The 288,358-nt window shown below is 40.1% G+C and overlaps 1 protein-coding gene and 1 non-coding gene across 2 annotated transcripts; both read right to left on the minus strand.

The window, feature by feature from the left end:
* Positions 1-2,198: 2,198 nt before the first annotated feature.
* On the minus strand, positions 2,199-241,953 carry LOC124552746 (serine-rich adhesin for platelets-like). The gene is made up of 16 exons (XM_047127089.1): positions 241,806-241,953; positions 233,788-235,651; positions 215,113-215,353; positions 192,470-192,735; positions 173,014-173,878; positions 168,427-171,442; positions 152,310-153,071; positions 94,560-94,649; positions 84,211-84,460; positions 75,343-75,569; positions 72,254-72,349; positions 66,266-66,331; positions 22,586-22,755; positions 12,933-13,113; positions 8,846-9,008; positions 2,199-2,884 (listed from the first exon to the last, which is right to left on the minus strand). The coding sequence occupies exons 1-16, from the start codon at positions 241,908-241,910 to the stop codon at positions 2,694-2,696; spliced, it is 8,553 nt and encodes a 2,850-aa protein (XP_046983045.1). The 5' UTR covers positions 241,911-241,953; the 3' UTR covers positions 2,199-2,693.
* Positions 241,954-271,610: 29,657 nt separating this feature from the next.
* On the minus strand, positions 271,611-271,683 carry Trnaa-cgc. Its single transcript has one exon. It is a non-coding gene; the product is annotated as a tRNA-Ala (tRNA).
* Between the last annotated feature and the right edge of the window lie 16,675 nt (positions 271,684-288,358).

The following is a 288,358-nucleotide window of genomic DNA, read 5'->3' on the forward strand; positions in this document are numbered from 1 at the left end:
AATTGCAGCTATGCAGTCTGTCACAGGTTCAGAAATATGCTGCGCGAAACATCTGCTGAAAAACATTAAAATGTTGGAAAACAATTTTCATCAGACATTGTCTGTATATAGTGACTGGCACAAAGTTTTCAATTACAACACACCCACAATATACTATATCTTTCATGACAATGACATCATCTAATTCTTTCCATTGTGTCAATAAAAGGTAGCACAAATGTCAGTCATTTTAATCTACTGGAGTAAGCAAACTCACATATACAATCAGTCTCACTTATTTTGTCCACTGAATTCTGAAACAAAATATGCTTAAAACATATATCTTTTAAATATGGGCACACATCTACAACATATAATCTCAACTGCCATGCCATTCTTTTCCACCTACCAGTGAAAATAACTACTAAACAGCAGCAAATTCAGGATGCTAAACCATGAAAAGCAACCTAGGAGATATGTTGATTTACGCAAAGTAATGTGTAGTTATTCAAATCAAAAATTCATCGAAAAATAGCAAATACAATGAGCTAATGTTAAAAAGAAGGAAACTGCCATGTGCGTGCGTGCGTGCACGCCTGCGCGCGCGCGCACACAGACACACACACACACACACACACACACACACACACACACACACACACACAGAGAGAGAGAGAGAGAGAGAGAGAGAGAGAGAGAGAGAGAGAGAGGAGAAGAGAGAGAACACAACTAAATTAGATACACATGCTCACATTCCACTGAACTTCAATTCAAATTATGTGATTCTTTTCACTAAATTGTCTTTGAACTGGACAGACTGTCATCACAGAGATAACAACTGATTATGGAACCTGTAAGTTATGAACACTTTAGAAACCATACAAATAACAGCATTTGCACATTACAGCAGGAACAATGGTTAAATTTAATTGTTAACTTTGATCATTCTGTGAAAAAAGAAATGCTTAATAACATAAGGTATCTCTCAGCCTACAATAAGATTTAGCAGTTGGTGGGCAGAAGTTTCACATATTCAGGTAAGGATTCCTTGGTAAATTATTCTTTCTACACACAGAAATGTAATAGCAGGAATTTCTGAATTGTATGTAGCTGAAGAACTCAAAATTTTACATTCATAAAATTTTTATAAATGGTCTATCAAAGTTAGCATATGTTTTTTCTCTCCCTCCCTCTCTCTCTCTCTCTCTCTCTCTCTCTCTCTCTCTCTCCCTCACACACACACACACACACACACACACACACACAAACCTGTCATCATCAGTATTACATTACAAATATTGCTGTGAACATGATTAAATTTTCATATTAACCCTCAACAGAAAGAACTTAGGCTTCATCAAATCCAAAAGAATTTTTTATACAAGTTACGAGGTAGCAAATAAACTTTGGGGAGGCACAGGGAGCTATTTCATTACAACAAAAACCCTTTGAACCACTTACATCATATGCGATCTACTGTGACACAGTACTTGCAAAAATAATAATAATTTGTTTTTTTCTGATACTAAGAAAATCAAACAATATGAAAGGATATTACGTCCAATGAAGTGTTGTGTGCCACATGTATAACTACAGTCCACTGATCTATCAGAAACAGTCAGGAAAAGAAGTCAAAAATTTTGGAACCATCACAACAGTTAAAGTAGTCCATATAAAGTAAGTGAATCAAAATATTTTCATACAAAATATTTTAAGGATTCCACAGGTAACAGTATCCATTTAATATGGAATGTGTAATGTTAGAAGGAAAAGTACACGACTTGCATTGGGCATACAAATAAGGGAAATATCAGTGGTGCTACACACCAAATTATAACAATGCATATCAAAGGAATAAGAAATAGAGTATTCACTTACTAACATAATCAGCATCAGTTTGTTGTGAGTGAGGCAACAGCATCAATATTCACTTACTTACATAATCAACACCAATTTGTTGTGGATAAGACAACAGCATCAACTTCAAGTTAACAAAAATGAAAACATGTATAAACTGATCGAAGAACAGTGGAGACCAGCAAACCTCAAACCCTTATCACATAGGGGAATGTCGTCTTTCACCCCACATCTTCTCACAAGGAGAAATTGTCAACAAAAGCTGTGGTAGTCTCCTACTACTACAGGCACAGCCACATCATTGTCTCACACTACACATTGCAGCAGAATTGTGCAAGTACATGACAGAATAATCCGTGCAGCACTCCCCCCCCCCCCCCCCCCCAATTCAGTGAAATACTCACACACAGTTGGCAAACAATCATCGAGAATGTTCACCAATGTCTAATGCTTGCATTATTTTCAAATCTGACAGGTTCTGCCAGCAGTCCAGTAAATTACTTACCACATTAATTACAGAAGTATGACACAATTGTACATTCAAGGAGCTGCCACAGTTATTAATCTGTTTTCTGAGAACTGTTGTTATAGGCACTGCAACCGAACCACAAAATAATGAATCTACATGCTAATGTGATACATCTGTTTTGGCAAAATTTATATATTTCACATTTGGTACTGTACACATTTCCAGTCTGCACACAGCACGACTGCTTTCCACTGGAACATATTTACTGTCAACCTGAGACACTACAATATATTTAAATGATACACTCATGTTTAACACAGAGAGAGGTTGACTTCACCCGAGGTGCTCGAGCTGAATTTCACACTGTGGAGTCCACAACGGTGGGAGTTCACGGGGTGGCAGGCGGCACGGATGCGGGTCGGTAGGCGGTGGAAGCTGCTACTGCCATTGCTGCCGAGCTGTAGACGGTGGTTGGGCTTGGAGTTCTGGGTGCCACAGCAGCCGATGCTCCACCTGCTATTGTTCGATCTGCATTGCCAATAACTGACGCTGCACTCGGAGCTTCTACACCTGGGACTACTGCAACAGTGAAAGAAAGAGCTTCAATAAATACCCATTTCTTTTAATCATCAATTTTTTGCCTGGTTTCATGCTGTACTCCAACTTTTCCTTTTGCTGTTGTCATGGTCTTCAGTCCAAAGCCTAGTTTTACAGATAGTACTCTATGGCATTGGCCCCTTACTTAGCTTGCATTAAAAATGAATCTCTTTCCCAGTGCAAAGTCCCAAGCGACTGGAAAAAGGTCAGATCACTACTGTATATGAGAAGGATAAAAGAATGGACCTGCAAAATTACAGACCCATGTCTATAACATTGGTATATTACAGAATTCTTGAACATATTCTAAGTTCAAATATAAAAAAACTTCCTTGAGACTGGAAAGCTTCTGTCCACAAATCATCAAGGATTTAGAAAGCACAGCTTATATGAAACTCACTTGCCCTATTCTTGCATGATATCCTGTGAACCATGGATGAGGGACAACAGGCAGACTCCATATTGTTAGATATCCAGAAAGCATCTAACACAGACTGCAGACTGTTAACAAAGGTCCAAGCATATGGAATAGGTTACCATGAATGTGAGTTGCTCAAAGATTACTTAAATAATACAACCCTGTACAATGTCCTTGATGGTGAGTATACATAAAAGACAAGGGTATTGTCGGAAGTGCTCCTGGGATAGAACTGCTCTTGTTCTCTATATACATAAATGATCTGGAAGATAGGGTGAGCAGCAAACTGCGACTGTGTGGTGATGGCGCTGTGGTGTATAGAAAGGCATTGTCATCGAGTGACTGTAGGGCAATACGAGGTGACTTAGACAAAATTTTTAGTTGGTGCCATGAATGTCAGCTTGCTCTAAATGTAGGAAAGCATAACTTAATGCAGGTGAGTAGATAAAGCAATCCCATAATGTTAAGATGCAGAATTGGTAGTGTCCTGCTCAACATAGTCACACTGATTAAATATCTAGGCCTAATGTTGCAAAGTATTATGGAATGGAACAAGGATCTAAGGATAGTTGGGATAGTGAATGATCGACTTTGGTTTATTGAGAGTGTCTGAGGAAAGTGTAGCTCATCTACAATGGAGACAGCTCACAGAACACTTGTGCAACCCATTCTTGAATACTGCTCGAGTGTTTTGGATCCCTAGCATGTTTGACTAAAGGGTGCCCCAAAGTAATTCAGAAGTGTGCTACCATGTTTGTTACCAACAGATGTGATCAACACCCAAGTTCTTAAATGGGAAACCCCTGGAGGCAACACGACATTTTTTTTGTTTTGTTTTTCACGTAAGACTGTTGACAAAGATTAAAGAACCTGCATTTACAGCTGACTGCAGAATGATTCTACTGACTCCAATGTACATTTTGTGTAAGGATGAGGAAGGCATGATATTAAAAATTAGAGCTTGTATAGAGGCATATTAGACAATCATTTCACACTCATTTGTGAATGGAATAGAATAGAGGGTGCTACATGGCCCCCTCTGCCATGCACCATACAGTGGCTTGCTGAGTTCTACATAGACGTAAGTGTAGCTGGATGCGTCTGTCCACACTATAATGTAAAAGCCTCTTCACCTCTGCATAACTACAGAAATCTACATCTATTTGAAACTACTTACAAAAACTCTCACTCTCTCTCTCTCTCTCTCTCTCTCTCTCTCTCTCTCTCTCACTACCCTCCATGACCGAGTTGATGCCTCAGGATGTGTCCTATCAACCATTGGCTTTTAGTCAACATGTGCCATGTATTTCTTTTTCCGCGAATTTGGTTTAGTACCTCCTAATTAGGTATTATCGAATCTTCAGCACTCTTCTGTAGCATGACATTTCAAGAGCTTTTATTGTCATCTTGTCTGAACAGCTTATCATCAATTTTTCACTTCTCTGCAAGGCTACACTCCAGGCAAATACGCCAGAAAAAACTTGTTGACACTTAAACTTATATTTGATGCTAATAAACTTTCGTTTTACGGAAGTGCTTTCTTGCTGCCCAGATAGTGAAACTCACATACTTCTTTCAGGGTTGCATTTCCTAATCGAATTCCCTCAGCATTGCCTGATTTAATTTGAGTGCATTTTGTTACTATTGTTTTACTTTTTATACCATCTTTTCCAATTTTTCCTTGGTCTCTTCACAGTATGCTCAATGTACAAGGATAAGCTACAACCCAGTCTCACTTCCTTCATAATCACTGCTTCTCCTTCACGTCCTTCGACTCTTTTAACTGCAGTCTGGTTTCTGCACAAGTCGTGCACATACTTTCACTTCCTTAATTTTTCTCTTACCATCTTAAGAACTTTAACAAATGTACTCCAGTCAACATTGTCACAAGCTTTCTCAAAATCTACAAATGCTGTAAATGTAGGTTGGTGTGTTTTAACCTATCTTCTAAGATAAGTCACCCCACTATTCCAAAGATGATGTTAAATTTATCCATGGTATTCAGCCTTGTGACATGATCTTTGACCCCAAAACACACCAACAAAATTACTGGGTCACTGCACTGCCTTTTCTCACAACCTGGTTGATATATTGCACACCACTAATATGAGCAGATTGCACTTCATACTTGCAAAATATTCCAAGTCAACTACTTACAGGAAAGAAACAGTTGGTTGGTTGGTTTGTGGGGGCTGAAGTGACCAGACTACAAAGACCATCATTCCCTTTTTCCTGGAGAGCAGTACAGAAGAAAGGGTGAAGGCTGATAAATTGGCAGAGTTCAGTAAGGTGGTGGAAAAAACCGCAGCAGTTCCACTGGAGAATGAAATTGTCTGCGGCTGAAAAAGGCGTGAAGTGACTGAGGAGGCAGATTACGCCGTTGATTCACCTGCTGCCACCGACTGAGGACCTGTGGGCACGACATCCATCATGTCTGAGGGTCCGGCAAGATCTAGGTCCTCAGTGGACACCAGAATCTCCACCTCATCCTCAGAGGCAGAGCTGGTAGGTAGCGGTGGTGTGGGTCCCACCACACATTCCTTGTTCTTAGGGGTCTTCGGTTTTGATTTCTCGGTTTCGATTTCTCGTGCTGTTCCTTGGTTTGCTTTAGCTGGGAGGGCTTCTTTGATTCAGTCTCCGGGACTGCAGAGGACCACACAGCCGTACAACCAGTTACCTGTGGTGTCTTCAGTCACTGGCTGGTGTCTGCTTTGCCACTGGTAGGAACCTGGGAAGGGTGTGACCCAAGGGACACCCTCCTAGTGAGAGAAGCCAAAGAAGACTTACGCTTCTCTGGCTTAGAAGAGGGGACTGATGTCCCCGATGGTTAGGGAGGTGCTGCTCCCGAGGTATGTGGTGCAGGAGCAACAGGGAGGGAAGTGCCCCCCACCATCAAGGGGGCAGGTGTGGTCTTACAGCTCTGAGAGCTGACTGGAATTAGTGCAACAGATGGGGCTGTAAAAGTAGTACTAGTGGCAGTGTAAGATGTTGTCGTGCTCATGGGATGGAGCCTTGCAAATTTCCTTTTAGCCTCAGTGTAGGACAGTCAGTCCAGGGTCTTGTATTCCATTATTTTCCTTTCCTTCTGTAGAATCCTCAAGCAAGGGGAATGGTGCTCTCCGCAATTGACACAGATGGGAGGTGGGACACACGGAGTATTGGGATGGGATGGACAACCACAATCTCGACATATGAGGTTGGAAGCACAATGGGAAGACAAATGGCCGAACTTCCAACACTTAAAGCACCGCACAGGGGGAGGGATATATGGCTTGACATCACAGCCATAGATCATCACCTTCACCTTCTCAGGTAATGAGTCACTCTTGAAGGCCAAGATGAAAGCACCTGTGGCAACCTGGTTATCCCTTGGACTCTGGTGGACGCGCTGGACGAAGTGGACACCTTGTTGTTCTATGTTGGCACACAGCTCGTCATTGGACTGTAAAAGAAGATTCCTGTGGAAGATAATACCTTGCTTGTCACAAGCGAATAATGCCCGTGACTGGGCAGAGGGTGCTGTTTTTATCAAGACTGACCCAGACCACAGTTTAGATAAGCCCTACACCTCCCCAAACTTGTCCTCTACATGCTTTACAAAGAAGTGAGGCTCATGGACACAAAGGATTACCCATCAGATCTCGTACATACTAGGTACCAGGGCTGCCATTCTTAGCCTTCTGTTCCTCCCATGGTGTGGCCAGGGAGGTAAACGATTTGGGGTCATATGTGTTTGCATTAAATTGAATCCTGGAAGGCATAGAGACTGCTGGCGGCTGGCCACCAGCAAGAGAAGATGTGCCACGCTTCATTGCGTGTCATCCGCCTTGATGCCACCCACTCCGACCAAGGCCCTTCCCCACAGGCACCACCCAGCTGCAGCAAGGACCATCTGGCATGATGCCCATTGCCTGGAGCCCTGATGCCCCAGGGAGATAGGCATCTACTCCTTGGCATACATGGGGAGTTAACGGTGCAAGCATCAGCACAGTGATCCCTGTGTTGTCAAGGGGCTACAACCAACAGGGTACATGGCGGCCCCACCACAATGGACTGGCTACCGTGCTGGATATCAGGTGCAAAGAAGTCCATGGTCGTCGTTGGCGCAGAAAGCGACACAGCAAAGTGGATGGTGGAAACTGCACCCAGGAATGTATCCTCACCCAAGAGATGGAGAGTGAATGGGACTGCAATGCAATGCGACAATGAGAAAGCAGGCTAAAGATCTCAATGCCCGATGGACGTGATGCACCATGTAATGCGCCGTTCCCAAATTTGCTTGCTCTTTGGAAAAAATTTGGAAGTATGGAGGTCAAAACCTACAGGGGACCATTTATGACAGGCAGGAATACCACGGCTAATTCTAACCCCCGAACCCAGGAATGACACACCACAGGACATTTTCAGATTTCTCATTGTCCCCCCACCTCTACTCATAGTATGGGTATCTTACACCCAGAGTATTTTTATACAAATTTGGTTGAAACTCCTCCAGGCATTCCTAATTTATGCTTCTTATTAATATCTAATATACAGTGTCATCCAGTGTCAGAAAGTCTCATCCAGTGGAATTTGTTCAGAGTGTAGCCTCATAATCAAGTAAGATGTGGCCGACAAGCAACTCAGGCAAGAAGAGAAAGAAGCTTTTGAAATTTGGTGCTACAGAAGAATGCTGAAAACAGATGCGTATTTTTCAAATAACTAACGTCGAAATTCTGAACTAAACTGATGAAAAAAGAAATTCATGGCGTAACTTGACTACGGGATCAGTTAATAGGACACATTCAGATGCATAAAATAATTGTCACTTTAGCAATAGATGGAAGTGTGGGGGATGAAAACTGTAGATGGAAACCAAGGCTTGAATACTGTGAGCACGTTCAAACCGACGCACGCTGCAGTAGTTAAAGAGATGAAGAGACCTGCACAGGATAGAGTAGCATAGTGAGCTGTATCAAACCAGTCACACAGAAGATCACAACAACAACAACAACAACAACAACAACAACATAGTTCTGACAAAAATTGGTGGCAAAATTTAAATTTGCAAAAAGTACCCCAAAAACCACAAATGAACAAATTTTCATGATTTCTCTAAAACTTCCCAGGTAAAATCACCAATTTTAACACAAGTCTTGTGGACAGTAATATCCGTAGCACACAGTGTCACACCAAAAGTTTAACATGCTTATGGCTTTCACAGAGGAAGTATCTAACTGAGAAAAGGAATGCCTGATTATAACAGAATCATAAAATTAATCCTCTTGGAAAGTATCTTTCAACAAAATCCACTCTGCAATAATTCACATACTCTGCTGGCAAACATTCCACATTCCTAACTGTTACTCTTCAGTTCTCTGAATGTAGCAGGAATATGCGCAAAGTATCAATATAAAGACAATATTACAAAATGCACTCATTGATTAAATTGGGTACAAAAATTTAACAACACCATTACAAATTTGCTTCAGCAAACAGATCAAGCAGCACAAATACATTTCAGAAATACAACCCAAATCACTCACCAGCATAAGGATATGCATATCCGGCAGCCAGGTATGCAGGATATGGATATGCAGGAGGTGGCGGAGGTGAACCTGGCGGAGGTGGTGGGGGTGAGCTGTCATCATCTTCATCATCATCTTCCTCGACAACCTCTTCTACATTGAGGTGTCTAATAATTTTTACCTGTAAAGAACAACAATAAAAAAAATACATCAAATGTGTTCAGAACCTGACTGCATGTCACACATATTGGAGTTAGGAAGACTCTTTCTGGGGTTGCATACAAACAATTTATGTTGACAGAGATTTCCTTTTCATTGTGTGAGTGTAGAGGGAAAGGTGTGATCAGCTTGCTTCATTAGGATATTAGATGAAAATTAAAGTACATGAGTTTTAAGGTTGTCTGAAGGACTTCCTGAATAGGATGAGGGCATCACGGGAGAGTCACAACCCAGACTGTCTTCTTTAAACTATGAGGCATGGTAAAAGTTCTGTTTGTACTGTGGTCTGCAGTGTTCTAGGATCAAACAGCACTGTAAACAGCTATGAAAGCACTGTAAGTAATCAAATTCATTCAATGATTACTTCTGACAAATTAAATATTCTGTGAAATTTAAAATATTCTGGTTGATACAGAAATACAGCAAAGTGAGCACCTCCACTTCTAGTAACCCTTTAAGAATAAATAAATGCAAACCTTTTCCCTTCTTGAAATTTAATTCCAGGGAATAGTTCATTAGTGAATATCAAAGTTAATCATGATATTAATTCCAAATAATTATTATTTTTACTTTGCTGATTACCATGGCTTGCTTAGTTTTGCTGAGGAATATCCATTTTATAGAAGAACTTGACATTTAAAATTTCTTAGTACCATTCATCCTAAACATTTACACCCCACTAACATGCTACTGCCAGAATAGTGTGATACTGGTGTAAAGTGCTGTGTTTCCAGATTATAAAAACTTATTTGAGTTTACCAAATAAGCAATAATTTGGAGGTTATTTTAACATAAATATTTCATTATTTATACAAAATATCAGGGAATCCTTCAGAGATGGGGAGTTGGAAGGTCGACTATGAGAAGGATAAAGGAAATTTATTGAGGTGTGAGTTGACAGAATAGAAAAACAGGATGAAATGAGGGAGTACACTGTCCTACTGCTTTCCATCACTGTTTCAGAAGACATAACGGCAGGAGTGGCATCATGGAAAGGAGATGAAACTGTGAAACCAATGGTGTATGCAGATGATATAATGATGTAGGGAAATGGAGAAGGAGAGGTACAAGGAAAGCTAAACGTACAGGAGGAAATAGTACAACAGTATGAAGTGAAATTTAATTCAAAGGAGTGTGAAGCTACGGTGACAATGAGGGATAAGTATTCCAGGGAAAGTACTAAAGAAAGTGGAAAGTTTCAAGAATCTTGGGAGTATGACAGAAGACAGTGGGAGGAATGATAAGGTGGTTAGTGAAAGGGGAAGGCAAGCCTGTGGCTAACTGTAGAGTAACCCTGGTACAGAGCAATGATGTACCACCTAAAGGAACCAACTATGCTCCAATACTCACATATATATCGGAAAAGTGGTAATGAAGGACAAGCAGGTTAGCAGGCTAAAGTAATTTCAAAGAAGCAGGAGAGGACTAACTATAACGGACAGAGTTATGAATGAGATGGTGAGAGACTGAGAAGGGAAGACTCACATCTGCATGTTAAAGGAAATTGTAGTTGGCAGGAAACCAAGACAGGCTCATGAAATAACAACAGGAGGTAGGAGACCTTGAGGCAGACAGATGGATCACTGGAGTGAAGCAACGCTCGAAAGAGATTTGATGGAATGGAGAGGGAAATCTGGTGTGATGGTATGAAAAAATGGACAGGTTTACATTCCAAGAAGACTCAGCCAGGGGCTGCATGCTGTGCAAGATGATGATGATGATGATTATGATGATGCCTATATAAAACTATAATACTGAACACTGCTAAAATTCTGCTGAAAAAAGAACAGGGTGTGATTAATTAATATTTAAAAAGGCAAATGAGTTACAGAGGGCAACTAGGAAACATGTTGTTTATACTACATTATTAACAACAATTACAATAGCATAACTGTATGAAATAAGCTTACTCAAAAACTTTTTGAAGCATTGGAATAAATAAGTTCAAGTTGGAGCATATTTATCCCAGTACTTGTAAGGACTTTTAAATAAGCTTATTTCACACAGTTTATACATACAAACACACAAAGTGGAAATTGTTACACTGTATTATTAGCACTAGGAAGGAATGTTCTTTATGTAATTGGTATGTACTAGATGGAGTATAAATAGCAATGGTTTCCAGGGAAGTATAATTTGTTATGGGGTCCATCAGTTTCATGTAGTAAGAAATTATTATTTTTTGTATAAACTATAATTGTTTCAGTGAGCTGGATATCGTAAAATTACCCAGTGATGTGTTCATTATTGAATAAATGCTAGCAAAAGGCAAAGTTTATTAAACATTTACTTTATTATAGAAGAAAGCTTTCATCATGAACTGTGAAATTTACTGAAACAAGAAATTCCTGCAGAGATGGCCTCTGATGCTTACTCTTCAACTGCTTACTGGAGAAGATTACAAGGGAATGGACTTGCACACTACTACCAGGAACAGGAATGAAGATAGGATAAGAGAATGAGAACTGCAATGTACCCTGCCTGGCCTTTGCAGATGACCTTGCCCTGTTAGCCAAAAATATAGAGGAGGGCTACTCACCAACTACTACGCCTCCACAGCAAAGCAGCTAAGACCGGTTTGAGGGTCAGAATACAAAAAACTTAGTTCATTACAACATATAGGGAGCCCCATCTGTAATTTCACAAGAAGACACCAACTTTCATGAACCCCTGCACTCAAGTATTTAGGAGAGTAGACTTCATCAATTAGATACCATGTGTGCCAAGTTGGAGTTGGTCTACCACTCTTGCAACAGGATTTAGATTTTCAAGTACCTTTCCAAGAACCTTACACTCAATCACTACAACTCAGTAGTAATACAACACAAATACTGTCTGAACAGGCCTCGAAAGCCCAACAGTACTGCCCAGCCGCTGTGTCATCCTCAGCCCTTTGGTGCCTCCGTATTCTATGCCTTTGAATGATTTTTTATCAACAGGAAACAAGAGCTCAAGGAACAAAAAATCCTTACAAGAGTATTAGGCCCAGTAAGGGACACAACAGTGAGCTGTAGCAACTCCAGGAAGACATAATCATATCTATGAGGAAATGGTGACTGGCCTTCAGTGGACATCTGACCTGCAGTCTCAAGAACAGGGTCTTCACCACAACAGGCAAAGGGAAAGTCTTCAAGGAGGGAGGGGGGAAGGGGGGGGGGGGGGGGAGAGAAAGAGAGAGAGAGAGAGAGAGAGAGAGAGAGAGAGAGAGAGAGAGAGAGAGAGAGAGAGAGAGCTAATGTTCCATTGATCTGTGGAGCGATCTCACATGAAATGATTTAAAAGGAATCCAGAAGATAAATGTAAATCGCTGTAGCCAGGCAAGAGTTTGAGAATTGCTCCTGAAATTTAGTTCAGTACCTTAATGAAGTGCCAATTCTTCTATAGACAATGATCATGATTGTTGATTCTTCAGGGACTAAATTACACAATTATCAGTTCCCATATCTTCAAGTTGATTAATCAATGGTGAGTCCTTTTATTACATCTTTCTCTCAATTAAACTATTGGAGTTTAAAGTGCCACTGATGACGAGGTTCTTAGAAACTGAGTAAAAGCTTGGACTGGGAATAATGGGGAAGAATTTCAGCTGCATCCTTTTTGAAGTAACCATCTTGGCATTTGCCTTGCGCTATTTAGTTCAACAATAGGAAACATCATTACCTGAATGAGAGTCCATTGTGTTCCACCTCCTGTAGTCTTTTCTCTTTGTCAGAGTTCTGTCAGTATTGCGTAGCTGGCTCAAAAACTGTGCACATAATACAAAGGAAAGCTGGTCAGGTGACCAATACACTACGTTCATGAAGGCAGCAACTGAAATCGTCAGTGCGGAGGAGATACAGCCAAAGGGCAGAAATTCTGAGAAGTGGCTACTGGCGGCCAACATTACCTTCACCTTCTTCTTTTTCTTCTTCTTCTTGAAGCGCTTTTCTTTTGGTAGCTTGCGGGGAGGTGGAGGAGGTGATGGCAGGTCCTCTCCTCCAGAGGGTGACGTGCCTTCACCCGGCTGGACGCCGTCTGCAAACTTGACAGACTTACGGTCTGCCATAGCGGTCTTCAGTGGCTTGTCCCTGAAAAGAGCACTATGCCATAAAACTGGATAGCTGACTGAAAGCTACAGGATGGAGAAATGTAGATGGATTTAAAGAGAGAGAGAGTTGGGGTGAGGGGGAATAAGTTCTACATTTTCAAACTGAAGCAGTGGTTACATCCTGTTGGTCAAACACAGTTTCTCAGAGCACAACAACAAAAACATTGGCGTCTCATGAACAAATCTGGTGGGTGTGCTGTTCTCTTGATCACTAAACTGAAGGGTTGGAGGGGGAGGGGGAGAAGGGGTTCCAGAGGCCCAGTCTGTAAAAGTTATACTGAGCTCAACTAATTGGGGTTTGCAGGGATTTACTTACGAAAAAGTAACTCATACATCAGTTTAAGTCTTCTTTCTTAGGACAAGCACAAGAATTCCCCTATGACATCACCATAAAACAGATGCTTGCTCTTGAGAATGTTAAGAGTTTGCTTCTTTATTGAAAGTGGACTTCACCCACTTAGTATTTCCTGTGACTGTGTGCTTCTTAGATACATGCCGATTCCTTTAAGAACTGGGAAAGGTTGTTCCATGGAAGATGTAGCATATGGAATTTTGAATACTAAAAGTTGGTAATTTATAGAATTCACTGAACTCTGCAATCAGGCAATGTTTGTTAATTAATGAAACTATCTCATACACAATCTATGAAGAGAACTCATGCAAACTGTACAGTACAACGAGTTCATTTTTCAGAACAACACAGTCTAAGAGTGATCCATAGATTCATGATAGTTTATGTGATAGATAGTCAGGAAATGTTAGTTGGTAATTTCCATACTTCTAGGATAAGGCAGGTGAAAAAAATTCCAGCTTATCTCTGAAAGAGAATCTTTATCTATGAAAGAGAATCTTTGTTCTACCTAACACAGAATGTGATCAATTATTTCAAAATACAGACAATGATAATGTCCACTTGCATTCCATCTGAACTCAGTCTCTTCACTCTCTGTTTAGAATCTGTATCACAGTTTTGAGTCACAGATAATTTCCAGAAAATGGTGTTAAGTGTGTTCTCTGTCAGACTGCAGCTGTTTTTTGTTTGCAGTATGTTATGCAAGACACCTGCATAAGAGTTTTTCTAGGAAGTGTTTCACAGTCACATTTACTTCTGCTCTCAGTTCTGAATTAGAGAAAAAACAGTATAAATTATTGCACTCTTTGAAACAAAATGCTTCCCTGTATTTTAGAGAATCTACAGTTTAAAAGAAAAACCAAAAAGTCTTATGGAACATGTCTAGAGCACGCAGCACCCATGCGCAAGAGCATCCTTGTCAGATGAACTTAGAGGTGGGGTGCAAGCTCCACCACCCTCCCAGAAGCTGAATGCGCACACCCACTACCGCCTTTCTCCTCTTGCCCATATTCCCTTTAAAATGTGTGCAGTTTTGCCACCGAATGCTTATCCCTCCACAAGGCTCAGCTTACTTAATGGTGGGCAATGGCTCCTCTGTTCCCATTTAACCACAAGTTTGCTCAGAGAGCTACTGCCGGGCAGCACACAGAGTGCGTGTTGAGCCGCAGGCCACACTCCCTTATACTTGTGCCCAGTCAGCCAGCAGAACATACTGCTGTTCTCTGTCCCTCCACTAATTACTTTCTAAAGATTTCAAAACTAAAAGTATTCATAAATTGGACAAATTTTGACAGACCATGCTGTGCACGGCTAGCACTCAGTGAATATATGTCCCTGAACAAAAAATGGTCACTAATGTTTTCAAAACTGTCACACTGACAACATCTACAGCTGCATTTATCTGATTACTCTACAACTAAAAAATCCTAGATGGAATAATGACAATATTGCAAAAATGACAGATTGCTTCTCACCACATAGTGGAGATGTTGAGTTACAGACAGACACAACAAAAAAAAGGACTACCAAACACGCAAGCTTTCAGCCAGAAGGCCTTATTCAGAAATACACAATACACACACACACACACACACACACACACACACACACACACACAACAACTGTCTCTGGCTGCTGTGGCATTGGTCTGACCTCAGCAGCCACAGACAGTGGTCATGTGTGTGTGGGAGTTGTCTCTGTGTGAATGTGTGTTTAAATGTTGTCTAATTCAGAAGAAGGCCTTTTGGCCAAAAGCTTACTTGTTTAGCAGTCTTTTTGTTGTGTCTGTCTTTGACTGTCTGACCATCCTTTTCGTAATACTGTCATTACTCTGCAGTTCACATTTAAGTGCTACTAGAGGGTTCTTTGCACTACCTTCACACTATTTCTCTTTGATTTCACTCTTGAACAGCATGTGGGAAAAATGAACACTTAAATCTTTCTGTGCAAGATCTGATTTCTTTTATTTAATTACAATGATCGTTTCTCCATATGTAGATGAGCGCCAACAAAATAGTTTTACATTCAGAGGAGGAAGTTGGTGATTGAAATTTCATGAAAATATTTCACCACAATGAGAAACCCTTTGTTTTAATGACTGCCATCCCAACTTGTGTATCGTATCAGCGACACTCTCTCCCCTATTATGCGATAATACAAAGAAAGATGCCCTTCTTCGAAGTTGTTTGATATCCCCTGTCATTTCTATCCGGTTACGATCCCATGCCATGCAGCAATAATCCAGAAGAGAACACACAAGCATAATGCAAGCAATCTCCTTAGAACTCTGTTGTATCTTCTAGTGTCCTGCTATTCAAACACAGTCATTGGTTCGCCTTGCCCTTACCAATTTCTGTGTGATGGTTCCAATATGAGTTATATGTAATTCTAATCTCTAGGCATTTAGCTGAATTGACAGCTTTCAGATGTGTGTGATTTATCATGTAATTGAAATGTAATTGATTCCTTTTAGCAATCATATGGATGACTTCACACTTTTCCTTATTCAGAGAGAAATGCCATTTTTGCACCATATAGATATTATGTGTTAAATCATTTTGCAATTGGTTTAGATTTTCTGATGACTTTACTATGTGGTAAATGACAGCATCATCTGCAAAGAATAGAGGGCTGCTCAGAATGTCTCCTAAATTGTTCGCACAGATTACAAATAGCAGAGGGTGTAACAGTTCCTTGGGAAATGCCAGATATCACCTTAGTTTTACCCAGTGATTTTCCATCAATTACTATGAATTGTAATCTGTCTGACGGGGGCAATGAATCTAAATGATACTTCACAGGCACATAAGTTGATTAGAAGCTGCTTATGAGAAAAGTGTCAAAAACCTTCTGAAAATTTAGAAATATGGAATCAATTTCAGATCCCCTGTCAATAAAGAGGTAGCTGTGCTTCACAAGAGCTATACAAAGGTACTGGGAAAGTTTTGCAATACAGCTTTAGTTATTTAATTTTTTTGGAAGTAATTTCTGCCATATTGAATACACCTCTCCATCCTCCAAAACAATCCCTAAATCAGTTCTCTCAAAAGCACACTCATTGTCCCATGCCCTCAGGAGGTCCTTATCACTTGAAAACCACACTCCTTTCAACTTCATTTTCACATGCGGGAACAATGCAAAGTCACAAGGAGCAAGGTCTGGACTATAAGGAGTGTGCTCAAGAAGTTTCAGTCCTGTACCCTGCAAATATTTGGTGCAGGCTTTGGCGCAATGAGCTGGAGCATTGTCATGATGGAGGAACCTTGACTTCGGTTGCAGGTTCTTCGAACATTGAATGACTTTTGGCAGGCACTGCTCAGTGTACCACTTAGCTGTGACTGTTTTCTGTGTGACCAAAACAACATGCTCCACAATTCCACTCGGTTTTAAGAAAACAGCTATCATTTTCTTCTTTCCTGATCAGAATTTTCTGACAGCTAACAGTGTGTCGTCACCTTCAAAGCCCCAAACTTCGATTTGAGGCTTAATCAGCACATCATAATAGTACACCCAAGGCTCGTCACCTGTCACAATATTATTCACATACTAAGACTGTCCCATAGAAAACTTCTCTGACATCTCCCAACACTAAGTCACACATTGTGTCATCTGCTCTTTCGTCAGTCTATGTGGCACCCTATGCAGCACCCAGAGACAACAAAGGTTCTTTACTCGGAAGGGATAATGCAGAATCAGACAGATTGCTGGTGCATTTTGCCCTAAGGTATCCTCTAACTGCTTATAGGTCACTCGCCTGGTTTCATCAAGCATTTTCCTCACAACATCAATATTTTCCTCTGTAACAGCTGACCGTGGTCTTCCCATCCTCTCAGCTTCCTCCAGAGGGAAATTCCCTGTTTGGAATTCTCTGTACCACCTGAATATAGTTTTATGTTGTGGACACACATCACTGACTGCAAGTATCATTTGTTCAAAGCACTGGTATGTGTTTAAACCATGTGCGAAGTTATACCTCAAAACTGCCTGGATCTCACTTCTTCACCACGATGCCATAGCACCCACAGACTTGGCACAGCATCTACAATACAAGTATGAAGTATTCTCAGAACACAGCAGTAATCAGCCTCCTGCGACTTACTGTTGTGTCATATTGTACCCTTTGTATTTCCTGAATCTATGCTATTTACTCCAATTCCTTTCTTGAGTACTGGTGTGACCTGTGCAGCTTTCCAGTCTTTAGGTATGGATCTTTCATCCAGTAAGTGGTCATCTATGATTGATAAGTACTGAGCTATTATGCAAGGATATTCTGGAAGGAACCCAATTGGTACACAGTCTGGACTGGAAGACTTGCCTCAATGATTTCAGCTGCTTAGCTCCACAGAGGATATCAACTTCTAAGTTACTCTTATTGGTAGCTGTTTTCGATTTGATTTCAGGAATATTTTCTCAGTCTTTTTCACTGAAGGAATTTTGGAGAACCTTGTTTAGTAACTCTGCTTTAGTGGGAGTCACTGATAACATTACCACTGCTACTATGCAGTGAAAGCATTCTACATCTATGTACATACTCCACAAGCAACTGTAAGGCACTTGGCAGAGGGTACCTTGCAACACTAGAAGTCATTATCTCTCCTGTTCCACTCACAAATACAACAAGGGAAAAATGAATTCCTATATGCCTCCGTATGAGCCCTAATTTCTCGTATCCTCTCTTCATGGTCCTTATGCAAAATGTATGCTGGCTGCAGTACAACCATTCTGCAGTCAGTTTCAAACTCTGATTCTAAATTTTCTCAAACAGTACTGACTGTGTCGTGTCACTGGTGTACTTTACATATGGCCAAAATCTCTTTGGATTTTCTGCCAGATTTCGAAAGAGAGTTTCATTGTGGTAACTTTTAAAAGTGTCAAGCATTGAAATTAATGGTAAATTTTGAGCTTCTCTAAAACATTGCCAATCTTGGGTATTTTGTGTTCTTTTAAATTTGACATACTTACTTTGTTGCTTCCACAACAGTGTTCTAACCTGTTTTGTGTACCGTGTGTTTCTCATTAATTTATCTGGTATAAATGTCTCGATTGCTGTCAATGCTATTTCTCTGAATTTAACCCACATCTGGTCTACACTTACATACTCAGATTGGAAGGTGTGGAGACTGTCTCTTAGGAAGATATCAACCGGACCTTTATCTGCATTTTTAAATAGATATATTTTGCATTTATTTTTGGTGGATTTGAATGTTACAGTATTCAATCTCGCTACAACAATCTTGTGGCTGCTAATCCCTGCATCTGTCATAATGCTCCCTCTTTCTTCAGGATTACTTTTTACTAAAAGATCAAGTATGTTTTTTGCGATCATTTACACTTCGAGCGAGCTCCCAAACTAATTGTCCACAATAACTGTCGGAGAAAGCATTTAGTACAATTTCGGACAATGCTTCATACCTAGCACTGACTTTAAACGTAACTGAAAAAGTTTACAAAGATAGCACAACATATCAAAATGCTCTACATACGAAGTAGTATGGTTAAAAAATAGACAAAATCTTATTTCTAGTTATTATAAGCCAAAGAATACAATGTTGAGACAAATAAGATACAAATAAAAAAAGGAAGCTTAAGAGTCAATATTCCATTGATGTAAGGTTCTTTACAGACAGAGCATAAGCTCAGATTGGAGAAGCACCCCAGCATCCACCTTAACAAATTTAAGGAAATTGTGGAATACCTAAATGCGGATTGCATAATTGGGATTTAAACAGTCACTTCCCTGAATGAGACTCCAGTGTCAGTACCACCTCACTCGGTAACATTAAACCACGTAATACCTAAACAAGGATTGCACAAAGGGGATTTGAACCGACACCTTCCCGAATGGGACTCCAGCATCAGTACCACCTCGTCTCACTCTATAGTATTATCATGCTTTGTTCATCTCGACTTTCTCCAATGTCTTAACTACGGTGCCAACTTGCCGGGTGGGTTGATCGATTGAGGAGCATTGCTGATCCCAATTTATAGGATAATCTTAATAACTTGGGCATCTGTATTTCAAAGAGGGATGAAAAAAGTATAATAAAATATTGAAAAGAAAGGCACGATGACTGTTTTAACTGACAATGAGGCCAAAAGACAGCAAATACAAGTGGTAGCACATATCCTTCACAATACGTCTGGAATTTGTACAGATGCAGGCATGGTTGAAATGGCAAGTTGTACTGCTATTCTTCTGTTCCTCTCTGCCTGTCACGTATTAAAAGTAGAATCCTCTTATACGGCACACCGATTCAGCATCCACTGAGCATAACACCACACTACCACGCTAGACCACTACCGCGCTAGACCTGGTTGTATGAAGAGTTGAGATGGCACAATTTTCCTTTTTCCAGCCAATGAACAAACTCTTGCAGTCAATTTTTGGAAGCCATGGCATCTGACAAGGAACTGTAAACAAGATGTGACTGGATATTTTTCAGAAACAGCAAGTTTCAGAGGAGAAAATTAAGAAAAAAATTGACACAGGATTGGCACGGTTACTAATGGATTTGGCAGTGCTAATTTAAGGAGTTGCCAGATGTTTTTCCCGTCACCACTGTACCCCAACTGTCTGCTTGAAGTGCCATTCATGCGAAAGTGTGTGAAAAGGTTTTAAATGTTTCCAGCTAGGGTAGCAGTTTGGTATTCACCTACTACATGTGGGAAACTGCCCAGAAATCGCATCAAAACTGGCTGACACACTGACCCTCGTCATTATTCCGCCGAACACATTCGATCTGGGACTGGCGCACCTGCCCGTCTTGGAGGGGGCACTTTAATGCACACAGCTTTGCTGGTGGGTTGGCTTCAATTTCTTCATGTAGGCCATTTTTTTTTTTTTTTTTTTTAAAGTTGTGACTATTTATGTTAGGAGGTAAATTAAAACAGTTATCTGTGCCAGTCATATTTTTTATGGTATCCGAACCACCTTCAACACACACTGTTGATGCTAATAAAATATAAGCCTGATGGAGGCAACTGTTTTAATTTGTCTTGAAGAAAATAGCTGGTCTGAGAGTGGATTGAATACAGGACTTTGCTGCTACAGTGTAAAGTACATAACATAGCAAAATTGACAAAGTAACTGCTGAGTGACAAAATACATAAATGGAGAAATAGTTCAAACCATCCAGTCCTAAAATGTGAGCTAAAAAATATAAAATTAATTTTTCTTGGGAAAAAATAGTGGGTTCTACTGTTAAACTGCTGCTGTTATTGTTATCATTCTACATTCACTTGAACCTGTATACTGTAGTCAATCCTTGGACTCTCTCTACAATTTTTACCTCCCCTGCCCCCCCCCCCCCCCCCCCTCACACTTCCATCCATTACCAAAGTGACTACTTTTTGATACTCAGGATGTGTTCTACTAACTGACTGCTAATTTTAGACAAGCTATGCTACTATTTTCTTTCTTCCCAATTTAATCCAGTACCACTTCATTAGTAAGCACATCATCAGCATTCTTCTGTAGCATCACATTTAAAGGGCTCTTGTTCTCTTTTTGTCCATAGCTAGTAGGAGTCTTCAGAAAGTAAGTTACATTTTATTATTGCAGGCGAAGTAACTTTTATCGAATAGTGCATTGCACTTCAAAGTGACACAGACACATGACACTGTTTTTAATATAATCACCAAGTCTCTGTAAACAAGAGTGAAAATGTTCTACCAATTGTGCACTTCCTAGGTAACACAAATCTGCCACAAACCCATTCGAGAGCCACTGTGTGAACATCCCATTTGTTGGAAAATCTCTTTCTCCCAAGTAGTCTCTCAGCTCCTGAAAAAGATGGAAATCACACAGGATGAGATCTGGATTGTATGGCTGATGCTTCCGCGCCTCCCATCGGAAATGCTAAAGCAAAGTTTGTGTCACACATGCCGTATGGGGTGTTGCACTATCATGCCAGAGAACAATGCCTGTGCTTAATTTTTCATGCCTCTCGTTCTTTATGGTGTTGCACTGCAATGTCAGTACTGCACTGTATGAACTGGCATTAATGTTTATGCCCTTTGTCATAAACTCTGTGTTCACAACTTCTCCACAGTTGAAAAAAACAGTGGCCACGACCTTCCCTGTTCGTAGAACAACTTTGCATTTTATTTGTGGATGCGAAGAGGTGTGTCTCCATTCTACAGGCCCTCTCCTTGTCACCCATATGAAATGATAAACCTATGTCTTATAACCTATAATTATGTGGTTTAGGAAATCATGTCTTCCAAGGAGTAACACACAAAGGAGACCAGAGGTGTTGTAAATATTGTCCTTTTGTGTGTGGATGAGAACAATCGTGGAACCCAGCACACCACAATTTCCAATACTGCACATGATCTCAGACAGTAGAATGAGCACTGCCAACCGAAATGCACATCTGCTGAGCAATGTCCACAATGGTAAGAGATTGCAGTGAATCAGTTTCTCAGTTTCCTGGTCACTACCATCTACGGTCGATGTCAGTGGCCTTCCTTTCTGATCGGCATCACTCACGTCTGTGTGGGCTTGGTCAAATTGATGGCACCATTTTACTACAGCTGGATGAGACACTACATTTGATCCGTATACCATTACAGAATTTCGCAGTTAATCTGTGTATAACTGAGATGTTTTTTCCAAAATAATCATACTGTCCCACATATTCAACTCTTGAGTACACTTCCAGTTGCCATGTCACATTTCACCCGCACAGTGTGATACACCTGTTATCCTTACCGCACCAGAACTGTGTCAGCAGGAAACTTGGAACACATCCTCTCTTCTGACAATGCGCCAATCTTGTTGTGCAATGGTCTTAGCATGGGATGAGATGTGTAACTTACTTTCTGAAGTCCCTACATATTTGATTGTCCACATTGCCACTTACATAGTAGGCTATACTCCAGACAAATACTTCCTGAAAATATTTCCTATCACTTAATTTTATATTATATGTTAGCATATTTATCTTTTTGACAAATGTTTTCCTTGCTATTGCCATTCTGCATTTTGTGTCCTCTCTATCCTCATGACGGATAAACAGTTTATCTATAGCAGTAACCATATTAGCGAGAATACAGAATATGTACAAACTGGAATGTAAGTGTTTTTATTGAGAGCTACCTGAAACCGGGAGATACAAGAATTCCCCGGCCTGCAGGAGGAAGGGGCTTCACTTCGAGAAGAATCGAGGAAGTTTTGCGGCGCTTTCGTGATCCTGGTGAGGGCGTAGCTGACGCATCTTCGCCTCCACCAGCTTCGTCATCCATTTCTGGCACTTCCTGCATAGCTTCCTGTGCACAAAGCAACACTCTGACATGTAAGCACCTTTACAGAAACATATTTCATGCACATAACAAAGCATATGACATTATTTGTAGTGGATATTAAATAGCAAAAGCTTCAGCGACTATCAGCTGTTAAATATATTCAGTTTTATTTATTAGCTACTATTTCTTCTTTTATTAAGAGTGAAACTACTTATTTTGACAATTACTACATCAAATGAGGTCCTTTCCCAACTGTAGTTGCCCTAGTACGAGCAGAAGGATATTGTCTAACAAGTAAAACATAAAGCAGCCAAACAGCTGTTGGCTCATGACTAGCAGCTGTTTGGCTACTTGGTGCTGTTTTTCCTCACAGGTGACACATACTAGCCAATGAACAGCAGTTTAATTGTGGGTTTTAAACATCAATAACTTATATGGAATAATATTCACACACTGAGCTTTCGGCTAATGGCTCTAAAGAAGAAAACACACACACATTCACACAAGCACGCACGCACACAGCCGCTATCTCTGGCTGCTCTGGCCAGAGGAGACTAGTTGCAAATTTGTTGTGTACATGTTCGGTTACTCCCCAAAGGGGAGCTGGGTCCCCAAAGAGAGTTGCCACCGAAGAGGATAAAGCCAATGCTGCTGCGGCATTTGCGAAAAGTTCCATGAAGTCCCTAAGACAATATCAAAAGGAAACTAGTTTATCATATGGTTTAGTCCAACGGATAATGAAGGAGATCAGTTGGAGAGCATGGAAACCAGACTCGTCCAAGCATTGTCACTGGAAGAATGTGATGTTAAGATTCAGTTAGCTGATGCCACATTACGTTGGATGGAAGAAGAATCACGTATCCTGGGGCACTTCTTCATTTTGTGCCAATTTCATGAAAACACCTTGACAACGCTTTTCCAGGCAGCGTTATTGGACACTGCGGAATGGTAAGTGGATTCTGAGAAGTCCAGACTTGATACTATTGGATTTTTTTCCTCTGGGCATATTCGAAAGTGTAGGCCAGAGAACCACGTGACTTGGACACTAGAATCAGGCATTAGGGGAGACTGTGCTTGGGTACCGAACAATATGTTGCTAAGGCCTGTCAGGAATGTTGTACTATGACTACAGCGGTGTGTTACATGTTGGTGCCTATGTGGAAATATGAAATAGCAAGGACCATAGTACATAACATAATTTAAAGCAACCATGTAACATTCTTAATGAATGCCTAATGTATATTAAGGATTTCCTTTCTGGATCCTATAAAACGGCTGTTGTATGAGACTGTTAAACAGTACACAGATGCCAACCAGTAATCAGGTATGCGCATACCTGTTTACTGGTTAACAGTTTCACATAACAGCTGTGCTGTAGGGTCGAGAAATGAAAGTCTTCAATGAATATTTTGGCATTTTAGAGGTGTTACCACTTTTACTAATGACAGATCTGGCCTATATGACCAGATATGCTTTTTCAACAAGCACCTGTATTTCATACCAGTCTGATATCTTTTGACATATAAATAAGATTTGTACTTGAAAATGGCCATAGGCCAAAATCTGGATTGTATAACAATAAAATAAAGGTTATTACAGTCAAATGTCGCAGTGCAGGTAAAAAAAAAATTACCATGACTGAGGCTCCAGCCAATGTAAAAATTATCAAAAAAATATACAGAGTTATTTACAAAAGACATACTGCTGTTCATATTTTTGTAATGGACAACATGACAAGAAAGGAGTCAAGCTGGTTAATGTCCCTCTGGTAGCTAAATAACATCTGCTGTATACATTCTACATTTTGCTTACAGGCAAAACGTTACTTGGGGTGTTCAGGATAAGTGGGGGCAATCTGTATCATATGGAGGAAGATCTGATCAGAAATAATTAATCAATTATAAAACCATAAATGGCCAGTATCTGCTGTTCAACTGACCTTCATAATGTGAGGAAACACAGAACCAACTCGCTACCCCTGAAGCAGACTGTTTAACAGATGGGCACCCTGGTAATTTCATACAGATATCACCACAAAATTTACAAGAAAACGTACAATCGAGATATCAGAAATTTTCTTGTCAACTTCTGACAAATGCCAGGCCTGGCTGTGTGTGCCTACACTGTAAAGTGTGAACACCAGAGCACCATCAAAAATTAAGGGGACCAATAAATAAGATAAAAAGTGAGAAAGTTCTCCGCAGAAATGGTAAGAAGAGCAAAGTGTGGAAAACACTGACAAGAAGAAGGGGCAGGATGACAGGGCATGAAGAGTTTAGCACGGGCAGCCTAGCACAAGCACTGACTGATCTTTATATTACTCACACTCCTCCTACAGCCACTCTTTGTGCACATACTCATTAAGCAACTGAAGTACTCATTCTGCACCACCTTCAATAGAGCTCACACAAGAACACTCGGCCAGTGCACAGAAAAGCATTGGTCCAGCTCTCTGTTCTGACAGGACAGCCACCTCAGTTGTCTGTAACCCATTGAGCTGTGAGTATCATCTGTTACGAACTGAACAATCTCTGCCCACCTTCACAACACTGCAGGAAGAGAGGTGTTCACAGCAGGTTGCACTGCAGCCTTTCTCGAACAGTTTTAAAGAAACTATTTGGTAAATAAGAAGAGATTCTCATGCACCACATAGTGTCACTCAACAGCTTCGTGATGAGCTGCCTATCATTTTGTTAATGGTCACAGTAACTGTGATATTTTTATATCTCATACAGTACTGTACAAAATTCAAATAGCTTGCAATGAAAAATAGTGGTCACCGCGAGTCTGCATTTGGTGCATGGCAGGTCGTATATTGCTGCATATGAAATGGAGCTGTCTATATCTATTGCCAATCTCAAGATAACTGATTGTACATAGTGCGCTCACTTTTGATTGTGTGCACAAACGATACTGTGGAAGCGAAATATTCATATGTCTTAAACAGTTTGAGATACTGACAAGAATTTTTGGTAAATGATAACAGAGAATATTTTCACCACATAGCTAATGCGCAAAACTTTCTTATCTACTTGATATACGAGTGATTATAGATTTATTTTTCCAATCAAATAATGTAATTCTTTTAAGAGCCATTGATAACTGCTTAAATGAGAGTCAGTATGGGTTTTTAACAACATAAATGAAGGTATTACACTTTTTTTTACTGGGCATGAGCTTTTCATAAGCTATTGACCTTATTTTTCAACTTTTTGATTAGTAGTAGACAGTTCTGTCACAATTGTAATTGCATTAGAATATCAGTGAGGTGAAATTTTCTAAGCCACGCTGTTATTTTGAAAATAAGCTAATTTTACCATGGCATCAAGAGATAGAAAAAAATGTGTACAAAGACATGAAAATAAGTAAGTAGTCTGTTGCAATTTCAACATGATTCTGTATCCATTGTGTTTCTAATAATAAATGGTTGAGTTGTCAAATCATCTGTTGTAGTGTCATCATCTGTTAACACAATCATTTGCAGACTCACTAGTGAGAGAGTGATATCTGTGAGATATACAATGGTGTGAAGGCTTAAGCTGTAAAACTGCACCTCACTTACCACACTGTCCAGTCCGCAAGGGAGCCACCACCCTACCATTATTATCTCCCCTACCATGCCATCTGCGTTGCTAGAGGCCATGTAATATTGCACACATTTGGCCACTGTTTCATTTGTAGAAGTTCATGGCAACTAAGTGAAAAACTATTATTCTAACATTTCAACTACCATGTCCATACAATTCTTTGGAGAAAAAAGTGCTCTCAACCTTAGAACATCACCAACGACTCCATGCCACATGTTACAGAATCTGTGGCAGCTCCTCAGGGATGCCACAGGACCATACTCGGCACAGTGGACACAGTGCAAGAGTGAAATAATTCCACTGTACTGGTGCTATGGATAGCCAAATCCTCCACTACATTCAATTCTCAAACAGCATGTAGGAAAAATAAACATCTAAATTTTTCTGCCTGAGCTCTGATCTCTCTCATTTTATTGTTGCAGTCATTTCTCCTGATACAGGTGGGATCAACAAAATGTTGTCGCATTTGGAGAAGAAAGTTGGTGATTATAATTTAGTCAAATGATCCTGCCACAGCAAAAAAGATCTTGTTCTATGATTGACAACCCAACTGACTTATTGTATTTGTGACACTCTCTCCACTGTTTTGTGGTACTGTAAAATGAGCTGTCCTCCTATGAAATTTTGCAATATCATCTATCAATTCTATCTGTTAATGATCCAATACTGCAAAGTACTATTCCAGAAGACAACAAACAAATACAGTTTAGAGTCTTTAGGAGATCTGTTGTGTTCTGCCAATAAAATACAGTCTTTGGTTCACCTTCTGCACAATGTTTTCTCCATGGTGGTTCTATTGTAAAAGTAGTTGTGATTGCAATCCCTAGGAATTTCGCTGAACTGGCAGCCTTTAAATTTGTGCGATTTACCGTACAACCAAAATCAACCAGTATCAATTGACACTTTTAACACCATGCAGGTATCTCATCCACATCATTTTGTAATTCGTTTTTGATCTTCCAATGATTTTACTATATGATGAAGACATTATCATCTGCAAACAACCTAGGACTCTTCATATTGTCACCTAAATCAATTACACAGATTAAGAAAAGCAAAGGGCCTATAACACTAAATTGGACAATGCAAGAAATAACTTTGGTTTCAATAGATAACTTCCTGTCAGTTATGACCCTTCTGACATGAAATCATGAATCTAATTACACAATTGAAGTGGCATTCCATAAACATGAAATTTGATTAGTAATTGCGTGTGAGGAACAGTCACAAAGGTATTCTGGAAGTTGAGAAACATGGAATCAACTTGAGATTCCGTGTCTATTGAATTCTTTACTTCATATGAATAAACAGCGAGTAGTGTTTCACAAGAACAGCATTTTTTTGAATCTGTACTGATAATGTGTCAACAAATCTTTTCTTTAATATGTTTCACAGTGTCGGAACTCGGTATATGTTCCAATGTTCTACTGCAAATAAATGTCAACAATATGAGTCTATAATTCCACATATTTTGAAGCCATTTTTTATTTTGATATTCGTTACAAATAAAAATTATGTCCTCACAGTAGGTCAGGCAATACAGTACCATTCATCATATAATAAGCTATTGACAAAGGAGAAAAAAGAATGCAAAGATTACACTGAAAGGCTTCGATGGTTTTCAAAAATGATAAATGTACGGTTCCTTCAAATGCCACTTAGGATACAGCTACAAACTTATTTTTTAAATTTATTGTCTTTCTCAGAAAAAACTTGAATAACAATACCTATAGAAACTAAATGAATTTAGATGTCCTAACGACACAGCTCTACAAAACTTAAGGATGAGATAGGCAAAGTAACATATAATATTAGCTACTTAGTGGAAATGAATGAAAGTGTGAGAGCACATTGCCAGATGTCTCCCAACTGTGCACAGAAAGTTGGATGTCAATGCGCCTATAGCAACAAATGTGGCCAGCCTTGCAACACAAGATAGTTGAAGGAAAGGGAAAGTAAATGTGGTCCAGAAACAACATCTGAATGACTTCACATGGGGAAGAATCATTGGGAAGCTGGAAGAATGATAATATGCGAAGAGTGTACCCCAAGAGTTTGGTATAGTTTACAGCATTGTTTCATGTGCATGGAGAGTGTTCCCAATTAAAGGCATTGCTGCCCAAAGGAGAGGAGGCTGTTAACCAAGTTCAACTACAGCACCAGGCAAGAAGGTAACCACGTGAAACAGGTGGTGCAATTGTAAACTCATTTAACATGATTGCAAGGCATACCATCAGACACTCCACAGTGGCATGGTGACTGCATGGGTGTGCTCTCTGTGCCTGATAACCAATATGTTGCATTCTGTTGACACCCCGATGTCTGTGGCATCGTTTGCGATGGTGCCAAGAGCCTTCATATGGCAGGAGATGGGACAACATAACACACCCAACCACACTGTCAAACATGATCACTTTGGTGTTCCACATATTATGGTGTAAGGAGGCATTAGGTTGCACAGGTGTTCTGTCCTCCAAATTGTTATAAACTGTACACTCACCTATCAATGTTCCTGTGACACTGTACTCCTATCCCATATGCATCTTTTCAGGAGTGCATTCAGGACTGACTTCATTTTCATGGATGACAATGCATGACCAGAATGGATTGGCCTGCCCGTTCCTCTGATTTATATTCCACTGAGGACAACTGAGCACATGTGCAAAGTACTGGGGAGAGATATCACAACATGTCCACATGCATCAATTATCATCCAGCAATTGTCAACCGCCCTAGTGGAGGAATGGAACTCCTTAACAACCGTCTAGCCAGCATGGGAGCATGTTGCAGAGCATACACTGCTACTTGTGGTGATCACACACTTCATGAAGAATAATGTCCCATGTTTTGTAACATCCAGAGGACCATCATAAATCATGGTACTTCAGTCTAATTACTGTCTTTGAACTAAAGTGCCGTTTCTATTCATTTCATTGAATATTTCTTTCAACTAGTTTCTTTACTATATTGTAGCAGTTCTTTCTATGCATGGTCCAAATTTCACTGACCTATGTTACTCGGCAGCGACATGTCGTGCGAAAGTTACTTTTATCCTTGATTTTTTGCACACCACTGTATTGACCTTCAGTAATACTATTCCTGTTTTCTATGAGTTATACACTATTCTATCAATATCACACATACACTTAATGAGTCTGAAAAGGTGTGAAAAAGTCACACACACACTTAATGAATTTGCAAAACATGAAAATACTGCCGAACTGCCAATAACATAATATAGTCTCCATGAACAATGCCAACATGTCATCACTGACTTTGCTTAATTACTTTGTGATGTGGCTGGTGACGAAAATGTCTTCCATCTTGCCAAATGTTGGTGCATATGGAACAGGAATGGGAAGAAACACTTAACATGTGGCACCGTGGTAGATGCTTCACAGTGTTTAGTAGAATATGTATTTAGATGTAGATGTATAAGAATCAATGTGTAAAGGAGCAGAAACTGAAGTGTTGAGGAACGATGGTATGCAGTTGAAGTAGTCTGAGGCTGTAAATAATGCAATAAAGGACAGTACGGTAGAAGGAATGGTCATGTCTAAAAAGGGAAATCACATAAGCTGGACAGATAAATATAGGTACAAGGAAGGTAACTATGAAGGAAACTCGGGTAATAGAGGAAATAACTCAGTTGGTTGACAAGACAAGGAAATACAAAAATGTTCCTGGAAAAAAAAAAGAATACAGTGATGTAAGTCACTTAGGAAAGAATTCAATAAGAAATGCAGGAAAATTAAGCGAAATGTGTACAGTGTACAGTGATGTAGTCACTCAGGAAAGAATTCAATAAGAAAAGCAGGAAACTTAAGCGAAATGGATGCAGGACAAATATGAACAGATATAAAGGCAGATGGCTGTCAGGAGAGATTCAGCATACAGGAAAGTCAAAATAACTTCCAGTGATATTAAAAGTGAAGATGTCAACAATAACAGTGGAAGAGGAATTCTACTGCTAAATGCAGAGGAGAGAGTGGATAGATAACATTCCTTGGGAATTTCTTCATTGAGGGAAGGGCCAACCAAATGATTATTCATGTTAGAGAGTAGAATCTATGAGACTAAAGACTTCCTAATGGAGTGGCCAGAGATAGCAGGCATGTATACCGTGATTTGAGCTTGTTTGTGTGAAAGTGTGTAACAGTCTTTTCATTATGTCTGATTTCTGCAACTCAATGCGTCTTTACAGTGAGTAGCAATCTATCCTTTTCAATATTATGAAAAGAATAGTTGCTACTCAACATACAGCAGATATGCTGAGTCGCACATAGGCACAACAAATCCGATGTCGGTAGCCAGAGACTGTAGTCTTGGTGAACTGCATTGCGCGCGCGCGTGTGTGTGTGTGTGTGTGTGTGTGTGTGTGTGTGTTTGTGTGTGTGTGGGGGGGGGGGGGGTTACCTAACTCTGATGAATGCCTGTTCGGCAGAAACCTTTGTTTGACAGTCTTTTTGATGTGCTTACCTGTGACACAGCGTCTCCACTGTATGGCGAGTAGCAATTATTCTTTTCACAATATTTCCATTATTCCATCCTAGATTTTCCAATGTTTAATCTATCCTTTTTGTAATTGTTGCCAAATGAAGGTTTAGCTATGTGTTAAGTTTTAATCATATACCTGTAAACCATTTTATGTCTCAACTATACAGATTGGGTTTGAAAGTATACTATCTTCTTACGCATGATATGGCTTCCCTTTACTTATCCTGAAATCTCTCAAGTGACTGCTTTGAACAGTGTTCTTTGTTAATTTCATAACAATACCTCTTGTTATAACATGTTATAACTTACAGTAGCATATATCTCAGTCAAAATTCAAATAACAGTGGGACTAGATTAGCACTTGAGTGAATTTCAGTTTGAACTGAAATGCTGTTTGGAAATTGGAAATATATGCAGCAAAATAGAATACAGTCATGTAATAATCTACAGTACTGCCACAAAAAACTCAGGAAACAAATTCAGAACTAAAATAATTACTGGAATCTGTGTCTGAAATCATGATACATTAAGCATGTAAACATATAGTTAATTGTTTATAATGAGATAAAAAGCTATTAATAATATTCTCAAACATTATCCATCATATGTTGACTAAGTCTTAGAAGAATGTGCCTTTCTACTAGTACACAAAGTTGGGTGAATTTTAATCATTTAACTCTCAAATTACAGGCTGCTTTTGTTTATATGTGAGTTTGTTTATCACAACAAATAGTTTGTCGTTCAGTTATTTTGAGTTACACTTCGTCAACTACTAACTTCGCTCTCTCTGTCGACCCAACCCTATCATTCAGTGCAGACTTTACTGGAGTGTCCTTGCTTTTATTATTAATTATTACTGTTTAGTACAAAAAACACACATTTTCACACACAGTAAAGATGTGCAGTTCGTTTGAGGTACATGTACAGCAGTACATCTGTGGATGTCACTTTCCTACCAAAATCTGAAGACTATTTACTGTTCATGTAATTACTAACACCACATCCCACTGGACAGAGGATTAAGAAGGGAACTTTCTACCAATATTGGTCATTCTCTTTCCTGTTTCAAGTGTAAATGGTGACTGGAAAGGGTGGATGACTATTAGGATGTCTTTATATAAGTCCTCTCTCTCATCTTATTCTCATGACTTTAATATACAATGCAGACAGTAGGATTACTGGACAGTTTAACTAGAATACAAATTTCTTGAATTTATCCAACACAATTTCAATGTTGCTTTTCTTCTGGTGATTCACATTTAAGTCACGGGGACTTCTGTAACACTTTACTATCACCCAAACTGACCTGTTACGATCTTAGCAGTGTGTATCTGAGTGAGTTGTATGTCTGCTGTTATGGCTACTTGATACCTACTCCTAGTACAGGGCAGTATTCCAGAACAGGCTACATTTGTTTCCTGCATAACAGATGTACCTCAATTTCCCTGAGTTCTTCCAACAAATCCACGGCTGCCCATGGGATCATTCCATTTCATAACTCTCAGTAGTATTACCCCCAAGTATCTATACAATGTGACAGACTCTAAAAGTTTTCCACGAATGTAGTAACTGAACAATGTCATGTTTTTCCTTTCCTTTATGAACATTTATTCCATTTAAAGAGAGCTGGCATTTAGTACAACAAATGAAGACAGCATCCAACTCAGCTTGCACTTCCTTAGAATCACTGAATAATTAAACTTAGAGTTGTCCTAAATATGCTTTCCATTTCATGTTCTTGTCAAACGGTACTTTTCTCTTATTCTTTGGTTTACGTAGCTTGCAGATATCCTATTCAGCTGGAATTATTTCAGTAAACAACAACTTAGTCTGAAATGTAATGCACTAAAACAAAGCCAAATCATTCTATAAAATAACATATATATATTACAAACTTTTACATTTACTCCAAATATTACTTATTTCATAAATAATTTTGTATGTCTATATGTGTATCTAATTCAAACTGTGTGCTGGACCAGAACTTGATCTCAGAACCTATCCAGCTTTGGTTTTGCACTGTCTTCTCTGAGTTACCTCAACTAAATTCTAAGGCAGTCCTTTCACAACGACAGCTATCAACCATCTTCCTCTATATTACTGCACTCTCTTTAATGGCTGGGCTAAAAGTTACAAATGAAGAGCAGAAAGCTATATGGGTTGTTTTGTTCTCACAAGGGTTGCATTGTACCCTAATATATCATTTTGGTCCGCCTATTAACATACAATACAATCTGACAGACCGAGTTTCACACATTGTAGGGGGAAAAAGGACAGGTATACACTCGCACACACACACACACACACATATCCATCCACACATATACAGACACAAGCAGACATATTTAAAGACAAAGAGTTTGAGCAGAGATGTCAGTCGAGGCAGAACAACATCTTTGCCTCTGCACTTCTGCCTCGACTGACATCTCTGCCCAAACTCTTTGTCTTTAAATATGTCTGCGTGTGTGTGTGTGTGTGTGTGTGTGTGTGTGTGTGTGTGTGTGTGTGTGTGTGTGTGTCTATATCATCTTTGTTTTTAGATATATTTTTCCTACGTGGAATGTTTCCCTCCATTATATATATAATAGAGGGAAACATTCCACGTAGGAAATATATATCTAAAAACAAAGATGATGTGACTTCCCTTAAAACCCACATCCTTTCGTCTTTCCCTCTCCTTCCCTCTTTCCTGATGAGGCAACAGTTTGTTGCGAAAGCTTGAATTTTGTGTGTATGTTTGTGTTTGTTTGTGTGTCTGTCGACCTGCCAACACTTTCATTTGGTAAGTCACATCATCTTTGTTTTTATATACGGTCATTTCTTGATTTTTCTACTTACACTAATGACTGTTTAATGACATTTGAGACAATATAGAAAAGGCATTCATATAGTTTTGTTTAAACTTAACTTTCCTGAAGGAAACATGTGAATTACTAATTTTAAATATAAGATGGGATAGTGTGTTTTGTATAGATTAATTAGGATTGTTGAATGGAACTAACACGGTTGTAAGTAAATGTAATATTTATTTAATTCTAATCAAAATTTACATATTTTAATACTGATTGTTAAAAATATATATCATATAATGCCTGATGCTGAAAGGCACTATTCTTCACATGACAGTTCATTTAAGGAATGTCTTTGTTCTCTGTTGACCTTGATGTAACCCCTATGAAATTATTTGCATTAATCTTTTTTCAGTGAAATTTACATATAAACCAAATTCTAGTAATACTAAGATTGTTTACACTGTCTAAATGTTATACAGGCCAGTGAGAAACAGTCTCAGAAGCTTATGAGGGTGTTGCAGGGTGGGCTCTGCTGAGCAATAATTGTTAAGAAAAAATTAAATATGTTACACTGTTTCCGAGTCAATTAACATTGACATTAGCCAATCAAACTGTTGTCCATGCAAATTCAAGTGGCCTACCAGATACAATTAGTGTCAGTTGTTCTTACAGGGTTGAGCAAGATGTTCCAATGCTGCCTCACCGAGCACGAGTGCCCGTGTGCGCCTGTAAGCTTGCTGACGGGCAGGCGCATCGTTGGTAGGCCACCCATCAAGCACTCATACTGCACGACATAACTACTGTGTGTGCTCTGCTGGGTGCACACCTGATGACTGGTGTCATAGGATTTATTAATGCTTCAGACTTTGTCGTGAACGTAGTTATAGCAATGAAACCTTGAAATAGCCCTTTCTTTTTTTTCCCCTTCTGTTGAGAAGAACAATACTGATTTGCTGAAAAAGATGGGTTGCCTCAGTGTCTAATTTGTCATAAGATGTTTACTATAATGAAGAAGTACAACATCCAGCATCACTACCTGTCCCTTTATGCTGTGCAGTTTGATGAAGTTGGTGGTGATGCAAAAAAGCAACTTGTTGCTGTAATGAATGGTGAAGTACAGCACCAGGGTAGTTTTGAGGCAGAAAAAAGTCATAATGTAGGCTTCCTGCATGTTCTTCATATATGTCAACTTCAATTTTTACATACCGTACATTTTACGCCCTCCCCATGAACCATGGACCTTGCCGTTGGTGGGGAGGCTTGCGTGCCTCAGCGATACAGATAGCCGTACCGTAGGTACAACCACAACGGAGGGGTATCTGTTGATAGGCCAGACAAACGTGTGGTTACTGAAGAGGGGCAGCAGCCTTTTCAGTAGTTGCAAGGGCAACAGTCTGGATGATTGACTGATCTGGCCTTGTAACAATAACCAAAACGGCCTTGCTGTGCTGGTACTGCGAACGGCTGAAAGCAAGGGGAAACTACAGCCGTAATTTTTCCTGAGGGCATGCAGCTTTACAGTACGATTAAATGATGATGGCGTCCTCTTGGGTAAAATATTCCGGAGGTAAAATAGTCCCCCACTCGGATCTCCGGACGGGGACTACTCAAGAGGATGGCGTTATCAGGAGAAAGAAAACTGGCGTTCTACGGATCGGAGCGTGGAATGTCAGGTCCCTTAATCGGGCAGGTAGGTTAGAAAATTTGAAAAGGGAAATGGATAGGTTAAAGTTAGATATAGTGGGAATTAGTGAAGTTCGGTGGCAGGAGGAACAAGACTTCTGGTCAGGTGACTACAGGGTTATAAACACAAAGTCAAATAGGGGTAATGCAGGAGTAGGTTTAATAATGAATAGGAAAATAGGAACGCGGGTAAGCTACTACAAACAGCTTAGTGAACGCATTATTGTGGCCAAGATAGATAAGAAGCCCACACCTACTAGTGTAGTACAAGTTTATATGCCAACTAGCTCTGCAGATGACGAAGAAATTGAAGAAATGTATGATGAAATAAAAGAAATTATTCAGATAGTGAAGGGAGACGAAAATTTAATAGTCATGGGTGACTGGAATTCGAGTGTAGGAAAAGGGAGAGAAGGAAATGTAGTAGGTGAATATGGATTGGGGCTAAGAAATGAAAGAGGAAGCCGCCTGGTAGAATTTTGCACAGAGCACAACTTAATCATAGCTAACACTTGGTTTAAGAATCATGATAGAAGGTTATATACATGGAAGAACCCTGGAGATACTAAAAGGTATCAGATAGATTATATAATGGTAAGACAGAGATTTAGGAACCAGGTTTTAAATTGTAAGACATTTCCAGGGGCAGATGCGGACTCTGACCACAATCTATTGGTTATGACCTGTAGATTAAAACTGAAGAAACTGCAAAAAGGTGGGAATTTAAGGAGATGGGACCTGGATAAAATGAAAGAACCAGAGGTTGTACAGAGTTTCAGGGAACAATTGACAAGAATGGGGGAAAGAAATACAGTAGAAGAAGAATGGGTAGCTTTGAGGGATGAAGTAGTGAAGGCAGCAGAGGATCAAGTAGGTAAAAAGACGAGGGCTAGTAGAAATCCTTGGGTAACAGAAGAAATATTGAATTTAATTGATGAAAGGAGAAAATATAAAAATGCAGTAAATGAAGCAGGCAAAAAGGAATACAAACGTCTCAAAAATGAGATCGACAGGAAGTGCAAAATGGCTAAGCAGGGATGGCTAGAGGGCAAATGTAGGGATGTAGAGGCTTATCTCACTAGGGGTAAGATAGATACTACCTACAGGAAAATTAAAGAGACCTTTGGAGATAAGAGAACCACTTGTATGAACATCGAGAGCTCTGATGGAAACCCAGTTCTAAGCAAAGAAGGGAAAGCAGAAAGGTGGAAGGAGTATATAGAGAGGGTCTATACAAGGGCGATGTACTTGAGGACAATATTATGGAAATGGAAGAGGATGTCGATGAAGATGAAATGGGAGATAAGATACTGCGTGAAGAGTTTGACAGAGCACTGAAAGACCTGAGTCGAAACAAGGCCCCCGAAGTAGACAACATTCCATTGGAACTACTGACGGCCTTGGGAGAGCCAGTCCTGACAAAACTCTACCATCTGGTGAGCAAGATGTATGAAACAGGCGAAATACCCTCAGACTTCAAGAAGAATATAATAATTCCAATCCCAAAGAAAGCAGGTGTTGACAGACGTGAGAATTACCGAACAATCAGTTTAATAAGCCACAGCTGCAAAATACTAACACGAATTCTTTACAGATGAATGGAAAAACTAGTAGAAGCCGACCTCGGGGAAGATCAGTTTGGATTCTGTAGAAATACTGGAACACGTGAGGCAATACTGACCTTACGACTTATCTTAGAAGAAAGATTAAGGAAAGGCAAACCTACGTTTCTAGCATTTGTAGACTTAGAGAAAGCTTTTGACAATGTTGACTGGAATACTCTCTTTCAAATTCTAAAGGTGGCAGGGGTAAAATACAGGGAGCGAAAGGTTATTTACAATTTGTACAGAAACCAGATGGCAGTTATAAGAGTCGAGGGACATGAAAGGGAAGCAGTGGTTGGGAAGGGAGTAAGACAGGGTTGTAGCCTCTCCCCAATGTTATTCAATCTGTATATTGAGCAAACAGTAAAGGAAACAAAAGAAAAGTTCGGAGTAGGTATTAAAATCCATGGAGAAGAAATAAAAACTTTGAGGTTCGCCGATGACATTGTAATTCTGTCAGAGACAGCAAAGGACTTGGAAGAGCAGTTGAACGGAATGGATGGTGTCTTGAAGGGAGGATATAAGATGACCATCAACAAAGGCAAAACGAGGATAATGGAATGTAGTCGAAGTAAGTCAGGTGATGTTGAGGATATTAGATTAGGAAATGAGACACTTAAAGTAGTAAAGGAGTTTTGCTATTTGGGGAGCAAAATAACTGATGATGGTCGAAGTAGAGAGGATATATAATGTAGACTGGCAATGGCAAGGAAAGCGTTTCTGAAGAAGCGAAATTTGTTAACATCGAGTATAGATTTAAGTGTGAGGAAGTCATTTCTGAAAGTACTTGTATGGAGTGTAGCCATGTACGGAAGTGAAACATGGACGGTAAATAGTTTGGACAAGAAGAGAATAGAAGCTTTCGAAATGTGGTGCTACAGAAGAATGCTGAAGATTACATGGGTAGATCACATAACTAATGAGGAGGTACTGAATAGGATTGTGGAGACGAGGAATTTGTGGCACAACTTGACCAGAAGAAGGGATCGGTTGGTAGGACATGTTCTGAGGCATCAAGGGATCACCAATTTAGTATTGGAGGGCAGCGTGGAGGGTAAAAATCGTAGGGGGAGACCAAGAGATGAATACACTAAGCAGATTCAGAAGGATGTAGGTTGCAGTAGGTACTGGGAGATGAAGAAGCTTGCACAGGATAGAATAGCATGGAGAGCTGCATCAAACCAGTCTCAGGACTGAAGACCACAACAACAACAACAACATTTTACGCAATTAATTTTACATAGCTGCACTCAACTGATGCAGCATTACAGGCAAGATACGAAGTTGCTTTCATCATTGCAAGAAGTGGCAAGCTATTTTCAATGTGGGCCATGTTCAAATCGTCTTTGCTGGCCTTGTAGAGTGCGTAAGCCAGGAGAGATAAGGAAATTTGAAGGTGTTTGCCTCCTCAAGCAAACTGCTTCTTGTCAGATCTGAGACTTGGGTGTGGATCTGGAAAACCAACTCAAGGAGAAAGGTCAGACTTTCATTGCTTATTCATTAGCACTTGACGGAACCATCGATGTAACAGACTATGCACAGCTTGCAATATTTGTGTAGGGTGTTGACTCCGAACTATTCATGGAACTATTAGATGTTACATCTATGGATTTCTCAACCAGAGAGCATGATACATTTGAGGTGGTATATGAACCCATTGAAAATATGTGTTTGCCACAGGACTGGTTCTGTTCTGTGGTGACAGATGGAGTTCCACAGATGGTTGGGAGTTGGCAAGGATTTGTGTCTGGCTGGGGGAGGGGGAGGGGGGAACAAGAGACAATTTGGGAAAATCTTATCAAATATACATTGTTTTATTCACCATGAGGCCCTCAGTGCAGAAAGTGTGCAATATGACAATGTCATGAAGGTAGTCGTACAATGTGTGAATTTTGTTAAGCCCCATGATGTCAATCAACACAAGTTCGAGGGATTTTTGCAAGACCTCGAAGCAGCATATGACGATGTACCCTATTACAGTGTGGTACGATGGCTTAGCAGAGGCAATGTTCTGAATGTATTTTTTGCTATTCAGAAGGAAATCCTCCTATTTGTGGAAATGAAAAATGGGACACAGCCAGCACACAGTGACTACAAATGGGTTGCAGCCTTGTCCGTTGTCACTGATATCACGGGACACTTAAGTTTGTCACTTCGAGGCGATGATCTGCTAATTTCCAGCACATATGACAAAAAAAATCAGGGGGTTTAGCGATTGATCATTTTCAAATTCAAGGTTTTTTCCATATTTTTCAAGGCAGATTTTTTTTCCATGTTACTTTTTTGTTAAATCTGGGACTAAAACATCTTTTCTCCAAAACTTTGTATTGATAATTATTAGAATATGCACAATTAATTACAAGTTATTTCTTTAGTAGTATAAATCACAGATACAAACTTAAATATTTTTAAAATATTAAAAACTGGATTTTATATCTAAAAACAAAGATGATGTGACTTACCAAACGAAAGTGCTGGCAGGTCGATAGACACACAAACATACACACAAAATTCAAGCTTTCGCAACCAAGGGTTGCTTCGTCAGGAAAGAGGGAAGGAGAGGGAAAGACGAAAGGATGTGGGTTTTAAGGCAAAGAGTTTGGGCAATGTCTGCTTGTGTCTGTGTATGTGCGAATGGATGTGTGTGTGTGTGTGTGTGTGTGTGTGTGTGTGTGCGAGGGAGTGCGCGCGCGCGCGAGCGCGCGAGTGTATACCTGTCCTTTTTTCCCCCTAAGGTAAGTCTTTCCGCTCCCGGGATTGGAATGACTCCTTACCCTCTCCCTTAAAACCCACATCCTTTCGTCTTTCCCTCTCCTTCCCTCTTTCCTGACGAAGCAACCGTTGGTTGCGAAAGCTTGAATTTTGTGTGTATGTTTGTGTTTGCTTGTGTGTCTATCGACATGCCAGCACTTTCGTTTAGTAAGTCACATCATCTTTGTTTTTAGATATATTTTTCCCGCGTGGAATGTTTCCCTCTGTTTTTATATATATATAAAAGAGGGAAGCATTCCACATGGGAGACATATATCTAAAAACAAAGATGATGTAACTTACCAAACGAAAGCATTGGCATGTTGATAGATATATGTGCGGATGGATATGTGTGTGTGTGTGTGTGTGTGTGTGTGTGTGTGTGTGTGTGTGTGCAAGTGTATACCTGTCCTTTTTTCCCCCTAAGGTAAGTATTTCCGCTCCCGGGATTGGAATGACTCCTTACCCTCTCCCTTAAAACCCACATCCTTTCGTCTTTCCCTCTCCTTCCCTCTTTCCTGATGAAGCAACCATGGTTGCGAAAGCTGACTTTTGTGTGTGTGCTTGTTTGTGTGTCTATCAACATGCCAACGCTTTCGTTTGGTAAGTTACATCATCTCTCTCTCTCACACACACACACACTGTAACTTGCTGACTGAAGGGAACAAACAGTAAAAATTTGTTATGATAAGAAAGAATAATCATTTCTTTAAATTTTCTATTTGGCAAAATCGTTGAAACTTCACTCAACATATGTGCTCTTCTTGTTTCTAATTCGTTGATTTCATCCTGCTTCCATTTATTCAATAGTTACTCTTCCTTTTTTCTTTCACCTCCCTTTGCCTTATGTTTCATATCATCATTGTACAAAGAATTTGCATTGCGGAAACAGTGTATAAGATTTTTTTCAATGTTGAAATTGTCAATTCCATTTGTGCCCACACAGTGTCATGTATGTATCTTTGAGCACTAAGGCTTTCTTTCGGTTTGATTTTCGACTACAATTTTGGAGTTTACAGAAAAGCCTCATTCAACAGAAGCATTTCCATGTGAGATTACTAAAATAATTTGCACAAAATCTTGGAAATTTGGGCATGGCTTTGAAGATAGTTTGATTCTATTAATCCAGAATTTCTCAAGATGATTCTCACTTCTCTTGTTAACATTTCCTCTCATCTTCAATTCTTTTTTCTTTGCAGATCTTCACAAATTCAAGTTTGACACAATATGCATTTGAACCCAATATTCTTTTGTTTGACAGCAAAATTTCATGAGATACTGTCAATCTACTTTGAGCTCCTTCCTAATTTAATACGATTTCTGGATTCAAGTGGGAAATCGCATGCGTTAAGTTGTGTTTGAGCAGTAATCTTTCTCACAACTTCTCTACTATACCAATAAGCAAGTTTATGCCTCATGCATGGTACCGATCTGTACACAATTCTGTAACAAAGTTTTGATTTTTGTAATTGCATTTTCTTTGCAATTTGACTGTCGAAAACAGGTTACAATAGTTCTCAAAATTGAGATTAAATTCCCACTTCCCTCGGGGAGGGGGGCATAAATGCTGTGCACTTCCCTGGTCTGGATCTAACCTTTTTTGTTGCATATTTTATAAACGCAACTGAGTTTTTTTGTATCTGCTATTGAGAAGAATCATGTGTGCATAACAGGGCAAAATTGATTCTTAAGTATCAACCCATGTGGTATCAAACTCACTTTCGGCTTGTACAACTGACCTCACACTTCAGCCAAACCAGGTTCCTGTGGCAAGTTGCCTAGCAGGTTCCAGGTGAAACAAAAATTTTATTTTCTGTATTTCATACAATTATTGGCCGAATTTAGAAATTTAAAATGCTGTCATAATCCACTCATTAAGAGATATAATCTTATGTTAAAGATTTAATGCCATAAGTATGCATGTGTTGACAGCACAGCTCACGGCATGTGAATTACCCAGACTACAGTCATCCAGTATTTGAGAATGGGAGCACTTAGTGACTTTCAGTGAACGTTGTGAACTGTCACTTGTTTCACAACTTGATCCATACAGGTGGGTGAGTGGAAAAATGATGAATGAAAAGGCTACTTCCGGCCCACCCATATCTACAATGCCATCGACACAGGGTGAAACGAGAAAAATTATTATAAGCAGCGTGCAGTGTGCAAACGGAAAAAACTGTAAATATGATATTACATTTAAAAAAAGGTGAATAATTAGTTATACTGATAACTGTATAAATGCTGCAAAATAGGACACAGTTACAAATGGCTAAAGAGTCATTTGTCTCCTGCTGTTCGAAAAATTGTGTTACAACAGCCTTGATTTTATTTCATTACTACTTATGATTATAGCAGCTCCGCTTGACGAAATGGCTAAGCAAGCATTTACAAGCTACAGATTTATCAATACAATATTGCAGATTACTCTACGGTAAACTCGACAACTAGCTTTAACTTCTTTGTTCATAATATTACATCAGTCTGTCACTGTCAAGCTGTTGTTCAGCCCCATACGTCTGTTCGATACATATCGGTACAAGTTATTACCTTCATGACGACGACTGCTTGTTTTTGACTGCTGTCAACTACAATGATCTAACAGGTAATATAATAAGGGTTACAACAGACTTAACATAATTTTGGACCTTGTACTAAACTGTTTATGAATGTCTCTGCAAAAGCTTTTACAAAATTTATTACTTCTGTGTATTCCTACCATAGTAGCTGACCTGTACTTCATGCCAGTCTTCAAAGCAATGAAAGCTCCCATATCTCCCCACTTTTTTCAAGATTTCAAGATCCACTGGGCACCCTGTGAATGCATTCATGTTCAAAAAGCAGCTCCAGTTCACTAAATGAAATCTAATGTATTTCCCGGCTTATCAACAAAATATTGTGCAACTCCATCAGCCTTTACAGACAAGGTTTAAAGACCTACGTAACATAGAAAATGAATTCAAATTATTTAGCATGCCATTTTCCGCTGCTTCTAATGCTGTACCTTTGCAAACACAGTTAGAATTTATCGATTTGCAAAACTGCACTCTGCTTGATGGCAGATATTACAACATAACCACTCTGTTAAGATGGTACTGTGATGTTCATACAGAAGAGGTCTCAACATTACGCAGAAATGTCACTAACATTATTTCTATGTTCGGCTCTACACATTGTTGTGAACAACTGTTTTCCATTATGAAAAGAATAAAAACTGGAGACAGTTCCATCTCCATGACCCAATACTGAAGAGTGTTCTGTGTCTTGAAGCAGCATGGAACCTCACTCCTAATAAACCATCTCTTATAAGGAAAAAGAAATGTCTTGTTTCACAAATGTAATAAAATATTACTATTTTTCACTTAGACTGAATTTGTCTGTTATGCACATCCTGCTATGATGCATTACCTTGCGATAGTCTACTCATAACTGGTCTTATTACATACAGTGTTGACTTTTCACTTGTGACCCGTTTTCTCATCCATGTAAGCATCCAGCAGACTCCTTTACTGCACACACATGCACAGTTTGTGCACCCCTGCTGGTGGACATAGTTGTGCCCATGTGCATCCAGCTGCCTCCCAGTGGGCATGCATGCTGGAACAGCCTGGCATCGCCCTCTTGTTCACTTTAGGAAACCAACAAACAACATGTTTGGTCACACCGTCTGGCGGGCTTCTTGAAATTGTGCACACAACAGCCTGTTGGCTGACTTCAATGCTAATTAATTCGCAAACAGTGGAATGTATTGAATTCTTTTCTTAACAATTATTTCTCAGTACAACCTATGCTGCAACACTCTTACAAACTTTTCAGACTGTTTCTGGCCACATTGTATAAGTGATGGCGGCACTGACCACAGGAGCAGTAGTTGGGAGTGCAATTGTAAGTTCTAAAAGTGACAGTTGTAAGTTGAGATTTTTGTAATGGAAAAGTGAAGACGCTACTAATAAATCATGAATTTTGAAAAAAGAATACTGAATGTGGGAAAGTTGTTTCTTATGACATAAGAATGCAGCATTTTTCCAAGGGAGTATCATCAATACTTGCTGCAGTGAATGAAAATAACGCGTTAGACTGATCAACAATGATGGACATCTCCAACTGAACAGCTTAGGTATAATTTTTCAACAAAATGTTTCCTGCTTCAAAGGACTAAATCTGATCACTTGCATACACTCATATTCAGTGTTGAGTGTTGATTTTTTAAAATTAATAATCACTCACTGTTAGAGAGAACGAACTTCTCATCACGTATCAAAGAGGCTCAGAAAGATGTGACAGAAGAGCACTGGACATGGCTCGATGAAATCTGAGGAGCAGATGCCTGCCACAGTGTTCTGTTGGTCAGTTTCCTACTAGCCAACTGGACAATCAATGCAACACAGTGAGCTTTCTCCCAAGGCTGAGGCTCCATACCAAATAGAGGAGATCAATCACATTTTTTCTGTTTCAGCATGAAAATGTTAGGCAAGGGAGGTGTGACAGGATCACTCCTGTATCCATGTGTCTAAGCAATCTGTCAGATAGCACGGCCAGCAATCTGGGATGGTTCACGGGAAGATTCTTGTTCTGTACAAGTAGATGTGCTACTTGAATAGCTGTAGGCATATTTAGGGTGACCTGGACACAATTTCTACTTGATGATAGAGGAAAAATGTAAGCTAAACAGATGGGTAGGAAAAACCTTCCTGTGGTGTTGAAATATAGTATTGATGGTGTTCTGATCAAATCAGTCACATTATATAATGTTGGGAAACAACAAGACGTGGAAAATGGAATGAGCAGTTGTAGGGAAGGCTAGCAGCTGAGTACAGTCTGTCAAAACAGTTTTAGGAAAGTGTACCACAACTATAAATTAGTCCCCGCACAGGACATTTCTGAGCCTATTTTTGAGCAGCGTCTGAGTGCTTGGGATCCCCACTACACCAAATTAAAGGTAGACACCAAGTCGATTCAGATTAGATCTGCTACTGACCAGTTTGATCTGTATAAGAGTGTGCGTTTAGATGAGTTCCTCGTATGCAAGAATATGATCTTTTTGCAAAACACTATTGATGAAGTTGGGACAACCAGCATTTTTACAGACTACAGTATGACTGTACTGCTTTCAATATGTATCACACGTAAGGATTGTAACAACAAAATAAGGTAAAATTAGGACTCGCACAGAGTCACAGAGGGTGTAGTTTTTCTGTCACTCCATTTGTGAGTGCAACAGGAAAAAGTAAGATGAGCTATTAAACAAAGTACACTCAATTGAGTGTAGTACAGGGGCTTATTTAGTGCATACGGGGTGTCCAGTGAAAAAGTCCACAATTTCAAAATTAAATTTCTGAAAATTAAGATTGATAGATGAGTGCAGCTAACAATGTTTATTGTGAAAGCTGCAAGTATTTTATACAGATGTTCTGAAATAGTTCAAAAACCTGCTAACAGAGCGTGCTGTAACCGCAATACGTAGAGCCTATAAAAAGTGTTTCACAGCTCACTGCTGTTGAATTGTGAAAGGCAGTTAGCATGCTGACGGAAGATATTGAAATCATGTAATCCATTGGACAACGTGTTTTCTCGGTACTGGAATGCCACAGGTTAAAACACAGTCCTATGGCAACAAGGCGCCGTTTTCAGACATGATTTAAGGTTGCCAAACACACTGATGTGAAAACCTTTCAGAAGCTCTTGACCAAATTCCAATGGACAGGCTGTATAGCCAATGGTCTAGTAGGGAAGTCAGCAACAGTCAAAGTGTAGTTACCCCTGAAAATCTTGTCACAGTTTCTGGAATTATTTGACAACATCGAAGGAAATCTATTTGAAGAATTGCAGCAGAGGCTGGTTTGAAATGTTCTAGCACACAGAAAATACTGTGACAGAACCTACAAAAGTTTCCATTCAAAATCCACCAGGCCACACCTGTATGAGCTGTGAGATAAGGGCTGGTTTTGCAAACCACATTCTCACAATGATCAATAATCAAGGATTTACTGTTGACTGCATCTGGTTCAGAGGACAAGCACACTTTCACCTGAATGGAGTTATGAACAAACAAAACTTGGTATTTTAGGGTTCCAAAACTCCCCATTTGAGAGATTCGAAATCATTGTATGCTCCCAAAGCTATTGTTTGGGTTGTTCTATGCAGCAGAGGCATCATTGGTCTTTTTTTCATATGCAAAACGATCACTAGTGAACATTCCATTACGATTTTGGAACAATCTGTCATCATTGGAGGATCAACCAGACACTGAGCGACATAGAGAAGATGGGGCCAGACCACATCACACTGAACAGAAGTTTTGCTTTCTTGATGAATACTTTGGGAATAGAGTCACTGCATTAGATTATTGCAAATTTACTGGTGCAGGGATGAATTGGCCTCCATATTCACCCAGTCTGACCCCTTATGACCTTATGATTGGTTTTTGTGAGCTACATTGATAGACACTGCCTACTGGAACCATTCCATCATGCAGGATGAGCTTGAATCAGCAGTTTGAATCCATTTCCGTTGAGATGCCACAGGTAGTGTTGGGAAATTTCATTGTTTATTTGCACCACCTATGTACTGTGCCTGGTGAACATTTAAAAAAAAAAGTGATGTGATTGCAAAGACTGCTTGCAGAGCACGAGTTTAATTAAGAATGCTGATACTGTAAAAGCTGCACAGTATACAGCCCCATATGTTGGCAGCTTTTTGAACTATTTCAAAACTTCTGTATGAAATTCTTACAGTTTCCACAATAAACACATCTTTTGTTGCATTTGTCTATCAATCTTTGCTTTTGAGATACTTAATTTTTAAATCATGGACTCACTTGCTGGACACCCTGTACGTAGATGTACCTTTGACTTTGCACAAGAGCTGACTCAACATTCCAGGCATACCAACACACAAAACAAAACATTACCAGCACTGCTCACTACAAGACTGCCCCCTGGTGGTGGTGCGGGCGCGTGACGCAAAAGTATACGAACAAAGCAGAGAGGGATGGGGAATAATTCTATTGATGATACAGGTCACAAATGAGCAAAGTCACTGACATAATCGACCTTTACAAACAGCAGACTGTTACAGCCTGACACATGGCAACGAGTTTCTTGGAAATGGTGTAGTTGGTCAACTGTTCGATGCTACTGTTGTGAGCATGTGTCAAAATTAGTTGAAGGACAATGAAACCACAAATAGAGAACATAGGGGTTGGACATACATATCTCATTACAAAAGGTGTACGTCGGAAGCTTCCCCTCACTGTACAGCAGGAACAGCTGCGATCTTTGGTAGGTCCATCACAGAGTGCAATTCTGGTGCAGGCACAAGTGTTTTAGAGCACACCACTCAGCGCAAATTGTTGAACAGCTCTGCAGCACACATCATCATCATTTATTATTGCAGTGAGCCCACCATCATTAAGACTGACTTTGTATGAAAGGAAACATGTCACCTAGTCAAATGGTTCTCACCACTATGGGACTAAACATCTGAGGTCATCAGTGCCCTAGAACTTAGAACTACTTAAACCTAACTAACCTAAGGACATCACACATATACATGCCCAAGGCAGGATTCGAACCTGTGACCGTAGCGGTCGCGCAGTTCCAGACTCATCTAGTCAGATGAATCATGTTTCTGTTTATACAGGGTAGATGGTCAGGTGCAGCTATTCTGTCATCTGCACGCAACAACCTCCAGCCCATAAATTATGTAAATTTCATGACCTGTGTGTAGAAATCTGGTGCAGTATACTTCTGGTAACCAATCGAGGACTTGGCACATCCAAGCTATGCAGAATGCTTTGTATTGCATTCTGAAGATTGACCAACATGTTATTAAGCTGTTGTTGGCTCATCTGTGTAGCATGTTAGTACTACTCATGGGAAGCATTCCACACACAACAAGAAGTGCCTCAAAGTGGTTTCCATACAAAAAGAAACCACATCTGTGTGTCCACTGGTCAGAATGAATACACAAGATGAATAACTGCATAGAAAATCTAATTACTCACACCATTATACGTTCAATCATCTTAATTCCAGATATAGACTTCATTCCATGGCTCTGCTACCTTTTCCCAGAAAACAATGTGGAAGGAATATAGTACACATAACAGCTAAATTCTTTTTCATAATGTACTCTGTCCATGTTACTATCAAAGAAAAGTTGTTTACAGGTCACTACCATCAATGTGTAACTTTATTTAGAAGACGCATTACAGAACCATGTCTCATACAGTATATTACTGTAAGAAATTACATAAAGTTTTTCTCTCTTATTGCTATTGCACAAATACATCACAGTATAATGAAGCAGCATTAAAGAACAACCACTGATAGAATCTTCATATTCGTATTGTTAATACGAGTGAGTGATGACAATTTACAAGGGAAATGAAACAATATTTTAATGTTAATAACAAAAGATTTGACAGCTGTATTTCTAATTAATATATTTTCATAAAGCAGATGGGACAAGTAAATTATGTCTGGCAGTCAAATTTAATAGCAGCAAAGAACAGGGATGGCAGATGGTCACAACTTGTTCCATGTTCTGGAGTTCCTAGACTCTTTTTCCTTGTAGTGGTGATAAAAAATGTGATGTAGCACAAATGTGATTCATGACACTTCAGAATTGAAGCTAGATGGAAGGAAAGGAATATTAGGATTTTACACCCCACCAATGATGAGGCCATCAGAAATGGAGCTCGAGCTCAGATTATGGAAGGAAACTGGATGTCTCTTTCTGGAAGGAACCATTTCGGCATTTGCCACGTAACACCTATATCCGCTCAAACGTGATTCCTGTGTTTTACCACTGCACCAACTCACCACCAGAACTGAAGCTCGAGGCACGGTATTATTTCCATAGTCAAAAGGTTTCAACTGGAGCAGTGTGTTAGTCTGGTGCTTGCTGTTTTATCAGTGCCACAAAGACAATGGTGGTTAGGGATCAGCAGGCACAAGAACTGCACTTGGCTTAGTTATTCAATAGGTACTACACAAAAACATAATGTACATGACAAGTTTTTTCATTCAAAGTAACAAAAGAGACAAGCTTTTTGGCTCCCCTGGACCTATTAGCATAAGTCATCTACATTCATATACATATTCTGCAAGCCATGTATGGTGTATGGCGTATGTACCACTAGTCATTTCCTTTTCTTTTCCACTCTCAGATGGAGCTAATGAAAAGCAACCACCTGTACACCTAAGTATGAGCCCTAATTTATCTTATCTTGTCTTAACAATCCTCACAGAAAATTTGCACTGGTGGAAGTAGAATCTGAGACCAGAGTTTTTCCTGACATATACAATGTTCAAATAACTTATGAAAATGTACCCACGTGATGTCATCGACAACTGCTGAAATTTTACAATACAGTTCCAAAATTTGCCAAAGTTGTGCATCATATTAATTCTCCTGCCACCAAATGCATAAAGCAACATGCTGGGCTAGCTCTTGTTAGTGAAAGAATCCATACACTTATAGAGAGTAGGATTTTGTTCCCAAGGAACTGTTTTGATTCCATTTAATGATTTGTTTCAAAAATATCGGGCTTCCTCGGCCCTGCCTTACGGTGCTTCATGGTCATGTCTGGGAATTTCATTCTGTTACTGTCCGGCATTTCGCAAAGTTTGAACATTTTGTGGCTTGGAGTCAAATACTGAAACTCAACATCCTGTGATAAATTTCATGGAAAAAGCTTTTGTTGATGCAATTTTATTCATTCTAGGGCAAGGTATAAATTTTGCACCAATGCCAAAGCATTTGCCAGTGACTCATTTTATTAGTTCTACTGAACAGGCGGTTTATAAACTACATCGTGAGGCTACAGTGGAAGCTGCAGCATATCCACTTAAGAGTAATACACTGAGGTGACAGAAGTCAAGTGATAATGATATGCACATTTACAGGAGGCGGTAGTATTGCATACACAAGGTATAAAAGGGCAGTGCATTGGTAGAGTTGTCATTTGTATTCAGCTGATTAATGTGAAAAGGCTTCCAACATGATTATGGCTGCAAGATGACAATTATCATATCTGGAATGCAGAATGCTAGTTGGAGTTAGGTGCATGGAGCATTCCATTTCAGAAATTGTTACGAAATTCTATATTCCTAGATACAAAGTGTCAAGAGCTTTCTGAGAATACCATACTTCTGGCCATAGCTCTCATAATGGACAACGCAGTGACCAATGGCCTCCACATAACAACTGAGAGCAGCGGCATTTGTGCAGAGTTGTCAGTGCTAACAGACAAGCAACGCTGCATGAAATAACTGCAGGAATCGACAAGGAAAGTGTGACGAACATATCCATCAGGACAGTGCGGCAAAATTTGGCATTATGGGCTACGAGGCAGACAACTGATGCGAGTGCCTTTGCTAACAACATGACATCTCCTGCAGCGCCTCTCCTGGGCTCGTTATCGTATCGGATGGACCCTAGACGACTGGAAAATTGTGGCCTGGTCAGATGAGTCTGGATTTCAGTTGGTAAGGGCTGATGGCACGGTTTGACTGTGGTGCAGAACCCATGAAGGCATGGACCTAAGTTGTCAACAAGGCACTGTGCAAACTGGTGGTAGCTCCATAATGGCATGGGCTATCTTCACATGGATCACTGACTGGAAATGGATAATTTCAGCTCCTATGAGACCATTTGCTCATGGAGTTCACATTCCCAAACTACAATGGAATTTTTATGGATGAAAATGTGCCATGTCACCGGGTCAAAACTGTTCACGATTGCTTTGCAGGACATTTTGGACAGATCGAGTGAATGGTCTGGTCACCCAGATTGCCTGACATGAATCCCATTGAACATTTATGGGACATAACCATGACGTCAGTTCATGCACCAGCAACACTTTCACAATTATCGACAACTACAGAGGCAGCAAGCCTCAATATTTCTGCAAGGGACTGGCAATAACACATTGAGTGCATGGTATGTTGAGCTGCAGCACTGCATCAGGCAAAAGGAGGTCTGACATGATATCAGGAGGTAGACCGTGACTTTTGTCACTTCTGTGTGTAATAGCAGACAAGAGGGCTGCTTCACTTTCACTTAGGAATTGATTCTGATATTCTTACTTTACCTATGGACAAGGACAATGCTACAGTTGTTCTGGGTAAAAAGGATTACATTCAAAAGCTGGAATATTTAATGTCCAATTCACCTTATTGCAGGATTGGTGCTGACACTACAAAAAGTGTTGAGAGAAAGACTAACAGCCTCCTGAAGAAAAGTTCATTGTTGTAGGGTCTACCAAGACTCTCAATTCATTGTTACAGTTAATTGAGGTTAGGTTTGATGTTGAATTAACGAACCTATTTTGACAAGAGTTGACTTCCACTTACATTTTATTCCATGACCAGTACCATGAGCACTGAGATGGAGTTGCGATGGAAAGCCTGTTATCACCTATTACTACAATTTTCTTTATGGACGACTTTGAGGAATGTGCCTCAGAGTCAGTGGCTTTAAAATCTTCATGTTTTTTTTCAAATATATAGATGATACTTTTGTTGTTTGTCTTCATGGCAGTGAAAATTTGAATGACTTGTTAGAACACTTGAATTCAAACCAACTGAATGTTTGTTTCAAGATGGAGATGGAAAAGCGTGGCTTCCTTCACTTATTTTATGTGTTGCTCAGGAGGAAGGTTGATGGTACATTGGGACATGCTGTTTACAGGAATCCTACTAACACTGACTTGTATTTACAGGCTGACAGTTGCCACCACCCAGCTCATCGTGAAGTGGTACTTCATGCCTACATTCACAGGACCCACACCATTTCAGACTCAGAGTTCATTAATTGACTTAATCCATCCTGACGTCACCTTCAATCAGAATGGATAGAGCGAAAGACAGATGAGACGTGCATTGTGCTATCAATCAATTGTGCACATAGCAACTGATGATGGTAGAGCTGGCACCACAGTGTACAGCCTTACTGCCTTAGGCAGTGAGCATCTCAAACAAGACTGGTCATATTTTGTGGAAATATGATGTGAAATTTGTTTTTTGACCTCTATCTAAGCTTAGGGTTCTGAATGATCTTGGTCTGCATAAGACAGGTGTCTGTCATACGTCTTGCACTTGTGGTCAGACTTTCAGGATCGTGGAGGACCAGTGTGCTTATAAAAGCTGAGCAAATCAGCTGTTGCAGAACACTGTCTTGGCTGCAGACATCCTATGAAATACAAAAACACAGAGATTCTGGCACGCACTCCCAGCTATTGGGACTGTGTTATTAAGGAAGCAGTTGACATTGAATCAGTAAATAACTTTGTAAATCGAGGAGTTTTTGCTTAAATTCTGTGTGGAATCCTGCTCTCCTCCTTGTCAAAAAAGAGTCTGCTTGTTATCTTTTCGAAATTGTGCTGCAAAAAAAGATTTTAAATTCATTTGCACGGAGCTTACTTACTGCAGTTTTGCCTTGGGAATAATAGGGTGGTCACCTGAATGCAGAACTGTTCTGCATTAATCTGCAAATCCCTGTTCTCTAAACTACCTCAATAGTGTTTCACAAAAAGAATGTTGTCTTCCCCACAGAGATCCCCATTTGAGTTTAAGAATCACCTCTGTAACACTCCAGTGATAACTGAACCTAATGGTAAAGAATCTAGCAACACACTTCTGAACTGCTTTGATGTCTCCTTTAATATAACCTGGTCCAAACTCCAAACATTCAAGTAGTACTCAAGGGTGACCACTTGCATTCCCTAGTCCTTACACGCTTGTTCCATACTGACCCTTCACCCTCCCTACTACCATCCTTATGTGTTCATCCATTTTATTTCACTTTGCAATGTTACGCCCACATATTTAATCAATACTCTGTGTCAAGCAGCACACAACGAACACTAAATTGGAACAATACAGGATTGTTTTTCTTATTCATCTGCATAAACTTACATTCTTCTACATTTAGAACAAATGGCCATTCATCACACTAAATAGAAATTCTAAGTCATCCTGTATTCTTCTACACTCACTCAACGATCATACTTCGTCCACCTCGGTAGCTGCACAGTCAGCGCAGCAGATTTCTAAGCAAAGGAGTGTGGGTTCGATTCATGGCTGGATCAGAGATTTTCTCCTTTTAGGGACTGGTGGTTGTGCCGTCCATACTTTCGTATCGTTGTGATTGACGTTACTACTGAGATGGCTGAATGGGCTTGGCTCAAAAGTGGTAAGGTAAGAAAGATGATACTTTCCCATGTACTACAGCAGCATCAGCCAAGAGATGCAGATTGCTAGACAATCCCCTCCCCCCTCCTCTTTCCATCTCCATTCACACAAAGTACCAACAAGCATAATATTTTTTTCAACTTACATTCCAAATAATGTCCATGAGAACAAAAACTGGAAAAAACTGGGAACATACAGAACCCTGCCAAAAACCTGTCTTACCATGCACTATCTATGAATGTAATGGGAAGAGGCAGGGAGTGGAGATACAGATGCAAATATAAATAATGAGAGACGAGTGTCTTATATATAGTTCCTCTAATCTTCCACCCTAATAGTGCAGCTTTGCTTTGCCTTCCTTGTCCTGTCTGAAATCCTTGCCTATGACCTAATATTTATAACATGGCATCATAATTTGTACCACTGGTTAAGTCAGTCTCCAATTCCTACTTTTTTTTCTTTCCATTTTCCTTTGCAGATCACCAATCTACAAGAGATACTGTTTTCTCGATGTATAACAGCCTACCACAGCATCACAATAGTTCCAAATGCCATCACTTCCCAAGTTTCCATTATTCCTATAAGCAAACTCAAATGGCTTGAAGGCAGTGTTGCGACACCTCCAAAATAGTCTACCTACTTCGTGTTGATACTTTTCCCTAAATTCTTATGGAAGCAGTTGGTCTCTTTGGATAACATAAATAAGCATACACAAATGAGACCCTAACTTGCTTACAAAATTTAACAGGAAAGACTAAAGATGTGGACATTACAAATATGACAGAAAATCATTCAAGTATTTTGCTCAGATAAAGCAAAGAATCATACTAAATGTCAAAGACAATGTATTTGATAGAGAGTTCTACTCAGTCTTCACATCTAAATAATATTATCGAGTATACACTTAACAACACACTAGAGCCACCTATTAAAACTGTCTGCTTTGGGTGAAGATACTCAGTGATTCAATATGTTTCATCCACCTGTGTAACACGAAACTATGTTAAGCGTAAAAAAGGTAAATCGAATAATTTGGTTCATTTAAGAAAATACATCTAACAAAGAATATGCAAGTAGAAGAACAATTTGTTTCTGTATGTGATGACTTCAATTGAGTGGCGTAAAAAAAAAAAAAAAAAAAAAGGTAGTTCTCTAAACTGAGTGTCCTCTGTTCTATTGCAATTCTGTGTTGGTTCTATGGAATGTATACATAAAACAAATCACAATAAATTCAAAATAAACATAATAAGATAATTTTCATCCATATTGACTTGAGAAATGACAAAAGTGCAGAGATAAAGTAATTATAAGCAGAATGTGTAGGAGATTAGATCCTCAATTAAATGTGAAGATGAATGGTTTTTCAGTTGTGTAAACAGCAACTGTATCTTATTGGACATTTGCCATCAATAACAAGAAGAATGTGTTACAAAAATTACTGTTTCAACACCCAGAATGTGAATCAAATATTGCAGAGGGACCTCATATTATCTTATGTGTTAGTTCTCTGCCGTTCTTACACTTCAGGTGTTATTTAGAGAAAAATAGAAACAAAATCCAGAAAAATCTGTGTACGGTGAAAGTGTGTATGCTTCAACTAACATAGCAGTAGTCATTACACAGAGGCAGTCATAAATATGATACATGCAATAACAGGAACATCTAGAGACCAAAACGGTCTCACTCGCAAGTGACAGTAAATATGAGGATGCACAGCCAATTCCAGGGCCTGTTGGGATCCTCTCTGACCATGTGTGCCAGAATCCAGAACTGCCCACTTGGTGCCACCGAGGAGATGAATGTTAAAGCTGGCCTTGGCCATTTCTCTGTCACGCACTAACCGGGAGCACGCGCCGCTTGTCGCTGGCTGCAATGCTGCAGGAACTTTGGTGACAACCACTGCGGAAAACATGAGTGCAATGCATCACCACTGCCATTCCTTCTCTCACATTCTCTGTACGGGATTGGATACATACTCTCTTTCTACTGGCACTGTTAAACATATTAATTCTAACCACAAAATGCATCACATTTAACATAAGATCTTACTTAAAGGGGTGACAAAAATGTTGAGAGGAAAGTAATAAGTTGTTCTCATTCATATGAAAGAAATCTGTGATAATATAAGTGATTCAATCCATATATTTGCAACATGGGGAAATTAATATTTAACAAGTTTAATGATTACAGCAAAAGTTTGAGCTTATGCCTTCCAAGGATGACAATGAACATAAGAATATGCTAACTGAGGGAATATAAATATACATAAAATCATAAAGAACAAAGGAATTTAAAATTTAACTGCTGGCAAACGTAAAACATTGTGATGTAAAAATTTATTATGTTGCAGGGAGGATGAAATGTCTGTGCCAGGAAAATAGATTACCCTCTGAGAAATATACAAGTTCTTTTGCTCAATGTATTGCCTCTTTCATGACACACACTTACACAAAATTCTGGGCTGATGCACTAAACTGGTAAAATCAATATTTATTCAGTCTCCAAAGCCACTGTGGGGCAGAAACCACACTAAATTGCACCACAGATGATGAAATTCTATGAATTCAGATGCTCATCCATTAAGTCTAAGGTGAGGGATGGTGGGTGGTGTTAGATACAGACTTTCTGGGGGCTATGATGCTTTAAATGGTTACATTAACTAGTGTAACTATATTTTTAAAGAAGATGGGAAGTGGTGGGGGGAGGGGGAGGGGGGGAGAAGGAAAGAAGAAAAAATAGCAGGAGTAAGTGAAACCGCCCATGATATAGTTCAGCTACTGTGCATTAGACATGCATGCACATCTGTGCATATGCCAAGGTCTGTTAACTCTGAAAAAAGACTCCATAAAAAAACCTAGGAATGAGTTTGACCTTAGTTATGTTACAGTCCACCACCTCAACATCTCAACTATATATCTGTAGTTAGATATACTCTTTTCACTGTTTCTGTACCATACAGGAGTTTCCAGAAACTTGTTGATTTTTTTCTAGGTATATAAGAGGAGCTAACAAGTTTCGTACTCTGGGAAGAAAAAAGGTCACATTAGTAGTGATAAATAGGTATAAAAGTAGTGGTGTATGTTCATAACTAAAAAATGTTTACAAAGCAATCACTACTTAAGGAAGTGAGACCTTTGAAAACTTATTCCTAAAAGATTACGCCTCGGATAAATGCTTCATGGATTTCTTGCCCTGTCAGATTTGTGTGTAGTCTCAAGGTTTCAATGTCTCCCTCCATCTTCATCATCAGGAATTGTCTGTAGGTGATGAGGTATTTTAAGTAGTTTGCCCATTATGTCATGGAGAAATTATGAAGTTTCCATTTGCTGCCAGAGATTATATCAGTGTCTGTAATGAAAGAAGACCAGTAATGATACTGATTTCATTATTTGGTGGATAACTCAGCTTACTTCTCTACTGCCTTTCTATAACAAGTGCCAATTTCCAAGCACCACTACCCTTATAATCACTGTCACTGTCTGATCTCAACAGCTTCTTTGATACCAGAATTCCAGTATGTTGATGCACAAGACAGGATTTCCATTTTAAAAAAACATAATCATAAGTTTGTTCATGAGGCTGTGTTTGGTATCAGCACATTTATTGAAACTCCAGTATTTAATGTAGTGTCTGTGTTCTGTGCAGCATGCTGAAATCTTTCAAACTGACTGACCAATGATGTAGTAGCAAATCCATGAAGCATTTATTTAAGAATTTCACTGTGAGAAACTGTGTTCACATGGGTAAACCTATTGAAAAAATGGATAATGCCCTGAAAGACTAATTTTGAGCTTATTTTTCAGACAGTATTTTGACATCTCGCCAGGACTATGATCAATTATCTCAGATGTGCTTCCCAGTCTCCAACTGTACTACTGTATGTTTTCAGGTACGTGCACTATTTATAACTGAAATTCACTGTCAGCACAATCCACATTCATTTGCCTTTATTGCAGGTGCTCTCAGACACTGGGCTCAGACTTTAGTAGTGCAACTACTCTGTCGGCATTTCTTCAGTCAGACAAATTTGAATGCTATGTAACTATTCAATAGTTCTTTCTTTATATGCTTTCACCTCATAGACTGTCCAGAAACTCATGACTTTGTACCAGGTTTCTCATCGTGTTGTATGTACCTCATTTTGTGATTATACGGAGGGCAGTGTTTGCTGAAAACCGAATCTGGTTTACTGAAAATTTATCACTGGCACTGAGTACATCTCTCCTCAGCTGTCAAAAGAACTTACCACCACAGGAGCTTCTCAAGATCTTATACTGAGATCAATGTGTGTGATGTACACTGGATGTTGTATCTGAGTAGGAATTGAGCAATTTTTCTGGGTTTTGTATTGGTGGGCAGTCATTATCACATCCACAAAAATATGAATGGAGCACTTGTGACACATCCCACAGAATCAGTTCAAAAAAATCCATTCTTGGCGCACAATCCTCTGCCTGTAACATCAGTCCCGGGAGGAGATTGTTAGCATAGCTATTGACATATTGGCTACAAACAATAATTGATAACCTCAGAAAGCTCCAAAATTTACAACTACTGTCCTTGTGAAAACATTCCATGGTTATGAATATCAGTCTAGAGAAACAGAAAGGGAGAGTGCTGTAAGTTATAAGATGTGTTTTCAACATGGCTTGTCAGAGTTGGGGATTCTACATCAATATCCCTTGTAAAATGAAAATCCTTAACAGCTGCTAAACAGAGACATTATTAATACCAGTACAATTAACTGGTTGACTGAGCTGAGATATATTTTACAAAATAATGTTCTAAATGTGACAGATGTACATTCAGAGACTACTTATAATTTGTCCATGGTCTTACTCTTCAGTGCAGTGGGGATGGCATTTCTGACATTCCTTTTAAACAGTGGCAAAATTTAGGATACAATGTACTGACAAGCAAATACTCAGGCAGGACAAGGATGGGGAAGGCAATTAACTGTGACCCTGACAATTGCCTCAAGCACTGCCTCAGCACCTTGGAAAAGCTAAACCTGGAAGGAATCTAAACTACAGGCCTTCCTAATGTGAGTCCAGAATCTCGATCACAGCCACATCTTGCTCTGCGATATCCCCATTGCTTTACCAAATTCTACTCTTTGGTGTTCATCACTCACCAACCTGTTTGATGAACCTTCTTGTTTGAAAATGAAGATAAAGACATCACAAACACCACAAACATAATGCAACAATTTTCGGAGACATGACATATTGTCAAATGGAAGCATGTGATCTTATAAATGAATATGTAATAATTTATTACATTGAGATCATTTGATTACTATAATGTTCACATTACCAGTTATGACAATTTATTGCCATCTTCAGATGTGATAATTAATCCACAAGCAAGTAAATTATGATGCACCTACTCAATTTTTATGTATTCTGATCATCATCAAATGGTATAAAATATGTCCATGAAATATGGATCAAATACTGCCATGACCTTTTTATACAGGAGTTATGAAAGAGAGAGGTACAGGAAATGGGGATGTGGGCAGGGACTAAGGACATAAACAAAGTAAGATGGACAGCAGCACACATTATATCCACTTCTGTTTGTTAAATGCAACTTTTAAAGATCTTAAAAGCACAAGCAAGTGTAAAACAACAATTTTTAAAAAATAAATAATACCCAAAATGTACACATATACCAGTGGCTATCATAAGGTGATAAGCACATACACACACAAAAAGTCTACATGTATTATGATCTCATGATAAGTCAGTTTCTGGTGTATGCAAATAATTTTTTTATACTAGCTGTTTTTAAAAATCTTTATAACTTTAAAAATCTTTATAACTTTTTTTTACTTGTGCTTTTAATCTATTACCTTTCAAAACTTGCATTTAGCAAGTAAGTGGACATGGAGTGTGCTGTTGTCTGCCCTGCTTTGCCTATCTCTACATGTAGGATCTACATACACACTCTGCAGACCACTGAGAACTGCATGGCAGAGAGTAAGTCTCATTGTACCAGTTATTAGGGATCCTTTCCATTCCACCATCATCATCAGTTATCTGCTATATTAGCAGTTCCTTTGCCTCTCCATTTTCTGCGATCCATTGCTTCCTTCTTAAGGCTGCTGTATGTTGTACTGTCCATCATGTCATCCAGTATCTGGAATCTCTTCCTTCCTCGCTTCCTTTTCCCTTCTACATAACCTTCTAAAACTGTTTTTATCAGTCCGTCATTCTTTCTTAATATATGCCCAATCCAATTTCTTTTTCTTCTCTTTATTACATCTAGTAACTGTCTTTTCTCTCCCACTCTTCTCAGTACCTCTTCATTTTTTACTCTGTCCATCCAACTTATTCTTTCCATCCGCCATGTCCAGATCTCAAAAGCCTCCAGCCTTTCTCTGTCTTTTTTCCTCATAGTCCATGTTTCAGTGCCATATAGAAGAACACTCCATACAAGACATTTTATGAGTCTCTTTCTGAGTTCTCTGTCCAGACCGCTGCAGAAGATTCTCCTTTTCTTATAAAACGCCTCTTTTGCCATTGCTATCCTTGTTTTAATTTCTGTGGTGCACTTCCAGTCGGTGTCTATCCTGCTTCCAAGACACTTAAAATTTTGCACCTCTTTTAGTTTTTCTCCATTCAGCACAATTTTTGTTTCCTTATTTCCTCCTATTGCCAATACTTTTGTTTTATTTGTGTTAATTTTCATTCCATATTTTTTCCCGTTAGTTGCAATGGTGTCCACCAAATCCTGTAATTCTTTCTCCACTGTGGCTAGGAGGACCATGTCATCAGCAAATCTCAAGCACCCTACTCTTCTTCCTCCAATTTCTACTCCTTTGTCATCTAATGAGCATTGGTCAACCATATTTTCCAAGTACAGGTTGAAAAGAGTAGGTGATAAACAGCATCCTTGTCTTACTCCTTTCCCTAGTCTGATCCAGTTTGTACTTTCTCCTCTCACTTTAACTGAAACTTTTTGATTAAGGTATAATGAGTTTATAAGTCTTCTGGTTTTCCAGTCCACTCTCTTTTCCCTCATAATAGTCGCCAGCTTGTCCCAAACCACATTGTCAAATGCCTTTTCTAAATCGATGAAGCACATATATAGGTCTCTTCCTTTTTCAATAAACCTTTCTCCCAAGATTCGTAGGAGCCCTATTGCATCTCTGGTGCCCGTATTCCGTCTAAAGCCAAACTGCTCCTCGCCGAGATTCTCCTCTATTACTTTTTCAAGTCTTTTATTAATTATTCTTAACATCACTTTGGCTGCATGTGAAATGAGGCTGATTGTCCTGTGCTTGCTGCATTTCTTGGTTCCTTGTTTTTTCGGTAATGGAATCATTACTGTTGTCAAAAAGTCCTCAGGCCATTCACCACTGTCATATATTTTATTACATAACCTCAATATTTCTCTTATTCCATTGTGGTTCAAGCATTTTAGTATTTCTCCCGGTATTGTATCTGTACCTACTGCTTTGCCATTTTTCATTGCAGCAATGGCAGACTTTACTTCTTCCATTATGATGGTCGGTCCTTTCTCTTCATCACTTACACTGTTGTGTGATTCAAGTTCCAGAGTTTCTGGTTTGCTATTTGTGTCATATAGCTCTTTTATATATTCTTCCCATCTCTGGCGGACATCGTCACGATCTTTGTACACTACCTCTTCATCTTTACTCAAAATTTCCACAGTAGCACTTCCTGCTCTGTTTTGTTCCCATGTCATAGTCTTTACTCTGTTGTATAGTAAGTCATTTCTTCCCTTCCTGTGCAGTTCTTCAATTTCATCACATTCCTCTTTTAGCCATTTTTTCCTAGCCTGCTCTGTTTCTCTTCGCAGTTCGTTATTTAACCTTCGGTATATCTTTCTTGCATCTTCAGTGTTCTTGTTTTTTAATTTTCTTATCTCCTCCATCTTGGAAATCACTTCTTGTGTGACCCATGGTTTTTTTGACCTTTTCCTTTTACATATCCTATATTTTGCTGTCCTGCTTTAATGATTCCTTCTTTCAGCATATTCCAGTACTCGTTGGCATTATCAGGTGCTTCTTTCCATTCCATTCACCACATATGCAGCACAGGAAGAATGACTGTCTGAATGCCTCTGTGTGTGCTGAAATTATTCTAATCCTGTACTCACAATCCCTTTGTCGGCAATATGTAGATGGTTGTAGTACATTCATAGAGTCATCAAGCCACTTCTTGAAACTCTGTTAGTAGACTTTCTCAGGATAGTACATGTCTATCTTCAAGAGTCTGCTAGTTCAGTTTTTTCAGAATTTCTGTGACACTGTCCCACAGATCAAACATACCTGTGACCATTCATGCTGCTCTTCTGTGTATACATTCACTATGCCCCGTTAGTCCTATCTGGTATGGATCACACGCACTTGAGCAATATTCTAGAATGGAACGCACTAGTGATTTGTAAGCAATCTCCTTTGTAGCCTGATTGCACTTGCCCAGTATTCTACCAATGAACTGAAGTCTGCAACCTGCTTTACCTGCAACTGAGCCTATGTGATCATTCCATTTCATATCCCTAAAAAGTGTTACACCCAGGTATTTGTACGAATTGACTGATTCCAATTGTGACTCACTGATATTATAGTCATAGGATACCACTTTTTTAATTTTATGAAGTGCACAATTTTACATTTTGAAAATTTAAAGCAAGTTGCCAATCTTCACACCAGTTTGAAACCTTATCACGATCTGACTGAATATTTATGCAGACTCTTTCACACATTACTTTGTTATAGATAACTGCATCATCTGCAAAAAGTCTAAGGTTACTATTAATGTTGTTCACAAGGTCATTAATACACAACATGAATAGCAAGGGTCCTAATATACTTTCCTGAGGCACAACTGAAATTACTTCTACAACTGATGATGACTCTCCATCCATGGTAACAAGCTGCATTCTCCCTAACAAAAAGTCCTCAATCCAGTCACAAGTGTAGGTATGGTAATGAGTCAGATTTTTTTGCAAATAAAAATATACTGCATTTATGCCAAGTTGGTTTTCACATCACCAATGTTTTCAGAACCCATGCTAGTTGGTATGGAGGAGGTCATTCTGTTCAGAATGCCTCATTATCTTTGAGCTCAGAATATATCCTCAAGCTCAAGGATATTGTGTGGTAATGTGTACTTCAGTTCTACTATCCTTTTTATAGACGCTTGTGACCTGTGCTGTCTTCCAACTACTGGGCATGGTTTTTTGTTTGAGGGATCTTTGATACATTAGTTAGCAAATTCAACATAGGTTCCGATAGGGATTCCTTTGGGCCCTGAATTTTCTTTGATTTTCAATTTCTCAACACCAGTGACACTAATATTGATTCCACTCACTTTTTGAGTGATAAAAGGTATAAACAGGGGCAATTTTCCTGGGTTTTCCTTTGTAAAGGAACATTTGAAAATGGAATTAAGCATTTCAGCTTTTGCTTTGCTACCCTCGATTTCAGGTCCTGTCTCATTCGCTAGGGACTGGACATTAACTTTGGTGACAATAACAGCCTTCACACATGACCAGAACTTCCTCTGTACTCCCGCCACGACTGACGTCTCTGCCCAAACTCTTCGCCTTTACAAATGTCTGCTTGTGTCTGTGTATGTGTGGATGGGTATGTGTGTGTGTGCGAGTGTATACCTCTTCTTTCTCCCTAAGGTAAGTCTTTCCGCTCCCGGGATTGGAATGACTCCTTACCCTCTCCCTTAAAACCCACATCCTTTCGTCTTTCCCTCTTTCCTGATGAGGCAACAGTTTGTTGCGAAAGCTTGAATTTTGTGTGTTTGTTTGTGTGTCTATCGACCTGCCAGCGCTTTTGTTCGGTAAGTCACCTCATCTTTGTTTATATATATATATATATATATATATATATATATATATATATATATATATATATATAAAAAACAAAGATGATGTGACTTACCAAACGAAAGCGCTGGCACGTCGATAGACACACAAACATACACACAAAATTCAAGCTTTCGTAACAAACTGTTGCCTCATCAGGAAAGAGGGAAAGACGAAAGGATGTGGGTTTTAAGGGAGAGGGTAAGGAGTCATTCCAATCCCGGGAGCGGAAAGACTTACCTTAGGGGGAAAAAAGGACGGGTATACACTCGCTCACACACACATATCCACCCATACATATACAGACACAAGCAGACATATTTAAAGACAAAGTATATATATCTTTCTGCTTGTTTCAGTTGTCCTTTGGACTTCGGCAGTTTGCTCCCCCCTTCCCATTTTCCCTGCCCCTTTCTTCCATAAGCCCTATAGAAAGGGCAAACAGCATTATTTTAGTTTTAGTCTCTTTTACCATTCAACACCGTAAAGTATATTTCATTGACATACACACGGCGATATTTTAATTTCAGTCTCTTTCACCATCCGACAATAACACATATTTCATTGACACATTTCATATCTTTTAATGATGTTCAGAATGTTTACAATTTGTGATGAACTCGTTTGTGGATTAATCCTCCATCTGAGGACAGCAATACATTGCCGAAACTGGTAATGTGAATACTGTGGTAATTAGGTGATCCTGATGTAATAAATTATCATGTGTACTGAAAGAACCTCTTATTTTATGCAATTATGATTAAGTTTCAGCAGGATGATGTTACTGCCATCACAGCTTCCAGAGAGCAAAGCTACTAACGATAACATCCCACCAAAGTTCATTAGAGAGAAAAATGTCAGTAGAATGTTTCCAAAATCCTGAGACTGCCAGTTAATATGAACGTGCATGAATGCACACTAGTCATAACAGTGAGGGCTTGGCAAAAATCAAAATATTGTCTTTTTTGGAGGAAATCTGCAATCAACGGCTGTACAACAAATTTTAGTGCTCTTCTCGATTGTGTATGTTACTAACATTATGAGTGGTTTCTGTTCCACTGTACTTTAGATCTGTGTATGTCTGCTACAGGAGAAACCCATCAATTTATAACATGCATACTGAAATAGAAGGAAAGTTCTGGCAGACCCAAATAATTTAGGAGTCAGTAGCCGTTTGTGTGAGAGTTGTGATTGTATGAAAGTGCATGTTTTTTACTGCAGGAGGAGGACTTTCTGGAAAGGCTTTTTTAGCAGTCTTTTTCAATATGCCTGTCTGCAACTCAATGTCTCCTCTATATGGTGAGTAGCAATCTACCTTTTCCATATTGTTGTTAATTTGGCAGTACAGGAGACCAACCATGTCTAAAAGCTATAACAGTTTTAAATCTCTTTTGCGTGTGCTTGTCAACAACTCAACCCTTCTGCATTTCATTGAAGGGTCTCCAGTCTAAATTATTACTGTGCATATTGCTTGTAAAACTGGATGAGTTACTCTTGTAGCCAACACACAAAGATTCAAAAATAGTCTGATGGAACAGAAATCACTCCTAATGTTAGTAATATTTTCAATCTAGGCAGGAAATATAACTTTCTTAGGGTACAGGTCATCAAACACACGATGAAAAATTATTTTCCATATAAAAAGTACCCTCCAATGGGGCTGTTCTTCTGCACAAAACATAATTCATTTTGCACACAGCATTTTTCAGCTGTACATACACATGCACCACAATATTATAACATTGCAGTCTATGTTGGTGTATAAAAATTGGACATATTGACTGTAAACATCGACAAAACTACAAATGATCATGGAATATTTTAGCATTGTAAATGAAAAGTGGGTGATAGTTATGTGCCAACATTGTGAAACAGTTCTTGTTATCCAACAAAAATATTTATAGCACTCTAAAGGGTTTAAAACTACTGTACATACTACAGACACCAAATTGTGCTGAGAAAAAAAAAAAGAGAGGCAAAGAAGAAACAATATTTGACCTTATCCTCATGTAACTTCATCAACATACAGTTTTCTTATCATATGGTAATAAAATGATCACGAAAGCCAAACATTTTAAATTCTTAAGGGTGAGACATAGATGAGAAGCTCTCTCGAAAGTCTTCCTTTCATTATCTCGGGCAGAATCATCTGTCACAGCGTACGGTTTGCATATTTTCGGGGAACTACGTGCATTCACGAAGAATTCTCAATAGACTTCTAACACAACTGAAAAAAGAGATTGATGATCTATCCAAGTGAAAGGCTTTTTTGTGGCACACGTCTTTTATTTTATACTGCCTGACAAAAAGAAGTGAATAAAGGGCAGTCAGCGCAATGTGATGTGTCAGTTTGTCGGCTCTGTGCAGGTTGTCATCTGAGGGTCTCATAATCCTAACACGGCCATTTCTTCAAATATATTTGTTAGATTTGAGATTAATAGTATGGACTCATTCAAAATTAAGCAACACAGCCACTCCATGAAGACTATATCACAACATGAACAAGAAAGAAAGAAAGAAATTAACACAACATGCGAAAATGATTTCCACTTGTATGACACCTTTTCAACCAACATACAGAAAGGTACACAGTATTTTGCAGATTTCATTTTCAATAGACTTCTAACACAACTGAAAAAGAGATTGATGATCTACCTAAGTGAAAGGCTTTTTAGTGGCAGACTTCTTTTATTTTATACTGCCTGACAAAAAGAAGTGAAGCACCCTAAAGGGGAGGAGCAAATGAAATAAAATTTGACAGACTGATAGGGTTCGTGATATTATTTCAGTGACTACAATAGCAGGTCAAATTTACAAAGAGACTGGTGATATAAGGACACTTATCAACAGTGCCAGTAAGGAGACACGTTGGTGATCACGATGTCATCATAGTGACAATGGTTACTAAAGTTAATAATTCCATCAAGAAGGCCAGTAAAGTGTTTCTGCTAGACAAAGCAGATAAGCAGCTGTTGACATCCCACTTAAACAATGACCAGATATCATTTAGCTTCAGTATGAGGAACACAAAGAGATTATGGGTAAAGTTTAAACTTATTGTAAATTGTGCTCTGGATACATACTTGATAAGTAAGTGGATTAAGGACAAAAAGGACCATTCGTGGTTTAGTGATCGAATTCAGAAAAGGCTGAAGAAACAGAGACTGACATACTCGCACTTCAAAAAAGAGTGCGCATATGTCAACAGGCAAAAGCCAGTAGAAATTCGTGCACCTATAAGAAGATCGATGCACAAAGTGTACAACAACTTCCACTGTTTTACCTTAGCAAAAGATCTTGCCAAGAACCCGAGAGATTTCTGGTCGTACGTAAAATCGTGTGCCGGGTCAGAGACTTTTACCTGGTCACTCATCGACCAGTCTGGGATGGCAATAGAAGACAGCAAAAGGAAAGCTTAAGTTTTAAATTTCAAGTTTAGAATCTCAGTCACACAGGAGACTTGTACAAAGATACCATAATTTGGCCATCATACAGGCTCCTGAATGGAGGCTGTAGAAATTGGCAACTGTGCATAGAGATGTCTCCTGCGTCTGCCCCATACTTAGCCCACATTTATCACGAGTCTCTTGCCCACCAAAAAGTCCCAAACGACTGGAAAACAGTGCAGGTGATCCCTGTAGATAAGAAAATAAAAGAAATTAACTGCATAATTACAGACCAATATTCTCAACATCAGTTTGCTGCAGAATTCCTGAACATTCTGAGCTCAAATACAATAAATTTCATTGAGACAAAACAACTTCTGTTCACAAATCAGTGTGGATTTAAACAGAAGTGCTTGTGCAAAACTCGTCTTGCCCTTTTCTCATGTGACAGTCTACACTGAGTAGCTTCCCAGATACAAAAGGCTCAAAGACTCCTTGTGAGTGAGCGTCAGAGACAATGGTATCATCAGTAGTGCCTCAGAGAAGTGTTATACAATCACTCTTATTCTCTATATACATAAATGATCTGAGGGACATGTTGGATAGCACTTTACAGCTGTTTGCTGATGACGCCATGGTGTACAGGCGGGTGGCGTCATTGAGTTAGCGTAGGAGTATACAAGATGATTTAGACAGAATTTTGAGTTGGTGTGATGAATGGCAGCTTGCTTTACATGAAGAAAAATGTAAGTTAATGTGGATGAGTAGAAAAAACAAGCATGCAACGTTTGAATACAGCATTAGCAGGGTGCAGCTTGACAGTCACATCAGTCAAATAAAAAGATTGCAGATTGTTACGATGGATGATAGTAGGGAAGACGAATGCTCTACTTTGTTTTATTGAGAGAATTTTGGGAAAATGTACATGATGCGTAAAGGATTCAGCATACAGAATACTAGTGTGAATCATTCTATAATTATGTCGAAGTGTTTGGGATCCCCACCAGGTCAGATTAAAGGAAGACATCGAAGCAATCCAGAGGCACGTTCCTAGATTTGTTACCAGGAGGTTTGATCAGCATGCAAGTATAACAGAAATGTTTCACGAGCTTAAATGGGAATCCCCGGAGGGAAAACGTCACTCTTTTCACAAGGCACTATTGCAGAAATTTATAGAACTGGAATCTGACGCTACTGTATAAAGATTCTACTGCTGCCAATGTACATTGCACATAATGACGGTGAAGGTAAGATGTGAGAAATTAGTGGTCGTACAGAGGCTTTCAGACAGTCATTTTTCCCTCACTCTATTTGCAAGTGGAACGGGAGAGGAAATGACTAGAAGTAGTACAATGTAGACTCTGCCATGCACAGTATGGTGGTTCATGGAGTATGTACATAGATGTAGATATAGATAATGTTGCACCCACTCTGACCTGGATACATCCACTGATTCAGCTGGAGAGGTTTCATAAAGCTTTTGTATCCTTTTCTGAGGCTTTTTTTTTTTTTTATCCTTGCTTGTGGGCTTCAAGATCCTGGAGACTGTCACTGGGGCAGGGGTTGATATCCAATCTGATCACAAAACGAGTTCAGTCAGAGAATGATCTGGGGTTCTCGGTGACCAAGGGAGTATCTCCATGTCACACATGTCTGTAGTTCATGGATACACACAGCACATGTGCAAGAACACTGTCGCACGAGAGAGAACAGGTGAAGACAACGGATGTTTGCTATCTACTGCTGTGGTGTCAGAGTTCTGACAGTCACTACCACCCGTAACCCGAAGTCATACCCAATGGCTTGCCACACCACAGCTGGTGTAATCCCACTGCGCCTCTGCGAAACATTGGGAGTGTGAGATCTGTCTCCAGATTGCTGCCATACTCACTGACATTGATCATTAGGGGCAGTGCAGAACTATAATTCATCGTCGAACACAGTGAGACACCATTTGTTTGCAGTCCGTGTCCCAGTTGATGCACAACTCCAAATGCAACCATTCACGTTTTGGTGTCAACTGCAGACTAGGCATATGATAGTAGTCCCCTAGGCCAGCTGCCACGAGTGTCCGGTCAACAGTACCGCATGACAAAAAATATTACAGGAGGTCCAACACTCATTCTCAGACAGTAGGCACAGACGAGAAATGGTTACGGTGTGCTCATCAAATGATATGGCGATCCTTCCTTGTGGTGGTCAATCAGGATTCACAAGAACCTTGATGACGAGTATGCCTGCCCGCGCATTCCTATGCCATCCCCTGCCAGGCCACCGTCATATCCAAATATCCCAAAATATGGATACTGCACAATTCAACTATCCAGCCTACTGGTGACTGACAAAGAGGTCCCTTTAAAACTCTCTGGTTGCTCATAATGCTGTCTCGTACGAGTAAGTGGCACCTCCGTGTCCTTCACAGCGATCAAACACCTGATCTAGTTCGAGCCCCTTATATATACCCTGAGGCTTGTCAACAAAACTAAACACAAACAGCACAAATGCACTCTGGCAGCTGTTTTACTTGTCACAGAGCATTGGAACTCTAACCACTTACGTGCCCATCAATGGTGTATATGTGTACCGAATTACATCCGATCGTGTCTTCTGGGTGTTTCACTTCTTTTTGTCAGACAGTGTATGTAGGAGTTCCTTCACAGTAGTTTAAAGTCTCACACTGCAACATACTATCTATTGTGTACACAATCTTAAATTTTTATAACCTTCATTTTTAATTTTCTTAGTGGCATTACACGAATTATGCTTTGGCTTGTTCTGCGACTGAGTAGCTCTGGCTTACACGGTCCCAAAGAATTTGATGAATCAGCATTAAAGTTACACCTCACTGAAAATGTTCATTACTAACCTGCACAGAACAAAATTTCCTGTTGATCACATGAAGACAGAAAAATTAGATCCCAGACTTTAGAATATGTCCAGAGTACTTACCTACAGGAGGCAAAATTTGAGTGCTGCCCAACAAGGGCACAGAAAAATACGTGACACTAGTCTAGCTTTCGGAACTAATATTAGGTTGGTGCATAAGTCCAAAACGTTTTTATTTTCCATATTGATATTCCATTACCTCTAGGTTCATTCACCAATTGTCATTTTTTATTTGTAGTTCACTATTGTATATGAGTTTATATACTGCCACTTTGTCATCTGGAGATGATGAGTGGAGCTGTGGATGCTAGAAAATGGAATGCCAAGTGGAGAAATTGGCACATTTCTAACATATTCTTCTGTTTGAGTTTAGTAGAGGGGTGACAGAAGTGGAGGCAGGTGCTGTGGACGGGGATATGTCACTGCAGGTATGAAGGATCGTTTTGACATTAGTGACTCTCCGTGTTCAGGAAGACCTTTGGGGTTTGATGAAGATCATTTCAATGCATTAATCCACAACCATCCATGTGAGTGTACTCGAGAATTGCAAATGTGATGAACTGATCATTCCACCCTTGTGCAGGTGTATGGGTACTACCTGCTCTAAGCCAAAATTTAAAAAAAATCTGTGGGTGGTCATACGAGCATATTTTCTTGCTTGTCATCACTTGGCTCGTGTGCAAACCAACCATTATTATGCTGTATCATTACTGGCGATGAGAAATGACGTCTTTATGCTAAATGTCTGAGCCTAAACAAAGCAGCAACTCCCCGTACAAAGACTTAAGGTAGCCACTAAAGGTAATGATATGCAACTGGTCGAACAGCGATGGTGAGGCGTACTATTAATTGCTTTCCCAAGGTGTAACTGTCACTGCTAACACTTATTGTCAATTACCCAGACATCTTACAGATGCAATACGAGAACAACGACCAGAAAGACTGCGTGAAGTGATGCTACTCCACAGTAACACCCACTCATACTCTGCTACACTGAAAAAAGAACACCATACTGGAGTTGGGCTGGGATGTCATTCTGCACCCACCTTATTCACCTGATCTTGTGCTCTCAGATTTTCATCTTACTCCACTCTCTGTCAAACAACCTTCAGAGGAACTCCCTTTCTGGATGAAAATGTGCTCCTAACATGGCTCAATGTGTTCTTTGCCTCAAACCACGCAATTTCTACAGTCGTGGAAAAGCTATCCCGGCATTGGTAGACTGTTGTAGATAGTAAAGGAGAACATATTATTGATGACTAATGGCCCCATTGTTGTACCTGTTGTGTTTATTAAACTTATGGAAAAATACTATGAATTTAGGCACCAACCCAACAGTTTTATCCAAGGGGTATGAATGGGACCCAGCTATTGTGAGGAGAAATGAAAATGATCTGGATGACAATCGCTCTCATTGTCAACAAATTAGGTGATCGAATAGCTGAAAAAAGCATCAATACCCAGCTGTAGGTACATGAGTTCAAAGATAAGTCAATAAAATTAGAGATGAAGAGACAGGCAGTGAAAGTCGGGCTTCGAATCTCCTACGAGAAGATGCACTTTGTGGCAAACATAAAATCAGCACCATGAGAACTGGAGTTCTGACTAGGAGAAATTATGCAGGCAAAAAGTTTTAAATACAGAGGTGAATAGATGGAGCATAATTAATCAGAGAAAGAAGCCTTCATGTAACATATTAATAAAACAGAAATTCCCTACCTACCACCTAAAGTCATCTACATTCGATATTCTTAGGAGGAGGAGATTAGTGTTTAACATCTCGTCAACAACGAGGACATTAGAGATGGAGCACGAGCTCGGATTAGGGAAGGATGGGGAAGGAAATCGGCCGTGCCCTTTCAAAGGAAGCATCCCAACATTTGCCTGAAGTGATCTAGGAAAATCACGGAAAACCTAAATCAGATGGCTGGACGCAGGATTGAACTGTCGTCCTCCCGAATCCGAGTCCAGTGTCGATATTCTTAAACACCCAAATCTGACACTATTGCATTGCTATTCATCTGGAGGCTCTTATGTGCACCAGAGAGCCTTACACTGAACAAGCAAGGTTTAATGGAGAAACACGAGGCCAAAGAAAGAAAGGTTTTGAAAAAAATCTCCAGGCCCTTTCAAAGGAAACAGCAAACAGAGAAGGTGTCACAACCACCAATTATATAAGAACATGCAGAAGATAAGTGACACACATGAATCCAGGAAGGATATCTAATAGGATATTACCCTACTTTCAAGATAAGTAAACCAAAGAGACACAGTTCAAAGAAGTTAAAAAAAATCTACGAGAGCTGAAAATTTCTCCAGGCGTATGATCCATGTAAGGAAAAACTCAACACACACAAAGGTTTCCTGGTAAAGCCAAAGTTGAAGAAAGAGAATGTGTGGACCAAGGGGAGAGAATAACAACACCAGAAATGAATGCAGGAGCATTGGGCAACAGTCAAAGGTAGGAAAAAAAGAGAGAGTTGAACTGACATTGTTCATAGTTGGCCAAAATAAAGAAAGAAGAATAAGATTGTCGGTGACAACCAGGTAAGCACTAAGTACAATTCTCCAAAACTGAAGTTTTCTGAAGGCTTACTACTTATCATCTGAGAGCATTTCATCTGTGAACTATTTCATCACCAAGCTCCACAACCCATAAAGTTCTAACTTGGTGATCTTTGATAAATTTCATGTGACATTGCAATATGTTGATTGAAGCACAGGTATGGGCAAATTGTACTTTTATTCTTGTTACAGTTATCAACAAAGATTTTTGAATGTTTTGAAGAAATTAATGTAGGAAAATTTAGATACTTATATTGGAGTACCTGACAATGTCTTTAGCAGTGGGAGTTGAAATGACAGAGAGGAAATAACAACCAAGAAGATGGTCTATGACATAAAAATTTAAGATATTGGGAGCGCTCCAAATTGCTAAAATTCTCCTCATTTTCTTCAAAACAATCTTTATACTCTCTTGCACTTTTGATAGACCACTACTCATGAATCCCACTCACTGCCATTAAATTACATTATTTTCTAAAACACAACATAGAACAAACATATTGCAACACAAAACTAAGTGATAAATTATTACAATAGCTTTTACTTTAGTAGAACTGCCAGAACATGACAGACAACCTGTAATTCTTCTTGACACTCATGTGATAGCTTCCACATCAAAAGGGGTATTACTATGCCTGACAACTGAAGTTATCAGACAACTGCTATAGCACAATCAGAATGTTAAACTAACTCAGCAACCATTGCATGCTGTATACGTACCTCTAGTAGCTTCATCTCCTCAATGTCGACTTCTCCTTCTCCGACAATAGTGCCCACCAGACCTTCACTAATACGTTGTCGTTCCAACAGTGCTTTCTGTAGAGTAAATGTCAGATCAGATACAAGTTGCAAATGGGGACAATAAATTGTATTTTGTACTGTACTATATGAGCAGAAAGAGCAAAAGTCAGCAAACTGGAAAATGTCATTCATGAATGGTATTCCACTTTGTTGTGAACAATAAGCAGGTGACAATACTTTGTTTATTAGATTGACAAAAAATGATAAAACATTCTCACTGTCACTTTCCACTGTGTTCTTCAAGAGAAGAAAACCACTGTGCCTTCAAACGTTATGAAACAGTTTTCTTTACCTCCAAACATTTACTACATCAATAACCAGGCCTATACACTCATTCTGTGGCGTTCTTTCTAATATAACTGGTATTCATTACTCATTCACTGTGTGTGTGTGTGTGATAGAGAGAGAGAGAGAGAGAGAGAGAAAGAGAGAGAGGGAGAGGGAGAGAGAGAGAGGGAGAAAGGGGGGGGGGCAGAGAGAGGGAGGGAGAAAGGGGGGGGGGGGAGAGAGAGAGAGAGAGAGAGAGAGAGAGAGAGAGAGAGAGAGAGAGAGAGAGAAGCTCCTGTGGGCATGCACATACACGCGGTTGCCCTTTCATACATATGGTGACAGGACTGTTATTACTTATGTATTGAATTAAAACCAATTCCACAGCCATGAACTGACAGGAAACAGACAATAACATTTATTGCTTAATATAGAAATGTGTTAAGAATAGCTTGTAATCAAACAATGATACAGAAAAGTAATTACTTACCAAGTGGCAGCACAGACAGGCACACACAATATCGCAAAATTTGATTGCTCTTGGAAACAGAGGTGTTTACATGTGTTGGTATTACACTATACTTTATCTGAATGTTTACCTTTTTATAAAACAGCTTCTGTAATTGAGTAACACTGTAAAGTACCACAAAACAGACATGCGCACGTGCGCATGCACACACTCACGCACACGCACACGCGCACGCGCACGCCCCCCCCCCCCCCTCCCCCCCCCCCCCCCCCCCACACATATTTTGTTGTCAGATGGAACACAGTAGGGTTATCAGAAGTGCAGTAAACTTTACTGCAAACACAAAAACTGGAGACAAAATCACAGAAGCAAGATTTATAAAATAAATTGCATGTTCCATGGAAATAAGTGTGTGCACATATGTGCTCACCTTGAGAAGTTAGAAAACCTGTATTCCAAGTTACAGCTATTTATGAATGAACTCAGTGGCTACTACAAGATTATAAGGGGGGGGGGCTTGAACTGAAGTAGGGAAGTACTAATATTACACAGGTCATTTTAGTTGAATCACCTGAGAACAACAATGTGGTTGTACAGAACAAATTATTTCACAAGAAAATAAACATAAACTGAATTTAGTAAAGACCAGATGCAACTAAAAATCAAATGGATTGTATTTTGCTAAACAATAATGAAATGTAGTTTCAAGTACATGTTGACAGAAACAAGATACTATATATTGAATTAAACAACACTATTTGGAAATATCTTCAAGAGGAGGCCATGTGATGTAATCAATATACTATAAGAGAAGCAATGCAAATATGAAGTAAACAAAACAGAAACTTACACTGTCTACAGACCACATTTCCCCAGTTAAGTTGACATATGGCATAGTAACTAACAATATAATAAAAAATAAATAAAAAATATGTTAAGTAATATTTAAATTCTCCATCACTGACAAAACTGCATGAACAATGTATTATAAAGTCTTCTAGCCTCTTCTTCAGATTTACTTGTCACTTTTAAGTATTACAATAAGACAGCGCATACACGTAAAACTACACTACTTGTTGATTTAGTGTTGCAAGTTCCTTGAGCTCTTCTGACTAACAAATTAATTAATGCCTTTATATTCGAGACGAAAATGTACATAAAATTAGAATCTCATACAGCCATAGGTAAGAGAGATTTACACAATGATACTGCTCAATTTATGTATGATGAGTATCCTCTGATGGTGTTGACACTTAGATTATACCTTACTAAGAAACATTTACAACACGTGTGTGTGTGTGTGTGTGTTTTTTGTGGTGTGATACTGATAAGCTCAATTTATCATTTTTGTGAGCAAAATTCTGACGCATCATTACTGATTTTTGGAGTGTGGATTGCATAATAATCAATTATGAGTACGGTCCTGTTGCATCCAGAAAACCAACTATTAGGGTCATTTTTTTTTAATACTTTGCCTTTCCCAACTACAATATATGATAATCAGTTTATTTTACAAGTTTATTATTTATGATTTCAAGTTAATTTGCTAATTACATAAAAATCTAAAAATCCTGTTTGGTAGGAGGTATTATTGTAAGTTAAGAGAATGAGCTTGGCACGCAGCAAGCAGGATGTCAATTGACCAGTATGGTAAGGGGATCTAACATGTGAACAATCCATACAATTGTATGATGGGAGGTGATATGAACAAAAGAAAAAGTGAGTAAACATAAGAAAAGTTAATTCAGTTGTTTGCTTTGAAAAAAACTGAACAAAATGAAGCTTTGAATAGTTAAAAAAAATGAGGCCAGGTATTTTCTGCAGATAAAAATGGACTGATGACGTACAACAATCAATGAAAGGATCCAGGTATAAATTATTAAAAAAATTATGTTTAATGTTCTTGCAAAAAACTAAAATGTATCACAAAAATACTCATAAATTCTCTTTAATACATTGCAATTACAGCTAATATTTATATAACATTTACCTTCTTGAATAATGAGAATAAGTAAAATGTTACAACAGGTACATCTGAAGATCTGGCTAGAACGCTCAAAATGGAACATCTTACAATAAAATTTTAGATCACAGCCTGAGGCAAAACTGAGTATTACTGTCACATTAAGTAATCTAGACAGTATTATTTGCAGAAGAAGAGGAACTGGAATGAGATAAACTGCAGTGACTTATTAAACTTACATGAGCAGTTACCCATCAAGCCTTGTAAGTTTAGCAGTGCAGCAGACCATCTCCATGTAAGTTTCAGTACCTTTATGTTGGTGTCAGCAGCGGCCGAGGCCCGCGCCATCAGCTTGCGCTGTCTGCGCTTCTCCTTCTCCTGTCGACGCCGCTCCTTCTCCTGGCGGCGCCTCTCACGCTCGATGCGCCGGCGCTCCAGCTCAGCCGCAACGGCGGCAGCCTGCTGCTGCTGCGCTGCTGACAGCTGTTCGACTGGAGGGGCGGGAGCCACAAATCCTGTGGTGCCATCTACCGCTCCTGTTGCAGATTTTGGAAGACTTCGAAAACCTGTCCTAGTCAAAATGTTTCACATGTGTCAACATGCTAAGTAGGATGCTAACGAGGAGAGGTTGCCAGTGACGGGATCAACTTTTCGAAACAATATGTAAAGAGAAGTATGATAAGATCCCAGGTATCACACACTGTAGCCATTCATGCCAGTGGGCTCTCATTTGCAAGTAATTGATCAAAAAAATGTGATTTTTAATTAATGTTATGTATTAATTTTGGTTTAATTTCTTTCATTTTAGCATGCTATTTTTTCATCCACGTTATTGCATTCAATATTTCTGTTTCTCATTTTGCTTGAATTTTATTTTATTTATAATCCCTTCTTCTGTTTAAATCTTTGTATTATTTTGTCATCAGTGCAATAGGAATTTGAGTATGTTTTAAATGTTTGTATGATGATTACCATCCAAAAAAATAACATCTTGTAACAAAAAACACATTTTTGACACCACCACACACTCACTATAAATAATTTCGTCTCTTATTTTTTTAAAATGATACATCAGCATTTTCAAATATCTAATACTGCAACAGATAAATTATAATTACATCCACATTCTCAAAAATTCAGAGAGACAAAAGAATGAGACAAAGAAAAATAAGAGAACAAATGAAGAAGTTTGAATGATGATTAGAATGGTGTGACAAAGGAATAGAAATAAAAAATTAAATTTAAAACAACTGAATAAAGATACTGACACAAGTCATTTCGACACAGATTTAGAAATAAAAAAAAATTACCACATCAGACGAGTTTTGAACCTACAACCTACTGCATGAAAATGTCTTACCCTATCCTTTCCACCATGCAACCAATCTTCAGTATACTACTTTTTTAACATTATTGAGCATCATATAAAATTCTGATTGTTTTTGTTGATTACCTGCAAATGAAGGGCCACTAGGGTGAATGGTTACAGGATTCGATACCTGGCTTCTTAACCTACATCACCATATAAATGGTTTCAAAAAGTTGATACCTCCACTGGGGACCTCTCGTTGTAAATGTCAAACATCCTCAGTCTATGAAAAATGGCACAATAAAGGTTCGATGCTATTGTGAAAGTGTGAAGTACTCATATGTTATCATCGTAGTCTTTGGTTCAAAGACAAATTTGATCAAGTGCTCTATGCTAGTCTATCTTGCGCAAGTCTTTTTGTCTGTACATACCATCTGCAACTTACAGCATGATTTAAGCTAACTGGCAGCCAATAATAAAGTGTGACACTGTTGCAAGAAGTACTGTCTGCAAGCAGCTGCTATAGTACTTTGCTCTCTGTGACGAAAGTAAATCGCTTTAAAGTCTTTATCTCCTACAGACGTCCCATAAAAAACTGTACAAAAAGAGAGCAAGAGCTGAATAGCTAGTGTGAAAACTGTTTTCTGCTACTTGTTTCTATGCTCCATACTGAAGTCCATGCTAGGTGGGTGGTTGCCTTTCCATTACTTTATACACTGTTCCATCCAGGAATTTCCCATATTGTTATGAAATTCATGTTTGATGCAGACCCTTATAGCATCTCTATGCAGGTCACAATCTGTTCTTAAATTTAATATGTGCAGAAGCTACATTTATTTTCAAAATTTCTGTGAACTTCACATGCAGAGAAGTTTCCTGCTTCAGAATAAGCATATAAAATGGCTTGCGTAATGGAAGTGGCAATGGGCAATGCAGTGGTAGGCGTCTGTACCAGTACTACTTCCATTAATATTTTGCTAGTGCAAGCAGTCCTGCCTGGTGTCTGTCAAACAACAACTAATTAAAATTAAAAAGTTTTCAATGGTGTTGAGCCACAAATATACAATACTTTTTAAAGGAGTAAACTGCCGTTTGACTGTGTACTGTTATATTTATCTTTTGTGCTATGCAGATTTTGGCTTCTATGTCATTATCAAGTTCAATGCTAAATGTTGTTAGACCATGATTATGTCATGTCTGGACTGCCTTAACAGACATGACACAATAACTGACAACTTTTAGCACTGCACTTGATTATGGCATAAAAGGTGAAATATAGATAATACAAGAGATATGTAATACACGGTCAAATGGTGGTTTACTCTTTTGAAAAGTAATTTAAATTGGTTTACATATCCATTTGAACCTGTTTAGTGTATTCAAGCCTTTGTATCCCTCTACAATTTTCAACACTCACACGTCCATCCATTAGCAAATTGACTAATCCTCGATGCGTTAGTATGTGTGCTATCAGCTTATCCCTTCTTCTAGCAAGGTGTGTGATGATTTTCTCCTCATCCCAGTTTTTATCAGTGCATCTTCATTAGTTACCCAGTCTAGCCATCTATTCTTCAGCATTCTTCTGTAACCACACATTTCAAAAGCTTCTATTCTCTTCTTGGCTGTGCCATTTATCATCCACATTTCCCTTTAAAATAAGGGCACATTCCATACAAATACTTTCAGAGAATATTTCCTATCATTTACATTATATGTGATACTAACATATTCCATTTCTTACAGAAAATTTTTCCATACTATTACCAGGATGCATCATATATCCCCTTTACTTCTGCTGTCATCGGTTACTTTGCTGGCCAAGTAGCAATATTCATCTATTACTTCCAGCACCTTAATTCGTAACCAGATTATCTCAATATCATCTCATTTATTCTGTGTAAGTTTTGTTTTAATTTTCTTAATGTTCACCTTGCAACCTCTTCCCAAGAGAGCACCTATTCTGTTTGACTAATCTTCCGAGTCCTCTGCTGTGTTGCACAGGATTACGATGTTACAGTAAAAGCTCAAAGTTTTAATTTCTCCTTCCTGAACTTGAACTCACTTCCTTCATTTTCCCTTGGTTTACTTTACTGCTTGCTCAATGTAAAGATTGAATATGGGAGCACAACAACAACCTTACCTCACTCCCTTCTAAATTACTGCATTCATGTGATGTCCTTTGACTCTCAGAATTGCAGTCTTTGGGTAATTATAATACATATGAAGGAAAATGCTTCTGAAATCATTGTAGGGTCATTCCATGTCTAATGTCAACCATCTCAGATTTTGTAACATTATGTGGGCACGTTTGGGGATGTCTATTAATTATGTGAGCTCAAAATGGGAGGAGGTTCTAGCAAAATGTCATTTAAAGGGAGGGGGCAATAAAGGTCTCATGTCCACTTTATACTTCAGAGAATATACATTACAGTAATGGATAGCATTTTGTTTCATAAAATTAATCCCAAACATATACAATATTACAGTGCCCACAAGTCTTTAAGGCCTCTCTAAATCGAACACCTTACACTTGTGCATCCCCAGGATTCCCCAATTTGAAACAAGTGCTGCACGAGTGTCTGATTTCATTTGGGGAGAACACTGCCATGCTGGTCAAAATCACTGCACATCAGACAGTCACTCGTGACATACTACAACCCATGTAAAGCCAATGTTACTGTGTTCAACACGAATTTGTATCAAAGCTTTTACACTGCCCATTTTATGTGGCCTGCTGACAAGTAGAAACACACAGGTGAGCAAGAAGTTAATCATTTGTGGAAGGAAGCTAAGCTGAAGTTCATCAACAAGAATAGTCTTCGTGAACATATAAATCCATAGAGCAAAGAGATACGCAATCATCAGTTCAAAGAAAAATAAAAAACGTTGTAAGTAAAGGTTCAATAACATTTAATGTATATAATATATCGATGAATGTCAATTTTTTAGGTAACTGTCAAAAGGGTTGATACTATTTCCATGGAGTCTTTTTGCCATCTGTTTGTCTGAACACTAGTCATAGTTAGCATATTTAAATAAAATGTTTTTAATCATGAGTTAAAAACACTGTTTAATATACTTTTTAAATAAAACATGTTTTTACTCAAGTGTTTTAATCAATCTTTAAGTAAGTAATGAACATCCCCTTTCCTGAAAGAGCAACATTTCTAGTGCACAATTGAGTTCAAGAGCCTCTTAACTGAAGGGTCACAGGATGTTGTCAAAGCACATCAAGAACTTTCGTCAATTTTGAAGAACTGTATTTCAGTAAATAATTTTCTTAAAGCTGCAAACATTGTCAAAATGGGTGATCCGTTTGTACTGTGCTCTTTATGTAAGTCTTTTTGTCATTTACTAACTATTTTTGCTCCAAGTGGCTCTCAGAGAAATCATAATATTTTGCTGTGACCAAATTGCTCCAATATATAAGCAGACTCATCTTTTCACAAGGTTTACAAAGTTATCCTTTTGTGACCTAACTGTCTTGCAGCAAGTTTATAAAACGTGCAGGTTTGGTTATTTTTACGTTTATTGTTTTTCAAACATATGAAGCTGACATTTCCAGGGGCAGATGTGGACTCTGACCACAATCTATTGGTTATGACCTGTAGATTAAAACTGAAGAAACTGCAAAAAGGTGGGAATTTAAGGAGATGGGACCTGGATAAACTAAAAGAACCAGAGGTGGTACAGAGATTCAGGGAGAGCATAAGGGAGCAATTGACAGGAATGGGGGAAATAAATACAGTAGAAGAAGAATGGGTAGCTTTGAGGGATGAAGTAGTGAAGGCAGCAGAGGATCAAGTAGGTAAAAAGACGAGGGCTAGTAGAAATCCTTGGGTAACAGAAGAAATATTGAATTTAATTGATGAAAGGAGAAAATATAAAAATGCAGTAAGCGAAACAGGCAAAAAGGAATACAAGCGTCTCAAAAATGAGATCGACAGGAAGTGCAAAATGGCTAAGCAGGGATGGCTAGAGGACAAATGTAAGGATGTAGAGGCCTATCTCACTAGGGGTAAGATAGATACCGCCTACAGGAAAATTAAAGAGACCTTTGGAGATGAGAGAACGACTTGTATGAATATCAAGAGCTCAGATGGAAACCCAGTTCTAAGCAAAGAAGGGAAAGCAGAAAGGTGGAAGGAGTATATAGAGGGTCTATACAAGGGCGATGTACTTGAGGACAATATTATGGAAATGGAAGAGGATGTAGATGAAGATGAAATGGGAGATATGATACTGCATGAAGAGTTTGACAGAGCACTGAAAGACCTGAGTCGAAACAAGGCCCCCGGAGTAGACAATATTCCATTGGAACTACTGACGGCCGTGGGAGAGCCAGTCCTGACAAAACTCTACCATCTGGTGAGCAAGATGTACGAGACAGGCGAAATACCCTCAGACTTCAAGAAGAATATAATAATTCCAATCCCAAAGAAAGCAGGTGTTGACAGATGTGAAAATTACCGAACTATCAGCTTAATAAGTCACAGCTGCAAAATACTAACACGAATTCTTTACAGACGAATGGAAAAACTAGTAGAAGCCAACCTCGGGGAAGATCAGTTTGGATTCCGTAGAAACACTGGAACATGTGAGGCAATACTGACCTTACGACTTATCTTAGGAGAAAGATTAAGGAAAGGCAAACCTACGTTTCTAGCATTTGTAGACTTAGAGAAAGCTTTTGACAATGTTGACTGGAATACTCTCTTTCAAATTCTAAAGGTGGCAGGGGTAAAATACAGGGAGCGAAAGGCTATTTACAATTTGTACAGAAACCAGATGGCAGTTATAAGAGTCGAGGGACATGAAAGGGAAGCAGTGGTTGGGAAGGGTGTAAGACAGGGTTGTAGCCTCTCCCCGATGTTGTTCAATCTGTATATTGAGCAAGCAGTAAAGGAAACAAAAGAAAAATTCGGAGTAGGTATTAAAATTCATGGAGAAGAAATAAAAACTTTGAGGTTCGCCGATGACATTGTAATTCTGTCAGAAACAGCAAAGGACTTGGAAGAGCAGTTGAATGGAATGGACAGTGTCTTGAAAGGAGGATATAAGATGAACATCAACAAAAGCAAAACAAGGATAATGGAATGTAGTCTAATTAAGTCGGGTGATGCTGAGGGAATTAGATTAGGAAATGAGGCACTTAAAGTAGTAAAGGAGTTTTGCTATTTGGGGAGCAAAATAACTGATGATGGTCGAAGTAGAGAGAATATAAAATGTAGGCTGGCAATGGCAAGGAAAGCGTTTCTGAAGAAGAGAAATTTGTTAACATCCAGTATTGATTTAAGTGTCAGGAAGTCATTTCTGAAAGTATTCGTATGGAGTGTAGCCATGTATGGAAGTGAAACATGGACGATAAATAGTTTGGACAAGAAGAGAATAGAAGCTTTTGAAATGTGGTGCTACAGAAGAATGCTGAAGATTAGATGGGTAGATCACATAACTAATGAGGAAGTATTGAATAGGACTGGGGAGAAGAGAAGTTTGTGGCACAACTTGACCAGAAGAAGGGATCGGTTGGTAGGACATGTTCTGAGGCATCAAGGGATCACCAATTTAGTATTGGAGGGCAGCGTGGAGGGAAAAAATCATAGAGGGAGACCAAGAGATGCAGATTCAGAAGGATGTAGGTTGCAGTAGTTACTGGGAGATGAAAAGGCTTGCACAGGATAGAGTAGCATGGAGGGCTGCATCAAACCAGTCTCAGGACTGAAGACCACAACAACAACAACATGAAGCTGAAATTGGGAAAAAAAGGTGGCTTGTAAATGCAAGGGACACATGATCCATACTTGCGTAAGGGCCACATACTTGCGTAAGGGACACATGATCCACCCATACTTGGGTAAGTTACCATCAATAAATCCCCAATTCCTTAAGGAATCAAATTTCCATCTACAAAAGGGCATCAATTGTCTGTTAACTTTCCATATACTTTAATGTGTCAAATCACTGATGTTAAGCACGTAGAAGAGAAAAAGTTTTGGAGAGGTTTGAAATGATTCTATAATTTTGTTCGAAATTGCTAAAAGCCCTTATTAGGAAACACTGGATAAATATAGTCTGGATAGTTTGTGCCTGATTTTAAGCAAAAGCTATTTTTCACAGATCTCAATGTTTATGATATATCTCCTGAATGAATGATGGAGGCCAAGTCTGAGGGCAAAAGGGCATGAGGGAGACTTAGAGTGAGACAGATGGTCACTCTAAAGACAAATTTAAGAAGAAGGAATCTGGACTGGAACATAACAGTTATAGAAGAAGAATGGTGGAAAGACAGAGGAAATCGGAAAAGTCCCATACATTTCCCAAAACAGCTCAATGCTAGATAAAGGAGAAACGAAAAGACAATGATCTCTTGAACTATGTGTCTTAAAATCATATAATTTTGTAGGAACATCCAGTGTCTTATATAGAGACGGTCTGCAAAGTGCAGCGCAAGTAGAGTTAGTAGTAAAGACGTAATAAATGAAAACATAAGTGCTCATTTTGACGTTATACTGTGTGCCATTTTAAGCAGAAGTTAGTTCTTCACACATCTAAATGTTTGTGATGTCATATCTCCTGAACTATGTATCATACAATGATATAATTTTGTAGGTACACTCAGTGGTATATGTGGGTACCGTTCGCAAACTGTGTTGCAAATAGAATTGGTAGTAAAGAAGTAATAAACTACAACATCATTTCTGATGCTGAAGTTAAACTGCATGAACAGCAAAGCTCTTGGAAGTTGTTAGACTGGCAACCTGCAACAGGCACTGCAAACTGAAAAGTAGTTTTTTGTGCACTACCAGGTTTCTAAAAAAAATCTAACTATAGAAGATGCTGCCCAGAACAAATTATTTTAATGTAGATTTAAACTGGCATTGTTCTCATATTGTAGACATGGATATCACCCCCCCCCCCCCCCCTCTCTCTCTCTCTCTCTCTCTCTCTCTCTCTCTGTGTGTTTGTGTGTGTGTGTGTGTGTGTGTGTGTGTGTGTGTGTGTGTGTGCCGATGAGCATCTACAAGACAATTGAGGGTAGACATCACATAATATTTTTACTTCTTGCTTTTTTGAGAAGACAATACTAGTTTTCTAAGTGAGTCCACGAGACGTTACTGAGTGAAAATATGCAAAATTAGTTAAGAGGCTGATTTGTTTGTCTCCAATACTAGCAATTATATGAAGAACAGGAGGAGCTGAAAATATGTGTTTGAGCACCTCAGTAACACACTTATTTCAGTTCAAGTTTCCATAAATATGTACATCAAAAATTTGGAGTGTTCCATCTTGTTTACTGACTCCTGTTTATAGGCTATGTCACTTTATGGCGTGATTATATTTGTTGTGTAGAACTGTATGTAGTGTATTTTCTCAAAACTAAGGAGCGTCCATTTTCAGACCACCAGTTTCTTCTTTGAACAATATCACTAACAATTTCCACTGTTGCTTTCCACCTCTAATCGGATTTACTTTAACACTGGCATTTGTCTGCAAACAGTACCAATTCTGCTTGATGAATTTTAAGTGGAAGGTTATCAACATAAATGAGGAAGTGAAATAGACCTAAAATAGATCCCTTTGTAATTTTTGTTGCTAGTCACTAAAATTTACTCTCCATCCAACATTTTTTGACTTATTAAAAAAACCGTTTGCATTTTGCTTGTTAAATATGAGTCATACCAGTTGTTAGTAAAGCTATCAATTACATAAAACTGAAGTTTTCCTAAGAGTAATACAGTCGACACAATCAAATGCCTCAGAAAGATCACAAAAATACTAACTGGTGATATTTTATTATTTAAGGTTTGTAAGTCTGTACTCCTCAAAAGACACTCTTCAGCACATGTACACACAGCTGCACTGCTCACCTGCAGGTGGAACTGGCAATGATGTCGACATCATGGGCAGCTGCAGCACGGCGGCCACAGAAGGCAGTAGCATTGCGGGACCAGTACAGTGTGATGCGGCAGCGGTGACACGTGCCGCCAAGGCAGCCGCCACATCAGACAGGGCTGCTGCCGATACCGATCCCCGATCAGCGGGAGAAGCCGGAGGCACGTCTGTGACCGTAGCCACAGACGTGCCTGGTGTGGCGCCAACCCGTTGCGCTCCATCTCCCTGCACCGAAGAAATCACCTGTAACACACTGCTGACCTGTAGAACATGGCCATTGCTGGTGACTGGCCTGTAGCCTCCCACCAACTACACACAATGACTGGTAAAGGGAGTAGTATATTGTACATGCCGGAAGCAAATAATCGTATACAATTTCTTTAGCAAGAGGAAGATTGTATAATGGTGATGTGAAAAACTCTTGACATCGCAATGTAAGAATGTGTTTTATTTGCCAAAAAGGTAAAGTCTGTTCTTATCAGTAAAAGACCATACTGGTAAGTAGCAATAAACAGTTCATAATCAGAGAACATTTAAAGACAGCTGTAGCATATTTGTAACTGGATGTTCCTTTGAATAGTGCTATTCTGGGAATTCAGCCTGTAATGCATCTGTCAATACTGGGTAGTAGCACAGGGTACGATTCCCATCTAGTAAATTACATGATATCGTGTATTTTACAATACGTATGTTAATCTATAAATTTTGTGCTATTATCAGTTCTTATAACATTTTAAGTTTCGTTATCAGCTGTTTGTAAGTAAGAAATTCTTATCTCAACAGATTTTGTAAAAACGTTTGGGAATAATAAAAACATTATTTGAAGAATTATTTATGCAGAATTGCAGAGAATGGCATAAAATTGCCAATTTAAATGGCGACACTGTAAATTATCTATGATAATGTACTTCTTTAGTTATTTTTAATAATTCTTAAAGACTTGTATTTTCAAACATTAAGGTTAAAATGTGAGCAAAGACACATACCAACAGGTGTTGAAAATTCTTTGTAAATAAACAGCTTTAATTGTGACTAACTTTAATAACAATCAATTATACATTTGTATTAGTAAAAATTTCATAAACAGCATGTGCACTGGTGAATGTTAGTCAGTATTGGATGTACAGTTGTCGGTTAGGCAGTACCGTATTTGATAGGTTGAGCTCGTCAATGTGCAAAAAATATGGCACTGTCTTTCATGCAAGTTGATGTAACAAAGGGAAAAACTAACGGAGAAGATTTCAGTAAAGTTTTACCACTGGGAAAAATAGATAACAAAGTTATGAAAATGAATGTGTGATGATACTGAAAAAATTAGAAGTATCTACGTCTAGTATGTCCAGAACCAAAGTATGAAATATTTAATTTTTGTTCTAACAATATTCACTTCAGTAATGTCACGTAATGACATATTCAGACTATATTTCTGACAAAAATAACCTGCAAGTTAAATTTTATGTACTAATAGAAATGGCTTACATTAGATACCATAACAAATTATTCTTCTCTCAATATTTCAGCTGTGAAACTTCCAGCTACTTTTGTAGTGAGTCATGAGACTGAGGACGTAGTCGTCCTGCTCCCCTTACATACCTGCAGGCCACACTGATGCATGTACTGCTGTACACACTAGCAGATGAATATACGCCACTCGAGTGGTATATATATATATATTTCTTGAATAAAATCGTAAAACTTGGTATGGAAAACTTTGCATTTTACAATATAATTTACTTAAAATATGTCATTACTTCCTGCTATGTATGCTGTCACATGTACATCAATTTGAACAAATTCCTCTCCATTGTAAATCACAAAAAATCATAATTACAACAAAATTGTAAAATGTGTTATTGCCAAAAAGCTACACAGGGATGTCAGAAACTGTCTGAAAAGCTTGGAAGGTTGGTTGTGCTGAGAAATAATTGTTAGGAATAAATTCGATACATCGTGTTGTTTCCAAGGTAATCAGTCGGGCCAATGTGCGAGCAAATTCGAGCAGCCTGGCAGATACAATTACTGACAGCTGTTCTCGTAATGTAGATGACAGCACATGAGGCTGATCAGCCTTTGGCTCAGGTTCAAACCTCACTACCATCCTGTGTCCAATTTTTATATTACTCTCTTGTTCGGTTTTAGGAAACCACATGAAGAAAATGTTTGGTGACACCGTCTCTGGCAGACAACTTGAATTTGTACGCAATTGCCTGATTGGCTAACTTCGATGCTAATTAACTTGGAAATGGTTCAACACATGGAATTTTTTCTTAACAATTAATTCTCAGCACAACCTAATCTGCAACACCCTTACCAGCTTTTCAGACTGTTTCTAACTTAGATCTATCTACATCTACATCAATACTCCTCAAACCACTCTGAAGTATATGACACAGTGTATGTCCCATTGTACCATTCATTAGGGTTTCTTCTTGTTTCATTCATGTATGGAGCACAGGAAGAATGTTTGTTTGAATGCCTCTGTGCATGCAGTAATTATTCCCATCTTGTCCTCATGATCCCCATGTGAGCGATATGTATGGGTTTGCAGTATAGTCCTAGTCATCAGCAGTATATTCCTAGAGCCATCTTTTAAAGTAAATTCTTGAAACTTTTTTAGTAGTCTTTCTCTGGATAGTTTACATCTACCTTCAAGAGTCTGCCAGTTCAGTTTCTTCAGTATCTCTGTGACACTCTCCCACAGATCAAACAAACTTGTGACCATTCTTGTCCATCTTTGTATACGTTCAATATCCCCTGTTAGTCCTGGGTCAATCCATACCAAGTGGTCCAGCACTGGTTGCTTCACCATCTCAGAAAAATATTATATTTGCTGGGTGAATTCCCCAATGTTTGGTAGTCACAAAAATATTTTTTTTTTAATTTATTGTTTATTATTTTGAAATGGTGGCCATATTTGTTCCAGGCCACATGTGTTTTTTTGTATTTGCAAGCATCTACATTATTTACAATTATTCAGTAGTGGATTGTCCTAAGCCTTCCAGATAAAATGCGTTTAGTTCAACACACTCTGGGCTACAAATTAACATCATTATCACTTAGCCGAATTCTTTAATATATATTTAATAGTTCAAAATTATCAGCCACAAATTAAAAAAAAACCTCAATTTTTGAACAGTAGTTTTCCAAAAAAAGATTAATTTCTCAGCTTTAAAATATTTTCTGCTATTTCACTGTATAGTATAGTTACTTTTTCTAGATTATCAATGGTGAGCAGCTTGCACTTAAAAAAATACAATATTTTTAAAAATGGCTTTTTTTCTTAATTTTTCCATTTTATGGCCTGCAATATCATTGTTGGGGGACCAAATAAAAATCTGAAAATATCACAATTAATAGACCTTTATGATATCAAACTTCAGTATAAATTTCGACTTTGAGATTCAATTGGAAGTTATGGAAAAAAGATTACAAACACGAGTCAAAGATATGTTTTTTAACATCTGCGATATCTGGTATGCTAATCAAATAAAGTGTACCAATTGCATAATATAACACACCACATTACACTAGCTAATGATTATTTGTCGAAACAATGTTGTGGTAATTGTTTCAGCAGGCTAACAAATGCATCTGCAAGTCTATACAAGTCTGATTGTTATCTTACCCCTTAAACCAACAGTTGTCTACTCACACTTATTTAGCTAGAAGTTCTTGAAGTGTGCAGTTGAAAAATGGTGTCTCAGTGTTCTGTTGGTGTTATTATTAATGAAGCATGTCATAAAACCATACCAGGAAAATCATTTTGTCCAACATGTTATTCTAAGATAATTGTAATCCACAAGAGAAAGGATAGTGAAACCTCAGATACAGAATTTTGTGACTTATCAGCAACCATTAAAAAAGTAGACACAGCTTGTGAAATCCTGGGTATATCGCCTGCTAGTAAAATTAGAAAACTAAGTCAAGATAAAAGATCAAGTGCCTTGAATACAAAAATTGAGAAAGTGGCAGGTATAGTCAAAAAGAATTTGGAAGTTTCATCTCAAAATACAATTTGTACTAAAACAGATGGAAGTTCTAAAACTTCACCAACCGAATATGATGATTTGATACAAAAACTAAAAACTAAATGCAGTACTTCCAACATAGAGGATAAAATTAAGATTATCAGTTTACTGCGGAATTTCTTGGAGTCGAGCAAAAGTTAGTGATGAATTTAATGTGTCAGAATGTCTTGTTAAGTTAAAAAGGCAATTAGTAAAAGAACAGGGAATTTTATTAGCATTACAAAAGAAAAGTGCATCTAATTTGATAAATGAAAACACAATCAATAAAGTTATTACGTATTATGATGATGACAATAACAGGTGTTTGATGTCTGTCAAAAAAGACTGTGTTTCTGTGAAAGAAAAGGGTTCTAAGATTCAAAGACAAAAAAGGTTAATATTGTGTTATTTAAATAAACTATTCACTGAATTTAAAAAAGAAAATTCTGACATTAAAACTGGAAGATCAAAGTTTTGCGAGTTGAGACCAAGATGGCATATGGTTGCAGGGGCATCTGGCACCCGTAATGTTTGTGTTTGGTTGTTTCATCAGAACGTAAAGTTGATGATAGATGGGGCCAATCTTAGAGTTGATTATAAAGATCTTTTGGAAGTTATGGTATATAATATTGACAGTTACAATTGTATGATCAACGGAAAATTTGAAGATTGTCTACGCAAACAACCCTTACTTGACATGTGTACAGAATCCGAAGAAGACAATTTGATACCTGACAATATAAAATACAAACAATGTGTGACACAGGACAGAACTGAAATGGTGACAGAGAAGAGTTTTTTGAAGTGTTAGTGGCTAACCTTGAAAATCTGAAAATGCATCTTTTATTGCAAAAGTTCAAAGTAAATTTTTGAAAGACAAAAAGCCAACCTTGGCAGCTGATGAATGCTTAGTTCTTTCTGACTTTTCGGAAAATTATTCCTTTGTTGTTCAAGATGAAGTACAAGGACACCAGCGGGTAAACAAACAGGCCACAAAACTAATGAGCCACAGCTTTTGTGTCATAAGTGACTACCTTGAACACAACACTACAGCAGTGCGCATTTTTCAACTAAAATTAACAAAATACATTAAACAGCACCACCCTTCAATAAAAAAACTGATTTACTTTTAAGATGGGGCAGCAAGTCAATGTAAAAACAAAAAAAGATTTTATTAACATCTCCTTTCATGAAGAAGATTTTGGGTTTGATGTAGAATGACACTTTTTTGCTTCATGCCATGGGAAGAATGCTTGTGATGGTGTCGGGGGTACAACAAAGCAAGCTGTCACAAAAGCATGTCTGCAGTGAACCGATGACAACATATAACAACACCTCAAGAAATGTTTTAATTCTCTAAAAAACATACCAAAGGAATTACCTATGTTTTTGTACAATGTGAGGAAATACAAGAAGTCTATGATAGTGTCTTGAAGGAAAGGTGCAACACTTGTCAGAAGATTAAAGGCACTCGATCTTTTCATTGTTTTGTACCCCATTCATACAACTTCCTGAAGTGTAAAACCACATCAACTTCGCCTGATAGTGAACTTCATCAGCGTGGAAAACTTGTGCAACTGGTTCTTCAAAATAAAGACATAGTGGCTCGTGTTTACGATGAACAGTGGTGAATTGGCAAAGTTGATAATTCTGACTATCAAAACCAAGATGTACATGTTGTATTTTATCACCAACCAGGACCAAGGACATATTTTTTAAAAAACTGAGAAGGATCAAGTTTGGATGCCACTTAAAAATGTACTAAGGAAGCTGTCTCCCACGGAATTTACAACTGTGACTGGGCGAACTTATAATCTAACACCCAAACTGAGTGAACAAATTTCTCAAATGTTCAATGAGCGATATACTAAAAACAAATAACAAGAGAACAATATAATTTAATTAGTAGGCTTATTTTCAATAAAAAAAGTAAGTAATCACAGATATGATTAAATTATATACTGTAACTGATATATTTTATCCCATAAGCCTAGATACCGCAGATGTTAAAAAACATATTTTTGAATCGTGTTCATAAATTTTTTCATAACTTCCAATTGAATCTCAAAGTTGTAATTTATAATGAAGTTTAATATCATAAAGGTCTATTAACCGTGAAATTTTAGATTTTTATTTGGGCCCCAAACAAAGATATTGCAGGCCACAAAACGGAAAAATAAAAAAAAAAAGCAATTTTTAAAAATAGTGTATTTTTTTAAGTGTAACCTGCTCACCATTGATACTCTATATAAAGTAACTATACTATACAATGTAATAGCAGAAAAAATATTAAAGCTGAGAAATTAAACTTTCTTTGGAAAACTACTGTTCAAAAATCGAGTTTCTTTAATTTGTGGCTGATAACTTTGAACTATTAAAAATATATTAAAGAATACATTCAGCTAAGTGATAATGACGTTAATTTGTAGCCCAGAGTGTGATGAACTAAATGTATTTTATCTGGAAGACTTAGGACAAGCCACCACTGAATAATTGTAAAAAAAATGTAGATGCTTGTAAATACCAAAAAATGCATGAAGCTTGGAACAAATATGGCCACCATTTCAAAATAATAAACAATTTTTTTTAAAAAAAATATTTTTGTGACTACTAAACATTGGGGAATTCACCCAGCAAATATAAATTTTTTCTGGGACAGTCAAGCAACCAATTATTTTTTTCTTGGACCACTTGGTATGGATTGACCCCACTGCTTTGATTGTTGTTTTGTCTCTGGAGTACAGTAGTGCAACCAAGTTCCATCTGTGGTCACAAACCGGCACAAAAAATATTACTCATTTCTCCTAAAATGGGCCAAACATTGTTCCAACTTGGTCATTCTCACACATTTTTGATCAAGCATCAAGAGTCGCGGTACACATCCAGAAGACAATTTTTTCATTTCTAATTCTTTAGTTAAAAAGCGACATACAGTGTCAGAGGACATCTGGCAAACATGAGCAATTTCACGCACTTTCGATCGATGATGCTCCATGACCATTTTGTGTACTTTTGCAACGATTTCTGAAGTAGTGACACATCTCAGTCAACCACTGCACAGATCACCATCTGAGCTCTCCTGAGCAAATTTAAACTCATTTGGCAACAGTTGAATATGAAGGAGCACAGTCCCCCAGTGTACGTGGAAACTGGCACGAATATCCTTTGCTTTCATACCTTTCTTTACGAAGTACTTGATCACTGCTCAAATCTTGATTTTTCCCACCTTCGCAAATCACTATGCAGGAACAACAAGAGAGCCACATCACCGCAACAAATCTCTTCCAAGAGCACTCATGTGGCACGTGTTTACAGGCAACAGTCCAATGAATATCACATAAACAACTAGTGCTGACCTCTCATGGTGATTCCGAGAACTTTTCAAACCACCCTTGTATTAAGTGGAGTCCTACCACACCCACACTAGGTAGGTGACCGTTCAAAAAGCTCTACTGTCACCTCTGCTCCGGTTAGCATCTAAAACGAATTCTGCTGAAATGGCTACAAAAGCAGCAATTTTGATTTCACCTGGCTTGTTAACGATTTGTAACTTTCAGGTAAGCATCACGACTGGTGAATGAGTATAACCTACATTTCTCTTGTTGCCACGATAAAATCTACTTCTTTTGCCAAAACATGCTAGAGTTTACACAGTCACTTCACTAACATGTTCTGCAGACACAACAGCAAGAGTGTTCTGAAAGCATCTTTTATTAAGTGGAAAACTCAAGAAAAGTAAAGTCAATAGCTTATGAAAAAGGACATGTAATGTGTACACTTATGCTGTTCCAAAATCCACAACATTTCTCGTTTCGACAGCTCTTAAAAATTACATTCTTTCACCCAAAAAGTCTGTTGTTAGTGGAATAACATGGCAGGTAATGAAGTTTTGCATAATAACCATGTGGCAAAATACTCTTCTCCTTGCACACTATCATTTGGCAAAATCTCATCTCGATACCTCAAACCGTTAATGAAATATGAGGAATGTTGTACATATTTCGTTCTGTCTCTATCACCGGTGTACGCGATCGCAGATGAGTGTGCTGCATCAGATCGATTTTCTTGAGATTGGTGACGCGTGGAGACCTCCACCCATGTCTATAGAAAACCTGAAAGTGTTAGCTAAATTCCTTATGCAGCAAGATATTATGTAATATGCACCAAACTCAAAATCATAGCCACCCCTATTTTTCATTGCAAACTCTTTTGAACATTGCACAGCGTCTTGCTTAAATGCAAATATCGCAATAACTGTGACCGTTAATGGAATGATGAAGCTGACATGTAAAGCCACAAGTAGCTCAACAATGAAATTGTTTACCAAATTGTTTCAATAAAATCAATTGAGAAAGACTGCACGGCACGCGCTTCTATTCTGTCATAACCATCATGTCACTCATTGGCTGAAAGCAGGCAAACAATGTTTGCCTCCCCTTCTGAACATACGGGTGAATTCATCCAGTGCTTTGGATGAGAACTGGTCACTGCTTATCAGCCACCATATCCTATGTGGGCTACAGGACTAGCATGTTCCCCACTCCTGCCCTGCTACATCCCTCCCCCTCCTAACTCCCATGCCTCCTCTGTAGACATCTATTCCACTTCATACCATCATTTTCTATTCTGTTGAATATGTCTTTACAAACAGACTTATTGGTGACTGTTGAGGAAGAGCTCTCGGGTTTCCAGCCCAGTGACAGTATTAAAGTACCATGACATTTTGAAGAGTGTTGTACGTACCATCTTAACCAGAAGACATTTTTCAAAGTGTCGTAGTACTTTAACACTGTCAACCAGCTGGAAAGCGGATAGCTTTTCCTCGACAGTATACACTAGGAAAGTCTACATTCACAGCTATTGGTGACTAGTTTAGAATACAGTGTTCGTGTGTAAACCATTACCTGCACTTTGATAATGAGGGTCATCTTGAAGTAATGCAACAAAAGTTATTAAGAGTTCACTTTTGTGAGCTCTGTCTCTCTTGTCAGGTGGCCAGCTGCAGAAAAGCTCATAATGCTACATACATGAAACTTACAAATGTGAACAGTTCATAACTCTTCTATTCAGTTACTATGATCACACATTTAAGTCTCAGGTAATATTTGAAAATAACCATTTTATCCTCATATAGTCAACAATAAATTTGAATGCGAATGCAACTTTATCAGACAATGATTGCTATTCTTCCAATAATTATTACAAAAATAATTAATATAATGAAAGCATAGGCAATTATCTGGCATATAATATTAAATAAATACAAGAGTTTAAACAAATTAAAAAGGATCTTCACATGGAGAGTGATACAGAACACACAGAAGCAGACAATGGGATGCAATATATTAGATTAAAACTGAATTTGATTCTCTTGCAAATGACTACACTGTCAAGCACATAAAGGATCCCTGAAACTGTGGTTTTAATGCATTTGCTGGCCTGCTTTTTCCATACTTTTAACTAAACAAGAGGATATTGATTTTATGCATATTTCTGTGTATAGTGGTGCCTCTTTTCTCTTAAGGCTACCTCTGTGTGTGTGTGTGTGTGTGTGTGTGTGTGTGTGTGTGTGTGTGTGTGTGTGTAAAAGGAGGGGGGGAGGGGGGTGGGAATCTGAAGACTCACTGTACATGAAAGACACATAATTTCTTATGCTTTTATGAATTCATGTCTGCTGCTCACTGCCTCTTCTGCTTCGTGAGTAGAAATCCATTCTCATTTACAAAGTGTTTAATGTTCCACTGATGATTAATGTTAATTAGCTTCACAAATGCGTGATGTTTAAATTACTTTTTGTTATTAGCTATGAATACTTCTGATCTTAGTCATCATGGTATTCTTTTTAAATAACAACATTGTGTTTTGAAAAGACTTAACCTATTGTTATATTCAATTCTAATGCATCTGAACAAACTAAATGAATAATTTGAACAATACGTCTAACATTGTTAATGATTAAGTGCATTTAATTTTTGTTTGCAGAATTCAGAATCCATGCAGCCTGCGAACTACTGAAGCTACAAGAATGTAGACAGCTGGTATGGATATGTTGCTGGGCCATGCTCGGGAGAAATACCCCAGGGCCTCCCAAAGTTGGAAACTAATTATTTCCTCTCGTTTTTCTGTCAGTGTCGATTCAATCATCTTGCGCATCACCTTCGGTTGCCACATTAGATTTTTGTATTGCAGGGTTGTATTTGCCTCATACGGTTCTGCTGTCTCAAAGTATGACAGGTGGCTAATGGGAACTGAATTTAGGAACACTGGTGAAAGGAAGTGTGCAATATTCAAACATGCAATGTTTTCTCTGACTGTACCGTCATCGTGGATGGTGGTGGCTCCTGAGGTGGTGGTGGGGGTGGAGGGGGAGGCAGTTCTGCTGGCACTACTTGTAACACATTGCCAACCTGGAAAAAAAAAAAAACATTTTTGTGACACCTATAACTACAATCCCATTACCAAATCGCTGTGGAAGGCCTGGAAATGTATTAGATAGATATATAGAGAGAAAGAGAGAAAGAGAGATAGAGAGAGAGAGGAGACGGAGATGAAGAAGAAGAAGAAGAAGAATACTGTTGACTGGTTCCAATATAAAAATATTAAAATTTATGTAATTAATGTAGGACATCATGCTTTTCAGAAAATAATTCTCCTTCTCAAGTATACAGGGTGAGGTCACTAACTATTGCCTCCTAGAGTAACTCCGAAAGTATGATAGTAGCTGAAAAGTTTGTGGGACAAACATTGCATGGCACAATGGGGGCCATAATATGACGTGGGTTTTTTGTTGCTAGGTGGGATCACGTCAGAGGTATGTAGGTCAACTATTAAAATGGGATGTTATAGTTTGGTACTTATTTTCTGATAGCAGCTATCGGAACGAATCCAATGATGTGTAACAGTAAGGTCTTTGAAGGTCACAAAGGTGGCATGAACGTCCATTTACAGAGGGTGTTCGAATTGATGACCATTGATATCAATGCAGTGCTGCAATCTTCTTATCATGGATTGAGTGGTATTCCTTATCACTGCAGCACTTATCGAAGCACATGCTCTGACAATTCTATCTCATATATTGTGCAAATAGTAAATATTCGCTGAATACAGTGCATCCATCTAACGTGCCATTCGACAGTTTCGCAACAGAACAATAATAGGAATGGTAAGACTAGTACTGTCGAATCAAACGAATGTGAATGATGTATTATCTCGAAAAACAAGTCGATATGCTTTTCATTTACGGAGAATGTCAACAAAATTCAATGAGAGTTACAGCCCTATATGCTAAAAGATATCCTCAAATTACCCCCCTTACATGTTGTATATTTAAATATGTGTATGGTAAATTGAGAACAACTAGATCTTTAATGCATCGGGAACATATCCAGTGAAGGATAGTTACTAACGAGGAAACGGAAATTCGTACTCTTGGCACTGTGGTTCGAGATCCTAGTGTTAGTTCGCATCAAATTGCAAGAGAATCTGGCATGGGCCGGAGTAGTGTTGTTCATGTTCTGCATTGCCACAAATATCATCCTTACCACATCAGTCTCCACCAAGAATTAACTGGTACGGATTGTATGCATCACACTGAATTCTGCCGATGGGCTCAACTTCCGATTCTGAAGGCTGACACATTTATTAATTTGATTTTATTTACTGACGAGGTTACATTCATGAACCATGGAAATGTTAATTTGCATAACATGCATAATTGGGCAACTGAAAATCCACAGTAGCACACCAAACACGGTAATCATTGAATGTATGGTGTGGGATTCTCGAGGACAAAATTATAGGCCTCTATTTCATCGAAGGAAATCTTAATGGTAGGAAGTGCACCACATTCCTGCGAGGAACATTAGATCTGTTATTGGAAGAAATACCTCTGGGTTTTTTCTTGTGGGGATTCATAAAAGACATTATTTATTAAGACTTTCCAACTACACCTGAAGATACACAATAGATAATTGTCAGAGCATGTGCTTCAATAAGTGCTGATGTGATAAGCAATATCACTCAATCCATGATAAGAAGATTGCAGCACTGCATTGATACCAATGGTCATCACTTGGAACACCTTCTGCAAATGGACGTTCATGCTGCCTTTGTGACCTTCGCTGACCTTCAAAGACCATACTGTTACACATCATTGGATTCGTCTCGATATCCGCTATCAGAAAATGAGTACCAAACTATAACATTCCACTTAAAGGAACAAAGTTGAGCTTCGTATCTCTAAAGCAACCCCACCTACGAACAAAAAACCAACATCATATCATGGCCCCTGTTGTCCCATGCAACTTTTGTCCCACAAACGTTTCAGCTTCTATCATACTTTTGGAGTTACTCTTGGTGGAAACAATTAGTGACTCACCCTGTATAAATTTATTACAATATGTGACAGGGGCCTGAAAAATCCTTACATAAAATGTGCTTGTACATTTCACAGTACATTAAGAAGAAGAAATGTCACTAACAGCACAGAAATGTGCAATCTCAGTCAAGTTATGCATGACGCAGCATCTGACACATGCCATAAGAAAAATGTGCTTGATAATGTAAGTTACTTTAAAAACACGCACAGACTATGCTTATTGTCTTAGGTAGAAATAGTGACAGTCTTGTATTTTATTTATTATAATTTTGTGTTTCAGTCACAGGCCATATAAATATTTTCATTATACCTTCCAGTTATTACCAAGTATTCATCAGACAATCTGTTTAAAAAGAAGGAAAAACAGAGGGGGTGGGGGGGATAGTAAAATACTAGGAAACTAAAGTACAAATCAGACTAACTCCTGTAAATTACTAGTTGATGAGTTACTACAGAATGTATTCAAGCAAATAAGCTGTGGACAGAAATTACCTTGATTTGTAGTTCAGTTTTATATTATTTTACCATCCATGTGTTTTTTATTTCTTTTTAAACATATCATATGATGATGACTTGATAGTATCTCGAAATATATGCTGATAACACCTGTATGACTGGAGACAAATATATAATAAAAGGCTTATAAAAAAAATGAGGAAACATACTGACCACAAAGTAAACTAAGTATATAAAAATCAAAATACTGGTTTTTGATTTAAAAAATGGACTCATCATAAATATGACATTAAAAGGATTAAAAGTATTCATTTTTATGCCACTTTAAAATAACACCACGCCTTGGTATCGTAATCAATATATTTGACAGCAAAAGAAAGCTGTAAAAATTTTTAAAAACCTAGAAAATTTCATTCCATTCAAAACTGAAATTTCTGAAAGGGCAAAGGGAAAGGGAGAAGGTGCAACAGCTCCCAAATTTACTGCTGCACAACACTTAGACACTTCAACATACAGCTGCAAAAAGCTGAGAGGAAAAAGTATAAGATGGGAAAACGACATTACATTCAAGTTGTAAACAAGTAGTGAGTGATCATGAAGTAGGAGAAATATCTTATGTTGTATTCCAATGAAAATAATAAGTTTTTGAAAACATAATAATAGATAGATACAAAATTTACTCACCAAGCGGTGGCAGCAGAACACACACATATGAAGCTAAAGGAAATTTGCAAGCTCTTGGAGCCAGTGGGACCTTCTTCTGGCAGGAGGATTGCAGGGGAAGGAATAAAGGGGGGTGGGGGGGGGGGGGGGGGAAGAAAGAAAGAGAGAAAGAAAAAGGTCCAGTGATGTTTAGGAAATGGTGAGCGTTTGGAAAAGTCACCCAGAACCATGGGTCATGGGAGACTTACTGGATGGGATGAGAAGGAAAAACTGATTGTTGGGGGCTGCACTGAATGAGATCGGAAAACCTAAGAGCTTAGAGGTCGATGATAAGGTAATAAGCATGACAAAACACCGTATGATAGTTAGATCAGCAGTTCTGGCCTATGCAGAACAGTGTGTTACTATTTGCTCTCCTCCACATTCTGCAAAACATAATGTATTTCTTTGCTTTGTTCAGGAAAAATAAACACATCACTTTGTGTAGTAGATGTACTTCAAAAAACCAAAATTTAATTTGCCAACTTAAAAAAATATTAGCCGTAGCTTCCAACATCAATACAATGACTATTTATTTTGTGATTAACACATGAAGAATTAAGGATGGAATATTAGGGTTTAAAGTCCTATTGACAATGAAGTCTTTTGACATGGAACACGAGCTTGTAGTGTGTTCGAGATGGGCTATGAGATTGGATGTGTTCTACAAAAGGATCATTTCAGCATTTGCCTGGAGTTTTTTTCAGGAAAGCGCTGAAAATCCAAGGGGATCGGATGAAGATGTGAATAATCATCCTCCCTAATGGGAGTCCAATGAGCTAAACACAGGGCCACCTCGCACAGTGACTAAGGTTTGTGTTATACTATACTGCACAACGACATCTACGTAGGTACTACGCAAGCAATCATATGATGTGTAGCGGAGTGTACCCTGTACCACTAGTCATTTCCTTTCCTGTTCCACTTACAAACAGAGTGAGGGGAAACAACTGTCTATAAAGATCCATGAAAGTCCTAATCTCTCTATTCTTATATTCATGTGCCTTACGTGAAATATATGTCAGTGACAGTAGAATCTCTCTGCGGTCAGCATCCAATGCTGGATCTCTAAATTTTCTCAGTAATGTTCCTCATATAGAATGCCATGTTCCCTCCAGTAATTCCATTTGAGTCCCGATGTATCTCTGTAATACTTGCATGTTGTTCAAACCTACCAGTAACAAATTTACAAGGCCACCTCTGAATTGCTCCAATGTCTTCCTTTAATCCAGTCTGGTGCAGAACTCAAATAGTACTCAACAATGGGTTGCACTAGTGTCCTATATGTGGTCTCTTTTACAGATGAGCCACACTTCCCTTAAATTCTCCCAATAAACCAAAGTCAACCATTTGGCTTCCCTACTACAATCCTTACATTCTCATTCCATTTCACACTGCTTAGCAACAAAACATTTAGATATTTAACTGACGTGACTGTATCAAGCAACACAATACTAATGGTGTACTCAAGATTATGGGCTTGTTTTTTCTACTCATCTGCATTAACTTACATTTTTCTACATTTACAGCTAGCTGCCATTCATCATTCTGACTGGAAATTCTGTCTACGTCATTTTGTATACTGCTACAGTCACTCAACTTTGACACCTTCCCATACACCGCAGCATCACCAGCAAACAGCCGCATATTGCTGCCCAACCTGTCTGCCAGATCATTTATGTATATAGAAAATAACAGTGGTCCTATCACGTTTCTCTGGGGCGCTCGTGACAATACCCTTGTCTCTGATGAACACCTGCTGTTGTGGACAACTGGGTTCTGTTACTTAAGAAGTCTTCAGGCCACTTACATACCTCAGAACCTATTCCATATGCTTGGAACTTTGTTTACAGGCAGCAGTGTAGTATTGTGTCAAATGCTTTATGGAGATCTACAAATACAGAATCCCCCTGTTGCCCTTCATCCTTGGTTTGCAGGATCTCTTGTGAGAAATGGGCTGATCTGTATCCTTGAGTAGAGAATCTGACAAACTTCAGAAAGTCAATAACTTTGTTATGAAGGATATCTTGAGTTTTGGGGTCTATGCTAGTACAGCTTGGTTTTTGCAGTTGTTGAAGAAGTTAAAGGTAAATGCATTAATTTCTTACCTCAATTTTGTGTTGAGCGTGAAATTATAACCTAGCTGCTGCTACTACTGCTACTTTAAAGAACACTGCTTCTAATATCCAACGAACTTCGTCTTTCTCGACCATGACTGCAGTTATATGATACACTTACTCACCGTCGTCACAGTGGTGTGCCAGGTGGGGTTTCAGCACTTGTCACTTTTTTCCACCGTCCAAGGAAATACACAGGCCTACAGATGGTTACCAAAATAATAGAAGTGAGCAAGGTGACTCAGTTGTGAGGAGGATCAACAATCATTCATGAGGACAATGGTTCAAACATCAGTTTGGCCATCTAGACTTAAGTTTTCTGCAGTTTCCTTATGGAAAATGCTGGGATGGTTCCTTCAAAAAAGACAAATTCAGTTGTCTTCCCCACATCAATATTGTGCTTTGTCTCTAATTCCCTCATCATCAATGTGCTGTTAAACCTTTTATCTTCCTTCCTTCAAAATAATGGAGACAATATGTTCCATAATACTGCATCATAAATCAACCAAACTTAAAGGCTGCTGATTCAACTAAACACCCAGGGATTACAAATAAGATCAACTTCAGTTATAGCTATCAGGCAGAAAATGTTAAGATGAAGACAAACCAAAGACTGCTTTTTATGGCGGAACACTTAGAAGGTCAGAAGGTAAGACAAATATACTAAAAGAGTGTGACTGTACTATATTTGTCCATCCTCTTCTCAAGTATTCCTGCACAGTAGGAGATCCTCACTAGATAGGATTGATGGATGGCATTGAAAAAGTTCAAAGAAGGCTGGCTTGTTTCGTATTATCACAAAATAGGGGGGAGATGGTTGTAGATACAATAACGGAGCTGGTACGGTGATCATTAGAATAAAGACTTTTTACACATTGCTAGAACTTTTCACAAAACTGCAGTCACCAACTTCCTCCTCCGAATGCCAAAACATTTTGTTGACTTTCTACAAAGGCAGAAATGAGAACTGTGAGATAAAATGAGAGAGATCCCAACTTGTACAGAAAAATTTAGGTATTCATTTTTCCCACAAACTATTTGAGAGTGGAACTTTAGAAAAATAGTCTGAAAGTGGTTCTATGAACACATATGTGTGAACTGCAGAGTAATGAGGTAGACATAGGGCTGCACGGCACGCTAATACTTATCAATCGTGTGCTTCAACTCCTTTTGTTATTCTAGTGTACTGTGGTTTGCTGATTTCACACTGTCCATTCTGTACTTTTATCATTTTTAGTCTTGACTAGATACTAAACTACAATGCTCTTTTGCAAAAATATCCCAAGAAAGTCCCCAAGTCACATGTATCAGTGCCATAGTGAACTGTAAATGTACAGCAAACTGGTGCTGTATTTCAGTATGTTATTTTTAGTGTTTATCTTGCTCTGTTAACCATCTGTTCAGTGACACCTCTCACAGACTTGATTATATAGTCGGAAAATTTCTACTTGACTCTTCAAGCCAAACTGAGCACATCTGGATATTTATCAAATGCAAATAAACAATTATTTTACTGTTATTTGTTGGGGACTGTTAAGTCTTATAGAGTTTACACGCCATACAGGTCTAACACACTGAAGAACTCTGTGATGCAGCTCTGGCAAACTGTTCAGTGCCAACTGGCTACTGTGTCATCTGCTGCTGTGAGTCATCATTTGGATGCAATCTTCGGGAAAACCAAGTCAGCGCAGCACTTCCCTTCTATTCTCAGCTTCTAGAACTTGGAGCTGCTACTTCACTCGAGTGGCTCACCAATTGGCATCACACGGGAGTATGGGGAACTCAACCTGTGTCCTCCACATGGCAGTAACTGACCCCTCCACTATGGAGGCACACTTATGGGCTACATGTTATCTCAAAATTGCCGAGCCAGTACAACTGCAGTGTTTTACTCTCAGTAACCTACACGTAGTGCCCTTCACAGTTTGTGTGGTACAAAAATTGCAGTGTTCACAAAGTACGCATAGTAAATTGCACATTACATATTTGTGAATAGAACCACTACAAATACTACAAAAATGAGATGATTCTACACATCTCCAGATGGGCCGATAGTTGCTTCTGTGAACATCTATCATTATTACTTGAAGCTATGTTTGCATCTGTAAATGGCAGCTCTTTGTTTCCAGCAGTTTTATTACCATTTCTGCACTTGGAGGTATGTCGGTAGATTCCAAACTGGAAACAGTTCAAGAAAATAGGAACTTCATTGTATAAAACCCATTTGTATGTACTGTGGAAGAATGCTACTACATGAATGGTGCATGAAATGCAGAAATTCACGGACTTATTATTTGATGGTGTTCGATATTAACACAAAACAGCAGAGGTTAATAATGTAGGACAATGCAATGAATAGTAGAGGCTTTGAGTTGTCAACAGGAACATAAATGAAGCTGAAGACTTGATCGCTTTTAGAAGAATCCTTTTTCAAGCTATAACACACACACACACACACACACACACACACACACACACTCACTCTGTACAGCTACATTGTGCCAGCTGTATACACAATGCAGGTACTGCAGTTCTATGTCTACATCAATACTCCTCAAGCCACCTGACAGCATGTGGCAGAGAGTATTTTTGGTACCACTAACTGACTTCCCCCCACCCCTCCCCCCTGTTCCATGTTCCACTCAAGAATGGCATGCAAGAAGTCTCTGCCTTAGGTCTAATTTCTTGAATCTTCTCATTGTGGTCATTTCACGAGACATATGTGGGAGGAAATAGTAAATCTTTCTGCGATGCAAAATGCCTCTCTTGTAGCATCAGCCACTGGAGTTTGCTGAGCATCTCTGTTATACTCTCACACTGATTGAACAATCCTGTGACAAAATGTGCCACTCTTCGTTGGATCTTCTCTATCATTCTTATCAGTTCTACTTGGTAAGGGTCCCACAGTGATGAATGATATTCAAGAATCAGTAGAACAACTACCTTGTATGCCATTTCTTTTGTAGATGAGTCGTATTTTCTTAAAATTCTTCCTATGAATCACAGTATTTTCCTACTATTTATTTTATGTGAACATTCCACGTAAGATCACTCCAGATAGATACTCCTACATATTTTACAATAGTTATTGTTTTCAGCAACTTGTCAACAACAGTGTAGTTGCACAGTACTGGATTTCTTTTTCAATGTATGTGCCAGCTCCTGCACCCTCATCAATCCTCTGTAGATTCATCTGCAAATCGTTACTGTCTTTTGATGTCTTACAGATGACCATATCATCTTTGAGCAGCATTAAAGAGCTTCTGACCATTCTACTAGGTCATTTATATACACAAACAGATCCTTTACATCTGTGAATTTTGTTCAGTTAAGAGTGACATGTTGGGTTCTATCTGCAAGGAAGTCTCAGATTCAGTTGCAAATCTGGTCCAATAGTAAGTAAGTTCATACTTTTTTTCAGCTAAAAGCAGGGTGGGACAGTTTCAAATGCCTTCCTGAAGTTGAGAAACATGGCAGCAATCTGAGCACCAATGTCTACAGCCCTGTGGATCTACATCTACATTTATACTCCGCAAGCCACCCAACGGTGTGTGGCAGAGTTTGGCAAGATCTCTGTTTTTGGAATCCTTGCTGATTTTTGTAGGGTTCTGCAGGTTTACTGTGGTCAGGGATTGTGTCGGATGTGGTGGGTGAGAGGAGAAAAGACAAGTGGAGCAGGAGGGAGGGTTGGGAAGGGTAGCTGATGGCTCAGAGAAGGCAGAAGGTGTACAAGATACGAATGCATGGGGACAGGTTACAGGAGTACAGGATAGGAATGTGACACACAGGTGCCAGTACTGGTGAGTTAGTGCAGTACACAATGATGACAAGTTGGAGGACTGGATTAGGCGATGGAGGTGGGGAGAAGGAGAGAGGATAGAACAGAGGATCGGGAGATTGTTGGGGAGAGGATGTGGGTGCAGGATGAGTGAAGTTACGGTCCTGGGGAAGAGATGGTGATGGGTGTAGTGCAGGATCTACCTGATACAGGTCAAAGGATTATGGGAACAAAGGATGAGTTGTGAGAACAGCTCCCATTTACACAATTTATAAAAGCTGATGCTGACGGGAAAGATCCAGATGACACAGGTTGTGAAGTAGCCACTGAAATCAAACACGCTGCATTTGGCAGTTTGTTCTGTCACTATGTGGTCAACTCTGCTCTCGCCCACAATTTGGGGATGGCCATTCAATCTGGTGGACAGGCGGTCAGTGGTTGTGCACACATAAAATGCCGTGCAGCAGAGCTGGTGTATGACACGGCTGCCTTCATGGGCCTGCCTCTGGTGGGACAGGTTAAATTGGTGATGGGACTGGAGTAGGATGTGCCAGGTGTGAATTGAGCAGGTCTCAGACACGGATCTACCACAGGGATAAGGTCTGTGTGGCAAAGGGTTGGGAGTAAGAGTGATATAGGAATGGATCCAACAGCTCCAACCTTCTTAACCTGAAATACGTGTGTAGAACTAGTATTTTCTAATGTGTTAATTTTAAAACTATAATCTTTTTCTATAAAAAAGCTAAACATGGATTTAATTAATTATTGATCCAATTAAGCTGCACAGTGAAACTACAAATGCTCTATTAAATTCCTCAGTCCAATTTCATAGAATGAACTGTCATTTGTTAAGCTTGAAGGGAAATTTTACTTTGGGGTAACAGCTATTTTTGGAGATTATCAGTGTTGTAATTTGTGTTGGGGCCATCAGATTTATTGTAACAAAATCTGTTCAACTGCAACCACTTCAAAGAGATCAAAGAAATTGCAACTGCTTTTCTGCTAGGTGGCTACTAGGACCTGTATCTGCCCAACCTCTCCGGCACGACATGTTCAGCAGTGTCGCGTCTGTTATTTGACGTTGACTGGCTATTACTGGGGTAACCCAGTACTTGATGCAGATGTACAGTGCTCAAGAGACAAAGTGTAAACATGGCTCATGAGCACTGAAAAGATTGCACAGTTTGAATTGGGCTACCTGCAGTCATATCACAGTGTGCCTTGCAATGATGTGAGGAGACATTGCATCACTGATATTTGAGAAGTGAGGAATCTTCACACTAAATAGTAGCATGTCACTCACTGAGGGTACATTGTGCTACTACTAATGCAATAAAGTCAGATGACAAAGTAAGTAGAGGAAGTTTATCACATGAGGCTAGAGCAATACAATCCCTATATGCCTTATATCTAAGTGCCTTTAGTTGGAGAAGTTGCCATTCACAAGATAATTAACACAACTACTGACCCAATATTGAGAAAATTTTTTGTGCATACAGGTTTCAGAACTTCAATGAGGAATTCTGGTAAGGGTTTTGCAACTGATGCAGGCATTATAGCGATAAAGGCTGAAACATGTATACATCACAGAAAAGGGCAGTAAAAATGAGCTGCATGTTCCTTCTGTAGTGCGTTCCTGGAAGCACACAGCCCTAGCTGCAATAAGATGTTTATCAGAAACTGTTTTATACATATGTGTCTCAAGATGGCAATGAACTAATGGTGTGTTATTACTATCTCAAAGTTGTAAGTCATCTCTGGTACTCCTCAGATACTCTTGTACTTATACAGCTATGTACATACTCCTCAGGAAAATGTACATGCATGGGAGAGAGGTCTTGGTATTATAGCTAGTCATTCCTTATCTTGTTCCACTCATAAAAGCAGAGACAGGAAATTATATGCCTCTATATCTCTGTATGACCCCAAATGACACCTATTTTGTCCTCAGAATCCTTATGTGAAATGAGCTTTGGAGGTGGTAAATCATTCTGCAGTCTTCTTCAATAGTGTTTCGTGTAAAGATCATTTTCTTCCTCACAAGGCTACTCATAAAAGTTCACAGAGCATATCCATAAGACTTCTGGGTCAATCAAATTGAATGGCAACAAGTCTAGTGGCATGCCTCTGAACTGCATCAATGTTTTCCTTTAATCTAACCTGGTGGGAATCCCAATGCATTGCAATTGAGAATGCATTGCACTTGTGTTCTATACACAGTCTTCTTTATAGATGACTTACACTTTCTTAAAATTCTCTCAATAACTAGAGGTAAACCATTCATCTTCCCTGCAACTGGCCTTTCTTGCTCATTTGATTTCATGTCATTTCACAATGTTACACCTAGATATTTAATTGATATGACTAGATCAAGAAGCATACCATTTTAATATGTGTTCAAACATTACAGGATTGTTTTCCTAATGACCTGCATTAACTTACACGAGTCCCACATTTAGAGCAAGCTGTCATTCATCAGACCAAATAAAAATTCTGTCCAAGTAAACCTGTAACCTCTTAGTCACTCAACGAAGACACTTTTTGTACACTACAGCATCATCAACAGTCAGTCACAGATCTCTGCCTACCCTATGACAGATGCTTTACGTGTACAGAGTACAAGAGCGATCCTATCACGCTCACACGGGGCAACCCTCATGCTACTCTTGTCTCTGATGAACACTCACTGTCCAGCCAAAGTACTGGGTTCTATCACTCAAAAAGTCCTTTGAGGCAGTCACATATTTGAGAAATTATTCATTATGTTTGGACCTCTGTCAACAACATACAGTGTGGGACAGTACTGAATGCTTATACTTGGTTGAAAAACTGTGTAATTAAAAGACCAACTCAAAAACTTCGTGCAGACAAAGGAAGCAATTGAAAGAATTTTCAGGTGTGCATGCAGAATAAGTAATATAACCACTACTTAACATTGTGCACTTTCACTCATTTGACCAGTTCTAAAGCATTGTTTGCAGCCTGCGATCATTTAAAGATGGATAATATCTAAACGTGTTAACCCTACACGGACAGTAGAAATTTTTAACTAATACAATTTACCTGTAGCCATCCGATGCACAGAGCACAGTAAAGCATAACAGCAAACAGCATTCACACTAGCTTTCGAGGACTAGCTCTTCTTCTAGCAATAGCGATCGCCCGCGCACACACACGCGCGCGCACACGCACACACACACACACACACACACACACACACACACACACACACACATACACACACACACACACACACACACACACACACACTCCTGTGGCCACAGCAAAACTAATTACTGATAGTCGATTATTGAAATCAGTTCCCTGATCTGATGGAGGTGCAAAGGGGTTAGGTAGGGACCCAAGTAGAGTGCAGAGGGAAAGAGGCAGTTCTTTCAACAGGAAGAAAGGCAAACCCACATTCATAGCATTTGTAGACTTAGGGAAATCTCACAATATTGACTGGAATACCCTCTTTGAAATTCTTAAGGTAGCAGGGATAAAATACAGGAAGCAAACGGTTATTTTAAATACTTTTACTGATGGCAGTTATAAGAGACCAGGGGTGTGAAAGGGCAGAAGGGTTGAGAAGGGAGTAAGACAGGATTGTAGCCTATCGTCAATGTTACTCACGCTGTACATTCAGCAAGTAGTAAAGGAAACCAAAGAAAAATTTGGAGTAGGAATTAAAGTTCAGGAGGACGAAATAAAAATTTTTAGCTTTGCCAAAGGCATTGTAAATCCGTCAAGAGACAGCAAAGGACTTGGAAGAGCAGCTCAATGGAATGGACAATGTCTTGAAAGGAGGATATAAGATGAGCATCAACAAATGCAAAACAAGGATAATGAAATGTAATCCAATTAAACCAGGCAATGCTGACGGAATGAGATCAGGAAATGAGGCACTAAAAGTAGTATATAAGTTATGCTATTTGGGCAGCAAAATAAATGACGATGGTCGATGTAGAGAGGATATAAAATGTACACCAGCAATGACAAAGAAAGCATTTCTGAAGAAGAGGAATTTGTTAACATTAAGTATAGATTTAAGTGTTGGAAAGACTTTTCTGGAAATATTTGTATGGAATTTAGCAACATATGCAAGTGAAAGATGGACGATAAACAGTTTAGATAAAAGAGAATAGAAGCTTTTGAAATGTGGTGCTACAAAAGAATGGGTAGATCGAGTCACTAACGAGGAGGTAGTGAAGAGAATTGGTGAGAAATCTTTTTTTAGCACAATGTGACTAGAAGAAGGGATTGTTTGATAGGACACACTCTGAGACCTCAAGGAATAAACAATTTAGTATTGGAGGGAAGTGTAGGGGATAAAAATCACAGAGGGAGATCCAGAGACGAATACAGTAAGCAGATTTAGAAGGATGTAAGATGTAGCAGTTACTCAGAGATGAAGTAGCTTGCACAGGTCGGTAAGGATGAAGAGTTGCATCACACCAGTCTTCCGACTGAAGACCACAACAACAACAACAACAACAACACACAGTACTTAATGAATGTCAAATTATAACATGTCTCTGGGATGATAGTACAAGCCTTTCTACAAACTCTGTGCATTTATGTTCAGAGTTTGCATGTGTGTGTGTGTGTGTGTGTGTGTGTGTGTGTGTGTGTGTGTGTTTTCAGAGTCCTGCTGTCACATCTTCTGTACATCATGACTCAGTACAAAAAAAAAAAAAAAAAAAAAAAAAAAAAAAAAAAAAAAAAAAAAAAAAAAAAAAAAAAAAAGAGGAAATGCAAATATATAATGTTTAATGTTGCATCAACACGAAGATCATTTGTCTGTCTAATGATTTCAGGAAACAATGGAAAGCTAAATCTCCATCTCATTTTTCTTGAACGCACGCTGATTCTCTTTGGTGCATTTTTTGTTTGTTCTTCAATATAAGGAAAAGACAGATTGCTACTCACAGTAAAGATGAGATGTTGAATTGCAGACAGGCACAACAAAAAGACACTTACTCATTAGCTTCTGGCCACTGCCTTCATCAGAAAAGGAAAAACACACACACACACATTCACACAAGCAAGCACACCTCATACTCCCATGACCATCATCACCAGCAGCTCGGACTGTAATACAACTGTCACGTAGAACGGAACAGCTACCTGGGGGCGGGGAGGGGGGCAGAAAGTGGAAGGGACAGGAGGATATGGTGGGGAAAGAGAAGAGCATTGTCTAGCAGAGCCTGCAGGGACTAGACTGCCAACAGGTGTTGCATTGGGAGGCTGTGGGGTAGGGAGGTGGGATGGGAAGGTGCACAAAAAGGGTGGGACATGAGAATAGGGAGGAGGTGATTAGACAAGAGCAGGTGGAAACCGTTGGGTGGAGGGTTTGGGGATAGTAAGTTAACTTAGGTCAACGCAAGGATAATTCCACCAAAATCCTTAGCCCCACAAAAGTTCTACTCCACCAAAAGGCCCTTGTCAAAGACCTACTCTCCTTCTCGCAATCCCTGTAATGGAAACAGTTCTTTGCCACCAATCCCTGCAACCAAATTCAACCTAATCCCAACATTGAACCCTGACTTCTCCAGTTCACACTGCCATCCAACCATGATGTCCCCCCCTCCCCCCCCCCCCCCCCCCCCCCCATCTCCAACCTACCCATCCCCTGGAGACTTTCTGGGAATTCCTTACCTCCAACTTGACCTCACCATCCTTCTCCATGTCCTCTCCTGAGAATATCAACCTTTCAGTAGAAGAAAGGATAGCCACATACAACCTCACAACAAATCCTGACCTAATCATACGATGGTTGACTGAAAAGTAATGCCTCGGCCTTCAACAGTTGGCAGCATTGGTATGTGGCAGTTACTGGCTTGTTGCATAGCCTCTTCTCTACAGCTCCAGATGGTGGGAAGATTGAACGGTAGTGTTGTTACAGTGTAGAATATGGAACCCTGCGCAGATGATCGGTCAATGCGATTTAAGCAATGTGCAGTCTTTGGATTCGTGACAGCAGAAGGTGTCACCCCAAAATAGATTCATCAGAAAATGAAAGCAGTTTATGGTGTTTGTGTTGATGTGAGCACTGTGCATCACTGGGTGAGTAAGTTCAAAGATGTTGAGGTGGGAACATCTGACCTGCGTGACAAACAAAGAGTTAGACATCCTGTGACAGCAACCACTGAGTTTCACAAGCAAAATGTTGACAGATTGATTCAGGACAATCGTCATACCACTCAGGGAGAAATTGCAAGCACACTCGGCATTTCCTGCAGTATGACAATGTCAACCACACATTTCACGTGCCACCACAGCAGAACTTCAGAGACTGAATCCCACCACCGGACGGCATCCTCCATATAGTCCACATTTAGCACCGTCTGACTTCAATCTCTTCCTGCCAATAAAGACGATCTGCGGGGACATCATTATGCTTCTGATGGAGACGTTGAGAAAACTGTGAGACTGTGGTTGCGGAAACAGAGTGTCAACTTCTTCCATGATGGCTTCAGAAAACTTGTTCATCGTTGGCAGAAGTGTATCCCATTGGCTGGTGATTATGTGGAAAAGTGAATATTGGTAATTAAAGATCAAATCCTAACAATTATTTCTGCATTTGATTTATTAAAATATTCCCATCCAAACCCAATTAACAAAGGTGGAGGCATTACTTTTCATTCAACCCTCGTACTATCAGCAGACAATGGTTCCACCACTGTTTTTATGAATCACAGTGACATCACAGTGACTACCTGGTAGAGGGCTCCACCAGTTGTCTGACTCGTCCACCTGTAAACTCTGCCAGAGTGATCCCATTGCCCAAATCCAACATAACCACAAATCACTGCTTAAAACCTTAGACACTTCCCTGAATAAGGTTCCTCATCCCCACAACAACCCATACATTCACTTTCCACATGCTGCCCAAAATTCACAAACCAAACAATCCTGGACAACCCACTGTAGCTGGTTACTGTGCCCCCACAGAAAGAATTTTGGCCCTCACTGACCAACTCCTCCAACGAATTGCCTGCAACGTAGCCTCTACATCAAAGATACTAGCCACTTTCTTCACTGACTCTCCACCATCCCCACCCCTTTCCCTCCCGGCTCCCTACTTATCACTGTTCACACCACTTCCCTATAAACCAACATCCCTGATTCCAATGGTCTTACTGCTATTAATACACATCCTTTACGAATGTCCTTCAGATTCAAAACCCACTACCACATTCATCGTGCACCCCACTAACTTGATCCTAACTCACAGCTACTTCTCCTTTGAAGGGAAGGTATACAAACAAATCTGCGGCACCTGCATGGCAACCTCCTACACCTGTCTGTTTATCGGCTATCTAGATGAGACCTTTCTAGCCTCTCAAAACGCTAAACAACTAGTCTGGTTCAGGCTCATTTACTATACCTTCTTGATCTGGACTCAGGGCTAAGATATGCTATCTTCTCAACACCTTCCCCCCCGTCCGCTTCACCTGGCACTCCTTAACCCAGCATGCCACCTTCCTGGAAGCTGACCTCCTCCTCTCTGATGGGTCGCTCCATACACCTGTCCACATTAAACCATCAACAGTACCTGCATTTTGATGGCTGTCATTTCTTCCACACCAAAAAATTCCTCCCAGACAGCTTGGCCACCCAGTGACAGCGTATCTGCAGTGATAAGAACTCTCTTGCCCAGTAGGCTGAGGCCTCACCAACATCTTCACAGACAAACACTATTCCCCAGACCTAGTCCACAAACATCTCTCCCGTACCCTTTCCCCTCACACTCCCAATCCTCCCACCATCCCCATGAACCAACGACAAAGGGTGTGGCCCCTTCTTGTCACCCATACCACCCCTGACTGGAATGAATGAACCACATCCTTATTCTCCCCATCCATCCTAAAGTGGTGTTCCGTTTCCCATCAAAGCTCCATAACATCATAGTACATCCCTAGGTCACTCCCTATCACAACCACTTGCCACAGGGATCATATTCCTGTGGAAGACCCAGCTGCAAGACCTGCCCAGCCCACCCACCCAGCACTTCCTATTGCAATCCTGTCATGGGCGTATCCTACCCTATCAGACTTTGAGCCACCTGCGAAAACAGCCATGTCAGATACCAGCTCTGCTGCAATCATTGCACAGCTTTCTATATTGGTATGTCTACCAACCGTCTGCCAGGATGAAAGGCCACTGCTAAACTGTGGTCAAGAGCAAAGTGGACTACCCTGTGGCACAAAATGCAGCTGAACATAACACACTTGATTTCAATGGCTTCTTTGCTACCCGAGCCACCTGGATCCTTTCCTCCACCAACCAGCTTTTCTGAACTGCGCATATGGAAGGTATCCTTACAACACATTCTCTGCTCCCGTGACTGTCCTGGCCTCAACCTACACGAACCTACTGTCCCCATACCCTCCACCCATCAGTTTCCATCCCCATGTTCTATAACGTCCCCCCAGCTCTTATCTCCAAACCTCTCTGTGTATCATATTCTGCCAATTCCTGACTTTCCTCTTTCCTGCTTCTCTCCTTTTTCGCTCACCAATTCCCTCCCCCCATCTCTCTGCTGCACAGCTTCCCAACACTGCATCTGTTGGCATACTAGACCCTGAAGGCTCCACCAGACAGTGCTCTTCTCTTCCCCCACCCATACCTGCTATTCCTTCCCCTTCCCCACCACCTTGACTGCTGCTTTCGTTCTGTGTGACAGGTGCATTCCCATTCAAGGTGACAGAAATTGCGGTCATGTATGCATGACATTTGCTTTCTTGTGTGACTGTGTGTGTGTGTGCGCGCGCATGTGTGTGTGTGTGTTTTCTTTCTGACAAAGACTTTGGCTGAAAGCTAATGTGTAAGTGTCTTTTCACTGCGCCTGTCTGCAATGCCTCTTTTTTTTACGGTGAGTAGCACTATGTTTTTCTTACATTGCCGACATTCCAACCTTGCATTTCCACTGTTTGTTCCTTAAATTTTTAATCCCTGACTATCAGGAATGCTGTCTCACTGCCTAAGCCTGTGTTCATACACTGTGTTGTACTTTCAGACACTTTAGTTTGAATATGTGGTCACAACTTTTGCTGTTTCAGATGCTAACGATGTTTTCACATTTTCAGGGGCTCTTCATTCAGCCACCATCCAATATTTCATACACATCATTCTGAAATTAACTATTCCTTTAGGTACTCACACTGCACAAACCTCAATGTTAATTCACTTGCCTCCTGGGAACTTTCTTTATAAATCAACATTTATCCTTGCCAATCCAGTTCGAAAACTTCAACACTTCCCTTCCAGATGATTTGTCAACTTCTTGTGACCATCTGATAGACTTTACAGACTTCCTGGTTCAAAAAAGAAAGCTACAATTTGCTGATGCAGCCAAATTGGGGTGGCATGTGTAGCATAATTAAAAAAGCCTGCATTCAGCAATTACAAAGATGGATGATGACAACCCAAAATGGAACGCTTAAATCAATTGAGTGGGACATTCAGAACAGAAATTAAGAGATGGGCTTTAGTACAAACTTGATACATTGACTCTGCCATGTCTTGATCATTGTGGTCAATATTTACATCCCCTCTTGACTTACCTTCTATGTAATTTATTTTTATATTGAAGCATTATCGCCTAGTCATTAGTATGAATCCATACATTGTAGGTGTTTGCGGGAATACCGAAGTAGTAAAGAAGGTGCCTCTTCTTCCACCAGCATACTACATGTGCCCTAGTGTGCCTGTATGACATGCGGTATAGATGCAAGTGTCATGGCGGTTGTGACAATCCATCCCCAAAGAACATTATACTAGAAGCAGCAACCCCCCCCCCCCCCCCCCCCCACCAAATAACATGACCGTGTATGAATAGTTTGCACAAATGTGTTCACAATCGTTGAGCCAAGTGAAATAATGGTGAAGGTGGATACACGTTTTGATTTTATGTTGTATAAATCACGAAACTTCAGGATTTGTTGCGATTGTACTCTTAGTTCTTAAATAAATTGCATGATACATGCACTTCTCACATTTTTGGAAGAATAGTTTTGAAATGATGTATTTTTCTGAATTTCAGTTTCTTGGAAGTTACACAAAACGATATACACTGACAAAAGGCATGTTTCTACATCTGAAAGATGGTATCAATTAAAATTTTGCAACAGTTGCATAAGAGTGGCACTAGTAATGCCACTATGAGGGTGCAAATTGGGTTTGCTTTCAACACACACTATAACATTCATGAGTGTTAGTTACCTTTAAGATTGGATGTGGTGTGTTGATGTTAGTCAAGAAAGCCTTTATGGTGACAAAGACTACGATCATCACCTCACTGAGTTTGAACACGGCCGTGTAATGGGGCTATGAGAAGACAGGCGTTCCTTCTGTGATACGGCAGAGGAACCTGAGAGGAATGTAGCCACAGTAACAGTACACGACTGCTGGGAGCGGTGATCACAAAAAGTATGGCCGCAAGAAGATTGGGCTCCAGATGGTCACGTGGCACTACAGAGAGTGAAGACCATCATGTTTGGCATATGTCTCTGGAGCATTGTACTGCTTCTGCAGCAGCAATCTGAGCAATAGTTGGCACCACAGTGACACAATAAACTGTTACAAAATGGTTACTTCAAGGACAGCTCTGCATTCCACTTATCCAAATCACCACCATTTGCGATTTGTTGTGCCAAGCGAGAGCTCATTGGAGGGCACGGTGGAAGTCTGTTGTTTTCTGATGAAGCTGGTTCTGACCAAACGACAGTGATGGCCATGAGTTGGTTAGGAAGAGGCCACTTGAGGGCCTGCAACCGACCTGTCTGCGTGCTAGACAAACTGGACCTACACCTGAAGTTATTACCCAGCATGCAATTTCGTATAACATCAGGAGCACTCTTGTGGTTGATCACGAGATCTGCCTCCAGTCGAACACATATTGGACAGCATTGGATGACAACCGCATCATCATCCACAAACAGCATTAACAGTTCCTGTATTGACTAAGTGCAACAGGCATGGAACTCCATCCCACAAACTGACATCTGGCACCAGTACGACACAACGCAAGCACTTGGCATGCTTGCATTCAACAGTCTGGCAGTTACACTGGTTATTAATGTACCATTAACTCACATTTGCAATGGCTTATCTCACTCTTACATTAACCTGTGATCTTGCAATGTTAATCACTTAAATATGTATTGTCAATATTTCATTACTCTACATTAATTATTTTTTGGTGTTGTGATTTTTTCCAATAGTATATTACATACCAATGTAAACACATTATTATAATAATATTAAAACATTTTATACAGGTTATTGCTGTTATTAATAAGAACTTGGACATGTTAAAAGTACAAATGGACACCACTAAACTGTGGCTGAGAGCAGAGTTGACTCCCTAGTGGTGGAACACGATGTCGAGTAGAATACGGTCAATTTCAATGGCTGCATCACAGTCTGTGCCATCTGGCACCTCCTGCCCACCACCAGCTCTTATAAACGATGTTGTCCTCACAACACATTCTTCATTTCCTTAATACTGCTGGCCTCAATCTCTACTAACACTCTGTCCCACACCCACTATCACACCTCAAGACCCTGACTTCACTCATCCCCCAACCACACCCTGTTCCCCGTTTCCCCTTTTCAGTCACCAACTCCCAATCTCCTCCAATTCATCTTCATTGCGAACTCACTAGTGCCAATGCCCTCGTGTTGCATTCTGGTTCCATGGGCCTCAAGAAATGTAGATCCAGAGGATGGAAACAAAAAAGAATACCTGAGAAAGTGACCATCATTCCTATTTAGAAGAAGGATGACAGGAGTGAGTATGAAAATTTGGGAGTTACAGTTTGCTATACAATGCCTACAAAATATGCTCCAGAATAATAGGCTCGAGGACACAGCAGACACTATTGTCAGCGAAGAACAGCTGGGGTTTAGATGGGACCGCTCTATATTGGGTGGCATTTTTGTAATGAAATAAACGATTGAGAAATGAAGTGAATTCAATTTGTAAACTCACGACTTCACTGATTTTCAAGAGGCATTTGACAGCCCGAATAGAGATATGCTCTGGGAAATTTTTATCAAAAAATCTTTAGCTGATATTATAGTAAAAGTGATTGGAAGTCCATATCAAAACGCTACTGTCTTTACTGACACAGGGAAGCAGCTAAAAGCACCAGTAAAAACAAATAAAGTAGTTAGAAAAGGATACTGTCTCTCCCCAACACTTTTAATATATATGTGGATGAGTTCATGAAGTCACAGTAAGGTGAGCACAAATTTTCAAGTGTGGTATAATGCTGTTTAGATTAAATAGTAATTTATATGCAAATGATGATGATATCATGTGACAGACAGAAGGTAATTTAGAAAGGGGGCCACACAACTTAAGAAATATAGCAGAACAATATGGACTTCTAAATAGCTTCACATATATCAAAAGTTATGGTATTTCTGGGGAAAAACACAAAAAGATATAAAACTGTGATAAATGGCAAAAATTAGAGCAGGTATCCACCTTAAACTAGCTCAGATGTGAAACATCCCCAACAATAAATTGTGACATAAAAACAAAACCTTGCCAATTTAAACATGTATGTGGAACAATTCACAGAATTCTGAAATATAAAATCACATAGGAAACTAAACTGATGCTTTATAAAACAACGTCGGTACCAATAGTATTGTGTGAAAATGAGACATGGGTACTATCTTGAAAGACAGGAGGAAAATTACATCTGCTGAGATGAAATTTCTCAGGGCTGTCCGAGGTTGCACGTTGATGGACACAACATAAAACATAGAAATAAGACAAGAGCTACAGATTTACAATTTAGAAAGCAGCATTTAAAAAAAAAAAGGGGTCAACTGGTGTATCAATTTGGAAAGAATACAGCAAGATTGTCTGCCTAGAATCACCATGAACTCCAAGCCCACTCTGCCTAGAATCACCATGAACTCCAAGCCCACTTACAGCAGAGTGCCAAAGCAGGCTTTGTAGTCTGTTCCATGAAGTGGATGACGATGATGGCTGCTAAACTGAGAATTAATTTCATTTGTTGAGGACAATATATGTGAGAAAATGGTACAGCTCTCAGACAGGCCACAAGTATACCACATGTAATTACTTCCCATCTGGATAAGAACTGACGGCATAACTTTTCAGTGTATTTTATTGACACCCTATGCTGCTCTTGTAACATGTCATTTTTATGCAGCAAAGAAAAATTACAGTCAGTATGCTAAATGCTACTTCTCAATACTTGCTGATGAAATCTGTTGAAGTTACAAAAACCCTTTTACTAATTAACAGCTGAGTTCATAGAATCAAGAATAAATGTAAGTACAGAAATGGGTCACAACCTTTTCACGCAAATTGTGCCACCTGCCAATTTAATTCTTTTATCGAAGTCACAATCTACTGGCTTGCCATAGCATTTTTCCATAAGTTTAACAAATACAACAGGTACACACAACAGAGACTTTAGTCATTAATATTATGTTCTTCTTCACTATTTACAACAGTCTGCCAATGCTGGGGAAACTTGTCGATGCCACAACTGTACAAAGCACGTCTTTTGAGGCAAAGAATTTGTCGAGCCATGTTTGGAGTGCATTTTTATCTGGAAAGGAAGTTCCCTGAAGGCTGTCCGATAGACAGCAGAAAAGATGAAAATCTGAAAGCACAAGATCAGGTGCATAAGATGGGAGCGCAATGACTTCCCAACCCAACTCCTGTATAGCAGTGCTTTTCGTCAGTCTAGCAGAATTCGGGCAGCTGTTATCATGGAGTAGCATCACTTCATACAGTCTTCTTGCTCACTGTTCTTGAACTGCATCTGCGATACATTTCATGTGTTGACAATAAATGTCAGCAGTGGTGGTAACACCTTGGGAAGCAATTTGTAGTACAGCACACCGTTGCTGTTCCACCAGATACATAGCATTATCTTTTGTGAGTGCACGCAGGTCTTTGTATGGGGGAATAGCTGCTTTGCTTGGGCTCAACCATGCCTTTTTTGCCCCTATGTTAGCATAAAGACACCATTTCTTGTCACCAGTAACAATACATGATAGAAATGGTTGGTGGTGTTTACAAGCAAACTGATTACAAGCAGGCGGAGACGCACACCTGCAGATTTTTGTGATTTTGGCTTAGGGCATGCAGTACCCCCCCACAGATGATTTTTGAACCTTGCCACCACATGCAAATCTGGCATAATGATGGGATGATCACAGTTAATCACATTTGCCAGTTCTTGAGTACACTGACATGGCTCCTTGTGGATTAATGTGTCTAAATGATCTTCATCAAAACCCAAGGTCTTCCTGAATGTGTATAGTCACTAATGTCAAAACAGTCCTCCTTAAAACAAGAAAACCATTTTCTTGGCATGGTCTGTCCAATGGTAGTATCCCCACACATGGCACAAATGTTTCTGGCTGCTTCCACTGCTGTCACCCCTCTACTGAACTCAAATAGAAGAATTTGTCATCCGAAATGTTTCGATTTCTCCATATGGCACTCCACTTTCTAGCATCAATGGCTCCACTTGCTGTCTCCAAATGCCGAAATGATTATATGTAAGCTCAAATAGCAACAGAGCTACAAATAAAAAATGACAACTGACAAATACACCAATAGCAACTGGAATATCAACATACAAAACTAAAACACTACAAACTTTGCATCAACTTAATATGCCAGAATGTTTGGACATTGATTTGAGTTCATACAATCAATATTAAGAAGCAGTACACTCCTCCCATGTATAACATAGCTTCAAATGTCTGATTACGTTACAAATGAGTTAATGTGTTACATATTTGACATTAAGCGTGTAGGTAAGAAAAAGTTTTGTAAACATTTGAAATTACCTGTAAAATTTGTTGGAAGTCACTAAGTGCTATCAGTTTAAAATGTTGGAGTATTGCACATTGTCAGTCATGTAGCATCAACATGAACACAGTTTCTTACTGTAATACTTGACTTGGTGTGATAAACTTTTAACATAAGTTTATACCTCTTATTGAGCAGATTATGAGAGCAGTTTAAATTTTTAAATTCAGTTAATAAATACATGAAATATAGAAAATCAAATTTTTGTTGCCCTGGAAATGTGTCACTACACAACATCCGCATGGTACTTGGTGCTGGGATAGTCCACTAGTAATATAGGTTGGTATCAGTTACACAAATACTTGAAGTTGATTACTTTGGTTCTAAAAGGCACTACTCATTAGCATGCCTTTCCAATAGCAAGCTAAGAAGTACAAGCAGTTTATAGCTGCTAATGAAATAGAATTTAAGAGTGTAAAGTATTTACTGGTGGGCAACTATTGCTGTGACTACATCGACTGGTCTGTTAACAGAACAAATTGATGTACACTGTCAATAATGTGGCACAATGTAATTCGAGAACCTTAAACAGAAATTTATACTGTAAACTGTATTTTTATTAATATTTTAATCTCTGTTCTTTTGAGAACACTTGGCTACAACAGCCTAGGAATCATTTTATCGACTTCATCATTTATACATTTACATGTTTATAACAATTATTTTATTTCCGGAATGAATCATGCACCCTAAGGTGGAGGGCCTTTGTGTTTCGCGGCAAGTGTTCGACTGACTGGGTCATACAAGCGCAACTCATGACCCAACCTCACAGCTGAGTTTCCACAGGTACCTCTCCCCTACCTCTCAAATTCAACAGAAGATCTCCTGTATGCCATGCAGGACTAGCAAGTCATGCTCAGACTGCTTGGTTAAAAAAAGCACTACCCTTGATGGGTAAGATTGGGGTTCATGTCCTAGTCAAGTAGAACATGTTAATCTGTCAGGAAGTTTCAAATATTTTATTACTTTGTAAATGAAAGTGTTTTCCACTATTTTTATCTTTACTCTGCCCATGAAGATCAGTTACTTCAATCACAATCTGTGGAAAGAGCATCAAATCTAATTACGTAATAATATTACAAAATTTTTTTCTGATAAATTTTGTCTTCACAAGGGTCTCCTATTTCAAGAAATTATCACTTAGCGTCCCATTAACAAAGAGGTCATTACAATATGACCACTCCAAGAAGACTCTCATTGAAGTAGCTAGTACAAGAAACTAAATAAAGAGAAATCAAATGACACTGACCAGTGCTGAATGCATTCTAAGAACAACAAACATCAATTAGCACATAGAGTTTACTGCAGCTAACATGTCGATAAATAAACTATACTCAAATTCAATTATATGTAACAATCAACTGGCTGTTTACTCTTCAAGTCACTTCTCTTCCCTAGATATAGGTGCTTTGAAAAGAATATTATTTGTTGGTTACTGTTGGTGGAACTCAGTGGTCATTGTCATTAAATTTCTATCAGTTCAGCCATCCATTGTGCCAAGAGTTTTCTTGAAGTGCATGTATGGTAGAGATGAAGCACAAGCTCAGATTGGATATGGATGCAGAAGGAAACAGTCACTGACATTCTCGTATAACCACCTGAACATAACCTCATGACTGTGTGTCTATAAAGGAATTAGGAATTCATATATCTAATCCTAATTGTGATTACGGAGGAAACCAATAATATCATGGAGCTGCACTATCTGATAGAAAGTATCTGGACACCCCTACATAATACAGAACTGAGCACTAGATGTCAAGAGAGGTGGACCCACCAATATAAATGGAAGCGGCGAGTATTGTGTCATCAGTAGCAAACCAGTAACAGCAGAATAGGCCGGACAGGAAAGCTCAGTGATTAAGAATGTGATCTAGTTACTGGAGGTCACTACAGCAATAAATCCATTACAGACTCTTGTAAAGCTGCCACAGTTGACTGTTTGTGAAGTGACTGTGAAGTGGAAATGCAAAGGAACAACCACAGCTAAACAGAAACTAGGTACACCTCATGTGCTGACGGATAGGGGGCCGTCAAGCACTGAAATCAGCAGAAGTAATCTTTTGTGAGGTGAAAAGTGCTACCTGAAGACCAGCCAGCACAATGAATGTGCATAGGGTATTAAAAAGAATGAGGTAGAATGGTTGAGCAGCTCCTCAAAAACCACACATTTCTATCGGCAATGCCAAGCAACACATGAAGTTGTGTAAGGGGTGATGCCACTGCTGACAGTGGACAACTGGAAACCAGTGATTTGGAGAGATGAATCATGCTATAACCTGTGGCAATTCCAATGAAAGGGGGACTGGTTTGGTGAATGCCTGGAGAAGCAGGATCAGTGCCAAAAGTGAAGTGTGGAGGTGGAGGTGTTACAATATGGGGATATTTTTCATGGTCAGGATGTGGTCCTCTTATTGTGCTCAAGAAAATGCTAAATGCAGAAGAATACAAAAACATTTAACAGCATTCTATACTGTGTACAGTAAAGGAGGAGTTTAGAAATGATTACTGACTGTAATAGCATGACAATGCACCCTGTCATATTCAGGATATCTGAGGCAATGGTGTGTGAAAAAAACATTCTTGAAATGACTTGGACTGCCTGGAGACCCAACCTGAACCCAAACAGAACATCTTTGGGATGAGTCAGCAAGTCAGCTTCACTCCGGACCCCTATATTCAATGTCACTACATTGTATGGTTTCAGCCCTTGAGAAAGGAATGCTGCCATTCCTCCATAGACACCTCCATGAAAGTGTCCTCAACAGAACTCAATCAGTCTTAAAGATGTCCACTAACACATGTCTAGACACTTTGGATCAGATAGCGTACAAATAGTGAAGGCATCAAAGTTGATGACTAAACAAAGAACAAAGAATAAGCAAAGAATATGTCATCACAGAGGGCAATAAGTTTAGTTAAAAGCATGCAGTAGTAGAATCATTTTGTGTCTAACATTAACCTCCTTTAACAATAACATGTCCTAATACTTCCAACTAAAAACGTCAAAAAAAGTTTTGCATCACCTCAGTTCCAAGAGTTCTGAAAACTGTACAGAAAATTGGACTAGAGATCAACATAAACATTGTTTCCATCCTTTTTAGTGCTCATGAAAACCACACATTGTATGTTGTACCACAATACAGGGAGACCTTCAGAGGTGGTGGTCCAGATTGCTGTACACACCGGTACCTCTAATACCCAGTAGCATGTCCTCTTGCATTGATGCATGCCTGTATCTGTAGTGGCATACTATCCAACAAATTCATCAAGGCACTGTTTGGTCCAGATTGTACCACTCCTCAAGGGTGATTCGGTGTCGACCCCTCAGAGTGGTTGGTGGGTCACGTCACCCATAAACAGCCCTTTTCAATCTATCCCAGGTATGTTCGATTGTGTTCACATCTGGAGAACATGCTTGCCACTCTGGTTGAGCGACGTCATTATCCTGAAGGAAGTCATTCACAAGATGTGCACGATGGGGGCGCGAATTGTTGTCCATGAAGACGAATGCCTCACCAATATGTTGCCGATATGGTTGCACTATCGGTCGGAGGATGGCATTCACGTATTGTGCAGCCATTACCGCACCTTCCAGGACCACCAGCGGTGTATATAGGCCCTACATAATGCCACCCCAAAACGGCAGGGAACCTCCACCTTGGTGCACTTGCTGGACAGTGTGTCTAAGGCATTTAGCCTGACCGGTCTGACTCCAAACACATCTCCAATGATTGTCTGGTTGAAGGCATATGTGACACTCATCAGTGAAGAGAACATGATGCCAATCCAATTCCGCATGTTGTTTGGCCCATCTGTACCGACCTGCAATGTGTCGTGGTTGCAAAGATGGATCTCGCCATGGAAGTCGGGCGTGAAGTTGCGCATCGTGCAGCCTATTGCGCACAGTTTTAGTCGTAACACAACGTCCTGTGGCTGCACGAAAAGCATTATTCAACATGGCGGCATTGCTGTCAGGGTTTCTCTGAGCCATAATCCGGTCATCCACTGCAGTAGTAGCCCTTGGGTGACCTAAGTGAGGCATGTCATCGACAGTTCTTGTCTCTCTGTATCTCCTCCAAGTACAAGCAACATCACTTTGGTTCACTCCAAGATGCCTGGACACTTCAGTTGTTGGGAGCCCCTCCTGGCACAAAGTAACTATGCAGATGCGATCAAACCGAGGTATTGACCATCTAGGCATGTTTGAAGTACAGACAACACAAGCCGTGTACCTCCTTCCTCGTGGAATGACTGGAATTGATCGGCTGTCGGACCCCCTGCATGTAATAGGCGTTGCTCATGCACGGTTGTTTACATCTTTGGGCGGGTTTAGTGGCATCTCTGAACAGTCAAAGGGACTGTGTCTGTGTTACAATATCCACAGTCAACATCTATCTTCAGGAGTTCTGGGAATCGGGGTGATGAAAAACTTTTTTTGATGTGTGTATATGACATCCCTTGATGAGCTTATTGTTTCACTAAACTCCATTCTCTCCATATTTTGAAAAGGGGTGATACAGATAAAGAGTTGATATGAATGGACACGTAACATATTGTGCCAATTGGCACTGAGGGAAATGCCACAATGTGCTGAAAGGCCCAAAGGACTATTACAGAGAGAGAAACTGCTGCCTGTATGACACTGGCAACAGCTACAGTACAGCAAAGAAGTTAAGTGAAAGAATATGCAGTGAGATGGGGAAAAATGACACTGTTCTTCACAGACAATAAAAACACCGAGGTCACCGCTATTTACACTGGCCTCCTGAACATTACAAATGGCACGATATGTTTCTTAATAGGACACATGGTCACCACGTATGGTAATGCACACTCAGCAGCATGCTCCTGTGCTGGCCACAAGGTTCGTAAGAAAGTGTCACGGTAGATCGTTCCATTCCTCCAACAGCTGGGCAGTTGTTAGCGCATGTCGACATTCTGTAATATGTCTCCCCAACCCATCCTGCAGATGTTCGATGTGACTTTTGGTTGGGGGAATGGGCAGGCGGGTCCATTTGCCAAATATCCTCTCGCTCCTAGAGATCCTCCAACTGAACCATTTGACACATTTGCATACTGTCATCCATGAAAACGACATGTATATGGGGAAGGAGTAAAGTGCCATACTAATATTGGCCAGAGTGTGTACAATGTTCAAAGATTTGCAACTGTGTCAAGATCATAGGTATTGAACCAAAAGGAAGTGTGTGCGTGTTCTCTTCCCGGGTGCAACCAGATTCCATCCTGAATAGTGATTCTGGACATAATCTCAAATGGTGAGCCTTGGTAACACATAATGAACGCAAAAACATTGTCGGATATTAATGTGTTTGTTCTCCAGATGCTATGGTGGGAGGAGGCATGATGTTGCATGGGGGGTACTGACCACCAAATCTTTGAATGTGGTTCATCACCAGTCAGTATTATTGTGACACTGTACTTCCTCCCCGCGTGCATGTTTTCAGAGCTACGTTACAGCCCAATATAATTTTTATGAATGACACTGTGCAATCACATCAAACAACTAGTGTGGAGCAGCTCTTGGGATGAGAGGATACTTGGCGAATTGACCAGACTGCCCATTTCCCCAACCTAAGTCCCACTGAGCATGTGTGGGATGTGCAAGGGAGATATGCTGCAGCATGACCAAATGCACCAATGACCATCCCTTAGGTGTCATGTCAACAATGCTGGTGAAGGAATGGAATGCCTTACCGCAATAACTCCTTACCGACCTTGTGGGCAACATGGGAGCACATTGCAAAGAATGCATAGTCATCATTAGTGCTCACACACCCTATTAAGAACAGTTGTCCTGCCATTTGTAACGTCCATGGGACCATCAAGAATTGGGGTGACTTCTGTGTAATTATTGACTTTGAATAAAAATGTCATTTCTGTCCATCTGTTTGTGTATTTCTTTCAGTGACATTCTGTAGTTGTTTCTACATATGGTCCACGTTTCATGGTGCTGAGTTACTTGGCAGTGACACATCATGCAAAAGTTATTTTTGTCCTTAGGTTTTGCACGCCAGTGTACTACGCGTGATTACATACAAAACAGGTGGAAAAAGCTAAGAAGTTGTGCAGCTCATGCAAACTGGTAAAAATTCCCAGCAGAATATCTGGGTAGTATGTCAGCAGTAATGATATCAACTAATGGGTCATTTCCTCAACTGTCTCTCCAAGTCAATGTTTTAAAAGTACCATTGTTCATTAACTCAGCTTATGGTTCTACGTAATTGAGTTCGCAGAGGAGAAAAAGGGTTCTTATTTTATTTTTTAAATCTTTTCCGTACCCTCAAATTAATTCTATTTTTTTTTCTTTTTTTTTTTTTTTTCTTTTTTTACCAAAACTTCGCAGAGTTTCCAGAAAAACTTTATTACATTTAATAACATTCTAGTGTTACAGGTATCTGGAAAAGAACACACAGACACTCACACAGTTACGCAGAATTTACAGAACGTAAGTTTTAACAACAATGTTTCTTATTTCTTTTTGAACCGAGGATAACATTAAACATAACTGGAAGATAGTGTGTTAGGTACAAGTCGATTTATGTCTCGAAATTATCATCAATGATATTTCTACAAGTTCACATGTAATTGGTTACGTACACAGAAAGCCTAAAATCAACATTTTTGTGTTACACTGACACAAAAGCAAATGAAGAACAGCAGTAGATGTTGAAAGAGCACATGCATATAAAAAGGTTACTCCCAGGTATTGTCCCATTTGCACTTCAACAACCTGACTGCACACATCACACACCAGTGTTAGTTTCCGTTCGACAGGCACTGTTAACGTGCGAGAAAAGCAGCTTAGTCTAGTCTCTTCAGCACAAGCCAAACACCTCCACCTGACTTTCAGCAGGATCACATCTACGGAAACAATTGTGACACTGTGAGAAACAGTTCAGAGAAATGAGGCATACACAAAGATTTATGCATAGTGCTAACACATCATGAAAAAAGAATAACTCATCTTTTAACACCTGTAGGAAAGCAAAACAGGCACAGAAACTTCTTTTTTGCTCAGTGTCATGCAATATGTCACACAAGATTTATAATATTCAATACAATTTATAATCCAAAGCCCTAATCTCACAAGGAACAAAAAATTGTGGTAGAATAGACAACAAAAACATTTCTGCTTTTAATTAAACACATGGATGCCAAAGGAGCAGGTTGATAATGTTTTGAACAAACATGTTAAAGGTAACACCTCCAAAATTTGGTCTCTAGGCATACTGGATATCTTTCATTTAATACTTTCATAAACTATGTAAATAGTTGTCTGATCAGAAAGTATCACCACTAAAGCTAACCAACCAGTAACAATAACAAAAACTTTCTCAGACTGATCTTACTGTATGCATAAATATGCCTCATTCACAATTCCAAACAAATAACTGAATATGCAGAATATTGTGTTATTTACTGATCACTCATCTTGCATAATGTTGTCTCAGTACAATGCTAACCGATAATGATGAGAGCAGGGAGGGATTTTTGATAGTATTGACAAATGAAAAAACACAGTAGTAAATAAATTGGTAACAAAAATGAGTATCACTTTAAGAAGGTGATCAGAGAGATATCAATAACTAACAATCTGTTTCATTGCTGGGATCATTCTCCTTAGCAAATCACAGTTGGGCTTCAGAAGGATTGCTCTACTGAGAATGCCAATTATACATTCACTCACCAGATTTTACAAGCATTAAATAATAACATAGTGCCAGTTGGTATTTTCTGCAATCTCTCCAAGGCATTCGACTATGTGAATCACAGTATTCTCCTAGATAAACTGGCATTTTATGGCACTGATGCTATAGCCAACCACTGGATAATGTCATATCTAACCAAAAGAATGCAGAAAGTTGTACTTAGTAATTCATGCAATATAGTCCAGGGGCTTAATTCTGACTGGAGAGAAATCACATATGGGGTTCCCCAGGCTTCAATCTTAGGTCCACTGCTGTTTCTCGTATATGTAAACCATCTTCCATCTAGTAAAAAATGAGTAGAGTTAGTTGTTTTTGCAGATGACACTAGTATTGTAATCAATCCAAGCATATGCATAGAAACAGAAGAAATGGTAAACAAAGTATCACTAACTGGTTTTCTGCGAATGCTCTCACCCTCAGTTTTAAAAAGACACAACATACTCAGTTCTGCATTTCTACAGGTACTACACCACCAATACGTGTAACAAATGGCGAGGAAATAATAAATAGGGTGGAAAATTTAAAATTCTTAATGGTACATATTGATGAGAATTTAAATAGGAAAAAACACATTTTGGAATTCGTGAAACAACTTAGTTCAGCCACATTTGCACTCACAATCTGCAAATCTTGGGAAAGAGACAAATCAGTAAGTTGGCATATTTTGCATATTTTCATTCAATAATGTCATATGGAATAATGTTCTGGGATAACTCATATTTAGGAAAGAAAGCTTTCACTGTGCAAAAGTGAGCAGTAAAAATAATATGTGGTGCTCACTCATGATCATCTTGTAGACGTCTGTTTAAGGAGTTGGGCATTCTGACTGCTGCTTCACAGCAGTCCCTCGTGAAGTTTGATGTAAATAATCCACTACAGTTCAAAAGGAACAATGAGATACATAATTACAATACTAGAAGGAAAATGACATCCACTACTCCACATGAAGGTTGTCTTTAGTAGAAAAAGAGGTGCATAATGCTGAACAAAAATTTTTGATCACATACCAGTGATATAAAATGTCTGAGAGATAGCAAAGTAAAATTTGACAGCAAACTGAGAAAGTTTCAGAATGTAACCATATGTACAAATTAATTTGCGATGTGAATGTAAAATGACACATTCCACATCATTACGATCTACAGTGCAAAATGATCCATGGAACACATAACTTGCCTATCTACATAGCTAACTTACATGAAGAAAGACGTTGAGACACAATACATAGTAGTGAGTGGTCTAAGACAGACAAATTTGGAGAGTACTATGCAATACAAGAACACTGTATTGTAACAATATTGAAATTTTTAGCTCTGTAGCAATTGAAACAGAAGATCTTTCTATCTGATTACAATACAACACAACAATGTTGTATTGTGATCATAATTTTTTTAGCTCTGTAATATTGTAAACACAGGACTAGAGCCCAACTGTCATTCATTTTTACACTGCTTGGGAGATCGGAAGATGGGCTATCCTTACCAAAAGCTGTCAGTTTGAAATAATAAAAAACAGTGATCAACAGATGAGAAACATTTTACTTTCTACAAATGAGGAGGATTTGTCTGTGAGAAATATGTCCAGATTTGACATACTGTTAGTCTTGTTGCTATGCCTGTCAACCATTCAACAACGCATCCCCCCTACAAGGCCAAATGGTTTCTTTAACACCTTCTCTCAGTGCTGTGTGGATGCAAGTTGAAATAGCTAGTTATTGTGCATTATGTGATTGTTTAAAATGAATTGTTCAACAGACTGTCTTGCTGAGTGCGAGATCAGAGGTCTTATCCGATTTTTGAATTATATGATTAAATAAAGGATATGGATGATGACACAGTAACAACAAAAGACATGTGAGAAAGTGGCATGAAATTTCCAACAATGGACAAATAAATGGGCATAATGCAGATATCCATCATTCACCACAGACCTTTTGAAGAATCCAGTGAAGAACTAAACTGTGCAAGATACCGTTTCGAGGGGCTCTAGGAATCCCTGTGCAGGAAACATTTTGAAAGTTGTGCAGAGGTGAAGAATGTAGTGCACAAATGAGTCAATGGGCTGGCAGTGGTTGACAATGACACAGGAAATTCTAGAGCTCACTGACAGACATGATAAGAGCTTAAACAATGGGAGTGATTATGTTGAGAAATTAAGAAAGATTTGGTAGGGGACATGCTATATATATATATATATATATATAGCATGTCCCCTACCAAATCTTTCTTTATTTCTCAACATAATCACTCCCATTGTTTAAGCTCTTATATATATATATATATATATATATATATATATATATATATATATATATATATATATATATATATATATATATATATATATAAAAAAAATAAAAAATCTGATGTCCATCTTATGAAGAAGAAATGTCAGCACCAGTACTAACTTAATTTTTGCTTTGAAAAGGCTAAAAAAATAACTGGCAGGGACCACTGAACTTGAATAACCTATTCTACAGACTAATTTTTGGACACCATTATTGAATAGTATATGACTTGTAATATCTTCACAAGCATACTGAATGAAAGGATACAGAAGTGTGCATAAAGCATATTTGGGGAATGTCAGTGCGGTTGTAGACCAGACAGATGATGAAAATGTTCTAGGAACACAATACAGATCAGTACTTCCTATTTACAGATTTCAAATAAGCCTTTGACAGCATAAATCAGCAAGAAATGAAGCAGAGCATTGAGAGAAGTTGGTATGTGTGCTTAACTAATATATCTGAATATAATAGAGGGAAACATTCCACGTGGGAAAAATATATCTAAAAATATATATATATAACTAATATATCTAATTGAAATGACAATTACAGAGACAAGAGCTAAAGAAAAATCACTGGGTTCTATATCAGGAGAATACTGCACGGCAGGAAAAGCTGATCGGCTCAAGAAGCAGCATGTGTGACTGTGATCTGAGCAGAATGGGCTGGGGCATTGTCATGGAGCAAGACAACTTCTCAAAATGCTTCCTGTAACTTTTTGTCTCAACACTCTCCCATAACTCTGTCACAAGATCTAAGTACATCAACCTACCAATAAATTGAGGGACAACAATAGCTGTTCCCGCACTGTCCAGTTACATTAATGAAACCACCAGTCAACAGAATGAATAACAACCTTTCGCAATATGGACTGCTTTGAGACATGCAGGAAGAGAGTAAAGAAACGTCTGGAAGGGATGTGGAACCATGCTGACACGACTGCCATCACCAGCTGTGCTGGGTTTCTCAGTTGGGGATCCGTGGCGTGAAAATCTGCTCGAGGCAATTGGATATAAATGCGGAGAGTTTCGTAGTCACGGGAGTACGGTTAACTTATCCCGGTGCTGTTTCAACGACGCACGTACAATGCGAGCTATGTGACATGTTGCATTACCCTCCTGGTAGACTACGTCATGCCGAGGAAAAATAAACTGCGTGTAGGGGTGGACATAGTCCCCAAGGACAGATGCATACCTGTGTCAATCCACTGTGCCTTCCAGAATGACGAGACCACCCAGGGTATGCTGGCAGAACATTTCCCACACCACAATGCTCCCTCCTCCAGCTGGGATACTTCTGCAAATTGTTGCGAGGTGCTCGCCGTCTCTCTGATGGAGCATAAAACGTGATTCATCTGTAAAGGCCACCTGTCGCTAATCAGCGGATGTCCAGTTGCGGTACTGGCGTGTAAATTCCAGCATTTGTTGTCAATGAACAGCAGTCAGTATGGGTGCGTGAACCAGACACGAGCTGCCAAGGCCCATACACAGCAAGATTTGCTGAACAGCTGTGGAGGAGGCATTGTTGGTAGCTCTTGGTTCATCTGGTTGTTGAGCTGCTGAATAGCTGCACGTGTAGTTGCCCTAACATGTACCTGCAGTCATCTTTCACCCCTGTCAACCACATTCTGCAGAGCACCACAGCTGGTCTGATGCCAGTTTTGGAAAGCACAATTTTGCCATGTAGAGAGTACTTTAACCAAAGTAGCACGCAAAAAGTTTACAAACATACTCACTTCGGAAATGCTTCCGCCCTTGGCGTGAAAGATAATGATCGTGATCTTTTGGATGCCAAATAAATTGCTCTGTTTCCACATTATGATCCCCCCTCCCTCCTGACAGACTTTTATAAAGAGTTGCAGCACTGCTAGTCCACCTGCCTCATCTGTGAATGGTTATTACATGTTCACACCGAACAAAGACAGTCGCCACTTTAAAATGACTGGACCATGTATAACTTTACATAGTAGGGACGATACCTGCAGCTGTATTTGTAGGTCATTGTCAGTGCCTGCTATGCTGAGAATCTACTTTCGTGCCTATACTGTGAACATAAAATAGCTGATGTGTTGCTTGGGACTTCCCAAGTTGAAAACAGAATACTGGTGGCATATGGTTACCGTATTTACTCGAATCTAAGCCACACTTTTTTTCCGGTTTTTGTAATCAAAAAAACCGCCTGCGGCTTAGAATCGAGTGCAAAGTAAGTGGAAGTTCTGAAAAATGTTGGCAGGTGCCGCCACAACTAACTTCTGCCGTCGAATATATGTAGCGCTACACAGGCATGCTTTGCAGGCACAAAGATAAACACTGGCGTCAAAACTTCTGCATCAGTAAGTAAATTTTAAAAAAATGGTGGAAGATGAGCTTTTTTTTCAGCCCCGAGTTTCGACCACTGCATTTTCATACATTATCCAATGAAGTAAATACAAATTCCGTATTGTTCATCTTCGAATATAGCAGCATTTCAATGTACTACGAAAATCCGACTGGCAAGACTGTTTGGGATGTTTGTCAATATGGCCAACTCTATGTTCTGAATTTTTTCCTACCTGTGAGAAGAGACGGTTATTAATAGGAACTTTTATGAATAGTGAATCACATGCAGTGTTCTCTTCACCATAAGAATAATACAAATATAAACATTTTGCCATGTATTCTTTCGTGTTTGCTGCTATCTCATTTAAATCCTGTCCGCCTAATAAATTACGAAACTAGAGTGAGACAACAGCAAACGCGGAAGAATATTCATATCATGTCATGTTTATATTCGTATTATTCTTATGGCTAATAGTGATACAGTCAGAAATGAAGTATGGCAATTGACTAGATTTTGAAATCTAAGAAGACACTTATTTCTGTGCAGAATGTAATGGACTATAGAGGTGTCTCCAAAGAGTTTCAAACGGAGAAAAATTTTCGCTAAACTCTCGTTCAGAACATCTTCTATCATACGGAATCTATTATTTGATTCTTGTTGATCATTATCAAAGAAAGCAGCAGTGTAAGTATCAACAAATAGCAGTCTCTTGCCATTGTTTCACTAATGAGACAATTCCTCTCTCTCTTTTTTAATTGTAATCGCGGTAGCGCGCAAAAAGCAAGCCGTGCCGCGAGCGGCGACAGGTCGTAAACCCTCATTATCAGAATGCGACGAACAATGCATGACACAGTACAGTAATGCCTTTTCTGCCTAGAGTTACGTAAACACCTATAACGGCACTTATCAGATCAAAGAAAAATAAGCAATCAATTCAAACCAGATGAAGCACGTGAAAAAGGAAGGGTACCTGTATAAATACGGACGGGGTGCCTGACGCATAGCAGTGGCTACCTGGTAAAGCTTAACTGCTAAGCTTACGATTCGAACCGAAGTACTATAGCTGTATCGTCATTCATTCGACCTAAATTGTGTCTCATATTACACTAGACCAACTTTGTTTCTATTTGGAGGTGCGGCCTAAAACTTTTCTCTCTCCTTGAATTTCGAGTCTCAAATTTCAGGTGCGGCTTAGATTCGGGAAATTTTTTTCCCCCTTGATTTAGAGTCTCATTTTTCAGGCGCAGCTTAGATTTGAGTGCGGCTTAGATTCGAGTAAATACGGTAGATTGCAGCTACCAAACATACTTCATACCTTAACTAACAAAAGTCAAAAGCTGAATTTGATGGAAGTATTTTACATCAGGAGTCATTTGCCACACTGTCTTTATATTATGTTAAGCAATCAAATAAACCTAAGCACCTATTCTCTGCTAACCTTCACCTAACCACCTCAGTCATAAATTTAATTTTAATTACAACACTTTTTTTAAACTGTACTACAACTTACCTCATCTCCCTTTACATCTAAGCTCACTGTTTTATTTTAATGTGTTCTGCTGTTGTTCAAGGCTGCACTAAAGAGTACCCCAATCCCCAATATTCACAATTTGTGTTTTTCGCTAGATGAAGCAGGTGAAAAGAAGAAGAAGAAGAAGAAGAAGAAGATGCGAAATAAAAATAATGTTATATAACTTAGAAGCACTTCTTCAGAATCAGCAGAGCTGTCACTGTAATCAGGAAACACCAGTTCGTATGAGACACAGGTTCCCCACGCTTGGTGAGGTTGGAATGTTAAACTCAGTTTGACAGGATCTTGAATTTTGGGACAGGTCTTGGTAGGTGGCATTTGAAATGTTAAACCTGATGGACACTTGTATCCACAAACACACAAATGACAGTTTTGTCACAATAATTTCTTTGTCAATGTTTCAGACAAGATGATAACTTTTGAATGTCAACTTAGCGTAAAATCTAGATTGGACCCTGGCACCAGTTACTTCTGTGCTTCTGCACTGATCACAGGTTGACAGTACGTGAGCTTTGTGTAGCCAATGGGAAGGGGCAGTAATTTTTTTTTTTTTTTAATTGTGGTGTTATTTTTGGATGGCTTATTTTCCAATCATACTCTTTATTATTTTCATATTTTGCTGCTTTTCAGTCTTATGTTCAAACTGAATATATACCTATCCATTACAGTACATTACATTACATTTATTGAAACAGCACATCTGATTTGGCTAAAAAAAATCTTCAAAAATAACCCACCAGAGAGCAAATAAACCTGCATATAATGTGCCCAAACAATGCTGAAAGTGTTTCAAAAGAAAGCATTCTCATAATTAGGGCACGGATTTTAATGACAAGTCATATATTTGTCTTGAACTGTAGAGTAAATTTTACAACAATTTATGCACAAATCCAGGTGTTGTAGTGTAGAAGTATTTATTTTTATTGTGCATATAAAGTCACTTTTCTTTTCTTAATAGTATATCATATTTTGGCCAACCTTTGCCAAAAATGCATATATTTGTCGTATCTTACAGGACACAGACATAAAAACAAGAAAATGTTGCTCACAAGTGACAAAAAAATGCTACAATGGCTAAATTTAGCATAGCTGTACATTGCAGAGTCTGTCCTCCTGTTTGTTGGACATGCACTGGGCAAATGGATCAATCCATACCAAGTGGTCCAAGAAAAAAATAATTGGTCGCTTGACTGTCTCAGAAAAATTTTATATTTGCTGGGTGAATTCCCCAATGTTTGGTAGTCAAAAAAATATTTTTTTAAAAATTTATTGTTTATTATTTTGAAATGGTGGCCATATTTGTTCCAGGTCACATGTGTTTTTTTGTATTTGCAAGCATCTACATTTTTTTACAATTATTCAGTAGTGGACTGTCCTAAGCCTTTCAGATAAAATGCATTTAGTTCATCACACTTTGGGCTACAAATTAACGTCATTATCACTTAGCTGAATGTATTCTTTAATATATTTTTAATAGTTCAAAGTTATCAGCCACAAATTTAAAAAACGCAATTTTTGAACAGTAGTTTTCTGAAGAAAGATTAATATCCCCCCCCCCCCCCCCCCCCCCCAGCTTTAATATTTTTTCTGTTATTACGCTGTATAGTATAGTTACTTTTTATGGAGTATCTATGGTAAGCAGCTTACACTTAAAAATTACGCTATTTTAAAAAATAGATTTTTTTTTTAATTTTTCCATTTTGTGGCCTGCAATATCTTTGTTTGGGGACAATCTGAAAATTTCACAGTTAATAGACCTTTATGATATCAAACTTCAGTATAAATTTCGACTCTAAGATTCAATTGGAAGTTATGGAAAAAAGATTACAAACACGAGTCAAAAAAACGTTTTTTAACATCTGCGATATCTAGGGTTATGGAATAAAATATATCCTTTACAGCATATAATTTAATTGTATCTATGGTTACTTACTTTTTTTTAATTGAAAATAAGCCTACTAATTGCATCATATTGTTCTCTTGTTATTTGTGTTTAGTACATCACTCATTGAACATTTGAGAAATCTATTCACTCAGTTTGGGTGTTAGATTATAAGTTCGCCCAGTCACAGTTGTAAATTCCATAAGAGACAGCTTCATCAGTTCATTTTTAAGTGGCATCCAAACTTGATCCTTTTCAATTTTTTTTAAAAAGAAGTCCTTGGTCCTGGAGGGTGATAAAATACAATATGTACATCTTAGTTTGGACAGTCCGTATTACTGTTCATCGTAAAAAGAAGCCACTATGTCTTTATTTTGAAGAACCAGTTGTAAAAGTTTTCCACACTGATAAAGTTCACTATCGGGCAAAGTTGATGTGATCTTACACTTCACTAAGCTGTGTGAATGGGGTACAAAACAATGAAAAGATCGAGTGCCTTTAATCTTCTGACAAGTGTTGTACCTTTCCATCAAGACACTGTCATAGACTTCTTGTATTTCCTCACATTGTACAAAAACATAGGTAATTCCTTTGATATGTTTTTAATGGAATTCAAACATTTCTTGAGGTATTACGATATGATTGTCATCAGTCCACTTGAGACTTGCTTTTGTGACAGCTCGCTTTGTTGTACCCCCGACACCATCACAAGCATTCTTCCCACGGCATGAAGAGAAAAAGTGCCATTCTACATCAAACCCAAAATCTTCTTCATGAAAGGAGATGTTAATAAAATCTTTTTTTGTTTTTTATATTGACTTGCTGCCCCATCCGAAAAGTAAATCAGTTTTTTTATGGAAAGGTGGCGCTGTTTAATGTAGTTTGTTAATTTTAGTTGAAAAATTTGCTCTGCTGTAGTGTTGTGTTCAAGGTAGTCACTTACGACACAAAAGCTGTGGCTCATTAGTTTATCTTCATATTTATAATAGAATACAAATAGATGAACTGTGGCCTGTTTGTATACCTAGTGGTGCCCTTGTACTTCATCTTGAACAACAAAGGAATAATTTTCCGAAAAGTCAGCAAGAACTAAGCATTCATAGCTGCCAAGGTTTGCTTTTTGTCATTCAAAGATTTACTTTGAACTTTTGCAATAAAATGATGCATTTTCAGATTTCAAGGTTAGCCACCAACACTTCAGAAAACTCTTACCGTGATTTTATGACTGTCACCATTTCAGTTCTGTTCTGTGTCACCCATTGTTTGTATTTTTTATTGTCAGGCATCAAATCGTCTTCTTCAGATTCTTTACACATGTCAAGTAAGGCTTGTTTGCCAGGACAATCTTCACATTGTCCCTTGATCATATCAATTGCAACTGTCAATACTGCATACCATAACTTCCAAAAGGTCTTTATGGTCAACTCTAAGATTGGCCCCGTCTATCATCAACTTTACGTTCTGATGATACAATCAAACACAAACATTATGGGTGCCAGATGCCCCTGCAACAATACACCATCTTGGTGTCAACTCGCAAAATTTGATCTTCCAATTTTAATGTCAGGATTTTCTATTTCAAATTCAGTGAATAATTCATTTAAATTACACAACATTAACCTTTTTGATCTTTGAATCCTAGAACCATTTTCTTTCACAGAAACACAATCTTTTTTGCCAGACATAAAATGGCTGTTATTGTCATCATCATAATACTTAATAACTTTATTGATTGTGTTTTCATCTAAAAAAATTAGATGCACTTTTCTTTTGTAATGCTGGTAAAATTCCCTGTTCTTTTACTAATTGCCTTGTTAACTTAACAACATGTTCTGATACATTAAATTCATCACCAACTTTTGCTCGACTCCATGAATTGGGCAGTAAACTGATAATCTTAATTTTATCCTCTTTGTTTGAAGTACTGCATTTAGTTTTTCTATCAAATCATCATATTCAATTGGTGAAGTTTTAGAACTTCCATCTGTTTTAGTGCAAATTGTATTTTGAAATGAAACTTCCAAATTCTTTTTGACTATAGCTGCCACTTTCTCAATTTTTGTATTCAAGGCACTTGGTCTTTTATCTTGACTTAGTTTTCTAATTATACTAGCAGGCAATATACCCAGGATTTCACAAGCTGTGTCTACTTTTTTAATGGTTGCTGATAAGTCACAAAATTCTGTATCTGAGGTGGTTGGACACATGTTGGACACAATGATTTTCCTGTTATGAGATTGACAAAAGGTCTTTTATTTTTAGAATAATGATCAAATGTTATTTCTCACAGACCTTTTGTTATAGGTTTCTTATGTTTCTCAATAGGCTCCATGCAAGACTGACCAAAAAGGTGATGAATTTTTTTTTAAGTATTTCATTTCATGGCACTCGCATGTTGATTTGACCTTTGGGCTGACTCATAAGTAAAACAATACTTTTTCTTCTTCACTGTAATGTTCGATTAAAGTAATGCATTTAGGATACACTCCATTCACACTTTTATGACATGCTTCATTAATAATAACACCAACAGAACACTGAGACACCATTTTTCAACTGCACATTTCAAGAACTTCTAGCTAAATAAGTGTGAGTAGACAACTGTTGGTGTAAGGGGGAAGACAACAATTAGACTTGTACAGGCTTGCAAATGCAATTGTTAGCCTGCTGAAACAATTACCACAGGATTGTTTCGACAAATAATCATTAGCTAGCGTAATGTGGTGTGTTACATTATGCAATTGGTATACTTTATTTAATTAGCCTACCAGATATTCGAGATGTTAAAAAACGTATTTTTGACTCGTGTTTTTAATCTTTTTTCCATAACTTCTAATTGAATATCAAAGTTGAAATTTATACTGAAGTTTGATATCATAAAGGTTTATTAACTGTGAAATTTTCAGATTGTCCCCAAACATAGATATTCCAGGCCACAAAATGGAAAAATTAAAAAAAAAAATCCATTTTTTAAAATAGCGTAATTTTTAAATGTAAGCTGCTTACCATTGATACTCCATAAAAAGTAACTATATTATACAGTGTAATAAAAAAGAAGTACTAAAGCTGAGAAATTAATCTTTCTTTGGAAAACTACTGTTCAAAAATTGAGTTTTTTTAATTTGTGGCTGATAAATTTGAACTATTAAAAATATATTAAAGAATATATTCGGTTAAGTGACAATGATGTTAATTTGTAGCCCAGAGTGTGATGCACTAAATGCATTTTATCTGAAAGGCTCAGGACAATCCACTACTGAATAATTGTAAAAAATGTAGATGCTTGCAAATACGAAAAAAATATGCGGCCTGGAACAAATATGGCTGCCATTTTAAAATAATAAACAATAAATTTTTTAAAAAAATATTTTTGTGACTACTAAACATTGGGGAATTCACCCAGCAGATATAAAATTTTTCTGAGATGGTTTAGCAACCAGTGCTGGACCACTTGGTATGGATTGACCCAAACGGTTGCAGTAACCCAACATACTTCATACCCTGACTAACAAAAGTAAAAAGCTGATATTGTCAAAAACAAACACAACAATTACTACAAAGCTTTATTTATCAGGATTATGGCCGACAAGGAGCCTAACACGCTAGTCAGTTCACTGACATAAGACATTGTTGTGTGGGTTGAACAAAACATTCTCGAAGTGCACAGAGGTGGCTTCTGATCAGATATGGCAGTTATCGCTGTAAGAACCGATTTTGATTAAACTTATCCATTATGGATCTGTAAGAACATGTGAATGCTTGTTCAATGTAAATACATGAAACTGGAACCAATCACTTTTTTGAAATAGTTATTTATTCCAGGAGTCGGTTTTTGAACCTTTTCAGACTCATTTTCAGATGGTGTACAGGAAGTTACACAGCTATTTCAAAGCGTAATGCTAAGTGTTGGCTCTGTGACAAGAAGATGGAGCATGCTGTAATGCATCATTACGAGTACTGTTTATGAGCCAATATGGATCAAAAATTTAGTTTTGTAGTTACTGTGTTAATAACCATCTGTCTGCTACCAATGTGATGGCCAATTGCCACCACATCTCGGCTTTTACAGACTATCTATTCATATATACTGTGATAACGAAACTTTGTCAGCATCCAGTATATGCTGTACAACTGTTACCTGTTACAAAACTCTTCACAAAAAGGTATGACATAGACCTACTTTACTCAAAGATTCTATTTGTTTTTGTTTGTATGTATTAAAGTCAATGTATGGGCAAATACTTTAATCAAAACTGGTGTTAATTTGAAAGTCAAAATAAAATAAATAAATAAATTAGTACAAGAACAAACTTCCAAGCATTTGGTGTCTTATTTCTTCTCTTATATTAACATATAGTGCAGTCAGTTTATGAGCAACTACTTTAATCAAGATTAGCATTAACATGGATGCCCAGAATTACCAAATTCATAGTTATAGTATCTGCAATGAACTGCAGCTGTTTGTATGACAATGAATTTTATATTTAAAATTTAAAAACAAGAACAAAATTTCAAATGGACTGTTGACTTACTTCTGTTGTTACATTAACATGATCTGGAATATTAGTAAAGGCAGTTCTGTTTATTCCAGCTAATGGTAATTTTTCCTTCAGAATTTCAAAGGTTTTCTAGTTCAAATCAGTTAATCAATCAACCAACTAACACTGCCCTCCCCCACCCCTCCTCAAATCCTCCTCCTCTTTACATTTTAACTACTTTGGTGCCAATGTAAATATCCTACCACAAAAAAATGCTGTACTGTATGTCTAAATGTCAAACCCCTCTACTGCTAAAATAAATCAGTACTTTTACACATATTACCTTTAGCTGAAATAAACAGAATCTGCTCTTACTAATGTTCTAGATCATGTTAATATAACAGAAATAATTCAACAGTTTTTCTTTTTAAATATTAAATATAAGATTCATGATTATACAAACAGCTGCACTGCATTGCAAATATTATAACTCTGTATTATTTTATTCCTGAATATTCTTGTTAATGCCAGTCTTGATTAAACTATTTATTCATAAACTGACTATATTATATTTTAATATAAGAATGGAAGTAAGACATCAGAGCCTTTGAGGTTTTGTTCTTGTACTAATTTATTTATTTATTTTATTTTGGCTTTCATGTTAAGGCCAGTTTTGATTTAAGGATTTCCACATACATCGACTTTAATACATGAAAACAAAAACAAATAATATCTCTGAGGAACGTAGGCCTATGTCATATCTCTGTGTGAAGAGTTTTGTAACAAGTAACAGTTGTATAGCACACACTGAATGCTGGCAAAGTTCCATTATTACAGTGTATATGACATATTCTGTAAATGAGAGTGATGTGGTACCAACTGGCCATCACAATGGAAGTAGACAGATAGATATTAACAACAAAAGCCACCCATACTGTCACAGTAAGTACAAAACTAAATTTTGGATCAAAATTGGCATATAAACAATACTCAACATACTACATTAAAGCTTGTGCTATCTTCTTGTCACAAAGCCAGCACCCAACATTAGGCTTTGAAATAGCTATGTAACTTCCTGTACACCATCTGAAGACGAGCCTGTAAAGTGGCTCATGGAATAAATAATTATTTCAACAAAGTGTCTGGTCATGGTTTTATGTTTTGCAACCAGTTTTGGCTATATGGATTTTTCAATACCAGTTTAACTGGACTACTAAAACTGCTCAAAATAATTGGTTTCTGAAATAAATGATTTTCAGTTTTTTATTCTTACGATTTCCAGTAATAAATGTAGAAATCGAAAAAAGGTATAAAAATTTTGACTCATTCAATTTCAAGATATACAGAATCAAAATATTAAACTAATCAGGCAAATAAAGGAAAACTGAATCTGTCCACCATTTGCTACTTTTTGAGAAAAGTGGTATGTGGTCGAATACCACAAAAAATCACAAGTATTCTCCTATTAATCCTAATTTTATGTTTTATGTTTTAATTGGGGATCATACCCTTTTTTAACATTGTGAATAGTCAGTGCTAAAAGGTGAAAGCAGAGGGTGAAGAGCTCTGTTTTTCGTATTGATTTGTCCGTTTTCAAGGGCTACAAGCATGTACATATGTGCCATCAAATAGATGTCCCAGAAATGCTATACCAAGTCTTATGCTGCGTGTGTATTGCTCGTTTCTGCTGTCATTGTTATTTTAACGACACAGACTGCTTTTCCTATTTTATTTAATAATGCAATATTTCAAAGCAATACAAATTTTTCAAATAAAAATTGCTCCTTCTTTAAAAAAGCTTCATTTAAAAATGAAAACTTTTAGCACTGCTGTTATGCTACTGTTTCTTTAACTCAGTTATTAGTAAAAAGCACAAAAACCAAAAAATACCAGTTATTCAGAAATAAAATGCCAGTATCAGTTTTTACCAGTAGCTTTTTCTCATCCCTACTTCTGACGTCATAAACCTTGCACATGTGGTCACTCTCTTCAGTTTGAATACAAACTCAAGTCTGGTACAACATGTCAAAAATAAAGTGCTCCAACAGCTTGAAGTTGTGAGGTTTTGTTTGTGATTTTGGAGAGAAGTTCTTACATACTGACAGAGAAATATTATTTTTTAAATTATTTGAAGTTAAAGTTGGTGGAGAAAAGCACTTTAACATGCAAAAACACTGTAATATCACCAAACACAGCAGTTGTGAGAAGTGCTAAAGATGACAACAGACAAACACTGTTATTTGAGCAACCAGGGCCATCTTCAACTGTGCAAGGACTCTTCAAGGACTTGTGTGAGATGATGGTGTCTTGCATCATCCCATTACAGAATCTGAAGAATCCATGGCTCAGATAGTTCTGGGAGAAGTACATAACACATTCAGTTCCGGATGAATCTATATTAAGAAAGAGCTATTTATCTGTGGCCTGTGACAAGATGCTCAACAAAATATAAATTTGTGTTACTGACCAAAAACAGTCTGGATGTCCATAGATGAAACCACTGATATGGTTGAGGGTTATGTTCTGAATGACATTGTTGGTGATCAAACAGCTGACATGCCTGGAGAAATGTTTCTCCTAATATGTGAAGCTCTCAAGAGAGTAAACAAATCAACAACTGATGTTGTGTTTGACAACTCTATAACGCTACTGTGGCCAGATGGTGTGAGAAGAGACAAGGTTTGCTGCGACTAACAGACGATGCTTCATACATGACTAAAGAAGCCAAGGGGCTTCAGACACTCTATCCCAGTATGAAGTACATCACTTGTCTTGCCCATGTGTTACACAGAATTGCAAAAGAGATGTGATCAAGTTACCCTGACGGGGACAAATTAAATTCTTGTTGCAAGAAAATCTGTGTGAAAGTTTTGTTATGGGTGTAGAAATTCAAAGAATAAGCACCTTCACTGTTCCTCCCCCCACAACCTATTCTTACATGATGGGTTTCTTGCTTATGATGGGAGTATAACTGCACCAACTACACTAAAATAAAGACCATCTTTTATGAGCTTGACAGCAATGAATGAAGAGGTGTTTACAGGTTCCTCTACTGTAAATCTTGTGCAAATCAAAGCCAACTTTTCAATGACATTAAAAACCATCACATGACTAGAAGCTGCTGGTACAAAGATGTTTACAGGTAACTCGACCGTAAATCTTGCACAAATCAACGCCAACGCCAACTTTTCAATGACATCAAAAACCATCATGTGACTAGAAACTGCAGGAACACAGCTGTGTGATGCCCTGTATATTGTGTAACATGTGCAGAAAGATTTGGGCTGAGCTTGTGGTTATAAGGCTGACAAAGTGAACAACATATTGAAAAATGTTCAGTGGAATTCTGGATATTCGACAATATGCAAAATTAGTGACAGTCATTCTGGGATTGCCACAACATTGAAAGCAATGAACCAAAGCTGGCCTGCAGTGACCTCTCCACCTTCAAATACACTTCTGTGGCATCCTGAATGTAGGCAGGAGTTTTTTCTTATAAAAAATTATCCTCAGCAGTGACAATTGTAGCTCTTCGAATAAGGAAAACCAGAAAATGCACCTTATGATCCAGTGCAACTCTGCAGAAACTGAAGATTGACAGTGTGTGTTAACCAATTTGGCATACTTTACGCAACTGGCGTGCAGTAGAAAAAACACAGTTTTATTGTCTGGATAAGTGGTGGTGTTTTTACCATACTTTCTGTCCCCCCCCCCCCCCCCTTTCAGCCTCCAGCAGATATCTCAAAAGTAAATGCTAGCTGGTTCCAAACACTGCAAAAAGTAAGCACTATACTCACAACTTGTTCAGAAGTGAATTTTGTTTGACACAGTATATAAAAAAAATCAACAATAATGTTTTTAAATAAACTTGTATAAAGTCATATTTTATTTTTAAAAATCATATTTACATATGTTTTAGCCCACCAATACTTGCATAGTTTGCTTTTTTAATTTTTTTAGGTCATTAAAATTCAGGCTCTACTCATAACCTCAAATTTCTGTTTGGAGACAATTTGCTGTCAACACTAATACAGGTTGCCTCACTTACCTTGAGCACCACAAGTAATATTTTGTGCAAAAGCAAATCTGTTAAGCAAATATTGTTTAACTACCAAGGGAACATTAATCAACATGATTTCCTATTTTGTAGCTTTATTTCAAAGATATGAAAAGCGGTGCATTATTTTTAAGTAGCACAGCTGTCAAACTTGAGAATAGATTGTCAGTAATCACATGACAAATATGAAGGGGCATCCAGTTTCCAGGCAGAAAATTTTAAAAATTACAAGCTAAGCCTGATATAGACCCTTAAATGGCATATTTTAGAGATTTTCTAAACCTAAATAAAGAAGATATATTTATTTTTATGTTCATACTAAAATTAATCCAATTATCATTTTCATTAGAGAACACTTCTTCAGACTCACTTCCAGTGAATGTGACAGGAGAATCTGCAATTGGCATCTGATGTTCCCTCTGACACATCCACATTTACTACTGACTGCTGTCTCATATAGACATTCATATCTGCCACATAGAAAGTATCACAATTACCCCCCCCCCTCACCCCCCCCCCCCCCCCATTTTTCTGTTCTTTCCGAAGGTGGCAGCTCACTGAACTCGATGACAAAATTATTTTTCAGAATCCTGTTGTTACTGCTGTTGCTGCAGTATTGGGAAACGAGAGACTTAATTTTTTTATCTGGCACTGCTATTGGTGCAAAGTAACACAGCACTTTTTTTTTTTTTTTAGGGAATCAATGCTTCTGTACAATATTTCAATAACTGTAAGTCCAAACATTCCAGAGATATATTTATTTTTATGTTCATACTAAAATTAATCCAATTATCATTTTCATTAGAGAACACTTCTTCAGACTCACTTCCAGTGAATGTGACAGGAGAATCTGCAATTGGCATCTGATATCTGATGTTCCCTCTGACAAATCCACATTTACTACTGACTGTTGCCTCATATAGACATTCATATCTGCCACATAGAAAGTATCACAATTAACCCCCCCCCCCCCCCCCCTTTTCTGTTCTTTCCGAAGGTGGCAGCTCACTGAACTTGATGACAAAAACTTTTCTCAGAGTCAGGTAACGAATCCTGTTGAAGATTCCAGAGATATTTTTTTGTCTCATAGAGAGTGACAAAACTCGTAAATTTTGCTTCTTGTCCACTTGTAAAAGAACATACATAAAAACAGCATGTTACACTACAGAACAAAAATAAACACTAGCACTGGGTAGCAGCATTTAGCGGTAGCAGGCCAGGAGTAATGTTAATCTGATTTGTACTGACACACCCATGGAACTGGGTTTTGTGTTGCCAACACACTGCGAACATTGTCGTCCAGTATTAGTCACAAACAATGTTGGGAACATTCGTTACATTCCGCCCACCATTGAAGATTGCGGACCTTGTGGGATCAGTTAAGGACAGTCTGTTACTATGAAAGGCCGGGATTTACAAGATACCGTGCCAATGTGGTATGGCGTACATAGGTCAAGCCACACGCACCGTGAAAGAACGCTGCACTGAACATCAACGTTACACCTGCCTTTTGCAGCCAAGCAAGTCCACTATTGCTGAACATTGTATTTCTACTGGACATTCAATGAAGTATGAGGAAACAATGGTTTACTCCACTGCAACGTCTTTCTGGAACTCCATTATTAAAGAATCCATAGAAATACGCCTGGCGGAAAATCTGTTAAACCGTGACAGCGGCTACCAGCTGGACAGTGCATGGAATCCCATCATCTCTACGATTTGCTCAAATTGAAGACGACAGAGTGCGTCGACGGCCGTGGCAAACAGCAACGCAGAGGGTGACTGAGTTCCACTATTCCACCAGCGAGGGCACTGCTGGCAGTCAGTGTGGTTCATCTATCAAGTTTTTGATGCATGCGCAGGATAGTTACAGTAAGCTATATATTGCCTAACGGAGGACGTTTTCGCCAGTCTGCGACAGCTCACCTGAAGATGACTGGCAGGTGCCCAGTTGAAATATCGTGCGAAGTATTGAATGACGACCGGCTGCAAGCCCGAAATTCATTTGAACAGTCAATTCGCCAGGAAAATTTTAAAATTCACAATGTTGGGAACACGTTTTGAACTCAGTGCAAATGCACCTTTAGTACACCACAGTGACAAAATCAATCGTAGACAGATTTACTGTGTACTGAGGAAGGAAATCATTACAATCTATAAAACATTTTAGTAGCATATGTTTAGCAAACTGCAAACAGTAACTTTTCCAATTATTTTTTTAACATCAAACAGTAAAATGTCTATTTCCATAATTTTTAGTAACTCCCCTTAACTCTAATTAAGGTGATGAATCTGTAACGATCATGGATAATCTGGAACAGTTAGCATGCATGAAATAGCGTCCTGTTATTCTTTATTAAATAGCCTCCTGTACTATTTATTCAGTAATCCACTACCTCTCTTCAAGACTTGTTCAAAAAAAGTAACACAAAACTGACTTCAGCTCTCCCGTACTAGCATACAATGAAAAAATGAGGGGTAACTTAATGTGTCCACTTACTGGAGTGGATGGTAAATGAATGGAAACAGAAGGAAAATTCATACCAGTCACTCAGTCAACTGTCTTCAGTTGAAGGTTGTGCAAGTACAATGTACACCAGTGAAGTGAGTGTACAAATGCTACTCAACTATGGAGAAGACAAGTTAGTGCAACAGAAATTGTAAAGAGGTGGGTGGTTATCAGCATATCTCTTTCTGTGAAGTTCTGCAGCTTGAGTAACATTGAGATTATCTTCAACCACAACAAAATATACTGTATTTACTCGAATCTAAGCCACACTTTTTTCCGGTTTTTGTAATCCAAAAAACTGCCTGCGGCTTAGAATCGAGCGCAAAGCAAGCGGAAGTTCTTAAAAATGTCGTTGGGTGCCGCCACAACTTAGTTCTGCCGTCGAATATATGGAGCGCTACACAGGCATGCTTTGTAGGCACAAAGATAAATACTGGCGCCAAAACCTCTGCATCAGTAAATAAATTAAAAAAAAAAAAAAAAGGTGGAAGACAAGCTTTTTTTCTCCGCGCCGAGTTTCGACCACTGCATTTTCATACATTATCCAACGAAGTAAATACAAATTCTGTATTGTTCCTCTTCGAATGTAGCAGCATTTCAATGTACTACGAAAACCCGACTGGCAAGAATGTTTAGGATGTTTGTCAATATGGCCAACTCTACGTTCTGAATTTTTTCCTATCTGTGAGAAGAGATGGTTGCTAATAGGAACTTTTATAAATTGTGAATCACATGAAGTATTCTCGTCACCATAAGAATAATACGAATATAAACATTTTGCCATGTATTGTTTCTTGTTTGCTGCTATCTCATTTAAATCCTGTCTGCGTAATAAACCACAAAACTAGAGTGAGACAACAGCAAACGCGGAAGAATATACATATCATGTCATGTTTATATTCGTATTATTCTTATGCTAAACAGTGATACAGTCAGAAATGAAGCACTGCAATTGACTAGATTTTTAAATCTAAGATGACTCTAATTTCTGTGCAGAATGTAATGTACTAAAGAGACGCCTGCAAATATTTTCAAACGGAGAAAAATTTTCGCTAAACTCTCGTTCAGAACATCTTCTATCATACGCAGTCTATTATTTGGTTCTTGTTGATCATTATCAAAGCAAGCAGCAGTGTAAGTAACAACAAGTAGCAGTCTCTTGCCATTGTTTCGCTAGTGAGATGATTCCTCTCTCTCTCTCTCTCTCTCTCTCTCTCTCTCTCTCTCTCTCTCTCTCTCTCTCTCTCTTTTTTTTTTATTTGTAAGCGGCGGTAGCCCGCACAAAAGCAAGCCATGCCGCTAGCCGCGACAGGCCGTAAACACGCAGTATCAGAGTACGACAAACAATGCATGACACAGTACTGCAATGCATTTTCAGCGTAGAGTGACGTAACACCTACAACAAAGAAAACTGCGCTTATCAGATAAAATAAAAATAAGCAATCAATTCAAACCAGACGAAGCACGTGAAAAAGGAAGGGTACCCGTATAAATACGGACGGAGCGCCTGCCGCATAGCAATGGCTACCTGGTAAAGCTTAACTGCTAAGCTTACGACTCGAACCAAACTACTGTAGCTGTATCATCATTCATTCGACCTAAATTGTCTCATATTACAGTGGACCAACTTTGTTTCGATTTGGAGATGCGGCCTAAAACTTTTCTCTCCCCTTGAATTTCGAGTCTCAAATTTCAGGTGCGGCTTAGATTCGGGAATTTTTTTTTCCTTGATTTCGAGTCTCATTTTTCAGGTGCGGCTTAGATTCGAGTGCGGCTTAGACTCGAGTAAATACGGTAGGTAATGCTGATGCAATTTCTGGTCAAGGGTTGCCGTAACTTTACACAACATATCATTTAAAAGTACTATAGTGCTAAACTACATGTACCCTTATTGCAAATAAGAAAACATTATTGTTTTGTTTAGTGTCAACTCCAACAGGTGGGAGAGTTACATTGCTTTGCATACTTCTGTACTGCGTTCCAGTACACAAGAGTTAAAGACAATTTTATGTTGTGTTTTCACCATCATGTTTATATGAATAGTACTTTGTGATGTGTTCCTGAACAGGTCTCAGGTAGAGGAAGGGATTACTAAGTAAAAAAATATGGAATGATTTTTTTTTTTTTTTCTTCAAACATCTGTAGCGAACAAAGTTACAAGAAAGGCAATTGTGTTGGTTAATTAATAATGTGCTTCCATGTCTTCTGCAGACTTGTTTCAATTTTATGTGTAATATTTTGACAACCGACCTAACCATCTTCTTCAGGCACTACATCTACATCTACATCTACATTGATACTCCGCAAGCCACCCAACAGTGTGTATATTCTACCAGTTTCGCAGTTACATGTACTCGCTGTCTGAGTTCCAACCAGACTGAACTACTGTCGATTTCGAGCCACTATTTATAGCAGAGTTTGATGCCTTATGCTCTTGTTTTTCGGAGCTTGCACTGATATTCTTTTTGAAATTCTAGTTCTCTCAGTGTTTCTCAACTCTAGTGGATCTGATGGTTAATGAGATTTTAATAACTCTAGTGCTGGATCCCATTATTTAAATTGAACCATCTGTCCCTGTTTATTAGGTTTTCAGACATCTTTATTTCGATAGCCTCCTTAATTACACTGTCTCAGAAACTTTGCATTTGCACCACGATTTATTCCAGTCAGTGCTAGGCAACAGTTCATTTACTTGGTTACTTGGGTATTTTGTTGATGTTCTGTGCACATCTTTTTGACTGTTTCGATAGTTTATCCTGTGTAAGACATGCCACATTCGCATGGAATGTGGTACATACGAAATTTTCACATACATTGTCTAGAAGGAATACTTTTTCTCTTAGCTGAAGAGAATAAAATACACTGGATGTCATAGATCACAAGGAGTCTGGAAGGTAGATAAGTGATTTTTGGATTCTCTTCCTCAGTCTCAGTCTCAACTGCTACACATTTCACAGAATATCAGGACTAGCACTGAAAAACAAAAGAGCATCAAAAGGTGCGGTGGATGTCAGGAATGGCACTCGGCTACAAATAGCAGCACGAGACCGACAATAGTTCTAAGTCTGGTTTGAATCCAGGCAATGAGTACACTTTACAGCAAAATTAGTAGCACCTGAAGAAGATGGCTCAGTAAGTCATCAAAATATTGTGCACAAAATAGAAACACCACCTCAGCAGAACAACCAGAAAAACAATATTGATCTTCTGGGCTTGAAATTCTTCTAAATGACTCATCATCAAAGAGTTGATTTTAAATGAGAGCAAACGCTCTGCGATTTAAGAAATTCATTGTACATTCTCGCACATAGTCCATCTTGCGTAAAAGGAAATTTACTTTGAAAATAACGCTTTTCGAACCACAATTCGCAATATTTCCCCACTACCTGTTAGAAATAGATTCATTTCAGCAGTTGCCAGAGAGCACCAGATTAGAGGCGCCACCGTGCTTGCACAGCTATGGTGACATAGGAAGACCGTATGTTCTTACGTGTAAAACACTGAAAGATCTTACTTACATTATGTCATAAAAGAAACAACACATCAGAGGATACTCCCAGAGCGTCGGAATTTCACGAACCATAATGAAATGCAAATTCGCCTTAAAGTGCACATTCGTATGCCTCGACCTAATATTAAGATTTTCAGTGTGATTTTTGGGACGTAAATTTTCTTGGAGTACCAGTACTGTATTATCTAATGTTTGGTTATTTATTATGGCATAATTCCATATGTGTTAGAAGATGAAAACGTGGACTCAAAATGCAGCGAACAATTGAAACTAGCCAATAGTGTGAAATTAAACACCTCATTTCAAATAAATTTACTGTCTAAGCAGGAAAGCTTGATAAAAGCCAAATTTCTTTAGCAAACCGACAAAAATAACTTCATTGTTCTGCAAGTTGATTAATGCTTGACTGTCATAAAGGTAGAAATAAAATAAAATCTGAAACTTGTAACACATTTTAGCCTTCTGTAATTATGTGAATGTATTTTAATTCACTTGATAGCTCCAAGCCACAGAAATCTGTCTTGTTTTCATTTGGTGTGAGAGCAGTAAACAAAGAGGAAACAGAAAAATCACTAAACGTAAACACGGGTCACATGGAGACTATACCCCCCCCCCCCCCTTCCACTATAACTCAGACTGCTCTGTGCATCAAAACGTTTAAAATTAAAAAAATAAAGAGACAGAGAGAGAGACAGAGAGAGAGATAGGGAAGACGTTTCAAAAATACGTTCATTTTGTAGTGCACATCTTTCAGATGAGTCTGATGCATAAAACATATATCTTAGAGGAAATGTAAGAGATGTTATTTGGTCTTAAGTGCCATGCCTCTTCAAACAACATTCTTATACTGCACGTCACTGTATTTCACTCTATGGAACTCAAAGGTATATATTTTGTAATGGATGCCATCAAACTATTTCAACACAGCGGAAATTAAGAACTCTTAAGAAAATGAGGACTCTTTATTGCCTATTAGCCAATAACTTGCTCTTCTGTGTGACATAAAAGTAAATATAGGATACCTAAAACCAGTAAAGGCAAGAGACAGGCAAGACAGTACACATTTCTTCAATCCTTTGGTCCTCGCGATTTTTCTCTCTAATCTTGCTACAGCTTTATATGGCATGCTTTCCTTTCTGCGAAAGATTAAAAAAAGTTTGTCAAACGTTTTGCTACATGAAAAATCGAAATGTCGTCTAATACTGGAAAAGCTGTTAATACAAATAGTACCAAGACTGGTGTGGTTTCTCGATCTGACTACGTCTATTTTGTCACTGTGTCCTGGATAAAACAAAATAGGCATTTCCAATATTGCAGCAATTGCAACACACACCAAACAAGCGAGACTGTTTCGGTAATAATGATAATTTTTATAGTATGACAATATAATTCACATACATACCAATTTGAAATACCTATTTGGCCTACTTCAGTCAAAAAGCTATATGTTTGGAAATAGTTCCACATTTCATTCATATGCTCCAGTTTCTCATGCATGAGACTGAATAGTAGTAGAACGAAATTTTTGTATAAATTTGGAATCGTCATACTCTTCCATAATTTGTGTGATGTCCCCGTTTCTTCTCCTTCCTCGTTCTAACAAACAATCCTGTCATCACTAATTCTGTAACTATTCCGACTACTGCCAAAACTCATTCTCCATTTAACTTTACTAACCCTGCCACAATAACCGGTTTAGTTACCCAGCGATTATTCTCCGGTTAGGCGTTATTATGTGTTTGTACAACGCATTTTCCACGCTACTCCCAGAATGGAACTTAAGCGGCTGCTAGCTGGGGACTACAACTGGCCCTGTCTAATGTAGCGATCTGGCCAAAAATTTCCTGTCAGAATAATCTTTCTTACCTGTTATTCCTGTTAGTCATTTATTTCCACTCTGGTAGTCTGAATCTATGGATTTTGTTAGAAATTATAACTACGCTGAACTTTCGTACGCCGAATCAACCACATAAACAAGCAGCAGGTGGCATTCACCAGTTCGGCTTTATTCCGCTCAGTTTGTATACCCCCGTCGGGTTTGTCTGCAGGAAGTTCATGTCTAGATGCAACGAGGATTCCCCTGGCAGAGACATCACATGCACTATGCACGTATTCAAAAATAAACTTATAATTCATTCGGAAATCAACTTAGAATGTGTTCAAAAATGTCCAAAAACCAGCAGGGGTGCATTTCAAAATCATATGAATAATCGATAGACCGACGTGCGCTGGATGCTAGGTGCTTTGTAAAAGAAGGTTTATTTTCCCCTCGAGAATATGAATTTGCCCCCTCGCCCCAAAATTGCTGCCTGGTTCAGATACCATGGTTTGCTGTCCCCCTCCACTAGATCCGGACCTGCTGCGCACATGTTAATCTGGCAGCTTGGGCGTTCCAGTAAAATTTTTCCGGATACCCCATGTGGCTGGTTGCTGCTACTGCTGCTTACACAGCCAACAGCCACATTTCTGTATATAGAAACAGGAGAAGGTATTACTCACATGCAACTCAACTGCACGTGTGCATGAGCCTGCTCGGAACTGCTTAAGTGAATCTAATGTAAACAGTTGTGACATCATGCTCATGGGAGGCAATTTGTTGTTATGTAGCATTGCACAGTCTTCCTAAAGCCTTTGACACATTTTGCTGTTGGCAGACACTTGTATGTGCGCTGTGTTATTTTATATGGTGCATTTCCTTTGCAATTTAAGTTTTATTTTAGTTTTTTTCTCTCGTTCATGTTTTAATGCTGCAGTATTATTCTGCAGTAGCGGGATACAGTATAGGTTCTTACCACACAAAATTACATAATTTAACTGAAGACTAAAACAACAACAAATTTCTGAAATTCTAAAAAATTGAAGAGTAGAAAATACATAAAACAGACTTGACAACTCAGCTGTACCCCTCCTGAAACTATACCCTTAAGCATTAAAATTGAACAAATTACTACATGAAGAGTGCTTAAACTGAACAAATTAAAATCACGATAAGGCCTTAAATAAATAGCTGACTACCCTGAGCAGAGCCCTTAAACTGAACAAATTATTCTATAATGGACCACTTGCCACTAAGGTGTTCTTACACCAAAACTCTCAGTAAACAAGCATGATGGTGGATTTAGAACTCATACTGTATATGTGATACACATATTTGAGGCAAAATTAATGGGAAATATGAACATTCATTTGGTATCTGTTCTCATTGAAAACTGTGGATATCACCGCTGACCAAGTTATAACATTGGAAACAGAAGGCTGAACAATGATAATTAATAATTTTAACAAACAGATAGTAAATAATTTAAGTTATGATCAAAAAGCTTCAACAATACTGCCAAATAAGAATAAAGCAGTTCAAAGATATTAACCAAATTCAAGATGTACAAAATAATCATCGAGAACAAGAGGCATAATATTTCTAAAGTTAATACAGAAGATTTCCTCACCTGAACAACTCGCGAATTGTGAAAGTGCTGCTGTGGAGGTGTCTGCGGGGGTTGTACAGGAGGAGGAGGTTGTGCCGGAGGTGGGGGTTGCATAGGTGGGGGTTGTACTGGAGGTGGAGGTTGTACGGGAGGTGGGGGTTGTGCAGGCGGTGGAGGTGGAGGAGGCGTGCCCCTCATAATGGCCGCCATGGCCTCTGGGCTCGTGTCCCACATCTCCATCCGTGGCCGGAAGTGCGTAGGAGTAGGCAGCAATGGCGGCCTCTTATTCTGGATAGGCGGTGGCGGTGTGGTGTAGCGCACGATGGGTGGCGGGGGACAGGTGAACTGAGGACGCCCCTGGCAGTGCAGAGGGTTGAAGCCTTGCTGGAACAGAGGAGCCGGACTGGGAATTTGAGGAGTGTGGGGGCCATAGTAGTTGGGCGGGAATGGGAAATTGTATGGTCCCTGTTGTTGATGAAACTGTGGGACAGGGGCCGGTGACTGCGGTGGTGGAGGTGGTGGCGGTTGCTGTGACTGCTGCTGCTGCGGCGGCTGCTGCTGCTGCTGCTGCTGTTGCTGTTGCTGCTGCTGCTGCTGCTGCTGCGGTGGTGGTGGTGCTGCCTTGCGAACACCCAGTTCCATCTCAATGCGGTCATCCAGGGATGGGCGCTTGGGTGAAAATTTCAGTGACTTGCTCGCCGGCGGTGGAGATGGAGGCCTTTTTCCGCGTGTGGTCCTAGATTCTGATCTTGAACTGAAGTTGTAGCCGGCTAAGTGTTCCAACTGCAAACAGAACATAAAATTTGGAAATTACTTAGAAATATCTGAAACAGAGGAATTTTTCAGTATTATCTAGTAACTGTTAGGAATAATACGGGTCAATAATTATTTTGTAACATGAAACAAAATACCATTGTTGCTTCCCTATTGTAGTAACTACTAAAACATAAATTACTAAGACAGTCATACCATACGTGCTTTTTGTTCTGTTTTGTTTTGTTTTCAGCATCATTGGATTTATTCTGTACTTCGGATTGGAAATTTTTAGTAGTGCAGTTAGCAACACTAATGAGTCATCGGTGGTGGAAATAAGAGATGTTTCGTCACCTGTTGGCTCAGCAAAATTTGCGAATTCAGTTCAGTGGTTAATGAGAATTGTGTTAGTTCTCAAGTTCTCAAATCAAAAACCGTCCAAAAGATCACTGAACACATTTCATTATATTTGTCATTATTCTGTTTTGAAAAGTCAATAAGAAAAGATATGAAAAGACGTGTGAAAAGTATATTTCTTATATTCTCAGTAAGGATTAAATGATCAAGATAAACAGTGAACTCCACAAGTTTGTTGTGTACATGTGACAAACTCCAATAAGGTGCATGAATGGTAACAGAATTCGATGCCATTTTGCTGCACCTATGTTTTGGCGCGAGTCAATTAACCATTTTGATGACTGTTACTTTTACACAATGAGCACTGAAGGATATTCCAAAAACCAAAAGAATAAAATTATCTATTTTAATGTGCCATTAGACAAGTTCCACAACACAAGCACATTCATTACAATGGGAAGATACTGAAGTCACAGGATGAAGTGATGACAGAGATTCAATTTAGGATGCTTCTTATAATAACTTTGATCCCACTGAGGAACCTGAAAACTCTAAGGAAGCCCATTTAATCTGGCAACTTAGGCATCTCGAAGCAGCAAGCTGAACTTCTTAGTTCCACTTTACAAGAACAGAATCTGTTATATGAAAATACCACCATAACATCCTTTAGGTAAAGAAATGTTCCTTTGTCAGCATTCGATAAGCAAGAAGGTAATGTCTGCAATTGTTTTGACATTAAAAGGTTACTGAAAGAGCTCAGATTAGATCATGACCAAGCCTGGAAAGCAAACCTAAGACTAAAATTACTTTCTTACTTATCATTTTGATTACGGAAACTGACTTTGGACATAAAAGAAACACATTAAATACTGACACAAATTTATCATTACAATAGAAGGGTCACAAGCATTTTTTTTAAAATCTGGTTTACACCATCCCCACAGCCAACCAACTCATATCTATTTATTGTTTTGATTGTAACCAGTACATAAAAATATTGCATGTACTGATAATATTATTATTAAAAATAAATAACCAGGAAAATCATTGCACTTGGTTATAATAATACTGACTTGTTTCTACTCAGCGCGCACACCCACACCCATACATATCTCTTCTGGAAATATCACTTTGCCACGAAGAAAAATAATCCTAATCCTACTCCTAATGATCCAACTCCCCAAGACCCTATCCAAACTGAACCCTGCCTGGAACAGTTCCATCCTCCGTCACAGTGGGACCCACCTCCTCTTCCTCACAATCACCCTCTCCAAACCTTCCAGGACTTTCTCACTTCCAGCCTTGCCTCTCAATCCTTCTTGAAAAACCTTAATCCTACTCCCAGCTGAAGCCCAGACTATCCGTGATCTGAAGGCTGACCGATCCATCGTCATATGTATATGTGTGGATGGATATGTGTGTGTGTGCGCGAGTGTATACCCGTCCTTTTTTCCCCCTAATGTAAGTCTTTCCGCTCCCGGGATTGGAATGACTCCTTACCCTCTCCCTTAAAACCCACATCCTTTCGTCTTTCCCTCTCCTTCCCTCTTTCCTGATGAGACAACAGTTTGTTGCGAAAGCTTGAATTTTGTGTGTATGTTTGTGTTTGTTTGTGTGTCTGTCGACCTGCCAGCACTTTCATTATATATATTCATCCACACATGTACAGACACAGGAAGACATATGTAAATACATATGTCTGCCTGTGTCTGTATATGTGCGGATGGACATGGATCTACCAGCGCTTTCTTGTTTGGTAAATCACAGCATCTTTGTTTTTTATATATATTTTCCCCACATGGAATGTTTCTAATAGAGGGAAACATTCCACGTGGGAAAAATATATCTATCTTTGTTTATATATATATATATATATATATATATATATATATATATATATATATATATAAAAAAAACAAAGATGAGGTGACTTACCGAACAAAAGCGCTGGCAGGTCGATAGACACACAAACAAACACAAACATACACACAAAATTCAAGCTTTCGCAACAAACTGTTGCCTCATCAGGAAAGAGGGAAGGAGAGGGGAAGACGAAAGGAAGTGGGTTTTAAGGGAGAGGGTGAGGAGTCATTCCAATCCCGGGAGCGGAAAGACTTAGGGGGAAAAAAGGACAGGTATACACTCGCACACACGCACATATCCATCCACACATACAGACACAAGCAGACATATTTAAATATGTCTGCTTGTGTCTGTATGTGTGGATGGATATGTGCGTGTGTGCGAGTGTATACCTGTCCTTTTTTCCCCCTAAGTCTTTCCGCTCCCGGGATTGGAATGACTCCTCACCCTCTCCCTTAAAACCCACTTCCTTTCGTCTTCCCCTCTCCTTCCCTCTTTCCTGATGAGGCAACAGTTTGTTGCGAAAGCTTGAATTTTGTGTGTATGTTTGTGTTTGTTTGTGTGTCTATCGACCTGCCAGCGCTTTCGTTCGGTAAGTCACCTCATCTTATATATATATATATATATATATATATATATATATATATATATATAGAGAGAGAGAGAGAGAGAGAGAGAGGGACCACGTGGGAAAAATATATCTACATTTACATATGTCTGCTTGTGTCTGTATATGTGCCGATGGATATATGTATGTGTGTGCGTGTGTGTGTGTGTGTGTGTGTGTGTGTGTGTGTGCGAGTGTATACCTGTCCCTTTCCCCCTAAGGTAAGTCTTTCCGCTCCCGGGATTGGAATGACTCCTTACCCTCTCCCTTAAAACCCACATCCTTTCGTCTTTCCCTCTTTCCTGATGAAGCAACCATGGTTTGCGAAAGCTTGAAATCTGTGTGTGTGTTTTTTTATTGTCTCCTATCAACATAACAACGCTTTCGTTTGGTAAGTTACAGCTTCTTTGTTTTATAAAAGCTTCACAATGCAGCTGTACAGTACCATTTTCAGAGTAATACTAACAAAATATTTACAACTTCTAATTTAGAAATGTAATGGGGAAAGTTGTATAGCTTTCTTTACAAAATTAAGTCAGTAAATTTCACTCTGTATTTGCTTCTTTGGGAAAGAAAGAGCTATAACACTACTTTTTAGCTATCAACTGCTTTTCTGCACCTTCTCTATGTTTTTAATTTTCTTGCCTTCTTGTTTCTTAATGTTTGTAGCACTTTCCATCAGTGCTTGGGCCGCACTAACTCTCATTAAGTCCTTTTTCTTGGCTGCTTCTTTTAAGCACTCATTTCAATCATCCAGTAATTTGTCGACAGTCCATTTTCCTCTTTTTCTTCTTCCTCCATCTTTTCAGTGCCTGTTTACCAACTGCAGTATTTAAGTTTTCTTTTTGAAACTCATTTGTTTGTCACAATTTTTCTTTTTCCTGTTGTTCTTTTTTCCTCAGTTTTTCCTCACACACTCACTTCCCATCTTCACACTACTGCTTGTACCAGACGAGCACTGTACTTGCCAGCTGAAGATGTTTCTGAGTGATAATTTCAAAGTGAGCCATCTCCTCTATAACAATGGAACACTCATAGACGGTCCAGAGGACACCAATTATAACAGGACAATTCTGAGGGATTTGGTGAGGTCTAGGATTCTTTGTTGAGGCAGGATTCTGTGCGGCTGAAAACGGATCAATAATAGTTCATGATGACCTCTTTATTGAGGCTCGATTACAACTGTTAGTGGACAATGGCAGACTATCACTGTATCTACCCAGTGACGACGCCCTCTGGCTGCTGACTGCAAGTTCCATTACTGTATTTTCAGGTTCTTGTGACAGTGCAGCCATCAGCTGTGGCTCTGAGGACGATAGGCTTCATTCTGCTCCAGGGCTTCCATTGGCACCCCGAAAAGGACACAGCTGTCTGCAGCCTCTCGTCCCACTCTCGGGACGGCTGCCAATCGCAGAGCTACCCCTGGACTCAGATGCTTATGCAACAGGCAGTGGTTTGTGCCCCAACCAAGTCAGAAGCGTCTGCGTTCTAGGTCCAGAGTAGCACATTACTGTCCACTTGCTCAATGATGAGGAGACTGCTTCTCTCTGCTGACGTGATGGTAACATCAACATTAGTGGCTTTTGCAATAAATTCTGGGCTGGAGCTGAGGACCTAGTTGTCATAATTGGGCTGCAATACCTCCGTGAAGGGTTACAGTATTTGCAGGCTGTTGACACAGAGGCGGTTGTGAAGCTCCTGAACATGCAGTCCACTTGCCAGCACCAACCGACATTGGCAGTGGCTGGATTCCATCCTGGCACTGCTCTGCTGCTTCTAAGGCCCTTTTAACTTCTTTCCTTTACACTTCAAACACATTCAACACAGCATCTCTTCCAGTCAAATGAGCATCCAACATTCTTTCACACAGATTTGTGGTGTCTTCATTCGAGATGTTCCTCGACAATGAGAATCCCCTGCCTGCATCTGCACTGGCAAGTGAACATATAAGTGGAGCCTGCACACTTTTCGTAACAGTACACCATTTCTTTTCTCGAGAGGTATATGTTTTCTCAAAAAACTGACTGCAGTAAATGTTCACTGGGTTCTTGTCAACACCCGATTTTTCTGACGCCAACAGTTTCAGTTCTTCATCTAGCACATGTTCGTGTTACTCAACAGGAAGAACTACAGCTACATCTTTCTTGTGCGCTTAGCTTCTTGAGACGTTCCCTTTGTATAGTGTTGAACACTATGTTTTTCCATGGCATGTAATACTTATCACAAAATACTTCCAGATTCAGTGGAGCAGCACTAACATAAAATTGATTCATGAGTGTTCTGACAAGGTTTGTAAGCTCATTAGGAATTAGAGGAATTAAAAGATCTCTCTTATGAAAGAACCGGACCAGAAACAAAGTCATGAACCATTCCTCCAGAAGCCTTAGCCCCACAAAAATATCAGTCCCCTCCTTCTCCCGGTCCCTACAGTGGAAACACTTTTTCGCCACCAACCCTACGAACCAAACTCGACCAAAGACCAATGTTGAACCCTGCATAACTCAGTTCACTCCTCCATCTAACTGTGATCCACCCCTACTGCCCCCAAATCACCCCCTGTCAACTTTCCAGAATTTCTTAAACTTGAACCTTGCCTCACCATCATTCCCCAAATCCCTGAACCAGCAAACTAACCTTACTTCCACAGAAAGAACTGCAGTCCACCATCTAAAAACTGACCCCAATCTTATAATTTTACCTGTGGATAAAGACTCTACCACTGTTGTTTTGAACTTCCCACCTATTTGCTTCACCTAGTCCTACTCAACCCAACAAGCCACCTTCCTAGATGTTGACCTCCACCTCAAAGACAGCTACATCTGTACCTCTATCCATATCAAACCTACTAACCACCAGCAATACCTCCACTTTGACAGCTGCCATCTGTTCCATACCAAGAAGTCCCTTCCATATGGCCTAGCCACCTGTTGGTTGGGTTGTTCAGGGGAGGACAGTCTCATCGGATTAGGGAAGGATGGGGAAGGAAGTCAGCCACGCCCTTTCAAAGGAACCATCCCAGCATTTGCCTGGAGCGATTTAGGGAAATCACAGAAAACCTAAATCAGGATGGCTGTACGCGAGATTGAACCGTCGTCCTCCTGAATGCGAGTCCAGTGTGCTAGCCACTGCGCCACCTCGCTCGGTCCTAGCCACCTGTGGTCATTGCATCTGCAGTTATGAACGGTCCCTCTCGACGGTCTCACTGAAGCCTTCACAAACCGTAATTATCCTCCCAACTTTGTACAAAAACAAATCTCCCGTGCATTATCATTCCAGTCTCCCACCACCTCACAAAGTCCCACCATCCAGCCACAGAGGAGCATTCCCCTCATAACTCGGTACCACCCAGGACTGGAGCAACTGAATTACAGTTTCCGTCAGGGTTTTGACTACCTCTCGTTGTACCCTGAAATGAGAAATGTTCTGCCCACTATCCTTCCCATACTGGTATTCCACCTTCCACCGAACCTACGCAATATATATTTGTCCCCCTCTACACAACCCCTACTCCGATCCCTTAACTCGTGGTTCATACCCCTGTAATAGACCTAGATGCAAGACCTGTCCTATACATCCTCCCACCACCACCTACTCCAGTCCGGTAACAATTATCACCTACCCCATCAAAGCCAGGGCTACCTGCGAAGTCAGTCATGTGGTCTACAAGCTAAGCTGCAACCAGTGCTGCATCCTATGTGGGCATGACAACCAACAAGCTGTCTGTTCGCATGAATGGCCACTGACAAACTGTGGCCAAGAAACAAGTGGACCACCCTGTTGCTGAGCATGTTGCCAAACATGACATTCTTCATTTCAATGACTACTTTACAGCCTATGCCATATGAATCCTTCCCACCAATACCTGCTTTTCTGAATTGCACAGGTGGGAACTTTCCTTGCAATATATCCTATGTTCCTGTAACCCTCCTGGCCTTAACCTTTGTTAGCCAGTTTCCTCTCCCACCTAGCTCCTTCTCTGTTCCCTTTTCATCACTACACAGCCCTCATTCCTCCATTGCACCAAGTCTTTTTACTTCCCTCCTTTTCTGCAACCCCCCTCCCCCCCCTCCAACTCTCCGCTACCATCTTTCCACCTCATCCCTGCGCACTCCCCAACCTCCGCTGTATGGTGAGTAGCAACTTTCCTTTTCACAATACTGTTACATTCCATCCTGGATTTTCCATTGTTTGAAACTAGTGAATCTTGAATACATACGAGGATTTGCACAAGCAAACATAATTTCTGCTTTGGTAGCATTGCCTTTTATAATAATATTCTTGTATTTCAAAGAACTCATCAACCTGATTTGGTATTGGGGTATGAACTGAAGAAAGTTTTTTTTCAAAAGCTGAATTATTGTTCTGGAAGTTGCTCTCCAGCAGGCGCTAATGTCAGCAATCTAGAGGATACGTATTTTATAAACCAACAACATCACATCCAAAGCATTTTTAACCAAAGTCCTGTATTCTTTTTTGGAACGTATTATGGATGGGTGTACGTTACATGTGCCAACATTAATCAACTATTTCCTTCCTAACATGACCAGAGAATCATTCTTAAGATGATTCACAGATCTGTTAACATTCGGCCCACCACAACCTATCACCAATAACTCTGAACGAGAAAACTGGGCATTCTCCAAGGCTTCATTTACCTTGAAGTAAATGTCATTAACAGTTGCTTTACCAGCAAAGAAAGTCTGCAGATGTCATGTCATAATCATTTCTTTGGAATCTGACCAGTAAATTTAACTACAGTCTGATGCCTTTCTCTGAAGTTGCATGCACACTTTCATCAAAACAACAAGAAAAATGTGTTCCTCCAATATTATCTTCCAACTGATTTTCAAAATATGGAGCTAAAGCATCACATACTAAGTATCTTGACTTTTGTCTTTGAAAGCGCGAGCTCAGAAGGAACACTTTCAGGAAATATTGCCTCAAAGGTTTCTCTGATATCTTCACAAGGTGGCTGAACAGCAAAGTTCCCTCCTGCCATTTCCAAACATCACATTAACCCCGCCCTTGAAGCAACTTGTCTAGTAGAATAAAGATGAATTGATGGAGTGGCTCTGGGAGCTGAAATTACACCATCACTGCTACACACAGGATGGGTGGAAGACAAATGTAGTTGTGTAGAAATCAGTTTCACTTTACATCTCTATCCGCGCTTCTGAGTAGAAGCATGCTGCTCTGTAGAACTGAAGCCAAAAGAAACTGAGTATGTCTGAGTTATCTTGAGATTTATCATATGTCGTCATGATTTCAATGACTTCACAACACTTAGATCACGTACCCAATATAGAAATCAAGAATTACACTTTCTTTTTATAAAGTTATAGCTCAGAACCTTCTCAATAGCTTTTTCTAATTTTTCAATCCATCTGCCACATAAAACATAACTTTACTGGGTGCAAACCTTTTCTATATCATACAAATCTTAAAAATAAAATAAAATAAAAATTAAAAAAAATAAAGAGACAGGTATAAAGTTGACTTTACGGAAAAAAGACTTGAACTGACCAATCTGACAAATACTGAATTCTATTGATTTACTGACCATTTTCCATCGATGTTCATGACCCTACAGAATGGTGCCTCTTTCCTGATTCATCAAAATGATGATGATGATGATGATGGTTTGTGGGGCACTCAACATCATGGCCATCAGTGCCCATACAAGTTCCAAATCTTTCCAGTCTCGGCACTTCCTGTATGATGATGAGGACAACACAAACACCCAATCCTAGGTCCGAGAAAATCCCCAACCTGGCCGGGAATCGAAACTGGGACCCTGTGATCCGGAACCAGCAATGCTAGCCACTCGACCATGAGCTGTAGACCCCTGATTCATCTAAATATAATGTAAAAGGAGTCAAAAACCATCCATAGAAGCTGCTCATTTAGTTTCAGTGAAAGAGAAATATGGTAATATTGTAATAATTTTATGTGGAATGAAGTCTGATTAAGTCAAGTGGAGAGTATGAGGGGATTTGAAGGTTGTAGCTATTAGGTCTACAACTTTGCTTCCGCCGTTTCGCATGGGGAAAGTAGTGGTGCAAGTCGTTTGTCATAAGTGTCATACAGTAAACTTAGGCATTTGAGAACGTAACACCATCAAAATATTAGTCGATTTTTGATTGCATCATAAAGTTATTCTCGACTGAATACATCAACTTATGAGCCCAATTATTGTCATCTGCGGGAAGTTTTAATTTTCTGCTTTGATATGAAGAACTCTGCAGCTAAGGCTCATAAAAAGCTGGGTAAGACCTACGATGAGACATCTGTTAGTGACAGAACTTTGCAGAAAATGGTTTCCATGCTTCAAGAATGGTGATTTTGACGGCATGGTTGTGAAAGAGAGAAAGCTTTCGATGCTACTGCAACCGATGGGAACAATCACAGGGGATTGTTATCGAAAGCAATTGACGTATTTGAGCTGAGCACTAAAAGACAAATGGCCACACTACAGTGATAGACATGAAAAAAATGATTTTGCAGCATGACAGTGCACGACCCCATGTCAAAAATCCCGTCAAAACATACTTGGAAATGTTGAAATGGGAAGTTCTACCCCACCCGCTGTATTATCCAGATATTCCTTCCTCTGACTGCCACCTTTCTCGATGTATGACACACCACCTAGCTGACTAGCACTTGCGGTCATATGAACAAGTGCAAAATTGGATTGATTTATGGCTACCCTCAAAAGATGCCCAGATTATACACTGCAGGATTCATATGCTGCCCTAAAGCTAGGAGAAGGCAGTGGCCAATGATGGCCAATACTTTTAATCTTAAATTTTTTGAAAGTTTTTTGCAATAAAGTCTCGAACTTCGAGAAAAAACGGCAGAAGCAAAGTTGTAGACCTAGTATATGAGTCTGAGAGAAAAGTGGTTTACACAGTATTGTCATTTTTTATCCCTGTTGGACAGTAGAACAACAGAGTGACATTTTGTTAAGAAAGACTGGTAGAAAACAGCCTTGTGGATGTACACACACACACACACACACACACACACACACACACACACACACCTTACACATCCTTAGTTGATCCTAAGACTATACTTCTTCCTCCACTTCATATAAAGCTTGGACTTATGAAAAACTTATTGTGAGCTATGGGTAAGGAAGGCAGAGGTTTTAAGTATCTGACAGAACTGCATCCTAAAATGAGTAAAGGTAAACTGAAGGAAAGAATTTTCAGTGGACCTGATATGAGAAAAGTGATAAATGACTTGTAATTAGAAAATTAGCTAAATAAACATGAGCAGGTTGTGTGGAAGCATTTGTGGAGTGAGTGAACAGCTTTCTTAGCAAAAACAAGGGAAAAAATATCAATGTGTTGTCAAAACTCTTCTGAGGATATATCAACACCACTGGATGCCGAATGCCTTTGAGACTACACTACTTCTATTCACACGTGAACTATTAACCAGAAAACCTAGAGGCAGTTAGTGACAAACAAGGTGAAAGATTCCACCAAGACATTAGAACATTGGAAACCAGAGAAAGCCCCTGTTCATAATATTTTCAGTATTTATCAAAACACTCAAACTTCCTTGTATTTCAAAAACTGTATGTATCAAGTGATTTTAAATCTCATATTTGTATTTAAAAAGCCAAAAAACATATGAAATAATTTGGTATACATTACCGATAACTCATTTTTCTTTCTTTCTTTCAACAGTGAAATTTACACTGAAATATGTAGAAGCAGCCATTGCACACGACTGCTTTCTACATCGGACAGCCACTAGCCAGCATCACGGCATCACTGATATGACCTAGCAAAATCTTATATGATGTTCACTGCATCAGAAACTAGAGCTACAATTACTTCAATACTGTCACTAAAAATGTATGTTCACTGCATCAAAAACTAGAGATACTATTACTTCAATACTATTACTAAAAATGTATTTGTGCTAACTAAAAGTAACCTTCACACAGGAAGGAAAGATTATTAGCGTTTAGTGTATAACAGATAAAAGTTGCGATTGCACAGGAAATCAGCTATAGCTATTTCAAAGGAACTATGCCAGCATTCGTTAAAAACAATTTAGGGAAAGCAGGGAAACTGAAACCTGCATGCCCAAACAGATATTCGATCTCATGATGCAAGCCCACTGCCTTAACTACTGTGCCATGTTCTTAGATGTAATCCTTACTGTTAATACACAATGCAATGTATAAAGTTATTATCAATGACTCCATATCCACTGCTGGATAAAGGCATCCTCCAAACTTTCCATTCATTACAGTCTTCATTGGTCCATTTATGTACAGGGGGCAGTCAACTGAAACCAGGGCAGGTGGACAAACGTAAGTAAACTGTTATAAAAATGGTAACTCCAGGTTGGAATATCGACAACATAAGGAAAAGATAGATTGTATTTACGGTAAAGATGACACATTTAATAGCAGACGGGTACGATGAAAAGACACATATGCACTATCTTTCGGCTGAGCTGCCGAAGATGGCAGTCATCTGTGCATGAGGTGTGCTTGCTTGTGTAAATGAATGAATGAATGAATGAATGAATGTGTGTGTGTGTGTGTGTGTTTTTGTGTGTGTGTGTTTTTTTTTCCTTTTCTGATGAAGGCTTTGACTGAAAGCTAATGTGTCTTTTTGTTGTACCTATCTTCAACTCAATGTGTTATTTTTACAGTAAGTAACAATCTTATCCTTTCCTTATATTGTTAAGTAAACTGTCCACTACTTCAAAAGTAATCATCATAACTGTTAATACATTTATGTCATTACAAGAGAAGGCAGTCAGTGCCATCATGGAAAATGTTTACATTTGCCTACAGAGCTGCCCCGAATTACTTTCTTCAGGACTCCATAAACATGGAAATGGCATGAGAGGCGATTCGGACCATATGGAGGATGTGTAAGGGCTTCCCAGCAAAACTTCTGCAGTGCAGTCAAAACAACCTTGTCAGTGTGTGAGTGGGCATTATCTTGCAACAGAATGATGCCATTAGCCAACATTTCTGGTTGTTTCAATTTGATGGTGTGCTTTGATTTTTCCAAAGTATTGTGCAAGTAACACTGTGCATTAATTGTTGTGTTGTGTTCCAGGTAGTCAATGAGCAGAGGGGCCTTTCAGCCAAAGGAGAAGCTCATCGTGACTTCATCAGAGCTGGTGTGCTATTGTTTTGACTAAGCTGCGGAACTTTCACTGGGAGGCTCTTATTATACAGTCTCCATACAATCATGATGTCTCCCCATGGGATTGCCACATTTTTGGACGCCTGAAGAACGACATTCATGATAGTTGATTTGGTTTGGAAGAAGAGGTGCACACCTGGGTACAACTATGTTTCTGCGGGAGACTGCAGACATTTTTCCATGAAGGTATTGACTGCCTTGTCTCACAGTGGGATAAATGAATTAGCTGTTATGGCAATTACCTTTTAAGTAATAAACAGTTTACTTACTTTTCTGCCATCTGTCTGGATTTCATTTGACTGCCCCGTGCAACAACAGTATTGCCTGGTCTACATTCCACAGCCCAACGGCTTTCCTTAACTCTGCACCTCTCAGAAGAAACCTTTCCCTTAGCCCTCAGGTACAAAAACAGTGTCATTTCATTGAAACAGCATAAAAAATAAAACTACTGAACAGGCGTCTATCACTAGCATGGTTTACGCAGCAACAGTGCACTCGGTTCACATGATTGCTGCCTACATAGCTTACTTATGTTTAACAATAGAGTTTCTGCTACTACTTCATTATGGTACTATAGGATTTCACACATTGTATAATGTTATATATGCTATCCATGGGAGGAGACCTGTTGTCTAGGGGTAGTGTCTGATTACTAATCAAAATATCCTCTGTTCCAGGTCCGAACCCTGCCATCACTTAGATTTTGAATAAAGAACATCAGCATGGGCGGCCAAAGACTTCCAGCATAAGAAGCCACCCTCATTCTGCCAACGGCCTTCTCAAAGAGGGTGGAGGAGCGGACATTGGTTCAGGGCACTCTCTTGCCATTGGGATGGGAAAGAGCCCCTAAAGGCAGAAGAGTCAGCAACAATCAATGGAACGAGGCTGCAGAAGGCAATGGAAACCACTGCATTAAGAACATATAATGTGTATCCACAGGACACGTCACCTGTAATTGAAAAAGTGTCATAACAATCTCTCCATTGATTCTGGAACAGTCCCCAGTTCAGATCTCCAGGAGTGGACTGCCATGGGGAAGGTGGCTGTGAGAAAAACCAACAAAAGGATAATGTTCTACAAATTGGGGCATGGAATGTCAGCAGATTGAACATGGTACAGAAGATAGAAAATCTGAAAGCGAAATGCAAATGCTCAGATTCAGTGAAGTGAAACGGAAAGAAGATAAGGATTGCTGTCAGATGCGTATAGGGTAATATCAACAGCATCAGAAAATGGTGTGAGGGGAGTAGGTTTCGTTATGAAAAGGAAGGTAGGGCAGAGAGTGTGCTACTGTGAGCAGTTCAGTGATATGGTTGTTCTCATCAGAATCAACAGCAAACCAACACCATCAATGATAATTTGGGTATACATGCTGCTGTCTCAAGCTGAAGATGAAGAGAGAGGGAAAGTATATGAGGATATTGAAAGGGCAATACAGTATATAAAAGGAGATGAAAATCTAATAGACAGAGGGGACTGGAATGTGGTTGTAGCAGAATGAGTTGAAGACAGGATTCCGTTGGAATATGGGCTTGCTACTAGGAATGAGGTAAGAGAAAGACTAACTGAGTTCTGCAATAGATTTCAGCTAGTAATAGCAAATACTCCATTCAAGAATCACAAGAGGAGGAGGTATACTTGAGAACACAAGTAAAAAGAAGCTGTGAAGAAACTATGGGTTACAGAAGAAATACTTCAGTTGATTGATGAAAGAAAGAAGAACAAAAATGTTGAAGGAGACACAAGAATACAGAACTACAAGTCGCTTGACAATGTAATAAATAGGAAGTGCAGGGAAGCAATGGCAAAATGGCTGCATGAGAAATGTGAAGAAATCGGGAAAAAAATGATTGCTGGAAGGACTGACTCAGCATACAGAAAAGTCAAAGCAACCTTTGGTGAAATTAAAAGCAAGAGTGGTAACATTATGAGTGCATGTAACATTAAGAGCACAATGGTGGAAAGAGAACACTGAAGGTCGCTGTGAGGGGAAAGACTTGAATGATGTGATAGAGAAAGAAACAGGAGTCTATATAGAATAGATGGGGGTCCACTATGAAAATCACAATTTAAAAGACCATTAGACAACTTAAGATCAAATAAGGCAGCAGAAATAGATAACATTCAAAAACGATTTCTAAAATCGTTGGGAGAAGTGGCAACAAAATGACTAATTCACATTAATGTGTAGAACGTGTGACCCTGGCGATATGCCATCTGACTTTCAGAAAAATATTACACACCCAATTCTGAAGACTGCAAGAGCTGAAAAGTGCAAGAATTATCATACAATCGGCTTACAGCTCATGCATCCAAGTTGCTGAGAAGAATAATGCGGATGTGCTAAACGACAATCAGTTTGGCTTTAGGACAGGTAAAGGCACCAGAGAGGCAGTTCTGATGTTGCAGCTGATAATGAAAGCAAGACTAAAGAAAAATCAAGACACGTTCACAGGATTTATCAATCTGGAAGAAGTGTTCAACGATGTCAAATGGTGCAAGATGTTCAAAATTCTGTGGAAAATAGGGATAAGTTATAAGGCGAGAAGGATATTATGTAACACATATAAGAGCCAAGAGGGAATAATAAGAGTGGTAGATCAAGAAAGAAGTGCTCAGATTACAAAGGATGTAAGACAGGGATGTAGTCATTAACTCCTACTTTTCAATCCATGCCTTGAACAAGCAATGATGGAAATAAAAGAAAGTTTCAAGAGTGGAATTAAAATTCTAAGTGAAAGGACAGTGATGATAATATTTGCTGACGACACTGGTATCCTCGGTGAAAGTGAAGAATTACAGGATATGCACAATGGAATGAACAGTCTAATGGACACAGAATATGGCCTGAGAATGAATTGAAGAAAGACAAAAGTAACGAGAAGAAACAGAAATGAGAACAGCACGAAACTTAACATCAGGACTGACTGTAACGAAGTCGATGAATTTAAGGAATTCTGCTACCTAGGCAGCAAAATAACCAATGATGGATGGAGGTTGGAGGGCAGTAAAAGAAGAATAGCACATGCAAAAAGGACATTCCTAGCTAAGAGAAGTCTACTAGTATCAAACATAAGCCTTAATTTGAGGAAGAAATTTCTGAGAATGTATGTTTTGACACAGCACTGCATGGTAGTGGAACATGGACTGCAGAAAAACTGGAACAGTTATGTCTAGCTTACCTCCACTAGGACTTACATAATTATTCACCATTTTTCACTTTTAGAAAGCTCTCTATCAAAATCAATTTTACCCTGTGAACAATCTCAATTACATATTTATGAATTAAAAACTACCATCTCCATTTCATTATGCAGTTAACTGCATTCTGCACTGTACGAACAATATAATTCATGTTACATAAGAAACCAACCTGTGTAATATTAGCAGATGACAGCTTCGGGTCAACACCAGCGGAGAGTGTGGAGGAACGCTTCTGCCTTCCCTCCCGTGCCTCTGCGGCTGGCGGCGGCTCGTCGTCTGCCCTGTATTGGGACCTCCGCTGCTGCCGCAGGGCTGCAGGCAGCGGGATGTCCTCCACACCTCTGTGCCGGCGGTCGGGTGACCCGGAACCCCGGCGCTTCCTGGACGATAGGTAGTCCGCAGGACTGCCACTCCGGCTGCGGCTGTCACGCCGCCAGCTCCTCCGCTCTCTCTCCCTCCTGTCACGTCTGTGTTCCTCTCCCCGCCGCCGATCTCTGTTTTCCCTCCTCTTGTCATCACTCCGATTCTGCCTGTCAGAGTCATCGTGGTGGCGGGAGCTCTTCCTGTGTTTCTCCTCCTGGGTCCTGTAGGAGTCTGGACTCCTCTCTCTCCTGCGTTCATCGTGCCGAGTGGTGGTAGCTGCCTCTCCACTCTTTTCACCCGAACCGTCAGCCTTACTGTCTGTCGAGACCCCATGGGTACTGCTCGGAGTGGCAGACTGTGGCTTATTGTGCTCCTCCCCATCGACACTACTAGGCTCCAGAACCCCACTACCACTAAAAGTCATTTCGGCCTTCGATTCAGTCGTGCGGGCCTTTTTCCTGGGAGAGGAGATACTGTCCTGCTCTTCGAAGTCGATGGCAGTGTCCTCTGTGTGGGCACCTGTGGCTTCTTGAGAATCTCTAGCCCTCTTTTGTGCAGGCGACGAGAGGGCATCATTAGACAACTTTTCGTCTGTGTCCTCTCTCTCGAGAATGTGTTGCAGGCTAAAGAGATTGTCAGAAAAACAATCAGGTAAAATCTCCTCGTCATCAGACGAATGTGGGCTTCCAGCAGCCAACAGCTCTAACTCAGTACCTAGTGTAATTTCTCCCCTGTCTTTACATTCTATTAATTTACGAAATACATCAGTGACATTCGCAACTTCTTGAAGAGTTTTTTCTTCCTCTTCATCACAATCACTACCACCACCACCACCACCACCACCACCACCACTCAAACTAGGTTTTACTTCATCTTCCAGTAACCCACTGTCAGCTGCAGACAAATCTGGAGGATTATTAGTCGTATTTTGTGTGTCTTTTGTATGAATGATGTATTCTTTTCTACAGTTACTGATGACATCATTCTCATTTAGTTCATCAAATTTTATTTGGTCATTCTCACTTTCTTTCCACCTTTCAAGAGGAATGTATTCTCGTACTGTTGAACCATGCGATCTCTCATGACTGATCAACGCCTCCCTATTTTCGTGGCAAGAGCTCCGATCTACCTCGAAGTCTCTCTCCTCTAGGGAATTGATCACTTCGGAAGGAGTGCTACTGACTTCAGTATTACAAAAAACTTTACCAAAGTGACTGTCGCCATCCGCATGACTACCCTCAGCCTTTCCATTCCCATACTCAGAAGAAATCCAACTGTTCTCATCCTTCTGACGGGAGGCCGAGTTATCTCCCTCTTCTCGAGTGGTCTGGTCAAAATCTGATACCTGGGCTCCAGTATTTGAATGTTCACGTTCATGGCCCCAACTGAAATGTATACTCTCGTCATCCTTCTCATCCCAGTACAAACTGTGTGACTTTTTCACGAAGTCAGCATTCAAATTTGATTCCTCCGCAGTTTTTGTAACTGTTTCTTCTTTCTTTTCTCCTTCTGCTTCGGGCACTTTATCAATGTTTCCGTCTGCCAATTTTTTCTGACGCTCTTCGGTTCTTGCTTTCAGCTCCTGCACATTTCTCACTGCAATACGAAATTTCTCCTCCCAGCTGCTCACTGCAGAAATGTCAGATGTAAAATGTACAGGCATTTCACGGTGAAAGAGCCCCAAATTCATTGGAGCTGCACTGCTTCCGAGGGGTAGGCCTTCGGCGAGACACTCGTTGGCGCTTTTCCTATTTTCATGGGCAGAACTAGTGTTCCCCGACTTGGCGCAAGGTTTTCTCTCACTACTAGTGGATGTTTGTGCATTCAGTTGGTACCTACGGACCTGTTTCTCACTTCCACCTGGTTGCTCCAAATTGTTATTCTCTTTGTTACATGCACTCTGAACCACTGATGCACTTGGTGGTTCATCAGCAAACATATCATACATTTCAGGATAAGCATTTCCTTTTTGAGTAAGAGCAGAGGGCTTTTGCTGGGAGGATAGTGTCTGTGGTGGATGTTTATCCAGAAGAGGCACTTCTGCAAGTTGTGCCTCCAGTTGCTTGTTCTGAACAATTGAATTTTCGAGTTCAGCATTATTACCAATTTCTTCTCTCACATGACCTTTTACGGGTGTGCTGTCTTCCGAAGTGTCTTCAGCACCTCTTCTTTGCGATATGGGACACTCATTTTCCATTCCTACCACTGTGTCCCTCAATTGGCCTCCAATTTCTGCATCGCCTACTGTTCCATTCTGGGTCTGCAAGAGAACCGACTCATTCCTTTCTGACAGAGAGGCTCTCTCCTGATCGACAGCCACAGCTGTGGCATTGTGGCTCGGAGGGATAGCACTGGTTGATGCTTTGGCTGGGGCATTACGGCTCGGAGGGATAGCACTGGTTGATGCTTTGTTAGTTACAGAACTGTTACCATGTCCCAAACCACTGTCAGAAGCCACCAGCTCAGATTTATTACACACTTTCGAAGAGCCTGCCTGTTGCCACACTGTGCTGGGAGAGGCAGCTACAGAAGCAGCTGCTAAAGAAGGTTTCGACGGACCCGGCAAGTTCTCTGTTTCTGTGCTCGTGCGTGCACTATTACTTGACTCACTTATCTTTGATGTTCCCGGAGTCTGCTTCCTGGAAGGTCCAGCACCCTCATACACAGACGATTTTGAAGTTGACGGGGCACAAAGAATGGGCTCAAGTTTCAGCTCAACTGAGGCCTCATCTTTCGATGTCTGTCTTTCTGCAGACTTATTGAAATTACTGTTCCTGGTTCTGATATGTTCTGGCAGCTCTTGCAGGATGACCAATTTCACACTAAAATTTTGCAAACAAAAAGTAAATTTTAAAGTGTACACTCTCAAAAATCTGAACAACTGAAAGTCAACAGTTTATAATGTGAATAAACTGATGGATGCAGTTAAAGAATCACTCAAAAAATAGATAAAAATTAGAAACTAGAAAATGGTACTGAAAGCATAAAAATATTTTAGAATTGATATTATATAACACTGTTAAGTGCTGTTTCCATTATTCTTTAACATGTGGCCAGTTTCTGTTATAACGCAGTCCCTTGTGAAATGCACAGCAGTACTGTCTTGTAAGACTCAATGTTGAAGGAAAAGGAGGACTCAGTACTGACTGTGAAGTAGCAACAAAGTGGTTAAAAAAGGTGACTAGAAATAAAAATACACAGACCAGGCACACTGGCTTAAGGAAACACAAGTGACCATCTTGTAAAAAATTTTTATTACATATTTCATCTTCTGGCTGCACAAATGGTATACTTACCAGTTATGATTTGTTACCAGTTCACCATCAGATGCTTTGTCAGATAATATGAACCTGTTACACAGTAATTTGTCAACCATATAACGTATTCAAATCATTTGATGATGACTCGGTAGTATGTCGAAACTAATGATTATAGCAGGTTGGTTCAAATGGCTCTGAGCACTATGGGACTTAACTTCTGAGGTCATCAGTCCGCTAGAACTTAGAACGACTTAAACCTAACTAACCTAAGGAAATCACACACATCCATGCCCGAGGCAGTATTTGAACCTGCGACCATAGCGGTCGCGTGGTTCCAGACTGTAGCGCCTAGAACCGTTCGGCCACTCCGGCCGGCATTATAGCAGGCATGTGATGTAAGGATGAAATATATAATTTAAAAATGTTACAAACAAAAAACAGGGAAAAGTAATATGGAGGACATTCCATATTTTGTGTCTGTTATAAAGTCGAGTTGGACCAGAAGCATTTTGCTTTTATTTAAAGTACCATAAGCGGTATATGCAACAATTGGAGTTTTGCTTCCAAATCAGTTTACCAAGGTCATAAACAGTTGTCATGTTTAAAATTACTTTCATTACTCATATTTTTTTGGCTTCTATGTCATCTATATGTGGTCTTCTATAGGCAGGCATTAAAAGTTTTAGCATAATGCACTGACATGCACAATATTTTTTCATTAGGTCATTTTGTTTCAACTGCTGTGTTTGTGTGTGCAAATGAGGAAATATTGTGTGTCAGTGCAGTGTGCTAAAAATCAAATGTCCCTGTGTAGAAGTATGTACAGAGCTAATGTAGGAGCCAAAAAATGTGAGGGATAAAAGAAATTTTAAAAGTGGAAACTGTCTGTGATTTCATTAAAGCCATTTGTTGGCAGAACCACTATTGTTACAATGCCTACTGAAAAAGCTTTGGTTTAAAAAAAAAGTGAAACGAGTCCACTTCAAATGAAAATTTGTTATAGCCATAATAGATGGAATAACGCCCACACTATTCATAAAACAGCAACAGTAGAAGAGAGGCTTCTAAAACGAAAGCACAAAAAAAAAAAATATGGAAGACATTAACACGGTCGGTAAGACATGATTACAAACCCTTCCTTGCTGTCAAATGCCTCGTTCAGCGCGCGCAGGGATTCCGGGTCCCACACCTCTGACTCATCTTCGTCAGAGACTGCCTCCTTCTTGATGCGACTAGGTGACATAATTGACGACACTTCACTCTCATCACTGTCCTCCTCTCCATCTCTGTCCTCATCATCACCATTCTGATTGTCTTCACCATTTTGATTGTTTTCACCATTTTGATTTTCATTGCCGTTTTCATTGTCTACATCATTTTCACTGTCGTCATCGTTTTCATCATCTTCATCATCATAGTCATCGTCTGAAGATTCAGAATCTTCTGTATCATCCTCATCGGCTTCGCCCTCAGCTCCCAAACCGGATGGGAAGAGGGCAGGGCGGGTGTCACCTGTGAGGGCCGCCAACTCGTCACCATCGTCGCTGTCGCTGACATGTGGCACAGGCAGGTCGCAGCTGCTGCTGCTACTGCTGCCAGCACGTGCTTCTGAACTGCTCGAGCTGCTCGTGCTGGGGGTGGAGCTGCTACTGGAGCTCGAACTGCTGCTACTCGTGCTGCTACTGCTGGAACTGCTGCTGTCCGAAGCGTCTGAAGAAGAGCTGCTGCTGCCATTGCTCCTGGAACTGTCACTACTGCTCGAACTGCTCCTACTGCTGCTGCTGCTGCTACTCCGGCTGCTGCTCGAAGTGACAGATGTTGAGCTGCTGCCCGAACTCGAGTTGCTGACACTCCTCTTCCTACGCACGGCCACAATGCGACTCCTCGAATGTCTGTGGTGCTCATCTTCCTCTTCTTCCCCCTCTCCGTCGGCCTCTTCTTCATCTTCCTCACCTTCAAAATGGGCAGACTTCGTCTTTTCTGAACACCTAGTGGCACCTGTCACAAAATTGTTAATATGGGCACACTGAAATATAATAAAGATAAACTTATCTTTATGAAATGATGACAACATTTATTTATTTTTAAGACAAACAATGGGAACTCCATGAAGGGATATCAACGATGTAGGAAAAAATATATCGCTAACTACTGTAAAGAAGACACATTAAGTTGCAGACAGGCACAATTAAAAGACATTTACACACTTGGCCACAGCCTTCAACAGCTAAAGAGAAACAGAGAAACACACACCATTCACATACACAAACCTGAGTTGCCAGAATTGGCGGTCATGTGTACGTGAGGTGTGCGTTTCTCTGTTTCCCTTTTGCTGATGAAGGCTGTGACCAATAGTTTTGTGTAAGTGCCTTGTAATTGTGCCTTTCTGCAACTCAGTGTGTCTTCTTTATGGTAAGTAGTGATCTATCTTTTCCTGCATTGTTGTTTATTTATTTATCTACCCATTTCCAAGAGGGGTAACATATCACTTTGAAAAAGTGATGTGTTATTCCCTTTACATCTCTAACTGATGAAGGATAGTCATGATCTGTAGTGAGAGCGAAAGTAGGTGAAGTGTATCTGGAAGGCAAGGGCAGTGGTCACCTGGATTTCCTGCACATGGAGACACCAGCTGACCAGGAAAGTTATTCCACAAGAACATCATCCTACCTCGGACATTCGCTGCAGACCACACAACCTTGCCATGCAAGATGATGGTCATGACCTCGCTTGTCAATGGAAGCTCATAGAAGGCAGATACAAGCTCTGTGTGTGTGTGTGTGTGTGTGTGTGTGTGTGTGTGTGTGTGTGTGTTGTGTTACTTTTTTGGGGTAACTTGTGACACTATACCCAGTGGTCACAGGTTCCTTTCTCTATCGTGGCACATCACATGTAAATTGTAACATTTTGTAAACAGAAAGCCATCATCCCTGAATGATCGTGGCAGTTTCTTCTGAATGAGTCAATACTGTCAACAACAAATCCATTACGGAATATACATACAGGGACGGCAGGTTAAAATTCTTACACACATGCATGAGGGCCTTCCCAAATTCGAGAGCTGACACTGCGGATCAGTCTCACTGCCCTTTTCTGGCTAAGAGTATTCCTGGTGAATGCACATAGTTGCCCCAAAATACAACAGCATATGAGATGATAATGTAAATGCAAGACTATGCATTTCAGTGTTACAGGCTGTTGAGATCATTCTTATAACAAAGACAGCAGCAGTTTCTGCACAAGCTCTTAAATGTGTTAGTTCCAAGGAAGCCTTCCATCCACCATCAGTCCTAAGAATTTCAAATGGTCAAGTTCCCCGCTCTCTGTCCATATCGGGAGAATAAAATAAAACATTTTCTGGGGTCGTATCTGTGCGGAACATTTGACAGATATTTTTGAAACATGACACAAAAAAATAACAAGAATAAGTCTTATAAAGTAACAGCCATTCCAAAATTACCCTACGGAAGTGTGTCTTGGATTGTTAAAGAACAATGTGAAAATTAGATACAAGCAGCTGAAATGGGTTTCTTGGGGGTGTGAAGACTGCAACAAAGAATACAGGAACAGTGATATTAGTGAGGAATTAAACATATTTTAATGTAAGAAAGAAAAATGAAGACAACAGAAGAAAATGGATTGAACATCTCAACAGAAATAACCAGGCAGACCACCTTAGGTCTAACTAATACCTGAAGTACAAAAGAAACCCACTCCTCATTCAAGGGAAAAAGTTAAAAATACTTTCAGCAGAGGTTATGCAACTGACTGACTGTCTACTTTTATTTACTTATACTGATAGAGGTCAGGCCTGCACTAGCTCATTTATAGCACTGATAACTGCAGTAAACAAATGTGGTAGCCATTAGTGAATATTTGTGTATTTCACTTTGCTTTGTGTTGTTGTTTCATTTTCTTACTTTGAAGTGAGTGAAGAGGTTACTCACAGTCCAACACCAGATTCGAGTACGAGTCCTGTGAACCTGGAGGGACTGGTGACTGCTATCACTGTGTGTAGCTTTTACTTTCAGCAAAGTACACAATGAGTGTGTAAGCTGCTATCCCTTGGAAGAGAGATGCAGTGCTTGTTCCCCTGCACTGTCCATCTTCTTTTGGCAACATAAATTCTCATTTGTTTACGATCACGGCCGAACACCACGTTAAAGTTTGTGCACTACACATTTTCATTACTCAGTGGTCACTGTTGGATGGTCAACAGATAAAAGTAGGAGACAAACAAAGGTTAAAAAATCTTGATTTATCATTATGTAGACAGGTACGTGGTAGATTTTGTAGATTCTATGATGATTTATTGTCTCCTCCTATTATTTAAAAACAGCTAATGAAAAATACAAGCGGTACAAAAGCATCACATTGAGAAATGCCATACTAGAAGACACAATGTCTCAGGGAAACACAATTCTTTGTAATTACTGTGAAGAAAGCTACCATTTTGGTTACTTGATACATTTTATAAGAATAAACAATTTCAACCTTACATAAAAGTCATTCTGAGATCATTTCATCCAATTACTGCAAAAAACAGCTTGTCAACAGAATGAATATCTACTTCCAAATGAATCCCTGTCCTGATGCCAAACTGTGCTTTATAGTAACTAGACATATCGTTCTTAGGATGACCTTTTTCAAAAGTCAAAACTGTTTATCCAGTAATTGTTAAATGTCTTTACGATTATGTCATGAGTGAATAAAAGACAACCTTCAAATAAATAACTGAAATTTGGCAATTGTTATCACGTAAGACATGTAGTGAAACTAAAAAGTTTATCTGAGGAGGGATCACTAATCACTAAACAGAAGAAGTGCTGAGTTGCAAACAAGCTTGTAGGCATGCTAGTGAATTACTTGGCTTTCAGATACATTTCTTCTTCAGAGTCCCCCCCCCCCCTCTCTCTCTCTCATTTGACAGGCAGTTATTTACCCTCATAAAAGGTCATCATTCAGCCTAGTCACCCCTAAAAGTAGTGGCTCAGAGCCAAACATACCTGTGACTCTGAAAAAGGTTTACTTTTACATTATGTAAAAAAGAGACAACACTGATTAATATAATGGTTTCACTGTCACCAACAAGCAAAGCCATAATTTCATTACTATATGTTACTGAGGGGTTGCTTCAGGCAAAGAGAATATGTTATAGAGAAATACTAAAATCACTTTTGCCACTAACAGCAGCTGAAGCTAATTAACCAGTCCCCTTGGAGGTTTAGCAACACAAGCACATAGAAGAGAACCAGAAATGGCTGAACCAAATTCTACATACATCAGACAAACTGATTTTTCATACCCCATTTATGGACAAAATAAACCCAACAAACCCACAAACCAAATGTTCATCATATATGACAACCTATAAATACTCCATATGATAGAAAACTGGAAGAAAAGGAAATGGACATATACATCTATGACTTATACAATAATATAACTGAATGAAATGATGTTTCAAGCATACACATTTCAACTTAATTTTAATTTGATACCATTAATGTCAAAAGTTCATACCACACACCCTGTATTTTTATGTTAAAAACATACTCCATACTTTTAATATAAATAACAGAATCAAAACTTACATGATCATATTTCATAAATAATAAACAGTTCTATGTTAAACAACAAAGCAGTTACTAGAAGCATGGACTAGTAAGCTTTGCAGAAGTTGTCACACTGATTTGCCAGCTAATCCCAATATCGTATCTATTGTCTGTACAGTAATCCTTACACATTGGTAACTATCACCAATCCTGAAATATCAACAGAGGGGTACAAATAAAGTTTTGTTTTGGTCTTCCATCTTAGTAAACTGCTAACAAAATACACAAGATTTTTGTCAGAATCACCAAACAAAACAATGACAGTGTTCCAAGGAGAATAATGCCGTATAAGAATAGCTCTGACACTGACAAACAAAGTGAGTGAAACCTTAAATTACTACAGACCATGTAGTGAACTAACACTATCTCAAAGAGATGTGTTTCTACTTCTCCCTGCACACATTATTCAGGCATTCATCAGCAGAAGCCACTAACATAAGTGTTACATAAACTAATGTAGGAATTGTTATCTACTTATTTCCTTACCAAGATATTCAATATGTTCTATTTTTCTGCAATTCTGACACGATCTGACACATAGGGTATTCTTTATTGTCCAGATAGGATCATGCCAGAAAAAGATATTTGATGATAGCTGAATGTCTTTTCCCATACATGAGAAGAAGATTTTGAGATACAGACATTAAAAAAAAAATTAAAACACTGAAGGAATGGAGGGTCTTTGATATCCCTGGTAAAAGCTGCTGCACAAGCCTTCAACAAAGACAGCTCAGAAATGCCAGCAGCAATGCATGGGAATATCGCATGAAGTCACAACTCTCATTTTGCCTTAGTCTTGCAAGGAGGAGGAAGAGTCATAGGAAAAGAAGCCTGATGAATCACTATTTAACACATTGTGGGCGGAACACAAGTAGGCCTCGTGGTGTAGCAGTTAGTCAGATGTACAGCAACTGAGTCTCGTTCATGCAGTGCATAAAAATTCATAGCTACCAATGCTCTTCCAGTCCTCCGTCAATAACAGTGTAGACTGAATGAAGGAGGGTCTCTGCACTATGCTACTGTGTGGTGTTTGAATTCTGCACAATCTGTGCTCCAAAACAGCACTTTGTATGTTACTGCTCTGTGTTGAGAGCCATACTGCATGTGCTCTACATAGTTTTGAAGTGGCAAATTTCGATGAAAGAGACTTTTTCAATACCTTGAAAAAATAAATCAACAATTGCTGTTCAGAAGGAGAAGTTGATGATTCTGATATTGATCCATATTTGTTTGTGGTTGAGTGCTCATATGAGTAACAAATAACAGAAAATAATGTAGTGAAGCATACAAACATTCATAAAACAACTCTGGTTGTAAGAAGTATCATAATTTGATAGTAGGTGATGAAACTGATGATGCACAGACTACTGATCTGTCAACTTCTCCACTGCTATGCCAAAGAGACTCAAGACATCAAATGAGAAAACAGGATAGAATACAGCATCCTATATGTGGTCTCCTTTACAGATGAACCACACATTCCTAGAATCCTCCCAATAATCTGAAGTTGCCCATTCACCTTCCCTACCATAATCCTCACATGGTTGTTCCATTCATATTGCTTGCAAATTTATGCCCATACATTTAAACGACATGACTGTGTCAAGCAGGACACTACTAATGCTGTATCAGATAGTTACAGGTTTGTTTTTCCAGCTCATCCACATTAACTTACATTTTTATAAATTTAGAGCTAGCTGTCATTCATCACAACTACTACAAATTTTGTCTCAGTCATCCTGTATCCTCCTATGGCCACTCAGTTTCGACACCCTATCATAAGCCACAGCACTATCAACAAACAACCACAGATTGCTGACCACCCTGTCTGCCAAATCATTTATGTATACAGTGAGTAATAGCAATTCTATCACACTTTCCTGGGATACTCCTGACAATACCCTTGTCTCTGATAAACACTCGCCTTCCAGAACAACATACTGTGTTCTACAACTTAAGAAGTCTTCGAGCCACTCGTATCTGCAAACCTAATCCATACACCCAAACATTTTTTAACAGCATGCAATGGGACACAAGTGTCAAACGCTTAGTGGAAATCATGAAATACTGAATCTGCCTGTTGCCTTTCACCCTAGTTTGTAGTAATCATGTGAGAAAAGGGAAAACTGAATTTTGCACAAACGATGCTTTCTACATCATACTGACTTGTGGACATAAGCTTCTTGGTATCACGAAAATTTATTATAGTCTAACTGAGATATGTTCAAAGATTTGCAGCAAACCGACGTTCGGGATATTGGTCAGTAATTTTGTGGGTCCATTCCTATGCCCTTCTTGTATACAAGAGTCATCTGCACTTTTTTCCAGTCACTTGGGTGGGACTTCGCACGGGATGGAAGATCCACAATAAATGAAACATAATAGGTAAGAAGCCAATACCATAGAATACTCTTTGAAAATCTGAATTGGGATTCCATCCGGACCTGGTGACTTATTTGTTTTCAACTCTTTCAGTTGTTTTTCTACACCAGGGATGCTTATTACTATGTCATCCATACGGGAGTCTGTTTGATGGTCAAATGACTGTATGTTTGTATGATTCTCCTGCATGAAAGATTTCCTGAACATGAAATCTAAAACTTCAGCTTGTGTTTTGCTATCTTCAACTGCAACACCACACTGGTCAACAAATGACTGGATGGAAGCCTTAGACCCACTTAGCATTTTAAATAAGACCAGAATTTTCTCAAGTTCTCTGTCAGACCTTTTGCTAAGGTGTGACAGTGGCAGCTCTGCCAGACCTTTTGCTAAGGTGTGACGGTGGCAGTTGTTGTCCACCCATAGTGAGTAGATCCTCCAATATGTAGAACTTGTCAGAAAAACAAGAATACACAATAAATATTTACACAGAAAAAAATGCTAAATTATCGTCCACAGATCCCAAGTTAAATGATCCTAAGCAAAGCATGTGGAATAAATAAAAAAAATTGTCTTAAACATATTTTTATTTAAAAGGTAATAAATAACTTTTGAATAGTAGACTACAAAACTACTTAGACAAAGTCAAACAATGGAAACTCCAGGCTGGAATGTCAACAATGTAAGGAAAAGATAAGAGTGCTACTTACTGTATGATAGCTACTTAGACAATGTTTATATGATATATATTGATACCTACTTCACATCACTTGCTGTGTAGCTGAGACTCAAAAAAAGACAGACAATTTTGATAAGAAATGAACATCTTCCCCCAGGAGTGTATAAATCACATCAAATGTTTGCTTATCATCCTTTCAAGAGTGAATAGTTCCAAAAGGTGGAAAAAATTGTTCTTCCATATGTTTGTGACAGGTATCATAAATGCATTTGTGTTGCATAAGGAGATATGTGGAACGTGGATGAGGGAACACCAACACACACACACACACACACACACACACACACACACACACACACACACAAAATGATTTAACTTTCATAAGCTTTTGAAGCCACTGGCTCCTTCTTCTGGTAGAAGAGCTGCAGGAGAAAGAAGAGGGGTGAAGGATAAGGACTGAGAAGGTTTAAGGAAAGGGGTACAGTTTAGAAAAGTCACCCAAAATCCCGGTGAGAAGGAAAGACTGATTGTTGGGGACTGCACGGAAGAGATTTGAAAACCTGTGAGCTTAAAGGTGGAAGGCAGGGTAATATGTAAAACAGAGGTCACTACTGAAACATCACTAAGTTAAAAACAGTGAAAAGCTAAGTGCATTGCATGTAACAGAGGTGGGAATGGGACAGCAAAAATAGACAAGTCAGAAAATGAAAGATGTAGGAAACAAATGGACTAAAGAAAGAAGTAGTTACTGTGAACAAATGCTGAGATAGAAGAAATTAACATAAATTAAGGCCAGGTGGGTGGTGAGAACGAAGGACATGTAGTGCTAGTTCCCAACTGCAGAGTTCCGAAAAACTAGTGTCTGTGGGAAGAATCCAGATGGCACGTTTGGTGAAACAGGCACTGAGATCGTGACTGTCATGTTGTACAGCATGTTCTGCAACAGGATATTGTGTGTCACCTGTATTCACCCTCTGTCTATGTCCATTCATCCTGACTGATAACAGGGTGGTAGTCATGATGATGTAAAAGGATATTTTTACAGAAATACACCACCACTCCACCTTTTGGAACTATTCACTTCAGCACTGGCTGAATGTAATTATCCCAACAGCCTAATCCAAAAGAAAATTTTTCAGGCCATCACATCCAATCCTGGTACAACTTTAGAGCACACCACGTGTCACCCAGTATTATCCTGGTCTTGACTGTATCAATCAGCTACGTTGACAAGGCCATGATTTCCTAAACTCATGCTCTGAAAGGAGATCTATTCTGTCCGAGATTTTGACCACCATAGCTTTTTCTATGCACCCTCCTACGAGCACCTAATAAAGCAACTGGCAAAACATGTACTATCAAAGGAAAAGCTACCTGTGAAATGACACATTCCGTATAGCAGCTGTTATGTTAACACTGTTCAGCCTTTTACATGCATGACTACCATCCAGTTATCAGTCAGGATGAATGGACATAGACAGAGGGTGTATAAGGCAACACACAATATCCTATTGCAGAGCACGCTGTACAACATGACAGTCACGACCTCTGTGCCTATTTCACCACACGTCATCTGGATTCTTCCCCCAGGCACCAGTTTTTCAGAACTCCACACTTGGGAACTAGCACTACAACATATCCTTTGTTCTCACCACCACCTGGCCTTAATTTATGTTAATTCCTTCCATCTCAGCATTTATTCGCAGTAACTACTCCTTTCTTTAGTCCATTTGTTTTCTACATCTTTCATTTTCAGACTTATCTACTTTTTGCCATCCCCACTCTCACCTCTGTTACATACAATGCACTTAGCTTTTCACTGTTTTTAACTTATGCACGATGTTTCAGTAGTGACCTCTGTCTTACATATTACCCTGCCTTCCACCTTTAAGCTCACAGGTTTTCAAATCTCTTCCGAGCAGTCCCAAACAATCAGTCTTTCCTTCTCACCCGGCATTCTGGGTGACTTTTCTAAACTGTACCCCTTTCCTTACACCTTCTCAGTCCTTATCCTTCACCCCTCTTCTTTCCCCTTCAACTCTTCTACCAGAAAGAGGAGCCAGTGGCTCCAAAAGCTTGTGAAAGTCAAATCATTTTGTGTGTGTGTGTGTGTGTGTGTGTGTGTGTGTGTGTGTGTGTGTGTGCGTGTGTGTGTGTCTGTGTGAGTTGGTGTTCCCTTTCTGACACCTGGTGAGTAGATATTTTAATCTGTCCATCTACATTATATTATCAATAATTGATTATTTTCACTGTTATAATACGTATCAAGAGATTTATCCTTTTTCAATTCTCGGACTGAGCAGATTTAATGGGCAACATTTTGCCGAAAAGGTACCACCTACTGAGACAAAAATTGCACCTGAAGTGTGTTCCAGTCAGTAAGAAACAGAAGGGAAAAATGAGATGGAAAGAACCAATCTGGTGGTATCTAAATTGTAATTAGGCTCTCTGTATGTGATGAGCATTTCAAACCATACCACACTCATGAAAATAATGTGTAAGAACAGTGTGTACATCTTTCTTTTCTTTCTACAACACGAACACGATTTAGTACAACATTTTGTATATCTGCTTATTTTAATATTTCACAGTAACATTTTTGTGACTACATGAATCAGGTCCCATAATTTCAAATTTGAAACTTCCCCTCAAATTAAAATTTTATGCTAGGCTGGGAATCGAACTCGGAATCTCGGAGAATACTCTAGCTGCCAAGCTCTCTGGCACGACTCACGGCCCGCCCTCAGTGCTTCACTTCTGCCTGTACCCCATCTCCTACTTCACAAAACTTTACAGATGTTCACCTGCATCCATAACAGGTCTAACACTGCTGTACGAAAGGGCATCACAGAGAAATGGTTCAGCCACAGTCACGGTAGATATGTGGGAGAACTTCTCTGAAGTTAGGAAACTATTGTTTTGTTTCGTTTTAGGGTGCAAAAACAAATAAGGTCATACGGACCCATGTCAGAACATTACAACACTAATACAAAAAAGGAGTTAAAAAGAACTACATGTTACGTCCAATCGATGGGAGGAAAGAGAGGTGAGAACAAACACTTCACTTGGAGAAAGATCTGCAAAACTTGCTGTAGAGACAACAGAGGTTCAGAACCAAAAATTAAATGTTCTGCACCATACTGCTACAATGGATAAGAAGTAAAATGCAGTTGACAAACCGCATGTCATTTACTGGACCCATGTGTAATTTGCTAAAACAACCCATAACTTAGACAGCAAACACATATTAGAACGTAAGTGGTTAAAAAAAGGGTATTCGGTCAGAAAATGGTGAAAAGTCAAAGGTTGATGACAATGAGCGAGCACAAAGTCGTGGGGGACCAACACCTAACAAATGGTGATGGCTAAAATGACAGTGTCCAGTACGAAACTCAACTAAAATGATCTCCTTGTGTGAGGAGGTAAACCAAGCCACTGGGAGAGGGTTAATTTCCTGCAGCTTGTTCCCATGAAGGGAAGGACAGTGATGATGCTAATGTGACACCACCTGCTGACAGATGGCAATGCGGAGATATTTGGAACAAATGGAAAAACTAGTGGCTGAGCTAGGAGGACTGCAGCCTTGGCAGCAGCCTCATTTCTCATCAAACTGACGTGACTAGGAACCCACATAAACATCACAGCAGCTCCCTCACGAGTGAGCAAGTAGAAGCTTTCTTGGACCTGTTGCACTAAGGGACACACTGTGTACAGCTAACAGAGGCTCTGAAGGGCACAGAGAGAATTGGAGCATGTGACACAATTGAGAAGCCTGTGTCGCTGGATGTACTGCGTAGCCTGATACAGGTTGAAGAGCTCTGCTGTAAATCCTGAGCAGTGTTCCAGAAGCCGATCTGAAAATCATTGATGCCAATGATGGAGGCACATCTGACACCATGGTCAGTCCAAAAACCATCAGTGTACACAAAGGTACTATTGCTAAGTTCCACACAAAGGCCGAGAAACTTACAGCAGTAGATCGAATCAGGAGTAGTTTCCTTAGAAAGTGAACGAAATCCAAGATGAACTAGGGCCACTGCATGAAGCCAAGGTGGTGAAGGGTTCACACTCATCAGGAAAGTGGCAGGTAGCGTGCAGTTAAGCTGCCGGAGCAATAGCCGAAATTGAACACCAGGACATAACAGAGAAGAGGGACATAACCCATACTGGCAGCTGCAAGAGTCATTGAAGGTGAAGGCATAGGATGGGTGGTCAGGCGTGGGAGACAAATGGCATGAATATCCGGTGAACAGAATATCACACCAGTATGACAGTGATAGTTCGACAGGTCCTGCATAGAGACTCGCAACTGCGCTAGTGTAAAAGGCTCCAGTGACCAAATGGATTCCATGACATTGGATTGTATTTTGATGGCATGAGATGGATGGACTTGCAGTTGCATAAACGGAACACGCATAGTCTAGTTTTGAACAGACAAGGGATCGGTACAAATGGAGGAGGCTGGTCTTATCTGCTCCCCAGGAAATGCCTCTTAGGACACATGGGACATTAAGAGACCGTGTACAGCGGGTGGCCAGGTAAAACACATGGAGGACCAACGAAGTTTCCCATCGAGCATGAGTCCCAGGAATTTCATAGGTTCAGCAAATGGAAGAGCAAGAGACTCAGGATGTAAAGACGGTGGAAGAAACCCATTGTGCTGCCAGAAATTCATACGAACAGTTTTGTCAGTGGAAGACCAACCCTACTGTCAATGCTCCATAAGTAATGATGATCAACACATTGCTGAAGATGCTGCTTAAGATGACAAGTTTGTGGAGAACTGCAATAGATCGCAAAATCGGTGACAGAAAGGGAGCCGGAAATGCCCCACAGGAGACAGGCCGTAATGGTGTTAATGGCTATAGCAAAGAGTTCGACGCTCAGGATAGAGCCCCGAGTCACCCCATTTTCCAGGATAAAGGTGCCAAAGGTGCCCGACAATGCAGAACTCACACGTAGTTTGAAAACTCAGTCTTTTAAAAAAATACTAAAGACAACGGAGCAGCCGCCCATGGAAGTGTCATGTGCAGAGTTTATGCGGGATGCCTGTCCTCCAGCAGGTGTAGTAGGCTTTCTGCAAATCAAAATACACAGACACGGTCTGGTATTTTCACAGAACATTTCATGACAAGGGTTGACAAAATGACGAGATTGTCAACTGCAGAAAGGCGCTGTCAAAATCCACATTGTTTAGTAAATTGAAAGACTTGAGCTATCATACCAGCCAGGCATGAATCATACATTCCATCACCTTGCAAAAATAGCAGGTGAGGGAAATGGGGTGGTAGATAGAAGGAAGGTGCGTCTTCTTATTGGGCTTAGGTATGGGGGTGACAGTGGCTTCACGTCAGCATCTGGCAAATGTGCCATTTGCCCAAATGCGATTGTACATATGAAGCAGAAAGTGTTTGCCCACAAGAGAAAGGTGCTGCACAACATCTGGATGTGGACATTGTCCAGCCTTGAGGTGGTAGATTGGGATGAAGTGAGAGTGTGATCTACTTCCCTCATAGCAAAGGCAGCACTGCAGCATTCACGATTCTCAGAGGAGAAGGGTATCAACTCGAGCCCTCCTCCACTCGTTTCTAAGGGAGGGAGGAAGGCAGGGTGATAGCGGATAGAGCTTGAAATCTCCACAAAATAGCAGCCTGAGCTGTTGGAGGTAGCAATGGGGGTCCGCAATAAAATAATTTGCTATGGCCGGCCGGAAATCTGGGGATTGACCTTGGTTCCAGAGAGCTGCCCAAAGTTGGCCCACATGGCGGAATAGGGCGTGGAACTGTTAAAAGAACTAGAAATGGGGTGAGGGAGTTGACCGATAAGCTGGAAGAAATCTAGCTAACTTTCTTGGTATCCCAAAAGATGCATCAACACAGTGCATGCCTCTGTTGAGAGGCCAGACAAACGTGTGGTTCCTGAAGAGGGGCAGCAGCCTTTTTCAGTAATTGCAGGGGCAACAGTCTGGATGACTGACTGATCTGGCCTTTTAACACTAACCAAAACAGCCTTGCTGTGCTGGTACTGCGAACAGCTGAAAGCAAGGGGAAACTACAGCCATAATTTTTCCCAAGGGCATGCTGCTTTACTGTATGATTAAATGATGATGGCGTCCTCTTGGGTGAAATATTCCAGAGGTAAAATAGTCCCCCCTTTGGACTCCGGGCGGAGACTACTCAAGAGGATGTCGTTATCAGGAGAAAGAAAACTGGCGTTCTATATTGAGCAAGCAGTAAAGGAAACAAAAGAAAAATTCGGAGTAGGTAATAAAATCCATGGAGAAGAAACAAAAACTTTAAGGTTCACCAATGACATTGTAATTCTGTCAGAGACAGCAAAGGACTTGGAAGAGCAGTTGAACAGAATGGACAGTGTCCTGAAAGGAGGATATAAGATGAACATAAAAACGAGGATAATGGAATGTAGTCGAATTAAACAGGATGATGCTGAGGGAATTAGATTAGGAAATGAGACACTTAAAGTAGTAAAGGAGTTTTGCTATTTGGGGAGCAAAATAACTAATGATGGTCGAAGTAGAGCGGATGTAAAGTTTAGACTGGCAATGGGAAGGAAAGCGTTTCTGAAGAAGAGAAATTTGTTAACATCGAGTATAGATTTAAGTGTCAGGAAGTCGTTTCTGAAAGTATTTGTATGGAGTGTAGTCATGTATGGAAGTGAAGCATGGACGATAAATAGTTTGGACAAGAAGAGAATACAAGCTTTCAAAATGTGCTGCTACAGAAAAATGCTGAAGATTTGATGGGTAGATTACATAACTAATGAGGAGGTATTGAATAGAATTGGGGAGAAAAGGAGTTTGTGGCACAACTTGACAAGAAGAAGAGACCAGTTGGTAGGACATGTTCTGAGGCATCAGGGGATCCCCAATTTAGTATTGGAGGGCAGCGTGGACGGTAAAAGTCATAGAGTGAGACCAAGAGATGAAGACACTACGCAGATTCAGAAGGATGTAGGCTGCAGTACGTGCTGGGAGATGAAGCAGCTTGCACAGGATAGAGTAGCATGGAGAGCTGCATCAAACCAGTCTTAGGACTGGTAAAATCACACAAATGAATTTTTATTTTTGCTCTTTCAAGTTAGTCGTTTCTTCTTCAGAAAAAATTTCCTTTGATGCTCAGTAGAAGTCAAATCGTAGTTAGAAGTAGTATTAACCAGTGAATTTTGGAAGGGAGTGCTACGCAAAATCAAAATTTTCAAAAGCGATGCAAGATTGTTGTTTCATGTGCAAAAGGGAACACAAAATGGCTGACTTGGTCAAGCACTGATAAATGAACGTCGCACCAAGGAAAATTAATTTATTCATTCTTGTGAATTATTATTGCTGTGATTATTTTGTGTTAATTTTAAGAGCAAATATCTGTGTGAAGATTTTTCTGACTTTGAATAATTTTTGGTAATGGTAAAAGTAGGAAAGAAAGTCATTTTCCCACTCAATAATGGTTTCACCAGCTAATATTGATAGTGAAGCACAAAATAATAATGATTCTTTAATGGATCTGAACTTTGAGCCATTAGAAAACCCACTACTTGATCCGAACATGGCAGTGAATTTAGAAAACACGCAGCCAAATGCCGACACTAATATAGGCACCGATCAGAGTGAACGAGAGACAGAAAAAGACGCAATATCAGCAGTAACGGATGCAAGCATTTCGCTTGACCCGCTTACCACTTTCGTACAAAAACTTGAAATGCGTGATCGCAAGCAGGAAAAACATGATCACAAAACTAAAGCTGAACTAGGCACAATTAAATCCGAGCTAATTACAATGAAGGCAGCTTACGCTCCAATTTTAAATCAATTCACGAAACTTGAAACTGATGTGAGCTAGTTGAAAACCTCTCACGATGAAGTAAAGACGAATGTGGAAACTTTAACTTCTGCAGTCTCCAACATTAAGCTCAACAACCAGAAAATCGTGGGCAAACAATTAGAAAGAAATTCAATAAAGGCATATCAAATTGGATAGCAGACAAGGAATATGAAACTGATTAAAAAAAAATGTAGCAGTCAACAATGCTGTGCAGCGCGTACACACAGAAATGTGTTCTGGCACAGAAGCAAATTATGATGAATTACGTAATGTACATTCAGATAAAAAGGACACCGATGAAGAAAATCCTATGTGGAAGCAAGAGGTAAACACCCACATAAGGAACCTGGAAAGGGTTATGTCAAGTGATACCAGATCGGAAGATAATTTTCCATCACATTGTGAAAATCCTATCATTGACATTAAACCCACTTACGGCAATGAACAAATATTTCAATCACCCAATATAGCGCCCGTCCAAGCTAAACACGAAAATGATCCATGTGCTAGCACCACCAAGACAGAACAAAGTTTGCTGAAACATCCTCATTTCCAAACTTTTTTCTGAAGACAAGAAGTCAGTCCACCCCATTGTACCCGTACAAGCTTTCACGAACATCTTACCAAGATGTTTGATGGAGTATCAGAAGATACAGTTCTTTATGTCGCACATCACAGGTGATGCAGCTTTATGGGTGAGTGAAGCATCAGAAGTATGTGACAAATTAGCAGATTTTGAAAGAGCATTTCTTTCTAAATACTAGTCCACGGGTATTCAGGAGCGACTGCCCAAAAAAGTGTATTCGCCCGAATTGTACAACCCACTTAAGGGAAGCTAGCGGAAATACTTCGAGAGATATATTGCGAAAATGAGGTATTGGTTGTAGCCAATCTCTCACAAAGAAGTGCTCCGCATACAAGGCAGAACTTCCTATCCACCTAAGAGATAAGTTGATTAATGTACCGGATGAGGACTTGGAACAGTTTCTGTCCGTGATCAACTCACTCGATCTCATCCAAGAAGACACTAAGTCGTATCAGGCTTATTCCAACAACTGCAACAGCTATCACAACAGTGATAACACTAACATCAGTGATGGTAACAAACAACACCAGAGTGGAAAGAACCAGTACACAAAAGTGAATGCAGCTGCATATAGTCAAAATAACCACTCAGCAAATAAACCAAACACGAATTACGGAAATAATAAGTGGAACCATAAGAACGGTAATCCAGCAAATGGTTCCAATAGAAACTGGAAGGATGGTAATGGAAATGGTTACAATGATTCCAACCATGATAGGAAAACACCAGGGAAAAACCAATTGGGAAATTCCTGGAATAATAGCAGTAATGTACTGATCCAGCAAGGTGCAAATGACAGGAACAAAAGTAGTCAGTGAAATCCTAATTATGGAAATGGTTGGCCTAACCGGTGGCCAATTTTATGGTTTGGGAATCCAACGCAAAAGATGATACAAGCCATGCCTGTTATTTCAAACCCGCACATTTGCAATAACAGTGACAACAGCTGCCCTATAACGAATCGTGTATGTGAAGTCATAGAGCAAGATGCCAATCCACAACAGTTAAACTAGAACCGACCGTTCTAAATGTGGTGTCACCGCCAGACACCACACTTGCTAGGTGGTAGCCTTTAAATCGGCCACGGTCCGTTAGTATACGTCGGACCCGCGTGTCGCCACTATCAGTGATTGCAGACCGAGCGCTGCCACACGGCAGGTCTAGAGAGACGTCCTAGCACTCGCCCCAGTTGTACAGCCGACTTTGCTAGCGATGGTTCACTGACAAATTACGTTCTCATTTGCCGAGACGATAGTTAGCATAGCCTTCAGCTACGTCATTTGCTACGACCTAGCAAGGCGCCATTATCATTTGCTATTTATCTTGTGATGCATGTACCGTCAGACCGATGTTTACCAATTATGGATTAAAGTTAAGTATTCCAGAAGTTACGTAACTTTTTTGCTAGTCTCTATTCCTTTAACTGTTACAGACCTCACGCCAGCCTGCATGAGCTTAAACGCGTGCCTTTCGGCTACCTCCTAGTGGCTTGGCTGTCTTGCCAAGTCACAACACTAAACAGCCTTCCTAGTGTGTTCATATTCCAAAGTGGTGGCAACTTCAAATCTGACCCGAACACACTGAGGTACAACAATGGTGTGGATATCAGGGAAGAACTTTTACAAGAGCCGAACACATGCAAACATATGGAAGATTATGTTTTGCAAGTTGCAATGAAAGTTTTTATAAACAGTATCCGTGTGAAAGCTACAATAGACACAGGGGTAATAACCAGTGTCATGAATTACACATTATACAATGAAGTAAATTGCATAAGGAGTCTTCCTGTTTTGCCTGTGCAAAACTGCCGCATTTCTGGTGCATTAGGCGGATCTACACAGTGTGTGAAGCAACAAGTGCAGGCCGATTTGATAGTAGAAGACTAGCACATACAATGCCACTTCTTACTCATAAAAAAATTGTCAGTTTCCTGCATTCTTGGCTGGGATTTTCTGCACAGTAGGGACACAATAATCAACCTACAGGCAGGAAAATATGTAGTTACAAATGATGGTAAAAGAATTGCACTGCAGCTCATTAAAACACCGAGCATGCACAACAGATACTGTCGTAGAATTGTTGTAAAATTAGTAGGTCCACGCATATTGCGGAACAATTTGAGAAGACAGAATTCCTGCACTCAAATGATTCAGAAGTAGCCATACTCAGTAATCTTGCCACTATCAAAGCTAAAGTATCAGAAACATGCTATCTGGAAAACATACAGACGGAAGAGCGGGCGAATCTCATTCAGGACTACGCTAATTTTTTTTTGCAGATAAACCCGGCATAATAAAAACTTTGAGTATGACATGGAAGTTGCCCCACATGAGACATTTTGCAGAACATCTTACACTGTACCATGGGCTAAAAAGGAGGCTGTAAAGGCGGAAATTCGTCAAATGTTAAAGAGTGGTGAATCCTAGAACCCTCATACTCACCATACAGCAGTCACATTCTAGCAATTTGTAAAATGGGGGGGGGGGGGGGGGGATAAGATTAGTGCTAGATGCTCACAACATCAACAAAATTATAATACCTGTACAAACTAGGCCTGAAAACTTGGAAGAATTGCTTCAACGTTTCCATGGAGCTAAATATTTGTCAAGTATTGACCTCCTATTGTCCTACTGGCAAATTTTACTCAGTGAAATGTCAAGGAAGACACTTCCTTTGTATTTGCTGGACGCAGTTATCAATTTCGAATGCTTCCATCCGGTTTGAATGTCAGCGCTGGAGTATTTATTTCCACTCTGGACAAGGTTTCAAAACCAGCGCTGTTAGATAAAGTCACAGTGTATGTGGATGATTTGTTAATTGCCACAGCTACATGGGAGAACATGTTGATCTACTGTGTAGAATTTTCACAAAGTTTGCCAACGCAGGAGTAACATTAAACCTCACCAATTCTAAATTTGGAAGTTCGGAGTTGAAATTTCATGGGCATATCATCTCACCCGACAGAACTGTTCCTGAGCCAGGATAGCTCGGTGCAATTGAACAATTTTCTGTGCCCATGACCAAGAAACAGTTAAAGTCTTTTCTTGGCCTAGCCTCATTTTTCAGATGTTTTGTCCCAAACCAGTTACTAAATGATGAAAATTTGTTGTCCCTATTACACAAAAATAACACTTGAATCGTGTCAGGAAGCATTCAAAGTCCGCCCTGGTAAATGCAAACTTGTTGCACCACCCAGTATGACGCAAGGCTTTTGTATTACTTTTTGTTGTGCCAGTCCACAACTCAACATCTCTCTTCATAAGGTGAGTAGCAATCCATCCTTTTCATAACGCCATCTTCAATACTTCACTTTTACATCGCTCTTCTCGTGATATTTCTCAATAACTTTCTTTTATGCACGTACTCTTTAGCCGCTAAAGTATGAAAACCCAACTGTAAGAGACTTAAGAGCCATAATTTTTGTTCTGTAAGCCCTTCATTGTCGTTCCTGTTTTATTTTTAAGAGCGTAAGTATTCAGACAGACGAGTGCCTACCTCTGGGCTTTGCAGACGCTGCCCCATCCCCAGCAGCAGCCACTACTGCTGCTGCCACTGCTTTGGGAGAGCCACCGCCTCTGACCCTCTTACGACTGCTCCCCTCATCACTGCCATTCTTCTGTCGCTCTCTGTTGGTCCCCCTGCCTCCTTCAGAACCCGATCTGCCACCACCTTCAGACGGAGCCTGTCGATCGGATGAGGCTGAAGTTGATGGGTGCTGATTCTGTCGACGCTTGGATGGAGCTGGCGACCGTTCAGGCGAACTGAAAATGGTGCAAAATTGTGGCATTTGTTGTAAATTACACTTCTGAACTGTAAGTGATGCACAGGTGTTACTTATTGTACTATTACAAGCTGTTAAATAATAGGAACATGAAAAAGTGGATCTCCAATGGGACAGACCAAGTAACTCTGACATTATTTTAGAGCAAGATCTTACAGAAGTCTATTAAGCAGGATCTGACAGATAACATAAAATACGCTCAATTGCTCACAAGTTGATTTTCTTGATCCAAACCTATGGGCGGGCAATATTGACCAAGTAATGGATATCTAGCACCATTTTTCTTCTTCTTCTTGACTTTTGCTATGCTGATATGGGTATGACAAAACGACAGGCCTGCATGAAGCATCCTGTTAACACTATGTGCCACCTCATACAAAGCAATGTCAATCTGTCTTCCACGATCATAATTATTTCAAATGGAAGCTGTGGATGAACAAAGAGCAAGGGCTGACATACAAACGGCAGTCATGTTGATAGGACACATTTTGAGCCATCAGGAAATGGTAAATTTGGTAATGTAGGGCAGTGAGGGGGATGCAAATGTTGGAGGGAGACCAACGCTTGACTACAGAAAGCAGGTTCAAATGGATGTTGGATGCTGCAGTTATGATGAGATGAAGAGGCTCACACAGTACTTTCTAACATGGAAAGCTATGTCTTTTGATGCACACAACAACTCAGACTAAAGACCGCCACCACAATGACAACAATAATAGAGTGCATTTCTGTATAATATTTATGTTACACACTTTAAAATTACATGCACAGCACAAAGTCCCTAGTGACTGGAAAAAAGTGCACGTGACTACTGTACTTAGCAAGATACTGACCAATATCTTTACTATCAGTTTTACAAAGCATGACTCATGCAATACTCAGCCTGACCTTTTCTCACATGATACACTGTGAACTATGGATGAGGAGCAACAAGCAGATTCCATACTCCTAGATTTCTGTTAAGCATTTGACACGGTGTCCCACTGAAACTGTTGACGAAGGTGCAAGCATACAGAATACGTCCCCAGATATGTGAGTGGCTCGAAGTTTTCTTAATTAACAGAATCCAGTGTGTTGTCCTCAACGGTGAGTGTTCATCAGAGACAAGAGTATTGTTAGGTGTGCCACACGAAAGTGTGATAGCGCCACTGTTATTTTCTATATACATAAACCGTATGGCAAATAGAGTACACAGCACCTTGTGGCTGTTTGCTGACGATGCTATAGTATATGGGAAGGTGTTGTCATTGAATGACTGTAGGAGGATATAAGGTGACTTACACAAAATTTTCAGCTGGTGAGATATTTGGCAGCTAACTCCAAATATAGGAAAATGTAAGTTAATGTTTATGAGTTGGAAAAATAAGCCCAAAATGTTCAGGTAGAGCATTAGTAGCACCGCACTTCCCACAGTCACATCATTTCAATTCTGAGAGTAATGATGCATGTGAGGCCTATGGTAGATAATGTGAATGGTTGACTTCGATTTATTGGGGGGAGGGGGGAGGGGATTTCGAGAAGGTGTGGTTTATCCATAAAGGTCATACATAGGATGCCTTGAGTGACATATTCTTGAGTATCTCTGCGACGCCGTACAATAATATGCCAATAGCTTCCACAGGATTTTGAGAAGAAACTTCAAGAATTTCAGCGATATGTTATCACACTTCGGAAAGAAGAATTTTTTGATGGGCCAAACAGGCAATGCTTATGAGACTCAAAATTGGTTTGATATGCCATGTAATTACATGATTAACGAGAAGGGTACAAAAGAATTTGTCATAAAAACATCTGGGTGTGAAAAACAGTGCTTAACAGTAACACCGGTAATCACAGCAGATGAGAAAAAACTTCCCCCTATTTTAATCTTCAAGTGAAAAACAAGTCCCAAGACACCTAAAGATGAAAAGCTATTCCCTGGTGACGTCATTGTTCGGAATCAAGAGAAGGGATGGATGACTGAAACTTTAATGCTTGACTGGCTTAGAAATATGTGGGAAATCTGTCCTGGTGGACTTTCCAAGCAACCATCAATAATTTGTCTTAATGCATTTCATGATCATCTCATTGACAAGGTAAAAAAGAAGGTCCACAGTGTACCCAGTGATCTTGTTGTTATTCCTGGAGGAATGACTTCTGTATTACAACCCTTGGACATTAGTATAAATAAACCTTTCAAAGGTTACGTTCAGGAACAGTACGAAAAATAGTTTTGCGAACCAAATTGTGAACTAATTAAATGTTCTGCACCCTAAATTATTGCGCACTGGGTTTCGGCTGCCTGGGAATGCACTGAAGCACCAACGATTGTAATGTCACTCAAGAAATGCTATATTTCAAGTACTCTGGATGGCAGTGAAGATGATGTCCTCTGGAATGACACTGATGATGGCGGGGAAGGAGGAAATGAACCAATTTCTGATGCACACTCTTCCGAGGATTCCAGTAATGATGAAATTAGTGAATAATGATGAGTAACGCCTGTAATTTACAGTATGTTTCTTTGTATGTCATGTAGGTATCAAGTTTGGCATTATTTTTTAATAATTAAAATGTCACTTATTACTGTAATGAGTAACTTAAAAATAAATTATTATTGTTTTTTATAGTTCATGTATACACTCACTATTGTTTGAAATAAAGTTAGCATTGTAAAATAAAGTTCAACAATAAAAATACCCTACCAGCAATGTGCCAAAATTCCTTTTTTTAATTAATTTATATTTTAAAATTGGGGTGCACATTACATTCGATGGTACATTAGATTTGTGTAAATATGGTTTTACCAATCTGTGTATATGGTTCAGCCTGAGGACTATATAAATAATTACACGAGTCTTCAATTACGTGGACAATTTTCTGGCTCTTGTTAGTTACTGGGCCATCTGAATTCTTAATTCATGAAACATGGTGCTCACTCAACAAAAATATCTGGTCTGTATTTTTCATATTCCTATTGCTTTCAATCGTTCCTCTCGTAATATATTCACTGTATTTCATCATATTGTTCAAAGATACACTTTATTGTTATGCTTGAAACTTTTGCCTTCTCTGATTTTCTTTATTTTGCTTTCTTCATACGAACACTATCTTTTGCTATTTGTATATATACATCCGTTAAATGAGTGCCCCATTCACTTGTGCTGAATTTGTGCCTTAATTTAACTTAGAATACCTATCTACTCTTTAGTCAATTCTCTTAATGTCACTGAACGGGTGAAGAAAGGAACATATGGAGAACACTAACCAATAAGATGGGACAGGATGTTAGGACATGGAACCAGGAAATATTTAAAAGAAAAAATTCAGGAAGTTGGGTGCGAGTGCTGCTCTGAGATGATGAGGTTGGCAGCACAGGAGAGGAATTTGTGGCTGGCCACATTCCTAACTTCATGCCAGAAGAATTTCTTTCTTCCTTTGTGTCTATTTTTACTCTGCATTTGGCTAGTGTACGATGCTTGCAATCTGAAATTTATTTAGTAGTGCCACATCTTGCATGTCTTCTTCAGTGTTTGGTAAAAGATTTTCATTTTTAGTTCCATTTGGTTCTTGCAATTTTCAATTTTCAGTTACTATTGGTGTTTTTCTTTTGTGGAATAATTTGCTAGGGATAAACAAGTTGTTGCCGCTGGCAAATTCTTTTTATATTTGGATTTTATGTCACCAGTACCCACAACTCCTTGGAAAGGGTCTTCTATCTCCTCATCAGAATGTTAGCATGTTGGGCACAGACATGACTGATTTCTGTGGAGTACCTTTTGTTTATTTTTTATAACAACTCTTGCTATTCTGGCTAAGGTTCCTTCAATATCTGTAACAGGGTTTTAATTTCTTACACTGGTGAGCTCAAGCAATTACTTTTTGCCTTACAGAATTGTTCAACATGGTAATGGAAAGCCCTTGGTGGAATAGAAATAATTTAAATAATACAGGTAAGAATGCACCAAATACTTGAGGCACAGTGTCATTCCTTACTTTCAGACGAATCCTCCTTCACAGCTATAGAGAACTTCCCCTTCCACCCCCTTCCCTCCCCCCACACACACAACCTGCAAAGTTGCTGTGCCAAAATCATACCCCAATTGAGTGGACAAGGGGAGAATAGGAATGAGGAACAGGAGACACTATTGAGGAAGGATGGCCGATGGCTAAGAGGTAGAAGCAGCAGGTGCGCAGAGTAAAAACGTGGTGCCAGTGAGCTCACTCTGGCCACTGGCACGGTGAGTTGTGTGGAGCACACAATAAGGTACACCAGTATACATTAATGATACCATAGCATGATGATCAGCAATCTGCTACCATTTACTGATAGGGCTGTAGTATATAGGAAAGTTTCGCCACTGGCTGACTGCTGAGGGGTACTAGATGACTTAAGATAGAATTTCTCTTTGGTGTGATGAATGGCAGCTTGCCCTAACTGTAGAAAAATGTAAATTAATGCAAAGTGGTAAGAAAAACAGTCCTGTAATGTTCGAATACATTATTAATAGTGTGTTGGTTGAAAAAGTCACATCGATTTATGACACGAGTGTGTAAGGACGGCAGTAGCGAAGGAAAATAATTTACTTCAGTTTATTGGGAGAATTTTTAACAAAATGTAGCTTCTCTATACAGTAGACTGTTTATAGAACACTAGTATGACCAGTTCCTGAGTTTTGCTTGAATATTTGGAATACCCACCAGCTTGGACTATGGGAAGATGAAAAGGTGCACTGCCAGATTTGTTAACAGTAGGTTTCATCAACACTTTGGATATTACTGAGATGCTTCACAAGTTCAGATGGAAACTCCTGGAAGAAAGAGATGTTCTTTTCATGAAACAGTATTGAGAAAATTTACAGAACTGGCATTTGCTGCTGACTGCAGAGTAACTGTATTGTTTTCAATACACATTTTGCGTAAGGGTCACGAAGACAAGACAAGAGAAATTGGGGCTCATACAGAGGCATGTAGACAGTCAATTTTCCCTCCCACCATTTGCAAGTGTAACAGGGAAGGAAATGACTAGTAGTGGTACGAATTATACTAAGACATACACTCCATGGTGGCTTGTCGAGTAGATGTAGATGTAGAGGAGACTGTGGATTCAGAATGGGTCAACGTGGTAGGGGTGGAGCTCGTAGTGAGGCTGGAGATAAGAGAGACTGGGCCCAGGAGAGGATCAAAGAATGTATTGTAAGGACAATTCTCATCTATATAATTCAGAGGAAGTAGTGTTGGAGGCCCGTGAAGCAACCATCTGGATCCTTCCTCCCAAAAAGCAGCTTCTCTGAATTTCATAAAAATGTGATATCTCTGCAACAGATCTTTCTATCCCTTAACACTCCTGGCCTCAATTTTCAAACTTCACCCATCCTGCACTCACAATCTCATCCCTGCAGTCTTCTTCTCTCAACTGACTCCTCCACATCATTGTGTGCTGCACATGAGTCGTCCTACCTGTGGCTGAAATGAGCTCTTCAGTGAAACATTCCTACCTCCCGTGTGTGTGTGTGTGTGTGTGTGTGTGTGTGTGTGTGTTTGGGGGGGGGGGGGGGCACTCTCTGGAGGAGGATTCATTTGAAAGCTAGAGACATTTTCAGTCTCATCTATATGACTAATGACAACTCAAAATTGTGCAATAGTTTGTCATCACTATATACATTCCAAAATGTACTACGTTTGTACTGCATACTTGTGACCTATACCACTGATGGATTAATGCACTACGTTCTAACAGGTCAAAACATGACTGTAACTGAATGCAATCACACAGCTGGACCATCTTGTTTTGAGTCATTCTTACATAGCCTCAAAAGTTGATTGTTACTCAGTAGTGAAATAGGGATTAAAAAAATGTTAAGATGTGCTATGATGAGCCCCACAGGCCACATGGATTTCTAGCAGCCACTAACACTTCCCTCAGTTTTCACACCTTGTCACACAGCTGAATGACATTTCTTGTGCTTCTTATGCAGTAACGCTATCAGATATATTCTTAACTTGTTTCTCTACTTCGTTACCAGGCACAGTTACACAAAAATGGTTGCAGGTTGGTTGGTTGATATAGGCAGGGGACCAAACAGTGATGTCAACAGTCCCACTGGATTAAGGAAGGATGGGGAGGGAAGTCGGCTGTGCCCTTTCTAAGGAACCATCCCGGCATTTGCCTGAACCGATTTAGGGAAATCACAGAAAACCTATATCAGGATGACCAGATGTGGGCTTGAACTGTCATCCTCCAGAATGTGAGTCCAGTGTGCTAACCACTGCGCCACCTCACTCGGTAATGGCTGCAGGAATTGGCTTGCATGAGGAGCTCTATGCTTTGATCAGAAAAAAGAAGGTGTAACAGATGGAAAATCTGATGTTGATGTGTCACCTTCAGATGTAATATGAGAAATCGACCCATTAGTCTGGGTTCTCCACAGTGAAAACACAGGATAGAACTAGCGTACCTGCTGCCCTGAGATCGGTAGAGTACTGCGCCATTGAGTTTTCTGTTCTAGTCATTGTACAGCTGCTATGGTATCTGTACTTAGTCTGGTAGATCCTCAACTCCTCATCACCACTACTCCTACCCAACACCAGTTCACAGCAACTACACTACATAACATTGGAAACAGTTAACACTTTAATTTTAGCCAAGCCATGCCCATTAAATTTCATACTAAGTCCTTTGGTATGCATTAAAAACTGCTTTCACATTTGAAAATTCTTCCCCACTGAGAATGATGTACTGACTTCTACCCGCTATAAACTTCTGAATACAAAGATAAAAGTTGTACAAAATAGGGTAATTGGACAGATACAAGAATCTACTCACCAAGCGGCAACAGAACACACGCATAAAAGATTATAATTTGAAGGGGAAGGAAGAGGGGTGAAGGAAAAGGACTGGAGAGATCTAGGAAAAGGGGCGGATCTCAGGAAAGTCACAAAAGAGACTTACCGGGCTGGATGAGAAGGGAAGACTGATTGTTGGGGACTGCACCAGATGAGATTTGAATACCTGAGAGCTTAAATGTGGAAGAAAGGGTAATATGCAAGACAGAGATTACACCTTAAACATTGTGCAAGAGTCAATAAGGGCGAAAAGCTAAGCGCATTGTATGTAACAGAGAAGGGCGAGGTGGAGGTGAAAAATAGACAGGTAAGAAAATGAAAGATGTAGACAACTAAAACAGAATGAAGAAATGAGTAGTTACTATGAAGAAAAGCTGAGGCAGAAGAAATTAACATAAATTAAGGCCAGATGCATGGTGAGAATCAAGGAAACATTGTAATGCTGGTTCCCACATACGGAGTTCTGAGAAACTGTTGTTTGGGGGAAGAATCCAGATGGCGTGTGTGGTGAAACAGGCACTGAGGTCACGAGTGTCATGTTGTACAGCATGCTCTGCAACAGGATACTGTGCAATGCCGGTGTACACCCACTGCCTATGCCCATTCATCCTAACTGATAATTTGGTGGTAGTCATGCTGATGTAAAAGGCAGAAAAACAGTCGGTATATGATGTGGCGTTTCACAGGTGGGTCTCCCTTTGATAGTGTATGTTTTGCCAGTTACAGGACTGGTATAGGTGCTGGTAGGAGGATGTATAGGTGAAGTCTTGCAGCAGGGATGGTCACAGGGGTAGGAGCCATATGGTAGGAAGATGGGTGCAGAAGAAGCATAGGATCTGACGAGAATATTGCGGAAATTGGGAGAGCAATGAAAAGCTGTCTGAGATTTTCCCCACCACACCTAGAATAACCCCCTCCCTCCTCTGGTACATACAATTCACATAGCTTTTCACTCTTATTAACTCGTGTATTATGTTTAGGTAATAATCGCTGTCTTGCATATTACCCTTTCTTCCCCCTTGTAGTGGCTCGAGAATTTCGGTGTAAATTCTAGAACCACTTAGCCTTCTACTGTCTCAAACACAAGATATTTTAGATGTGAGTGTGGGATGATAGAATCCTACCTAATGCACGTCACGTGTTTGTGTGTGCAGGTTTCAAATTCAGTCGCGAGAAGAATGTAGACGCGGCGGTCAAACTGCACTGACAAGTACCTACTGGGCAGTCCATGGGTGTTTAGTGAGTGCGTACGAGAGGACCATGGAGTATTTATGTAACTCTGTGATTATGGTGTCAGTGGCTATTGTTAGTGAAAAAAAGAACTCTTAAAAAAACTCTTAATCCAGACTTGCTAGAGGCAAGACATGTTTATGATTTCAGTGTAATAGAGTCGTGGTTATTAAACCAACTCTGTCATAAATGTAACTTAATTGTTTCTAACGTGAGATGACACGGGTGACTTCCAAGAAGTTGAATGTTTATGTGAGAAGTGTGAATTTTGTTCTTGGTGGAAGTTGAAATATACCGATAGTGAACTAAAAGTATTCTTTGAGTACCTCCTTATTTCACGAGTAAAGAGGGAGTCTTAGAGGTTCCTTTAACTAGCATTATCATTCGGAAAAGAAGTTTATAGAGATTCCAGCAGCCGCCTGACCTGCGAAGATCGGCTACCCACTCCCAAGTATGTCAACTCATATAAAGGAGGTGGGAAGGTAGCATACATACACTTCACACATTCTTCTGTCATCAAAAGCGTTAGAACGTGGCTGCCTTGACAGGACGGAAGAAAAAAGGAATTTCAAGATGAAAACGAGGGAAAAAGCTATCAAGTCTTGCCATAGAAACTGAACATAACAAGATAAAAGAACCATTTTAAGAAATTGGATTCTGCCCAAATATACAATGAGAGAAATTGTGAATGCAAAAAAAGGAGAAGACGTGAGAGTGTCACAACGTTAAAAACCAGAGAGAAAATATCGATGTATTAAGACCAAGAAGAGATACGCCTAGAACGATTCAACTAAGACGATCCAGTGTGGGGAGTGTAGAGCTCTCACACACATCGCAAGGGACGCAGACACAGAAACCAACATCCGATGCCGCTGGCACCAGTTGCTGTTCACTGGTGCTGACCTGCCTCCACATCCACTCACTGATGCATCGCAAATTCTATGCTGAGTGAGCATAAAACAGTACTTTATTATTTTAGTACAAAGTGGTACAAACTGTTGAGTGAACTTTATTAGTACAGCTATTATACTTCAAGTTAATTTTTAAATGCTCACAAGGTCTAAAGCTTGTAAAAGTATGGATAACATACAGCAAATTGGGGAAACTTCAGAACCAGCAATGGCTATGAAAGTTATCAAAGAAGTGTGACTGGTCTGAGTTAGTAAATCTACTTAAAGCTCAGAGCATACAATTACAAGCAACTCTAAGTGAAGAAATAGGCTGAGTAAACTCTCGATTAGATGCCCAGAGTGAAACTCTGAATAGGCAAGAGACAAATACCCAAGTTTGTTAAATACCAAAATCGATTCACAAAGTAAAGAATTTAGTAACCTATGCAAAGGCATGGGGGCTTTGAACACTGAATTCAACGCCTTAAATAGTAAAGTAGAGAATTTTACGATATATCTGAAGAATTAATGACAAGTTCCTTGACCAGTCATGTAAATCAAATGTTCACTGACCTCAGTAATAAACAGAATGATAATTTCCATGAATTATCAAAAACGTTAGAATTTGACATTGAGGAAAGATGAAATACAGTAGAATCCGAAATCAATAAAAGTTAGGATCATTTGAAAATGTATGTAATAAAGTTTAATGCAGTAAAGCAGGGAATGAATACTTTAAAAGACAACGTCGATAAGCATAATGAATTAATGCCTGTCAGTCAATCACAAATTACAGGTGTAGTACACGAGTGGATAATGCGTAGAAAAGTTTCCAAGAGAAGATAGCTAATTCTGATATTGTAAATATAAGTAGTTAGGAGAAACAATTTGAAGGGATTAGAGATCGAAAAGTCACTGAGAGAATAACATCATCAGGGAACGCGTTGCCTATTGTTTCTTCCGAACTTTTAGATACCAGGAAGGGCATAGATGACCTGTTGAGAGAAGTCAAACTTATCCAGGACAAAGTGGAAAAACAGGTAACTTCACCCAATGTTGTGTTAACTAGTAAAGTAGTTACAGATTTGCAATGGGGAGTGAATTCGGGGTTATCGAGACAATTCCCTAAATTCAAGCCTGACGGAGACATGCACCTGACACATTTCTTGAAAAGATTAATCAAGTCTTGCCAAAAAATTGAGAAGATTCTAAAAAGATGGAATTTGCTGTGGGTTACCTTTTAGGGGAAGCCTCAGAATGGGGAACCGTAAATATTGAGAACTTTTCCTCTTGGGGTGATTTCCAAAACAAGTTTAAAGAGAAATATTGGTCTGCAAGAGCACAAGGAAAGTTAATATCAGATCCATGGGACCAGGGCAGAGTCATATGTCCCCCAGGGACTTTAACGTTATGACTTAATGGGCGGAGTGGCAACTGTCGGATCCCGAGTTGTTTTAGGTGCTTCTTCCAAAATAGTTTTCCTGCACCAAATTCCCTTAAAATATTAAAGTATTCTGTCATCTATGCTTAACATCTATAACTATCCTGTAACTTTATTACTTCGAAAACCGGATATGATCATATAATAGAGACAGATTTAAGAGAATCTCCGAAAAGAAGTGATATCCAGACAATATAAAATTGAATAGATTATTATACTTATGGATAATATAATATGAGGTGACTAATGAAACAACTGTGATACCAGAGTGTATAAATTTTCGATTTTGTATAGAGTATTTTATATATAGGAGACAATTAACACCGTACCTCCTCTGATGCCTCACTCAAGTACCTGAGGGGTAGGGATCCTGGGAAAGCAGGGTGGGAAGGGTTTCCTGTCTTTGGGGCTATCTTCTTTCTCTTCTTCGATCTTAGCAACCACATCTATTTTTTTCCTTTCTTACTTCTTATCTGAGGACCTATCTAGTTTTTCCCTCTTTCCATATTCACTAACTTCTATCACTGAAGTCCTTCCTTGTTTCCGTGGTTTCTAATAACCTACATCTTTTCTTTAGATAAGAAGGCCGCAATCTCGCAGTGATGTCAATTTGTACCACAAAATAAAGAACAGACTCGTTTTTGATCCTCCCCATGAACCATGGACCTTGCCGTTGGTGGGGAGGCTTGCGTGCCTCAGCGATACAGATAGCCGTACCGTAGGTGCAACCACAACGGAGGGGTATCTGTTGAGAGGCCAGACAAACGTGTGGTTCCTGAAGAGGGGCAGCAGCCTTTTCAGTAGTTGCAAGGGCAACAGTCTGGATGATTGACTGATCTGGCCTTGTAACAATAACCAAAACGGCCTTGCTGTGCTGGCACTGCGAACGGCTGAAAGCAAGGGGAAACTACAGCCGTAATTTTTCCCGAGGGCATGCAGCTTTACTGTATGATTACATGATGATGGCGTCCTCTTGGGTAAAATATTCCGGAGGTAAAATAGTCCCCCATTCGGATCTCCGGGCGGGGACTACTCAAGAGGATGTCGTTATCAGGAGAAAGAAAACTGGTGTTCTACGGATCGGAGCGTGGAATGTCAGATCCCTTAATCGGGCAGGTAGGTTAGAAAATTTAAAAAGGGAAATGGATAGGTTGAAGTTAGATATAGTGGGAATTAGTGAAGTTCGGTGGCAGGAGGAACAAGACTTCTGGTCAGGTGACTACAGGGTTATAAACACAAAATCAAATAGGGGGAACGCAGGAGTAGGTTTAATAATGAATAGGAAAATAGGAATGCGGGTAAACTACTACAAACAGCATAGTGAACGCATTATTGTGGCCAAGATAGATACGAAGCCCACACCTACTACAGTAGTACAAGTTTATATGCCAACTAGCTCTGCAGATGACGAAGAAATTGAAGAAATGTATGATGAAATAAAAGAAATTATTCAGATTGTGAAGGGAGACGAAAATTTAATAGTCATGGGTGACTGGAATTCGAGTGTAGGAAAAGGGAGAGAAGGAAACATAGTAGGTGAATATGGATTGGGGGACAGAAATGAAAGAGGAAGCCGCCTGGTAGAATTTTGCACAGAGCACAACATAATCATAACTAACACTTGGTTTAAGAATCATGAAAGAAGGTTGTATACATGGAAGAACCCTGGAGATACTAAAAGGTATCAGATAGATTATATAATGGTAAGACAGAGATTTAGGAACCAGGTTTTAAATTGTAAGACATTTCCAGGAGCAGATGTGGACTCTGACCACAATCTATTGGTTATGACCTGTAGATTAAAACTGAAGAAACTGCAAAAAGGTGGGAATTTAAGGAGATGGGACCTGGATAAACTAAAAGAACCAGAGGTTGTACAGAGATTCAGGGAGAGCATAAGGGAGCAATTGACAGGAATGGGGGAAATAAATACAGTAGAAGAAGAATGGGTAGCTTTGAGGGATGAAGTAGTGAAGGCAGCAGAGGATCAAGTAGGTAAAAAGACGAGGGCTAGTAGAAATCCTTGGGTAACAGAAGAAATATTGAATTTAATTGATGAAAGGAGAAAATATAAAAATGCAGTAAGTGAAACAGGCAAAAAGGAATACAAACGTCTCAAAAATGAGATCGACAGGAAGTGCAAAATGGCTAAGCAGGGATGGCTAGAGGACAAATGTAAGGATGTAGAGGCCTATCTCACTAGGGGTAAGATAGATACCGCCTACAGGAAAATTAAAGAGACCTTTGGAGATAAGAGAACGACTTGTATGAATATCAAGAGCTCAGATGGAAACCCAGTGCTAAGCAAAGAAGGGAAAGCAGAAAGGTGGAAGGAGTATATAGAGAGTCTATACAAGGGCGATGTACTTGAGGACAATATTATGGAAATGGAAGAGGATATAGATGTAGATGAAATGGGAGATACGATACTGCGTGAAGAGTTTGACAGAGCACTGAAAGACCTGAGTCGAAACAAGGCCCCCGGAGTAGACAATATCCCATTGGAACTACTGACGGCCGTGGGAGAGCCAGTCCTGACAAAACTCTACCATCTGGTGAGCAAGATGTATGAAACAGGCGAAATACCCTCAGACTTCAAGAAGAATATAATAATTCCAATCCCAAAGAAAGCAGGTGTTGACAGATGTGAAAATTACCGAACTATCAGCTTAATAAGTCACAGCTGCAAAATACTAACACGAATTCTTTACAGACGAATGGAAAAACTAGTAGAAGCCAACCTCGGGGAAGATCAGTTTGGATTCCGTAGAAACACTGGAACACGTGAGGCAATACTGACCTTACGACTTATCTTAGAAGAAAGATTAAGGAAAGGCAAACCTACGTTTCTAGCATTTGTAGACTTAGAGAAAGCTTTTGACAATGTTGACTGGAATACTCTCTTTCAAATTCTAAAGGTGGCAGGGGTAAAATACAGGGAGCGAAAGGCTATTTACAATTTGTACAGAAACCAGATGGCAGTTATAAGAGTCGAGGGACATGAAAGGGAAGCAGTGGTTGGGAAGGGAGTAAGACAGGGTTGTAGCCTCTCCCCGATGTTGTTCAATCTGTATATTGAGCAAGCAGTAAAGGAAACAAAAGAAAAATTCGGAGTAGGTATTAAAATTCATGGAGAAGAAATAAAAACTTTGAGGTTCGCCGATGACATTGTAATTCTGTCAGAGACAGCAAAGGACTTGGAAGAGCAGTTGAATGGAATGGACAGTGTCTTGAAAGGAGGATATAAGATGAACATCAACAAAAGCAAAACAAGGATAATGGAATGTAGCCTAATTAAGTCGGGTGATGCTGAGGGAATTAGATTAGGAAATGAGGCACTTAAAGTAGTAAAGGAGTTTTGCTATTTGGGGAGCAAAATAACTGATGATGGACGAAGTAGAGAGGATATAAAATGTAGACTGGCAATGGCAAGGAAAGCGTTTCTGAAGAAGAGAAATTTGTTAACATCCAGTATTGATTTAAATGTCAGGAAGTCATTTCTGAAAGTATTCGTATGGAGTGTAGCCATGTATGGAAGTGAAACATGGACGATAAATAGTTTAGACAAGAAGAGAATAGAAGCTTTCGAAATGTGGTGCTACAGAAGAATGCTGAAGATTAGATGGGTAGATCATGTAACTAATGAGGAAGTATTGAATAGGATTGGGGAGAAGAGAAGTTTGTGGCACAATTTGACCAGAAGAAGGGATCGGTTGGTAGGGCATGTTCTGAGGCATCAAGGGATCACCAATTTAGTATTGGAGGGCAGCATGGAGGGTAAAAATCGTAGAGGGAGACCACGAGATGAATACACTAAGCAGATTCAGAAGGATGTAGGTTGCAGTAGGTACTGGGAGATGAAAAAGCTTGCACAGGATAGAGTAGCATGGAGAGCTGCATCAAACCAGTCTCAGGACTGAAGACCACAACAACAACAACAAGAAGGCCGAAGAATCAAACTACATGAGCACACATCTGCATACACACAAAAATACATTTAGACACAAAAATTGAAAAGCCTGTCACAATGTCAGAATCGTCAGGTATTGTAGGGGAAAAAATATGTGCACACACAGGCTTCATAGTTCATTACCCTAGTATACATTCCTATGTATACTAAAGTATTCTCTGGTAAAAATAAAAATCTATTTTACACTTTGCATTCACTTTTTACTGCATCATTTACTCCCTAGAGCCCTCCTCTACCTCTCAAATTCTGTACTCGCCATAGATAATATGTCTACATACACTATTTAAGTCCCACTATCCTACAATCCATCCATTCCTCAGAGTATTAATTACAATGACTTTTCTTAAATGACTATTACAATTAATTCCATTCTAGCTTACATTCTCTTTCTTATGTTTGCTCAATGTAGAACCATCATAGTTCTTATATACATATGACGATTCCACATTGCATATGTATATAAGAACTATGATGGTTCTACATTGAGCATACGTATGAAAGAGAATGTAAGCTAGAATTAATTGTAATAGTTATTTAAGAAAAGTCATTGTAATTAATACTCTGAGGAATGGATGGATTGTAGGATAGTGGGACTTAAATAGTGTATGTAGACATATTATCTATGGCGAGTACAGAATTTGAGAGGTAGAGGAGGGCTCTAGGGGGTAAATGATGCAGTAAAAAGTGAATGCAACGTGTAAAATAGATTTTTATTTTTACCAGAGAATACTTAAGTATAGTATACATAGGAATGTATACTAGGGTAATGAACTATGATGCCTCTTCAGAAAGGATAAGGGGGGGCATACGTGGCATTTGCGAGTATATAGGGCAGGCGTACCTACATGGAGATAGGATGACCTGTGGCCAAAAAATAGGAATGTTTTATAAAGGAGCGTACCAACCAAAATGGAAAAAGGAAGTGCTCTCATAAGGTCGACCCACAGGCAAGGTATAGGTACTGATCCTAGGAGAAGGGGACAGTATCACGACAAAAGTAACAAAATTGTATAGGAATTATTCTGGAAAGTATGAATTCTATGCACAACTAGCATGATTATGTTTCATATAAATAAATGAATGTCAAAAGAACACTTTCATTTTGCCCAGAGTTCCTCCAAGCTACAAAAAATAGTAAGAATAGTACATACCAAGGAAAGGTAGAACAAAAGATGAGAATCTAAGATAGATTACTTATGTTTCAGGAACACCTGGAAATTATGACTGGAAATAAAGGAGTCCTCACAATTTCTAAATACTAGTGAAGAACTGACTAAAACCACGAGTGACTGCTCATGGCTTAATATTAAAGTAGGATGAGAGAGAATAGTGAAGTAGTAAGCAAAAGATTATTCGTGGTTATCGAAAGAAAAGAAATGCATACTGTTAAAATATGAAATTGTTATTATGTGTAAAATTATTTACATAATGATTACATATCCGGGATATGTAGTGATTCGAGAATTTCAGTGTAAATTCTAGAACCATTCGGCCTTCTACCATCTTGAACACACGATATTTTAGATGTCAGTGTAGGATGATAAAATCCTCCCTTCCACACGTCACATGTTTGTGTATGGAGGTTTGAAATTCAGTCGCGAGAAGAATGTGGATGTGGTGGTTGAACTGCAACGAAGAGTAACTGTCGGGAAGTCCATGGGTGTTTAGTGAGTGTGTACGAGAGGACCATGGAGTATTTATGTAACTCTGTGATAACAGTGTCAGTGGCTGTTGTTAGTGAAAAAAGGAACTCCTAAAAAAACTCTTAATCCAGACTTGCCAGAGACAAGACAAGTTTATTATTTTAGTGTAACAGAGTCGTGGTTATTAAACCAACTCTGTTGTAAATGTAACTTAATTGTTTCTAATGTGAGACGACGTGGGTGACTTACAAGAAGTTGAATGTTTATGTGAGAAGTGTGAATTTTGTTCTTTGTCGAAGTTGAAATATACCAATAGCGAACTAAAAGTATTCTTGTAGTACCTCCTTATTTCACGAGTAAAGAGGGAGTCTTAGAGGTTCCTTTAACTAGCATTATCCTTCGGAGGTGGAGTTTATAGAGATTCCAGCAGCTGCCTAGCCAGCGAAGAAGATCGCCTGCTCTCTCTCAAGTAAGTCAACTTGTATAAAGGAGGTGGAAAGGTAGCATACATACACTTCACACATTCTTCTGTCGTCAAAAGCATTAGACCCTTTTTAGCTCTCAGGTTTCCAAATCTCATCCAGTGCAGTCCCCAACAATGAGTCTTCCCTTCCCATCCTGTTCGGTAAGTCTCCCCTGACCCATGGTTCTGGGTAACTTTCCCAAAATCTGCCCCTTTTCCTAGGCCTCTCCAGTCACTTCCCTTCACCCCTCTTCCTTCCTCATCAACCTATCTGCCTGAAGATGGAGCCACTGGCTCAGAAAGATTGCCTAATTATAATCTTTTATGTGTGTGTTCTGCTGCTGCTTAGTGAGTAGTCTTTTTATCCATCCAGTTATTTTATTTTGTCAAAAATTGATTGTTTTTAGAACGGGGCGTGAGTTGTGCTTGGGTAGCTCAGTTGGTAGAGCACTTGCAAAGGTCCCAAGTTCGAGTCTCAGTCCGGCATACAGTTTTAATCTGCCAGGAAGTTTTGATTGTTTTTGTTGTCATAAAACTTGTACAGTATTATGTATGATTGCGTTGTGAACACTAGGTGACAATAAGAAATGTCCATTTCCAAAAAATATGTAAACTTAAGATTTATATACTGATTATGTAGGACAGAGTCAAATTTGGGGGAAAAAAAGGAGAGAGAATGCAACATTTTCTGAAGCTTATACATAACAAACACCAAGCAATATTCAACTCTGCAAAGGCCTGTTGCCAAGCTAGGAATTTTAGTAATCAAGGGAAAAAAGTTTTCAGTGAGGTTTTTAAGTATATATGTTTTTCAGCTGTATCTCAAACAGAAAATTTTCAACCATTTAAAAATTAAATAATAATATAATAAACTAACAATAATACTATGCATTCTTGAAACATAAACTGTTAACAGTTATCGTATGGTTGGTAATAGTACTACCAGTTTCACAATGTTGAAGTGGCATCTTCAGGTACATCCAATAAAGAAGAATAGCACATGTGGATATAGTATCACTTCATAACGGGTAATGCAGACTGTGACATACACGTAAATAATGAATGCTGCGAGGGCTCGAGGGATATTTTCCAATAATAATGTTCTGTTTATTTACCACTAAAATACTATACACAGGTCTATCCAGTGGAGCACAACTGTATTTTAATTGTTTAGTGGAACATTGTGAGGCAAAAGCAACAGAGAAACTCTCACTTGTAAATAGCCTGCATTATCGTTTTCGCCTGCGAGAGCGCAGCATTGTAAATAACTTAATTGGTTTGTTTGTGTTCCGTGAATTTTAACAAACCTGAGTATTCTGTGACTTTACCAATGATTTTTTTTTCTGATAGTAGACTTGACTACGGAAGGACGTATTTTCAGAGGAGGTACTTCTATAGTTAAAAATGGAAATGACAGCCGCCATTTCTGCGAGATATCAGAAAATATTAATTTTTGTCAATATACGCTCTTGTAAAAAGCTGAATACATACTGTAATAGTTGAGCAGCGAGAAGAACATTTTTATGAAATAATAATTGTTATCTTAAAAGGTAAAATTTTTCTCATTTCTGAAGTGGATATTATGCTCATCTTTCCCCTCCTAGTAATTACGATATAAAGTGCAAGCAAGCGGAAGACGTAGGATTTTGAATGCTTGGTAGTGCTGTGAAATCTCTGTTTAATAACATGGTCTTTTGGAATGAACAGATTCTCTTTTGCGAAAAGCGAAAATTTGTGGAACTTGCCCTATCGACACAGACTATCATAGCTGTTCAGAATCATATCCGTCTGACTTGTTTTCAATAACAGCATCAAGAATTTTTTAGAGCTACATTACAATGCAGATCTTGAAAAGTTGTTTCTTACGCTGGTTGCTAAGAAGAACTTTAACCTTAGGTGCGTTCGATTGCACTCCGCAGATGCCACTCATTACTGCAAAATTAATAATTTACTCTTTTTCAGCCAAGTTTTCAGCCAAGAAGACAGTAATTAAGATCTACAGCACTAAATATTTTATTTTTGATGAAAAGGTCAATTTCAATTTTCATATTCAACAGTAACACCAAAGGACAGGTTTATTTAAATCATTTAATACTAGGAAGGAAAGAGGACTTGGTAAGAGTAGGGAACAGTAGTTATAAATTATTTAGCAGCGGAAAGTTTCGAGGCTGCCTGTCTGTTTGTTCTTTTTGCTCTTATCAAGAATACTTAATAATTTCTCTAGTTGCCAGGAAGGTTTATTAGAGGGAATTAAAATTATAATATATTTTTTTAGAGATGGCAAGAATCTAAGAAGAAGAATTATAGCATAATGTGCAAAACTATGTAATTGATAAAAGAAAATTTAAATATAATAGTCAACTTATTAATTTTCAGAGAAGTTGAGTGCACTGGGCATCTCATCACTCCCACTCAGGTTATAATGAATTCGTCAAATAGTGATGACAGTCAAAATTTAAAAGAGGTGGAATGAAGAAGATGGCCTTTAAAGATGGTCAGCTCTAAAAACAAAGACGAAGTTGTAAAACCAGGAAAATGGACTTAAAGATGAACAAGGGTATTAAACAGCAGTCACGATCAAAAGACAGGACGTAGTGAAAAGTACCAAAAGTGGGCCACAGAATAAAGTTAGAATGAATAAAAGAAGAGCAAAGGAGTACAAAAGAAATAAAATGTGTGTTACAAGAATGGATCAGGTGCGCATCGGCAGGAACAGTCACGAGCAGCAGCCAGCACAAGTGACAAGTAAACAACAGGTGCGGCTTACTCATAAGAGACAGACAGCATGTGAAGTAGCAAATAACATGAATGACAATCTTGGGAGTCATCCTTATGATAGAGATATATGAGATCTGTTCAAAAACCTTTTATTTCACATGGTTTCCTTCAAAACACTCTCCTCAACAATTGATACTTCGCTCCCAATGCTCTTTTCCCCTTCTGGAAGCAGTCTCTGTACGCCTTTCATTGGATTGTGAGAAGCGCCATTTGCGAATTTTCTTTTATCTCATCTGCCATTGTCGATCTTTGTTCTTTAGACGGGATTTTCAACTTTGGAAATAAAAAAAATGTCTGCAGGGGCCAGCAGGATGAAGTAGCACAGTGATATCGTGTTTTTGTGCAATAGTCACGCACCAACAGGGATGAATGTACAGGTGTGTTATCGTGATGTGTGAGCCATGAACTGTCTCACCACACTTCAGGCCATTCTCACAGGCATCGCAACATGTCACGATAACAGTTTTTCTCTGTGGCTCAAATTCATGATGAACTAATCCTTCAAAGTGAAAGAAAACTATCAGCACGGCTATGACATTTTACCTGACCTGATGAGCTTTTTTGGGTCTTGGAGAAACTTTCCCAACCCACTGTGAAGATTGTGAAGACTGAACCTTGGTCTCAAAATCATAATCATACACCTATGTCTCATCATCAGTTATGAAGCTCTTCACAAATTTGCGAGGTGAAGGTCTTTCTGGTCTCGACTCACAAGCCCTGGGATGAACTTGGTGGCAACGCTATGCATTCCAAGATGCTGTGTCAGGATTTCATGACATGATCCAACTGAAAAGCTACATCCTTCTGCAACCTCTCACACAGTCAGTCTTTGATTGGCGCGCACAATTTCAATGATGTTCCTGACATGAGTGTTGTTGATAGATGTTGAAGGGCGTCCTGAAAGAGTGTCACCTTTAACTTCTGTCCGGCCATTTTTAAACTGTGTGAACCATTTGTAACACTGAGTTCAGCTTTAGTACCCATCGCTGTACGATTCCTGCATCATTTGATGTGTCTCTGTAAAGGTTTTCTCTAGTTTCATGCAAAATTTAATACAGACACATTTCTCCTCTAACTGCCATGTCGACATTCACAAACTGTGCTACGCAATGTTCTACTCAATACACCACTGAACAATAACTAACAAACATACAACAATGAAACTTCTGCCAGTTACACATTAAACACAGTTGTATGCAGGAATGCCAATAGCATTTCGCTCTAATATACCATTGGCGCGAAATTACTACTGCAATATAACAAGGATCTATCTTTTACACTGCAGACAATCAAAATTAGGGAGTATATTATAATGTTTCAACTTAATTCAGCTATTTAGTATACCTTCTGTATGACAACTCATATTTCGCATAATGCAACTCTCTTCCAATGTATTAAAAGTATGGCCTTTCACAAATTCCAGGTCAGTATTAAGTACCTACTTATGAGAACAAAACTATACCGCAACTGATTTGTGAAATAACTAAAAAATTTTACATCGTCAGACCACAAGCCACACTTTAAATATATTGGAAGAAATTGAAATTATGTGAAATTGAAGTTGTCATACAGAACGTACACTAAATAGCCAAACTAAATTGAAGCATTATAATATACTTGTCAATTTTGATTGTCTACAATGTATCTCTATCATAAGGACGACTCCCAAAATTCTTATGCAAACTATTTACGATTTCATGCAGCATCTGTCTCTTCCAGGTAAGTAAGCTGCACCTGCTGTTTACTTATCACTCATGCACACATTCAGTATTCTGTTGGCTGCCACCCATCACCATTCTTAATGACAAGCATCAGATCCATCCAGTAAGTTATGTTCGATTACTTTTGCATTCCTTTACCATTTTTTTTTAAATTAATTCTGATTTTATTCTTTGGCCCGTTCCTGGTGCTATTTAACATGTCCTGCCTTTTGATTGTGAGTACTATGAAATACCACTGTTCATTTTCTTGGTTTTACAACTTTATCCTTCTTTTTAGAGCTGAACGTCTTTTAGAGCCGTCCTTCTCCATTCCGCGTATTTTAAATTTTGACTTCTGTCACTATTCAATGAATTTATTATATAACCTAATTGGGAATGATGAGACATCCAATGCTCTCAACTTTGTCCTATAAATGATCTGAAAATAAGTAAGTTGGTTATTATATTTAAATTTGCTTTTGTCAGTTACGTATTTTGTACATCTTGTTACAATTCTCCTTTATAGATTCTTGCTATCTCTCTAAAAAAAAATTATCCTCGTGTGCTACTTCCCTTTATTAGACATACATGAAGATGCAACTTCAGCACTGTGAACTAGTACTACTATTAATTAAAAGACCATACGGCTGCTGTTTGTGGTTTATTTTTCAAGAATCAACTCACAAACATTCAAGAACCAGCTTTAAGTGATGAATCTAGAAATATACTAAAATTCCCTATGTACTGCAACCATACAGATTGTGAAGACAAGATTAGACTTTTTGCAGCACATGGAGAAGCACCTCCCACACTCCATATGCAAATGGAATGGGAAAAACCCCTAATAACTGATACAATGGGAAATTCCCTCAGCCATATAATTCACAATGATTCGCAGAGTATGGACGTACATGTAGAACTTATTTTATCAAAACACTATTGTTTTTCTACTGTCACTGACCTATGTACCACAAATCGCACATCCACCTAATTGATGATTGATGAGCTTCTTTCTCTTCTTTTTATAATCTCTAATATATTACATTTACTAAATTTCTTTCAATCGACTACGCTTTGCCAATATTTCCTCATTCCAGTCTTCCACAAGCAAAACATTCCTTGCACACACCTTGCTCCAAAAATGGCCTTCTTTGACGTATTTATGTGGCTTTGTTGTAGTGCTGGTTCCATATTGAGACCTTCATTTCAAACCTTAATTCCTCAGATATGTTCTTTTCCCTAGAACACCTTCAGACTCACTGTTATAATTTTCTGTATGAGGTTATCTTCAAGAGTATCGAAAATAGGGCAGATTTCCTACTGTGTTCAAAGACTTTGTAGTATTGTATCTTATTAGCTCTAGGAAGTACAGTTAACAACCACTGAAGTATAATTTCAAGCAATACTTCTCACTTACCTGGAAGGCGAGCGCCGTCGCTTCTTATGCGGTGGTTCAGGCATCGACGAAGATCGACGCCGCCCCTTCCGTTCATCTCCGTCCTCTCGTGTGTCCGAATCTCTGTCGCCACTCTCATCACTTTCGGAGTCACTGTCAGTATGGCGAGTGTGTCGTCGACTCTGTTTCTTTTCCTTTTTCTTCTTTTTACCCCGAGATCGACCTTTGTGTTTTGCTTTTGCAGCACTCTTGTTTTTCTTACCTGTGAAATTAAATTGTACCCTTTCACAATGCACAATGATAGCTCTCAAATAGTATGAATGAGAGTTCAATATGGATTACATTAGATACACCATTTGTCCAAAAAGTTTAGAGATTGATTTTATTCCTGGCATGTAAGTAGGATCAGCACTGTAACTATGGTGGCAGCTTGAACTACCAACTGTACATGACAAATGTACATTCAACCAGTCAGTTGTGAGCAAGCTGTGTTAAGTAGTGTGTCGATGTTGTTGTGTCACTAATCACAATGGAGCAACATCTCTAAATTATGTGTTCAAGACATTCTCCAGAATATTCTGAAGAAGAGAAAAGTGTGTGCAAATTTTGTAACACATACCTTGACTCCCAAACAAAAAATGATGAAGGTTGGATGCCTACAGTAGTACGAATGAAATGAAAAATGCAGGCAATTTTTTTCTGGAAAAAAAAAATTATAAGTGATGAGACTTGCTGTTAATAATGTAAACCTACCACAAAATGACAGCACAAATTTACGTGAAGTGCCAATGCTTTGACAATATAACTGACATTTGCGCGCATGTGACATGCAAGTTGAACAATGTCCAAAAGAAGGAATTTTTTTGATGGTTTAGCATAGTTATATCAAAATTCTGTGCACTGTCAATTCGCAGGGGACTATGAAGAACACCTGAAGCACTAAAGCTACCATCTTAACTTTTCTCTATTTTTTATTATTCCCGCCTCGAAACTTTTTGGACTGATCGGCTATACCCACTCTTCCGCAGATCCATATTAAGGGGACCTACCTCTACGTAGAACATCTCAATAAACATATAACTAAATATATATTCTACACTACACTCCATCCGAACAGGCCTTGGAAAGCGCAATGGTACCAACCGGCCCTGTGTCTTCCTCATTCCACAGGCGTCACTGGATGCGGATAAGGAGGGGCATGTGGTCATCACACAGCTCTCCTGGCTGTGTGTCAGTTTACGGGACTGGAGCTGCTATTTCTCAATCAAGTACCTCCTCAGTTTGCCTCACAAGAGCTGAGAACTCCCCGCTTGGCAACAACGAGCGGCATACTGGATGGTCACCCATCCATATGCTAGCCCAGGCCGACAGTGCTTAAGTTTGGTGATCTGATGAGAACTGATGTTACAACTCTGGGAAGGCTGTTGGCAAATATATATTCTACACAAAATTAATAAGCTTGGTAAGCTTGGCTGTAGGCTTCATTTCTTATATACATAATGAGGTGGCCCTCAAGGATGTTGTTGTTGTTGTTGTTGTTGTGGTAAGGAGCAATTAAAATATCACAACTTATTTTCATTCACCGAGTAATGTAATAGTTCCCGCTCTCCTTCACATGCCCATGCCCACGCACCCCCCCCCCCCCCCCCTACCTAAACATAAAAAATAAATTTACATTGTTCATATGAACAGATAACCTTACTGAACTCAAGAGGTGAGCTATTCAAATATTACGTAACACTTCTATTGAGCGATATGATCAACACCACCACTGGAAAAAGAAGCAACACTATCAGGGAGTTTGTTCACTGGTACCAGCGAATAGTAGATACATAACTGAGGGGTTGTAGTGTTAGTGATTCATTTGTCATGGTCACTGGTCATCAGATGGCACTCAGTAGGCCTCTGTTTTGACTCTGCAGGCAGTAACTGTGCTGAGTTCAGAAGTGAAGAGGGGTTGCAACATTAATTCTGGGGTACAGTTGACCAGTATGTTCTCCTATTGAACAACTTCAGCCATTTGAATTAGATCAAATTGTTGGCTTGCAGGAAGCTGAAAGGAGGTGTCAATGGATTGCTGCACATGTTGCACACTATGTACTGGTCGTGTGTCATTGCTTTCAGCAGGGGTCTGTGGAACACGCTCATATGCGTAGATAAAGTTCTGTATGTCTGCATAATATAGGCACATCAAGACTGACATATTATAAGGGCAGCAGTTGCCGATCAAACATCATTCAAGGAAGAAATCTGGACATATGTTGCACCTGCTGTGTTACCAGAATGGGTGGGAACTGACACCACAACATCACCAAGCACAGCTATAGACCAGTTAACGAATGCTTAAAAAGGCTGATTACGAGGAAAAAAACACGTAGTTGCAAATTTTTTTCAGAGTGCTAGTAAGGAGTGTCCTGAAAAATATACAAAAAACCCTGATGGATGGGAGTGAGCGCTGCGATGAGGGTGAGGGTGGGTGTTTTTACAGTCACTTTTCTATGTTTTTCTTTAATAACTTGAAAACCGTAGTTTCTAGCAGAATTGTTACTGAATACAAAATTAAACTACAGTAAATTTCCTACAAAAATCGTCCTATTGGTTTTCTTTCTGTAGGACTAATAGTTTTCACAGTGCAGATTATTAAAAATATTTTGTAACAGTATAAAATTACTGCTTATATTGAAATGAAGTGGGTTAAAAACAAATATTAAATTTGTGTACCAAATTAAGAAATAAATTGTATTCTGGGAGTATAACAGGGTGAACGGGTGGATGTGTGGAATAGAAGTGTGTGATACAGTAAGGTTACTGGATTCTGTACACACATCTTCGTCCTTCATAGGTCCACAAACTGAAGATCGAGCAGATGACTTCCCACTCTATCCACACCACTAGATTACAAAAAGGAATTGTTTCAAAAAATTATGCCAATTCTCCACAGCACACACGAATCTCTGCCAAAGCAGAATGCAAATGTGCCCAGGAGGGGTGGGTGGGTTTATTTTTTACACAATGTATGAACACTTGGAATGCCAATACGACTTTCTAATAACACTATCCCAAGAAACAGATATGGACAGAAGCTACGCAAATCTCTGCACAATGTACCACATGGTCTGAGGGGAAACTGATTCTGTCATCCTGTACGACAGCTGTGGCATTCTTCTGGGAGGCCAACTCCCCCCTCATGGGTGCTGTTCACTTTTCAGCTTACTGACTAACTATGCCTCCCCAGCATGAGAGTAGACAAAATAATTTCACTGAGCTTGTGTTTATATGGTGCAGTTATTTTCAGTTTAAGATTTGTTTTGCAGTTGTTAAGTGAGCTATTACGAAAAAAGCTCAACAGCTAGAGCTGTCAGCTTTCTACAACAATGAAGATCCTCTCCCAAATGTAATACGCATTTAATACATATTTGTCAATGTCAATTTTGTTGTTTCCACTACCATTGTGTGGAATATTTTTCATAGCTTGGAGGCATCAAATGTGTCACCCCAGCCTCAGCTTTCCCAGCATTTGAAGAGACCAGAGGCTTAAACTGCCTCCCTCTACTACAGAGGTAAGTCACCTATGTGTTACAAAACTTCAGATATTTCAACTTAAGTCAACCAATGCATTACATCAGATTACTATTATAGACTTTAACATGATCAGTTCCGTTCCATCAGAAAAATTCACACACATCTTACTTTGGTTGTGCGGTAAAGTGTATTAAGACAATGTAGCCCACTCGACAAGTTTCAGAAACTCCAAAATGAAAAAGATATGCATCCTATTAGTACCACAGTTAATGTCTGGAGAAGTGAAGTAACTTTTCTGGTCATTAACTAATTCACCACCACGTGACAACAACACAATTACATGTCTTTACAATATACTGTCAATGACAGACAGAAGCAAGGTGTCACATTACTAATCCATCCCTTTTCCATCAACAGTAAATAGGTCACAGACAACATCACACTTACAAATTAAATACTTCTCAGCCTTTGTCTACAGGAACATATTTTTAGATTATAGCTCACTTAACACCCACAAAAAGTATCTGTTTAATAAACCGAAAATAACTCTACTACATAAACATGAGCTCAATGAAGTTAATTCATCTACATAAGAGAAGTGGACAGGAAATGTTGTTGAGGTACAGTGTGTCTGCAAAGTGGAATGTGAGTAGCACTTGTAGTGGTGGAATTTGCCTTTCTTGGAAGAGTGCTACAGCTGCCATATAGAATAACTAACAATCAATTTCCTTAGCAGTGTAGACAGTGTGTAGAGATTTCGTGTGTGTTTCTCACTTTAGCTTTATCAGCATATAATGTACTTTGTGGAAAATAACCCCCCCCCCCCGTCATGTCAGTGTACCGATTTGCCAGTGATTAATGAGGTGTGCTGTGAAGAGTCAGCATATTTTTCTGGAACACCCTGTAGTTGCTTCTTGTGATGTAATGTGGTCACAGATTGGGAATCATCTGCTTGATCTTCGGTTTGCAGCCCTACGAAGGAGGGAACTCCATGCACATAATCTGGTGACCTTCCTTCCCTCGTGCTTCTACTCCACACATCCCCTCCTTCACTCAGTTTCACCGTGTGGACACAATTTATCCCTTCATACGGTTCTACTGCACATAGGCGTGTTATATGTACTGAATATTTTTTTTAACTCCCTTCATTTAAACACTAATTTCATACAACTAAAGAATTTTTAAAATCTATAACTTCTACATCCCCGTCTTATGGATATAAAATGAATGGGACCTATTTGTAGAAAATTTATTGTGGTTCCATTTTGTACTCAGAAATGTTTTCGTCAGAAAGCCACAGTTTTTGAGTTATTCAAGAAAAACATAAAGAAGTGAACTTCCAACCCCCTCTACACCCCACCTATCAGGATTTTTATCACGTTGTTCGAGACAGTACCTCCTAGCACTTTGCAAAAATTTCTGACTATGCAATTTTTCCCCCTAATTCTCCTTCATCGATTGGCACGACACAACAGGTCCTGTCCCAGGCTTCATTGTGTGGAGGGCCACCAGTTACAGCTTGCGGTCACATCTGGTGTTTCTGCAGGATGAATTAATCGGTGCCCACTGCAGTGGACAGATTGTTATTCCCATGCTACTGCCACTTGTTTGACAGGAAGGTGATGTGTGTTTCCAGCAGGACAATCCACATCCATGTGCAGCTGCTGCAATGCAACATTATCTTTGTGGTGTACTGCAGCTACCCAGGTCATATATACTGAGATGGAGCAGTAATTCCAGACAAGCACCTTTGTACATCTGTGCAGTTTTTGGCGACACCTCATGTTTCTTGATGTTTTCGATCGTTATTATTTTTATGACAATTTGAATGGTTGTTGAGTGTTTTTATTGTTATTCACAATATAAAAAAGAAAAAGAAACAACCCTAAGATGGGACCTCAGGGGAAACTACACAGTTGCTCCTCAATCAAGTAATGACTCTCAGCTTAATTTTGGGATATTTCATACTGACACCCTTTCTCTCCCATTAAAGAGATATGAATTCAACAGATGTCATAATATTCAAATTTACTGAAAAGGATGTAATAACTCATCCAGCTGAATTACTTTTAGATGTCACAAAGAAGACTAGCAGCTTATAATTTATTATCTAATGAATGAGGCACATTCTTACTGTGTGTGTGAAGAGCTTTCTCAATATTGATAACCTTCAGAAACTTAACCTTTGCTGTGGACAATACATTATTAGTGGCTGCATGGTTAGGAAACCACTTTGGTATTTTCTAAAATGTTGGACAATTATGGTAAAATTTAAACCAAATGGATGTTCCTCTTTTTTATGTTATTCTGGTACAGAGTTATCTTAAGCATATATCATCCAGTCACTAAACATTCATTGAATAAATGACTAGTGGTGTACATTACATACCATGACCCCACAAAGAACTCTACTGATACATACCATGACCCCACAAAGAACTCTACTGACTTCATAACAACAAAAGTGCACAGACATTAAAGACTTTCCATCACAGATTACTTTTTCTGGTGAACTGAGTGCTATATTGGCATAACCACAGTGAAACCCCTATTCCATTATCATGCGGTCCAGACTTAGAAAATGGAAAACTGAGGAAAATGCAGAATCGAAGAAAATGTTAAATCCCCCCTCCCCCCAAAATACGAGCAAAAATGTATGTAACTGGCATCTTCTCCAATACTTTGCATAAAATCTATCTAAGTGAAGGAAATTAAAAGCATAACACAATGTTTATGCAATAACTTATGGTAATGAATTTCAACGGTTATTTAAAAAAATCACAGATAGTAACAACAAGTAAAAATTCATAAAAAAATTGAAACTGATATCTGAGTACAAGGTAATCGAGCAATTTTATACTTTCAAGACACGTTTTTTTGAGAGATCATCCTCTGTGCTCGCCTAGAAAAAAGCAAAAATTGATGAGCATGTTGAATTAAAGCAAAAACATCACAGCAGTGAAGTAATTAAACCATAAGCATAAATGCGGACATTTGCATATTGAAAAATGTTGCTATTATTAGTGTTATTGTTTAAAGCTTTTCTTATGAGCCACACCTCATACGCTCACCACCGATAAAGTGTTATTTTAGGCTCAATGAGAGAAACAGAGACATGAAAAAATGAATTTATTTCCCCAACTGATGTTACAAGCTTATCAGGGCTCAGCCCAGAGAATTTCTGTACGCTGTGTAAAATTTAAATTTGAGAGAAAGCTTAGGTGCTACAGTTTTGCTTCATGCCCTCTATCACTGCTGCCAATCTTTATGCTCTACAGTGTGTGGTGCAAAGTACATACACGAGTAGCATATATAGTTGTTGCAACTGTATCATGTCAGATTTGAACACGAAAGTCTTTAAATGTACTATCACAAAACTCTTGTTCTATTTCCCTGCGATGTCTCTGTCATAGAACATCATCTGCACGAAAAGTATGCTTTTGTTGTTGTTGTTGTTGTTGTGGTCTTCAGTCCTGAGACTGGTTTGATGCAGCTCTCCATGCTAATCTATCCTCTGCAAGCTCCTTCATCTCCCAGTATCTACTGCAACCTACATCCTTCTGAATCTGCTTAGTGTATTCATCTCTTGGTCTCCCTCTACGATTTTTACCCTCCACGCTGCTCTCCAACGCTAAATTTGTGATCCCTTGATGCCTCAGGACATGTCCTACCAGCCGATCACTTCTTCTAGTCAAGTTGTGCCACAAACTTCTCTTCTCCCCAATCCTATTCAATACCTCCTCATTAGTTACGTGATCTACCCACCTAATCTTCAGCATTCTTCTGTAGCACCACATTTCGAAAGCTTCTATTCTCTTCTTGTCCAAACTATTTACCGTCCATGTTTCACTTCCATACATGGCTACACTCCATACAAATACTTTCAGAAATGACTTCCTCACACTTAAATCTATGCTCGATGTTAACAAATTTCTCTTCTTCAGAAACGCTTTCCTTGCCATTGCCAGTCTACATTTAATATCCTCTCTACTTCGACCATCATCAGTTATTTAGCTCCCCAAATAGCAAAACTCCTTTACTACTTTAAGTGTCTCATTTCCTAATCTGATTCCCTCAGCATCACCCGACTTAATTCGACTACATTCCATTATCCTCGTTTTGCATTTGTTGATGTTCATCCTATATCCTCCTTTCAAGACACTGTCCATTCCATTCAGCTGCTCTTCCAAGTCCTTTGCTGTCTCTGACAGAATTACAATGTCATTGGCGAACCTCAAAGTTTTTATTTCTTCTCCATGGATTTTAATGCCTACTCCAAATTTGTCTTTTGTTTCCTTTACTGCTTGCTCAATATACAGATTGAATAACATCGAGGAGAGGCTACAACCCTGTCTCACTCCCTTCCCAACCACTGCTTCCATTTCATGCCCCTCGACTCTTATAACTGCCATCTGGTTTCTGTACAAATTGTAAATAACCTTTCGCTCCCTGTATTTTACCCCTGCCACCTTTAGAATTAAGAGAGTATTCCAGTCAACATTGTCAAAAGCTTTCTCTAAGTCTACAAATACTAGAAACGTAGGTTTGCCTTTCCTTAATCTTTCTTCTAAGATAAGTCATAAGGTCAGTATTGCCTCACGTGTTCCAACATTTCTACGGAATCCAAACTGATCTTCCCCAAGGTTGGCTTCTACCAGTTTTTCCATTCGTCTGTAAAGAATTCGTGTTAGTATTTTGCAGCTGTGACTTATTAAACTGATAGTTTGGTAATTTTCACATCTGTCAACACCTGCTTTCTTTGGGATTGGAATTATTATATTCTTCTTGAAGTCTGAGGGTATTTCGCCTGTCTCGTACATCTTGCTCACCAGATGGAAGAGTTTTGTCAGGACTGGCTCTCCCAAGGCCGTCAGTAGTTCTAATGGAATGTTGTCTACTCCCGGGGCCTTGTTTCAACTCAGGTCTTTCAGTGCTCTGTCAAACTCTTCACGCAGTATTGTATCTCCCGTTTCATGTTCATCTACATCCTCTTCCATTTCTATAATATTGTTCTCAAGTACATCACCCTTGTATAGACCCTCTCTATATACTCCTTCCACCTTTCTGCTTTCCCCTCTTTGCTTAGAACTGGGTTTCCATCTGAGCTCTTGATATTCATAGAAGTGGCTCTCTTTTCTCCAAAGGTCTCTTTAATTTTCCTGTAGGTAGTATCTGTCTTACCCCTAGTCAGATAAGCCTCCACATCCTTACATTTGTCCTCTAGCCATGCCTGCTTAGACATTTTGCACTTCCTGTCAATCTCATTTTTGAGTCGTTTGTATTCCTTTTTGCCTGCTTCATTTACTGCATTTTTATATTTTCTCCTTTCATCAATTAAATTCAATATTTCTTCTGTTACCCAAGGATTTCTACTAGCCCTCGTCTTTTTACCTACTTGATCCTCTGCTGCCTTCACTACTTCATCCCTCAGAGCTACCCATTTGTCTTCTACTGTATTTCTTTCCCCCATTCCTGTCAATTGTTCCCTTATGCTCTCCCTGAAACTCTGTACAACCTCTGGTTTAGTCAGTTTATCCAGGTCCCATCTCCTTAAATTCCCACCTTTTTGCAATTTCTTCAGTTTTAATCTACAGTTCATAACCAATAGATTGTGGTCAGAGTCCACATCTGCCCCTGGAAATGTCCCACAATTTAAAACCTAGTTCCTAAATCTCTGTCTTACCATTATATAATCTATCTGGTACCTACTAGTATCTCCAGGATTCTTCCATGTATACAACCTTCTTTTATGATTCTTGAACCAAGTGTTGGCTATGATTAAGTTATGCTCTGTGCAAAATTCTACCAGACGGCTTCCTCTTTCGTTTCGTACCCACCAATCCATATTCACCTACTACGTTTCCTTCTCTCCCTTTTCCTACTCTCGAATTCCAGTCTCCCATGACTATTAAATTTTCGTCTCCCTTCACTACCTGAATAATTTCTTTTATCTCATCATACATTTCTTCAATTTCTTCGTCATCTGCAGAGCTAGTTGGCATATAAACTTGTACTACTGTAGTGGGCATGGGCTTCGTGTCTATAATACGTTCACTATGCTGTTTGGAGTAGCTTACCCGCACTCCTATTTTTTTATTCATTATTAAACCAACTCCTGCATTACCCCTATTTGATTCTGTATTTATAACCCTCTATTCACCTGACCAGAAGTCTTGTTCCTCCTGCCACCGAACTTCACTAATTCCCACTATATCTGACTTTAACCTACCCATTTCCTTTTTTAAATTTTCTAACCTACCTGCCCGATTAAGGGATCTGACATTCCACGCTCCGATCAGCAGAATGCCAGTTTTCTTTCTCCTGATAATGATATATTTTCAGCAGTTAAAAAAAGATGCTTTCACCCCCTACCGGCACTCTTGTCATTGAAAGGCCATCCCTCTCTCCACACATCCAGTAGGCAACCTCATTTTATGGGTTTTACTGTGGTGCAATGACTGTGCTGCCTATTGGGTGACTTAACAAGTTGCCAGCCAATAAGAGTTCATTAGCTGGAAATGGGTGATGTTTCCTTGATCACGATTGGGCATATTCTTCGAGACTCAGTGTTTTAATTTACAAGGAAGGCGATTGATATCGTTGCTAAATACAGTACATCAGAAATACATTCAAAAAGATATGACTGAGTTCAAGTGGCACAAGAAAAGGTGGTGGCTGGGTCCCTTCTTCACATACTGGGTCAGTCCGGAACACTTTGCATCAACTGTCATCTTTTTATCGCTGCAACCTAGCAGTAGTTGTATCATAATTGCACAGTAAAGCTAAATGTTGCAAGTAGGGTTGGCAACACTGATTGTGGATCATGCCAGCATCTCCTCTCACACATCTCCCTTCTCCACAATGGCCTCAAATATCCCCTTAACTCTGCTACCACCTGTGGTGTGTACTGTCTGACTTTTGTGCCAGTTATAACTCATTCAGTCACATCAAATGTCAATAGGAAGAAACCGGAATGACATCAAGCGAGACATCGAGCAAGAACTTAGAATCGAGGTCAACCTTACTAGGAAGAAATGTAAAATTGGGGAATTTTCAGCATTAATCTTAGGGTTTTTTTCACAGGGGATACAAATTTGTGGTGTAATGTAAAAATCAGAGATCCACTGTAAAACTTATCTCTAAAAGCTGTCCACAATATTTTTGGGTACTCATTATTGAACCTGAGAATTACACATTATCAGCAATAAATTTGAAGTAGTTAAAGTTTAGTTAGTAGGAAGTTTAGGTAAAAATACCAACTGGAAGTTTAGGTAAAAATACCAACTACAAAGTTCCATTACATAAACAGTGATTTAATGACAAGTTATTCTATCCAGACATCGAACAACAATAAAGGAAACCAAGAAGAAATTTTGAAAGTACTGTCAAGAAAAAGAGTAGACATTTCACAATGTGGTGCTATAAGAAGAATGCTGAAATTAAATGGGTAGATCGAGTAACTAATGAAGAGATACTGAACTGTACAGGGGAGAAAAGAAATGTGCAGCACAATTTGACTAAAAGGAGGAATAGTATGGAAAATACATCCTGAGGCATCAAGAAATAATTAATTTCAGAAATAAGGGTAACGTGGAAAGAAAAGGTAGGGGGTGGGGAGGGGGTGGAATCTAGAGGGAGACCAAGGCTTAAATAGCATAAACAAATTCAAGTGGATGTAGGCTGCAGTAGCTATGTAGAGATGGAGAGGCCTGCACAGGACAGACTAATGTGGGAGGTGTATTGTATCATTCTTTGGAATGGTAACTGCAACAAAAATATAATTTATAAAACTATATTATAGTGCAGGATACAAATACAAATTGCAGAATACCTAACAAGGGAACAAGGGGTTGGTTGGTTGGTTTTTGGGGGAAGAGACCAAACAGCGAGGTCATCGGTCTCATCGGATTAGGGAAGGAAGCCGGCTGTGCCCTTTCAGAGGAACCATCTCGGCATCTGCCTGGAGCGATTTAGGGAAATCATGGAAAACCTAAATCAGGATGACTGGATGCGGGATTGAACCGTTGGCCTCCCGAATGCGAGTCCAGTGTGCTTACCACTGCGCCACCTCGCTTGGTATAGTGCAGATAGTCAAGTTATAAGTGAATTAACTTGTCTGAGAGAACCTTAATGGTGGGGCCAATGGGCACTAACACCATGAGATGCAAAGGGTGAAAGAGAGGAGTTATATGCAGAGAGTAACGTGGAATACCAGAATTCCAGCTTGACACATATCTTCTTATCACGTAAGTGAAGACTCTGTACAGCATCCAATTAGAAAGATTACCAGCAGAGAATAATTATGGTCCTGGGACACTGTGCGAGTGCTTGGATGCATAGACATATCTATGTAATACAAGCACAGGTAGTTTATAGGTGCACGCAGAATACCTCTTCCGCTGATGAAAAGTCAGTTAAGGCATTTCAGGTAATGGGATATGTCCACTTGATCGCAAGATGCTGAGAAAGTCGGCAATGTAGTAGTTGAAGAAAGATGTAGCAATGTACTGGCTAAAAAAAGACGATTGTTGTGAAGTGCAGAATTTTGTAGGAATATGGCCACAATTAAGACGATTCAAAATTGTATCTTCTTCCTACAGCAGAAATGATGAGGCAACACTCAAACAGCAAGACGTGCCTACAATTTTCTCCCAAGTATATAAGGGAAACTGGGAATGGGGCACCCAAATCCTTCAAATCTTTCATGGGAACCAACACACAGGGTCGCAGGCCTTACATCACCTAGTGGCATCAATTTGGGTAAAGACAAACCTCTTTATGTCTGTGGTAGAGAAGGCCCATCAGAACATACTATCTAGGGATGTCTGCATTATTGCTGATATTGACAGCAACTGAACCAGCATGCAGACTCAATCTTGGGGAGATACTGTGTTGCGAAACAACATGACAGATTCTGGACGAGACTGCACACGCTATATTAAGAACAGTTTGGGTAGCACATCAACTCATCAATCAACCATCATCTGTTGCATTATGGGAAGCTGTCATGGAGATCGAAAGTAAAAGCAGAGCTGTGGGTCATGTCTTTCCACCCAACAATATGGAAATGAGATGCCTGGTGCCAGCATTTGGTTGTCCTCCTCACCAGCAACGAACATATCCTTCCTCAGAATGGGGAAGTCATCCTTGCAAACAGGAAGCTGGCAGACAACAGAAGAGGCAGATTCCACCACAGCACCCTCCACAGGGCCCAAGTAATTGGCACGATGTGCCTATGGAGCAGTGACTGATGGGAGTGCCTTGTGGTATGTGGCGCAAAATAACTAGTGTTATTACTGTTTATAATCTACGAGGGGCTTTAACTAAACAATGCACACTTTTTCCCCCTGCCTCAGCCAATTTCAGTTCAAAAAATGCGGAATTTCTTGTGAACATCGTGAACTATTACTGCTTCAGCCTCCATACTTCTGTTAAGTTCTGACACATGGCAACACTATACGCAGCCTTTAAAATGGCATCTGTAATGGAGCTGCATTCCAAGCAGAAGCTGTCATTAAGTTTCTTTTGATAGAAAAACAGAGAATCGCAGATATTCATAGGTGTTTGCAGAATGTCTACAGAGATCTGGCAGTGAACAAATGCACAGTGAGCTTTTGGGCAAGGCCTCTGTCATCAAACACAATCACGCAAACCTGTCCGATCTCCCACATGCTGGCTGGCCATTCACAGCTGTGACTCCTGCAAGTTGGAACGTGTGGACACTCTCATTTGAGGTGATCGACAGATCACAAATAAATATCTTGATGCTTAACTGGATGTATTTGTTGGCAGTGGTGATACACTCATCCACCAGTTAGGGTACTCATGGTGAGTGCCCGCTGGGGTCCTCACCACCTAACGGAAGACGATAAAGAACAATGAAGGACCACCTGTGCAGAAATGCTTGCATGTTACAAGGCTCATTGTGACAATTTTTTGTCGAACAACATCACAGGTGAGGAAACAGGGATTCATTACACTGAACTGGAAACAAAATGGCAATCCACGGAGTGGTGCCACACCACCTCTCCTCTGAAGAAAAGGTTCAAAGCCGCACCCTCTCCCAGTAAAGTAATGGCAACGGTCTTCTAAAGCAATAGTGATGGTCCTCAGGGACTCTGAAGTGGTTATTCTGCGTCATGTCCTCCCTCACAGTGCAATGATTAACTGTGAATTGTATTATGCTATCCTGAAGAAAATGAAGAAACAATGTCAGCATGTTCATCACCAAAAAAATGCAAATGAACTTCTCTTTCTCCACAATAATGCAAGGTCTCACATGTGTCAGATTTAGTAAAACATACAGGCATTCATATACGCACCATTCACACAAGTCTGTGCACCTGAGAGGAACTCACAAAACTTCACTGAACATTTCTTCCTAGCCCACCATACAGCCCGGATCTCGCACATTCTGACTTCCGTCTGTTTGGCCCAATGAAGGACACACATTGCATGAAGGAGCACATGGATGATGGGGAGGTTACTGATACAGCAAGATGCTGGCTCCAACGTCGACCAGTGGAGTGGTTCTATGCAGTCGTACTGGCCCTCCCAGTATAATGTGGCATATGACCGTCACATTGAAAGGAGATTACGTTGAAAAACAGGGTTCACACAGATGCTGCTTTGCAGTTGGGCTTCAACACCCAGAGACGTCAGGGGCCCTCTGTGTGTGAGTCGAGCATGTATGAACGTGTATGCATTTTTCTAAATCTTTTTAACAACTCTATGTATTAGCTTAGTCAACTTTAGTCAACTGTATGGCACTCAATGCTCCTACTATACGGTAAGCAGCAATCTATCCTAATTATGATGATGTTAATCAAACCTGTGTTTTCCACTGTTTTATAAAGGACAAGAACACCCAACAATGCTTTGCAATTGCTAAATATGTATGGGGAATAGTAAATACATCCTAAATTCCTTGCCCTCCCCCCTCTCTCCACACATCTTCTCATCCCCCCCCCCTCTTTTCCCATACATCTCCTTCCCCATCTCTCTGTGCATAATCTCTCTCCCCCCCCCCCCCCCCCACCTCTGTCCATCTGCTCCTCCCCCTCTCTACATCCATTTACATCTGAATGTACAGAATAGTATTGTGTAAAAATTTGAAGTAAACCAGCCAAGAACTTTTTTGAGATTTTCAGTAACGAAGTTTCCCCATCATATATTACATATCTATTGATATATTAAAAATATAATTGTAAAACTGATTTTTTATATGTGAACAGTGACAGCAAAACTTTCAATGATCTTTCACAACTGATTTCAATTTCTAACTTTACTGGTGGATTTTTCAAAAATTTTCCTTCATACATACCTTGTCTTGACAATAAAGAACACAGGGGGGGAGGGGGGGGGGGGAAGACGATCTTTCATACATTTTTATTTATACACATACCTTCAACTAATTTATGAGACAGCTTACATGACTGTATTAATATTGGTGGAAATATGATAATACGACACTTGGTGGAAGTACACGATAATAGAAGAAAAAAGATTTCACTGTACAGAAATCTGCAAACCAGCCATTTCCGAGAAAATTGCAAATGTATGGTTATGAGCTGCCACTGGCTTCAATATGAAATATTTTCCTAATTAGTACAAGTAAACTTCTTAAGGCTCCACCTAACTGACCTCAAATTTCACGTATGGCTCACAGTTGAGGAAGGTAGTAAATGCACAATGACACATTTTACTGCTGATGTAAGATGATATCTAACGTGCCAATATGGTCCGAGCAGTGCCTGTATCTCAACCTCCGAGATTGGACATCAATCCTTGGGTTTTTCTGTCTGAGGTTGTCTCAAAACTGAAGTGTACAGCACTGTCACTGATACAGCTGAAGAATTGGAGCAGTAAACTGTACAGTCTTGTCAAGATTTATGAGATAAAAAACCAGGAGAAAAGCCCTAAGTTAATGCTTCTACCACTGAAAAGATAAGTGAAACCAGTATTAGTGTCAGCAATTTTGAGAAACAGTTGAAATCGTTGACACTGAATGAAGCTCTAGTGCCCAATGGAACTCCTGTTAGAGTCTACACAGAATCTGCAGCTGAGTTAGCCCCTCTTCTAACTATAATCTATTATATGTCCCTCGAACAAAAAACCGCACCCAGTTCTAAGAAAAAAGCAAAGGTCACACTCATCTACAAGAAGAGTAGTAGAAAGGATCTACAAAACTTCCTTCCCATATCCTCAACATCGATTTGTTGTAAATCTTAGACCATATTTTGAGTTTAAACATAATGAGGTATCTTGAACAGAATGACCTCCTCCATGCCAACCAGCACGGATTCTGAAAACATCGATCACGTGAAACCCAATTCATACTTTTCTCACATGACATACTAAAAGCTTTAGACCGAGGCAGTCAAATAGATGCATAATTTTTTTGATTACCACAATGAGTACCACATGTACGCTTATTGTCAAAAGTTCAATCATCTGGGATATCAAATGAAATTTGTGGCTGGATTCAGGACTTCTTGGTAGGGAGGACACAGGATGTTAACCTGGATGGAGAGTCATTATCAGATGTAGAAGTAATTTTGGGTGTACCCCAGGGAAGTGTGTTGGGATCTTTGCTGTTGATCTCATATATTAATAACCTTGTGGACAAGATTAATAGTAGCCTCAGATGATGTAGTAATCTACAATGAAGTTCCATCTGAAAGAAGCTGCATAACTATTCAGTCAGATCTTCATAAGATTTCAAAGTGGTGCAAAGATTGGCAGCTTGCTTTAAATGTTTAGAAATATAAAATTGTGCACTCCATAGAAACACACACACACACACACACACACACACACACACACACACACACACACACAGAGTCAGTATCCGATGACTACAATATCGATGAGTCACAGCTGAAACCAGGCAACTTATACAAATACCTGGGAGCAACACTTTGCACGGACATGAAACGTAATGGTCACAGAGACTCAGCTGTGGATAAAGCAAGTGGTATACTTCGGTTTACTGGTAGAATACTGGGGAAGTGCAATAAGGAGATTGCTTATAAATAACTCACGTAACACATTCTAGAATGTTGCACAGGTGTGCAGGACCTGTACCAAATAGGACTAATGGGGGATATTGAATGTATACAGAGAAGGGCAGCTTGAATGAATACAAGTTTGTCTGACTTGTGGGACAGTGTTACAGTTATGCTGAAGAAACTAAACTGGCAGACTCTTGAAGATAGATGTAAACTATCCTGAGAAAGTCTACTAACAAAGTTTCAAGACCTGGCTTTAAATGACAATTCTAGGAATATACTAAAATCCCCTATACACCGCACACATACAGATCGTGAAGACACCATGAGAATAATTACAGCATGCACAGAGGCTTCCATACAATCATTCTTCCCATTGTCCATAAGTGAATGGAATAGGAATAAAACCTAATAACTGATATGATGGGAGGTACCCTTTGCCATGCACTTCAAGGTGGTTTGCAGGGTATAGATGTAGATGTAAATGTAGATGCACATGCATGTGTGAATGACCCAGTGGCTTTGAAGGAATCTGTAACAACTGTAGAGACGTGTAAATATCACATTCAAAATGTGAGGACGTCCCATCAAACATCTCTTTTAACATGTAAAAGTGTGTATTAAATATTAACATACAATGTCTTGAATTAGTATTGTATCAGTATACCCCTGATTCTTAAAGAATCGAACCTCCAAGTAGAACTTATGATTGTATTTTGTTAGAAGTAGTTAAGTGCTCTCATTGTGAAACACAGAATTATTTGCACTACATTTTATGCAAAAACTAGTTTTTCGGGCATCTCATCACCCCTGAATTGTGTCTCATACAATGGTATAATTTTGGAAGTGTATTCAGAGATGTATGTAGATACTGTATCCAAAGTGTGTTGCAAATAGAGTTAATGGTAAGTGGCTGCCATTTTACTTCATGAACAGCAGAGATGTAGTAAATGATAAAAAAATTTTCCTTTCATCATTTTGCGTGTGTGGGTAGTGGGAGTGGCAGTGAGAAAGTTTCGAAATGTTTGAAATTACATGTAGAGTCTGTTAGAAATTGCTAAGTGCTCTCATTCTCAAATACTGGAGGAATGTACTGTGAGCATTTGCTTGTTGTGAATCACTTTGCCTCGAGAGAAACACACAGTTTGTAACTGTAATACCTGTCTTATTACATCAAACTTTTTAACCTAACAGCATTTAAAATTTTTAAATTCATAATGTATGCAACTTTGGAAAGCCCTGTTGCTGAGCAAGGAATTTTGATGATCAGTGGAAAAAGTATTTCAGTGAGTTTTTAAGTTTTTGAGATATGATGATATGTTTTTCAACTGTTTCTCAGATGGAAAAAGATTCAAACATAAAAAAAGGTGAAATATTGCCCCTGGAAGCTGTTAGATAGTCAATCTGGAAATGGTTCATGGTCACTTAGTAATACAGATTTCTTCTTACAGTAGGCCATGGGTGAAATTTTTGCCCAGCCACATGGCACCCTCTTTTTTATGTTATAATCAAATCTTACTTCTGACAGAGGACAATGAAACAGACTTGACTTTTTTTATAATTTACGATGAGAAAGATTGAAATAAACAAGATGATTGTTAAATCAGTTCTCAAATGATCACTCCGTCATTAGCCACATATGTACCTGCATCCACAACACCTGTACTATCAAATATCACCAAGCAAGAAGAAAGACTGCTTCCATAATTGTGGGAACATTACACACCCCACACGAACTGGCACAGCAGTCTATGTAAATGATAGCCACAGAGAGAGTGAGGGCCCACAATGTGGAAAATAACATTAAATTTATATTAGAAGAGGCAAATTAAGAGTAAAAAAGTCCCATTAAATGATGGGCTCTCTGGCGTGTCCCAAAATTTCTCTAGAAACACTGGAACAGGAAAATAATTTTGGGAACAATGTGTCATTTTTATGTCGACAAACTCCTGAAAGGTCACCATGTTATTTATATCATTTATAACCAAAATAAGTTGCTTTCCTGACAGCACTCATAAGTTGACCACAATTACACATCTAATGCCATTAAGTTGTTAAAAAATATCTGTAGTTTTTTTAAAGTAAAATAAACAATTTTATAAAGAAAAGTATAACTAGAATGCCTCACAGTAGGAACCTGATTACTGAACCATTTGTATATTACCTGTTTCAGCTGCTTTCGAAGGAAGGTGGGAGTTAACAGCCAACTCTGGAACAAATCCCAGTACCTCATTAGTCTTTCCACCAGTGGGCTCAGTCACACCTCCAGCAGTGACAGGAAGCTCCGGAAGCAACAGTGCGGCAACACCATCATCCGAATCGCTCGAACTGTGCTTTTTACTATGACTCCGTTGCTGCTTCTTCTTCTTCTTTTTCTTCCTCTTTTTCAATTTCTTCTTCTTTTCTTTATGGCGCTTCCCATGTGACTTGTCCTTTGCTTTTTTAGCCTTAGACCTGGAGCGTGTCGACTTCTGCCCCTTATCCTTCCGCGTGCGGGATGGAGATCTTTCATCACCTGTGTCCTCGCCTTCGCTGCCAGCCTCGACCTGCTGTGCGTGTCCCTTCCGTTTCTTCCTGCTGCGTACAGACACCTTTTCCTTGGCCTCACTGGATTCCGAAGAGCTTTCATCATCTGACGAAGTGCTGCTATCCGAAGAAGAGGACGAACTCGTAGCTGACCGTTTCTTCTGCCTGCTTTTTGACTTTTTATGTGAGTGGTGTCGTTTCTTCTTCTTGTGTTTCTTCTTCTTTTTCTTCTTCTTGGAAGCCTTCTTCGAGTGCCTGCTCTTGCGATGGTGCTTTTCGTCTGAATCTGAAGATGAAGAGCTTTCCGAACTACTGGAAGAACTACTGCTGCGAGAATTGTTCTGCTTTACCGACAGATCACTGCATGCACTTTCAGCAACAGCTAAGAAAGCACTGACCGACTCTGGTACACTCAATTTAGGACCAAGATTCACCGTTACAGGCTGTTTCATACTCGACTCACCATTTTCTTTCATCAGCTCGTTTCCCTCTGTGACTTTGTCATTTCTGTTACATTCTGAATCATTATTTCGGCTGCTTTGCTGTTTCTCCTTCTCTGAAGAACTATGAGACCAAGTTGTGTCTTCCATTTCAACACGAGGAGCTTCATTGAGAGTGTCAGATCTATTGCTAATTTTGTTTGTAGTACCAGGATCTGGATGAATTTTTTTGGGGCTATCAGGATCCATCTGAATTTTTCCAAAACTTTCAGGATCCGGGCAAATTTTTTCAGGGTTGTCTGGAACAGGGCAAATTTTTTTGGGACTGCCAGGATCTGGGCGATTTTTTTCAGAGCTGTCAGGAACCAGACGAACTGTTTTAGGACTGTCGGGCTCTGGTCGAATTTTTTCGGGACTGTCATTAATTGGCCGAATTTTATCAGGACTGTCAGGATAAGGGCGAATTTTTTCTGGACTGGCAGCAACTGGTTGAATTTTTTCAGGACTGTCAGGACCCAGCTGTATTTTTTTGGTACTCCCAGGCTCCAGCCGAATTTTTATGGGACTGTCAGACTCTGGCTGAATTTTTTTGGGGCTATCAGATTCCTTTTTTTGGGGACTGTCCTGCACCGGGGTACCACCATCAATTTCCATCTGCTCATCACCTTGCGTGGTGTCATCCCCAGTGGCTTCGAAACTGACAGCCTTCATGAATTCTTCATACTCTGACGCGAGTTTTGTACTATCTGAAGGTTCCCCTTGACTGTTTTCCTCCTGCATGAACTGAGACAGTGGCTGTGGACCAATTAAGGCTGCATTCACACTACTTGATTTCTCAGTCACTGCCTCATTTTGCATCACTTTGTCCAAAGCTCCAGAAATTGAATCATTTAGTTTTACATTCTGTATATAATGGGAAGGCAGGGATTCTTCATCATCCTGAGTATGGGACCCATTAACTGGAGTGTGTAGAATGCTGTCAGTCTTGTGGGAGTGGCTGCCAGATGTCAGCGACCTGTCTTCCACGTCGGCATCTTCAGCAGATGTGCTGTCACTTGGTTCCTGCAACAATTAAAAAAAAAAACACCTGAGTAAATGGGTCTGGTTGGAGGCGGGCTGCTGATTTGTTACTGGTAGGTTCAAACAACATGCAAGTTTTATGGACATACTCCAGGAACTCAAAAGAGAAAGCCTAAGAGGACACGAAGATAAGATATGAGAAATTAGGGCTCATTTGGAGGCATAAAGACAGTCATTTTTCTGTCGCTCTGGAACAAGAAAGCAAATGGCTAGTAGTGGTACGGTGTCCTCTCCACCACGTGCTGTATGGTGGGTTGTGGGGTATCTATATACACGTAGAGCTTAACAAACTAAACCAGTGGTTTGCAGCCTTTCTTACCCCATTATCCCTGACTTCAATCAGATATTAGCTAGTCTCCACCCTCCCCATTATCACCACCAACTTTAGCACCTAACTAAACTTCAGAATGAAAAAGAATTTTCTTCAAACATTTATTTTTAAAATGATGAAAGAAAATTTATATTTGGTTTTTGTGTGTGTGTATTGTTAACCCGCAAACTAATGAGTCAATCAGACAATTGGTACTCTTTGCGTCAAACAACATTTTTTATATCTGAGTTGTTCTCAGTCAGGGCGCGCGCGCACACACACACACACACACACACACACACACACACACACACACACACACACACACACACACAAATAAAAAAAAATTTTAAAAATCATGCTTCAACTCTATACAGTTACGTGTTTTAACAACAATATTGCTATTCCAGCTTGGACTTCCCAGTTACTTGTCTTTATTTTCATTGGCAGTCAAAATCTACTTTCACAGCTCTAAATAAATCTTGGATTCTGTATCATTGTGTGTGTGTGTGTGTGTGTGTGTGTGTGAGTGAGAGAGAGAGAGAAAGAGAGAGAGAGAGAGAGAGAGAGAGAGAGAGAGAGACGCGGGGGAAGCAATCCACAGTGCTCTGTGAGAGCTTCCTAGCACTGCTTCTCTGGTAAGAGAGCTAACTATCCCCAGTGAGGGTAGACATCTGTTACAGGTCGTGCTTCTCCAGCACCACCACTCACCCTAGCAGCATTTGCTTCACCGGCAACACCCATTTAAAATGAACTAGCTATTATTATTATTTGTACATCACTTGACAGCTCCACTCCTTACTTATGAACTGACAGAAGCTGGAAAACTTCTGGCTCTTAATGCTTTGTGTTTGGCCACTCTGATAATAATTAGGGATGATGATGATCTTCATAAGATATTTCGCATTTGTTAAGTATATGTCTCTCTCTCCTTTTTTTTTTAAGAGACCAAACAGCGAGGTCATCGGTCTCATCGTATTAGGGAAGAAAGTCGGCCGGCCCCTTTCAAAGGAACCATCCCGGCATCTGCCTGGAGCGATTTAGGGAAATCACGGAAAACCTAAATCAGGATGGCCGGATGCGGGATTGAACTGTCGTCCTCCCGAATCCGAGTCCAGTGTGCTAACCACTGCACCACCTCACTCGGTGTCTCATTTTTACCACCACTGATGTATTTCACAAAGCACGTTTGTAGTGAGTGGACTATGTGTAGGAACCTGTAGCTCCACACCACAATGTTACGTATTAATGCAAGCAGTTGAGAAATAAGTAAATATTGATCAGATGTAGAGTCAATATTAGAGCCTTATAAAATTAGTAATGACCCTTTAAAAAATAATTTAGTTCCATGACTGAAACCTAATTAGACACTTTTGGTTTTTACCCCTCAAAAATTTTCATGCGCCCCCCCCCTCCCCCCCAGGAGTAATTCCTCCAGTAGATGTTTTATACTTGCAAATGGTATGTAACATCAAGTTATTTGAGAAACGCTTAATATGTCATGTTGATTACTTTTAGAACGTGCCACCGAACTACATTTTAACAACGTATGGCCAACACAACTTCTGACTGTCAACCAAAATATGTCTGTTCAATAAAACCTTGAAAATGGCTTCACAGCTGAAACTGTGCAGTACTGAAACACACAAGAGTCAGCTAAGACAGACATCGGTCTTCACGCATTCTACAAAATGTGCAGATTCAATGGAGAAGTCCATTTTCTTCTCGTCAAGTACAAAGTGTTTTTTTTAAAGTGCAATTTTATGTGTCATTTCGTCAGAGTACTCCCAAATTAGTCTAGAGTGGCATTCAGTTTAATGACAGAGAGACAGCCTGACACGAAAAATACCCAGTAGTCCAGCAGTAACCGATCATCACTGCCGCACGGCAGACTGTGGGATGAGGGAAGCATACAAGGTGAAAAGGGCTGAGGCAGGCACGGAAGACAAGGCAAAGAAATGTTTACCAATCTTTCAAAATCTACTGTTTTTATGGACTGCATTAAAGACTGACCAGGAGCAAATCGTACATTAACAATACCGACACAGCTCCCTATAGTTATCGCCTTTGAGACAATTTCACAGAACTGCTAAGTGTTTCAGTTTCCATACTCCTCAACACTAACATCTACTATATTTTGCTGTGCTTTGGCATTTAACCACACAACCAACTCCAACACCCAGCATTTGTTCACCACATCTTCCTTTTCTGGCTCGCTCTGTCTCCCGTGCCAACCTACAATGTCGGTCTGCTACCACTGTGCGGCAGTAGTGACCATATGTTGCGGAAGTAATAATTCGTCTTCACATTTTGCTGTCTCATTAAAAATAGTTAGTTATTTGCATGTTCCATGGATAATTGTTGCAATCTTTCAGTATGATGTGGAATGAGTCAGTTTTGCAATTATTGCACACTTTCTCAGCAACAATAGTATGACTACATTTTCAGCATTTACGTGATTTTTTGAGTGACTTCCACCCTCCTTATCTCTCTCTCTCTCTCTCTCTCTCTCTCTCTCTCGACCCCTCCCCCCACGCCCTCCGTGGCAGCTGCTTACCGTAAATAAGACATGTCAAGTTGCAGACAGGCACAATTAAAAGATACTTCCATAAAGCCACGGCCTTCATCAGTAAAAGAGAGACACAGCATTCACACACACATGCAAGCACACCTCTCTCTCTCTCTCTCTCTCTCTCTCTCTCTCTCTCTCTCTCTCTCTCACACACACACACATACACACACACACACACACACACACACACACAATCACCAACTTCAGCATCTTGGGCTGGAATGCAACTATCATGAGGGATGCAAGCAGATATCTGGAAGGGGCAAGGAAGGGGAGGAAGGGATAGTAGTGTACCGGTGGGAAGTGAGACCAACACTGTCTGGTGGAGTGTGCAGGGACTACACTGCCAGCACGCACAGCGTCAGAAAGTTGTGGGGCAGGGAGGTGGGGGGGGGGGGGGGGGGGGGGGAATGAGCAAAAAAGGAGAGGAACAGGGAAAGACGGGTGGATGTATTGAAAGACGGCTGCAAATAAACAGGATGGGAAATGAGAATGAGGAGGAGATGATCAGACAGAGAGGGTAGAAATTGTGGGGTGGAGGGTGGGGGGAAGTATGTTACCATAGATTCAGGCCAGGATAATTACGGGAGTGGAGAATGTGTTGTAAGGATAACTCCCATCTGCACAATTCAGAACAGCTGTTGGTCGAGGGACGGATCCAGATGGCTCAGGCAGTGAAACAGCCAGTGAAATCACGTGTGTTGTGTTCAGCTGCATGTTGTGCCACATGAATGTTTACTTTGCTCTTGGCCACATTTTGCCAGTGGCCATTCATCTTGGTTGACAGCTGATGCAATGATAGCAGCAGATCTGGTAAATGACATGGACGCTTTCACATGTGGCCTGGCCCCTGATGTGGTGGGATAAAACTGCGACAGGACTGTAATAGGGAGTGCTGGCTGGGTGGACTGGGCAGGTTTTGCACTTGGGTCTTCCACAGGGATATGATCCTTGTGGTAAGGGGCTGGGATTGTGAGTGGCATAGGGATCGAATAGGATGTTGTGGAGGTTGGGTTGGCAATGGAATACCTCTTTAGGTGGGGTGGGTAGCATTCGAGTAGGATGTTCCTCATTTCAGGACACGATGATAGGTAACAGAAGCCCTGACGAAGTGGTACAGTTGTTCCAGTCTGTGGTGATACTGGGTCATGGATGGGATATTACTTTGTGGCTGGTTCTTGGGGATGATGGGAGGATTGGGGGTGTGCAGCGAAATGGCATGAGAGATCTGTTTGCTGACTGGGTCTGGGGGATAGTGCCTGCCTGTGAAGGCCTTGGTGACACCCTCAGCATACTGAGCAAGGGAGTTTTTGTGCTGTAGAGACACCACCCCCGGGTGGCCAGGCTATATGGGGGGATTTTTGGGTGTGAAATGGATGACAGTTGTCAAAATGCAGTTACTGTTGGTGGATGGCCAAGAGCAAAATAGACCAGCCTGTGGCACAACATGCAGCTGAACACAAAACTCTCGATTTCAATGGCTGCCGAGCCATCTGGGCCCTTCCCTCGACCGACAGCTTTTCTGAACTGCACATATGGGAGTTATCCTTACGACATATTTTCCACTTCTTTAATTACCCCGGTCTCAACCTACAGAAACATACTGCCCCACACCCTCCACTCAACAGTTTCCACCCTCTCTGTCCTATCATCTCCTCCCCATTCTCATCTCCCACCCTGTTTATTTACAGCCCTCTGCCGAGGCATCCACCCGTCTTTCTCCGCTCCTCTCCTTTTCTGCTCACTTTTTCCCCACCTCCCTGCCCTACAACCTCCTACCACTGTGCCTGTTGGCAGTACTTCCCTGCACACTCAACCAGACAGAGTTCATCTCTCTCCCCATTCATTCACTAGTATCACATCCTTGCTGCTTTCATCCCACGTGCCAGTTGCATTCAGTTCCGAGGAGCTTAATGGTGGTCATGTGTGTGTCAGAGGGTGATTACTTGTGTGTGTGAATGGTGGGTGTCTCTCATTTACTGATGAAGGCTGTGGCCTGTGTGAAACTTGACATTTCTTCTTTATGATAAATAGCAATCTGTCTTTCCTTACATTGTTGATATTCCTACCTGGAGTTTCTACTGCATTCTTTAGATCGCAAGGTCAAATAATTTTATGACTAAACACCTCACTCCTTTCAGTCTCTCCTTCCCATCCTGCCTGATAAGTATCCCCTGATCTGGGGCTCTGGGCAACTTTTCGAAAACACCCCCTACTTCCAAAACCTCACCAGTTCTTTTCCTACAGCCTTCTTGCTTCCCCTTCCACCTTTCTGATAGAAGGAACCACTGGCTCTGAAAGCTCGCAAATTTCCTTGACCTTGATGTGTGTGTGTGTGTGTGTGTGTGTGTGTGTGTGTGTGTGTGTGTGTTTTCCTTTCTGTGTCACACTAAGCCTGAGAGATGGATAGTGTAAATTAGTTCTCCTTCTAGCATTATATTTATTAATATTACTGTTTTTTTTTAAAACTGTGATTGTCTGTTGACAATAAACTTTGTAAGTGAGTAAATAAACCATATTTTGATGCTTTTATCAGTATGCCCTACTGCTTCAAGAGCTGCCTAGAAGATGTTCTACAGTGGACACACAGACTATCTATATTACACACTTTTAGACAACGTAGTTTCCTATACGAGGAATTATCCCCAAATATGATGCTAAAAGACATTAGTGGATGCAAATAGGAACTGTCAACTTTTTTGACAGTTCCATATCCAAAAAATCTGGTATTATGCAGAAGTTGCAGAGTTTAGCTATTTACAAACATCTATAACGTGTGACTCTCAGTTCAGTTCTTATCAATATAATATTCTGTTAAATTTCCTGATTTACCCTCATGTATTATTTCTAATGCTATGATAAGGTCTTTTGCAGTCTCAGTTGCGTGTATTGTCATTTATCTGAAATCTGTGACAGCCCGTTTAAATCTAATAATGCTCTAGATTAATTTGGGTCAAATCTGTCGAGTCAGTATGGCTGCTTTATAAAAAATTTGATTGTAAAGAGCAACAAACTGATGTTTCCCATTGACACCGGGCATCACATAAAACAAGCAATCAGCAGTATTTGTTTAAGCTGACCATATCTACATACTGCACATACTGATCAGCTCTCTCTCTCTCTCTCACACACACACACACACACAGCGAGAGAGAGAGAGAGAGAGAGAGAGAGAGAGAGAGAGAGAGAGAGAGAGAGAGAGAGAGAGAGAGAAATGTTTGAGCAAAGATGTGTGAGAAAGAGATTGTAATTACATGCGGTTCAATAATTCCAGGCTGGGAATCCTCTTCAACTTCCATCTCAACTTCTTCTATCTTGTCTTCCTCTCCCTCCTTCTCCTTCTTCATCCTCACATTCATCTTTATCTTCTTCTTCTCCTTCTCCTCGTTCTCATACTGCTGCTCCTTCTCCTTGGCCCCCTCCTCCTCCTCCTCATCGTCTTCCTCTTCATCCCCCTCTTCGTCCTCATCATCATCCTCATCCTCATCGTCATCTTCAGTCTCAACTCGTTCAAAGGGTCGGCGTTCGTCTTCACGTTCGTTGTCACCACTGTAGCCTTCTTCATGCTTTGCCCTCTCCTTTTTTTCATCTTCCTCTTCTGAAGCATCTTTGTGCGAGCGTCTGTCCGAGCCTTTGCCATTGCGATACTCGAAGCTGCTCCCATCCAGTCCACGGCTGCTGGAAGAATCGTGTTGTGCGGCACCTCTATCATCTGTGGGCACCACAACAAATATTTCAATTTAAACAGAAATGAGCAAAAAAATCATTGAAGATTATCAAAAGGGGGAGGGAAAAAAAAGAGCCAATGCAAATAGGAAAATAATTAATGATTATTTTTAACACAATTATTTTTGCTTTTACACTAAATTGTGGAAGTTTAATTCATTCATTAATTCAGACTGTGTTCTTTAAAAACCACCATGAAGAAGAGCATTCACAGATGTGGAATGAGTCGAGCTAACATTAATGGGCAGTAGCAGGCACTGCAGTCTACTTCTGTATAGTATACTCTAAACCAATACACAAAATATGCAGGCTATTCATTTCCATTGTATTATGAACAAAATTACAACAGCAAATCACGATTGGGGAGGTTCATGAAAAAACATGAAAACAGATGAAAGCTTAAAGAAAGGGCAAATAGACACAGGAAGTCATCGAAGAAAACGGAATCTACTATATTTGGGAAATAAAACAATGCAGGGGATTGCAGTAACAGTCAATCAGTAGAGTCTGGTGAAAACCAAACACACTATTGCATAGAAGCAACGTGAATGGTGAGAAGAAAAGTGGTGCCAATTTTGCAGATAAATCAATGACAGAAAATCGTGTGAATGGTCCTGCAGTGTAGAGTGAACCACAAACAAAATGTTATAAGAAAATTGATACTTAACAATAGACCTAAGTACATCGAAATCAGTACTACAAAAGATAGAAGCGTAAGATGATGGTTAATAATAGCTGCTACAAATTATTTAAAAAAAAAAACCTAACAAACTAGCACAAAAGCTTGAAAACAGATGAATTAAATAGCAATCACAAAGACTGACAGTGAGGTTACATAAGAAGAAATGATGGCCACAAGGGCTAATATAGCAATGAAAATAACCAATGTTTGGAAAAATTATAGGATATGAACTGATAAAAAATACTCACCATGTGGCAGTAGGAGAAAACACACATAAAAGATATGTAAATGTGCAAGCCTTCAGAGCCAGTCCGGTGGCTCGGTATTGTGGCAGAAGGGTTGAATGGAAAGGATGAGGGATGAAGGGAAAGGACTGGTTAGGTTTAGGAAATGGTGAGAGTTATGAAAGAGTTGTTCACAGCCCTAGATCAGGGGATGCTTACTGGACAAGAAGAGAAGGAAAGACTTCCCTAATCCAAGGGTCCAGGAAACTTTTCCATAAACCTCCCCCTTTTTTTTTTACCTTGTCAGTCCTTTCCCTTCATCACTCTCCCTTTTCCTTCAAGCCTAGTATTTCAAACAAACATTTACAAGTTAGTTATGAAGAAGACACTATATGCTTTAAAAAAGTAATCTATATCTGTAATGGCCACAAGATTTAAAGTATTAAACAGAAAGAAATTTTCCATTTGTTCAAGTATACCTTTGCTACAAATGTATGATGGAATATTTAACACTACAGACCTGGTATTGCCATAGGGTTAAAAGGCATTCCTTACAAATACATTTAAAACAATGCAGACTGCTATAATGGAAATTCCTGGATGGAAAATACATAAAATAAAGGAAAGGGAGCTACTTACCTATAGAGGAATAGTGTCTGGTGCACAGAACCACATAACAGAAAACATTTAACACTAGCTTTCGAGCTCTTGCTCTTTCTCTATTAAGGATACAGCTCTTTTTCCGTTAACAATATACACATTCAGACACACAACCACACAGACATCAAATCATCCAGGTCTGTGGCAATGGCGAGACAAGATTACTGAATGTTGATTATTGAAAACAGTTGTCTGTGTAGGTGGAGGTGGGGAGGAGGGTTGGAAAGGAAGAGCAAGGCAAGAAATATAATAGATAATAGATAGAGAGAGGGACAGGTGGGGGAGGAGGGGAAGGAAGGGTGAGGGAGGTGGTGATGGTAAGGGTGACAGGGAGGGAATAGAGAGAGAATGCACCTGCATCAAGTGTGTGTGTGTGGGGGGGGGGGGGGGGGGTAGTAGTAGGGGAGGTGGGGGAGGGGGGTAGTGTGGGGGAGGGGTAGGAGGGGGGGGGGGGTGGTGGGAGAAGGCAGTCTGAATACGGAACATGTAACAAATCTTTACCAACTTTCTGGCCAGCATGGGAGCACGTTAGCACACTGCAGAGTATCCACTGCTGTTCACAGTAATCTCACACCCTATGAACCCTTTGACTGCTGGGGACGAGTTAACTCATCATGCCTCGCCATTCACCTGGCACGCCCGATGTGTTTAAGTGTGGCCCTTGGCTTTTACCTACAGCACTGGACGTGTTGACACACACCGCACCACCAGCCTTTGACACATACCGCACCACCGGCCTTTTCACCGCTAGGGATGTGTTTAGGCATGCTGAGTCACAGCTAGCCGAGCACGACAGACATATAAAAATGTAGAGCTGTCATTCCGTCCTGCTCTTCCAGTAGCTGTTCAGCGGTCTGACTGTATACTTCGAGAGAGTGTATATGTTTGTTGCTGTGTTCCCTCTCTGCAGAATTTGACTTTGCTTCCCGTAATTTCATCAATTTTCTTGTCTTCTATGGGAGAAATGACAGATCGCTGTGGTTGCACAAATGTAGAGATCCTGGATATGCTCAATAGCAACAGTGAGTGTGACTTATCTGATGTTGCTAACAGTGATGAGTCTTCAAGCTGTAGTCTCGAAGCTGTAGTCCTCAGCCATTTACATCAGGGGGGAGAGCAAGAATTACAATCAGCAGTTCCTCTGAATCCGAGGAATCAGAAAGTGACAGTGAAACGATTTGCAAAAGAGCGTGATTAAGTGACACGTTTTACTGGAAAGAAACTGATTTCCAGCCGTTAAACCTTTACTTTGATGACTTGAGTTCAGGACACAAATGTCAACTAGATACTGACCCAAGTATTTGTTCATTTCTTGTGATGTTTATTTTTGAAGAGCTGTTGCAATTTATTGCAGACGAAACAAATTGTTTTTGAATTTACACTGGATAAAATACTACAGAATCGGTGAATTCTCGACTGGCAAAGTGGAAAGACATTGGACTTGAGAAAATGTATTGTTTCTTTGCTATTTGCCTTCTAATGGCCCAAGTTAAGAAGTTAAAATTAAGTGATTATGGGCCCAGGGGATACAGTTTTGAACACACCCGTTTTCAGCAAAATTATGTCCCTACAATGTTTTTATCTACTTCTGAGAATGCTACACTTCAGTGATAACTCTGTGAGTACTGGAAGCGACAAGTCATTTAAAATTAGGATGATTGTTGACAAATTTCGTAAGACATATCGTAATTCATTTTGTCCACATCACAAGCTTTGTATATATGAGAGTCTCTTGCTGTTCAAAGGACTATTATCTTTTAAGCAAATTGTTCCAACCAACCGAAGTAGATTTGGAATAAAAACATTTGTACAGTGTGACTGTCAAAGTTGATATACTTTGAATTTTATTGTATATACAGGCACAACAACAGAAATTTGGTTTCACAATTTAGGGAAAAGTGGCGACGTAGTGTCAAGGCTTACGGGACCATATTTGGAACAGGGTCATATTCTATATGCCGATAATTGATACTCCAGCCTGGATTTGTTCCTCTGGCTTCACAACCATGGAACAACGACATGTGGCACTGTTGGTAAGAATAAGCACAACATGCCAAAACTGCAGAAGCAATTAAAACGAGGAGAAGCTGAGTTTCAGCCCACTGACAAGATCCTTGCTATCAAGTAGTGTGATAAGAGAGAGGTGTGCATTTTGACCACAAGTCACACAACACAAATGGTTGAAACAGAGAAAACTAACAGAAATATTGGTGAAAAAATAAAGAAACCGTAATGTATTGTTGATTACAATTCGATTATGGATGCAGTTGACTGTTGTGACATGTTCCTGAGCTCACTAGGGGAGGCCGCCAATTGTGAAATTCAGATTCGATTCATACTGCGCATAATAAAAGCTAATGGCCAGAGGTGTAATGTGGCAAAGCACCAAGATGCACTTCTCAGCCGTTGTCGAGAAAATCGACAGTTAATAGAAACCGTTGCGGTGAAATACTCTCTACGGTGTATAACTTCCTATAGCGTTGTGGCGCAGCGGTAAGCGCTAGGGTTCGTAATCCAAAGGTCGCTGGATCGAATCTCGCGCCATGCAATTTTTTTTTTTTTTTTTAGTATTTGTTTTTTGTAATTCAAATATACATATATCATGGGGTCTCTAATTCGAACGTTTGACTTACACTATATGTATTCATTTCGGAATATCGTTTCTACGTCTTCCGTTAACCACACGTGTAAACATTATGAAGACAATTAATAACATTTGTGAAATACAACTTTGTTTGCAGAAAACATAATCATGTTCGAAGTCGCCAGTTTTTCCACGACAAATGACTTTCAACAACTTATTATATGCATAATTGTTGAAACTGATTGCCGGGAGGAGGAGGGAGGAGATTAGTGTTTAACGTCCCGTCGACAACGAGGTCATTAGAGACGGAGCGCAAGCTCGGGGGAGGGAAGGATGGGGAAGGAAATCGGCCGTGCCCTTTCAAAGGAACCATCCCGGCATTTGCCTGAAGCGATTTAGGGAAATCATGGAAAACCTAAATCAGGATGGCCGGAGACGGGATTGAACCGTCGTCCTCCTGAATGCGAGTCCAGTGTGCTAACCACTGCGCCACCTCGCTCAGTGATTGCCGGGAATTTCGAATCTCGCGCCATGCAACTTTTTTTTAGTATTTGTTATTTGTAATTAACACACACACACACACACACACACACACACACACACACACATATATATATATATATATATATCGACTGACATCTCAGCCCAAACTCTTTGTCTTTAAATACGTCTGCTTGTGTCTGTATATGTGTGGATGGATATGTGTGTGTGTGTGTGTGTGTGTGCGCGAGTGTATACCCGTCCTTTTCTCCCCCCTAAGGTAAGTCTTTCCGCTCCCGGGATTGGAATGACTCCTTACCCTCTCCCTTAAAACCCACATCCTTTCATCTTTCCCTCCTATATATATAAAATTTTTTCCCACGTGGAGTGTTTCCTTCCATTATATATATATATATATATATATATATATATATATATATATAGTTATAATAGAGGGAAACATTCCACGTAGGAAATATATATCTAAAAACAAAGATGTGTGACTTACCAAATGAAAGTGCTGGCAGGTCGACAGACACACAAACAAACACAAACATACACACAAAATTCAAGCTTTCGCAACAAACTGTTGCCTCATCAGGAAAGAGGGAAGGAGAGGGGAAGACGAAAGGAAGTGGGTTTTAAAGGAGAGGGTAAGGAGTCATTCCAATCCCGGGAGCGGAAAGACTTACCTTAGGGGGAAAAAAGGACAGGTATACACTCGCACACACGCACATATCCATCCACACATACAGACACAAGCAGACATATTTGTTTTTAGATATATATTTCCTACGTGGAATGTTTCCCTCTATTATAACCATATCATTAATTTGAACCCAACAATTACGTTTGTTATTGTCGCTGTTGCATCTCGAAATCTTTCCTGTCGTCTTATTTTCTCTTTATTTTCTCTTTCTGCGTTTACCAGTAGTCTCACTTTCTATTCACCTTCCCTTTTTACCGTAATACAAATTTATCCCGCCTATATATACTCTATAATACGTAACCCACTTCCAAACCATAACCAAAAAATTTTTATTTTGCGCTTTCAACAATACCGCTAACCGTTTCTAGTTCAATAACAGCTGCCTTCACGTATTAAATAACCATTTCGGCTAGTTCTAATAACTTTTACTTTATTTCCACTTCCGTTTTTCGTACATCACTGATCATTTTTAGCCGCTCTCCACAGGTTTTAACGTCATTATTTACAATTGTTAGCCCCATTTTCGTAATCTTTCACCACAACACCACGCCTTTTAATACATTTACACGTTTTTTCGAAATTTTCCCGAATTTCTCCGTCCTTTAACGTGTTTTAGCGGCAACACAACCACCTAACCTTCATGCACATCGCTGTCTACCAACCCAAGTTCACCACAGGATCAACTTAACCAACACTTTTTCGCATTTTTTCATACCAGATCTCCAGTTATTTTCTAGTTCACCCTTATCTCTCCCCATATATTTTTATCCTTCATTTTCATTTCAACCTCATCTTACACTTTCCACCTTCTAATACCATGTCACCCTCACAACACCCCCACAACGACCCCATTGGTCTTTAAATATGTCTGCTTGTGTCTGTATGTGTGGATGGATATGTGCGTGTGTGCGAGTGTATACCTGTCCTTTTTTCCCCCTAAGGTAAGTCTTTCCGCTCCCGGGATTGGAATGACTCCTTACCCTCTCCTTTAAAACCCACTTCCTTTCGTCTTCCCCTCTCCTTCCCTCTTTCCTGATGAGGCAACAGTTTGTTGCGAAAGCTTGAATTTTGTGTGTATGTTTGTGTTTGTTTGTGTGTCTGTCGACCTGCCAGCACTTTCATTTGGTATATATATATATATATATAAAAAAATAACAAATACTAAAAAAAAAAAGTTGCATGGCTCGAGATTCGATCCGGCGACCTTCGGATTATGAACCCGAGCTCTTACCGCTGCGCCACGACGCTGTAGGAAATTACAACTCGTAGAGAGTATTTCACCTCAACGGTTTCTTTTAACTGTCGATTTTCTCGACAACAGCTGAGAAGTGCATCTTGGTGCTTTGCCACATTACACCTCTGGCTATGAGCTTTTATTATGCACAATATGAATCGAATCTGAATTTCACAATTGGCGGCCTCCCCTTGTCAGTGGGACCAGTGCGTAAGACTGTGAAATAATACAAGAAATATTTTTTCCACATTCTGGATTTGTGCATTCTAAATGCTCATGCTCACCACCAGTCGATAACAGGACAAAAAATGACACTCGCAAAGTTTCACCTTTCTCTCCTAAGGGAGATTGTAGAAAAATATGCTACAGAACAGATAAAAGCTGGTATAGGAAGGTGCTACTATGACGAGAATCCTCTGCGATTCACAGGGAGACTTTTTCCGGCCATTATTGTGAATGAACATTCGCAGAAAAGTACGCTAATGCACAGATGCAAGGTTTGCATGAAACATAAAGTTTGCTGGGAAATTAAATACCAATGCCAAACTCACAACTTTCCATTATGTGTTGTACCCTGCTTTGAGAGTTTTCATACAAAGAAGCAATACTAATCAGTGGGAACTAAACCTGATAAAATTTATTGACACTTCTGAATGAATTTAAAAAAGGGCAAAAAGTGTAAAAAATATGTAAACCTAATTCTAATTTCGTCAGTGCCAGTCCAAAAGACCGAATCGAAAAGAAGGATGGGAAATAGAAGTAACAGGTGTAAAATTATTCAAACAATGCCTTCTTCTTCTGTAGCAGTTTTCTGGCAAATGAATGGACTTTGTGACTGAGATGGTGCAATATCTGTACCGTGGCAAATGTAATTATGTTGAGTACATTGCACCAGTATAACAAAACCCATATATTAATCAATGTACAACACATTTAAATTTTAACATGTATCACAGACAGTTATATTTTTTTCTTCTCATGAGTACAAGTACAGGGTGTACATAAGTCTGGGAACACTTTCAATTATTTATTGCTCAAGGACCAGCCATTGTACAGATATCATACATATGTCATTTTCAAGAGAAAACCTGAAAGCTTTTTTTCATGTATACTGCCACAGCGCAGTTTGGTAATTTGCTGATAGTCAGCACTAGTCGCAAACATGGCAAGTTCAGGTGCAGAGCGAGCTTTCTGTGTGCTGAAGTTTGACAAAAACAAGTGTGCTACACCTGTTCAACGGATGTTTAGAACCAAGTACGGTACGAAGCCACCAACAAGGAAGGCCATTTACTACTGGCACAACAAATTCATTACGACGGATTGCTTGTGCCCAGCGAAGAGAAGCAGATGTTCTAGTGTGAGTGAAGTGAATGTGGAGCCATGTTTGTGACTAGCAGCGACTATCGGCAAAATTAGCGAACTATGCTGTGGAGGTATACATTGGGGGGAGGGGGAACCTTTCAGGGTTTCTCTTCAAAATGCAACATGTATGACATCTGTACAAGGTTTAGTTCTTGTGCAATAAATAACCGAAAGTGTTACCAGACTTTATGTACACCCTCTATAGATCACATTCGGTCTACTTGTACAAAATCTGTTTTCCATAACTGATTTCAAATGCCTTTTATCAACGAGAAATAACATGCCAAAGTTAAAACTCTGTTCTCAGTGCAATTTTTCTTGCTGCTTTGCTTCTGTTGTTAGCCAATATTGGAAATTACACTCACTGTTTTGGGGAGGGTGGGGGGCTTCAAATTGGTTGTTCGAATGAGACTGGCTTTGAAGCATTAATTTTAACGGTATTTGTGAAAGAGGTATCGAATATACTGTGCTTTCATCTTTTCATAAAAATCAACGTCTTTTTGACTAATTTGTAGATTACTGGAAAATAGCAGGGGAATAAAAATTTTGATTCCATATCTTTGCACTATCAATCTATTGCACTCTAAATTTCATTTTCATCATGCGTTCACTCTACTAAATATGCAAATCTTAAGTTTACACTGTTTTCAAGCCTGATTTTCCCACCCGACTTTCATTCCAATTATTCAGCTCGGAATCTCAAGATATTACAGCTCAAAGTCACCAAAAATTCACACTGGCTCTGCGTGAGTCCGGTCCCAGTGGTGGCTCCGAGGGACAGGCACTGAGGTGGTGGTTGTTGGGGTGTTTAAGGGGGACTAAACAGCTAAGGTCATCAGTCCCCCATTCCAAAAAAAAAAAGGCGAGACAGAAACGCACGAAACAGGTAAAACCCCAAGGGGAAGGAGACTCCCCCCCAGGCCCTAAAATAACACAAACGCGGTAACGAACACTACAGACATGAAGACACCAGACAAAAGGAAACAGAACAAAAGAAGATGACCGGAGACTGGTTGACTGACCACGACAACAAATAAGGGAAAGAGTCAACCAACTGACTACACACTAAAATCTGCAACCAAATACGAGAGACTCGAGGACAAGAGACACACAAAGGGAAAGGAGCAGGACCTCCCTAAATGGAACAATAAAAAGGACTACCACGGATAAAATTTAAAACGTCATCAGCCACGGAGGCATTGTCGCTTAAAACCAAAGGCAAAGTGCCCGGGAGATTAAAAGACTGCCGGAGGGTGCGCAGTCGGGGACACTCCAATAAAATGTGGGCGACCGTCAGCCGGGACCCACACTGACACAGGGGGGGACCCTCCTGATGCAAAAGATGGCCGTGCGTCAGGTATGTATGGCCGATGCGCAGCCGACACAGGATAACAGAGTCCCTGCGAGAAGACCGCCGGGAGGAGCGCCACACATCGGTCGTCTCCTTGACAGCCCGCAGTTTATTAGGCGCCGTCATGCCTCGCCACTCAGCAGACCACACCCCAAGCACCTTACGGCGCAACACCAGCTGGTGATCGCGAGCTGTGAGGCCGATCTCCAAAGCTGGGGTGTCGATCGCCCCTTTGGCCAACCTGTCAACACATTCGCTCCCCGGGATGCCAACATGACCTGGCGTCCAAACCAAGACCACCGAATGACCAGAATGGGCAATGGCGGAAACAGACTCCTGAATAGAGGACACCAGAGGAGAAGAGGGATAGCAGCGGTCGATGGCCTGAAGGCTGCTCAGGGAGTCACTGCAGATGACGATGGATCTACCTGAGCAGAAACGCATATGCTCAAGAGCGCGTAAGATGGCCACCAGCTCTGCAGTAAAAATACTGCAGCCAGCCAGCAGGGACCGTTGCTCAACATGGGCAGCATGAGCAAAAGCGTAGGCAGTGCGACCATCAGCCAGGGAACCATCAGTGTAGACAGGCTCACAGCCCGGAAATAAGGCGAGGAGCGCAAGAAAACGGCGACGGAGGGCCACAGGCGGAACCGAGTCCTTGGGTCCCTGCGCCAAGTCCAGACGGACGGACGACCGGGGCAAACACCAGGGAGGCGTAGGTGCACGGACCCGGAAGGGAGGCAGAAGAGGGAATGACCCCAGTTCCGACAGCAGGGACCGGATGCGGACAGCTACGGAAAGCCCAGACCTAGGTCGCCGTTCGGGCAGATGGAGGACCATGGCAGGGAAAAGCAGGCGACGATTGGGATGGCCTGGCGAGCAATGCATGTGGACAGCATAGTCGGCGAGCAGACGATGGCGGCGAATCCGCAGTGGGGGAACCCCGGCCTCCACCAGTAGACTATCCACGGGGCTAGTGCGAAAAGCGCCAGTGGCAAGCCGAACCCCACAGTGGTGTATGGGGTCTAACAACTTCAACACTGAGGGTGACGCAGACCCATAGTCCAGGCTCCCATAATCAAGCCGGGACTGCACAAGGGCTCTGTACAATAGCAGCAGCGTGCAGCGATCTGCACCCCAAGACGTGTGGCTAAGGCAGCGGAGGGCGTTGAGGTGCCGCCAGCATTTTTGCTTCAGCTGAGTAACATGAGGAACCCATGTGAGCCGGGCATCAAACACGAGTCCCAAGAAGCGGCAAGTGTCCACCACTTCAAGCAGGTGGCCGTCGAGGTAAAGTTCAGGATGAGGGTGGACCGTCCGACGCCTGCAGAAGTGCATAACTCGAGTCTTGGGTGCAGAGAACTGAAAACCATGAGTCAGAGCCCATGATGCTGCCTCGCGAACGGCGACTTGCAGCCTGCGGTCGGCGACTCCCGTAGTCGTGGAGCTAAATGAGATGCAGAAGTCGTCGGCATACAAAGAAGGAGACACCGACGACCCCACTGCTGCAGCCAGACCATTAATGGCCACTAGAAATAAGGAGACGCTCAACACTGAGCCCTGCGGGACCCCATTTTCCTGTATATAAGATGAACTAGAGGTGGCACCGACTTGCACCCGGAAAGAGCGGCGCAATAAAAAGCTTTGAAGAAAAGCCGGGAGCCGACCACGAAGACCCCACTCATGCAACGTGGCGAGGATGTGATGCCTCCATGTGGTGTCATACGCCTTCCGCAGATCGAAAAATACAGCAACGAGATGCTGACGTCGGGCAAAGGCCGTACGGACAGCAGATTCCAGCCGCACCAAATTGTCCACTGCAGACCGGCCCCGACGGAAGCCACCCTGGGATGGAGCGAGGAGACCGCGCGACTCAAGGACCCAACACAAACGCCGCCCCACCATACGTTCGAGCAATTTGCACAAAACGTTGGTGAGGGTAATGGGACGATAGCTGTCCACCGCCAGTGGGTCCGCACCGGGCTTCAAGATGGGGACAATAATACCCTCTCGCCATTGCGACGGGAACACGCCTTCGCTCCAAATGCGATTAAATATCGCGAGAATGTGTCTCTGGCAGTCCCTGGAGAGATGCTTCAGCATCTGCGCGTGGATGCAGTCTGGGCCTGGTGCTGTATCAGGGCAATCGGCGAGGGCAGCGAGGAATTCCCTCTCGCTGAAAGGAGCATTGTATGTTTCAGAACGACGCGTGTGGAATGAGAACGGCGTCCGCTCGGCTCGCTCCTTTAGAGAGCGAAAGGCGGGGGGATAAGATGCAGTCGCAGAGCTCTGAGCAAAGTGCGCGGCAAGCCGTTCAGCAATGGCGGCAGCGTCCGTGCAGACAGCGCCGTCCACGGAGAGCCCAGGGACACCCATAGGGGTCTGGTATCCATAAATCCGCCAGATCCGGGACCACACAAGTGAGGGTGAGACATGGGAGCCCAAGGATGAGACATACCTCTCCCAGCACTCCTGCTTACGCCGTGCAATAAGACGACGGGCCAAGGCACGAAGCCTCTTAAAGGCGATGAGGGTCTCGAGAGACGGGTGCCGCCTATGACGCTGGAGAGCCCGCCGACGGTCGCGAATAGCCTCAGCAATCTCCGGCGACCACCAGGGTACAGCCTTCCTCCGAGGGAGGCCAGAAGATCGGGGGATGGCAGCCTCGGCCGCTGAAATGATGGACGTGGTTAAAACACGGACCACCTCGTCAATGTCACCCTGTGGGGGAGACTCAATGGCTGCAGCAGAAGTAAAAGCCGGCCAGTCTGCCCTGTGGAGAGCCCAGCGGGGCAGGCGCCCAGAAGAACGACACTGGGGTAGTGACAAATAGATGGGAAAATGGTCACTACCGCACAGGTCAGGGTGCACCCTCCAGTGGAGGGACGGGACAAGTCCGGGGCTGCATAGAGAGAGATCAATGGCCGAGAACGAGCCATGGGCAACACTGAAATGCGTGGAAGCACCGGTGTTCAAGAGGCTAAGGTCGAGCTGAGCCAACAAATGCTCCACGGCCCGACTGCGGTCATCAGAGACAGTCCCACCCCATAGAGGGTTGTGGGCATTGAAATCGCCCAGAAGCAGCAATGGTGGCGGGAGTTGAGCCAGCAGCGCAGCCAAGACATGTCGGGGGAGCTCCCCATCCGGAGGAATGTAAACAGAGCAAACAGTAATAGCCGGCGAGAGCTCAACCCTGGCAGCAACTGCCTCTAAAGGCGTCTGAAGGGGTACTGGCGAGCTACAGACAGAGTGGTGAACAAAGAGGCAAACCCCACCTGACGCTCGTTGACAGGCAGCACGGTTCTTATAGCATCCCCGATAACCGCGAAGGGCGGGGGTCCGCAGTGCAGGAAACCAAGTTTCCTGCAGAGCAATGCAGAGAACAGGGGAATCACTCAGAAGCATCCGGAGCTCAGGCAGGTGGCGGAAATAACCGCCGCAGTTCCATTGGAGAATGGAAGCAGGAAGGGACTGGGAGGGCATGAATGCGACTAAGAGGCAGACAGCGCTTCAGAGCCAACTGCCGCCACCGGGGGAGAGTCAGTTGAGTCCATAGGAGAGGCCCCCAAGGGTTCCGTGAGGGCGAGATCCGCGGCAGAGGCGAGGATCTCCACCTCATCCCCGGAGCCAGCGGTGCTGAAACCGCCGAAACGTCCTTCTTCTTGGACACATGCCGTTCCTTCTTCTCACGTCGGCCCTTAGGGTGAGAGGGCTGGGAGAGCTTCTCTGAAGGAGCGTCGGAGGCTGACGACGACGCAGAAGCCCTACGACCAGCAGGTGGCGGAACCTTCAGCCACTGGCTGACATCTGGCTGGGAAGGAGAAGAAACGGAGGAAGGGAGAGCCCCGAGGGACCCCTTCCGCGAGAGAGGAACCGGCGGAGGCAACGCCGGCGGAGAAGGAGGGGGAGGAATCGAGCCTCCCGGTTGTGGAGCAGATGTCACTCCCGAAGTAAGCGTGGGGGGAGCGACAGAAGAGGGTTTGCCCCCAACTGCTAAGGGGCCAACAGAGGAAGGCTTGCCCCCAGACACGAGGGGGGCAGACAGAGATACACGGCCCCGAGGGCCCACTGAAGGCGGCACAGATGAGGCGACAACCGTTGCTCGCGTGGGCGACGATAACGTGGCTGCAGCATAAGATGGTCGAATGGAAGCAGGATACAACCTTTCATATTTCAGTTTTGCCTCTCGATAAGTAAGCGGGTCCAGGGTCTTAAATTCCATGATCTTCCGCTCCTTATGAAGAACGGGGCAATCCGGCGAGCATGGAGAGTGGTGCTCCCCACAGTTGACACATACAGGCGGAGGCGCACATGGAGAATCGGGATGAGAGGGGCGTCCGCAATCTCGACATGTAGTGCTGGATGGGCAACAGGAGGACATATGCCCAAACTTCCAGCACTGGAAGCACCGCATCGGGGGAGGGATGTATGGCTTCACGTCGCAACGGTAAACCATCACCTTGACCTTCTCGGGCAAGACAGCACCCTCGAAGGCCAAGATAAAGGCACCGGTGGCCACCCTGTTAGCCTTGGGCCCTCTATGTACACGACGGACAAAATGTACACCACGTCGTTCCAAGTCGGCTCTCAGCTCGTCATCGGATTGTAACAAGAGGTCACGATGGTAAATAATCCCCTGGACCATATTTAAGCTACTGTGGGGAGTGACGGTAACAGGGACGTCACCCAGCTTATCGCACAAGAGCAACGCTCGTGACTGGGCTGGGGAGGACGTCTTGAGGAGGATGGACCCATTCCTCATTTTAGACAACCCCGCCACTTCCCCAAACTTATCCTCCAGGTGTTCCACAAAAAACAGAGGCTTCGTCATAAGAAAGAAGTCACCATCAGTCCTGCTGCAGACAAGGTATTGCGGTACGTAAGGCTCCCGCTTGGCACTAGATTGGCGTCCCTCCCATGGCGCAGCCAACGAGGGGAACGACTGAGGGTCATATTGTGCAGCATCAAAGTCTACGCTACCACGCTTAGAGACACTGGTGGCCGTGCGACCACCAGCTTGGTGTGATTTATTGCGCTTCATTGCGCCACATCCGCCCAGATGCCACCTACTCCGAACGAGGGCTCTCCCCAAGGGCGCCACCCAGCCAAAGCAACGGGTACCTGGCCGATATCCCGTTGCCTGGAGTCCCCGTGCCCCAGACAAGATGGGCACATACTCCTTGGCATGCATGGGGAGGGAACAGCTCTGGCATCTGTAGTGCGATCCCTGCGTGGTCAGGGGGCTACCACCAAGAGGGTACATGACAACCCCACCATAACGGACTGGCTACCGTGCTGGATTTTAGGTGTTGAAAGGGTCCACAGTTGTCGTAGGCGCTAAGAAGAAGAGTGCGCACAAGGCGAGAAGGAGACAACCCAGAAGATGTTTGGCGTAGTCCCCCCCACACGACAATAGGTAACATGCAAGATCGTGGAGCATGATGGACCAATAGAAAAACACCACGTAAGGTGTCCTTCCCCAAATGGCACGCACTAACAACGGAAATTTGGGAAAAAAAAGGAGGTCAAACCCAAGAGGGGACCATCACAGAAGGCCGAAACGTTTGAGACTCCTTTTAGTCGCCTCTTACGACAGGCAGGAATACCGCGGGCCTATTCTTACCCCCGAACCCGCAGGGGGGGGACAGGCACTGAGCACAGGTAGCCTGATTACACCACAGGCCGCAGTGCCTCAGTGCATCAAGCAGATGGTGTGGCTCCAGCACTCAAAGGGTTAAGAACAATGTCTGACTTTTCATATATCCAGGAGACCGCAATGAATCACAGTGACTTCAATGTAATTATTGTATTTGAATAAAAGTGTCATTTGTGTTTGTCACAATACATATTTCTTTCAGTTGCCTTCTGCACTATATTGCAACAGTTCCTTCTATGTATTGTCCAAGTTTCACTTAGCTGTGTTACTCGACAGTGACATATCCTGTGAAAGTTACTTTCGTCCTAAGTCTTGCACACCACCGTATGTTTAATACACGTAAAGGCAAAAATACTATAACAAACTTCTGACCAGTGCTAGACAGTGGCCCTTATAGACTGAAACTAGTAGCAACTTAATATAGTTTTTATAGCACCTGACAAAGCTACAAGAACTGGTTTTTAATTAAAGAATATATTGGTACTGACATGATCAGAAACTGTGAAACAGGCCTGTCTTCTTGCAAATTCACAATTTCCCAATTTATAATTTTCTCAACTGAACTTTTCTCTTGAAGATTTAAAATCATACATACCATCAGGCTCACTTTTATCTGCTGCAGTAGTCGAATAATCGAAGTCATCACTCCAGCTGCCCCGCGTCCTCCGTGGCGACACCGACAGTGCCGTCTCTGCCCTGTCAAATCTATTTCTCTGTTCACGCTCTTCTCCATACTCTCCATTTGCTTCCTCTTCCTCTTCCTCTTCTTCGTAGTCACTGTCCCAACGGGAGCGGACGGTGATGCGTTCAGCCCTCGGCGACACCATCGGCACGCTCCCCACACGAGAAGAGCTCTCTTCACGGCGAGACTCAGACCGCACCCTGAATCTCCTGTGCGAGACCTCCGGCGAAGTGCTGAAGTCACGCTCCTTGTCACGGTCATGGTCGCGGTCTCGATCTGATGCACTGCCCCTCATCGTAGGGGGCTCCCTCTGGCTGCCGGATGTGGTAGCCACGGCAGATGCAGAGTCTCCTGACCAGAGCTCCCTAATCTGTGAGACAGGCCAATGGGAGAGTCTCAAACTAAGCATTAAATTAATCTACAAAGTGATATCCTCTTGCCAGTATTATAGTTCAAGCCTTAATAAGCCAATATGAGAAACCCTGTCCTACAAAAGGACCAAAGAACTTAAATACTTGGGAGCAATTTTCAAGAAACATACACCAAGTATTTCCCTGAGTTTTCCATGTGGATAGAATATTCCATCACTTTTTGGGTGTGTATCTAGGACAGCAGTATTTCTGTTTCCCATAACCACACTGCCTTCTTGGAAGTGAGTACCTGGTGACTTTAGGTTCCCTTGACACAATGATACACTGCGGAGTAAATAAGCGTGCATTACAGGGAGTACAGGTGGAGCAAGAGTCACACATAAAACTTTGTGTATCTAAGAACTATAGCAAATGCTGAGGCAGAAAATCCATAGTGTTCATGTACTATGTAGTTAATTACTAAAATCATGACACATGTTATGATGTCAGGCAATGAAGATTAGAACAATATATTCTCTGAGACTGCGGATGTAAAATGGATATGCTGAATCAACTCTAGCTATGTTTTATTCTTAAATGCATTACATTTTATCTATTAGTGACACTCTCGTGCTGACTGACATATCTGATGCAAGTGCCTTTACTTCACAGTATATCACTGTGTCAAATGGTTTTCATTCAGTCTCAAACTCACCCCAAAGATGGCTGCACAGTTATCAGCCGAAATAAAGCTGTCACAAATGCACACTAAAAAGATTATGGAATAACACACATAGTATCGGGCAGCGATCAGCAAACAAACTTAGGTTATGAGCCAGAAATCAGTAATGAGGTAACTGCTACAGTCGAACGAACATTCTGTTGAGAAAATTCAGACATACAATTTACAAGGTGCTGATCAAATTATTGGTATTATATGGATGTAGGCTCTGGTGTAGCAGGAAAGAAGAATTTTTTGTTATATCTTCTGGTCTCGGGTCGCACGAGTGTTATCAACACAAGTTTCTACTTGTTACGAAGTCATCATCACATGTTATATAAAGTGGTATCATTGTTACTATGTAATAAATTCGAATTGTCTGGCAACAAGGTGAAACTGGTAATGATATCACTTGTGTGACCTGAGGCTGAAAACAATATATACACTACAAAAAAGCGTGTGTGTGTGTGTGTGTGTGTGTGTGTGTGTGTGTGTGTGTGTGTTCCACTTCGCCTTCAAAACCACTGGATCATTTTAATCAACATTACTACATATACTACTTAATGTCGCAGAAGTAGCACTTTGGAGTGTAAAAACCACACACTTCCCACTGGAGTAGAGGTGGGGTTGAAATTGGGGCAACAGAGGAGATGAATGGAGAGAGAAGCGTGGAGGAAATGGACAGAGAGAACAAGTAGGAGGAGGGAGGAAAAAGAGGAAAGTGACAGGGAGGAGGAGGGAGGAAAAAGAGGAAAGTGACAGGGAGGAGGAGGGCATAGTAAGAGAGAGGGAGGAGGAGTAGATGGAAACAGGCAGGGAAGGGGATGAGGTGGAAAGAGAGAGAGAGAGAGAGAGAGAGAGAGAGAGAGAGAGAGAGAGAGAGAGAGAGAGAGAGAGAGAGAGGAGATGGAAAGAGAGAGAGGAGATGGAAAGAGATAGGGAGATGGAAAGGGAGAGGGAGGAGATGGAAAGGGAGAGGGAGGAGATGGAAAGCGAGAGGGAGGAGATGGAAAGGGAGAGGGAGGAGATGGAAAAGGAGAGGGAGGAGGAGGAGATGAACAGAGAGGAAGGAAGAGGAGATGAACAGAAACAGTGGGGGAATGAGAGGAGCGTGTAGGAGGCACGTGGAATGTGGAGAGCGGTAGTGTGGGGGTGGAAAAAGAAGAGGATGTTAAGCGGCAGGTGGAAGAGGGAGACGGCCTGATGCAGAACAGAGACAGATGATAAGGAGGCAGGTGGACAATGGACAGGTTGTGAGGAGGCAAATGGAAGGAGGACAGACTGTAATGACTGGAAGAGGCACAGGTCGTGAGCGAGCATGTGGAAGAGGTACAGGCTTTGAGGAGGGAGGTGGAAGAGGGACATTTTGTGAGGATCCAGGTGGAAGAAGCAGAAGTTGTGAGAGGGCAGCTGGTAGATGTACCGGCTGCGAAGAGGCAGGTGGAAGATGTACAAGGTGTGAGGAGGCAGGTGAAAGACATACAGGTTGTGAGGAGGTATGTGAATGATGTAGGGGTGTGAGGAGGCAGTTGAACTACATACTGAGTGTGACAAGGCACGTGGATGAGGCACAGGGTGTGGGGAGGCAGATGGAAGAGGCACAGGTTGTGATGATCCACCTCGAAGAAACGTGATGAGGCAGCTCAAAGAGGCTGTCAACCATGTCACGAGAATGAGCTCTGCAGTGAGCCAATATTTTTCTCAATGTATTTCAGGACCAAAGACCAGGCCAGATGGCCAAGTACCAAAAATTAATTTAACATCATTTCTGGAGTCATAAGATGGAAAAAAACATTCACTGAGATGACAAAAGCCATGGGATACCCCTTAATGTTGTGTCAGACCTCCTCCTGCCTGGCATAGTGCAGCAACTTCATGTGGCACAGACACAACAAATTGTTGGACGTCCCCTGCAGAAACATTGAGCCATGCTGCCTCTATAGCCATCCATAACTGCGAAAGTGTTGCCTGTGCCCGATTTAGTGGACAAACTCACCTCTCGATTATGTCCCCTAAATGTTCCATGGGACATGTAGGGCAATTTGGGTGGTCAAATCATTTGCTCAAATTGTCCAGAATGTTCTTTAAGCCAATTGCGAACAATTGTGGCTAATGAATGGCTGCAAACTGTCTCCGAGTAGCTGAACACAACCATTTCCAGTCAATGATCGGTCCAGCTGGACCAGAGGACCCATTCCATTCCGTGCAAACACAGTCCTCTCCATTATGGAGCCACCATCAGCTTACACACTGCCTTGTCGACAACTTAGGTCTGTGGCTTTGTGGGGTCTGCACCACACTAGAACCTACCATCAGCTATTACCAACTGAAATGGGGGACTCCTCTGACCAGGCCAAGGTGTTCCAGGCATATAGGATCCAACTGATAATGGTCACGATCCCAGGAGAGGCATTGCAGGCGATATCGTGCTGTTACCAAAGGCACTTGCATTGGTCGTCTGCTGTTATATCCCATTAATGTCAGATTTAGCTACACTGTCCTAATGGATAAGTTCATCATACATGTTGTTTCGTATCTGATAGCACTGACAATTCTACTCAAATGCTGCTGCTCTCACTTGTTAAGTGAAGGACGCTGGCCACTGCACTGTCTGTGGTGAGAGATAATGCCTGAAATTTGTTGTTCTCAGCACACTCTTTGACATTGTGGATCTCAGAATTCCCTAACAATTTCTGAAATGGATGTCCCATGCAATTAGTTCCAACAATCACTCTGCATTCAAAGCCTGTTATTTCTCATCGTGTGGCCACAATTGTGTCAGAAACATTGTCATATGAATCACCTTAGTACAAATGACAGCTCCACCAATGCACCGTCTTTTTATACCTTCTGTAGTGATACTACCACCACCTGTATATGTGCATACCTCTATTCCATGACTTTTGTCACCTTAGTGTATATTTGTTCAATATATGTGACATATACCTATGTGGGTGAACGTACAGGTAAAAGTTAGTACACAATAGAAAAAAAAATAGTAAGATGGGCACCGTGGTTTTTTAAGGCAGTATGCATTGCCTATATAAGGAAGACTTTAATAATATCCAGTTAAAAAAAAAAAAAAAAAAAAAAAAAAAAAAAAAAAAAAAAAAAAAAAAAAAAAAACAAAGTGATGTCTTGAAGAAATATCTTATTTCCAGTAAATGGCACAGGTACTGCAGAACAATAAATTAAGTACAATCAAAAACGGAATTAAAATCTTATAAGTGAAATGAAAAGCACGTGTCTTTTGTGGGTATTTTATGCTGTTCAAATGAACAACTACTGTTACATTGTAGAATTTTTTATTTTGTTCCCAGTTGAAAAGACCACTAGGCAGTCCAAAACAAAAACAGCAGCAACAACAACAACAAACCCAACAACAGGTTCCATGAGTGCTAGATAAGATCAGCACATGGAATAACTGGTGAGAGAGAGACTGAGGAGGGTCACCCAATCGAGGACACCACTTACAGGCACAAGCAGTTTCCCTAGACCCAGTTGTGATATAATACATGGTAATAGTAGCACAACTAATCTGACATGTGGTCTACACAAAAATAAACAACCTCCTTTGAAATGGAATGTTACCTAAATTAGTATCATCTATCCACTGCAGTATTTATTTCCCATATCTTTGAGTGCCTGCTATTGGTGAACATACACAGTCAAGCTGCAGACTTGCAATAGCAAGTAAAACTTCTCTGAAAATTACACCTTTGATAACACTGAATATAAATCTTAGTGTTAGGGAGTCTTTCCTGACTGTACTTGTCTGCTGTGCAGCCTTATATGAAAGTGAAACATGGATGATAAACAGTTCAGATAAAAAGAAAATGAGACTTCTGAAATATCGTGTTAAATAAGAACGTTGAAGGCTGGGATGGGTGGATTGGGTTAACACTGAAGGGGTACTGACTTGAGTTTGGGGGACAAGAGACACGGCACAACTGCCCAAAGAAGCAATCAGTTGATAGGGCACTTCCCTATGCCTCAACAGATGGTAAATTTGATAACAGAGGGAAGTATATGGGGTTAAAACTGTAGAAGGAAACCCAGGATTTACTATAGAAAGCAGATGTGAGATGATGCAACCAGGAGAGATGATGAGGGTTAGTATGGTATGACTAGCATGGAAAAGTACATTAAACCATCTTCACACAACAACAATAACAAGATAGATTCATGGAGGTAAGTAGGCATGGCGGTGGATAGTGCTTAATTAATCAAGTAACACTAGTGTTCTTTGGTATGCTTCACTTATTTTACAGATGCACCATCCGGTAATTACTAGTTCATGGCCTTAACTAAAAAGGCATCTTCAGACAATTTAGGAAAATTACAAAACCACAAAACCCAGTAACAAATATAATGGCCACATACAAAAATTCTTAAACAACAAAACCATGTAAAAATTCTTTACGCCAACAACATAAAAGTTACAGGTCCTAAACTGATTTGGTGTGTGTGTGTGTGTGTGTGTGTGTGTGTGTGTGTGTGTGTGAGGGCGCGCGCGCGCGAGTATGGGCGGGTGTTGGGGTCTGGGGGTGGTGGTGCAGGGGGGGAGGGGGGGGGGGTGGATGGTAGCTACAGAGTGCACTAGCTCCCCTAGTACGAAATACAAAATTTAACACTTGCCGAACAATGGGTAAACAATTATCTCCTGAAATGAGGAGTCAAACACATAACATTACACCCAGAAAAGAATAGGCTGAATACACATAAAATACTAAAATACGGAACAATGCTGATGGTTGCAATCTGTACCTAAAACAAGAATGACATTAGGTCATATACAAAATTATTAGCAATAGTCATAAAAGAGAAACAGGCAAAAGCCTACCTTGTGAAGGTTTACAGTAATGTGGCAACACACCCCAAGCCAATAATGGTAATAATAGAGAACTCTCATATGGTAAACTCAAATGTGTCTTAGGGTTACAAATTTTTTATGTGGTTTTGTTGTTTTAGAAGTTTTGTATATGGCCATTACATTTGTAAATTTCCTAAATTGTCCAAAGATGCCTATGAATACACATGAAACATGTTGCAAATGAAGAACTAATAAATCCATCTTTACTGGAAGCACGACTGAATTTCTTCTATAACATTACCACTGTTGTTGTACCTGTGCTACAGAGTTTGCGAATGGAGTGGAATGATTTCTAAAGAGTGTTCCAATCATCAAACCTAACTCACATGGCAGCAAAGTCACACTTAAAATCTTACAAAATAGACTTTTCCAGTACACAGACTGAGAGCTACCTGAAGTAAGTTGGATTTTGTAAAGGATCAAACTGCCAACATCCGACTAATTATGGAGAAGGCAAGAGAATTCCAGAAAGATGTGTACCTCTACTTTATTGATTATGCTACTCCCTTTGACTGTGTTTGCCACAATAAATTATGGGAAGTATTCGAAAACACCGAAGTACCAGATCACATCACAAGGAATTTATACATTGACCAAGAAGCCATGTTGAGAACCCTATATGGGCAGCTATGAAATCAAGACACACTTGTTACTTCGTAGAAAGGCAGTGCCCAATCCGGAGTACAGACGTAACTTTAATGACAAAGATCTGTACAGCAAGGACCATGGTCTTTCCACTTGTAATATATGGATGTGAGACCCGCATCATAAGAAAGGCTAAATGGTGTAGAACTCACCCCTTTAAATTGTGGTGTTAGGGGAAAGTCCTTAGAGTTTCATGGACCACAAATAGGATGATAAGTTAGTATTACAGCAAGTACAACCAGTCTGCCCCTTGGAAGGTCTGCTGCACACATCATGAGCAGACACGATTCTCTGGAAAAGACCTTTAGGCTGGGGAAGCTCAAAGGCACAAGTAGAGATGGATCATTGGCATCACAGAATTAATGGATTCCAACATGGAAAGCCTTTGGCAAATAGTCAATACATGACGTGTAGAGGGTGCCGTGATTGTATTGTAAGATACAATGTGAGACAGCTACCGACCACCAAATTTATGACATTGAAATCATTCATTTTTACTTGATATTAATGTTCTGCTGCAACATTCCATCAGAAAAGCTGTCATGAGTGAGTAAATGGCAATACCACAACAAATTAGGACTCTACCACAGAGCGGCAAAACTGCAGCTGGAAGTGGAATGTTAGTTCTTTCACTTATTGTCTTCCCCATCTTTGTAACTGCCAAATGATAAATCCATGGCCCAATATAGCTCAGTCACTGACCAAAAGCACATTCTTGCCACGGTATCAATTCTGCCACAGGTGACATTTAGATAGTATCATAAGAACCAGAGGTTAACAAACCGATACCTCTCACTGACAAGGTTTATGTAACAACAATGCATTTCATTCATGCTGCCACAGGCACTGTTTTGCAGCTTTCTCAATACTCATCATTTGCTTGTGTGTTCTCTATGTGGAAGTGTTGTATGTGAGACCTTTTGATTTTTCATTGCATTTTACTGCTATTCTTGTTTGCAATTTAAGATAATTGAGTTTCAATACACATGGAGCCAAACAATGAGAGTCATATACAAGGTGCATGAATTTCTTAGCACCTTAAAGAAAATGCCAGAAGAGACAACATCTTATTGGTATTGCAGACTGCAATAGCAAAGGTGCACAGTGTTTTACTATGAACCACACAGAGTACTTGCAGGAGTAGGAGCAATGGAAACCTGTAGTGAAAAATGGAAGTTTCAAACACAAAGTAAAGATATGAGTGAAGAATTAGTGCAGCTACTGATTTGGACGATTTGCTGAAAGACTTTGTTCATACTACCGTAAGTGAATTTTACAAGCACAGCGAATATCCCACAAGGCAAAGGTGGCAGATGTTTTATGCAGGGTCACCATTTGTGTGGAAGGATTCTGAAATCTCTGGGATTTAGGTTCAGAAAATGGATCAATGGAAAATTATTTCTGATGAAGAGACCTGATACTATAGCAACTAGCGTAACTTACAACCTTTGAATCCTGCAATTATCATTAGAGATGAACAGTGATTTATTTAAACACTGGTTTTACATTATTACATAGTTTAGAAGAGAGTTGCGCGTGTATCTCAAATACTGCCAGTTAATATTAAGAAGAAGGAAAGAATTCCTAATTCGAATACAAAATTTCTATACCAAAGTGGATATGTTGGAGGGAGTCAGGCACCACAATCACATCAGAAATCACTTTGAACTTGACACCAGGTAGTAGAGATGGGCCATGAGGTTGTGACAGAAAATGGGTGGACTCTAGTTACAGGATAAAGCACATGATAATGTGAAGAATTTACTTTAGGAAACAACTAATGTTACGTTGAAAGTCTGGATTAACTGTGCATGACACAGTAATAATTTGCAAGAAAATGGTTTTCTGAGAGGAGGCATCCAAGAAATATTTGTTGAAAGCATTGTCACCATTTCAAATGACTCCTTGGATAGTGAGTTTTTGGATACACTTAGTTCTTCAGGAAGCACAATTAAATAAAAATAAAATTGCATTAAATATTATGTTTCATGTCTCAAAGTTGTAAACATTTTTCCCTCTCTCCATTCCCTTCCCTTTCCTGTCTCCACCCAAAATATATCAATTTCTGGCAGAACAGCTACTGAGCAAACACTGCTTGTGCTGGCACATTTCCCAATGTTACTTGTGGAGAGTGTAAGGCTGCTTTCTGCTTTATGCCATGGTTAACAATAGCATGTCAAGCTAAGAACTGTTTAAATGTTTACATTGACAAATTGAAATACACTCCTGGAAATGGAAAAAAGAACACATTGACACCGGTGTGTCAGACCACCCATACTTGCTCCGGACACTGCGAGAGGGCTGTACAAGCAATGATCACACGCACGGCACAGCGGACACACCAGGAACCGCGGTGTTGGCCGTCGAATGGCGCTAGCTGCACAGCATTTGTGCACCGCCGCCGTCAGTGTCAGCCAGTTTGCCGTGGCATACGGAGCTCCATCGCAGTCTTTAACACTGGTAGCATGCCGCGACAGCGTGGACGTGAACCGTATGTGCAGTTGACAGACTTTGAGCGAGGGCGTATAGTGGGCATGCGGGAGGCCGGGTGGACGTACCGCCGAATTGCTCAACACGTGGGGCGTGAGGTCTCCACAGTACATCGATGTTGTCGCCAGTGGTCGGCGGAAGGTGCACGTGCCCGTCGACCTGGGACCGGACCGCAGCGACGCACGGATGCACGCCAAGACCGTAGGATCCTACGCAGTGCCGTAGGGGACCGCACCACCACTTCCCAGCAAATTAGGGACACTGTTGCTCCTGGGGTATCGGCGAGGACCATTCGCAACGGTCTCCATGAAGCTGGGCTACGGCCCCGCACACCGTTAGGCCGTCTTCCTCTCACGCCCCAACATCGTGCAGCCCGTCTCCAGTGGTGTCGCGACAGGCGTGAATGGAGGGACGAATGGAGACGTGTCGTCTTCAGCGATGAGAGTCGCTTCTGCCTTGGTGCCAATGATGGTCGTATGCATGTTTGGCGCCGTGCAGGTGAGCGCCACAATCAGGACTGCATACGACCGAGGCCCACAGGGCCAACACCCAGCATCATGGTGTGGGGAGCGATCTCCTACACTGGCCGTACACCACTGGTGATCGTCGAGGGGACACTGAATAGTGCACGGTACATCCAAACCTTCATCGAACCCATCTTTCTACCATTCCTAGACCGGCAAGGGAACTTGCTGTTCCAACAGGACAATGCACGTCCGCATGTATCCCGTGCCACCCAACGTGCTCTAGAAGGTGTAAGTCAACTACCCTGGCCAGCAAGATCTCCGGATCTGTCCCCCATTGAGCATGTTTGGGACTGGATGAAGCGTCGTCTCACGCGGTCTGCACGTCCAGCACGAACGCTGGTCCAACTGAGGCGCCAGGTGGAAATGGCATGGCAAGCCGTTCCACAGGACTACATCCAGCATCTCTACGATCGTCTCCATGGGAGAATAGCAGCCTGCATTGCTGCGAAAGGTGGATATACACTGTACTAGTGCCGACAATGTGCATGCTCTGTTGCCTGTGTCTATGTGCCTGTGGTTCTGTCAGTGTGACCATGTGATGTATCTGACTCCAGGAATGTGTCAATAAAGTTTCCCCTTCCTGGGACAATGAATTCACGGTGTTCTTATTTCAATTTCCAGGAGTGTAGTTTTATAATTCAACAGTTCAGCACTAACAGTCTATTTTGCAATAACATATCGTATAAATTACATGAGAATACATTAATATGATAAGGCAAAAGAATAGTGCTATGGTTCTATTTCACTAGAGTCTTTCCTAATCATTTTCATGAGTGTGGTTTCACAGACATAACAGATTGTTTAAAAGCAGCCTCTGCCTGCTTCTCGCTATAGCATCTTTATTGCAATGTGCTATTTGCCAATTTCAGTTATCGTGCCATTTTCAAATGAATCATACTGATGTGATAAGAGCCATGGGATACTTCCCTAATCATGTCAGACTCCTTTTGCCTGGTGTAAACCAGAAAATCGATCTGGCACGGATACAACAAGTCGTCGTAAGACCACTGCAGAAATATTAAGCCATGCTGCCTCTACAGCAGGTTTCTGTGCACAAACTGACCTCTCGTTTACGTCCCATAAATGTTCAATGTGATTCATGTTGGGTGATCTGGACAGCCAAATCATTCGCTCGAATTGCCCAGAATGTTCTTCAAACTGATCACGAACAACTGTGGCCTGCCGACAACGTGCACTGTCATCTATAAAAGTTCCATCATTATAATAGAAGGAAACATTCCACGTGGGAGAAATTATATATAAAAACAAAGATGAGGTGACTTACCGAACGAAAGCGCTGGCAGGTCGATAGACACACAAACAAACAAACAAACAATAGTGTTTGTGTTTGTTTGTGTGTCTATCGACCTGCCAGCACTTTCGTTCGGTAAGTCACCTCATCTTTGTTTTTATATATGAAGTTCCATCATTGTTTGAGAACCTGAAGTCCATGCATGAATGGCTGCAAACTGTCTCAAAGTAGCCAAGCATAACCATTTCTGATCAATGATCCATTCAGTTGGACCAGAGGACCCATTTCGTTCCATGTACAAACATCCCACAGCATTATGGAACCACCCCAGCTTGCACAGTGTCTTGTTGACAACTCGGGTCCGTGGCTTCACAGGGTCCGCGTCCCACACGAACTCTACCATCAGCTCTTACCAAATGAAATGTGAGCTCCTCTGACCAGGCCATGGTTTACCAGTCCTCTAGGGTCCAACCGATAATGTCACGAGCCCAGGAGAGGCCCTGCAGGTGATGCCATGCTGTTAGCAAAGGCATTCACGTCAGCTGTCTGATGCCATAGCCCATTAACGCCAAATTTTGCTGCACTGTCCTAATGGATATGTTCATCATAATTCCCACATTGGTTTCTGTGATTATTTCATGCAATGTTGCTTGTCTGTTAGCACTAACAACTCTTTCAAAAGCCACTGCCCTCGACTGTTAAGTAAAGGCTGTCTGCCACTATGTTGTCCACCGTGAGAGATAATATCTGAAATTTGGTATTCTTGACACACTCCTGACAGTGTAGGTCTCAGAATATTTAATTCACTGATGATTTCTGAAACAGGATGTCTTACATGTCTAGCTGAAATACCATTCTGTGTTCAAAGTCTGTTAATGCCTGTCATGTGGCTATAACTGCATTGGAAACCTTTTCACATGAATCATCTGAGTACAAATGACAACTCCACCAATGCACTATCCTTTTACACCTTGCGTATGTGACACTACAGCCATCTGTATACATGCGTATGACTTTTGTCGCCTCAGTGTACTTGTAAGGTGCTGCACACACTTGCCAGGCAGCACTGTTTGATGGCATAGTTCTGCTCTACAGAAGCAAGCCAAAGAGTCGAAGGTTTCCAATGACTGAGGTGTACGGCAAGAATGCAAATGGGGGAAATAAATGGAGAAGGTGGAAGTGGTACACACTATTCTTGTCCCTCCAGCTGCTAGTTTTGCTTCTCCATAACACAGAGTTGAGACTGGAGTAACAAACTGGGCCTTCTGGAACTTCATTTTTAAAAAAGATTCTGTCATTGGTCACAATTTTGAGTAAAGCCACATCACGTGAGGCAAAAACATAAATCTTTATGAACTTATAAATTAAATATATAGAAAGGCATGCACCAATGAGTTACTGCTGAATGTGACAGCAGTTAAATTCATTAGATTGTGTACAGTCAGTACAATATGGGGATTAAAACTTCATTCATATGGGGCCATTTTCTGTCCACTATTCTAACTGTATAATCACACTAAACACTCAAATTATTTCATTTTATTCTCCCTCTGTGGTCATTTTCAAGTGATAAATTTGAGCTGGTAATTGAGAAAAACGCATAGAGCATCCAAACAAAGATTACACTAATCAAATAATGACTACATCTACAGCCATACTCTGCAAACCACTGTGAAGTGCACGGCAGAGAGTAGTTTCCAACAAACAAGTTTTAGGGCTTGTTTACACTCCATTCAAGTATAGTGTGTGTGGAAAACTGATTATTTTAATGGCTCCGTGCTTGCTGTAATTAATCTAATCTTTTCCTCATTATCTGTACAGGAGCGATACAAAGAAGGTTGTAGTTTAGTTCTGTATCCATAATTTAAAGTTGGTTCTTGAAACTTTGTGTGTAGCCTTTCCCAGGACAGTTTGCATCTATCTTCAAGTGTCTGCCAATTCATTTTCTTCCACGGATCAAACAAATCTGTGACCATTCATGTTGCCCTTCTCTGCATATATTTTACATCCCCTGTGTGTCCCACACACCTGAGCACTCTTCTAGAAGGGATCATGTGAGCATTGTGTTAGGAACCTACTTTGAAGACTGATTGCATTTCCACAGTATTCTACCAATGAACTGAAGTCTGCCACCTGCTTTAGCTACAATTCAACCTAAACGAATGTTCCATTTAATATCCCTACAGACTGTTACACCCAGATATTTGTAAAAATTGATCCATTCCAACTGTGACACGATGATACTGTAGTCATGGCATACTAAGTCTTTCATTTTGTAAATTGCAAAAATTTTAAATTTCTGAAAATTTAAAGTGAGTTGCCCATCTTTGCAACACCTGGACATCTTATCAAGATCTAACTGAATATTTGTGCAGCTTCTTCCAGAAAGTATTTCATTATAGATAACTACATCATCTGCAAAAAGTGTATGTTTACTATTGTCTGTAAGGTCACAAACATACAATGTGAACAGCAAGGGTCCGAACACACTGCTCTGGGGTACAATTGAAGTTACCCGCAAAATCGCAAAATTACAGACCAGAACCTTGAACTTATTCTCAGCTCGAATATATTTCCTTGAGATGGAGAAGCTTCTGTCCACAAATCAACACCATTTTAGAAAGCATTGCTCATGTGATACTCAGCTTGCCATTTTCTCACACGACATCCTGCAAACTATGGCGGCGGCGGTTAGTGTTTAACGTCCCGTCGACAATGAGGTCATTAGAGACGGAGCGCAAGCTCGGGTTAGGGAAGGATTGGGAAGGAAATCGGCCGTGCCCTTTCAAAGGAACCATCCAGGCATTTGCCTGAAACGATTTAGGGAAATCACGGAAAACCTAAATCAGGATGGCCGGAGACGGGATTGAACCGTCGTCCTCCCGAATGCGAGTCCAGTGTGCTAACCACTGCACCACCTCGCTCGGTCTGCAAACTATGGATGAAGGCCAAGAGGTAGAGTCCATATTCCTACACTTCCATAAAGCATTTTACACAGTGGCACACTACAGACTGTTAATGGAGGTACCATCATACAGAACACATTCTCGGATGCTTCAAAATTTCGTAAGTAACAGAACCCAGAATGTTGTCCTTGATAATGAGTCTTTATCAGAGACAAGGATATCTTCAGGAGTACCCCAGGGAATTGTGAAAGGGCTGCTCTGATTCAATGATCTGGCAGACAGGGTAAACAGCAGTTTGCGGTTGTTTGCTAATGATGCTGTGGTGTACAGAAGGCATCATCGTTGAGTGACTACAGGAGGATTACAAGATGATGTGGACAAAATTTCTAGTTGGTGTGATGAATGGCAGCTATTTGTAAAAAAAGTTGTAGGTTGACGCAGATGACTAGGAAATACAAACCTATAATGTTTTTACAGCATTAGTAGTGTACTGCTTTACACAGTCACATCGATTAAATATCTACGCATAATATTGCAAAGCAATATGAAATGGATTGAGCATGTAAGGAATGCAGTAGAGAATGCAAGTGGTCAACTTTGATTTATTGGGAGAACTTTGAGAAAGTATGGTTCATCTGTAAAGCAGACCATACTACTGCCAGTCAGGCAGTAGTACCCAGCTGAGACACAAGCAGCAACAGGGAATTAACCAATTTTGTGACTTTTACAAGTTCCTAACCAGGAGCGAATTTTATTACATCATCTGTGTGCTTTAATAGTTTAGTTTCTTGAGACTGTGCATGTTAATTTACTATCTACTAGCCACAGTTCTCGCTAAACACGGTTGGCAGTGATGTGTTTGTTGCTGTTAGAAGTAGTTTACCTTGACGCAAAATTGAAGTGGATACTTCCTGTGAGTTAGTATGGGCAGAGGTCACTGTCAGCAACCAGAATACAATAATAATTGGATATTTTTACCAACCTCCCAATTCAGATGATACAGTTGCTGAAAGGTTCAAAGAAAACTTGAGTTTGATTTCAAACACGTACCCGACTCATACAATTATAGTTGGTGGCGACTTTAATTTACCTTCGATATGTTGGCGAAAATACATGTTTAATTCCAGAGGTACGCATAAAATATCATCCAAAATTGTGCTAAACGCATTCTCTGAAAATTATTTCGAGCAGTTAGTTCATAAGCCCACGCGAATAGTAATTGGTTGTGAAAACACACCTGACCTCTTAGCAACAAATAAACCTGAGTTGAGAAACGAGCATCAAAACTGATACAGGGATTAGTGGACACAGGGCTGTCATAGTGAGACTGAATATTGTAACCCCCAAACCTCCAAAAATAAACGAAAAAAGCAGATAAAAATTCACTTGACACCTTCCTGAGAGACAATCCCCACTCATTCCAAATTAATAATATAAGTGCAGACCAGATGTGGCTTGAATTCAAAGAAATAGTATCAGCAGCAATTGAGAGATTTATACCAAATAAATTAACAAACAACAGAGCTGATCCTCCTTGGTGCACAAAACGGGTTAGAACACTGTTGCAGAAAGAACAAAGCAGACATGCCAAATTTAAACAGATGCAAAATCGCCAAGACTGGCGATCTTTTACAGAAGCTCAAAATTTAGCGCAGACTTCAATGCGATATGCTTATAACAGTTTCTATAATGAAACTTTGTCTCGAAACCTGGCACAAAATCCAAAGAGATTCTGGTCGTATGTGAAGTATTTTAGTGGAAAGAAGCAATCAATGCCTTCTCTGTGGGATAGCTAAGAAGATACTATCGAAGACAGTGCTGCCAAAGCAGAGTTACTAAACACAGCCTTCGAAATGCCTACACAAAAGATGACAGAGTAAATCTTCCCAAATTCGAATCAAGAACAGCTGCCAACACGAGTAACGTCAAAGTAAATATCCTCGGAATAGTGAAGCAACTTAAATCACTTAATAAAAGCAAGTCTTCTGGTTCAGACTCTATACCAACTACGTTCCTTTGAGAGTATGCTGATGCATTAGCTCCATACTTAACAATAATATACAACCATTCGCTCGATGAAAGATCCGTACCCAAAGACTGGAAAGTTGTACAGGTCACACAAATATTCAAAAAGGGTAGTAGAAGCAATCCATTTAATTACAGGCCTATATTGTTAATGTTGATATGCAGGACGACTTTGGAACATATATTGTGTTTGGACATTATGAATCTTGAAGAAAATGGTCTATTGACACACAGTCAACATGGGTTTAGAAAACATTGTTCTTGTGAAACACAACCAGCTCTTTATTCGCATGAAGTGTTAAGTGCTACTGACAAGGGATTTTAGATCGATTCTGTATTTCTGGATTTCCGGAAGGCTCTTGACACTGTACCACACAAGCAGCTTGTAGTGAAATTGCATGCTTATGGAATATCATCTCAGTTATGTGACTGGATTTATGATTTCCTGTCAGGGAGGTCACAGTTCGTAGTAATTGACGGAAAGTCATCGAGTAAAACAGAAGTGATTTCTGGCATTCCCCGAGGTAGTGTTATAGGCCCTTTGCTATTCCTTATCTATATAAATGATTTGGGAGACAATCTGAGTAGCTTTCTTAGGTTGTTTGCAGATGACGCTGTCATTTATCAACTAATAAAGTCATCAGAAGATCAAAACAAATTGCAAAATGATTTAGAAAAGATATCTGAATCGGCGAAAATTGGCAGCTGACTCTAAATAATGAAAAGTGTAAGGTCATCCACATGGGTGCTAGAAGGAATTCGTTAAACTTTGGTTACACGATAAATCAGTCTAATCTAAAGGCCACAAATTCAACTAAATATCTAGGAATTACAATTGTGGACAACTTAAATTGGAAGGAACACAAAGAAAATGTTGTGGGGAACCATTCTCTTTTAGAATACTGCTGTGCAGCGTGGTATCCTTACCAGATAGGACTGATGGAGCACATCGAAAAAGTTCACAGAAGGGTAGCATGTTTTTTATTATTGCGAAATATGGGAGAGAGTCTCACTGAAATGATACAGGATTTGGACAAGACATCAATAAAAGGCAGGCATTTTTCATTGCGATGGAATCTTCTCGTGAAATTCCAATCACCAACTTTCTCCTCTGAATGCAAAAATATTTTATTGACACTGACCTACAAAGGGAGAAATGATCACCACGATAAAATAAAGGATATCAGAGCTCTTACGGAGATATAGGTGATTTGCCAAGTATCCATGTAGATGTAGGACACTAGTAAAACCCATCATTGAGAACTGTTAGAGTATTAGGGATCTGCACCAGGTCAGATTAAAGGAAGTGCTCGGAGGAATTCAGAGGTCGGCTTCAAGATTTGTTAGTGGTAGGTTCACACAACATGAAAGTATTAGAGAGATACTTCAGGAACTCAAATGGGAATCACTGCAGGGAAGGTAACCTTCTTTTCGATGAGACCATTGAGAAAATTTAGAAAACCAGCATTTGAGGCTGACTGTAGAATGATTTTACTGCTGCCAATGTACATTTCGCATGAGGACTACAAAAAGATACGATTAGAGCTTGTAAGGAAGCATACAGACAGTCATTTTGGAACAGGAAAGGAAATGATTAGTAGTGGTACAGGGTACCCTACGCAATGTACCATGCAGTGGCTTGCAAAGTTATGTATGTAGATGCAGATGCAAATCTGTTGATGATTCTTCATCCAAAGTGATATGACTTTGCCTAATATATTTGAAAAGGCTGCAGACCTCAGATACGATAAATTATCAAGACCAGAATGCGAGACACTTACCACACTGAAAGTAAGATACCAAGATCTCTCCTTTGGTTTGATGAGGTCATCAGAGGCGGCATCATCCACTTCATTCTCATCATACGACACCTGCAATGCAGCTAGGCTGCTGGACAGATTGGCATCGGTGGAAGAGCCCGCCACGTCTGCTGCGGCTGCTACTGACCGCTGCTTGGAACTAGTAAGAGCCCGCGTGTCTGCACTGGCCCATGACCCCTCCATTACGACTCTCATCAGTTCAGCAACACGTGGATGTGCATCATTTAACACCTGTGACAAAACCACCTCTTACTCAAAGTGTTATAACTTTACAAACCTATCATGCAGTATACCGAAGATACAAGTAATTATATGCATGGAAATAAGCTACATTATCTGCAATCTACATGCAATAATCCTATTAGAACAACCTTATTAGTAAAGTCACAGGTAGCACCTTTGAACATTATGAAACTAACTATAATGCTACAAATAACTTATTTGCGTTAGGTTCAGCATATACTGTAAATGATGAAAAAGATTACATCAATTTGCTATACATAATGGAAACCTACCAAATGCAACATTTAAACCATTATATTTACACACAATACAACTTGCCAAAGATGTATATCAAATTTCGCAATCCTAGTTTCACTGTCTTGTTTAACATGTAGACTAGTAAAAAAATCATTTCTCTGTTCATGAGTTGTTTTACATGAATGGCGTTTGTTAATCAGCTGATCCAGTTTCGTCAATACGGTAAAGTGAGGATATCAGGAACTTCAAATTATATTTTTCTGAAAAAGGAAAGAGTGTGATTTTCTTAGTAGACATCAGTGAACTTGTAAGAAGGAGACTGTTCAAAAAGAAATGTGTAAAAAATATTATCCATGCAATAAATGTGTGCTGAATTGTTTTATTATGTCTGCGTAGATCAGGCATGTTGAGGGAAAATGGTGCAAAATGGTCACTGATGGAAAGTTATTGTATTCCAATAGTTTGGACACTTAGGATGCCTAAGGCTTTTGCACACATCAATATATTGCTGTAGAAATTTCAACGCTACTCCCAAACTGTAGTGACACAAGTACTGCTGGTAACATTGCAGAGAATGTTTTGTCACCAGCCAATGATTGTTTATGGTGAGTGAATTTACAAATTAGCCAGTTATGCGGGATGTAGGATTGTTGCCAAGCAGTTCAAATAGTCTAATTCAGAAAATATAATGCATTTACATATATCTCTCCATATGGTATGTGCTAATCTCACATTAAATGAAGGAAATAAATAACTACCTGATTACTCCAACACTATTATTTTTCCTTCACTCTACACAAAATCACTTCAGCCTCATTAATCAAATTTTTACAAAGAAATCAGCAATCTAATAAGCCAACCATGACTCAAATGTGGTACAGTGTTTGTAAGTAGCAAAAATAGGTTATGGAAGCTGAAATCTGGAATTCAAATACATATTTCCAGAATTGGTACATGACAACCAGGAAAGGGCATTGGGAAACAGGAAATTGGTTAACAAAAGACTGGATTTCGGAGGATGTGTAATCATATTATATTATATTATATTATATTCTCTCTCTCTCTCTCTCTCTCTCTCTCTCTCTCTCTCTCTCTCTCTCTCTCTCCCCCTCTGTGTGTGTGTGTGTGTGTGTGTGTGTGTGTGTGTGCGTGTGTGCGCGCGTTTTGCCTAAACAGGACCTTCTTCAGGTGTAAAGGCCCCATAAATGATCAGACAATTTGTCAGATTTTACTGTTAGCCATGTATACTGCTGGCTGACAGCATATCTTTCATGAAACATGACTTTCTTACAATTTACCCCACTGTATCACGAGTTTCCACAATATGGAAACTACAATCAGAGGGGGGAAAAGCATTGGCAATTACCAAAATGGTAGAACTGTAAAATCTTTCTAAGGTCATATATTATACAGGAAGAGGTTAAGAACAAAATCAATATCCCACACACAAAATACAGGTGGGAGTGAAATAAAATTAAAAAATAAAAGTTCTCAAGTTCTTACGTTGATGATGTCAGGTAAATGTTATCACAGTGTGGTACTTCAATGAACTGCCATTAGAGGACCTAGTAGAAGAGAATAAATTTTTGTATACTTGTTTTCTTTTTCAATGTGAGGACAAAGTACCTCTTAACGAGTTATTGAAACTTTCCCTGACCATTTGTAGAAAGTTGATGTAATCCTCAGGTTCCAAGTGCAAAGTTTCCTGTAACAGATTTCCATTTGTATATTTCTCAACCTGGACCAGCATCTCATTTTCCTCTTCTTTAAACACAGTGCCAGATTCAATTTTAGAAAAGCTTATTTGTAGCCATTCCAACAAGTGTCAAAATACAGCATACATGAACAGCTTCTGTTTTAAAAGCGATGTTAAATTGCCAAGTTTTGTTGGTACATGTACGGGATTGTTTCACTCCTCCATGGTTATGTAAGAGCAAATTTGACAAACCATTTAGAAGGGCCATAAGAGAAGATGGAAACAGGTAAAAGTAACATCGGGAATATAGCACAGGTAAAAAACCTTCCACCAGCACAACTCTTATTAAAGGCAAACCTTGGTCTCCCTCTAAAATTTTTACCCTCCCCTCCCCACCCACTCTCTCAACCAAAACACTCCTCTTTACAAAACTGACTACTCCTTGAGGCCTACTATTCATTGTGTGCTGTCAATCAATACCTTCTTTTAGTTAACCTATTTCGGTAGCTTCTCATCAGTCACCCAACCAACCCATGTAACATTCAGCACTTTCCTGTAACGCCACATTTCAGAAGCCTCTCTTTCCTGCCTTGTCTGTACTGTCTATGCCCCACGTTTCGATTCTGGACAAGGCTATCCTCCCCTAAATATCATCACAAAATACTTCTTAACATTTAAATACAGAAAAAAACTGTCACAAATAAAGTCAAAAACAGACGACAGACAGGCGCAGGCGCAGGCGCGCGCGCGCGCACACACACACACACACACACACACACACACACACACACACACACACGCAACTCATCCACACTTGACTGCAGTCTCAGACAACTGAGGCCACACTGCGAGCAGCAGCACCAGTGCATGATGGGAGTGGTGACTAGGTGGGGGTACGGAGGAGGCTGGGACAGGGAGGGGGAAGGATAGTAGGGTAGGGTGGCAGACAGTGAAGAACTAGAGGTCAGACAGAGCGCAGGCAAGAGGTGGGGTGGGGAGGTGGTAGCAGAAAAGGAGAGAAGCAAAAAGACTGGGTGTGATAATGGAATGATGGCTGTGTAGTGCTGGAATGGGAACATGGAAGGAGTTTGATGTGTGAGGATGACGACTAATGAAGGCTGAGGACACACACACACACACACACACACACACACACACACACACACACACAAAATCAATGTCTGGTTACATGCTGCATGCTGTACTACTGACACCAATGCGATGCCATATGGCTGCATTTGTTGGTGTACTGGATTTTATGCTATTGCATGTAGACTGTGCACAACTATTCCATCTGACAATATTAATTTTCCTGCAGATATCCATGCCTTTATATTGATTTCCACTATTGTATGTGAGGCTGGAATGAAATACACAAATATCAGAATCATAGTGCTGTTTACAAACTGCTTGTTAAAAATTTTTGGTGAAGGGTGTTGTCTTATAACATTTTCCTCACTTCTAACATTTTTATGATCTGGGACAAAGTGTCTTAAATTTCTGTGAGATTTATTTATTTTGTGGTGATCCTGGGACATAACTGTTAAGGTAGGTATCACCACCCTGTTCACAGTTTGGATGGAGTGCAAACAGCAAGGAATGTTACATATACTCGACCACAAACCAAAAGACTTTTAAATCATATTACAAACCTACTGAGAAGAGCTCTCTCAGTTTCAACCTCTAAATCTGACAGCTCATACTCGCTATTCACAAATCAAACTCACCTCAGACCTGGTGCGAAACATAGCTGTCGAGGCAGTGGGATTCTCACAGAACGTGATGGGTGGCTTTGTCCTCGTGCAGCGCATCAGACCACAGGGGTACTCGGTGTGTGGTTGCAGAACACCCGTCGCTATGTAAGGCAGCCTCAGCTGCGGAGTTCCCTCAAATGGACGGTAAAGGTAGTCCGTAGGATCTGGTATTCCCAGCCGCTCCTTCTCCCTTTCCTGTGTTGCAGACTTGTGTCTGTGTTTGCGGTCGTGAGACCTGTAAGATGAAATCTCCTGTAAATCTGCTATGTGTTGGAAAATAAAAAGTCTTTGAAGGGAGCAACAACTACTGCCACTGCATCTTCCAACAAATAGTGAGGACAGCTACAGGTTTTTTGTATGCAATTACTGAAACAAGTCAAACACTAATTAATATTGACACACTGCAGTGTCACAGAATTGTTGACACTAGCATTCATACTTCTACCACTGGTGCAATCATAGGTAATGTACAATTTAGCTACACTTTGTTTTAATGGACTTAATATATTTAATTTTTCTTTCACAAGGGTTTAGTTCTGTTTTTTTTCTTTTATTTCACATGATGTGATCAAGCACTGTGGCCAACTTGGGTTCATTAGCCGTGAGATGTAGACTGGGTGCTGTGCCTGCTGGGAGGGACAAAGATGCTGAGAGGCTGAGCTCCACAATGCCACGTAATAGATGCTGTCTTTTTTAACAATTACTATTGTTAATTTTTATCTGGATTGACTGGAGAAAGTTATCAAGAAAAGGAATAAAGCATGTTAATTAGCTCCACTGAGAAACATTTCACATCAATTTTACAAAAATATGTTACACATCAGCAAAAATATCTGGACTACTGTTGCAAAAAAAAAAAAAAAAAAGAAAGAGAGAGAGAGAGAGAGAGAGAGAGAGAGAGAGAGAGAGAGAGAGAGTGCAATTACATCTTTTTCGGAGTTTGTGCATTTTCTAAGAATGAACTGAAACTGCTATTCAGGAAAAGTTAGATAAAGAAAACCACTATAGCTCAGAGTCACATATGGTCTCTGAATGATATTTATACAGAACCTCTATAAGTATTCCACATTTAAACCCTTCTCATGCTCAATCTGTGTTTGCGAGGGCACCCCACAAATCCCATATATTTTTCTAAAAACACTTCAGAAAGAAAAGAGAAACATGTATCAGCAATAATTCACCATATTCACAAGTTTTTTTTCTTTTTTCAATTTTTTTAAAATTCTAAAACATGTTAAATGTATACTGTTACATAACGAAAAATGAAAATTAAGGTTTTCTATTCTGTAACAACATAAAGTCCATGCAGTTTAGATTAAAATAGCTAATCACAATCGCAACTTATGTATGAAATTAGTTTATGGTAAATAAACCAAGAACTCACATCAAGGTGGACTCACTACTCTCACAGAGCAGTGATATTATGACCAGGTAAATATGGAATAACAAATTTGTTCATGCAACGAAAAAAGAAAATTATTAAATTGGAATTTTTTCTCGCCAGAAATGATGGCTTAGCCAGGAGGATTATAACAATAAGTAATAATAAATAAGCTTATAAATACAGAAAGACAAATACTAGTAAGTGTAGAGAAATCATGTGAATTTCACTGTCATCCCAACAGTCGCATTAAGTACAGGACATCGTAATAACAAACTTTGTTTCTTCCCGTTTTCCTCTGACAAGTTTCCATTGGTTTTACTGAAATGTGAAGTATGCAAATAGCCTAAAATATGTGCTGTTTGAGGCTTTCCTGGTGCTGCATCTGCCTGATACGTTCCCGGGAATTACGCCGGATAATATTGTAGAAACCGCACAATATTTCAGCGAGACAACTGCCCGCCATCTTCAGGTGCTACTGTCGCGTCGCTGAGAAGCTCGCCAATTTATATGCTGGCTTTCTAGAACAGCGCAGGTGCCAGCAGGGCACAACTTCATCAAAGACCAATCGTAGACAGCATTGAATACCAGAGCCCTCTGCTGGAGAAACGGGTTGTGGTCTGTGGAAGCACGCCGCGGCGCGGGAAAATGCGACCGGGAGCGACGGACCCCATTCGCGCGCACGAGGTGTTGCTATGGGTAGCCCTCTGTCTCCCATAGTAGCTAATCTTTTTATGGAGGATTTCGAGGACAAAGCACTTCAGACGGCGGTTTTGAAACCAAAATGTTTTTGGAGATATGTAGACGATACGTTTGTGGTATGGCCACATGGGACAGCAACGCTTCCTTCTTTCCTGGAACATCTGAACTCCCTCCATCCAAGCATCTGTTTCACCATGGAGGTGGAAAAAGATGGTGAGCTCCTGTTTCGGGATGTTTTGGTTCGTAGAAAAGGAGACAGCTCCTTGGGTTACAGTGTGTTCCGGAAGCCTACGCACACAGACTTGTATTTACAAGCTACGAGCTGTCATCATTCCTCACAGTGCAGCGGTGTATTACGCAACAGTAGCACCTGAAGATGGCGGGCAGTTGTCTTGCTGAAATATTGTGCGGTTTCTACAATATTATCCGGGGTAATTCCCGGGAACCTATCAAGCAGCCTAAAATATTATTACAGAAGCAGCTTGAAAGTTTACTTAAACAGACAAGGGAGGAAAGAACTTATGCAGCAAACAACAGTCACCATCAGGTCCTCCTCCTGAAACATTTGTGAACAATGGCACATTTACCACTTCTGTGCTGTCACTGTAAGAGCTTCCAAGTACGTACTATAATATACAATCGAACTAGGTGACTTCTGAATATGACATAAAACAAACCAACTATAATAAAATAGAAATGAGAGAGCTATTACATTACCAAACTGGATAACTTGCTTCAGGAGGCAAAATAGCAGCATCGCTGATAGGCACAATAAAAACGCACAACAGTAACATAGCTTTAGGAATTCATAGTTCCTTCCTTGGGGAGCAGATAGTAACAGGTTGTGGAAGGTTAAAAATGAAAGGCAGGATCAGACCCCATGATGAGACAGACTCACCTGTAGGGCGGATGAGGGGAGAGACAGAAATAGGGGGAGGGGGGATGTAGAGGGGGGGGGGGGGTGAATGATACTCATAAGAGAGAATAGGAGGTCAAAAACAGAACATTGGTAAGCCTGCCGCCCCCCTCCCCTCTCTCTCTCTAAATTTTTACTTTTCATTATTCCTGTACAGAAAAGCTGGCACAGTGCTTACCAATGTAGTATCTTTGATCTCCCACTGTCTCTGATGCTGCTCTTCCACTCTTTCCTTCATCTATGTCTTCCTTGTCCTCACAACTGGTAGGTCCCATTCATCCTGAGGTCTGTGTGACCTGCCATCTCACCCCCCGCCCCCTCCCTTTTTCTTCTGTATTCTGACTGATGTGGTCTGCCAAAATTTCCTCTCTTGTGCCAACTTCTACATCTCAGAGTAGCACTTACATCCTATATCCTCAATTAATTGTTGGCTACTTTCCAATCTCTGTCTTTCCCTATAGGTTTCACCATCTACAGCCCCTCAACTAAAACGTGTTATTCCCCTGATGTCTTAACAGATGTCCCATCAACCTCACCCCTCACATAGTCAGTGTCTCCTCTCCTTACAGATTCTGCACACAACTACTAGTATCTTTACTTTATCAGTTCAGCTAATTTTCAACATACTTCTATAGCAACACCTCGACTCTTTTCCCACATTTGACGATTCACTACTATACAGTGCTGCACCCCAAATGAAATTTCTCAGAAATATCTTCCTCAAATTAAGGCCATTGTTTGATGCTGTAATGAGCAGTCAAATGAAAACAAGAAGCTGGAAAAAAAAAAGAAAGTCAACTATTCATTATTTCAAAAGTAATCACCATGGCTCAACAGTACCCAACAATTTGGCTCGTAAGCTGTGCCACTATGTGTCGTAGTGCCTGGCCTGGCTGCACATTTCCCCATTGCCATGGCATGCTGTCGGAGCAGCAGGAGGGAAAAACTGTGACTGTGCCACATTTAATTGGCATTACAGCTGTGATGCATACGACCTAGTTTTATATTTCACATTTCTCAAAAATAAAGGTCACAAGCAAAAGAAATTTTCAGTATTATATATTTTTTTGCGCAATGAAGACGGACCCTGTGGCCAGACACGTCATTCTGTGCTGCCTGAACTCTTTATGACATGGCCACCAGCCATAGTATTGTCTGCGCTCCTCTCTACACCGCCTAGTGCAGAGAAGCCGTCCTGAGAGTCTGTGTTCCTCCATAGACCTTCGCAAGTTCCATGCTAGTACTTGTCTTCCTGCGAACAAGCTCCTTTCCTGACTCAACGTACGATGGCGTGCCGAAAAGTAATGTCTCCGAATTTTTTACTGTGTTCTCAATATTGGTTGAGATATTACATGTCATGTACACTATGTGATCAAAAGTATGCAGACACCTGGCTGAAAATGACTTACAAGTTCATGACGCCCTCCACTGGTAATGCTGGAATTCAATATGGTGTTGACCCACCCTTAGCCTTGATGACAGCTTCCACTCTCACAGGCATACATTTAATCAAGTACTGGGAGGTTTCTTGGGGAATGGCAGACCATTCCTCACAGAGTGTTGCACTGAGGAGAGGTATTGATGTCGGTCAGTGAGGCCTGGCACATAGTCGGCATTCGAAAACATCACAAAGGTGTTCTATAGGATTCAGGTCAGGAATCTATGCAGGCCACTCCATTACAGGGATGTTATTGTCGTGTAACCACTCCACCACAGGCTGTGCATTATGAACAGATGTTTGATCGTGTTGAAATATGCAAGTGCCATTCCCGAATTGCTCTTCAACAGTGGGAAGCAAGAAGGTGCTTAAAATATCAATGTGGGCTTGTGCTGTGATAGTGCCATGCAAAACAACAAGGGGTGCAAACCCCTTCCATGAAAAACACGATCACACCATAACACCACCACCTCCGAATTTTACTGCTGGCACTACACACGCTGGCAGATAACGTTCACTGAGCAATCGCTATACTCAGTTCGGAATTCCTTTGTGATGGTCTCGTAAGATGTCTGCCTATCACACATTATGACCCTCTTCAACTGTCGGTGATCTGTGTCAGTCAACATGTGAGGTTGGCCTACACGCTTTTGTGCTGTATGTGTCCCTTCACATTTCCACTTCACTGTTACATCAGAAACAGTGGACCTAGGGATGTTTAGGAGTGTGGGAATCTCACGTACTGATGTATGACACAAGTGCATCCGATTACCTGACTATATTCAGTCGGTGAATTCCACAGAGTGCCCCATTCTGCTCTCTCACAATGTCTAATAACTACTGAGGTCACTGATATGGAGTACCTGGCATTACGTGGCAGTAAAATGCACCTAATATGAAAAACATATGTTTTGGGGGCTGTCCGAATACTTTTGATCACACTTTCATCTAGTACTAACAATTTTGCTACGGGTTTCTTCAAGTGCTCCATGTCTACAACTTAAGCATGAAGTGTTTCTTGATGCACAGAACAATGAATCCTGTCTGTCAACGGGTGTAATTTTTTGCTCTTTCACTGTCAACTAAGTTTTTAAATTCTCTCAGTACAGCACTGTAATGTTGTTCCAAAGTAAATATGCAGTACCCATCGATTATGCAACTGCATAATAGATATTTAGAATTCTCACCCCTGCCTTTCTGTCATTTCCGTTCAGTTTTAATCCTTTAACTGCTCTGGACATGTTAACGCTACATGGTACTCTGAATATTCTGAACATGTCTACACTTAGACACGTTCAGTGTACCAGGTAGAAGAACTGGCGGCGCACGTAAACACGTTCAGAGCACACAGGGACAGGTACTAAGGCGCACGTGTTAACACGTCCAGAGCAGTTAAAGTGTTAAAGGCTTGTGACAATAGATCACTACTTTGTTTCTTTTCATGCAAACAACCACTGGACCTTTGAATGTCCTCCTTACCATGACCATATAGCAAAGGGTAAACAGCGAACTGAAGAGAACTGTGCTGACTGAAAAAATGTAACACTGCAACACTAAACGAATGTTGCTTGGTACTGCATACTTTTGAGAAGCACGGGTGAAGCCGAGACAGACAGAACATTGGCCCATGCACAACACAGGCATCTGGCTCGCTTGCGGTTTGGCACATCGTTGTCATCTCTGCTGTAACTGATAGAGTATGTACCCCAGTGTGAGACAAGACGGTCAAAGGTTTCCTGGAAAAATGCCTGCGGTTGCCTATGGAACCATGATTGTATCCGAGCATTTCTCTCTTCGTACAAAGGAAAGTGTGCCCACATATTGCCAAGGTTGTTTCAAGTACACTGTAGAAGTTTCGCTGGGGAGCCTTTACACATCCTCCACACAGTCCCAATCTCTCCTCACACGATTTCCATATTTTTGGGACACTGTGGCTGACAATTTCCTGTGGATGAAGAAATGCACACCTCAGTACAGTCATAGTTCCATAGGCAACAGCAAAGATTTTTTCCATGAAGGCAACGACTGTCTTCTCTCGCAGCGAGATACATGTATTAACAGTTATGGTATTAGTTTTGAAGTAATAAAGAGTTTATGTACTTTTTCCCAGATGCCCCATCTTCATTTGACTGGATTTTATAGTATACTTTGTCTGCACAATTTTGTAAACTGACACAATTGTAAATAATGAAGTTTTCCAACTATCTTTTTACTAGACGACAAAAACAAATTTAATTTCACCTTTAGATTTTCTAGCTTCTCATGCTGATGAAGACAGTACGGTGTGTCTTGCAAATAACAGTTTCATTCTGTCATACATTCACTAACCAATCTAATTCTGCTCACAGCTGCCATTCACATACAAAGTATAGTATAATCACATGTCATGTCTGAACATTGACTATTTATAGTACTGGAGAAAACATAATAAAACTACTGTTTATCTTTTGTGTTGAGAAGCTGCCTTGAAGAAAAGACTTCCACATATATACTCAGATGTGCGTCACTAATGTAAATACTTAGGTTTCTGCAGCCACAGTGTGTTTAACATTTGAAGTATTTTATAAGATGATCTGGCAGTAAACTCAAATATTTTAATGAGACCTGATATATATGATCTTATAAATTATAATGTAGACATATTATATATAAAAACAAAGATGAGGTGACTTACCGAACAAAAGCGCTGGCAGGTCGATAGACACACAAACAAACACAAACATACACACAAAATTCAAGCTTTCGCAACAAACTGTTGCCTCATCAGGAAAGAGGGAAGGAGAGGGGAAGACGAAAGGAAGTGGGTTTTAAGGGAGAGGGTAAGGAGTCATTCCAATCCCGGGAGCGGAAAGACTTACCTTAGGGGGAAAAAAGGACAGGTATACACTCGCACACACGCACATATCCATCCACACATACAGACACAAGCACACATATGCCAGCGCTTTTGTTCGGTAAGTCACCTCATCTTTGTTTTTATATATAATTTTTCCCACGTGGAATGTTTCCTTCCATTATAATAATGTAGACATAACATGACAAAGAGAAGTCAGCAGTTATGTAAAACTGAAAATTTGACAGGCACCAGAAATGGAAAAAATCAAACCATTCTCTGTTTTTCCAACAAAGTGCAGAAATTTTAATGCTGGATTGCTGGGAGACAACAACAAAGAGAATACTACTGATGGTGCTTCAGAGATATAATATTTTGGAAATAAGTAAATTATTTGCCTAAATGTAATAACTTTTTATGAAAAATGGCATTGCTATATGGAAGCAAAATAGTGCTGTAAGTGTGATCTGTTCTGCAAAATTCATTAAACCATTTTGCAAAAAAGAGCCTCATCCACAGAAATAAGCAATGTATGTCTAAAAATGTAATTAATTTCAAGTTTAGTAAATCTGTTAGCATTTTAGAACTTTCATTTGTCAACTGTTTGTATATCGAAAGGAAAATTTGTGAGACAAAAATATAATATTTTAATATGTTTAAATATTATTTGCACAAAGTTATTATTCCTTCCTTGGGGAGGTAAGAGGGATGGGTTGGAGAAGGTTAGAAAAGAAGGGTCATCTCTCTCATTCTGGGGGCTGAGTGACCTGCCATTGTCTAATTGTGGTCCAACGAATTTCTCCTCTTGAAGGTAAGTACTGGATGCTAACTCTGGATCATCAATTTATAACTGTTCAAGATTGGTGGTTTGTTTCTGTAGAATTTGGTCCAACAAGATATCCAGCTTCCTCACAGAACACCTGGATCTGGAAAATCGGTGTGAAAATAGTCTCTTACAGAATATGACTTGCTTTTCTTTTTGCTCACTAATGTAACTTCTTGTTGTTGCGGTCTTCAGTCCAGAGACTGGTTTGATGCAGCTCTCCATGTTACTCTTTCCTGTGCAAGCCTCTTCATCTCCAAACAACTGCTGCAAGCTACATCCTTCTGGCCTCCCTCTACGAGTTTTACCATCCACACTTCCCTCCAATATTAAATTGGTGATCTCTTGATGCCTCAGAATGTGTCCTACCAACTGACCCCTTCTTCTAGTAAAGTTGTGCCACAAATTCCTCTTCTCCCCATTTCTATTCAGTACCTCCTCTTTAGTTACGTGATCTACCAATCTAATCTTCAGCATTCTTCCATAGCACCACATTTCAAAAGCTTCTATTCTCTTCTTGATCAAACCATTTATCATCCATGCTTCATGCCCATACATGGCTACAATCCATACAAATACATTCAGAAAAGACTTCCTGGCACTTAAATCTATACTCAGTGTTAACAAATTTCTCTTCTTCAGAAATGGTTTCCTTGCCATAGCCAGTCTACGTTTTATATCCTCTGTGCTTCGACCATCCTTAGTTATTTTGCTCCCCAAATAGCAAAACTCATCTACTACTAATATTTTCAAAGTCAAGTTAAAGTGAATATTTGCAATACTGACTGAGCCCACGTGTCTGGAGGGCGAGGGGGGGAGGGGGGG

The sequence above is a fragment of the Schistocerca americana genome, chromosome 10 (assembly GCF_021461395.2).
Source record: "Schistocerca americana isolate TAMUIC-IGC-003095 chromosome 10, iqSchAmer2.1, whole genome shotgun sequence".
In the NCBI taxonomy this organism is placed as follows: domain Eukaryota; kingdom Metazoa; phylum Arthropoda; class Insecta; order Orthoptera; family Acrididae; genus Schistocerca; species Schistocerca americana.

Excerpts from the sequence above, each read along its gene's own strand:
- LOC124552746 (XM_047127089.1), bottom strand. The coding sequence starts at position 241,910 with ATGAATGTGAGGATGAAGAAGGAGAAGGAGGGAGAGGAAGACAAGATA. Across the intron at positions 192,736-215,112 it reads CGACGGCGCTCGCCTTCCAG|TTCGCCTGAACGGTCGCCAG; the intron begins GTAAGTGAGAAG and ends CACCATTTTCAG. Across the intron at positions 171,443-173,013 it reads GCATTTGACAGCAAGGAAGG|TGTGAAATTGGTCATCCTGC; the intron begins GTTTGTAATCAT and ends GCAAAATTTTAG.